The 288,358-nt window shown below is 40.9% G+C and overlaps 2 protein-coding genes across 6 annotated transcripts; one reads left to right on the top strand and one right to left on the bottom strand.

Annotated features, from left to right (window-relative positions):
• Positions 1-53,309: 53,309 nt before the first annotated feature.
• On the bottom strand, positions 53,310-220,183 carry LOC136881915 (putative phospholipase B-like 2). The gene is made up of 8 exons (XM_067154360.2): positions 219,949-220,183; positions 131,268-131,514; positions 112,763-112,857; positions 102,284-102,469; positions 78,132-78,357; positions 62,996-63,318; positions 59,774-60,067; positions 53,310-53,509 (listed from the first exon to the last, which is right to left on the bottom strand). The coding sequence occupies exons 1-8, from the start codon at positions 220,161-220,163 to the stop codon at positions 53,374-53,376; spliced, it is 1,722 nt and encodes a 573-aa protein (XP_067010461.2). The 5' UTR covers positions 220,164-220,183; the 3' UTR covers positions 53,310-53,373.
• A 3,568-nt stretch (positions 220,184-223,751) lies between these two features.
• LOC136882391 (sesquipedalian-1) lies at positions 223,752-256,420 on the top strand. Of its 5 annotated transcripts, none has more exons than XR_010861160.2 (6): positions 223,752-223,879; positions 223,974-224,218; positions 237,884-238,072; positions 243,940-244,403; positions 246,644-246,799; positions 256,293-256,420. XR_010861160.2 is itself a non-coding variant. In XM_067155019.2 (4 exons), the coding sequence occupies exons 2-4, from the start codon at positions 224,014-224,016 to the stop codon at positions 244,335-244,337; spliced, it is 792 nt and encodes a 263-aa protein (XP_067011120.1). In that variant the 5' UTR covers positions 223,752-223,879; positions 223,974-224,013; the 3' UTR covers positions 244,338-246,586. The 5 variants fall into 5 exon arrangements, 1 of the variants encoding a protein (XP_067011120.1); XR_010861161.2 differs by lacking the exon at positions 256,293-256,420 and adding an exon at positions 246,973-247,527 and having other exon boundaries at positions 243,940-244,202; XR_010861159.2 differs by lacking the exon at positions 256,293-256,420 and adding an exon at positions 246,973-247,526.
• The last annotated feature ends 31,938 nt before the right edge of the window (positions 256,421-288,358 follow it).

The following is a 288,358-nucleotide window of genomic DNA, read 5'->3' as shown; positions in this document are numbered from 1 at the left end:
GTCCCCAGCTAGTTGAACTGCTGAAAGTATTCTTGGCTGTAAAAGTTTCTCTAATCCTTTACCAACAGTATCCAGCATACATAAAGGCCTATAGCCCCCAGATTTTCCTTTGCTTATTAAAACTAGCCGAGCTGTTTTCCAGCGAACACTGAACACCCCCGATAGCAGGCAGTTATTGTACATTTTCAGCAGTAGTTGTGGACAGAAATCTGCTATCAGCTTTAATATCTCTGCTGGAATACTATCCGACCTGGGGTCTTTTTATTTCTAAGGGACCTAATCACTCTCGTCAATTCTTCTCGTGTAAAAAGTGGCACATCATCTACGAAGTCATCATCATCATCATCAGCAGCAGACCTCTCAGGATGATCTGGGAATAATGTATCCACAATATCCTTCATTGCATTTGAGTCCATGATCGGGTTCGAGAAACTTCCAAGTTTCTTCATAACCATCTTGTATCCTAAACCCCATGGATCGTCATCCACTTCTTTAGCCATTTCCCACCATTTGTCGACTTTACTCTTTTTGATAGCATTTCTCAATTCTTTCTTCGCCGACTTATACTCAGCTGTGAGTGAGGTGTCTTCTTGGCTGACTCATGCTCTCTGTGCCTTCCGTCTAAGTTGCAGACAACGTCTTCTCTGATCAGCAATATCTTTGGTCCAACAGGAAGCTGAACGCTTCTTGTTTCGTGATGTTTTACGAGTCATGAAAAGATCACATGCTCTCCCAATAAGCTCCATGGTGAGCTCGACACGTTTCTCAGCAGCTTCTTTCCTTTTATAACAACATATTTGTTCTGTTATACTATCCATTTCATTTCTTAGGATAGCAAGAATTTTTTCTTTGTCCATACTTTCTATATTCCACCGCGTTGGTTCATACGATCTAATATTAATCTGTGAAGTTTCAGGAAGAATACAAAAAGTAATGTAGTGGTGATCACTTCCCGTGTATTCTTCAATCACCCGCCAGTCATTGATATTCGACACGATGTCCTCAGATACAAAAGTCACGTCCGGTATGGTTCCTCTACAGCCCGGTCGTCGAAAAGTTGGCACATTTCCAATATTAGTGACCGTCAAACCCAGCCTAGCGGCCATCTCCATAGTTCGGCGCCCTCTAGAGTCATACTGTGGCATACCCCATTCTAGTGCTTGGGCATTGAAATCACCAGCCACGATTAAACCGTTGTCAAAACCTTGTAATACGTCCTCTAGGCCGTCTAGCTTAGCCTGAAATTCAAATACTGACTCATTTGGCGTAAAGTAACAGCTCACTAAATTATATCTACCAGTGCGGACCCAAACAAAACCGTCTCCGCATCCTTGGTTTGATACTGGGCATCTACCCAAATCTGGTACCCAAATTGCAGCTGTGCCACAATTATCTACGAACCATCCTGGGTGGTCTCTGTCTTGATAAGGTTCACTGAGAAGAAATACGTCTACTCCTATCTCAAAGGTCATCTGCGTCAAAAGATCATTGGCAGTTCTACTCCTATGCATATTTGCTTGAATAACCTTCATCATTTACTGCTAGTTTTAGCCTTTTCGAGAGCTTCACGAAACGCTGTGCAGGCTTTTGAGCCAAGTACATGACTTCGATTAGCTTCGTCAACGTTAATGTCTGTGCAAATTATGCATCTCGGATTTGCTTTGCAACCTACCGCCCTATGCCCGGCTTCTCCGCACTTAAAACAAAGTTTGCTTCTATCTACACCTTCGCAGTTTCGTGCATGGTGTCCATATGAAAGACGTCGAAAGCAGCGAGATACCACGTTCCTGTCTTACAGCTTCCTCTACATCTAAAGCAGTGGTGATACTGTCCATGTCCCGAATTTCCAAGGTAGTGCGGGGAGTTAAAGTCTTCACATCACCATCCGTTCCAAGGACATTCCTTAAAGATTTATTAAAATTGTCCCTGTTCTTGTTTTGCGTGTCTTTATTAAAAGCGAGAAGAATCGCCCCGGTCTGAGTTTTGCGAATAGATCGAATACTCACACCGCTGTCTTCCGGTTTTATTTTACTCCGAATACCCTTCAAAACATCTGCAAAAATCTTGCCGTTTTTTGGTTTGATAAGGACAGCATCAGAACGATCCCTTGATTTTAAATGGGTCCGTTTATCTTGTTTTTTCCCACCATCAATGACCTCCATTCTGCCAGAATCTACCGTATCTGTTAAAGGTTGGATATCTTTATCCTCCTTCATTTCTCCTCCCCGTTCGTCACTAACAGTGTCGTAGGCAATTCATTTATCTCTACGGTTGTTTGTTCCCGTTTTAGATTTTCACTAGCTCTCTTCCAGGATGTCCTGCATGCTGCTCCAGCATCGAGAGCTTCCTCCAATTTTCGCAATCCATTTTGGATTTCCAACTTAAGGTTCTTAAGCGGAATAGCTAGAATGCTTTTCACCAATGCCCTAGCGATCTCAAGATGTTCCTACTCTTTACGCTGTTCCTCCATTATTATTTCCTCACTCCTCCCATTAGGTACTTGCGTCATATCCTGTGTCCCAATACTGGCACATTCAAGTACGTTTGCACTCCTATTCTGACACGAAAGAGAGAGCTCTACCGAATCTCTCTGAACTTCTGCCTCCGTCATCATGCAAGAAAGGAATCTAACTTGCCGTGACTGAGCCGCGGCGGCGAAGGATCCTTTCTTTGATGTCGTATATTCCTTGAAAGCAACTTATAACCTAAATCCTGAATGATGAAACACTTATCTACAATTAATTTGTCTACAAGTCAACGAAATAATTTGATGAAGTTGTAAAACAATACTACAGGTGCTAGAGGAATATTCTAGTTCAACTTCTAATGGCGCATGTAATTAATTACTTACGAATTCAACATAAGATGTACACACACATATTCACCCATGTGAATACTAGTTCTTCAAAACGAGCCTGGCAATCTGCTTTGTCAAATTTATACAAAGCAGAGGTATTACACCGTAAGAAACAAATCTTAACGTGTACCCTCCACATTTAAACTTGGGGATTCAGTTTTACTATTGAATCATCCTCAAAGTTCAGCCTTCGACAGCCAATCTGCAAAATGTTTCTTAAAATAGACTGGCCCATATCGTATACTTGCTTTCCCATCCCCTGCGAATGCCTTATTGCAAAATATATCCGACTTGCCAGATGTTAAGCGTGCTCATTCATCAGCACGCTAACCATTTAGCCATGGAGTCGAACAGCTTCCATGTTAAGAGAATGTTAGAAGCGAGGATACCATCTTAGAAATGGAGTTGAAGGCAGGAATACCTAGAGAAAGACCGAGGGACAGATGACTGAAAGGTGTAAAGGAGAGCGTCGAGGCAAGAGGAGGGAGCTGGATGACAGTGAGAGAAGTGGTGGATAGAGAGGCAGACCCAGCTCCAGATGAAGATAAGATTATTACCGGGGTAATAATTTATACCCTCTCCGTAAATATTTTAGTACTGGTTACATGGCTATTTAAATTCGTGTATATAAAGTGGTTTGCCGCTACGTTATTCATCAAGTAATTCATGGTTACAGATACCATGGTTTTCAATACTTATAAACAGGAACTTCCAGCGGCTTAAAAGGTTATTAAGATGCCAGTCTGTGGTGTATGTCCAGACGGTGCCTTTTCCTGTATTCTCCTGCATTCTAGTGCCGTTGGTATGAACTACATCGCCACTCGCTCCCCCTCCACTGAGCGTGTATGCGCACGTAATCATTGCGGCTGTGGACTGAACTGACTGGAGGCTCCTGGGTAGTCGCCATTATCGTTCTGAGAGTGAAGCGAGATGGAAGGGCGGCGTGCTTCTCTGCCTGGCGGGATGGATTTTGTATTTAACATGGAAGCAGGGTGAAGTTATTTTCGTAGGGCTTACGCCCTTGTGAACTTTGAAGGTTTCCTTCAAATTTTATTATAATTTCATCTTCCTCGCCTGGAGATTAAGGATTTCCTCTGCCATACGTAAGCTGGAACTACTTCTCAACTAGAGCAAGCTGGTGCAATGTAAGTGTTTTACGCTCCTTTTACTGATTCCGTGTGGTGAACTGAATATTTCGAAACGTGAAGTGGGCACCGGGACATAATGAGGCTTGGCGTCATCTAAATTCAGTACTTGTGGTTTTAGAACATTTTTTCCGGTTAAAAAAAGAACTTGTATGTCAACTAACTTTGTTCACTAGGGACTTGCGTCTACTGTAAATTAATGTTAATTCTTATTCTTGGAAAATTTAATTTAAATACTTAATATTTGTTTGTGGCCTTCTAGGCCTGATAGGTAGGGGGTTAACGCAATGTTTTGGCAAGGTTACTAACCAAGCGAGTTGCTACAAGGGTGTGGGGTTTACGTTCGTATTCCATTTCGATTTTAACTTCATTTCGTCCTCCTTAATTAAATTGTATTGTTTATTTGCTTAGTACTTCGTGGTATTTCGGCGTCCCGTTTTTCTTTTGTCTCTTAATGTGTTTTTGTCTGTTGTTGATTGGCGTCCTGTGATTGGTCCTTTCCCTTAACTGACCTACCGTGTTTTTGTTGCCATGGGAATGCTGATGTTGTTGTTGGTGATATTGATTGTTGATGGATGTTGGTGGAAATGAATTGATGTTCCTGTTATAAAATTAGTATTGTGGGTCTTTTAACCTGTTTTTCTTTATTTTATATTTGGCATTTTTCTCTCCCTGTTGGCATGTTTTCCTTCCCCGTGTCGCGGACCTGATTATTATTATTATTTTGAGGTAAACTTTTCTTGAAACTTGTTCGTGATATTACACCCTTCCTTGTAGGAACTCCTTGGGATGTACTCCAAATAACATTTCTGATTTAAAAAAAGAAAATACAATTTAGTGAACATTGTTTCTGAAGTTAAACAAGGTATATGATGTTGATATGAAACTTGGCGTGAAATCTACCGGTATTTAAAGGATATCTAAAGGTGGAAGAAGTGTTTCATATTGCGTATAGTCTTAATTAATTTGTAATGAAACGGTCGACCGTAGGTTTTTTACAAAATCTTTGAGCACTAAGTTTTTGGGTTTATTTCCAGCGAAGATTATTTTAATAAAAATGTAAGCTTCTTATGTTCTATCATTAAATCTCTCTTTGTTCCCAAGTAAGAGGTTGTGGTTTTTTGAAAGTGGGTAAACATTTTAAGATGACCAGGTCTCCATTTAACCCACTCTTCTGCTGTCACCAGTTTATTAAATGGTGAGTACTTGCTCATTTTTCTTGTTTATATTTGTTTGGACTCGCACGTTTCCACAACTCTGATCTGTACCTTTTGGTGTATGGTCAAAGAATTTGTGCGCTCACTTGGGGTAATTGTGTAGTTAATTGCGCTAAGTGGTACATGATGATGAGTATACATTTCTGAAAGTTCACCCCGTTGCAACAAAACGACGTGACGCTAAATATCAATTACTAGGCCTATACGCCCTGCAACGAAACGCAGTCGTAGTCCTCAATCACATAAATATAAACAGAGACAAATGAACTTACTGCAAGGCCTTCCATCCACAGTGTTGTTGGGACTCACTGCTTCAGGCAGTGGGGCTTGGATTTTTTCTTTATGTATTGCCAAACACACCTCTTCAAAGTAGATCTCACCGGGCTGAGTGGCTCAGACGTTCGAGGTGCTGGCCTTCTGACCGCAACTTGGCAGGTTCGATCCTGGCTCTGTCCGGTGGTATGTGAAGGTGTTCAAATACGTCAGCCTTGTGTCGGTAGATTTACTGGTACGTTAAAGTACTCCTGAAGGACTACATTCCGGCACCTCGGCGTCTGCGAAAACCGTAAAAGTAGTTGGTGTGACATAAAGCCAATAACATTTAGATCTCAACACGATCTTCGGCGTGAGGGTGGTAGCGACGAACATAGATCGATATTGACTGGTTCTCGCACATCAAGTGGGAGGGGTCAAAAGGATCTACGTGCCAAAAGTGAAATTTTTCATAAAGCAAAAAAGTGCACATCTTTGTGAGAAATGAAAATTTATTTGTAATTAAACTCTTCACATGATTATAAATATGTTGACAAAGGTTTTTTAATTATCTTCAAAAATAAAATAGTTATGTGGCATCTTGTGCAGAAAGATCTATGTACAAAAAGTTTTGACACACCTAACAGATTAAGTGCCACGAGGCAACATTTGACTTTATTAAGCTAACAGCTGTTGGAAAAAGTCCTTGTTTTCATCCACCTAATCAATAATGGTGGAGAGATATTTTTGCTTGTTTGGTGCCAACGGAACTGTAGCAAGAAGTTTTTCCAATTCCACAGCTGCAATGTCTTTCATTGTCTTGCCTTTCTTCAGTACATGAAAATTCTGCCAGTCACACAGATCGGAAAAGGTTGTTCTGCAGGACACAATACCAGGCTGTTGTTTGCTGATTTTCAGCAAAGACACCTGAGTGATACCAAGTTTTTTGTATCAATGCACTCAGACGCCTTTTTCTCAAAGTGGAAGAAACTGTCATACATGTTCAACACTCGGAAAGGTTTTGTAGGCCTGGAAGATCTTCCATTACTTGCATTTTGTCTGTCTTGCTGCGTTTCTCTATAACAGCGAAATCGCGATCGGCAACGGAATAACTGTGCCCAGACAATAGAAATTTATGTTCTACTGACTTGAAACTACCCCGTTCCACTATGTACGTGTAAAAAAATTAACATTGAATTTTATAATTGGCCTGAGCAGTTGTCACTCCATAACACCAGATTCGTTTTTCCGTCTGGAAGTAAACCAAAGTTTAGAGCCTGCAAAATACAAGAGGCCATCTCATTCCCTCCTCTACCTCCGTGTCACAAGCACATTATGCCATCGTTGGTATCGGTAATGCGAATGTTAAAGTTATAGCAAGAGAGTTGGCGCAAATGATACATGTTACTGCGCGTCAATTTAGGCAAAGGGATTTTTTTCTAAATCCACAACAATGGTGCAATGTTGGCTGCGAGGTAATGTGCTGGATATTGCGTCGATTTTCAATACAGAAAGGGCACTCTCAGCTTTTCTATGGTGCAATGTTGGCTGCGAGGTTATGTGCTGGATATTGCGTCATTTTTCAATACAGAAAGGACACTCTCAGCTTTTCTATGGTGCAATGTTGGCTGCAAGGTTATGTGCTGGATATTGCGTCATTTTTCAAAACAGAAAGGACACACTCAGCTTTTCTAATGTGTAACTCGAGCGCCTTTTTTTGCGTTGGCTGACTATTTTATGTACAGTACTGCGCCAACCCTTACTCTTGCAACAATCCTGGGCATCTTCTGTATCTTTCACTTAGCCCACGTTGGCGTTCAAGAAAATCCGCAGCTAACGTCGGAGAACATCTCAGGGATTATGTTATACACAAGATTTTTTTACGTGACTTCGACTGAGAATTACGCTTTCTCTCCCCTTCAATTGCGATGTCTTAATTTAACGGACCATTGTGTTATAAAGGACCAACTGTAAATTCATTTACTCAAATGTGTGACTCAGACTCTTAAGTAGTCTTGTTATGTGCGGAATCTGCATCGATCGGCCGTTTATTTAAAATTTATTATCAAAATGATGCCTTTACAGAATCTCCCCCGAGGATTCTGCGTACTTAGTGTAGGTACGCTATAGTAGTTATTTAATTAGATGATCGCGTATTTTTCCACACGTTAATATTTTATAAACAACTCGAATTTTGGCAGAGGTCTATTATGAAAACATATGACATGCCGAGGTTTCCCTTACTAATTGTTATGCATATCTCGAAATCATACCATACAAATCAAGCTTGCAAGTTGGCGTCGTCGCGTTTCGGCCATTTTTTAGCGGGTGGATATATTTGTATTGATTTTCTTTCCCTGTCATTTTTCGTCTCTCTCACTCTTCCTAACTGGAGATTCCTTCAGTTACGACGGAGTCGTGTTTACCAAGTTAGAAGGGTTGTGCAAGCAGGTGCAACCTAATGCAACTTTCTGTAATATGTACAAGGGAGCTTAACAAAAGTTCTTCACTGCTTAAAATAATTAATAAACAAATATGTGCATGACCGATACGGTCACAATATTAATCTAAACACACTACCTTTGGTATAGCTCCTTGAGAATAAACTGAAATACTGTTAGCATAACACTTCATTGACATAGGCATCTTTCCCTACACTTGGATGTGTTTAAATATTTCGGGAGACTACCTATAACCTTCCTTAAAACATCACTATTTATACACTCGCGTTGAAACTACATATTTAAAGCACTTCTCGAAGATATAACGTCCTATTCTTCATTAAACAACACAATCAACAACTCACTAGATGGCAAACCGAGTAAACCGAAACTCTCTTGGGCGTCATCTAGTGGGGGCCTAGAGTAAAACGGAACGTCGAAATTGACGAGCAGACAGCCAGATGGCGTCAAATTGAAATGTCTGCACACGGTAGCTGAGGCCATACGATTATTATTATTATTATTTTAACAACTCACTACAAGACAGCAAAAACATAATTAATTTTAAATATAATTCGTAAAACTTATCTTATTCTGCGTGTATTTATGGGCTGAGATAGTTGTTGCTTCGTCCTTCCTCGGGAACGTTCATCTCTGGACTACGGCTCTGTCATCTCCCAGTCTCGGTAGTTGGATTTGCATTTACGGGACTGGTCGGCAGGATTCCATCATACGTCAACTCCAGTTTAACAGGCCATCATGACGTTTTCAGACATATGCATGAAAAAAACATATCCAAAGACAACGTTGATTTCATCTTCTTCTTAATTACTAAGCCTTCTTGTACTGTTACTACGTTTTGAAAGGTAGAATATGATGTCAAAAGATCTGCATAGTAGTTTGAATGATATAATGGTCTTATTTAACGTTAATACGCTTTAAATGTTATCGTTTTCTTAAAGTCTTTCCTCTCGTTAGTCTTCAGTGCAATCCTAGTATGCGCTCAGTTTATTTATCTCCTTCTGAATATTTCGCTTGAGATCTCGTATATTTGAGACGCACCGCGTTAAAACTTCGTATTATGATTAGTTTTCTCGATAATTTTTGGAGTTTTCTTCTTAAAATCTGTTACTTTCTTCACGTAATCCACCGTGCAGTGTTCGATTGTTCTCTCTCGGTCACGACCACTTTGATTCCACTTGTCTGTATCTTCTAATGCGTATTTTCTGCCGTTTGATATACGAAACTTTTATTCACGGCAAATGCCAACTTCAACATTCCGTTTTAAGTAATCAGGACAATGAAATTTTACAGTACTAGCAAATGTACCCGTGCTTCGCTACGGTATTCTACATTGTACACGGATATCGAAGTTAATTACTGTACATGAAAGAATAAGAATTTTTAAATTGCATGTCTCTTGGCGTTATACGAGAAAAAGCATAGGGATGGTCGCAGACGTTGTTTCCAATGTAAAGTGCCAGTTGCGGAGTTGTCATGATAGCGACAGGTCCACTTGTCTACCGCAATTCACTATCGCCACTGAAAACAAGGCATTAATAAATAAATAAATAAATAAATAAATAAATAAATAAATAAATAAATAAATAAATAAATAAATATCGTAACGTAAGTCACATTTTGACGGGTAAATTTATTTATAATCGGGGGCGCCTATACTTAATGATAAAGAGAATCAGATAAAAGCGTTTTGAAAAAATGCACGCTCCCTTGCCTTCCGTTAGTCAAATCGAAAAGGGAATTGTGCATTACAATGGTACACAGGCGTCGGAGGAGGACCCCATTCCTATTGCCAGTTAAAGTCGATGTGAGGAGTACTGATTTCAACAGCAGACGCACTCCTGCTGACAATCACTATTGATTTGTAAAGTATTAATTATAATTGTACCGGGCGGTACACCTCCACGCCGCTAATTCAAATATTGCGCCAATTGAAACTTCTCTACTGGAGAAACTTGGAACTTTAACTTCTGAACTAATTCCACGGTTATTCAGAAGATGTCACTGAGTGTTTTTACTTGCCTTTGTTTTTCAACGATTAAGAAGTGTGGACAATCTCTAACAGATGTCTCTACCCAAAACTATGGTAATACACTCTGGTGCATTGGAATGAACTTTCTTGAAGAAATATGGTATTTCTAAGTTTTGTTTTTACTAAATTTTGTTCTGTGGTTTGTGGGTTGGCAATATAAATCCTTTCTTTCCGCCTGTTTTGAATGTAACCAATCAGACATTTATGTAATTAATTTTCCACCAATAAGGTGTTTCTTCCTCGTCTTGTGTATTATTTTTTGCTGTTATCCAATAAAAGTTTGTGGGCGGGTTGTTATCATTCATGAAAGGCCTCGAACTTTCCACGAGAGTATAAAAACTGCTGATTTTCTTGTCTCAGGGCCACTTCAGTAACATCTTTCTTAGTGTGTGGATATGTAGCAGGGGGCGGGACGCGCCTCTTTCTTCGGGCAACAGATCTCCAACAAGGTAATGGCCTGTTAACATCTTTATTTCTTGCTGGCTCAGCAGTTTAACTCTCGGAGAAGGTTCGAATCCTTTAATATGTAACCCATCTTTTAAAATGTAAATCCCTTTTTCTGTCTATGTAAAAACTACTATTTCTTGAACTGTAATTCGGGGATAGAGAGTGCTTCACCCTCTCGAACTCCCCTTCATTTTGAAGTTGAGGTGACTACGCTTTTCCAACGGTTTCTACTCTTCCTTAAAGTGTTTAAATCTTTCAGACGAGTCACCTCCTTAGCTTGGGACTAGCCCCTGTATATCGGCCTCGAGCCACTTAGGTTTTAATATTGTATTTTTAGGAGTGCAAGTCATGCCTCCAATCCCTTCTGTACTTTGGGCCAGTAACTTAACCTGATGTTTTGTTTTCTTCATGCGAAGGCCCCGTAGGTTGGGTATTAATTACCCCTGTTTCCTTGTGTGCCTTAAGGGCAGATATAATTGAAGTTTGTTGTAGCCTTTGATAGGCTTGTAAAACTGAGAGCTGGTCTGCTCTTTTCCTTAACATTGTAATTAGGAGCAAGTGCTCCTTGTACTTAGGGGTTTTCTGCCCTTTAGCAATTGTGGTTGTGAGCTGAGAACTCGGAAATTAAACTTAGGGCTCTAAGCCCAAATCTTGTAATGAACTGTAATTTGTTAATTTGTTGATCTGCTACTTGGTACCTGTTATACTTTGTTATTTGTTGATTTTGAAAAGAAAATATAACCTTGTTAAAGTTTTAAATTAACTTTAATTTTGTAGTTGAGACCTATTCCAGCCCGCACCTTCTTTCACCTCTAACTACCACGGATATCTCCGTAACAAGTAGTAGCAGAGCGTGGTTGAATGGGTCTCAATTTAGCCCCTTTTGATGGCTAAACATTGTTTCCGATTCGAACTCTAACAATTTTCTCAGTTGCTGGAAATTTGTTTTATTTTTCTAAAATTTTTCTGTCGACATGTCCGGCCCTCGCGACGTCCTCCATCCCGGCTATTTGCGCAAGGAGGAATTGATCTTTGAATTAACAATTAGAAATGTGCAATCTGGAGGCACGGTTGCAGTAGATACTAAGAAGCTTAAAGAGCCTTGATTTGCCTATTTCCATCACTTTGGGAGAGAAAGAGATTGTCGACGCTCTACCCACGATCACTGACAATACTACTGAGCTAGCATCTGTAGTTAGTTTTTTTTGAAGAAAATGATCCATCACCTAATCAACTTAAACGGGTGCAAGTTAGATTGTTTCATTTTTACAATAGGGTCACTGATCTACTGTCTCTTAAGTTGAATGACATTCAAAGGAAGGAAGCTAATGTTGTTCTTGAAAACCTTTCTGATTTGTCCAGTAAGGTTAGCCGATTGTTAACTGGGGCAGCCCCCCCCCCCAAAACCGACCAACCCACTCTGGTAAACGTTGTCAGCGAGGAGCATTCTTCCGCGGGGGAAGAAAGTACAAAATCTGTAGAAGCCTGACAAAATTCTGTTCCATTAGAAACTGAGTTCGTTCGTCGCACATCCATTCCACCCTTCGTGTTGAATAATGTACCTTCTGAAGCTGCTTCTCCCCCACTTAGGTCCCTTCCTACCACGTCACCTGGTTTTAGCAGTTTGCCCCACCCTTCAGCTATGTTGCTCAAAGGGATTTCTAAGTTTTCTGTTAACTCTACCAGTGACGTTATTTCATTCTTAAGTTTTTTTGTTGAGTTTCAGGATCATGCTCTTGTTTTTTCTCTTTCGCCGTGTCAAATTCTGCAAATTATTTATCCCTATTCCGTGGGTGTTCTCTCAGACAAGATAGTTAGGGCAATTGCTGAACAATCCTCCATAGAAGACTTCCATGCCCATCTGTTGGCCAATTTTATCCCCGCTCAAGCTAGGTCATCCCTCATTCAAAAGTACTACTACCGAGTACAACGGTTGGATGAAAACTAGGCAGACTTCATCCAAGATATTAAATTCTATACTAGGGTGTTTGCTCTTCACTTCCCTGAAGATCAGATTGTACAGGACATTGTGGAAGGCATTTCGCCATCATACAGGTCATACTTGTGCTTTGCGTCGCGTCCGCAAACTTTTGCCGAGTAAGAGGCTATGGCTGTCTCAGCCGAAGGAGTTAGATACGCCGATACCTTGCGTGTCGCGAAAGAACCCCCTCCATCCTCTAGTAATTTTCGGCTCCCACCTCGCCGAACCTTCACTGCCCGTAAATGTTATGCTTGTGGGTCGCCTGACCATCTTCGGAACAAGTGTCCATTAATTAAATCTAGTGAGACAAGGAATGGAACAGGGTCATCCCAAGGCTGGTTTAAATGCGGCGCGTTTTCACATATTGCCAAGAACTGCCCTAATTCTAACAGCACTCCCTCTTGCTCAACTTCGGGTGCAACTTCCACCAACAATCAAAAGTGACTGGTGGCTCCGGCTGAGTCGGTAGATTCATCCTTTCAACGCTCAGCACAAATTAAATCCGACGAAAATGCAGGAAAAAGTCTGAATGTTCTACATTATCTTTGGAATGTCCCAAAGAATGTCTTAGGATTGCGGCGGATACTCCCGCACCTGTCCCATTTCTCAAAATTGAATTGAATAATGAGCCTGTAACTGCTCTTTTAGATTCAGGCAGTGTTTGTTCCATTATTTTGGCTGAATGGTATTCCAAATTGAAAACTGTTTGTAAACTTCCTGATTTTTGTTCCACTTCGGTCCATTATGTTTCGGCAAACTCATCCCCATTAGATATTCTAGGTTCTCTGTATGCCAAGATCCGCATTTTGAAATTCACTTGGAAAATACAACTGTTTGTGGCCAAGCAGTTGTCTTGCCCCATTATATTGGGAGCTGATTTCATGTCTCACACCGGTCTAGTGCTCGACATTCAGAGCAAGTCGTGCACTTTCAAATTTGATAGTAATTCCAAAATCCCTTTACTAAAATGTAGTTCTGTGTCATGTTCATATATTTCGCCTACCCAGGATGAGAGGTTGTTAGATCTTAGACATCTACCTGAGGATCAGGCTGATAGTATTCGTAAGTTGTGTCAGTCGTTTCCAGAGGTGTTCTCTGATACTCTTGGTGTTACTGACCTTATCGAATACAAAATTGAGGTTACGGATTTGATTCCAGTCCGGTTTCCGCCTTATAGGCTGTCTCTACCTAAAATGAAAGCTTTAAAGGAAATCATAGATCAGATGTTGAAGGATGCTATTATTCGGCCCTCTAAGTCGGCGTATTCTTCGCCTATTTTTCTAGTCCCGAAACCCCAAGGTGACTTCAGGCCTGTGATTGATTATAGGGCTCTCAATCGGAAGGTGGTGTTACAATCCGTGCCCCTTCCAGACCTTCACTCTTGTTTTTCATGGTTTCGAAAGGCTAAATTCTTCAGCATCTTAGATCTTAATCAGGCTTATAATCAGATACCGTTAGCAGAGGAATCTAAACACCTGACTGCTTTCGCCACAGATTGGAATTTGTATGAGTACAACCGCGTGCTTTTCGGGCTCCCCACGGGGGCAGCCGTGCTTACGAGACTGCTAGACAGGGTCTTTTCCGACATCAAATTTGAGTACTTGTATCATTACCTGGATGATGTCGTCGTATTTTCTGAGACCTTTGAAGAACACCTTGATCATCTGAAAGAGGTCCTTAATCGTCTTCGTAAGGCAGGGTTAATAGTTAAGTTGTCCAAAGTCGCTTTTGCTAAGCCTTCTATGTCATTTCTAGGGCATATTGTGTCGCCCGATGGTGTTGCTGTAGATCATTCTAGAACACAGGCCATCCGTGATTTCAAACCTCCCAAGGACATCAAAGGGATTGCTAGGTTCATTGGTATGGTGAATTTCTTCAGGAAATTTATTCCTAATTTCGCCAATAGAGCGGCGCCCTTGAACTTACTTCGTAGGAAAGGCGTAAAATTTGAGTGTGGACCTTCTCAACAAGCCGTTTTTGAAGATCTCAAATTAGCTCTGTGTAATGCCCCTGTTCTTGCTATGCCTGATTTCTCTAAGAAATTCATCGTCCAAATCGACGCGTCGTCGTCGGCGGTAGCTGCAGTCCTTCTTCAAGAGACTGAACTAGGGAGGCGACCCATTGCCTATGCCTCTAGGACATTATCGGCCCAAGAATCCAAGTATTCCATCTACGAACTTGAAGGTTTAGCAGTTTTGTTTGCTCTAGAAAAGTTCCGCCTCTATCTGGAACATGTCAAGTTCGACTTGGAGACAGACAACCAAGCCTTAAGTTGGGTCTTAGGTAGGCCGCGTCGTACTGGTCGTATAGCTCGGTGGGCCATCCGAATTTCTGCCTTCCAATTTGATGTTAGGCATATAAGAGGTACTGAAAATGTTGTGGCAGACGGACTAAGCCGTATGTTTTCTAATGAGTTCGAGACCCCTCAGCAGGTTGATAGCTCTTCACCTCCCGAGTCCATACTACCGGAGGTTAATGCCATTCTAATTGATGCTCCCATGCTCTTTAGGGATATTGAAAAATATCAACGTGAAGATCCGACGCTGGTCCCTATCATGGAAACCCTTTCTTCGGGGGAACATGTAGTCCCTTATATATTGAGGAACGGTGTTTTATGTTGCCCGTCGGGGCATGATAAGAAGATGAAAGTTGTGGTTCCAGCTGTTCTCGTGCCCATGATCTTCAGGTACTATAATGAGACTCCACTAGGGGGGCATTTAGGCATCTTCAAAACTAGAGAAAAGATTCCTGGAATGTTCATCTGGAAGGGTATGGACGGAGAAATCCGTGAATTGGTAAAGGCTTGTAAATCTTGTTGGCTTAGAAAACCCACCATGTCCACTAAGCAAGGTCTCTTGTCTTCTCATCAGGCGTCGCGCCCCATGGAACGTCTTTACATCGACTACGTAGGACCCTTCCCCCAGTCAAAGGGGAATGCCAACAAGTTCATCCTTGTGTATGTAGATGGCTTCACAAGATTTTCTTGGTTATTTCCGACTAAACTGGCTACCGCTCAGTTCACTATTTCTTGTTTAAATTCTATTTTTACTTCTTTTGGTCCGTGTCAATATATTGTTTCAGATAATGCTAAGGCTTTCACATCCATTCTCTTTCGTAAATTCTGTTTTGATCTGTCCATCTCTCATGTGACTACTTCTGCTTACTATCCTCAACCATCTCTGGCTGAACGGGTCAATCGTAATTTGAGGTCGGCTATTATTGCCTATCATCATGAAGATCATTCTAGGTGGGACACGTCCCTGCATTGGTTAGCTTTTGCTTTGAATTCGGCGGTTCATGAATCTCATAAGTTTACTCCAGCTTCTTTGATGTTCAAGTTCGTACCCAACACGCCGCTCTCTAACCTTTGGTCTCTTAATGAGATTCTACCTGAGACAATAGATCCAGATAATATTAGAGATCTTTGGAAGAAGGCCAAGGCCAATCTGAAAATTTCTCATGAAAAGGTTAGGGAAAGATATGATCGTGGACGAAGGCCCACCAACTTAAAAGTAGGAGACCAAGTTATGGTCAAGAATTTTGTTCCCGCGGGCAAGCTTGCCCCCAGATTTCATGGGCCGTGTACCGTCTTGGTTTTTTAACGCCGGTGACTTTGTTAGTGAGCAACTCAGACACCGAGAGAATATTTAGGGTTCACCTGTCTCAGGTGAAACCGGTATAAATTAATTGCTCATTGGATCTTTAACATCTTGTAAGAACCCCAAAAGGTTATATTTTTTCTAAATCCTAGGCTTTCTGCCCCTTATAGTTTTACATTTCGTTTTTTTTATCTGCTCTGTATAAATCTTGTGATACCTTCCCTGAGGTTACTCTGCTGTCCTCTCCGTAAGGCCATTACCAAGCTCCCGTCTCCTATTAAACCACACCAGTGGCATTACAATAAAGTAATGAAATAAAAGTTCCACGCCGCTGGCCCCTCAGCCTCAACCACAAAGACTGTACCCTAAAAACATTAATGTCCAACAAAATTCTGCCGTCGAGATCTTACTGTTTCAGAGCCCCGCAGCCGTGCGGCGCCGTACCGCCACTGAGGTGGGGTACGGGCCCACTCCACTCCAGCGTGGTCAACCTGTGTACGGCGCGCCGGAGCCCTCCTTCCGGCCAAGGCTGATGTGCGGCGCACCACCCGCAAGCTACTTGTGGACTGTAAACAAACGTCGCATCTGCGGCGTGCAGCATGAGTACCCCTCTCATTGTAGCGGGAGAGAGGTATTTCAGGGTACTTGAGGGGTCCGAGCGGCCTCCTCTGGACATAGGCAGCGGCGGCAGGTCTTGCCGTCAAAAGTAATCGGCAACTAATGTACTCCTTCTGCTACATGGACTCTCTATTCGGCAATTAAATACTCCTTCAAATCACCATTTGGTGGACTCAAAAAAATTTTTTTTCAAGAATTAAAGTTTTCTTCTGATTTCAACTACTACAACATAGAGCCCTTTCATCTAAATCTACTACAAAAAAGGTTTAAAACTGCACTTAACCTAGTCACACCCACCTATATCAAACAACTTCTGAGACCTCCGACTACTGAAAAGTAATATTTTTCTCTTCTAAATTCTTCAACTCGTCAGCAAAAACTTGGACTTTTTTAAAAAACTAATTTTGTTTTCTTCTGTGTCACCCCTTGGAAGGACTTTTTTGGGGGGGTGGGGAGGTCTGTACCGGGCTGTACACCTCCACGCAGCTAATTCAAATATTGCGCCAATTGAAACTTCTCTACTGGAGAAACTTGGAACTTTAACTACTGAACTAATTCCACGGTTATTCAGAAGATGTCACTGAGTGTTTTTTACTTGCCTTTGTTTTTCAACGATTAGGAAGTGTGGACAATCTCTAACATATGTCTCTACCCAAAACTATTGTAATACACTCTGGTGCAATGGAATGAACTTTCTTGAAGAAATATTGTATTCCTAAGTTTTGTTTTTACTAAATTTTGTTCTGTGGTTTGTGGGTTGGCAATATAAATCCTTTCTTTCCGCCTGTTTTGAATGTAACCAATCAGACATTTATGTAATTAATTTTCCACCAATAAGGTGTTTCTTCCTCGTCTTGTGTATTATTTTTTGCTGTTATCCAATAAAAGTTTGTGGGCGGGTTGTTATCATTCATGAAAGGCCTCGAACTTTCCACGAGAGTATAAAAACTGCTGATTTTCTTGTCTCAGGGCCACTTCAGTAACATCTTTCTTAGTGTGTGGATATGTAGCAGGGGGCGGGACGCGCCTCTTTCTTCGGGCAACAGATCTCCAACAAGGTAATGGCCTGTTAACATCTTTATTTCTTGCTAGCTCAGCAGTTTAACTCTCAGAGAAGGTTCGAATCCTTTAATATGTAACCCATCTTTTAAAATGTAAATCCCTTTTTCTGTCTATGTAAAAACTACTATTTCTTGAACTGTAATTCGGGGATAGAGAGTGCTTCACCCTCTCAAACTCCCCTTCATTTTGAAGTTGAGGTGACTACGCTTTTCTGACGGTTTTTACTCTTCTTTAAAGTGTTTAAATCTTTCAGACGAGTCACCTCCTTAGCTTGGGACTAGCCCCTGTATATCGGCCTCGAGCCACTTAGGTTTTAATATTGTATTTTTAGGAGTGCAAGTCATGCCTCCAATCCCTTCTGTACTTTGGGCCAGTAACTTAACCTGATGTTTTGTTTTCTTCATGCGAAGGCCCCGTAGGTTGGGTATTAATTACCCCTGTTTCCTTGTGTGCCTTAAGGGCAGATAGAAGTGAAGTTTGTAGTAGCCTTTGATAGGCTTGTAAAACTGAGAGCTGGTCTGCTCTTTTCCTTAACATTGTAATTAGGAGCAAGTGCTCCTTGTATTTAGGGGTTTTCTGCCCTTTATCATTTGTGGTTGTGAGTTGAGAGCTCGGAAATTAAACTTAGGGCTCGAAGCCCAAATCTTGTAATGAACTGTAATTTGTTAATTTGTTGATCTGCTACTTGGTACCTGTTATACTTTGTTATTTGTTGATTTTGAAAAGAAAATATAACCTTGTTAAAGTTTTAAATTAACTTTAATTTTGTAGTTGAGACCTATTCCAGCCCGCACCTTCTTTCACCTCTAACTACCACGGATATCTCCGTAACAATAATGTCAGACACACTCCTCCTAGATCGCTACAAATCGACTTAAATGAATAAATGTAGATCGACATACGGAAGTATATGGGTATTCCCCCTTATTTACAGAATAACTGCTGCTAAACGGTGCATCATATCGAAAAACGGATTTACGAAAGGACGCCCTTGGCCTCATTTAGCGATCTAAATGGCTGGTCCTATGATATTCCCTCGTATCTTATCTATTTAAACGTAAGATTGATGTAGAAACGTTGAATAGGGTGAAATTTGTGTAAGGTTTTCACACAGTGAATTACTTTTCAGATACGTATGTGACCGGTTCAAAGATAGAATTTGGTTCACATATGGTAACTGTGTGGGCCAATGTTCGTGTGGAATTTGATGATTCCATCTTTCCTGTAAGTGAATCAAACCACGAATTATACGTGTACAAAGTGCAAAATTTAGGTAAATCCAGAAATAGATCCAAATTTAACGTATAAGGGATATAGATACGACAAACAGTCATAGGACAAAAGTTGTAGATCACTCCAAATTGAATGGAGATTGTGCCATCTGTTTTGTGATTGGACTTACCGTTTAGCCACGAAATACCTCAAAAGGAAAGTCTGCACCGTCATTAAAATTGCCTCCATACTTCGATATTTTTCGGGAGTAAAAAATAAAAGTTTTAAACATCTCGTAAATTTTTCGTCGGTTACAGGCTAAAAGCTATAATTTTGCCACATATCAATTTTCTAACTCGTCTGGGAGATTGTGGTGCCATCTTGATACGAGGGAGGGGGTTAAATATGAGGACTTTCAGGAATCTTTTAAGCCCATGAAACCTACAGATTATCGTTCTGGATAAATATCACCTACTGTGTTCTTATGCAGATTTGAAACTCCCAGCGTGTCCCCCTCAGAGAATTTTGAGAATTTTAGATTTCGCTAGAGATCCTGAAGTAATCAGCTTGTCTGGTACCAAGTGTTAAGTTTTTAAGATGCCTAGAACGGTCTCATCAATTCACGTCTGTTTTCATTTTTATACCTTAATTATATATAGTACAGAATATATAGATCGCGCCAAACTAACTTCCATTTATTAATATGGATTATATTTCACCCGCTTCCCTAGTGGTTCTAGGAGCGTCTTACTCCCACAGTATGTTTCCAGGTAGTAAGTCATACTGGAACATACACACGTCCATTATCTCGGTCAATTTGACAATTTATTTTTTCACCCTTTCTCACCCCCTATGTCAAAGGGTGCTGAAGTTGGACTCTAAAAGTCCGGAATGTTGCTATTCATCTCAGCGACCCCGAAAAATATGGATTCAACACTACTTTCGATGATTTTATATCTCAGCCCCCTTGTCCCTCTGCCCCTAAGGGTTCATGGTGTGTATTACCCCCACGTGGTTTGTCTCCTGATACTAAAAATCCGGTGTGTCACTATTCATCTCAGCGACCCCGAAAACTATGGATTCGACACTATTTTCTATATATATTACTCCCCAATCGCCCCCACCCCAAAGGGCGCTGAACTTGGACTTAAAAATTCCGGAGTGTCACTATTCATCTCAGCGACCCCGAAAAGTATGGATTCGACACTATTTTGTTAATTTGTATATCTGACCCCTCGCCCGCCCACCCTTAAGTCTTCCTGAGCTGTCTTACCCCCACGTGGTTTGTCTCCTGATACTAAAAATCCGGAGTGTACAATTAAACTCTGTGACCCCGAAAACTATGTATTCGACATTATTTTTGTTTAATTTTATTTATCACTCCCCCCTCGCCCCCAACCAGAAAGGGGCTGAACTTTGACTTTTAAAAAATCGTGAGTCTCACTATTTATCTCAGTGACCCCGAAAACTGTGGATTCAAAACATTTTTCCATTATTGCCCCTTGACCCCCCACTCCTAAGGGAGCTACGGATGGCTTATCCCCACAGTGCTCGTCTCCAGATAGTAAGTCATAAGTGTACCAAGTTTGGTTGAAATTGCTCCAGTGGTTTAGGAGGAGATGTGGCATTTACACACATATATATATCCATTTATATATATAGTAAGATAATGCACTGCTCAGTTTGGAATACGGGAAAAACACCAAAGCAATATCATTTGCTGATGACCTTTTAATTGCAGTCCGGGCTGAAACTGAAATTGAAGCAGAAAATATTCTGAATATGGAATTACGGAAAGTTACTAAGTGGTCAGCAGACAACAAAACCCGTTTCAATGAAAGTAAGTCGAAAGTTATGTTAATATCAAGAAGAAAAGCAAAGAAGACAATTGACATCTTTATGAATTGGAAACGTCTTGAACAAGTAGACAAGATGGAATATCTAGGAGTAACTATAGACTCTCGCTTCAAGTTCAGATAACCACATCAATAAAGGCAGTGAAAAATGTATTAAATTAATAAACGCATTATCAAAATTGGCAAGAATGGGATGGGGTCTAAAACACCAGGCTTTGGAAATAGTATATAAATGAGCAACATTACCAATGCTGATATATGCTGCACCGATCTGGAAATAATCCTTGGAAAGGAAATGCAATCTGATTAAATACGTGAGAGTGCAAAGACTTATTCTGTCGAGAATAGCAAGATCGTACCACACTGTATCTCATGAGGCACTGTGCATCATCACAGGAATTACTCCTATAGATATCAAGGCTAGAGAAGTTGTTACTCTATACAATATCAAATCAGGCAAAACAACTATGAATTATGACATTGATCACCCAGAAAAACCTATGAGTTGGCTCCACCCAGCCACGTTTCCTGGTACCGAAGACCCAAGAATAGCATTAAGTGAACATATCCCATGGAAAATTTACACAGGTGGAAGCAAAAGTGAAGAAGGAGTGGGAGCTGGCATAGCTATATACAGATCTCATGAATTAATAGATCAACTGAAATTTAAATTGCAAGACAACTGTTCGAATAATCAGGCGGAGCAATTAGCCATATTAAAATATCTGGAATTCTTAGTAACTACTAGGACAGAGGATGACGAAGATAAGAAAGCAATTATTTACACAGATAGTAAGATAGCAATTGACTCCATTGCGGACTTCAGAAATCATAACCAACTGAATGAGAATATAAGAAAGACAACAGCTACTCTAAAAAGAAATAATTGGAGAATAAAATTTGAATGGGTTAAGGCACACATGGGTGTTGAAGGCAATGAAGTGGGTGATAAAATTACAAGGGAGGCTGCAAAATTAAGTGAAATCTGTTTCTACCACGGAACCATCTTCAGTGCTCCCAACAGTGGGATTCGAACCGAATATCTGCCGGTTGCAACCTCACAGCCGCGCGCCCCTGACCGCACGGCCAACTCACCCGGTAAAGAAAGAACAAGGGACAAACGAACCTACCTCCTAACAGCAAGCTTGGCGGAAGACTACCCTTCCATCGGTAGTAAAATTGGGATCCATGGTGATCCACTGCTACAGCCAGTACGACTTCGACGATTTTTCTTTGGGCATTGCCGCAGACACCTTCTTCTTCTTCTTCTTCTTCTTCTTCTTCACGATAAACCACAAGACGTTCTGAATATAAAACGTATGCGTACAACAGTTGCGGTTGTATAGGGGTTATGGGCTGTGCTACATAGTTCAAAGTTCATTGGTTCTCGAATATGTCTTCGGAGGTTGTAGGGGCTGAAGGCTTCGATATCAAATTGTTCCTTATTTCTCCTGATGGAAATTCCCCGACCACTATTCCCGGTGACTTCCGAGAATTCCCATTATGTTCGTGGGGTAAACAGATATTGAGAAATGAGAAGATAATTCTGTTGAGCACACCGGCTAGAATATAACACGCTGGAATAAAATAGGCTTCTTTAAAATACAGCCAAAAGGCATCAAATAGGCAATTATTCTCCACATACGCATTTATAGGCACAATAAAACCAACAAAATCTAGGTAAAAAGGCCCTAAAACGGATTTATATATCAAAAACCTACATTTCTGAACAAAGGAATAAAATAGGCAAATAGGCAAATTTCCATCTCTACTGATTACCTCGGATCGAGTAGCGTTATTTCAGTCGCTTTGACAAAGAATACTGCAATGTATTCGAAACGTCGGCAAACTGTATAGAAAACAACAACACGGTTCGACGAGAACTAAATAGCTCTACACACCGTGACAGCTTCACTTTTAAGTTGTTCTGGAGAGAACGTTGTTAGTGGGGTAAAGAGGTGTTGAGAAACGAGAAAGTAGTTCCTTGACCACGCCAGCTACAATATAATACATTGGCTCCTTTAAAAACTGTCAAAAGGCATTACATATTGTACCCATGACATTTGTGCCCTAAGAATTTTAGGTATTAAATTGTTAATTGTAATAAGAAGTTCGATTTTTTATATATATCTCAGAGGCGACACGTGGCAAAGAGTTGTGGCTACCTTCAGTCCCACGCTCTGAGATGTGACGTCATCCGCACGTGTCGAATGGAAGGATACAGAAGAAAGTTTATGTTGAATAAATATATTTAAATGAAAGAGAGAGTAATGAACACAGTATAATGAGGGTCCTGTATTCATCTATAAGACATTTGGTCTTTAATGAGACGGATATGAGACTGCTAAGCTATTTCTGTGGATTACTTCAGAAGGACGCGCGTGTCTAGTTCACCCACGCTAAGTCGACAGAAAATATTGCCTACCAAATGAGGTCATTTAACCGGTTAATTTAATGAGAATAAATTTTAAATGTTCATGAACACTACCGATAACGAGGGAACAAGTAGGTGGTTACATCAAAAACTCTTTTAAATACAGATCGTTTAAGTCGGAAAAGTTACGCAAATTTTCTTGGCGGCAAAGGGAACATGCCTGGAAAGAGGGGGTAGTGTCTATAAATAAGAAGGGACGCCATGTTGAAACCCCCTGCATTTGTATCATCGAAGCGTGAGAGAAAGGGTTGAACTGTGCAAGTAAATCGTTCGTCAAAAGAAGACTAAGTATTACAAACCTAGATTCTGTCGATGTGGCTGGGTCTTGAATCCACGTGGAGATAGTTTTTGAGCATAAGTGATTTGATAACAAAAAGAACGGTCAAGATACCGAAGTAGTTTTTTTAATTTGTAACATTGTGAATAGAAGTAATTCGTCTGCGGGCAACAAATACAATCAGTCGAGGCTGATCAACGAAACGCCGAGTGAAGGGCATATATTTTTGTTTTATTTTCAGGAAAAATGAATCAAACAAAATCTGAAACCCTAAGTGTAACAATGAGGAAATAAATATAGAAGGGTTACTGGTGAGTCAAAGATGGAATCTGGCGTAACATAAGGTAGGTGACATACCATCTTACCGCCTTGTTTTATGATGTCAAACTTATATGTACTTGTGATGGGTATTTATGACGCAGTTGGTCACCCATATGTTTTTGTGAATGTTAGAAATATGACGAAAGTTCATTTGTTTTATTTTCTGCTTGGATAAATTTTTAAAGTATTGCGAGTGCCGTGTAACGTTGTAAAAAATTAGTGAGGGTTTCGAAGTGATATCACATCCAAAGTAGACCGTCATTTCCGTAAATTTATTGCCTATATTTTGTGATGTCAAATTAAGATGTTTAATCTGACGTAAAATTTTTCTGTTGGAATTTTGATGGAATTGCAAAAAGATCCGTGGTTATCCATTTTCAATCGGGTAGAAGCGCTGTATGTAGTGTTGAGTATTGCAGATCGGTGAATTTGATATTCTATGTGACTATGTGAAAATAAATAAGTAAAATTTGTCAGTCATTTTTGTGAAAATCCAGTTTTGAAAAATACGAGATCATTTCATGCGAAGTTGTTCATTATTAAAGTATTTGTGCGTATTATGCGTCGTGGATTCTAAGTATTTTTATCCCAGTTCTTTTGTCAGTGAGAGTCGTCGAGTTGAAGGCAAGAGGTTAGATTTGCCGTATGAGTTGAGATAGGATTTGTGAATCAGGTGATTGGAAGCCTGTAGTGAACCCGAGACTTTTGTGGGAGCCCGAGGAAAATTTTATATAATGTTTGGGATGGAAAGTATAGTGAAAGAATCCGCGCAGGTATAAATTTGCGCCGTGTACAATTATTGTAGGATATTTAAAAGTAAAATATACCGGTATGTGCATATTTGTTTGGTCAGAATATCGTATTTTCGTTCTATTTTACGAAGTCAAAAGGGTTCATTCTTAGAGACCAGGCAAGCGTGGCGAAAGACATGTGTTTCATATTAAAACTGACAGACAGGGTGAGGGTCGCTTGTTTTCAATGCCGCCAGCCGATCGGAGTTCGCCGCTCGATGATAACGGGATTGTGCGCATGCTACGTGTTAAAAATGAAACTACATTCTTGGCAATGGAGATCATTACTTGAGAGAACTAGTTGAAATTTTCATCCGGGAATAACGTGTGGGTTATTAGATACTGTGAATTTGTTTAATTGAAATCGTAATGTATATTTGAAACCACGAAGTTAGAGTATAATGAGCGAGGTTAGCCAATTTTAGGGTTGTCCAAAATATAGAGTGATGGTAATGATGACTGATTTGTTTGTGAGGAGTGGACAAAGCTTTATGGAATGTTATGACAAGAAATGACATCGAAATCGGCTTACATTGTACGGCGAGTCACTTATGGTTTGTACTTAATTATTAGGGTTATCCAAGTATTAATAATGGTTAGTATTAGATTAGATCAAAGTGTGATCTCATGAAACAAGATATAATACTGGAAATAAATTATGTAAAATAATTTCCAGCTGCACGACAACAACAGATGATAAACATGAGGAAATTAAAATTTAATTCCATTAAAATTTGAGTAGGGACTTGTGATAGAAACCATTCGTCCGTGGAGATAGAATTTGGTGTTCGTTAAGATTTCATTAAATCATTAAATTTATATTTAAATACTTAATATTAATATTTAAATGTTAACGTAACGATTAAGGGGACATATCCGAAGGTAATGGATTTTACTGCCACGAAGTATTGTGAGCGTTGTTGTTGTTGTTGCATTATTTGACTTTGATTGATTGATTGATTGAGCATTAAATGTGCTGGGGTTAGTAAAGTGGAAACTTTGGTCATCAACCGGTATAACTTAATTGTGTTTAGCCTTCAGCTTAGAAACTTGGATGGTCATGGGGTCATCAACCTCAGTGACTTAGATTAGGACCATAGGCCACTGTAGCATCATTTTCCTTGCGGTCATCATCCACAATGACTTTAAAGTAACTTAGAAGTTTAGAGGTCGGTCCATGACATAGTCGCAGGTCACATCGATTCAATTAAGCGTCCATGCCGTATAACCACTGTGTGTCACACACCGATTGGACGGCCTTAATTATACCCAGAGCCCAGAGTTCGTATTACGAGGGCTGGACCATCAAGAATCGTTATGATGGTACATGTAGTTTCACCTGGAAGCCGAATTTAAGGATTTCCGGACTTTCCTTTCTTTATTTAATAATTGAGACAATGGTTTCTAGTAAGGATGCCCATCAGGCAGTTAAGTCAATGGCTCAAATCAGCATTTGGCCCCTCTGTGTAAAATTATTGTGGTGTTAAGTGGACAAGATAGAGTCCTAATTATACCTGGATTACAAATTATTAGTTTCTTCAGTAAATTTTTCCAAAATAAAATACAAAAATTTTATGAATGGACCTTTCATTTGAGTAGATAGATTAGCATTACTGAACCCTACCTTTACCTCAGCAAGTGACGAAAAACCCGAAATGACCCAAGAGACAGATCTCATGAAATTTGCTGATGGGTAAGGAAGGTAGGTATACTTCATAGTGGACCAAAAGGGTTCAATATACGGTGAGCTTTACTGACTCCACGACATGTCTGAACTAGTGGCTGGGAACATACCTCTTAGTCAACCGGCTCCTCTCCTCACTCCCAAGTCTTCCCAGCCCACAGTTTGCAACATCAGTTCGTATGCTCGTCCCAAGGTGGCGCAGGTAAGCTACATGTACATACCAGCCCCCCTGCCAACCTTAAAGTCATTGTACAGTCGCTCAGGGTGAATGTTCTCACCTCTCACATCTAGCTTACTTGTAACAGGATATTAACTCATATCGAGGAAAACTGCATCTGGCCACGTTTTATCAGCTCTTCATTACTTCCTTTCCAGTAAGAGGTTGTCCATCCTAGTCGAAAATCTCCCATCTCTTCCAGTAAGAGGTTGTCTCTGCTAGTGCTGAGTCTGAACTCTCTAAGTTCACATCATTCCCATCGGTTCCAGTGAGAGGTTGTCTATCCTAGTGCATAGTCTGAACTCTATAAGTTCACCTCATTCCCATCTGTTCCAGTGAGAGGTTGACTATCCTAGTGCATAGTCTGAACTCTCTAAGTTCACCTCAATCCTATCTCTTCCAGTAAGAGGTTGTCTATCCTAGTGCATAGTCTGACCTCTCTAAGTTCACCTCATTCCTATCTCTTCCAGTAAGAGGTTGTCTATCCTAGTGCATAGTCTGAACTCTCTAAGTTCACCTCATTCCCGGCTGTTCCAGTGAGAGGTTGGCTATCCTAGTGCATAGTCTGACCTCTCTAAGTTCACCTCATTCCTAACTGTTCCAGTGAGAGGTTGTCTATCCTAGTGCATAGTCTGAACTCTCTAAGTTCACCTCATTCCCAGCTGTTCCAGTGAGAGCTTGTCTATCCTAGTGCATAGTCTGAATTCTCTAAGTTCACCTCATTCCCAGCTGTTCCAGTGAGAGGTTGTCTATCCTAGTGCTGAGTCTGACCTCTCTAAGTTCACCTCATTCCCAGCTGTTCCAGTGAGAGGTTGTCTATCCTAGTGCATAGTCTGACCTCTCTAAGTTCACCTCATTCCTATCTCTTCCAGTAAGATGTTGTCTATCCTAGTGCATAGTCTGACCTCTCTAAGTTCACCTCATTCCCAACTGTTCCAGTGAGAGGTTGTCTATCCTAGTGCATAGTCTGAACTCTCTAAGTTCACCTCATTCCTATCTCTTCCAGTAAGAGGTTGTCTATCCTAGTGCATAGTCTGACCTCTCTAAGTTCACCTCATTCCCAGCTGTTCCAGTGAGAGCTTGTCTATCCTAGTGCATAGTCTGAACTCTCTAAGTTCACCTCATTCCTATCTCTTCCAGTAAGAGGTTGTCTATCCTAGTGCATAGTCTGACCTCTCTAAGTTCACCTCATTCCCAGCTGTTCCAGTGAGAGCTTGTCTATCCTAGTGCATAGTCTGAATTCTCTAAGTTCACCTCATTCCCAGCTGTTCCAGTGAGAGGTTGTCTATCCTAGTGCATAGTCTGACCTCTCTAAGTTCACCTCATTCCTATCTCTTCCAGTAAGATGTTGTCTATCCTAGTGCATAGTCTGACCTCTCTAAGTTCACCTCATTCCCAGCTGTTCCAGTGAGAGGTTGTCTATCCTAGTGCATAGTCTGAACTCTCTAAGTTCACCTCATTCCTATCTCTTTCAGTAAGAGGTTGTCTATCCTAGTGCATAGTCTGACCTCTCTAAGTTCACCTCATTCCCAGCTGTTCCAGTGAGAGCTTGTCTATCCTAGTGCATAGTCTGAATTCTCTAAGTTCACCTCATTCCCAGCTGTTCCAGTGAGAGCTTGTCTATCCTAGTGCATAGTCTGAATTCTCTAAGTTCACCTCATTCCCAGCTGTTCCAGTGAGAGCTTGTCTATCCTAGTGCATAGTCTGACCTCTCTAAGTTCACCTCATTATCAGCTGTTCCAGTGAGAGCTTGTCTATCCTAGTGCATAGTCTGACCTCTCTAAGTGCACCTCATTCCCAGCTGTTCCAGTGAGAGGTTGTCTATCCTAGTGCATAGTCTGACCTCTCTAAGTTCACCTCATTCCCAGCTGTTCCAGTGAGAGCTTGTCTATCCTAGTGCATAGTCTGAATTCTCTAAGTTCACCTCATTCCCAGCTGTTCCAGTGAGAGCTTGTCTATCCTAGTGCATAGTCTGAATTCTCTAAGTTCACCTCATTCCCAGCTGTTCCAGTGAGAGCTTGTCTATCCTAGTGCATAGTCTGACCTCTCTAAGTTCACCTCATTCCCAGCTGTTCCAGTGAGAGGTTGTCTATCCTAGTGCATAGTCTGACCTCTCTAAGTTCACCTCATTCCTATCTCTTCCAGTAAGATGTTGTCTATCCTAGTGCATAGTCTGACCTCTCTAAGTTCACCTCATTCCCAGCTGTTCCAGTGAGAGGTTGTCTATCCTAGTGCATAGTCTGAACTCTCTAAGTTCACCTCATTCCTATCTCTTTCAGTAAGAGGTTGTCTATCCTAGTGCATAGTCTGACCTCTCTAAGTTCACCTCATTCCCAGCTGTTCCAGTGAGAGCTTGTCTATCCTAGTGCATAGTCTGAATTCTCTAAGTTCACCTCATTCCCAGCTGTTCCAGTGAGAGCTTGTCTATCCTAGTGCATAGTCTGAATTCTCTAAGTTCACCTCATTCCCAGCTGTTCCAGTGAGAGCTTGTCTATCCTAGTGCATAGTCTGACCTCTCTAAGTTCACCTCATTATCAGCTGTTCCAGTGAGAGCTTGTCTATCCTAGTGCATAGTCTGACCTCTCTAAGTGCACCTCATTCCCAGCTGTTCCAGTGAGAGGTTGTCTATCCTAGTGCATAGTCTGACCTCTCTAAGTGCACCTCATTCCCAGCTGTTCCAGTGAGAGGTTGTCTATCCTAGTGCATAGTCTGACCTCTCTAAGTTCACCTCATTCCCAGCTGTTCCAGTGAGAGGTTGTCTGCCCGGTCGTGAAGCTGGTAGACTTAGAAGAGATATTTGTGAAGAGGGTCGCATATTAGAACTTACTGCAGGAGTAATCACCAACTCGCGGCAGTGGTAGGACCAGCCTATGACCAACAACATCTATATCATCTGCAACGTGTTCAGAACCTACTAACTACTTTTACGTTTTTCGGAGACGCCGAGGTGCCGAAGTTCTTTTACGTAACGACACGAGGCTGACGCATTCAGCCAGGATCGGCGTTAGAAGGCCAACGCCTCAACCGTTTGAGCCACTCAGCCCGGCAGAGTCTTCCGCTGTGTACAAGAGAGTTCGTGTTCAATGCCTGGGGTCATCTGAACATTTGTGTAACGTAACGCGACAAAAGTGAGTGACGGAAGTGACGTCACATTAGTCGTTGGCAGTTCTGCGGCCACAGGCCTGGTCCGGTGAGTGACGTCACATTAGTCGTTGACAGTTCTGCGGCCAGGCCTGGTCCGGTGAGTGACGTCACATTAGTCGTTGACAGTTCTGCGGCCACCACCACCACAGGCCTGGTCCGGTGATTGACGTCACATTAGTCGTTGACAGTTCTGCGGCCACCACCACCACAGGCCTGGTCCGGTGAGTGACGTCACACTAGTCGTTGACAGTTCTGCGGCCACCACCACCACAGGTCTGGTCCGGTGAGTGACGTCACATTAGTCTGCGGCCACCACCACCACAGGCCTGGTCCGGTGAGTGACGTCACATTAGTCTGCGGCCACCACCAACACAGGCCTGGTCCGGTGAGTGACGTCACATTAGTCGTTGACAGTTCTGCGGCCACCACCACCAACACAGGCCTGGTCCGGTGAGTGACGTCACATTAGTCGTTGACAGTTCTGCGGCCACCACCACCACAGGCCTGGTCCGGTGAGTGACGTCACACTAGTCGTTGACATTTCTGCGGCCACCACCACCACAGGCCTGGTCCGGTGAGTGACGTCACATTAGTCGTTGACAGTTCTGCGGCCACCACCACCACAGGCCTGGTCCGGTGAGTGACGTCACACTAGTCGTTGACATTTCTGCGGCCACCACCACCACAGGCCTGGTCCGGTGAGTGACGTCACATTAGTCTGCGGCCACCACCACCACAGGCCTGGTCCGGTGAGTGACGTCACATTAGTCTGCGGCCACCACCAACACAGGCCTGGTCCGGTGAGTGACGTCACATTAGTCTGCGGCCACCACCACCACAGGCCTGGTCCGGTGAGTGACGTCACACTAGTCGTTGACAGTTCTGCGGCCACCACCACCACAGGCCTGGTCCGGTGAGTGACGTCACATTAGTCTGCGGCCACCACCAACACAGGCCTGGTCCGGTGAGTGACGTCACAGCGCAGTGCTAACCTCACACACCCCGGACCTCAGGGAGTTAACCTTACAGACCCAAGTTCGATGCCAAAAAGTGTAAGCTTACACTAACAGTAATGACGTGTCTAGACCTTACCTCACAGATCCCGGATTCGACTCCAGGACTTAGGGCGTTAACAGTACAGACCCTAGTAAAAGCTTTAACCTAAGAGACTCAAAGTTCAACACACGGGCTAACCACATAAGAATGGAAGCTTAACCTAACAGACTTCAAGTTCGATATCCGAGCAAACTGCATAAACCTGCAGGCCTAACGTTACGCTGACCACGCGTTAACCTAACTTAACCTCCCGGGACTTGGATTAGAACTTGGAACAAGATGGCGGCTATAAGGCTTAACACGTATGCTTTATTAATACTGGGGGCTTTTATGGGACTAACTCCGAGCAATTGCAGCTACACCCCATATCAACGATCAATCGACGCAAAAAGCTTGTGCATTTATTTGAAACAGCAGGCTTTGATATGTTGATATATTTCTGATGAAATCGACCATCTTGTGTCGATTGACACCTTGATATGGAGTGTAGCTTCAATTGCTCGGAGTTAGTCCCATAAGAGCCCTCACTATTAATAAGCATTATAGCTACCATCTTGTTCCATGTTCTGGAGGTTAAGTTAGGTTAAACTTGGTCAGCGGAATGTTAGGCGTACAGTTTTATGCAGTCAGCCCAGGTATCGAACTTGAAGTCTGTCAGATTAAAGGTTGTACTCTTAGGCCTTGATCTATGGTCTGTACTGTTAACGGCCTTAGTCCTGAAGTCGAACCCGGGATCTGTGAGATTAAGTCTAGATACGTCATGCCTGTTAGGTTAAGCTTGCCCTCTTAGCTATAGGGTAAGCTTACACTTTTTGTCATCGAACTTGGGTCTGTAAAGTTGACCCCTTAGGTCTAGGGTCGGATCCGGGGTGTGTGAGGTTAAGCCTGAAAACGTAGCCAGTGTAACATCATGTGAGGTTAGCTAGCAGCCCGCACTGCGCTGTGACATCACGCACCGGACCAGGCCTGTGGTGGTGGTGACCGCAGAACTGTCGTTACTTGACCGCCAAAAATGGCGCAGCTACAAGATAAGTAGAGTATCAGTTCTCTTTGAAGACATATTCATGATCATTAGCTTTCCTAAAGGGAAATGTTTCTTTTAAAATGTGCCGGACTGTGAGGAGGGCACTGTGCTGCACCCTAGAGACCGCCCGCATACTCGGCCCCACAGATTTAGAGTTCCAAGTAGCCCGCCCATCAGCTTATTTTAGACGAGTTTGCTCTTCCCTTTGTAGAAGAGCAGTCATAGTCCAGTTTCGTGGAACTGAAGTGATTGGACCTCGTCTAGAACCGGGATCATCAATTTGTGTGTTATTCAAACTGCAATGACGCGCCTTTGCATTCCAAAAGTTCCACACGAACTTTTCTACTGAAGTTCCACTTTTTAGATTGTGGGTTGAATACCTCCGGCTAAAAAGTCACTACACGCATAAGAATATTGCAAGTATAATTAAATTTTTAAATGAAACTATATTTTTCATTGCACAGCAAATCACATCTCTAAAAATGTCCTGCATTCACAGAATAACAAACAGTAGTAAAAATGAAAATCCAGAGCCTGTTTCGAGCGGGTCAGGAATGGAAGGAATTAAGTTTAGGAACTGTGACGGCTGCCGAACCCTGTCGCACTCCTCTGGGCCAATGACTAATTACTGCCTGGAGAATGTAGGAAAACCAGAGTAGCCGGAGAAACCTCACCGGGATTTGAATCATGGGACCGAGCGTCGCGCTACCCCCTGAGCCACGGAGTCACAGCAGACAGAACAACTTGTGGCTTACGGCCTTTCGATGGTTTAACGAAGGTCTTTATTTTCTTAGTAATGAAAGTAGCGAGAATGATTGCTGGTGGGAACAATGGCAGGAGGGTACTTCGAATGAGGAGATAAAGGCTGTTAGGAAGGAACTCGATGGATGAAGCTGTACGCATAAACAGTCTTCTGGGGTGGGGTCAGGTGACGCGAATGGAGGAAGATAGGTTACCTAGGAGAATAATAGACTCTGCTATGGAGGGTAAGAGAAGTAAAGGGAGACCAAGACGACGGAGGTTACGCTCAGTTTCTAACGATTTAAAGATAAGAGTTAGAGAACTAGATGAGGCCACAGCACTAGTTGCAAATAGAGGACTTCAGAGGTGTTTAGTAAATTCACAGAGGCTTGCAGACTGAACCTTAAAGGCGTAACAGTCTATAATGATGCATGTATGTATAGCAATATAAGGGACCTGTTCAATCTGCAACAACATGAATAACCTGATAATTATAGTTCCTAGTAGCCAGAGGAGCAGCGAACTACGTACGGCGGTTCTAGTCACCCCTCACAAGAGCTCCCTTGTGGATGGCCCTGACTGTCGTAAGAGGCGACTAAATGGGGCTCCAGGTGCTCTTAACTTGGGAACCATGGCGTCTTTAGCTGAGTCTGGGCATTGTTTACACTTACTTGTTCCAGGCTCCTCAAACCTATTCGACCTCTCTTGGTCAACTCTTGTTCTTTCCCGACAGTATTCTCGTTCTTCGTGGCGTCTTTCTTTCAGTTTTCCAAGTGTCCCGGCCTCAACCGCCACCTGTTCGTGTGAAGCTCCTGGTCCTAAACACCACGTGCAGTAGCTGAAATGTTTTTATTTCATATCCACAAAAAGGAGATGTGACGAGTACTGTCACAAGACAAACTACTTTATCTTTTCTCTGCAGACACACCTAGTTTCTCTCATAAGGTAGAAGTGATACAGTGGCTTTCGCCAGAGCATGTTTGGCCAAGTTTTCGGAACACAATGAGTTTTGAGACAGTGTAATTGTTCGTGAAAGCGACGAGATTTCCAACGAAACATATTGTGTTATTTTCAATTGCGAAGACCTGATTCAATAATACTGATATCCAAGAAATCTTGACCAGGAGGTATTATCACCTGAACCCATTCGAAAGGTTCATACTCTGCATACTTGTTTCTGACAATGAGGACGAAATCCTTATGACAGGGTAAGAAAGTGTGGCGAGAGATAAGACACGTGTTCCAATCCTGGACATCCTATCAGCTTACACGACGGGTCGAAGCTGCAGTTTCAGGCCAATCGAACACACAGACGGTCTTGCCTGATCGTATGCTGACAAATGCCGCTGATAAAACACAGCTGAGCGCAAGGAAAGCACCTGCTGCTTATCGGTATACAAAACTTCCATTGCTTTGTCCTTTAACTGCTTGTAACCTGCCTCCACTCTCTCCTGTGATGCAGGCTCCTCTTCTTATTCGCCGTCGTAGGAAACATTTATCACAGTGAGTGCGGCAAGGCAAAGGAGAAAAAAAAAGACTCGCCTTAAAAATGTCTGTATGCTACAATCAATATCTGCATTTCCTGCTTTGCTATTGTTTGCTGATACTCAAATCTGGACTCAAACATAACTTTTCACTTGATGTCGTTTCTTTTGAGGGGAGCTCCTGAGAGTCCCACAGCTATCCTCATCTGTTTCCAAGAACTTTCGATGAGTCGGAAAAGTCTCTGGTTCTACACTCGCAGGGGAAAATCGATCTGCTGAGAGGCGGTATTCACCTCCCGTCACAGAAGAAACTCCCTCTTCGCTGAGGAATGGAGTTTGATTTTGAGTCCGAGAACTGTTTAGGGAGTAGGGGGAGAAATTTCCCTTCTAAAAAACGGTCCCTTTCAGGGGTTTCATTTTGATTTTAATTAGCGAGAGAGTGATATAGAATTTGAAAGAGGGCGAAACAATTTCGATTTCCTGTTAAAACAGGTCGTAAGTGAGCTAAGGGCCGCGATGTTCGTAACGTGTGTTTGGCTTTTTGATTCTTACGATCCGTTTTGAGAGTAGAATGCTAGGGTCAGTTGAATGTCTAGAACAACCGCTTTCTTGGCTAATTGCAGCTTTAAGCTTAGTGCCCTCTTCACCATTTCACTTTTTTCTGTTGAAGTTTCTGTAAACGCCAGGGGTAATTCTGCAGAGTTGAAGGTAACTGATTCACAATGTCGGAAATGTCAGGTGTGTAGTTCACACCGTTCTGGAGGAGGTCGTGTTCTGTAACGCGGTGTTTCGTCCGCCACAACATGCAGATCCTCTTTCCAGAGCAACGGCATGAACTGAGTTTCAGCTTTAAACTTAACTTAACAACAATATGGCATTAAGCGAAACTTAGCCTATTACAATGACGACGATTACTGTCCCTTACTCGTGCCCTGAAGGTGGAAATGGAAAACCACGGAACACTGTCTTCACCACCGCCGGCAGTCGGATTCAAATCGACTACAGCAAATTCGCCGGAACACCGTGCGTTAACAGCCGTGCCGTGCAGCTTAGGTTGGCCAGCTACACATTTTGCCTGAGTTCGAGTTTTACATTATCGTCAAAAATATTCTATATTTTGGAAATATGATCTGGATATCTCAATACAGCGTCTGATGTCTTTTTCGGGGTCCATATTGTTCGTTATTGTGTTCTCAAGGTATGGGAAGTGAGTTACTCGTTCTATGTCTTCATTATTTGTTGGTCCGACTCCATGGCTAAATGGTTAGCTTTGCTGGCCGTTGGTCGCGGGTGTCCAGGGTTCGATTCCCGGCAGGATCGGGAATTTTAACAATTGTTGGTTAAGTCCGCTGGCACGTGGGCTGGGTGTATCATCATCATTATTTCATCCTCATCAGAACGCGCACGGCCTGCACCTGGCGAGGCGAACACTCCCTGCACCAAGAGACACACGAGAATACTTTTTCTTTTCTTTTCATTATTTGACGAAGTGAAGACGCCTTCATGGTTGTTTCAGCTGAATACCATGAACTTGTTTTGTGGTATTAAGGCCTTTTTATCCATTGGGATGAATTTTACTGAGCATTTCTTGAAGACCTTCAACGGTGACACCTATCTAATATTGTTGAAGACGACTCTGTTTACTTTCACACCCAGTTAAGGATCATGCAAGGCTTGTCTGAGTATATCTTCGGCATAGAGGTGGTGGTGATTATTGTTTTAAGAGGAAATACAACTGGATAACCATCCTCTATTAACACTAATCAGAGGGAGAGAATGGAAGGGGTCCAACACTTCGAAAAATGGAGGTATCGGCCAAGGCCTCGATACCTAATGTCATCGGGGTCGGAAAAGAACAAGAGTTGACCAAGGTAGTTCAGTTAGATAGATAGATGAAAGTGAGGTGCGAGGCACAAGTATGTGGAAACAACTCAGGTGAGCGCCCCGTGGTCACCAACCCACATGCCTTGTGACAAGTAACCTATCTTCCTCCATTCACCTCACATGATCCCACAACCGAAGATGGTTTATGCGGTGCCGCTTCCTCCATACAGTTCATTTCTAACTTATCGTTTATCTCCTCGTTCCGAAAGCTCTCCTGCCATAGTTCCCATCTGCTTGTTTCAGCAATAATTCTCACTACTTTCAAGTCTGTTCCTTCTGACTTATGAATAAGATATCCTGAGTCCACCCAGCTTTCACTCCCGTAGAGCAAGGTTGGTCTGAAAACAGACCGATAAAGATAGTTTCGTCCGGGAGCTGACTCCCTTCTTACAGAATACTGCTGATCGCAACTGCGAACACACCGCATTTGCTTTACTGCACCTTGGTTTAGTCTCTCTTACTATGTTGCCTTTTGTATCCATCTCTTGGCACAGGCCAGAGTAAAGTGTAGCTTCCACCGAAGTCCCAGTCAACACCCATGGCTGTGACAATATGGAAGTTGCTGGGGTATAGGTAGTGCTGAGTAATGACATTCAGAGCATGACTAGTGCATCTGAGTGTTATGAAATGTGCTGCTCATAGGGTCAGTCGTGCTGCAATAGTACTTTCTGACCCAGTGAGGAAAGCAATGGCAAACTACCTCACTGCTAATCTTGCCTAGTACGCCTCATTTTGGTGCTGCCATTGGTTTTTAGGGTTTCCTTATAACCGCATAACCTTTGGTGGTGCTATTTGAGGATCCAACCAGCCTCTGGACTGATGACCTAACAGACAGACACTATGTTGCCGTCCTAGGAGAACATAACCTAAATACTTCAAATTATCTACCTTCCAATTTTGTATTCCCGACCTCATATTCAAGTCTCTTACCTCACGCACTCGCATCACTTTAGTCTTGGACTATTGGACTCACTGCACCTATTTTCAAGCACCAAGATATTAGACGGCAGGTTTTCGGCACAATCTGCCATTAAGACTAAGTCGTCAGCAGAGGCCAGACTGCTTACTACCTTTCCACCTAACTGAATCCCTCCCTGCCATTTCATACCTCTCAGGAGATGATTCTTGCAAACTACCAAGAACAAAGGTGAAATATTACAGCCTCGTCTAACTCCTGTAAGTACCCCGAACCAAGAATTCATTCTACCATCAATTCTCACTGCAGCCCGATTGTCAACATGAATACTCTTAATGCTAAAGACCCCAGTACGGCAGTTCTCTGCCATGTGCCTTCTCTAGATCTACGAAACATAAACACAACTGTCAATTCTTCTCGTAGTATATCCTGGCACATACTGAAAATGTGATCCTGATAATCCCCCTGTGGTCTGAAACCACACTGGTTTTTATCCAACTTGCTTTCAACCACCGATCGCACCCTACCGTCCAAAATTCCAGTGAAAACCTTGCCTGGTATACTGATCCATGGAATACTTTGAAGTTTTTGCAATCATTTCTGTTCCCTTGCTTATAGATAGATGTAAATACTGCTTTTGTCCAATCATGAGGTACCTTACTGGCATTCCATGCTCATCTTATTACTCTATGAAGCCATTTGATCCCTGCTTTCCCACTGTATTTCACCATTTCAGGTTTAATTTCGTCTATTCCCGCTCCTTTATGGCAATGGAGTTTATTTAGCACTTCCTGGAGCGATGATAATTGATAGTAATAATGATGATCCAAATTCGATCCCAAGTCAAAGTACGCATGACGCACGAAGTACACGGACGTGATCTTTCCTGTACTCACATTACGAAGTAAGAGTACTCCAACTTCCCGCCGGCTAACGACAGCTGCCACTGATGCGGTCCTTTCCTCGCCGCAACTCCGTCCTCTCTGCCGGGCAAAGTGTTTACTATGATGTGGTAACCTTCACGTCAGAATATGGAGGTTTTCACTGGAAATAATAATAATAATAATAATAATAATAATAATAATAATAATAATAATAATAATAATAATAATAATAATAATAATAATAATAATAATAATAATAATAATAATAATGTCCGGCTCCATGGCTAAATGGTTAGCGTGCTGGCCTTTGGTCACAGAGGTCCTGGGTTCGATTCCCGGCAGGGACGGGAATTTTAACCATCATTGGTTAATTTCGCTGGCACGGGGGCTGGGTGTATGTGTTGTATTCATCATCATTTCATCCTCATCAAGACGCGCAGGTCGCCTACGGGGGTCAAATCAAAAGACCTGCACTTGGCAAGGCGAACATGTCCTCGGATACTCCCGGCACTAATAGCCATACGCCATTTCATTTTGATAATAATAATAATAATAATAATAATAATAATAATAATAATAATAATAATAATAATAATAATAATAATAATAATAATAATAAAGTATGGTGGAGTGGTTAGCATGTTAAGCTGCCACCCTCGGAGGTCCGGTTCGATTCCTGGGTCTGCCACGAAATTTCAAAAGTGGTACGAGGGCTGGAACGGGGTCTACTCAGCCTCGGCACGTCAAGTGAGTAGAGGGGGGGTTCCATTGCCACCTCAGCCATCCTCAAAGTGGTTTTCCGTGGTTTCCCACTTCTGCTGTAGGCAAATACCGGAATGGTATCTAACTTAAGGTCACGGCCGCTTCCTTCCTTCTTCCTTGTCCATCCCTTCCGATGTTCCCATCTCCTCACAAGGCCCCTGTTGAGCGTAGCAGGTGAGACCGTGTGGGCGAGGCGCTGGTCGTCCTTCCCAGTTGTATCCCATGAGCCAAAAGTCTCACGCTCCAGAACACTGCCCTTCAGGCGGTAGAGGTGAGATCCCTCGCTGCGTCCGGGGGAGGAACCATCCCTGGACGATAAATGGATTGAGAAAGAAATAATAATAATAATAATAATAATAATAATAATAATAATAATAATAATAATAATAATAATAATAATAATAAACTGTCTAACTCGTGCAGTCGTTTCGAATAAATGTGACAAATACATCATTATTTAAAGTTGCCTGCAGTTATCCTTTTGGCCTGTAACAGATCCATCAAACTTGTTCATTTGTTCGTTGTTCGTCCTGTATGATAATGTCACACCGTGTCCATACACTTGGCGAGATGTGGCCCACTGCCCAGCTGTGTCGGGCAGAAGTACTCAGTAAAATTACTTCACAGAACGCCCGTCATTTCTTTTGGCGTGCGGTTGAAAAGATGCCAAAGTTTGCAAAGAAAACAATAGTACTAGTTCGTTTTAGCACATACATATAAAGTGGCTATCATGTCTAAGTGATACCTTCGAACTTTTAAAGTGATTTTTAATCCATAATTTTTATTTTTCACATTTGAGATATTTGCCGTTTACACAATAATAGGTTCTTACAATTCTTGTAGCTACGTCTTGGAGGAAAGTACGTCTTTGCATTCGCTGAAAAGACGGTGATGAAGGAATTTCCAGCATAACACTCGTTCTGCTGTAGTTCTGTTTTGGCTTCGATGCGATGTGTATGGGTTACTACCAAATGTATTTCAAGAATTAAGTTGCGAGTAACAGTGACTAATTAGATTACTTTTACCAGAAACATACGGACTCAAGTTCCGTAACAGAAGTGCCTACTGCCGCATATTATATACAGTAGGTTTAAGAAGTCTGGCAGTACCTGTCTAAGAATGAAGGTATCGGAAAAGGGATGGTGAGAGTCAGACTCATCTAGGCGTCGCTCCCACGTCGATGCTTTTTCTATGGCAGGGGTTTCCCGGTTGTATGGGAATATACTGAAATCAGTCTTGTGTCAGTAGATTTACTGGAATGTAAAACCTCCTATAAGACAAAATTCCAGCACCTTGGCGGCTCCGAAAACCGTAAAATTAGTTAGTCAGATGTGAAAAACAATAATATTGTAAAAATAATGTCACGTTGTAAGCTAGCACGTCACCGCACAACCTGCCGTAGTAAAACTTCACTGGGCCATTGGAACGGGAACAGTTAGGCCTATTTCATAAGTACTGCGATTTTTATCCATTCTTGAAGAATCATCTAATTTGGCCGAGCGTTGATAGTACAGCTCTGTTCCAACAAGACACTGTTGATTTAAAGAAATTAAAATAAATAACATATCTTTTTTTCTGAGATGCAGTGTTTCCTCTTATCGCAGACCTAGGCTTATTTATGGCTCTGATATTCAGTAAGGAAAGCAACGGCAAACTCATCATGCCTCCAGACCCACAAAACTTTTTTAAAGTACGTCTTATTCTTCCGCTTGCCCCACCTCCTAGTGTAGCCGCTGTAAACTGTGTCTCACGTGTGCAAGCTCACAGTTTACCATAGTAGCCTGTGTTACTAATGTACCCAGTGGCTGAGAGGAATGGAACCGCGGACAGCATTCAGCCAAGAAGCCCGAAACACTTCTTCTACAAAAGAGCACATTAAGTCTTAATCAGCCGGACATCAATATCATGATTATAAATTTCTAGATAATTCTTATGTATTCTGAGAATGTAGTTACGTATGTATTACTTGGAATGTGAAGAAGTATGGCAGTGATCAGAACTGTCCGAACAGTCGGCGCCTCGCCAAACTGAGTTTTGCCAACTTGTTAGCCTTCTGCCAAGTCGAGTCACGCCTTTCCTGAGAAATGAAAACGTTGAACTAACTCGTGTTTCGACGACCGTAATTAAGTCGTCGGCTGACACCCGTATCCCAGTAGTCATTAACCCCATTGTCTTTGATGGCGGCCACATTGATTGCAGGTAATGGAAGGTGGAGGAAGTGGCTGGGCCTGTCTGTCACTATCAAATTGTACAAGAGCAGATGAAGTGATTGTGCGCCAGCGAGTACCATCTTCAGTTGACAACTGCTCGATACAAGGTGTACAGAGTCTCCCGCGTCTTTACTCTCCCATACACAAGCTGCAGTATTAGAGGCGCGTCTTGACCTTGCAAGCAAGGGCTACGAAGGCGTCCACAAGTAATACCGTCGGGCTCGGAAGACCAAGAGTTGATTGTTTTAAGAGGAAGTACAATTAGGCAACCATCTTCTACTAACAATAATGAGAGGGAACAATGGAAGGGTTCGACTATTCGAAAAATGAAGATATTCGGCCAAAGAAACACATGGACGTGGAAATGAGACTCCCTCGCCTCGAATGCTCTAATACCACCAGGGTCGGAAAAGAACGCTAGATGTAATGCCATGCCATGACAGCATCTGGACATTGATTTGTAAATGTGAACGCTACCAACATTTTTGTCCTTGTATATATTGTAAATTTCCTTTATCTTTTGTATACTTGCAATAAATAAATAAATAAATAAATAAATAAATAAATAAATAAATAAATAAATAAATAAATAAATAAATAAATAAATAAATAAATAAATAAATAAATAAATAAATAAATAAATAAATAAATAAATAAATAAATAAATAAATAAATAAATAAATAAATAAATAAATAAATAAATAAATAAATAAATAAATAAATAAATAAATAAATAAATAAATAAATAAATAAATAAATAAATAAATAAATAAATAAATAAATAAATAAATAAATAAATAAATAAATAAATAAATAAATAAATAAATAAATAAATAAATAAATAAATAAATAAATAAATAAATAAATAAATAAATAAATAAATAAATAAATAAATAAATAAATAAATAAATAAATAAATAAATAAATAAATAAATAAATAAATAAATAAATAAATAAATAAATAAATAAATAAATAAATAAATAAATAAATAAATAAATAAATAAATAAATAAATAAATAAATAAATAAATAAATAAATAAATAAATAAATAAATAAATAAATAAATAAATAAATAAATAAATAAATAAATAAATAAATAAATAAATAAATAAATAAATAAATAAATAAATAAATAAATAAATAAATAAATAAATAAATAAATAAATAAATAAATAAATAAATAAATAAATAAATAAATAAATAAATAAATAAATAAATAAATAAATAAATAAATAAATAAATAAATAAATAAATAAATAAATAAATAAATAAATAAATAAATAAGAGTTAACTAAGAGGCGTCGGATAGGATACGTGAAAGTGAGGAGCGAGTAATGCGCGGTGAGGGTCCCGTGGTCACGAACCGACGCACAGTGCGTAATTTCAGGAATCTAGTCGACCAAAAATCGTATCTCGGAAACTAATGGACCGATTTACATAAAACTTAGTATGTAACTGCTATTATTGGAGATAATTAAGTGTGTGGCCAATCAAGTACAAATTACTACGCCAGGAATAGAATTACTATTCTTTGTAATTTTAATCATTTTTCGTTACAGCTTTAAGAAATTAAATAGATGTTAATAGTGAGACATGCTGTTTAGAATGTTTAAAAACAGGTACAGGATTACATGTACTTGCCAAACAATTTAGTCATTAGAAGCAGTTACATCAGAATCGGTATCGTCACCGTCATTATCTGCTTCGGCAGAACCAGATACAGGAACCTCAGACAGTAAGTTGAGCACTTTTGGTGAATGCGGAATCAACTTCCTCCTCCTTGATTTCCCTAAGCTGCTGATATAAGGGTCCGATGATATAAGCAGCCTATGGAAAAGATAGTATTTGTGTCTTTCTGGAAGGTTTCCTATTATCTTTATTCGTGGTCTCCTGGGCTTCTTCGGAGAGTTCTCCAATAGGTATAATACAGTGCCTAATTACCTCCTCTGAGATTGTGCAAAGTTACAGGGATGTAGTACGATTTGTATTTTTGTAAGTACAATTGTATAGTTTCCTTTGCGTACATGCCAAATGTCACTTAATCAATGGCACACCCACACGAAAGAGTTTCTAAGATGGCACGGAGATGGTTTGTTAAATTTATATCTACTCCAGTAATATCCGCAGAAGTCGAAGCCTCTCTGAAGAATCTTCTAGCGGTTTCCATCATTGGTATTGCCAGCACTTTGCTTCGGATTTCAACCAATAGAAGCGTTTCCTCCCTGAACTTCTGTAGTGAAGTCATCTACAGTATTTATTTATTGCGTGTGCATTTTAGGCTTTAAATCAATGCGTAAATGTATTGTGTTGAATGAGAGTTATGCGATAAGCCCAGGTGTGTGATTTATTTCTTGAACATTAATACTGTGATCTTTTGTAGTCATTGCGTCTGTTTTCTAGCTTTTATTGTCTGGATAAATTTATTAAATGCAATTAATTACATCCCCCGCTCCTCGAGCCCATAAAATTATTTGTCTATTTTCTCTCGCAATTTGCCTTATATTTCAGTGCTGAGGTTTCTTAGGTGCCGTAGTTTACCTCTGATTCTGTACAAACCAAAAGTGGCCCCTGTAAACCCCACGTCCCCTTTAGTTCATAAAAGTAATTTGTAGCTTAGTTTCTTCAGCCGTTCGTCTTGAACTTACATACTGAATATCACAAATTTATGTGCCGCCGTTTTCCCGTGATGGCGTTGAGCGGAGCCGTTCGATATGGCAACGCTGTTTTCATAAGAGCAATACTGTTTTAACATGGAATGAGCTATAGCCTAGTACTGGCAGGCTCATCCTGACATTGTTGTGGTGCACGTCGTTATGCAAGGCCCATTCTCTGCTAGAACAAACTTTTATTGTACTTCAGCAATTTGTCCCTTTTTCCACTATATTCTGCCCAGCGTGATCGAATTTCAGCACACAGAATACTGACAGATTTCCTTATTGACTTGGATATATCCTCGGAACAATCCTCAAAGCCCAAATGTTCAATTACAACATTCGCAATATCATCGTTCCGCTTATATTCCCTGCTGTTCCTCAGCAGCTCGAAAACCGACCTCCGGGTTACAGAGTACATGGCTTCTGAAAAAAAAGTTATTACTCTCATGGTCGCTCCTGGTCGCAGCAAAAAGTCACAGTTTTCTATTCATTAAAGTATACATAACTCATCCAAAAGACTTTTATTGCGGAAATCAAAGGCAATCCATTTTGAAAGTCAGCTCAAATTTGTATAATTAGATAGCGCTTGGACACCCTGTCTCTGTCTTTTAAGTGCATATTGCGGACAACAATATAGTAATTTTCAGAAAATTCTACATACTATATAAAATACATACCTTCATCTAATATAATCGCATTGCAATCTAAAGAAATATTAAGTTCTGACGTCTTTATTCAGTCCTCACATAATAACTGCGCGCTCTCCTCGCCAGAATATGATGCCCAAACGGAGGAGAGCCACTTTACGTCTTCGGTGAGATTAAATAATCAGACAGCGCGACTTTTCAATACTTAATTACCGGGCGAGTTAGCCGTGCGCGTAGAGGCGCGCGGCTGTGAGCTTGCATCCGGGAGATAGTAGGTTCGAATCCCACTATCGGCAGCCCTGAAAATGGTTTTCCGTGGTTTCCCATTTTCACACCAGGCAAATGTTGGGGCTGTACCTTAATTAAGGCCACGGCCGCTTCCTTCCAACTCCTAGGCCTTTCCCATCCCATCGTCGCCATAAGACCTATCTGTGTCGGCGCAACGTAAAGCCCCTAGCAAAAAAAAAAAATACTTAATTACTGTACCCAACACGACTCACAGAAAATGAGCACCAAAGACAAGGGTTGAAAATATTATTTTTGGCCGGCTGGATGCTAGAAATTACCCACTGTGCGACGCTCACAAATTAAAGAACCCTTGGGACTCCTTTTAGTTGCCGTTTACAATAGGCAGGTGGGAACACATGGCAGGGTAGAAGCACCAGATCCATACTAGAGTCTAACTGACTTTGAATTCCGGAAATCTGTTAGCAATGTGCGGGTATTCCGGTTTCTTCAATGATACCGACCACTATCTGATCTGTAGTGAACTAACTACTTTGGGCCTAGGACAGAGAAAGTGAAATCTGTCTGCAGACGAATGAGGGTAGACAATCTCCAGGACTATTGAATTAGGCTGATGTATATCGACGTGATTATTGAAAACTTCATAAAAACACACAGCAAACTGGTAGAAAACGGGTGTCATACAGGAATGCTGCAGTAGAAACATTGCGTAGGCAGAACTGTGTATAAACGTGGGAAAATCGAACATCTTGATGGAATGATGAAGCTTGTAAACGGAAAAAGAAGGCGTGTCTGAAATGGCTGCAATCAATGAAAGGAAGAGAGCAAAACAAGTAATTGTTGAATCCAAGAAGATGATCTTGGAAAGGCTGGGTCAAGCCTTCTGGAAAGTAATAGATAATCTTACAGTCGAAATGAATTGTGTTTTGGGTAAATCAGGTGAACTCAAAGTAGATCCCACAGAATGACTGGACATGTAAAAGGAATATTTTGAAAATCTTCTCAACATAGACGTTTGGAAGAACCGAACTGATGAAGAGGTACGCTTGAGGATACGTAATGTTGCCTTCAGTCATACTTTTGTGAGGATAATTATTTCATACTTTTTCTGAAATTTTAGTATAAAATTAGGCGTATTCACTAACAGGTGCATTTTGAAAGGAGAAAGAATTATACTTTTGAGCCTATGGGAAAGACTTCAGTAAAATGGTGTACGCACATAAGTGAATAAATAAATATTATTCAAGAATACATTACGTCTATTATTGAACTAAACTGCTGAATAAAATCTGTTCAATGTAATTTATCTACGCATCCAATAAACAGAAACACAACTGTGAAGGTGTTACAAACTTCCGTGGCAAATGGATCAATTTGCGATAAGTCTGGAAACGTTCTAGTCAAAAGTTATTATAATCCAAGTCTGTCCGTTCTTAACAGTTCAAACGAGACAGAACTTTGTGGGACGCCATAGAGCAGCTCGTGCAGGTAAATGGACCTAAATACGTACAATTTTGCTTAACTTTTGAGTCTATCGTTTCCGGACTACGACTCCTCCATCATCACATGTTTCGATACTCACGGAACTTGTAATAACTGCCGAGACCAAGTTAAGTCCTTATCCAAAGCATGCGATGGTGAGAGTACAATATTGGACTTCATAACTTCGCTTCGTGTCTCCATTTATTTACTGCAAGATGACCCTTCAGATGACGAGAACAAATACAAGTGAAAGGAATATCTGTGGCTCTGAATGCAGAGATTATCTGGCGTTAGAACCATATTTCCCTTTTAATAATCGGTTTGCAAATGCAATTACTCAAACGTAAATTCACTCTCATTAAATAATTTGTTTTAATGATCACGAATTATTTAAAATTAATTAATTTTAACGTATAAAATTCAAGAAAAAACTATTCGGACGAATTCTAGTCGATCACTGAAAAATTGGAGGTTACAAACTCCATCATTATGTTGTTTAAAAACAGGAATCGGTTGTTTGAATTAGTTAGTATAGACCATGAAAAATACTTCTAATTTCAAATATTTGTTATTTCAGACTCTTAAGCATATGAAACATGATCTTCATGAAGTGATAACAGATGTGTCACAACTGAAGACAAAGATTTGTAAAATTTTGTGGCTTATAACCTTGTATTTCAACACTATAGTATATTTTGTTTTCATTCTCATACGATGCCAGTGAATATGCCCAAGATGAATAACTTGGTCTCAAATGTAAATAATTGTGCGTAATGTATGGAAAGTAAAGTATGTCTCACCAAAATTTAATTTTTTAATTTTTTTTCAAAAAACTGACAAGTACATTCGTAGAGAAACATTTAAATATGGCACAGTTTTTCGTATTGTAAGTGCTTCACTTCCTAACAGTTTTGATTAGAGCGACTGAATTTTCGAAAACGCGGGAGGGTTTACATTTGTCAAGTTCTATTTTTATTTCGGGCAGGGAGCCCTCCCTGTGTACAGATGGTCTGTTGCCATGACAACGATCCCAGCGATGGGAGGCTATCGCTTGTTTTTTGTGCTATCATCTTACCCGTCATTACTTTACGAGTTTGTTTTCGAAATATTAGTTTTGTTATTTAATCAGTGGCTAGTTGTACAGTTTCGGGTCTGAACAAGTTGATTGTGCGATTAGAGTCACGAAACTGTAAGATTGCATTCGGGAGATGTTGGCAGCCCTGAAGATGGTTTTCCGTGGTTCCCCATTTTCACACCACGCAATTTCTGGGGTCGTACCTTAAACATTGCCGCGGCCGATTCCTTCCCACTCCTAGCCATAGGACTTATCTATGTCTCTACGACGTAAAGCAAATTGCATGTAGAATTTCCTGCTGAACAAAGTTCGGGGACGTACTGCCACTAAGCACAAACACTGTTCGCAGGATCTCAAACGAAAAAAAGATCTTCCCCGTTCTGATATTATGTTAAAGTTAACAGCATGTTATGTTTCAATCTGATCTTCTTAGAACAAAGGTATCCCCTGACTTGTTCTAAACACACGTTGTACCGTGTACAGTTCCAGTCTTGATCACTTGTTTGGTGATCTGAACACATCAATCAATGTTCTAATCACATGTTGAAGTTAACAACATCGATTTTAGTCTTGTTATGTTTATTTTGTAATCCGCAAGTCTAAACATGCGCTGCACACTCTTGCCTTCGCGATGCGTGTTCGATAAAGCTATGCCTTGACAGAGAAGGAGGAGGAGGAGGTAGAGGAGGTAGCCACAACAGCCACCGCCATCTTGTGTAGTAACCTCTAACTAGTGATTAGCATCGGGAGGGGCATGTTGTTGTATGGTCTCCTTCAAGATCGTAGATGAGAGGTTAGGTTCGCAAATGCATTAAAGTTGATGATAGCTAACGGAATTTCAAATTATCCGTCACCACAATTCAAAGGTAGTAGCTAAAGACAGCACCACGGTGCTCTGTTGATTAAAGCTGGCATCTGGATAGAATTTCAAATTGCCGCCACCACATGTTAAATGTATTGAACCCGTGACCTTTGTGCCCTAAGAACATTATGCATAATGTAACAAACTAAAAGTTGGATTCTTGATAGCATGGATTTGACACGTGACGAGGGGGTGATTACCTTCGGTCCCACGCTCTGGGGTACGTGACGTCAACCACACGTGTCGACGGCGGAAGAATCTCAAGTCATTTTTATGAACTATTTCAAAGCGCGTGTACATGGCGTGACCACGCCAAGTCAAAAAAATATAGTGCCTATCAAAGGGGGTCAATCATCTCACAAATCGAACCCGTAAAATTTTTAAATGTCCGTGAACACTACCGCCAGAAATGTAGCAAGCATGTAGTCACTTTCAAAACTCTTGAAATTGCAGTTTAGGTAAGTCAGAAATTTTATAGAAATTTTCTTGGCGGCAAAGGGAGAGATCCGAAGAGAGGGGTAACTGCTATAAATATGAAGGGACGCCATGACGAAGTCTCCTTCTCCGGCATTTGTGATACAAAGCGGACGAAAAATTGTTGAGCTGCTCTGCGAAATCAAACCAACGAAAGTAGACTGAGTTCAACTGCAGATTTTAGCCATTGCGGCTAAGTCTTGACTCCATGAGGAGATAGTTTTCTTGAGTGAAATAATTGTACCAGATAGGACGGTCAAAGTACTGAATAAATTCTAATGTGATTAAGTAATTCGTGTGCGGAAATAATTATAGTCCATCGTGTGCGTTCAAGCAAACAAGTGAAGGGTATTTTCTTTTTTTTTAATGCTTTATTCCAGGAAACCTGAAGAAATAATAATAAATTGTGAAGCCATGAATGTAAAAATGGCTAAATAAAATGCCAGGGTCACAGGTGAGCCCTATGACGAATACTGGCGTGACGACATGAGGTAGGTGACTTTCCATCTTACTACCTCTTATATCTTGTCTCGTGATTTCTTAAAGTGTATTTGAATGGGGATATACGATGCAGTGGTCACCCCTACTAAGTTTTGTAAATGTGAGAGTACGACTAAAAGATTTTTTTTTTTTTGTTAAAAATGAAGCCATGTTTTCCAGTGTTGACTTAGTTAAATGTAGCAAAGGCTTTTCAGTCTGTCAAACACATAGCAAAAACAATGTAAATTAAAACACTAAAAGCATATCTGTAAAACACACACTAACATACAAAGAATGACATGTTTCGTTCTACAAGAACATCCTCAGATTCTATCAAATCACTTAAAATAAGCTTATATATGTACAGTATTGTTTACGTAGCGTAAACTTGTCAATGATAGAGAGATGAGTGATAACATGAAACAGTAATGACAAAAAATAAATTATATACAATTATAATATAGTGAAAAACTTACGTATTTATCTAGACTGCCGATGTTAAGTCTGTTGTCACCAAACACTATTTCAGGACTGTGGTAATGGAAAGTTTGTGGTGAGCCACGCTGTGCGTGGGGAGGGGAGGGCAGGATGTTCTTGTAGAACGAAACATGTCATTCTTTGTATGTTAGTGTGTGTTTTACAGATATGCTTTTAGTGTTTTAATTTACATTGTTTTTGCTATGTGTTTGACAGACTGAAAAGCCTTTGCTACACATACGACTAAAAGAGTCATTTGTTTTATTTTCCACTTGGATAAAAGTTTGAAGTCTTGCGAGTGCCGTATAATGTTGTAAAAAGTTATTGCATAGGGTTCCGAAGTGATATCACGTCCAATGTAGATCGTCCTCCGTGTGAGTGTACTGCCTATATTTTGTGATGTCAAATTAAGATGTTCATTCGACGTAAAATTCTTCTGTCTGCAATTTGACGTTAATAATAATAATCCATGGTCACTCGTTTTCAATCGAGTGGAAGCGCGCTGTCGGGTGAGAACCTAGGGTGATGAATTTGGTCACGGAGAGAAACTTTTTTTTAATGCCCATTTTAAACTGTGTCTGACTGACAATAGAAGATCTAGTAGAATGTTTCAGTCATTTCTCGTAAAAATCAAGTTATTAAATACGATATCATTTATGCGAAGTTATTCATGATTAATGCATTGTGCGATATTAGACGTCGGGATTTCTAGTGAGGATTTTATTCCAGTTCTTTGTCGATGATAATTGTGGAGCTGGGAAACAGAGGTTAGTTTGTGAATCAGGTTGGACCTGTCATTGAAGCCGGGACACGGAAGCCCGAGGAATGTTTTATATGAGTTGAAATGAGATGTGCGAATCAGGTTAGAGTTCTGTCATTTGAAGCCGGGACATGATAGCCCGAGGAATATTTTATAATGTTGAGAATGGAAAGAAATTCATAGAAATCCATAGCGGTAATAATTGGCGACGCGTATAATTAGTGTGGGCATCTTGAAGCATAATCTGTGCATTTTGTTGGTTAGAATATCGTATTTGTTTAATTATGTAGGCAGAGTTTAAAGGGAGCATTTTGAGAAGTCAGTCAACTGTGAATAAACCAGGTGTTTCCTGTAACTGCCAAGCGAGCTTGGGGGGATGAGAGGCCTCAGTTATGATAACGGGACAGGCTTGGTATTGAGATTGTAATTCTCGGCCAGGGGAAACGTTAAAATGCTGGATTTAGTTGAAATTCATAGCCGGTAATGATCTAAGTATTGTGAAATACTGTAAATGGGGACGTAACGAACATTTGAAATCACGAACTTTGAGTATAAGGAACTGAGTAACCTAATTCAGGGTTGTCCAAAATATAGAGCGATGGTCGTGATGATCGGTTTGTCTGTGAGGGGTGTGCAAAATTCATAATGGTAATGACGAGATATGACATCGTAATTATATGGCGAGTTGTTTGGTTTGTACGTAGATTATTAGGATATCCAAGTGTTAATAACGGTTAGGACTAGATTAGATTTTTAAGCATGATATCACGAGACAGGATATATATAGCTGGACATGAATTATGTAAAATTCTTTTCCAGCCAGATAAATATCGCAATATTGAACTCACATCACAGCTGCGTAGAAATTTGTGAAGAAACCAGAGTCCGCGGAGATAAAATTTGTTGTTCGTTAATATTTCGTTAAATCATTTAAATTTATTTAATTATTAAATTCAGTGAAACCGCATTTGAAATAACTTTAATCAAGCGAATAACTTGGAGATGCATTCTGGAAATTTTAGTTTGTTTTCTGGGGAATGTTAACATGTAAAGTAACGATTAAGGGGACATATACGAAGGAAATGGATTTTACTGCCACAAAGTTTGTGAGCATTGCTATTGTTGTAATTATTGAACTTTGATTGATTGAGCAGTGAATGTGCTCGGGATAGTAAAGTGGAACTTTGGTCATAAGCCGATGTAACTTAATTGTGTTTAGCCTTCAGCCTAGAAACTTGGATGGTCAGGGGGTCATCAACCTCAGTGACTTAGATTAGGGCCATATGCCATTGTAGCATCATTTCCTTGCGGTCATCATCCACAATGACTTTAAAGTAACTTAGAAGAGTAGATGTCGGTCCATGACATAGACGCAGATCACATCGATTCAATTAAGGGTCCATGCCGAGAACCACTGTGTGGCACACACCGATTGGACGGCCTTAATTATTCCCAGAGTCCAGAGTTCGTGTTACGAGGGCTGGACCATAACGAATCACTATGATGGTACATGTGGTCTCACATGGAAGCCGAATTTAAGGATTTCCAGACTTTCCTTTCTTAAATGATTAATAATTGAGATAATGGTTTCTAGTAAGAATGCCCATCAGGCAGTTACGTTAAAGTCTCACACCAGTGTTCTGACGTTTATGTAAAAATGATTGTGGTGTCCAGTGGACACAATTGACTTCTATGATACCACTGACATGCTTCAGAATTTTCCTGAATAAATAAGAATCTTTTAAACAGACCTTTCATTCCAGTAGATAGATTAGAATTAATGAACCCTACCTTTACCTCAGCAAGTGACGAAGAACCCGAAACGACCCAAGAGACAGATCTCATGAACTTTGCTGATAGGTAAGGAAGGTAGGTATCCCTCAATATGGACCTAAAGGGTTCAGTATGTAGCTAAAGATATCAGCACGATGCTCTCTTGGTTAAAGATGGCGGATGATAGCCAACGGAAGGTTTTTTCAAATTGCCGCCACCACATGTTAAATGTATGTAGCTAAAGATATCAGCACGATGCTCTCTTGGTTAAAGATGGCAGATGATAGCCAACGGAAGGTTTTTTCAAATTATCCGCCACCACATGTTAAATGTATGTAGCTAAAGATAGCAGCATGATGCTTTGTTGAATAAAGATGGCGGATGACAGCGGACGGAATTACCCGCAAGATAGCAGCACGGTGCTCTCATGATTAAAGATGGCCGATGACGGCTGCCAAAAAAAGCATGTAGATTTTAAATTTCTCACCACCACCACCACCACCACCACGATAAGGTTTAGTACGGTAGAGATAGCAGCACTGAGGTAAGCAATGCAAGATGGCGGATGACAGCTGACGGAATTGCCCGCAAGATAGCAGCACGGTGCTCTGTTGATTAAAGATGGCGGATGACAGCTGTCAAAAAAGCACGTAGGTTTGTTTCCAAACAAGAGTGCGTGGAATTTTTTAAATTGTCGCCTCAAAGGTAAGTGGCTAAAGTGGGCAGCACTAAGGTTAGCGATGCAAGATGGCGGATGACAGCTGTTACGTAGAAATTACCCACTACTACGATAAAGATAGCAGCACGGTGCTCTGTTGATTAAAGATGGCAGCTTGTCAAATAGAATTTTTCAAATTTTCCGCCTCAAAGGTAAGTAGCTAAAGATGGCAGCACGATGCTCTGTTGATTAAGGATGGCTGCTTGTCAAAAAAGCACGTAGGTTTGATTCCAAACAAGAGAGCTAAAGAGGGCAGCACGATGCTCTCTTGATTAAATATGGCTGCTGTAAAAAAGCACGTAGTTTTGTAAAGCACGTTGAAATTACCGCCACCACTTTTCAAAGGTAAGTAGCTAAAGAGTGCAGCACTGAGGTTTGCGATACAAGATGGTGGATGACAGCTGACGCAATTTTTTAAATTACCAGCAGTGTCGTAAAGAGTGCAGCACTGAGGTTTGCGATACAAGATGGTGGATGACAGCTGACGCAATTTTTTAAATTACCAGCAGTGTCGTAAAGAGTGCAGCACTAAGGTTTGCGATGCAAGATGGCGGATGACAGCTGTCAAAAAGCCCATGAAATTTAAATTACCCACCACCACATTTCAAAGGTATGTTGCTAAGGAGGGCAGCACGGTGCTCTGTTGAATAAAGGTGGCTGCTATCAAATAGAGTTTTTCAAATTGCCCTCCACCACATTTCAAAGGTAAGTAGCTAAAGAGTGCAGCACTGAGGTTTGCGATGCAAGATGGTGGATGACAGCTGCCAAAAAAGCACGTGGCTTTGTTTACGGATTCAAATCTCGCGCAAGTAAGGTTTAGTTGGTAGCACTGAGGTTTAGGCCCGTCAAGATGGCAGCAGTGAGGTTAGCGATGCGTTGTTGCCGATGATAGCTGTCAAAAAGCACGTGGCTTTGTTTACAAATTCAAATTTCCCGCGGGAGGAGGAGCGGGCCCCTGGGAAGGCCCCCGGTAGGAGGAGGAGGAGGAGGAGGCGGCCGAACCCGTGATTTATACTACTGTTGAGAGCTTTCACCTGCCCTTCAGGTCAGTAACACCTAAGAGATGGGCAAGAAGACTTTAGTGATGCGAGTGAGAAGTAATTTATATCATAAGCAAACACATTACAGCGTAGAGTAAGTACTAGAAGTGTGAGCTCATCTCCACTGCCACTGGTGCGTTACGGGCTCGAACTGCCACACGTTCGGGTGTCCCATATGCGGTGTTGTAGATCCGAAGTCCGCCTCACTCCACACGAAGGGCGGCAGGTTCTCATTGTACACGGGGCCCGACCTGACAACACACAAACACACAATCGGAAGGATCCCATTATCTTTGTAGTCAGAAATGAATGCAATCATGGCATAACTTCGAACACTATTGTTATTCATACAGCAAGGCAAAGACATATACATGAAAATTGAACTTCAAACACATTTTGCAATGGATGAACAAACTCCAGGTACATGCCAGAACTTCTGCTAGGAAACGAACACCACCAACACTGAAGTAGCAGATAAACAACCAGTTTCTCTTTCCCCTCAGTAATCTCTTGCTATGTTTAACCACACCTGGTGGCCATTCTAATTATTTTATTTACACTGTTTACGCCCACATCGGAGCATCAGAATCAAATTTTATACAAGTTCAACCTTGACAATTTGTACCTTCCCAAAAACCTTCTTTATTCTGGATGGTCTTGCGACCCGTTCTTTCGCACATATAACCTACTGCAATCAATCAATCAATCAATCAATCAATCAATCAATCAATCAATCAATCAATCAATCAATCAATCAATCAATCAATCAATCAATCAATCAATCAATCAATCAATCAATCAATCAATCAACACTAATCTGCATTTAGCGCAGTCTCCCAGGCGGCAGATTCCCTATCTATTGTTTTCCTAGACTTTTCTTAAATGATTTCTCTGGATGTTTTCCGGTTGTTAAATCAAGTAATCCTGGTGAGGGTCCCATAAACTTGGAATCATACTCTATTTTGGGTCTTACCAGAGACTTATATGCCCTCTCCTCTACATCCTTACTACAACCCCTAAACACACTCATAACCATGTGCAGAGGTCTATACCCTTTATTTACCATCCCATTTATGTGATTACCCCAATGAAGATCTTTCCTTGTAATAATACGTAGGTATTTCTAATGATATCCCCAAAGGGAACTTCCACCCCATCAACGCAGTAATTAAAACTGAGAGGATTTTTCCTATTTGTGAAACTCACAACCTGACTTTTATCCCCGTTTATCATCATACCATTGCCTACTGTCCATCTCACAACATTATCGAGGTCATTTTGCACTTGCTCGCAATCTTGTAACTTATTTATTACTCTGTACAGAATAACATCATCTGCAAAAATCCTTATCTCTGATTCCACTTCTTTACGCATATCATTGATGTATATATAAGAAAACATAAAAACACACACAGACTGCTCGCCAGGCAGCAAGCAAGACCCATTTCAGTCGTCGGCTTATCGACACGAGTCGCAAGCCGCGAGCATTGTGGCCTGTCAACCTATTGGTTTTGAGAGCCTTGTCGTAATGGTATTTTCCCCTGCTTTAATAAATTGATGGAGGTTTGGGTCAGGGATGAATTTTGGTCATTAATTGGCCAGAGTATAGCCCGGCGCATATGCGCAGTTTGTGCTTGTAAATCATCTAGTAATTGTACTGGGAGAGTGAAGCGGACATTCGGACGCGGCCCACCCATCCAAAGGGTGACCACGCCCGATATTGCTTAACTGTCTGTGATTTTATTCCAGTGATTGTAGGAAGAAGACTAGGATGTTAGATTAGAGGAAGGTGTTGGCAAGGCGATTAACCGGGAGTGAGGGCTGGAGCACTTGACTGGGCTGGGCATGATAGGCTTGGGAACTTGGTTTGGGGTGGCTTGGTTACAGGGTCTCGGCTACTCGATCCACCGAGTTGGCCCTGTTAGTTATTTGAAGGGGAGGCTGCGGACCCGCTGGTGAGAGCCGCCAGTGCTGTTTCCATCCGTATAAAAGCCGGCGGGTCCGCGGCCTGGTGAACAGTCTGTGTGTGTCCGAGGGAGAGAGAGGTCTTAAACATAATGATGAAATACATGTGGAAAGAATAATAACAATGCCGAAAAGGCCACTAAGAACAATACAATACAAGAGTAGTCGCATGCAGATGTCGGCAGCGGGTACGGAGGGCAGAGACTGGATCACCCCCGTGATCAGGTGGCTGTCGTTGCTTGCGTTCCCTGGGCTCCACGAGTGCCGCGACGACACGTGGCGCGGCTGCCGTAGGCGCCCGGGTGGGCGTTTGAAACTGAAATCCGGCTGGGAGGACCAAGACGTCGTCACCAATCGACGACAGGAAGCATGGTCAACAAATGACAAATACATTAATATGGGAAGGGCATCTGATTCAGAAAGTGATGGAACCAACTAGAGGGAAGAATATCCTGGATGTGGTGCTGGTAAAACCAGATGAGTTCTATAGAGAAACTGAAGTAATAGATGTATTAGTGACCACAAAGCTGTTTTTGTGGTGGTTAAAATAAATGTGAAAGGAAGATATTAAAATTAGGACAATTAGGCAGTACCATATGGCTGATGAGACAGGCATTGACCGAGGTTGGAAAGAAATAAGAATTAGAAATGGCTGTGGAAGTAAGGAGAAATTGAAGGAACTCACTAGGAAATTGAATCTAGCAAGGAAGGGAGCTATGGATAACATGACAGCATAATTGGCGGTCATGCAAATTTTAGTGAAAAATGCAAGGGTATGTATAGGTACTTTAAGGCAGAAACAGGTTCCAAGAACGATATTCCAGAAATCATTAATGAACAAGGGGAGTGTGTATGCGAGGATCTTCAAGAGGCAGAAGTATTCACTCAGCAGTATGTAAAGATTTTCGGTTACAAGGATAATGTCCAGATAGAGGAGGCGACTAATATTAAAGAAGTATTAAAATTTACCTCTGACAGCAATGACATTTACAGTAAAATACAAAAGTTGAAAACAAGAAAAGCAGCTGCAATTGATAAGTTTTCGGGGGATGTACTAAAGACAACGGGTTGGGATATAGTACCATATCTGAAATACTTATTTGATAATTGTTTGGTCGGAGGAGCTATACCAGATGAATGGAGAGTTGCTATAATAGCCCCTGTGTATAAAGGGAAGGGTGATAGACATAAAGCTGAAAATTACAGGCAAGTCAGTTTGACATGCATTGCACGTAAGCTTTGAGAAAGCATTCTTTCTGATTTAAGACATGTTTGCGAAATTAATAAATGGTTTGACAGAAGGCAGTTTGGGTTTAGGAAAGGTTATTCCACTAAAGCCCAACTTTTAGGATTTCAGCAAGGTATAGCAGATATCCTGAATTCAGGACTGTATTGGACTGTATCGCGACGCAATAATAATAATAATCATCATCATAAGAACAATAATAAGGATGATAATTGTATGGCCTCAGCTACCGTGTGGAGACATTTGAATTTGACGACATCTGCCTGCTTGCTCATCCATGTCGACGTTCTGTTTTACTCTAGGCCCACTAGATGGCAGACCGAGTAAACTGAATCTCTCTTGGACGACTGCGGCTGAGATTTAATTAATTTTGTCGGGTGAACACCAAATGTGTCACCAGAGATTTTTTATCTGCCGACATCGTACGACATGGAGTATCGAATGGACTTTTTTCGACTATCTCTGCCGGGTTTCAACCCGCTACCTTGGGATCCAGACGTAGACACACTACCACTGATTCTCAGAGTCAGCTAATATGATACATATTGTTATGGATAATACCAGGTTTATTGTGCAAACTTTATATCTTTAATCTTCATTTTATTAGGGAAAGAACACGAGAGCTGGAATATATTTTAGAAAATTAAGAAAGACTTGGAAAATTAAATTTGGTTGGTCATACTACCGTTTAAATTCAGTTTTCAGTTCCATTCATTCGGCAATACTTCTGGAACCGATAAACCTTTGTCCTGGTTTCTCACGCCGTAAATATATATATACAGACTATACATATATCACTGAAAGTTTTCACACATAGAATTTTCACCACGCTCCCCAAACTTCATGCTCACTGGTAACGTCCTATTTGTACAAGTCATCACTACGTCCTTTCGTCTGGATTCATTGCAACTGTGTAAGTTGTGTAGTGAGTAAAATCCCAGCGAGTCATGCATACAGCTGTGTTAAATGAGCATATTATTGTTTCATTTGTAGAATTGCGTAATAATGACTCTCGAAAATGAAAAGGAAGGAAATACAATGGGCAAAAACACAGCCACCTCATGATGCGGACATGACTGCAAAGTAACACAATATTGTAGAAAAATGAACTTTGCAAAACAGTTGCTGTGATATTAGAATTATTTCCATTGTGATAATATTCAGCTACCTTTGCTGTCTTTCAGTAGCTGGATTCCTGTCCGAAATGAACAGTCGCTCAAAAGAAGAATGAGCGACGTTCCTCCCAGCAAACACATGGGAGATGAATTATATTGTGATACTAATTCAGTCTCATAAAATATTAAATACGAGGACCGTGCTCATTCCTTTTTCAGGCCACTGTAGACGGAGAGGTACAGTTGAACGTTCAAAATTTGACGCATGAAAACTTTTGAAGTCCTCGGGTGAGCCGGTACAGCTCCAACAAAAAGTGATGCCTACCATTTTCCAGACTGTCAGTACCGTATAGTATGCAACTGTCCGCATATCAGAATTACATAAAACAATTCCATGAAATGAACAAGAAACGGCAAATGGCAACTGAAGCTCGGTGTAAAGCGGTGGTGGGGATTATTGTTTTAGGAGGAAGTACAACTGGGCAACCATCCTCTATTAACACTAACCAGAGAGAGGTCCCACACTTCGGAAGATGGGCCAAGGAAGGACAAAGGCCACGAAGTGCGTCAAAATAAAAAAGTGCCTAGTCCTCGAGTGCTCTTATACCGTCTGGGTCACAAAACAACAAGAGTTGACCAAGGGAGGTCGAATAGGATAGGTGAAAGTGAGGAGCCTGGCACAAGTAAGTAAAAGAATGCCAGGACTCAGCTAAGGGCCCCGTAGTCGCCACTCCGTGCTCGTAAGTTGAGAGCCCCTAGGGTCCCTTTCATTCGCCTCTTACGACAGGCAAAGGGTACCGTTAATTCTACCGCCCCACCCACAGGCCTGTCGCCAACTAGTAAGGCGGTCTATGAGGGTGGAACATGCCAGGGTTCGAAGACACCAACAGTGCCATCGCTGCACTGAAAGGGCCCGTAAGGGAAGCTTTCCACCCTCTCCTTCGTCTAAATTTACTCCGAATCCACGATTAGGTTTGTAAGAGAGTTGCGAAGACAAGAGAGATCGCTTCTCCCTCATGGAATTTTTGCGACTGATCGGCACTCGCGGAAACAGACTCACATGTACTCGCTCTCAAGAGAAAAACTAGGGCCATTACAAACGTACGCCTCGCATGCGCGGACATTGTGAGTACTTTTTGAGATTATAAAGAATCGAATGACAAATTTTGCATTGTCATTTCCCCTTATCAGCTGCTTACGGGTCGCCAGAGAGGAGAGTGGGATGTGGATCCCATCGCTTGTGTTAAAAGTTTGTTCTGACGTTCCGAACCACGTTAAGCCTGATTTGGCCTTTATTTGTTGTTGCTTCTGGTCGTATTGATTTTTGTATCTCCCCCTTATGGACACCAAGTTTTCAACACTGCTGAAAATTTCCGAGACATTTTCTAATATTGTCCATGTCTTTTCAGTTTCCTAATGAAAGACTTCGATCCCTCACTTCCTTCTCTGTATTTCTGACTTTAGTAGTTACCGGGCGAGTTGGCCATGTGGTTAGACCCGTGCAGCTGTGAGTTTGCATTCGGGGGAAAGTGGGTTCGAACCCCACTGTCGGCAGCCTTGTAAATGGTTTCCCATGTCACACCAGGCACCTACATTAGGCCACGGCCGCTTCCTTCCCACTCCTAGCCCTTTCCTATCCCATCGTCGGCATAAGACCTAGCTGTGTCGGTGCGACGTGAAGCAACTTGTAAACTTTTTTTGCTAGTTGCTTTACGTCGCACCGACACAGATAGGTCTTATGGCGACGATGGGATAGGAAAGGCCTAGGAGTTGGAAGGAAGCGGCCGTGGCCTTAATTAAGGTACAGCCCCAGCATTTGCCTGGTGTGAAAATGGGAAACCACGGAAGACCATCTTCAGGGCTGCCGACAGTGGGGCTCGAAGCCACGATCTCCCGGATGCAAGCTCACAGGCGCGCGCCTCTACGCGCACGGCCAACTTGTAAACTAACTCATACTTGAGTAGTTATAACGTTTCTAAATTTCCGACTAGCGATTTTCGTAGTTTAAATTCCTTAAGACGGACACAAAGCGCCGTTTGTCGGAGCTACTAGTGGCTGAGGGCTCCTGTCTTAAATGACGTTAGAAGGAAAAAACAAAAAGTTCTTCGATAAAATGTTACCGGTAAACCGAACGCCCTGCAATTAACAATGACTAGAGGAAGTGATGGTACAGAACTATGTCGTCTTACCTTGAAATGAACTTCAGTTTCATGAATAGGTCGGCTGTTGTTATCTTGGTGTCGATTGAGCCATGAGACCTGTGCCCCAGTGCCTTGAACGGGTAGGTTCCATTAGCGGGGTTCAGATCACACCTGGCAGCAATCGCGTTCTCCGCGCTGTACGGTGGAGTGCAGTTACAGCGAGAAAACGGGTCGTTCTTGTAGTCGTTGTACTCCATGAGGGCCAACATGGAGGTGGTGTCTCGGACCTTGTCATGGTCCCTCTTGAAGATGAGGGCTCTGGGGTTACGTTCGTAAGTGAACCTGTAACAACAGATCATACCCATGTAGATCTCGTGTTCGTTCTTTTGAAGAACAGACCTGTGGGGTTACGATCATAAGTGAACCTGTAACAATATACAAAATATCTCATATCTTGTAGTGACCCTCTTCAACACTGGCGGAAAAAATATATCCAAACACCATGAAATAAGGAATGTAGAATAGGGAAATTTTGGCAATATAACATTATGACCACCTACCTAATAGCACGCATGACCACCTTTAGCACGCATAACAGCACCAACGCGTCTGCGCAGGGAAACAATGAGGCCTTGGTAGGTCGCTGCAGGGAGTTGGCACCACATCTGCATACACAAGTCGCATAATTCCCGTATAAATTCCGGGGACGGGGTCGATGAGCTCTGATGCCACGTTCAATCACATCTCAGATGTGTTCGATTGGGTAAAGATCTGGTGAGTTGGTGGGCCAGCACATCAATTGCAATTCGCCACTGTGTTCCTCGAACCACTCCATCACACTCCTGGTCTTGTGATATGGCGCATTATCGTGTTGAAAAACAACACTGCCGTTGGGAAATAGATCGTCATGAAGGGGTGTACGTGGTCTGCTACCGTTGTACGATATTTCTCGGCCGTCATGGTGCCTTGCACGAGCTCTACTGGACCCATGGATGCCGAAGTGAATGTTTCCCAGAGCATAGTTTAGCCGCCGCCAGCTTTCCTCCGTCCCGCAGTAAGGAGCTGTTCCCCTGGAAGACGACGGATTTGCACCCTGCCATCGGCATGATGAAGAAGGTATCGGGATTGATTAGACCATGCAACGCTCTGCCACTGCGCCAACGTCCAGTGACGATGGTCACGTGCCCATTCCCCACGTAGTTACCGATGTCGTGGTGTTAACATTGTCACATGCATGGATCATCGGCTGCTGAGGTTCATCCTTAAGAGTATTCGGTGCACTGTGTGTTCAGACACACTTGTACTCTGCCCAGCATACGTCCGACAACTGTAATGAGGGGTAGCCGCCTAACCCCTAGATGTTTGGACGTGGTTTCACCTTAGTTTCGCCACTTATTGAAGACATTCACCACAGCACTCCTCGAACACCCGACAAGTCGTGCATTTTCGAAATGCTCGTGCCGAGCCTCCGGTCCAACACAATCTGCCGTCGGTCAAACTCAGATAGATGGTGCGCCTTCGCCGTTCTACACACTGATACTACATGCATCGTGAATGTGTCTATCAGTCATACCTCGTCAGATGACGCTACCACCGCCTGGAGGGGTTTATATAGATAGTAGGTAGGTGGTCATAATGTTCTGGCTGATCAGTGTATTTGTCGAGGTAACATATTTAATTGATTAAAGGTACAAGACTACAGGTTAATATATGCGAGAGAAAATCCATCGCAAATGTACCATGCTGGTCCATTAATAACCGGTGACTATTGAATACAGCCATGCATTGTGTCGTTACAGGTGCCGGATTGAGTTCCATGCCTGTTGCACTTGATCGATCAATACAGGGACGGTTAATGCCGGTTGTGGATGGCCCTGGAGTTGTCTTCCAATGATGTCTCATACGTGCTCGACTGGGGACAGATTGGGAGATCGAGCAGGCCAAGCCAACATGTCGACACTCTGTAGAGCACGTTGTGTAGCAACACCGGCATGTTGGAAATAACCCCCGGGTATGCTATTCATGAATGGCAGAACAACCGGAGAATCAGCAGACGGACGAACACATCTGCGGTCAGGGTGTGTGGGATAACCACGAGAGTGCTCCTTCTGTCATAGGAAATTTCTCCCCAGACTAGAACTCCCGGTGTAGGTCCAGTGTGTCGAAGCCGCAGACAGGTGGAATGCAGGCACTCACTTGGCCTCCTTCTAACCAACACACGGCCATCATTGGTACGATGGCAGAACCTGCTTTCATAGGAAAACGCAACGGATCTCCACTCCATCTTCTAATGGGTTCTCACTTGATACCACTGAAGTCGCAGACGTCGGTGGTTTGGGGTAATTGGAATGCACGCCACAGGGCGTCTGGCTCGGAGATGTACTTCAAGTAATGTTCTTCAAGTAACCGATTTCGAACAGTTCGTGGCGTCACTGTCGTGCCAACTGCTGCTCGAATTGCTGTTGCAGACGCACTCCGCTGCGCCACAGCCATGGCGGTCCTCCCTCTCGATGGTGCCACAGGAACTTCCGGAGCCCGGTCATCTTCCAAGCGTACCTTCTCCTGACCACTGCTGCCAACACGCATGTACAGTGGAGACAATCCTGTCAAGTCGTTCCGCAATAGCGCGGAAGGAAAATCCACCTTCACGTAGCCCTACGATACTGGCCTCTTCGTCGTCGTAAAGGTATTATTGACCCACCCACAGTCATTCCGTCCAATCTCACAGGTAACTAACGCTCTTGCACACTACAGCCCGTATTTAAAGCAAACCGGATGTGCAACGTCATGGGGCGGCTACTAGCGCCACGCTAATGGCATTTGCGGGAAATTTGAATCATCGTCATCTTTCAGATGTATAAACACGGCTACCAACGTTCGTTAATCTAGCACAACCCCTTCTTGGTGTTTGGATATGTTTTCCGCCAGTGTAGCTTGGAGGGTACGTCATACGGGAACCTCTAACAATATAGGTGATATCTAAGATCTTGTAGAGTTCCTCTTTAAGATCATAGCTCAGAGGTTTTACGTTAATCGGGAACCTGTAAGCATAAAGTAAGAACAGAGGAAATGTATTGGGTGTTATGGTGGTGCTCTTGAAGATGAGATTTCTGAAGTTACAATCATGAGTGAACAACAGTATCAATAGAGGAGATATCTCGAACCTTGTGGCATCTTATTCAAATCAAGACTTTGGGGTTACCCCATAAACCTGTAACGACAAAGGTGAGAGGTAAACATGGACTAACTAACACAGTACTTTACACTCACCAGTCCCCGTAGCGTTTCACCAGCGGCACGTTACCGCTCATGTTGAAGATCTGCGGGAAGGCAGGCACGTTGTAACTCGGCCAGTAGGACTGTTCCCTCAAGACGTGTGTCATGTCGCGAGCCTGGACCATCCCCGGGATCTGCTCCAGAACCCACAGCAGGTTGTTCTGGATGGTAGAGTTGCCCTTCTTGAAGCACTTGTAGTCAACCACCATCCACTGGTTGTTGTATGTGCCACTGTTGTACAGTGTGAACAGCTTGGTCCAGCTCCTACCGCTCCGCCCCAGGCGGTTGGCCACCATCGAGCGGACAGTCTCCATCACCTGCCACCGGGGCAACACATCACTTCACTGAGCCTAGAGAAGGTTCTATGTATGGTATCGAGTGAAAATAACTCTGTATTTAAGTGAGGAGAAACAAACAAAGCCTAGACATTATTTGATGAATGCAGGAATATCTAAGATCAATACTCAAACATGCATGTTGTCCTATCAAACACATATATATGTGATGATCCAGAAATATATCCATGTTAAAAAAGATCCTTCAGTAATAAATGTATCCTAACAGGCAGTTGCATAGTTCTCACAAGTTTCCTTCCTGTCGTAGGCCTGACTGACATATGAACCGCTCAGATTACAGCTAGGAAGGCGGCTTAGCGTTCCCAGTAATGGTGCGGAAAGACTAACACACGGGACAGAACAATCAAAACGTCAAGAGAATTTCATGCGGACAGGTTCGACGACAGTTTTCACAGAAAGAGAACACGATGGGTAATAGAATGTGACTTCAGAGGAGGCCTGGTTATGTACTTCCGTGGCCTGATGATCTACGCCGTGGATCGAAGGTGAACACAGATGCCTCTGTTCATCGGAAGTATTTTCAGGACTTCGTTCAGCGGTATTCGGCCGTTGGTCATGTCTCCTCAGATCGTTCTAAGATCGGAGAAGATGTGGGTTCCTTTTTCGTTTCCGATAAGATTAGTACCCTACAAAGATGTCGCTTTGCAGTGTCTATAACGTGTATACTGCGGAGGTTTTGGCCATCTTAGAAAGCCTGCAGTTTGCACTGCGTGACGAAAGAGAGCACTTTCTAGTGTGTTCCCACTCGGTAAGTTACCTGCACCCACTAGTGCAGCAGATTCGTGACCTTCTAGCCAGAAACACTAGGCCCACGTTGGGATTGCGGGAAATGAACTTGCGGATGAAGCGGCACGTTTTCCACCTACACCTGTGAACTTACCTGCTAAGATACGTTCTCAGCTAGGTCGAAGCATCTTGGCGTCCCACAAATCGGAGTTGCTAGCTGTCCGAACTCCCAACAAGCTGAGAGCCGTGTGGCGGTCCTCTTTCCGGCCTACACGGAGATAGGCCGTAGTGTTATGTAGGCTGAGGACAGGTTATGGAACATCTACGCACTCTAAGCCCCTCTAGTGTGACCCTGGCCCACACCTTCGCAGAGTGCGCCGGTGTCTCTGGCCTAAGACGAAGCCTCCGCCTGCAGGAGACATTCGAACTCATCCTAGCCGACAACGAGAAGACCACTGATCTCGTCATGCGCTTTATGTCTGAGAGCGGTTTAATTAACGGGTTCTAAACTTCAAGATTTAGTGTACTGTTTGTTTTAACATTCTTTTTTAAATTCCTCCTTTCAATACATTTCAAATCTTTATTTTGAATTTTGTTCACACTTAAGTTTTTCAGAGAGTATCGTTACCCAGTTTTACTTCCTCTTAAAACATCAATCACCATCACCACTTCACAGAAGAGACTAAAGCTGAAGCAAGCAAACTCCCTGAGGAAATACCAGTGGGAATATTTTTCGGTCCATCGGATGATGAAAGAGGTATATTGGTGGCCATGAAAATTACACGCTTTCCAAGCATGGACGTTGCACGACTGTGACGTCAGAATAGTTAGCTGAATTCTTGTTACGATAGATCAAAGAGGAACCTGATATCTTGAATAACATTCTCGGTTAGATGAAGCCATATTCTAGATTGCAGCGTTTCTCAACCACCGCAGCTGTCATTTCTGGGTCTCTAGTGCACAAAATCCGACAATACTTTTCCTGGGCGTTAAGTGGCCATCAAAAAGTCTCCATTTTACCCTACTGGAATTTCCTCTAGGAATAGCTTAAAAAAACCGCGTGATTTGGACACGTTGGAAGCCAACATTGGGGAAAGGAGTGCGCGCGTGACAGGAGATAAGCTACGAAAGGTATATCTCAAATGTTGGTGCTTATGTCGTAATGTGAAATGACAAGAACAAGAGGACATTCTACTAAAATAAAAGAAGGAATATATTTTTGCATCTCCCTGCAAGACATGAACAATCTTTTTTTCTCTGTGTGGTATCCAATTTCCGGCGTATCGTAGGAGCAGACTAAAAGGAGCTTCACTATCGGAAATTCCTTTAGCAACTCCAAACCCGATGGTTTTCGGGGTTCCCCAAACCTTTCGCGGTCTCCTCATTCTGTACTCCGATTAGCGAGGACAGTTATAATCTACAGCATTTGTCTATAATTGTTTTTTAACCATAATGTTATCAACTGTTCTACTACCTTTCCTAAAACCACTCCGATATAGGTGGGAGAATTTTCCATTCTCTGGAGATTTCATCAGTCTATTCCTGTATATGATTTACTTAGGAAGTTGAAACCTTCAAGGCTTTTTCAGCCATGTTAATTGCAATCCTATAGTCCAATTACGTGATATCACTCGATATCAAATTATCCGTTATCGGCATTTATTCATTGAGACCTGTTAATTAAACCGCAGTCAATTGTAAATTAGAATGATATTGAAATCATACTAGATATATTAGTACATAATTTATTATTTAAATTATGAAAGGATAGGAATTTATTCTGTATGGTATTTCGGTCAATATGTTGAGACAGTGTTTGTGTCATTTCATTATTCTTGAAGCTGGGAATTTGAGATGAGTCACTGGTTTTAACTCATGAGCACATAATTATACAGCGACCCGCGTACAAGGGTCGAGCGAGCCCCAGACAAAATCGTCGACACGCCCGCTGGTTACTCCTGAAGAAATAGAGAGGGAAAGAGATGATATAGGATCAACGAATCTGATGCTACGTTGTAAAAAGAGACTTGGTATGGAGCAGTTACCAATGGAGAGGAAGTCTCGTGTATATAATCCTGAACGGAGTAATCCAGGGCCCTTAATTTATAGTTGTTGGTACTTCGAGTTTTCGTTTCGATAATACAGTACGTAGATGCTGTGATCCTGTCGGATCAGAGTTAGACGGAATGGTACACGGCTTGTCAGATATTCCAAATTATTCGTGGACGAAGAACTACGTTAGTTCAAGTCTACTGTACTGGGTACAAATCTATATTGTATCAGGAGAACAGATTAGTTGGTTCGAGATTTCTGATAAAACTAATATTTTCACACCATTCGTAACTGGGACTGGCTGCATAAGGAATGGTATTACTAGCATCGCCCATACCTCGGTCACTTTCATACTGTCAAAGCCATGGATGAGACTGAAAGAGGTCAATGAAAGTAACAAATTTATTCTAGCCCATACCAGAAGACATAGTGCACTGTAAACACTACATCCTGCCAGCAAGGGCATAAGTAAAGTACAGTAACATTCAATTCTAAATTCTCTTCAAGCTTAAAGGAACCTTTCCGAATCATTTCATTTTTAATAAATTCATTTGACTTTATATGGCCTTAATTTTCTTGCTCAAAGCGATACTTAATGATTAATTATTTTAATATCCACCTCTGTGATATATGTGTGTGAGTCTCTATGACATTCAATATAAATTTTGCGATACAGTCTCTTTTAAAAACTGTAAAGCTGGCGCCCAATCAAAACATAGAGAAATGGGAAACCATGAAATATGATAATTGGTATTCTATTTGCGTGGCAATTTGTGGGCAAGCCGCATATATTTTATATTTATATTCAAGTGCCCCCAGCAAATAGCATTCGTCTCCCAAGCGTGGAGCTGAGGTGCTTAGATCAGTTACAGAGTACAATGGTGTTATACCTCTTTAGTTACTTGGATTACTCCTCTCCCCAGCTTTTTGTAAATTGGAAATTCCGCAGAATCAAATATCGTACTGAACAATTTTACTGATATTTGTTCACTTTTGAATGCTTCTTTCCGAAACCCGTTGTTATACCACTTAGATCCCTGCTTTCCCACATTTGGTCTTACTTACCATTTCTTCATGTAAGCAGGGGATAGGTATCTCCAGAACCCTTGAGATATCCAAACACGTTCTAGTATTTATCCAAGTATCATGACCTCATGAAGATAATCATCCCAAACTTCGTAAGCAATTTTAACATTAGCATAACCTCTATCTCCTCTACTTATTTTGTTAAGTCTATTCCATATGTTATCACTATGATTATTTTTACAATCTGTGTTGATTAATTTCGTCCGCTCCTGTTGGCATACCCACCTGTTCTACTAATAACACTTTGTATTCCTTTCTTAGTTTACAATACTGTACAGGTACCTCAGGCTCACCCTCTTTCTTGAATGCCTTTAGGGTTCTAATCATTTCTAATTCCTTACTCTTACACATTTCACTATACCATCCTTCCCTTCTTACATGAGCTACAATAATAATAATAATAATAATAATAATAATAATAATAATAATAATAATAATAATAATAATAATAATAATAATAATAATAATAATTATTTAATTAATTTCGTGTGGCTATTTCTAGCCGAGTGCAGCCCTTGTAAGGCAGACCCTCCGATGAGGGTGGGCGGCATCTGCCATGTATATGTAACTGCGTGTTATTGTGGTGGAGGATAGTAGGCTACTATGTGTGGTGTGTGAGTTGCAGGGATGTTGGAGACTGCACAAACACCCAGCCCCCGGGCCATTGGAATTAACAAATCAAGGTTAAAATCCCCGACCCGGCCGGGAATCGAACCCGGGACCCTCTGAACCGAAGGCCAGTACGCTGAACATTCAGCCAACGAGTCGGACAATAATAATAATAATAATAATAATAATAATAATAATAATAATAATAATAATAATAATAATAATAATAATAATAATAATAATAATAATAGGCCTAGTTACTCTCGAGTGAGTATTCACGCTTCACATGTGCGCACAGAATCTGCTCACGCTCATTATTTCAAGAGAAATTCCGAGGTGTTCGTGTTCCGAGTGGTGGAACGGTTCATAGATTAATTATTTCATTTCGCGAAACGGGAAATATTAATTATGTGAAGCCACTAACAGAAGAAAATCTTGAATATATTGAACAATGCTTACAAAATTATTGTAAGGGATCTCTTAGCTATCGTTCTCAGTAAAGAGGAATGTCTTATGGTCCGTACAAAGGGCTATAAATCTGTAAATGTACTGTGGTTCCGGGTGATCCTCTGTGTAGAATTAGATTTAGTGAATAGATTTCGAATAAAGAAATTCATTTCAATCTCATTCACTTACGTGGGTACGTGGATTCTGAAAACAGCCGATATTGAGTGCCGAGGAAGCTAATCTGCTCCATGAGTAACCTTTCTATAACGAGAAATTGCGGGTGTGGTGCGGACTTTCTGGTGGGAGAATAGTAGGCCCTTTGTTTGGGGAACAATTAAGAGTGTTCGGTATGTGAGCAAGATTTTGCGACCCTTTATGGCTGAATTTACTGGCGTACAGTGGCGGTGGGCTCTCAGGAGCACATGAGCATTTGAACACCCAGTTGTAACGCATAATCACGCATTCATGGATGCCGGTAATTCAAAAGTGTTTCCTTTTTTCGACCTGATTTCGTCAATCGATCGAAAGCATTCGACTTATATCGAAGCTCCGCTACACTGACAGCTGTTCGATTCGACTGAAAGCCAGGGAGCACACTGGAGATTTTGCTATGAACCTTAGGACTATACCCATGCGCAAAGAGATGACGTCATGATTTATGCATAGATATATCCACAAGCGAGGAGCACAGTGAGGAATGTGCCTTGCCGTCTACAACCACCCTCAAACCAGAGATAGTATTACAGTTGACCACAAGGGTCCTGGCCACAGCACCCAGTAGTTACTATTGCATTACATCGCCGGAAGATTTCGCTAGTAGCTAATTCTGAACAGGTTTTCCTAATCACGGGATCAGAAAGCCAAAGACTGAGCGACCCAGCCACGCAGTCGCGATTTTACTTTTCTTGTACACTCACAGATTAGTCTCGGGAAAATGCATCCTCAGTTTTAAGGGCTCTACCATATTATGAGTAGAGAAGCAACCGTACAAGGAACTTTCAGTGAAATAATTTAAGTGATTTTGTACTTATTTGCATTCTACTTCGGTATATTTCAGACGTGAACAAAAATGCTGTTGTGAACCCCCTGAAAATTTGGTCACGAGCCGCCGCTGGCGTATCTTCAGCAGCGCTCGTGACGGAAAAGTGCTTGTGATAGTTATCAGCAACAACATATGATACCTACAATCCCTTGATTACTATCTCTGGGGGTATTAAAATATAAACTATTTAGACGAACTGAAGGATACCACTCCCCAAGAATCCTGTAAGTGAACTAAGAAGTGTAATGGGTAGTTTCATAAGAAGATCCATTAGTGACATGGGCAGTCGCTGTAGCTGGTCTCAGCCTCGCCTCAACTGGGGTTCTGTCTTCATTGCCTGACCCTGTACTTCCGCTTACAGCAAGAATCACCTAAAGTATTCGGAGCTGTCGTCACATATTAACTTCATTGTACATTTATTTCTTCTTATTCTTCTTCTTCGGTTCCCTGTTTTACGACGTCAACCCTAGCCTATACGGAGGGATGTAATCACTATTGAGTGTTTCTGTGGTGGTTGGTAGTGTGGTGTTTTGTCTGAGTTGGGGCAACACAAACACCCAGTCCCTGAGTCAGAATAATTAATCACACGCTATTAAAATCCCCGACCCGGCCGGGAATCCAAGCCGGAACCCTCTGGACAGAAAACCTCAACAACGCTGACCACTCAGCCAGAGAGTCGGACGGTTATCGTTTATTTATAACATTACAAAATATACCTATGTGGTAAGAAGGAAATGGACAATTTATTATTATTATTATTATTATTATTATTATTATTATTATTATTATTGGAAGGATTTCAAGGAAGTATCAAAAGGAAACGCGGTCCAGGGTGGTCTGAGGAGGGAAGAATAAAGCATAGTGCAAGGCGGACTGAAATGTAGGTCCCTAGCTTGCCTCATCCTAAAGAAGAATGGAATAATAATAATAATAATAATAATAATAATAATAATAATAATAATAATAATTTCACAGGTATCTTTTTATAAATACCTTGGAGAAATAATTCTTCCTTCGGGATGAGTTTGAAAGGGCCTCAAATTTCAGAGGGCATTTAGACTAACATAGGATCATTACCATGAACGAGTAATGTCACGTGATGATAAATTGAAACATTACAAAACAGTTATTGAGAATCGAGGTGGCAGTGAATGAATATAGACGCGTGCTAGTTTTTATCTAAATAAACGCACTTCAAGTCTCTTTTCAACATAAATACTGTACTAAATGTGAGTATTACGACTCAGTGTAAACTTCGAGGACTGGACTCGATATAATTTTATTTACTTACAGTGAACTTTATTATTTTCTGTTCCCCGTGTAGAAAACCGTTAGGACATTAATAACTAACAGTTGAACATCGTAATTCAGGGAGCCTTCGAAGCCTTCCACCCTCAGAGAAATGGCTTCTTACCAAAGAGATCACTCCGTACATAACCTTACCGGCAGGTCTATCCATAACGTACCTAGCCAGTCTCAGATAAGTTATGCTTCTGTAATGCAGTTAACACTTTAAAAAAAGAAGAACAGGCTGTTATTATTAATGCTCACGACGGAATTCCAATAAGAGACTACGTCCTTGCTGTCGGAAATATAACAGATCCAGCTAACATACGTTAAACATCTCGTATTTCAAACTCAAGAATCTGCATATTCATATCGAACAAAAACATTGTTCAGGAATTGTCACTCAATCACCCCTTAACCAGAATCAATAACAATGATCTCACTCTCAGACCGTTCATTGTCGCAAACAGGAGAGTGATATTATCCTATGTATGTCCTATTTTACGCAACACATTCACTGAAGAACACTTACAACAACTGGGTATCAAACCAATGTCATCTATTCCTGGATTCACACGCATTCTTAGCTTCCGCCGACAACTACATGTTAAAACTGATGATTTCAATAAAGTACTGAATGCACTCCAAATATGTTTTCAAGGAACCAATTATTGAATCTACACTTCCTCAGACGTTCCCACCTGTTTTATTTGCAAAGAAGAAGGCCACCTGGCCCAAGTATATCCCTCACTACCTGAGACTCTAGAAGAAAAGAACCAGCCACCTAATCAACATTCAGTTTCCTCCGAGGAGGACACCTCCAACCCAGCAAATGCAACTATGAATCGTCAGCCAACTGCTGACCCTCAGCAAATTATTGAACATTCTAATGACATATCATCTTTCTCTACAAAACCCTCCCTGAACCGGACGTGTCCTTCAACTTGAACACTACTGTCTCAATATATGAAGCAAATAAAGAATCACTCATAAGTAAATCTCAAGGAATAACACGACGCTTGCTTTCAAGTGACCCTTCAAATAACACTTCCAAGGGTGATAATTCGTTCTTAGATAATTCTTCTATCTCGGGAGATGATAAAACTGTGATGAATTTGCTGTTCTAGGATTACATAAAACCCAAGACATTAAACAGCCTAAGAAGAAACTAATTATATTAAATCCCGCCAGTCTTGAAGAACAACTTCTTCCTGTTAAGGAAGTAATAGAAGCTAATCCCTCAAGTTTTAGTCTTAATTTCATACAACTCAAAAGTTTATTTGAAAATGCGAAAGGAACACCAGCAGCAAACATTTTATCTATTGCATTATCTTATACTTCCCATGTTGAAGATCTTATCGAGACCCTGCAAAAACTATACCCCTACAATCAAGACAAAAAAATTAAAAACCAGAGTACCAGGCTCACTGTCATTAACGGAGAAAGCAATAGATCAGACAATCCCAATAACTGATAAGGATCAAATCTAGTAAATCTATATATTAAAAGAGTTTACTAAAACAGCTTTGTCCAATCTGTTCTACTGGACCGATCTGCTTTATTCTTGTTTTATTCTCTCCGGAATTACCTGCCTGTGAATCAGGAGACATTTATAATACTCTAAATTTAACCAACTTTCAGTAATCATAAATACAAATCATTAAATGATCACTCCAACAATTGCAGGCGAAGGTAATATATTAACAGGTTAGTAAGCGACTAACACATTCGTTAATATTCTGACATATGATTTTCATCCTTAGTAATGTCATTGTTTGATTACCACCTGCGAAGCCAGAGAGTATACACTTCCTCTGATCACGAAAGAATACCATTTCCTGCTAGATACTCTTTGATTCTCTAACCTTAACCAGCTTCCAAATATATTCAACAGATGGGAGAGCATTCCTAATGACTTACATGCTGCTAAGAGAAAGAAGTCTACATACAAGCAGACCTCATCATGAGATAAGTCTTAGTCATCTGGGAACACCTATCGAAGGATAACCTAGCTACGCTAGAAAGAGTGAAGGCCATCTTGGAAGAGTTCTCTGCCTGGCTTCTTCAAGACTAACCTATGACCTTACAACAGAACTGTTCTATACATAAGAACTGCGATCAAAATACCATTGCCTTCTACGACACAATACCAAGCTTTACAACAAGAATTGTAGAATAAAAAGCGAATATATGGATAGATTGTTACCAAATGGACGGCATGATGACGTCAGACTCCGAACTGCCGCATGTTCATAAACCATTAAAAAGGGCACGCACTAATATCTGACCTGTGTAGCAGCACGTGTCCTCTTAAAAGTCATCATCAATTCTTGAATACTGCAGTCGAATATTAACGGAACGACGTGTACCGTCAATACGAATATCTACAACAACTTATTAATGAACACCAACCCGAAATAATTTGCTGACAAGAAACTAATTTTCGAGATAACTACGTGGCTAATATGACACATTTCACAGCATATCACAAAAACCGCAACATTCCCATTCATGCAAGTGGAGGGGTTGCTACTTACATACGTGACAATGTTCCTCAAAGAGAAATATCACTGAAAACCAATTTTGAAGCTGTAGCAGTTACAGTCCCTCTAACATTTCCCTACGCATCTCTAATGTGTACTTTCGCAGCAGCCAGGATATGGATTTAAATGAATGAGTAGATCTCATAAGTCAACTTCCTAAACCATTCCTACTCTTACAAGATTTTAACTCCCGTAACATCCTTTGGAACTGTCGTTACACTAACACATGAGGAAGAGTAATTGAATCGTTGCTAGATTCTGAAAATTTGATCCTAATAGAATCGAATGGTCCTACTCACTACGATATCTAGCATGGAACTTTTAGTATTATAGATCTGTGTCTCAGCACTCCAGATGCAGCAACGATATGTTCATCATCAGCTAGCAAAACTCTTTTCGGAAGTGATTACGTTTCTACCATAATAAATTAAAACAACAAGTCCCATCCAACTGTACGCTCAAATATATGGAATACTAAATATTCCAATTAGACAGAATACAAAGAAAATATTAAGGCAGAGTTATACAGATTACCACCACCTACCCATTTCAAAAATTACAACATTGACTATATCGTAATAGAATTCACCAATATCATACTTAAAGCCGCAGAAAATTATATTCCAAGGACCAAATACAACTTACAGAAAGTCAGTTCCTTGGTGGAATGATTCCTGTAAAGATGGAATTAAAAAGAAAAAGCAAGCATTCTACAAGTATAAACGCCATTCCACTTCACAAAACAAATTACTGTTCCTAAAAAGTCGCGCTGCAGCCCGAAAAGTCATAAAAGAGAGTAAACGAGCATCTTGGCTGATGTACTGTACCGGTTACGAGCGGTACATCCCGTAATTTTGACGATTAATTGTTTTTCATCTTCACGCAAGACATTCACTGCGAACTTGGTTTTAGGCCACCCGCCATGTGTAGACTGCCTGACCTGGTATGTTCCGGATATGAACGTCACCCCTTCGCGAACATTCGATGTGAATTTGTTTAAAACTTCTATAATAATAAATGCAGCGACTCGAGAGATACGTCATTTTCAAGAGGATCACATAAACGTCTCCAATTGCGAATCTCAAGTAAATCAGTCGAAGGATTCACGAGATAACCAACTTCAAAGATATCACTCTATCTGATGATGTAGGAGTCCGACCTGAATATAAGATCGGCTCACTTGACTCAAATCAGACAGTCACAGCTGGGAGGCCAGCCTGACTCTGCACGCTGCAGCATTACTATTCGTCGAAGTGTTGACCGAGTCTATCTTCGAATTGTTCAAAGTCGTCGTATTGGACTTAAACTCTGACAGTCGAGTGGAACTTTGAATTTGTGCGCGTGTTAAAACTCCAATATGTAACAAAGTTTTTATAATGGATATTGAGTCTATCAGTCGAGTTGAACTTTGAATTTGTGCGCGTGTTGTAGTTCAACTTATACAAAGTCTTTCTAGTGGACTTGGATCATATTAGTAGAGTTGAACTTTGAATCTGTGCGCGTGTTAGAACTCTGATTGTGACAAGTCGTGTATTGGACTTAGGTGCTAATAGTCAAGTCAAACTTAGGATCTGTACGCATGTAGAAACTTCTCGACGTGACCTACTTTCGTGAATGTGGAACTTAGTTTATTACCACGTTGTCACCGTGGAACTTAGTCTCTGAATAAATATTATTAATTTCAGTGTGACACTACTCCGATATACTATGAACTGTGATTTCTTTTAAAATCTTAGTCAGCATAATTTCATAATTAAATAAGAGTGTTTATGAAAGTGTTTAAACTTTCCAACTAATGTTAATGGAAGTGATTACCTAATGTAAAAGGTTTACTCGTGTGCTAAGACACAAGTGATTCATTCTGAATTCAAACTGTGTTAATGTACAACGGTACTTGCCAACTTTGATATTTTTTAATTTATGAATTGAAGTAAATGTTATTCGATTGAAACAGAACTACCTTCTGAACTGCGTATTGTTTCTTCTTCAAAGTGTTAATTATTTGTGCGTTACTGACAGCAGTGTCTTTTGATAAACTCTTGAGCAGTCGCATATTTTACTTTACGTCAAGTCCGCCTATCTTTCTGTGGAGCATGACCACGAACTGTGCTTAATCATTTCCAACCTTATTTTTTCCATCAAAGTGTTTATTTAGTGCATGACTGACAGAAGTGTCTTTGATACACTCTAGAGCAGTCATACATTTCTTTAAATGTCAAGTGCGATCTTATTTAGTGGAAAGCCACCACGAATTGTGCCTAGTGCGTGAACAATTTCAGTTTCAATATTTCTTTTCATGAACTGTGCTTTATTTCTTTCCAAACTCCATGCTATTCGCATCTGCATCTTTAATGGACTTCTTAATCCTGTCTACAAGTGATTTAGAGCATTCGACCGCACATCACGACAATATTAAATTAGACAGTGCTGTTAAATATGTCTGGGGACTGTGCAATTGTGGACCCTCGAGTGAGTTAAATGACGAGTGAATACCCCCCAAATCGTCGGAGATGGTCGGAGAACGTCCAGGACATCAAACATTCGAGCTCAATCCCATGTCGAGCCGACCTGGGTGTTCCTGCCTCATCTCATCGTAACGTGAGCAGCCTGCAGGACGAGTTCCAGTCCAGTTCAGCATGGTGACCTGGGAGCACGGCTCATCCGATAGGCGATACTTAAGACAGGAAATATCTACAGTAAGGTGATGTGCACGATAAGCATGCATTTTTCTTAATAAACTCTATTTTCCAATACATTTAAAGGTTTTCTTGTAGATAGGACCCTTCCTCCTGTACCAAACCCTAGCTATAAATTACCTGGTATTGCCCTGAGATATAATTCATGCCAGTTTAAAATAATTGATAAAAGTCGGGCTATACTTACTGGTACAGTACGTGTCATCTCTTTCTCATCAGACCCCACAAAACACAATTTGGGAGCACCTACGAAAAATAAGAGGGCTTAAAACCCCTCACGTATAGTAGCCCTCAATAAAACGCCTGGATCAGTCGCAACTACACGGCACGATATTGCTAATACATTAGCAGAAAACTTTGCAAAAAATCCAACTATGAAAAGGAATTTTTATCCTCTCGTCAAGATTGTCCTAATTTACAGTCACACATCCATCTAAGTGCTGACCAATGCTACTACGATAATATCAGTATTACTGAAGTACTACTTGAACTTAGTAGCTGTCGAAATACAATCCCAGGTCCTGACGATATTATGTATGACTTCTTGAAAGAACTTCCTCCTGAAGGCCTAGCATTCCTAACTGAAATATTTAATTTAATTTGGTCACAGAAAGTCTTTCCAGTCGCTTGGAGAAAAGCTATGGTAATTCCAATACCTAAGCCTGACTGCGACCACATGTTACCAGATGGCTATTGACCAATAGCTCTAACCTGCACTATGTGCAAACTAATGGAAAATAATAATAAATAAAAGACTAAAGTGGGTTCTAGAACAACATTATTTCTTCACTGTAGAACAGTGTGGCTTCCGACAGTTTCACTCAACAGCTGACACCTTAGTAGTATTAGAGTCAGAAATCCTGGATGCCTTTCATTACGGACAACATCTCCTTGCAGACTGCCTAGATAATCATAAGGCGTATGATATGGTGTGGGAAACTCACGTTATTAAAACTCTACTCTAACATAATATTAAGGAAATATTATAAGTTTTATCTATAACTTCCCTCAAGAGCGACGCATTCAATTTCGAGCTAATGGTGTCCTATCCCAAGAAGTCAGCTTAGAAAATGGTGTCCCACAAGGCTCAGTTCTGAGTTTAACACTTAGTAGCTATAAATGGCATAACGTCATGCATTAACGCTGATGACATGACTATTTTTTGCAGAGGTCGGAACCTGTTAACAACCCAAAAAATTACAACAAATTCTTTTGAAGATATTGCCAAATGGGGAAAACACACAGGCTTGACCTTTTCTTCAACCAAAATTAATGCATCATATTTTGCCAACAAGAGAGTGATAGTAACTGCCCAGAATTGTATCTCAAGGGAAATAAAATTGAGATAGTGAATGGAATAAGAATACTAGGAATGACCTTTGTCGAAAAAGAACGTAAAACAATCTTAGAAAAAGTTTCGGTACCATAGAAGAAAATGGAATTCGGATCAAAAGGCGAACTGCAGACGTCTATAGTTACACAGACAGACAAATGCAGTATGGAAGAGACATTGGAAATTTTTGGGCACATTTTTAGGATGGATAATATTAGACTCACGAAAAGGTTATTACCAAAAGCAGGACAATAAATTGGCTGGAGGAAACAAGAGGAGACGTGAATGAATTAAGAGAAGTCTTCAGCACCTCAGCAGGAGTGGTACCAAGTGGTCAGAAGAACGGAACAGGCAACACAGAGTGTTCATGGAGGAGAATAGCAGGGTGAAGGTCATCAAGCCAATGAGAAAGTTCCAACGCGCTCTATGAATGCGCATAACGAAACAATAATACAAATCTCGCGTCGGATGAACTACTATTGAGCTATCGCGGCCAGGTCGTATGTTCGCATCCCAATCGTGTCCACTTGACCGTTTTGTTGTGTATTTACAGTAACATCTCTATACCATGGTTGTCCCGAGAAAAACAGCTATGTGATAATATTTCTGCTTAGAACTCTAACCAGAAAGGTTCAACTGTATCAATAAACTTCCGCTGTAAGTGTCCCTCCCCTCCTCAGTGGTAGTGAATTTACACAGGAGCCCTTTTAAAGAGATCTGTTAGAATCTTACTATCATGTGAGTCGCACCACTTAGGTTTTTGTTCAATATAGAACAAGTGGCTTTCATTCGCGATCCAAACACAATTATTTAAAAAGGTGTTTACATAACGCAGACAACATTTGGTAAATCGGGGATTTCGTATTGTTTAAAAACAAACAAGAACTTGACTTGTGACCTATACAGGTGACGTATTATTTCTGGACAGTGAAGCCATGGGGTATAGACCTTACCTGTCCCTTGGGCTGCACGTGTGTCCACAAGGAGTCGTTGGCGTTGCCGATCGTCGTCTCCAGAGTGGCGATCCCGGACGATATGAGGTAGAAGTCGTCCCCGGACGTGATGATCCCCGGATAGGAGCTGAACGTCATGGCGAAGCCCGGTATCCGCTCGCTGGAGTTGGCCAGAACGTGGTAGCGGAACACGTACTTCTTCTGCACTCGTAACATGGACTGGTAACTGCCAACACAACAAAACACGTTAACGTGTCTCGGTGGTGCTGATTATTGTTTTAAGAATCAACCATCCTCTATATAAGAGAGAGAAAATTACAGGGATCCGACACTCCCAAAAATGAACGTATGGGCCAAAGAAACACAAGAGCCACGAAGTGCGTGAAAATGAAAGACGTCCTAGGCCTTGAGTGCTGTGCTCTGATCTCTATACATGGATGGCTGGTAGCTTGGGTAGCAATAAGCCGAATAGAAGATGACTGGCGTAGTAAGGCAGCGAGCGCATGGTGCAGCAGACCGCGCTTGCTTTGTTTATGCCAGGGCTCTTGATTGCCGTTCCACGGGTGTTCTGTGCTGTGTTATTACAATACCCCACACATTTACAAAGGAATTAAGATGAAATACATCAATGAGAAATCACTAGTTTAGATATTTCACTCGCTGAATTGAAACCACATGTTACTTCTGCATGTTAGTAAAATATAAACAAACAAGGGAGCCATGCTTGCACTACTATCAACACAAATACGAATTTCTAAATGTAAATAATACAAATACATAATATATTTAAACTATCAAAGTATACATGTGTAGCAGATATAAATTGAGTACTATTTGGAAGAGGTACAACATTCTCTCAGTCAGTTCAAGTTACAATATTTCCTAACATAACGTAATCCTATTGATTACGTAGTAAACAAGTGACTGTCAGCATGCCGAAGTGTACTTCTACAGCAAATACGCCCCGAAATACTTGAATATCCAGCGAAAATCACACAGTAAACTATCGTTATGCCGTTACAGGAGAAGTGGGTCTGGTGTGTCCTGCGGGTTTCTACAAGCAGGAATTACTAAAATAAAAACATTTTCTGAAAGATGGTGAAGAGGACTATTTTTGTATGAATAAAAACAAAAATCGAGTTTTTAGCTCAAAATACGAAAAATTCAGTCATACCTCCCCTTAAGAATGCATAATTTTGTGGCATACATGTATAAAATTTACAGCAACGTTTCCAGAAACTGTTTTTTACTCGTATTGTATTACCGATCGCTAATTGCATGTATTCAGCACCTAAGTTAATATTTGTCGGCCGTTATTATACACTCCTTTTTATTGATATCCCGGAGATTTACTGACCTTGGAATGACTTGTCGGTGTTCCCAATGTCCTTATGCTTTGAGTGAACATGTCTCTATATTTTTAATTATTCCAATGCGCTATTAATTGCGGTTTGAAATTGATTATATTATCATTGCTTCCCCATAAGGAGAGCTCTAGGATGGGTACACCAACATGGCGGACCGCGCGCTCAACTTGGCGTACTTTTTCCTGCAGCGGAGAGCTGCCATCAGCGGTCTATGTTTAGAGATCAGTGGTGCTGTGATGCCATCGAGGTCGGAAAAGAACAAAAGTTGACCGAGGGAGGTCGGATAGGATAGATGAAAGTGAGGAGCCTGCCGCACGCTCCCAAGTTGAGAGCCCCTGGGACCCCTTTTAGTCGCCTCTTACAGAGGCAGGGGACACCGTATTGCCCCCCCTCAGTCTCATCCTTGACTTTAACAACATAAAGCTCACTCACGTATGAGCGATTCCTTACCCGGACAGTCTCTGTTATGAGTGAAGTCAAATGTCGCCCATAGCTTGCAAAGTGATATGTAATGGCAACTTCGGTCTCAGTGAGGAAAACAACGGGAAACGACAATGTAGGGGAACAAATTCCGTCCCTGCACCTAATTTCGTTCCCCTAGCGAGTTGCAGTTTGGTACCTAGTGTTAAGCCGCGCGCACACGCGTAGCCTCATCCCGTTGCGTGCACCACGTTTAGTTCCCGTGAACAAGGAGGATTCACTTTTCATGCTGACCTGAGTTACTCCTAGAGTGAGCACTGGTATGTGTATGACTGCAGTCGTGTGGGTTGGTTCCTGGCGAGAAATAACTACAGTCAGGTGATTGGTGTTTTATTGTGGCGGTCATTGTAATAAATTAAGAAATGTTCGTAATTTCGTCCCCCTTCATTTTATTTCTTATTTAAGTTTTATTATGATTTTCAGATGGGAAAACACAAGCAGCGGGATACGGAGGCTATGAAAAAAGCTATTAAGGCAGTAGCCTAAGGGACAAGGTAATGGATTACAAACGTGGAAGTAAAGCGTTTAACATTCCACGAACAACGCTGAAAGACTACGTTAAAAAGAATACAAAGGAAACATTTTTCATGAATGGCCTTCAAGTAATTAAGTATAGGGAAAGTTAGAAAGGAAAACTATTAAAATTAATTGTACTTGCCATAAATTTGGTGGGGGACGAAATTACGAACACATTTTGGTACTTTAGCTTTTGTAGTGTTTATGTGTACGTCAGATATTGACTACCTTATGTTGTATCAGTTTCATTCTAACTTGCCCCTAAGTGGAGAATATATTCAGAAATATAGATATCAATATCTACAGTAGGCTTGTCCATAATTCCTGAATTTCTATAAGTCCTAATCTTGTAAGGCGACGAAATATGAGTCCCTTTTCAGTGATGCCTAGATGGCTGGTGATACGTTGAACCTGAACTAACACATTCGACACCCGCCATATGCATAACAGCACCATTTCGAGCACAAATTTCTTCTTTCTGTGAACCGTCCCAACAGCGGACACCTCTAGGAATTTACAAAATGTTCCCCATTCAGAAAAACTAAAGTGGATTAGGCGACTTATTTTCGACATGAATACTAAAAAAAAAAGTAAACAATATTAGTAGGAGCAATGCAGCAAGAAATACGAGTGTTGTTAGTGGACAACTGCTACGGGATAATATGCCTTTGCTGGCAGGACCTAGTGTTTACAGTGCACTATGTCTTCTGGTATAGGCTAGAGCAATTTTGTTACTTTCATTGATCGATCTCAGCTTTATCCTTGGCTTTGAAAAAATGAAAGTGACTGAGGTATGAGTGATGCTAGTAATGCCATTCCTTCTGCAGCAAGTCCCTGCTATGAATGGTGTGAAAATATTGCTCATTGGGTCGGTTGGTGCATGCATTTCAGTGGGCTTGCCAGACTGATTTGTAATAGCAACTTCTGGCTCGGTGAGGAAAGCAACGGGAAACTACCTCACTCCTCATTTCCCTAGCACACCTCTTCAGTGATGCCTAGGCCATCTATGACAGCTGATGGTGGAACTGTTGAGGATCTAACCAGCCTTCGGGCCGAGGACTAAACATAAAAAAGCTACGGGATAATCCTCGCGCACCATAAAGAGGGAAGGTGCGAACAGGAGAGGCAAGACTCAAGTGCTATGGCCCTGTGAAATGGATGAATACAAGCAGGACTAGAAGAAGGGAATTGAAAAGAAACAGAGCAGCTGGCAGATCCAGTGAAAAATGGACCCGGCTAGTAAAGAAATATGTTGAGGAGAGAGAGAATGGTTGATGGTCAGACAAAGATAGAAGAGACTCGTATACCACACCCGAGTGACTGGAGTGGTGGTGGTGGTGGTGGTGGTGGTGGTGTGCCGTCCGACACTTTGTATCATCATAAATTATTAAGTTATCCATAGCTTTGCTAATCTTACCATTGTGAGCATATAGGTGAGTATTTATAGGTGGTTGTTGGAGCCTTCAGTGATTTGTTGCCACCCTGTCCTGTGCTAATCTCTTCATTTCTACATGACTATTACATCTTACACCTGGTCTAATCTACTTGTCATATTCATACCTTGATCTACCTCTACCGTTCTTACCTCCTACACTTCCATCAAAAACCAACTGAACAATCCCTGGGTGTCTCAAGATGTCTCCTATCAATCTATCTCTTCTTCTCATCAAATTTAGCCGAATTCATCTCCTCTCACCAATTCGATTCAGTATCTCATCATTCGTGGTTCGATCTATCCATCTCACATTAAGCATTCTTCTGTAACACCACATTTCAAAAGCTTCTATTCTCGTTCTTTCTGAGCTACTTATCGTCCATGTTTCACTTCCATACAATGCCACGCTCCACACGAAAGTCTTCAAAAAACATCTTTCTCATTCCTATATCAATGTTCGAAGTGAGCAAATTCTTTTCTTAAGAAAGCTCTTCCTTGCTTGTGTTAGTCTGCATTTTATGTCCTCCTTACTTCTGCCGTCGACAGTTATTTCACTACCCAAGTAACAATATTCATCTCTTTCCTTTAAGACTTCATTTCCTAATCTAATGTTTCCTGCATCACCTGCCTTCGTTCGACTGCACTCCATTACTTTTGTAACGACTTATTTATTTTCATCTCGTACTCCTTCTCTATGACCCTGTCCGTGCGACTCAGCAATTTCTCCAGATCTTCCGCAGTCTCAGATAAAATGACAATATCATCAGCTAAATCTCAGCATTTGTATTTCCGCTCCTTGGATTGCGAGTCCCTTTCCAAATTCCTCTTTGATTTCCCTTACGTCATGTTCTATATAACCATTGAAAAGTAGGGAGGGCAAACTGCAACCATGCTTCACTCCTTTCAAGATTGCTCTATTTTTCAAAGCCCTCGATTCTTACCACGTCAGACTGACTTTTACACAGATTGTAGATAATTCTTCGTTGTCAGTATCTGATCCCGATCACGTTCAGGATCTCAGATAGCTTGTTCCAGACATCATTACCGAATGCCTTTTAAAGAACTATGAACACCGTGTACGTGGGCTTGACCTTCTTAATTCGATCCTCGAAGATCAGATGCAAAGTGCGATTGCTTCACGCGTTCCTGCATGTCTTCTGAAGCCAGACTGATCTTCTCCCAACTTGGCTTTCCATGCTTCTCTAAATGATACGTGTAGATACCAAACTAATGGTGCAGTAGTATTCACACTTGTAGGCACTGGCTTCCTTGGGGTTAGCTGTTGAACAGGAGGTAGACCCGCCCCGCCTTGCATAAGGCCATCTAAAACGTAAACCGTGAAACTACTAGTACAAGAAGCTTGGACATTTTTCGACACATGTCTCTACTATCAACTTATGTTGTGCCCTCTGGGGTGAAGATGAACTATTAATTTCTAAAGTAATTAGTAGTATAATTGGATGGTTCTGCGGCACCTCCGCCGCCGCACGCCTCCTCCTCCGCCGCCGCCCGCGGGAAATTTGAATTTTGGCGGGAAATTTGAATTTTGGCGCGAGATTTGAATTTGTAAACAAAGCCACGTGCTTTTTGACAGCTGTCATCGACAACAACGCAACGCTAACCTCGCTGCTGCCATCTTGACGGGCCTAAACCTCACTAGTGCCAACTTAACCTAACTAGCATGAGGTAAACAAAGCCACGTGTTTTTTCACAGCCACGTGCTTTTTGACAGACAACAACGCATCGCTAACCTCAGTACTGCCATCTTGACGGGCCTAAACCTCAGTAGTGCCAACTTAACCTCACTAGCGCGAGGTAAACAAAGCCACATGTTTTTTGACAGCCACGTGCTTTTTGACAGATTTGTAAACAAAGCCACGTGCTTTTTGACAGACAACAACGCATCGCTAACCTCAGTACTGCCATCTTGACGGGCCTAAACCTCAGTAGTACCAACTTAACCTAACTAGCGCGAGATAAACAAAGCCACGTGTTTTTTGACAGCCACGTGCTTTTTTGACAGCTGTCATCCGCCATCTTTGAGCACTGTGCTGCCCTCTATATCGCAGTAGCTGCAAAATTCACCACCTGTCATCGGCAGTGCTGCCATCTTGACGGGTCTAAACCTTAGTGCTACCAACTTAACCTAACTAGCGCGAGGTAAACAAAGCCACGTGTTTTTTTGACAGCTGTCATCCACCATCTTTAATCTATAGAGCACAGTGCTACCCTCTTTAGCTACTTACCTTTGAAATGTGGTGGCGGATAATTTGAAAAATGCTTTTTTGACAGCAGCCATCTTGCATCGCAAACCTCAGTGCTGCCCTCTTTAGCTAGATACCTGTGGTGGCAGACAATTCCACGTGACAGCAGCCATCTTTAATCAAGAGAGCACCGTGCTGCCCTCTATGTGGTGGTGGTAAATTCCACGTGGTCTTGTTTGGAAACAAACTCACGTGCTTTTTTGACAGCCGTCATCCACCATCTTTAATCAACAGAGCACAGTGCTGCACACTATGTGGTGGCGGCAATTTGAAAAAATCTATGTGCTCTTGTTGGGAAACAAATCCACGTGCTTTTCTGACAGCTGTCATTCGCCATCTTTGAGCACTGTGCTGCGGGCAATTTCGTCAGCTGTCATCCGCCATCTTTGAGAACAGTGCTGCACTATATGTGGTGGTGGCAAATTCCAAGTGCTTTACAAACCTATGCGCTTTTCTGACAGCCGTCATCCGCCATCTTTGAGAACAGTGCTGCCCTCTATGTAGCGGTGGCAAATTCCAAGTGCTTTACAAACCTATGCGCTTTTCTGACAGCCGTCATCCGCCATCTTTGAGAACAGTGCTGCCCTCTATGTGGTGACGGCAAAATTCCACGCTACTATCATGCGGGCAATTTCATCACCTGTCATCCGCCATCTTTAATCCACAGAACACCGTGCTGCCCTCTTTATGGCTACTACCTTAAGCACGTAGTAGCGGGCAATTTGAAAAGTTCTGTTAGCTATCATCCACCATCTTTAATCAAGAGAGCACCGTGCTGCCATCTTTAGCTAGATACCTTTGAAATGTGGTGGCGGCAAATTGAAAAATTCCACGTGCTCTTGTTTGGAAACAAACTCACGTGCTTTTTCGACAGCTACCATCCGCCATCTTTAATCAACAGAGCATAGTGCTGCCCTCTTTAGTTTGAAATGTGATGGCGGCAAATTCCACGTGCTCTTGTTTGGTAAACATAGCCATGTGCAGCTGTCATCCGCCATCTTTAATACAGAGAGCACCGTGCTACCCTCTTTATCGTAGTAGATGTAAATTCGTCACCTGTCATCCGCAGTGCTGCCATCTTTAGCTAGATACCTTTGAAATGTGGTGGCGGATAATTTAAAAAGAAAAATTCTACAGCAGCCCTCTCTCGACGCTAATTGCATAAGATGGCGGCTATACATGACTCCTTAAGGGTGCTTACGCAAGATGGCTGCTATACACAGGTTCTTATGAGACTCCCTTGGGATGCTTGCGCAAGATGGCAGTTATACATGGCTCCTTATGAGATGCCCTAGGGATGCTTGCGCAAGATAGCGGCTGCTCTTATGGGACGGCTTAAGGGTCCTTGCACAAGATGGCTTGAGACGCCCTAAGGATGCTTGCGCAAGATGGCGGACACAAGAATGCGGCTATACATAACTCCTTATGAGACGCTTTAAGGGTGCTTGCGCAAGATGGTTGCTACTCTTAGCTTAGAGGCTAACGTGTCGTGCTAGTTCGATTCATTAAATTTAGGGCTTAAATGCAAAATGTTAAATATCTCGAAAACGGTGCATCGTAGAGCAAAACGGACAAAATTTTTCTACCCAATACCTAGGTTCGCAGTATGAGGAACAAGAAAAACATAGTCTAATGATGAGATCAACGGTTCGATTCCTACTTAAGCCCTTTGGCATTCGCAGCTATCTATTTCCACAAGATGGTGGCTGCTCTTATGAGAAACAAGATGCCTTGAGACGTCCTAGGGATGCTTACGCAAGATGGCAGACACAAAATGGTGACTATACATAGCTCCTTATGAGACGGCCTAGGGGTGCTCGCACAAGATGGCGGCTACTCTTATGAAGAAAGCTAGCTTAGAGGCTACTGCGCAAGATAACAGCTGCTGTTATGCATGTGGTGGAGGGCAATTTGAAATTCTATGTGCTTAATCAACAGAGCACCCTGCTGCCCTCTTTAGCTGAAATGTGGTGGTGGATAATTTGAAAAATTCTTTTGACAGCTATCATCTTTAAAAACAATGGCGACTATACATAGGCTGTTAAGGCCTTATCATTCTCCTCCTCCTCCTCCTCCCCCTCCTCCTCCTCCTTCTCGACCTCCTCCTCCGCCTCTTATGTCAAGGCATAGCTTTATATCGAACAAGTTTAAACCTGCATCGCGAAGGCAAGCGTGTGCAGCGATAACATTATTGTGCATGTTTAGACTTTCGAAACATAAGAAGAGTAGAATCAAACGCTGTACTCGATACGACATGTGATCAGAACATTGATTGATGCGTTCAGAAAAACAAAATAAGTGATCAAGACTAGAATCGAACAATGTACTCAATACATCATGTGTTTAGAATATGTCAGGGGATACGCTTGTTCTAAGAAGATCAGATTGAAACATAACAAGACTAGAATAGAACACTGTAATCGATGTTATTAACTTCAACATGTGATCAGAACATTGATTGATGTGTTCAGAACACAAAATAAGTGATCATGACTAGAATCGAACACTGTACTCGATACAACATGTGATCAGAACATTGATCGATGTGTTCAGAACACGAAATAAGTGATCAAGACTAGAATCGAACACTGTACTCAATACAACATGTGTTTAGAACATGTTAGGGGGTACCCTTGTTCTAAGAAGATCAGAATGAAACATAACAAGACTAGAATCGAACACTGTAATCGATGTTGTTAACCTCAACATATGATCAGAACATTGTTTGATGTGTTCAGAGCAAAAGTACAATTTTGATGATTTGCTTAGTGTAAAATCAAAAACTATGGAAACACACTGTGCACATATCGCGTAGCTAACTCGCTCAGTAAGCAATATTGCAAAACTACAACTTCAATGATTTGCATAGTGTAAAAATCAAAAACACACTGCACCCATACTGCGCAGCTAACTCGCTCGGTAAACGATATAGCCAAAGTATAACTTCAAATTATTTACCTTCCATCATTCGTCTTGTGTGTAAAAATCAGTCGAACAAGTTATCGCATAAACATGGCTGAAAAAAAATCGTGATAGGGTATGGAACCCAGGGGTTACATCTTATCAGAAGGGCAAAAAGGATGAAAGGACTCTTCCTCCTCCTTACCGCACATTCCTTGTAGGGCTAATTGGCTGAAGGGCTAATGAGCAAAAGGGCTAAAGGACTAAAGGGCTAATGGGCTAAAGGGCTAAAGAGGCAACAACTTCGTCGATCGCTATCAGCAAGAACGCTTGTACTTTGTTAAGTGTAGAAAATTAATCTTTATTTGTAAATGGTTTCATGTTCAGAACAAGGAATGGAACCTAGGGGTTACGTCTTACGTAATAAAATCCCCGAGGTGCGATGAGTTACGTTTTTCGAACTAGTGTTTGGATCACTGAACTTTTCAAGATGATAGCAGAGAGTTTAGCAATGTTCTGTTGTTGGATTTTAAATTCCGCGCTACAACATGCATAAGGTGGCAGCCTTGAGGTTTACCGCCGTAAAGATGGCAAGAGTGAGGTTAACAATGTTCTGTTGTTGGATTTTAAATTCCGCGCTACAACATGCATAAGGTGGCAGCCTTGAGGTTTACCGCCGTAAAGATGGCAAGAGTGAGGTTAGCGACGCTCTATTGTCCTTCAAAGTGAGGTTAGGGTTCGTCAAGAAGACAGCTGTCAAAAAAGCACGTGGCTATGTTTACCAAACAAGAGCACGTGGTCGTGACGTCACGGTCACGTAGTATGTTGCCTCAGCATGTAAAGTTCACTGTCTTCACCTACGTAGTTAACACTCTGCTATGTTCACAAGATTTTTTACACATAACTATTCTTTATGCTTTAAGTTCATGCACATAGGCTATGCTAAGATAGCAGTACAAACACATGCGAACTTTGTACATTCTAATGGAATAAGTTTAGTACTGCATGCATCATAGATACATGATGTGTACACGCATTTAAACATGGCTATACTTAATGCTGCTGCTTTGTTTACAAGATTTTTATACATTGCTATTCTTTATGCTTTAAGTTCGTGCACGCACAAGCGATACTCGTACGCTCTAGCAGGAGAAGTTTAGTACGATATTCGATACATTATCGGTGGGTGATGTGTACACGCTTTAGAACATAGCTCTTCTTTGTGCTTTAAGTTCGTGCACATGGGTTAGGGATACACAAAAGCGATTGCTACATGCTCTAGCGGAGGAAGTGTAGTACGATAGTCGATGCATGTAAAATCGATAGGTTTTGCTAAGGTAGCAGCACACTTACACGATTTTAGCACAATCTAGTAGAAAAAGTTTAGTATGATAGTCGTTTCGTGCAAAATCATTAGGTAATGTGTACACGCTTTGAAACAAGGCTATTCTTTGTACTTTAAGTTCATGCGTACAGGTTATGCTAAGATAGCAGCACAACCTAGCGGAAGAAGTTTAGTACGATATTTGATGCATGCAAAATCAATAAGTAATGTGTACACGCTTTAAAACATGGTTATTCTTCGTACTTTAAGTTCATGCGTATAGGTTAGGCTAAGATAGCAGCACAGTCTAGCGTAAGAAGTTTAGTACGAGAATCGATACATGCAAAATCGATAGTTGATGCGTACATGCTTTGAAACATGACTATTCATTGTACTTTAAGTTCATGGGTATAGGTTATGCTAAGATAGCAGCACAATCTAGCGGAAGAAATTTAGTACGATATTTGATGCATGCAAAATCGATAGGTGACGTGTACACGCTTTGAAACATGGCTATTCTTTGTACCTTAAGGACATGCTAAGATAGCAGCACAATCTAGCGGAAGAAGTTTAGTACGAGAGTCGATGCTTGCAAAATCGATAGGTAACGTGTACGCGCTTTGAGACATAGCTATTCTTTGTACTTTAAGTTCATGCGTCTTAGTTATGCTAAGATAGCAGCACAATCTACCTGCAGAAGTTTAGTACGAGAGTTGATACATGCAAATTCGATAGTTGATGTGTACACGCTTTGAAACATGACTATTCATTGTACTTTAAGTTCATGGGTATAGGTTATGCTAAGTTAGCAGCACAATCTAGCGGAAGAAGTTCAGTACGAGATTCGATGCATGCAAAGTCGATAGGTAATGTGTACACGCTTTGAAACATGGCTATTTATTGTACTTTAAGGTCACGCGTATAGGTTATGCTAAGATAGCAGCACAATCTAGCGGAAGAAGTTTAGTACGAGAGTCGATGCGTGCAAAATCGACAGGTAATGTGTACACGCTTTGAAACATGGCTATTCATTGTACTTTAAAGTCATGCTAAGATAGCAGCGCGATCTAGCGGATGAAGTTTAGTTCGATGGTCGATGCATGTAAAATCGATAGGTGATGTGTACACACTTTGAAACATAGCAATTCATACTGCTGCTCTGTCCCCAAGACTTTTGAGCATAGCTAATCCTAATGCTGCTCTTAACGACGTCGAGCTAAGGATTGATTACATGACCGTGACGTCACGACCACGTGCTCTTGTTTGGTAAACATAGCCACGTGCTTTTTTGACAGCTGTCATCCGCCATATTTAAAGCACAGTGCACTGTGCTGCCCTCTTTATCGTAGTAGATGTAAAATTCGTCACCTGTCATCGGCAGTGCTGCCATCTTGACGGGCCTAAACCTCAAGGCTGCCACCTTATGCATGTTATAGCGCGGAATTTAAAATCCAACAACAGAACATTGTTAACCTCACTCTTGCCATCTTTACGGCGGTAAACCTCAAGGCTGCCACCTTATGCATGTTGTAGCGCGGAATTTAAAATCCAACAACAGAACATTGTTAACCTCACTCTTGCCATCTTTACGGCGGTAAACCTCAAGGCTACCATCTTATGCATGTTGTAGCGCGGAATTTAAAATCCAACAACAGAACATTGTTAACCTCACTCTTGCCATCTTTACGGCGGTAAACCTCAAGGCTGCCACCTTATGCATGTTGTAGCTCGGAATTTAAAATCCAACAACAGAACATTGCTAAACTCTCTGCTATCATCTTGAAAAGTTCAGTGTTCCAAACACTAGTTCGAAAAACGTAACTCATCGCACCTCGGGGATTTTATTACGTAAGACGTAACCCCTAGGTTCCATTCCTTGTTCTGAACATGAAACCATTTACAAATAAAGATTAATTTTCTACACTTAACAAAGTACAAGCGTTCTTGCTGATAGCGATCGACGAGGTTGTTGCCTCTTTAGCCCTTTAGCCCATTAGCCCTTTAGCCCTTTTGCTCATTAGCCCTTCAGCCAATTAGCCCTACAAGGAATGTGCGGTAAGGAGGAGGAAGAGTCCTTTCATCCTTTTTGCCCTTCTGATAAGATGTAACCCCTGGGTTCCATACCCTATCACGATTTTTTTTCAGCCATGTTTCTGCGATAATTTGTTCGACTGATTTTTACACACAAGACGAATGATGGAAGGTAAATAATTTGAAGTTATACTTTGGCTATATCGTTTACCGAACGAGTTAGCTGCGCAGTATGGGTGCAGTGTGTTTTTGATTTTTACACTATGCAAATCATTGAAGTTGTAGTTTTGCAATATTGCTTACTGAGCGAGTTAGCTACGCGATATGTGCACAGTGTGTTTCCATAGTTTTTGATTTTACACTAAGCAAATCATCAAAATTGTACTTTTGCTCTGAACACATCAAACAATGTTCTGATCATATGTTGAGGTTAACAACATCGATTACAGTGTTCGATTCTAGTCTTGTTATGTTTCATTCTGATCTTCTTAGAACAAGGGTACCCCCTAACATGTTCTAAACACATGTTGTATTGAGTACAGTGTTCGATTCTAGTCTTGATCACTTATTTCGTGTTCTGAACACATCGATCAATGTTCTGATCACATGTTGTATCGAGTACAGTGTTCGATTCTAGTCATGATCACTTATTTTGTGTTCTGAACACATCAATCAATGTTCTGATCACATGTTGAAGTTAATAACATCGATTACAGTGTTCTATTCTAGTCTTGTTATGTTTCAATCTGATCTTCTTAGAACAAGCGTATCCCCTGACATATTCTAAACACATGATGTATTGAGTACATTGTTCGATTCTAGTCTTGATCACTTATTTTGTTTTTCTGAACGCATCAATCAATGTTCTGATCACATGTCGTATCGAGTACAGCGTTTGATTCTACTCTTCTTATGTTTCGAAAGTCTAAACATGCACAATAATGTTATCGCTGCACACGCTTGCCTTCGCGATGCAGGTTTAAACTTGTTCGATATAAAGCTATGCCTTGACATAAGAGGCGGAGGAGGAGGTAGAGAAGGAGGAGGAGGAGGGGGAGGAGGAGGAGGAGGAGAATGATAAGGCCTTAACAGCCTATGTATAGTCGCCATTGTTTTTAAAGATGATAGCTGTCAAAAGAATTTTTCAAATTATCCACCACCACATTTCAGCTAAAGAGGGCAGCAGGGTGCTCTGTTGATTAAGCACATAGAATTTCAAATTGCCCTCCACCACATGCATAACAGCAGCTGTTATCTTGCGCAGTAGCCTCTAAGCTAGCTTTCTTCATAAGAGTAGCCGCCATCTTGTGCGAGCACCCCTAGGCCGTCTCATAAGGAGCTATGTATAGTCACCATTTTGTGTCTGCCATCTTGCGTAAGCATCTCTAGGACGTCTCAAGGCATCTTGTTTCTCATAAGAGCAGCCACCATCTTGTGGAAATAGATAGCTGCGAATGCCAAAGGGCTTAAGTAGGAATCGAACCGTTGATCTCATCATTAGACTATGTTTTTTCTTGTTCCTGATACTACGAACCTACGTATTAGGCGGAAAAATTTTGTCCGTTTTGCTCTACGATGCATCGTTTTCGAGATATTTAACATTTTGCATTTAAGCCCTAAATTTAATGAATCGAACTAGCACGACACGTTAGCCTCTAAGCTAAGAGTAGCAACCATCTTGCGCAAGCACCCTTAAAGCGTCTCATAAGGAGTTATGTATAGCCGCATTCTTGTGTCCGCCATCTTGCGCAAGCATCCTTAGGGCGTCTCAAGCCATCTTGTGCAAGGACCCTTAAGCCGTCCCATAAGAGCAGCCGCTATCTTGCGCAAGCATCCCTAGGGCATCTCATAAGGAGCCATGTATAACTGCCATCTTGCGCAAGCATCCCAAGGGAGTCTCATAAGAACCTGTGTATAGCAGCCATCTTGCGTAAGCACCCTTAAGGAGTCATGTATAGCCGCCATCTTATGCAATTAGCGTCGAGAGAGGGCTGCTGTAGAATTTTTCTTTTTAAATTATCCGCCACCACATTTCAAAGGTATCTAGCTAAAGATGGCAGCACTGCGGATGACAGGTGACGAATTTACATCTACTACGATAAAGAGGGTAGCACGGTGCTCTCTGTATTAATGATGGCGGATGACAGCTGCACATGGCTATGTTTACCAAACAAGAGCACGTGGAATTTGCCGTCATCACATTTCAAACTAAAGAGGGCAGCACTATGCTCTGTTGATTAAAGATGGCGGATGGTAGCTGTCGAAAAAGCACGTGAGTTTGTTTCCAAACAAGAGCACGTGGAATTTTTCAATTTGCCGCCACCACATTTCAAAGGTATCTAGCTAAAGATGGCAGCACGGTGCTCTCTTGATTAAAGATGGTGGATGATAGCTAACAGAACTTTTCAAATTGCCCGCTACTACGTGCTTAAGGTAGTAGCCATAAAGAGGGCAGCACGGTGTTCTGTGGATTAAAGATGGCGGATGACAGGTGATGAAATTGCCCGCATGATAGTAGCGTGGAATTTGCCGTCACCACATAGAGGGCAGCACTGTTCTCAAAGATGGCGGATGACGGCTGTCAGAAAAGCGCATAGGTTTGTAAAGCACTTGGAATTTGCCACCGCTACATAGAGGGCAGCACCGTTCTCAAAGATGGCGGATGACGGCTGTCAGAAAAGCGCATAGGTTTGTAAAGCACTTGGAATTTGCCACCACCACATAGAGTGCAGCACTGTTCTCAAAGATGGCGGATGACAGCTGACGAAATTGCCCGCAGCACAGTGCTCAAAGATGGCGAATGACAGCTGTCAAAAAAGCACGTGGATTTGTTTCCCAACAAGAGCACATAGATTTTTTCAAATTGCCGCCACCACATAGAGTGCAGCACTGTGCTCTGTTGATTAAAGATGGTGGATGACGGCTGTCAAAAAAGCACGTGAGTTTGTTTCCAAACAAGACCACGTGGAATTTACCACCACCACATAGAGGGCAGCACGGTGCTCTCTTGATTAAAGATGGCTGCTGTCACGTGGAATTGTCTGCCACCACAGGTATCTAGCTAAAGAGGGCAGCACTGAGGTTTGCGATGCAAGATGGCTGCTGTCAAAAAAGCATTTTTCAAATTATCCGCCACCACATTTCAAAGGTAAGTAGCTAAAGAGGGTAGCACTGTGCTCTATAGATTAAAGATGGTGGATGACAGCTGTCAAAAAAACACGTGGCTTTGTTTACCTCGCGCTAGTTAGGTTAAGTTGGTAGCACTAAGGTTTAGACCCGTCAAGATGGCAGCACTGCCGATGGCAGGTGATGAATTTTGCAGCTACTGCGATATAGAGGGCAGCACAGTGCTCAAAGATGGCGGATGACAGCTGTCAAAAAAGCACGTGGCTGTCAAAAAACACGTGGCTTTGTTTATCTCGCGCTAGTTAGGTTAAGTTGGTACTACTGAGGTTTAGACCCGTCAAGATGGCAGTACTGAGGTTAGCGATGCGTTGTTGTCTGTCAAAAAGCACGTGGCTTTGTTTACAAATCTGTCAAAAAGCACGTGGCTGTCAAAAAACACGTGGCTTTGTTTACCTCGCGCTAGTGAGGTTAAGTTGGCACTACTGAGGTTTAGGCCCGTCAAGATGGCAGTACTGAGGTTAGCGATGCGTTGTTGTCTGTCAAAAAGCACGTGGCTGTCAAAAAACACGTGGCTTTGTTTACCTCATGCTAGTTAGGTTAAGTTGGCACTAGTGAGGTTTAGGCCCGTCAAGATGGCAGCAGTGAGGTTAGCGTTGCGTTGTTGTCGACGACAGCTGTCAAAATGCACGTGGCTTTGTTTACAAATTCAAATCTCGCGCCAAAATTCAAATTTCCCGCCAAAATTCAAATTTCCCGCGGGCGGCGGCGGAGGAGGCGGCGGAGGAGGAGGCGTGCGGCGGCGGAGGTGCCGCAGAACCATCCAATTATACTACTGTAATTTTTATGTCAAGGTTTCCTAAACTGTAATATCTAGTGTTCGTTTATGATGTTTAAAAGCTATCAACACTTCTATCTCCTCCCGCCAACTCAAGGCGTTGGGCAATAAGAAATTTTGTGCATTTATTTATCTACCAATCAAAATATTCTGATATTTATTAAATTAACCAATAAGAATTGGGGGCGTGTGATGGCCTTGGCCCAGACTTCTCTGGAACTTTCCTCTCCACTATAAAAGCCGAGGGCTGGTGAGCCACGTTGTCTTAGTGATCGCTCCAGTCTAGAGTGTGTACGTAACGAAGTAAGCGGAAAGGCTCCTTCGGCATGTTCGGGAGCTCCACCAGCTCAAGGTAATGGCAGTTTTGGCTTAACTATGTGATAGTCTTTGAAAGATAGCTCGAGGGGAAGGTCTCAAATCTTTAGTAAGGTAACGTTTATTTTCTCAAATGTAAATTTCAAAATAGTCGAAAGAACTTAACCAAAATCAGGGAATAGAGAGTGTGGTACCCTCTCAGCTCGTTCCTGGGCGTGACTATCATTTTTCAGCCTTTAAAATCTATCTAGTAATTTCTGTAACCTAGTCACCTCCGTAGGCTCTGTAACGTGAGCCCAGTTCATGGGGTGCAAGTGTTCGCCTTCTCACCATTTTGATGTTTGGCCAGTAATTTTAACCTTTTGTTTTTACCAAAGGACCGATAGTATGGATACTCGTTACCCCTGTTACAGTCAGCCACTCAGACTGTTGAGCAGTTAAGACAGTGACTGTTGTGCCGGGAATTTGTAACCTTCATGACGTGTAAACTTGCTCCTCCACTGATGAGACCCGCCTCCTTCACTGTTGGTTTAAGGGAGCAAGAGTGCTCATGTAGGGAGCTTCAAACTCAGGTTGTTAATTGGATATTAATTGATCATTCTGATTGTCCTGACATTATTCTGTACCTGATGTACTATTTGCTTAGCAAAGTGTAAAATTCAACATTTGAAAATAAAAAAAGATATAAGGAAGAAATATAGCTCCAATTTCAAAGTTTTTAATTAATCTTTTGACTCCTCTATATCCGCCCATTCGTGCCCGCACCTTCTTTCCCCTCTGCGTTCCACAGAATCCCCGGAACAAGTGTAACAATATTCTGCCGAAAATCAGATGGCACTTCTCCTGTCTCATACATCTTACACACCAAGTGAAATAAGCTCGCCATGCTGGTTTCTTCTTAGGCTGGCAGTAATTCAGTTCTGTGTTCCTTAAAGCTCTGTCGAATTCTGACCTCAAATTTGGGTCTCCCATCTCATCAGCATCAACAGCTTCTTCTTGCAGCGGAACCATATCCTCTACGTCTTTACTTTGATGCAAATGTTGGATATGTTCCTGCCATCTTCCTGCCTCGTCTTCTTTCCCTAGAAGTGAGCTCTTAATATTCATAAACCTAGTTTTGCTTTCTCCAAAGGTTTCCTTGATTGTCCTATATGCAGCATCTACTTTTCCTAGGACCATACAACCTTCAACATCCTTGCACTTCTCTTTCAGCCATTCTTCCTGAGCTGTTCTGCACTTTCTATCCACTTTAATCGCCCTCCTTATTTCTTCCATGCTTGTATTTTCGTTGTTCTTCAATCAGGTCCAGTATCTCCTGAGTCATCCATTGATTCATGGTTGATATTTCCTTTCGTCTTACCTTTTATCAACAGCCCTACTGACCTGATTCTCCACTACTGTCCATTCTTCTTCTGTTGAGTTTCCTTCAACCTTTTAATTCAGTCATTGTGCAGCATGTTCCATGAATCTAACCCTCACACTGTTTTATTTCAACTTGTCTAGATACCATCTCCTTGCATTCCTTCCTTTCTTCAACTTGACATGACATTTCATGATCAACAAGTTGTGATGAGAATCTACGTCTGCTCCCGGGAAACTTGTGCTACCCAATAAGATATTTTTCAATCTCTGCCTGATCATAATGAAGTCTATTTGATACCTTCCAGTGTCTCCAGGTCTCGTCCACATACACAGCCATCGTTTGTGGTGTTTGAACCAAGTACTGGCGAGGACTAAGTTATGATCGGTGCAAAATTCAACCAACCGACTTCCTCTTTCATTCCTTTGTTCCAATCCGAATTCTTCTCTTCCTTGGCCTACCACTGCAATCCAGTCTCCCATCACAATTAAATTCTCGTCACCTTTTACATATCGTATTAACTCTTCATATATTCTTTCGATTTCATCATCCGATGAACTTGCAACATATAGACCTGCACTATTGTGATCGGCATTGGTTTGGTGTCTATCTTGACAACAATAATTCTTTCACTACGCGGGTCGTAGTAGCTTACCCACTGCCTGTTTTCTTATTCATTATTAAACCAACTCCTGAATTTCCTCTGTTGGATTTTGTGTTGATTTGTGTTGATAATCCTGTAGTCGCCGGATCAGAAACTCTGCTCTTCCAGCCGATGGACTTCACTTACACAATCTATAGCTAACTGTAGTGTATCCATTTACCTTTTCAGATTCTCTAACATTCCATAACGATTCAAACTTCTAACATTCTACACTCCTACTCGCATAACGCCTGCATCCATCTTCCTGGTGGTTTCCCTCTTCCGTGTAGTGCCCACCCGGAGATGCAGATCCTCGAGAGTTAGTTACGGCTGTAGTTTCCTGTTTGTTTCAGTCGTGTAGCAGCATCAGTCCATCATCTAGACCGCCGCTATTGCAACTTCCGAAAGGCTGCTACGACCCTTTCCATCAACCATTCATCAAGTTGCTATCATCTTTCCTTGGAAGTTCTCCATGATGATAAGATCGCAGAACATGCGCACTGTGTTCAACAGAAAGAACTCATACAGGTATTACATTCGCTGTCATCTTGATGGCATCTCGCCACTCTGAAGATGTGAGGCCTCTTGCCCTACCATCTGGGGAAGTTCACACCATTTCTTGTATTTGCGAATTCTCATTCCTCACGAGCTTGTGCACTTCCAGGATTTCCGGCCTTACAGTTATTCTTGTGTTGCAGGTAGATGAACAAGTATCAAGCTTTCACGCTTCGTATTATTTCACTATTTAATGTTGAATTTTATTTATCTCCATTGCTCCTGATTTGGTTGACTGCTTGCTAGTTCCAGCATTCAGCTAAGATTATCGAAGGTGTCTCAGTCTTGATTTATGAAAGGCAATGCACTTCTATTATTGATCTTCCATTTAATGTCTGTTCCTTTCACCGTCTTATAATACTGTACTATTATCATTAGTACCAATTATTATTAAATTATAAATCTTATACTATCGTCACAACGTCCAAAAATGAAGGTATCGGTCAAAGAAAGACAAGAGCCACGAAGTACCTATAGAGCGTTCCAACCTTAAACTGCAGTACAGCAGTAATGGGATAATTCCGTCTCTTTCCTTCTCCCGTGTTTTGCGGGTAGCGCTGTCCTACTCTAATGCAGCGGGTTTGCCAAATATCCGTAAATCAGAATGTTATCGTTTAAAATGGGTGAATATCGTGTTGTGTACAGAATTTTAAGGCGCATTTGATGCCGTTAACAAAAAAAATGTAAAAAAATAATTTAGTGTAAAAATGGCAATATAATGGAAAGTTTCGCCAAATGCAAAATCTTCATTGCATAGAACTTATCATGTCATAACTCCTATTTTATATTCATAATTTTCCTAAATTTTTCACTGCTGGTAAAGAAACATTTCAGCTCGATGTAGATAAGTTTATTTTTACATTTAAAAAATAACAAAATGCAGTTATATGCGTTTATTTTCAGTCATGTTCCGGGAATTTTATGTGCAGGCACGAACAAGTCAGTCGCTGGCCAGCGCCTTTCCTATTGAATTTACATGGGGGGTCAAAGCGAGGCAAATGGTCTTCAGATATGGAAGTTATTTTTAAAACAATCCCGAAGTTCTTATCTTGCTTAGTTCTTAATTTGTGATAGGAAGAATATATCCTTGAATTTTGGTTTCGCGCGTGACTCGGCTGGCTGGCTGGCTGGCTGGCTGTCTGGCTGGCTGAAGTACGGTAATGATCTCCCAAATATGCGCTTTTAACATTTCCAGACAGTCGCATGCAGTGCAGTGCTCATTTCGTCAGTAGTATGTATAATAGTGATTAAATACATATCAGTGACATATATACAATTCTTGAGGGCAAGTGTATTTCGTTTGTGTGGTTCGTGAGTTCGTGCTCGTGCGTGGGGATCTAATTTCTAAGAAAAAGTGCAGAAGGATCATGGCGTGGTTAAAGCAAAGCAAACGGTCTTCGGATATGGAAGTTATTTTTAAATCATACCTCAAGTCTTTATCTCGTTATCTCTTAATTTATGACAGGGAGAACGTCTCGTTTGTTTACGTTTCACGAGTGACTCGGCTGGCTGAGCTTTTAAATATACTGACAGCCGTGTGCAGTGGTGTTCATTTTATCAGTATTATAAGATTGATTACATAAAGATCAGTGATATATATAATATTTAATGGCATGTGGCCTCCGAGGAGGCCGAGTGCAGGTCTTTCGAGTTGACGCCACATAGGCGACCTGCGCGTCTATAAGAATGTGGCCCTACCTGTGATGAATTCTAATGCTCCCGAGCCATTGGAATTAACCAATGAAGTTTAAAATCCCCGACCCGGGCGAAAATCGAACTCGGGGCCCTCTGGACCAAAGGCCAGCACGTTAATCATTTAAGCCATGGGGCCGGACAAGATCAGTAATAAATGTATAGTTCTTGAGGACAAGTGGATTGTGTTTGTTGTATTTGTGTAGTCTGTGTAGTTGTCAGTTTGTGCTCTTGCGGGGGGTTATTTGTTCGAAGAAAAAAGTGCAGAAGGATGTACAATGGATCGTCAAATTAAAAAGAAACGTTCCGTAGGTAAACTCAGGGGAAAAGAAAGCAGTATTATAATGAGTGTCCTGGATTATTTTTTAAAGACTATGACTATGAGCAGCGCAGTCAGTGAAACAGCTAAAGCTACAGGTTGTTCCGAAAGAACAATCTATGCTATAAGGAAGGAACACACACACATGGTCCTTTGCGAACTCCCGCAAAAAAAGCAAAAAAAGAGAAGGACGGCAGAAAAATGCAAGGAAAATGCGGGTAATGAACATGGTTTTGTTCATAATGCTGAACAAACATTTTTATGCCATAAAAACATAAGACAATTGGGCAAATTACGTGAACGAAGTAAAGAAAAGTGAAAGAGATTTGTGGAAAGCAGACGAATTACAGGACGATGTCGACGATGAAAATTTTTTAATACGACTTTCTTCATCGTCTGTATCATCCTCAAGTTCATCTCCCGAAGCCGGTTCATCCAACGCGGGAACATCAGGCCTTGCAGAAAGGATAGAAGGTGTACGTCCAATGTCTGAGAGCAACGCCAGTGATTAAGGTACGTTGTATTTATTTTACCACCCTACAAATATTAATTTATGAATGAATGAAGTTAAAATTACAAACGAAAAATGTGGAACTGTGACGCCCTGTTTGAGTCACACTCGAGCGTGATCTTCACGAGTCGATTTCGCAACAGCGCGCTCCATCTACGCTGTACTGCAATTTAAGGTTGGAAGGCCTCGATGCATAATATCCTCGGGGTCGGAAAAGAACAAGCGTTGGTCGAGGGAGGAGGGATAGAAGATACGAAAGTGAGGACCGTTGCACGCCCTATAGTCGCCAACGTAAGGTCCTAAGTTAAGAGCCCTAAGAAAGGCAGGATGTTATTCTACCACCCGCACCCACAGTGGGACGGGTGACTGGAGTTGGTTGATGATGGTTAAGGATGTAAAGGACAGGGCTAAGGTTTCAGTGTTATGGAGCCCTCAAAATTACTTTATTTGAGAAAAGATCTGAAGGAATACAGCACGATTTGTTGCGGTAATAGAGTAAAGTTACGAAAATCTTGCAAACCATGGACAGGGAAAATTTGGGCGTACGCAGAGTAGCTGTTCGACTAAGGAGTATGTTCTGTGCTGTCAGTAGAACGATATTAGCAAAGGAATAAGACTTAACTAAGATTTTAAAAGTAGGAAGGCAAAGTTGGAACTGGGATAAATATTTGTTTATAGGAAGAGGAATTAGGGATTGTGTGAAATGGTTCAAGGCGGATCAGTGGTGATCTGATACGAGAAGAGTTCCTCTGCATCTTCCCAAAGGATGCAGTACGGCTTTTCGCCCCACTTTTATAGTCTTTACAGACGCCGAGGTGCCGGACTTTAGTACCGCAGGAGTTCTTTTACGTGCTAGTAAGCTGGTGTATTTGAGCACCTTGCCAAGGAGGTGTTACACTCAGCTGCACCATGAGAAGTTCAGATTTAGCGCTCCCACCACTGGAGCTCTACGGATAGCAACAGCAAAGCGAGCCTTCCATTCTATGGCAGAAACCAATGTCCCTAATCTTACGTAAAAGAATGATGAAATCTCACGTTTGGTCTGTTGCGCTCTATTGACCCAGACTGATATTAAGAGGCTAGAAGATGAGATGTGCAAGGAGTAAGTTGCGTGGAGAGGAAGACAAAGAAAAGAGACAGCTGTTGAGTGAGACTAGGAAGAGACAACTTTCTTGCATGGGACATAAGAATGTGTTGATGGAAATTTTAGAAAGTAATATACCTGGAAAACGCCCTCGTGGTGGACCAAGAAAGACATTCATGACGACATTTCTTGTGAATTCAGGATGCAGGAGCTATGCAGACGCACAACGCAGGGCGCCACCCTCTAAAAGGCCCGCCGTACGAACTTGTGTGGGACAAAGCCGCGTGCGTTCCATCGAGAAGCATCCGATCTCCCGATCACCTCTCATCAACCACATCGTCACTATTCATCCATCCACTTCAGGGAGAGTTTTCATCGTGGAGACATGATCCAGCGAACCCGAAGAGGAAAAAGTCCCTACTTATTTTCTTTCAGCATGATGTTTCTTTTGTTTTCCTTCACATTTACGTTTGTGAACCGTAATTAATTATATCTACAACTCGAGAAATATTTCAGACTTACCGTAACACTGGTTCTAGTCTCATTGTTGGTCAGCAGACAAAGTACGCATCCCCATACTAAAGGGCCCGATTGCTCCATCAAACTAAAAAGTTAAATTTCGAAAATCACTTGTTTCTTTACTCCTTTCCGGACAAGTTGGCTGTGCGGTACGAGGCGCGCTGCTGTGAGCTTCCATCAGGAAAATACTGCGTTCGAATCCCACTGTCGACAGCCCTGAAGATGGTTTCCCGTGGTTTCCCATTTTCACGCAGTCCAAATGTGCCAGTATCTTAATTAAGGCCACGAACGTTTCATTCCCACTCCTAGGCCATTCCTACCCCATCGTCGTCATAAGACCTACCTGTATCGGTGCGACGTAAAACAAATTGAATCCTATCCAAATTAACTCATTCACATAATCCTTTCTGTAATGTGTTCCTTGGTTCAATCCCTGATGCGTTCTTTTAAATTTTTAGATAAATGCCCACACCGAATGTAGTTATAAAGCCTTCAATGAAACTCTGCATTAAATCACATTAGCAATCGTAGTGGTAGAAAAAGGCAAAGTGCTAATCTAATCAACCAGATAACGATCAATAAGAAAAGTGTTGTAATGTTTTACGAATAAGTAAAAAATATATTCTCATATTTTATTATATTTTATTTACCCAAACTTCATTGCTCATATCTCTAGGACCATTGAGTTGCTTGCCTGAAGGATTTTTTTGTTATAAATTTCAGTTGAATTCGGGCGCTATTCAGGACGCTGTCGACAGTAGCCTACACATTAATCAAACAGCGAAAATAACTGTAGTCAGATACATTGGCAGATCCACGGTATCTTGCCACTGTGGCTTTAGGAAACGACAAGCAACAGGACAAACACAACCTACCTGGACCAGGTGTCGTGACCTACGTACAGGTCAGAGTTGTTAGGCAGCAGCTTGATGAGGGCAGAACAGGACCCAGAGCCCAACACTGGGCCACTCTCCAAAATATGAGATAATTCGCAGGTGGAGTTGTCGGTGCGATTCATGGCGGTCGTGAGGTCTTCCAAGTCTCCTTGAACATTCAACCACCTGAAACAAGAAACCTTTATACAACTTGGAGAACTCTGTTGAGTCAGTTTGATGTTCTCTGTTTCTTAAGAGTTTAAGGATTTTGTGTTTCTTGATATGCAACTTTCTATTTTATCCCAAACTCCCTTTTTCCAGTCCTCCACTCATAGGAAAGACCAATTCCAAGCGAGATGAAAAGGATAATAACATGGTGCTACTACAGCAGAAATAAAGGAACCCTGGAATTGCTGCTCCTTATGAAGGCAATTAAAGGAGATGTTGCCTCCTTCATTAGTGGATAAGTTTTGACATGTGTAATTCGGAACTATAACACTAAGTAAGGGTTATAGAACAGTCACGAAGCAATCGAGTATCTAACAAAGTGTTCCTAATCACAAGCAACGTGTTTCTCGTAAAGTGGGTAGCGCAGACCCATTCTGAACACAGCGGACCGACACATTCCAGCGCAGCGTACGGCGCAGCCACCGCTTCGGTGGAATACACGTGTTCCTCACATAAGGGCACTACTCACAGGTGACGTACTTCACATGGTGCTACTAGTCGCAAGTAACGTCTACCCATGGTATTCGTCACGTAATGGTACTAATTACAAGTAGTCTTATCATTCTAATGTCATCTTTTCTGGGACGCCCCTTTTAGTCGCCTCTTACAGGGGATACCGTGGGTGTATTCTCCACCCACAGGGGGTAAAACCAGACAAGCTGTATAAAGAAACTGAAGTGATAGGTGGTGTAAGTGAACGCCAAGCTGCTTTTATTCGTAGAAATGCGACAGAAAGGAAGGTTGTAAAACTAGGACTGTTAGACAATACCGTATGGTTGGTAAGACACGTATGAGGAGGGCAGATGATCACTAGAACTGGAAAGAGCCTATGGGACGGGTTTAAAGCAATTGCTGAGCGTGAAAATAGGTGTATAGGCCTACCTTTAAGGGAGGTAATGAATAGGAAATAAGAATTATATTATAAGAGAGAAATAAACAGATTAAGAAAGAGGTGCACGATCATTTTTTTTTCAATTGGCTTTACGTTGCACCGACACATATCGGTCTAATGGCGACGATGGGACAGGCATGGGTTTGGAGGGCAAACGAAGCGACCGTGCAACGCAAGCATTTGGCTGGTGTGAAAATGGGAAACTACGGAAAAACTTCTTGAGGGCTGCCGACAGTGGGGCACGAATTCACTATCTCCAGGATGCAAGCTCACAGCTGTGCGCCCCTAACCGCACGAAAAAATAGAGTTAGGAAAGGATGTAGAAGTATGGGGAAAATGAAGGAGCTCACAATGACAATTAATTTAGAAAGTCGGATAAGGATATCATGATGGCAGTGAGAATGGCGAGTGGCTTTTAGTGCCGGGAGTATCCGAGGACAAGTTCGGCTCGCCAGGTGCAGGTCTTTCCATTTGACGCCCGCAGGCACCCCGCGCGTCGTGATGAGGATGACATGATGATGAAGACGACACATACACCCAGCCCCCGTGCCAGCGAAATTAACCAATGACTTAAAATTCCCCACCCTGCCGGGAATCGAACCCGGGACACCTGTGACCAAAGGCCAGCACGCTAACCATTTAGCCATGGAGCCGAATAGGGAAAAATGGAAGGGTATGTATAAATACTTTTAGGCAGAAGCAGGTTCCACGGAGGTTATTCCAGGGATATTAAAGGCTGAGTGGCCTAGTAAGTGGTCCTGAGAGTCGGGATACCAGTTGCTATGGAATGGGAGTGGGCATCTAGGACACAGTCATGCCCGTCCTTGTGCTCAGGCGGCTAGGACTATACAATCCACCGGTGGTCCATAACCCGTTAGAGGAGAGATCCTCACTTGGACTATGTGCAAGTACGGTAGCATCCTGCTTCATGAATTTACCGAGCTCAGAACATTTTAAGCAAGCCTCGGACCAATGGGAGTAACGGAGCCCCATTCCCATTTGACAGGCGAGGGACTCCTTGGAAACAACTTGGCGAACGAAATGGAATTGCATGGGGAGCTATCAATATCAATGGAGCTTATGGAAGAAAGAAAGTAGAACTGGCTGAGTGAGCAAAGAGGATGCATCTAGATGTGGTACGAGTAAGTTATATACGGGTAAGGACAGATAACAAGGAAGAGACAGGAGATTATAAAGTGTACTTGACGGGTATTAGAAAGGGAAGGGCTGAGTCTGGGGTAGGGCTGTTTATCAGGAATACCATTGCACGCAACATAGTATCTGTTAGGCACGTAAATGAGCGAATGATGTGGGTATATTTGTCAGATGGAGGAATTAGGACGAGAATTGTCTCAGTGTATTCATCATATGAGGGTGCAGATGGGGATGAAGTTGACAAGTTTTATGAAGCATTGACTGACAGCGTGGTCAGGGTCAACAGCAAGGATAGAATAGTGCTAATAGGCGATTTCAATGTGAAGTATTGGAAATAGAACTGAAGGATACGAAAGGGTGATTGGTAAATGTGGGGAAGATATGGAAGCTAATGGGAATGGGAAGCGTTTGCTGGACTTCTGTGCTAGTATGGGTTTAGCCGTTACGAATACATTCTTCAAGCATCAGGCTATTCACCGATACACATGGGAGGCTAGGGGCACCAGATCCATAATAGACTATATCTTAACCGACTTCGAATTCGGAAGAAATGTTAGGAATGTACGAGTTTTCCGGGGAATTTTCGATGATCTGTAGTGACCTAAGAATCTCTAGGCCTAGGGTAGAGAAAGGCTGAGCGCCGAAGTATAGACGCATTTGACCTATGGTGTTGGAGAAAACTCTTTAGTGTTCCGTGGACTGCGAAGAGGTCTAATAAGACCATATTACAGGAAATCAACCCAGGCTGTTCAATGGGAGGTCAAATACTCAGACAAAAAAAAACTGACGTACTTCGGGCATATTATGAGAAAACATGATTCACTGGAAAAGACCTTAATGCTGGGGAAGACTGATGGTAACAGGAGAAGAGGGCGACAACGGATGAGGTGAATTGATGGCATCAAGGAAGCCACGGCTCTCAATTTAGAAAGACTTCGGAAAATAGTAGACGACAGGAAGAAATGGCGCACTTTGGTCTATGGGAACACAGAGATTCGAAAGCGACTAAACGACTAACAACAACAACAACAACAACAACAACAGGGTAGAGAAAGTGAAATCTGTCTGCAAACGAATAAGGGTAGAAAATCTCCAGGACAAGGAAATTAGACAGAAGTACATGGATATGATTAGTGAGAAGTTTCGAACAGTAGACAGTAAACAGGTTCAGGATATAGAAAGTGAATGGGTGGCATACACGGATGCTGTAGTAGAAACAGCAAGGGAATGCCTAGGAACAACTGTGTGTAAAGATGGGAAACGGCGAACATCTTGGTGGAATGATGAAGTGAGAGCAGTTTGTAAACGTAAAAAGGCTTATCAGAAATGGCTCCAAACAAGGGCCGAGGCAGACAGGGATTTGTATGTAGATGAAAGAAACAGAGCGAAACAAATAGTTGTTGAATCCAAAAAGAATTCACGGGAAGATTTTGGTAATAACCTGGAAAGGCTAGGTCAAGCAGAAGGGAAACCTTTCTGGACAGTAATAAAGAATCTTAGGAAGGGAGGGAAAATGGAAATGAACAGTGTTTTGAATAATTCAGGTGAACTCATAATAGATCCCAGGGAATCACTGGAGAGGTGGAGGGAATATTTTGAACATCTTTTCAACGTAAAATGAAATCTTCCTGATGGTGTTGCGAACAGCCAAGCTCATGGGGAGGAGGAAAATGATGTTGGTGAAATTACGCTTGAGGAAGTGGAAAGGATGGTAAATAAACTCCATTGTCATAAAGCAGCAGGAATAGATGAAATTAGACCGGAAATGGTGAAGTATACTGGGAAGGCAGGGATGAGTCGTTGAGAGGAAGTTGGATGAAAACCAGTGTGGTTTTAGACCTCAGAGGGGCTGTCAGGATCAGATTTTCAGTATGCGCCAGGTAATTGAAAAATGCTACGAGAGGAATAGGCAGCTGTATTTATGTTTCGTAGATCTAGAAATGGCTTCAAGATTAGCGTGGAGTGTTGGTTACGTACCTTCAGATTGGACAAAAGAAGTAATTGCACCTATCTATAAGCAAGGGAACAGGAAGGATTGCAACAACTATCGAGGTATCCCATTGATTAGTATACCACGCAAAGTATTCACTGGCATCTTGGAAGGGAGGGTGCGATCAGTCGTTGAGAGGAAGTTGGATGAAAACCAGTGTGGTTTTAGACCTCAGAGGGGCTGTCAGGATCAGATTTTCAGTATGCGCCAGGTAATTGAAAAATGCTACGAGAGGAATAGGCAGCTGTATTTATGTTTCGTATATCTAGAAAGAGCATATAACACGGTAGCGAGGGAAAAGACGTTCGCCATACTGGGCACTATGGAATTAAAGGTAGATTATTAAAATCAATCAAAGGCATTTATTTTGACAATTGGGCTACAGTGAGAATTGACGGTAAAATGAGTTCTTGGTTCCGGGTACTTACAGGGGTTAGACAAGGCTGTAATCTTTCACCTTTGCTGTTCGTACTTTATATGGATCATCTGCTGAAAGGTATAAAATGGCAGGGAGGGATTCAGTTAGGTGGAAATGTAGTAAGCAGTCTGGCCTATGCTGACGACTTAGTCTTAATAGCAGATTGTACCGAAAGCCTGTAGTGTAATATCTTGGAACTTGAAAATAGGTGCAATGAGTATGGTATGAAAATTAGCTTTTCGAAGACTAAATTGATGTCAGTAGGTAAGAAATTCAACAGAATTGAATGTCGGATTGGTGATACAAAGCTAGAACAGGTCGATAATTTCAAGTATTTAGGTTGTGTGTTCTCCCAGGTTGGTAATATAGTAAGTGAGATTGAATCAAGGTGTAGTAATGCTAATGCAGTGAGCTCGCAGTTGCGATCAACAGTATTCTGTAAGAAGGAAGTCAGCTCCCAGACGAAACTATCTTTACATCGGTCTGTTTTCAGACCAACTCTGCTTTACGGGAGCGAAAGCTGGGTGGACTGAGGATATCTTATTCATTAAGTTAGAACTAACCGACATGAAAGTAGCGAGAATGATTGCTGGTACAAACAGTGGGAACAATGGCAGGAGGGCACTCGGAATGAGGATATAAAGGCTAAGTTAGGAATGAACTCGATGGATGAAGCTGTACGCATAAACCGGCTTCGGTGATGGGGTCATGTGAGGCGAACGGAGGAGGATAGGTTACATAGGAGAATAATGGACTCTGTTATTGATGTGAAAGAACATGTAATCACCTTTTATAAGGTTTTATTAAACTTAAGACGACCAACTGGTGCATAAACAAATTCAGTGGCAACAGTAACATCTGACTAGAAAGTGTCAGAGAAAATATACAAATAAGGCAACTTTAAAGCTGGATTAAGACATGTCAAAGAGATCACACAAATAAATTATATCATTCACCCCCACCTATATAATAGTCCTTAAGGTGGGCGGGACAGTGACGGATTCTTGTGCTCCGTCTCGGTAGCTGGTAAGGAGTGGGAGACGCGGTTGGACCCCTTTCTTCTAACTTTAATGATTCAGGAGATCTCGTCTCGCATGGAGCTGGATCTGAGGATCCGGGTGAGGAGACAGGGGTCTGGTAATGTTCTGGGCTTCCATGGGAACGTTGTCCATCTATTACTCCTCCGGCATCTTCTTCTCCCCTTTCTTCAGAAATGCCTATTGAAGTAGGCAATGGTGCCAGGTCTCTAGTCGAAACAGTAGTTTCCCTTCCATCTTGGTGTTTTATATGAGCATACTCGGGATTTCCTTCAACAAGAGTAACTTCTTCCACGAGTGGTCCGTACTTAGATTGCCTGACATGCTTCCTAAGGAGTATTGGACGTGGAGTCAGAAGCCACGAGGGGATTGAGTGTCCATAACTGGATTTTCTCTGGTGCTGAAACATCCGCTCGTGGGGAGTTTCATTGGTAGTAGTACACAGCAGTGATCTGACGGCATGGAGGGCATCATGTACAACTTCTTCCCACTGTTGGATATGCATTCCCCTTGATTTCAAAGCTAGTTCCACACAACTCCAACATATTTTTCTGCTTGGCCATTGCCTCTTGGATTGTATGGAGTCGTTCTGCTTGTCGCCACACCAACAGCCGTGAAGAATGTCTTCAATTCCTGGGAAATGAATGCTGAGCCTCGATCGGAATGAACATATGAAGGCAATCCAAATATGGAGAAAAGTTGCTTAAGTTTAGAAATGACAGTGGACGAGGTGACATCTGGGCAAGGGAAGGCGAAGGGGAATCTGGAATATTCATCAACTAATATGAGGAGATAACGGTTTCTAGATTTGGATGGTAGAGGTCCCTTAAAATCCATGTTGTTGCGCTCAAAGGGGCGGGTAGCTTTGACGAGATTACCTTCATGCCTGATGAATCTAGGTTTCAATTCAGCACAAATTTTACAAGCTGATATGACCTTCTTTACATCTTCTAGCGAATAAGGCAAGTTCTTCGACTTAATAAAGTGATTAAGCCGTGTTATACCAGGGTGACATAAAGCTTCATGGAGGATTTTCAGTTTAGGTCCGCAACACTCAATAGCCAAACAAACTCTGGAGAAGGCATCTGCAACTTCGTTATGTTGTCCTGGTCTGTAAATTATTTCATAATCAAAACACGAGAGTTCAAGTCTCCAGCGCAATATCTTCTCATTCTTCACCTTACCAAGATGTCTAGTATCAAACATAAAGGCTACTGACTTCTGGTCAGTGATGAGTCGAAAATGTCTTCCTAGCAGGTAATGTCTCCATTTTTTCACGGATTCAATGATAGCCTGCGCTTCTTTCTCCACGGATGAATGTCGTTGTTCAGATCGGTTTAGTGTGCGAGAGAAGAACGCAATGGGGTGTCCATTTTGTGTTGCTCTAATTGTGTGTTCTGAAGCATCAGTCTCTACAGTGAACAGAGCTTTATCATCTATAGCTGATACTAGTGCATTTTTCACATCATCTTTCAGCGCTTTGAATGCTTCAATAGCTTTGTCATTTAATGGAAAACTACCAGTTGAAAGGTTATGTATTTTCTGGGAGAATCTTGGGATGAAGTTGGCGAAATGAGCGAACATGCCCATCGCTCTTCGAAGAGAAGCAGTGTCAGTTGGTAATGGGAGCTCTTGTAAAGGTGTCAATCGGTCGGGATCTGGGCGAGATGACATAACCCAGTAGCTTTATTGTTTTGACCGAATAAACGCTCTTCTTCTCGTTGACCGTGAATTCATACTTTTGCACGGCTCTCAGAAACTTCTTCAAATTGAAGTCGTGTTCTTCCTTGGTCTTGCCACCCACAATGATATCGTCTAGGTAAGCAGTAACCCCATTAAGTCTTTAATTTTTGATAATCGTATCTATTGTTCTTTGGAAACAAGGTACCCCATTTGTGGGGCCAAATGGAATCCGTTTGTACTGCCAAAGTTAACCGCATGCCTCGAATGCTGTGTAAGGGCGATCCTCCTCACAGATAGGGATCTGGTGATAGGCGTTTTTCAAATCAACTGAACTGAACACTTCATAATTTGCTACCTTGTTGACTATATCCTCGATACGTGGGAGTGGGTAAGCATCTAGCTCGGTATACTGATTTATTGTTCGTGAATAGTCAACTACCACACGGCGCTTGTGGTTTTCTGATTGGGTAACAAGAACCTGAGCACGCCATGGAGAAAAGCTTTCTTCTATAACATCCTCATTCAAAAGTCGCTGAACTTCTTGTTCAATGAATTTGGCATCACTTGCTGTGTGGCGTCGGGACTTTATGGCGATTGGCTTGCAACCTGGAGGTATATTTCGGAAAAGTCGAACAGGTTCGACCTTCGCGACTGTTAATCCGCAGATACTCAGAGGTTCTCTGTGACCCCCAAACTTAATCTCTACAGATGAATGACGGCCAAGTATATCATGTCCTAAAATGACGTCAGAGCAAAGGTCTGCCAAAATGTTAAGTTCAGCATCTTTGTAAATGTGGTCTTCAATTTTTATATCTACAGAACAGGCTCCTTTCACTAAAGAGCTAAGCGACGTTGAAGCCATAGTAACAGTGAGGCCGCTAGCAGAAATAGGTACTTTGAGCTTTTGGACCAGCTTCTCGGAAATAAAACTTGTTGAACTGCCCGTATCAACTAGAGCGTTGGTCTTCATTCCATTCAAACGGATGGGTATTATAGCTTTAGATAAACAACCCAATGGAGAAATAGAAGCTAAAAGTATGGTATGACAATGGCAAGATTTGTTGGAGCTTGAAGATTTTGAGCTCTTGCATACCTTTGCGTAGTGGCCGATTTTTGAGCAGGCACGGCAAATGGCCTCCCTTGCTGGACAAGAGTTTCTGTTGTGATAATTAAGTCCACAGAAGTAGCATTTCTTTGTTGTTGCGGCGACAATCTCACCTGATATTTCACTACCCGCCAAGCTACATTCACGTCTTTCGCCGATTGAGTGAGATGAACTAGAGAAACGATGCTCCTGGACAGTATTGACTAAAGCAGGTCCTTGGTACTGAACAGATTGTTCCAATGCCGACTCTAAAGCCTTTGCTTTCATCGAAGCCTCCTCGAGAGTAAGATTAGGATTCTCCAATAACCTCTGACGAATGCTTGAGTCGAGAAGGCCGGCAATGAAAGCATCGCGAATACAATCGTCTCTGTTCACTTCTGCCGTCACAGCTTTAAAATTACAATCCTTGCTCAGGAGCCTCAAAGATTGTATATATATCGATACAGTTTCGCCAGATAGCTGTTTCCTAGTTGCCAATTTGTGTCGTGCAAATATCTCGTTCACGGGCTTGGAAAAAATAGTAACCAGGATACTAATGGCGTCATTATAAGTTTTGGCTTCATTGATATATTCGTAAACGGTAGGTGAAACATGGTTGATCAATATGCGTAATTTGTCAGCGTCACTTACTTGATACGCCAAAATGAAGTTCTTGAACGTGCTGTACCAATGTTTCCATTCTTGTTGAGCGTTACTGGATTCTGGGTCAATGCTTAAACGTTCCGGACGAAGTAATTTTTCCATTATCTTGCTTTCTTCTTCAGTTTAATAAATTGATGTGAAAGAATATGTAATCACCTTTTATAAGGTTTTATTAAACTTAAGACGACCAACTGGAGTATAAACGAATTCAGTGGCAACAGTAACATCTGACTAGAAAGTGTCAGAGAAAATATACAAATAAGGCAACTTTAAAACTTGATTAAGACATGTCAAAGAGATCACACAAATAAATTATATCAGTTATGGAGGCTAAGAGAAGTAGACGGAGACCAAGACGACGATGGTTAGACTCAGTTTCTAACGATTTAAACATAAGAGGTATAGAACTAGTTACAAATAGAGGATTGTGGCGACGTTTAGTAAATTCACAGAGGCTTGCCGACTGAACGCTGAAAGGCATAACAGTCTTTAATGATAATGTATGTATGTATGTATGTATGTATGTATGTATGTATGTATGTATGTATGTATACTTAGTTCACTACAGATCAGGTAGTGGTCTGTATCATCGAAAAATCCCCGTAAAACTCGTACATTCCTAATAGATTTCCTGAATTCGAAGTCGGTTAAGATATAGTCTATTATGGATCTGATACCCCTAGTCTCCCATGTGTAGCGGTGAATAGCCTTATGCTTGAAGAATGTATTCGTAACTGCTAAACCCATACTAGCACAGAAGTCCAGCAAACGCTTCCCATTCCCATTAGCTTCCATATCTTCTCCACATTTACCAATCACCCTTTCGTATCCTTCAGTTCTATTCGCAACTCTCGCATTGAAATCGCCCATTAGCACTATTCTATCCTAGCTGTTGATCCTGACCACGATGTCACTCAATGCTTCATAAAACTTGTCAACTTCATCCTCATCTGCACCCTCACATGGTGAATACGCGGATAGAATTCAGCCGATCCGTGTTATTCACACAGATATGGGATATTCGTACACCTAATCGCAGATAGAAACAACAACAATTCGCAGTGTAGAGCTTCAAAAGAACGTATTCTCGCTCAGAGCCTTCCTCGCCTTCAAACCATATGTTTCAAATGTTTCTAATGAAAGTCTTCCTGCGACAATATCATGGACTGTACGTGTTTATGAGTAGAAAGTGGTGACTAACAATTTCTGCGACAACTGTACCATGGCACGCAATACTCTCGTGCCGTCGTAACGGTAATGCGAATTTCATACCTTTTAGTACAAGATTACACGAAATGAACAGATAGTCACTATGTGATGAGTACTTACAGGAAATTGTTCGCAGTCAACATCATTGAAGTATTTTTCCAGCCGTAGTTGTAGCCGTCCACTACGCCTTCGAGCTGCTTGTAGAACAGCTTTACCTGTGACAGAAACAGAACATACATTACCATTTGCCAAGTTTTGATAGCTTTGCATCGGTTTTAGTTTCGACAAAAAATAATAACAAACCAACATCATTCCGTCATTTACTCAACGTGTCCATTATAGCTGGGGGTCGTCTGAAATTTGTATCACGAAACTGAAGATACACAATGTGTGACGGGATTTGAAGGAGGGACGTTACAGTAGATGGTCTCAATTGGCTCTACGTCGCATCAACACAGATACGTCTTATGGCACAGGAAAGGCCTAGGGGTGGGAAGGAAGCGGCCGTGGCCTTAAGTAAGCTACATTTGCCTGGTGTGAAAATGGGAAAAACGACGGAAAACCACCTTCAGGGCTGCCGGCAGCTCCGGAATTCAAGCTCACCGCATGGCGCTTATCTCATCACAGTCTAGAGAACTGACGTAGACCTTGTCCCCATACGGGTGTCTCTTGGAAACGATTCGTTAACTCACATCAAATATTGAAACAATTTTACATAAACAAAAGACTTACTGTGCAAAATAATATTTACATGTGGTAATATAAACAAGAATATTAAAAAAGTAATAATTCGGAAGCATAGCGAAGGTGAGTTCAGTGCCTGTTGGAATATTGTGGTGAGTTGCTGTTTTCTTAGCTTTGAGTGTCCTATCCTCACCTGGTCTTGACTAACTGGATACCGTGTTATTGAACTGATGCTATTTCACGGAGTGGCCAGCCGGTGATCATGTCTCGTACCTTCTTTCGCTGCCTGATCAGCATACTCAAGGAATACACAGTATGGTAACATGTTTTCCTACGTTCTTAATTTCTTCAAACAAGAACTGGATTTCCCTTATGACAATATGGATCGATGAAAAGTTTAAAATTGCAGTAAATGCACTTTTGGAGTCAGAACAAATTATAAATGAATTCGAATAGTTTGTTTGTAAAATCTGTAACATAGCCTTTTTAACAGCAAAGAGTTCATTGGAAATGATCCTGTAGAAGTCAGGCACAACCATTCCTGTCGTTGCATTTCGATCCATCGGTATAAATTAGACTGTGTTTTGGGCGTCTAGTACAAATCTCATTGAATAATTGTAGATAAACAGTTTTGTTAGTCTGAACTTTACCATTGTTGATTAGTTCTAGCTTGATTGTAGGCAGAGTCATTTTCCAGGGTTGAGGTATAAGAGATCGGTCGATGTGTAGTATAGAGGCACCTTATACGTGTTTAAATATCCTGAGATGGAAAGGCAATGGTTGTGCATGTGAGACAGTGAATTAATCTTTATGTCTCTGAGAAAATACGTAATGTTTCATGTGTGAATCATTCATGGCTGTTATCTTGAAAGCGTATAATAAGCTCAGTTGTTTTCTTCCGACTCCAAGTGATGGTTCATTTGCTTCGACCTGCGTACTGGTTACCGGACTCGTACGGTTATCCCCAAGCCTATTCCTAGAGCGGTGGATTGTACTAGCTATATTACGGAGGCAGTGACTAGTTCAAGCATCTAGCAGAATTATACACTCTACCGCCATAGTCTAACTTGGCTCTTGTTTCGGACTCACCCGCCTTTCTAATCCAAAACAGAGGGACAGTTAGCTAGACAATGGCCTAACCCTGATCCAGTTACTAATAATAAATATTCAACTAACCACGATAATCTTCCAGTAAGTAAGACTGATATCTCTGATGTTCTTCCAATTAGCAGTGAAACAAGTAGTTTGTTTAATTTTGTAAATAATTACACAGTAAATATTTCATTCAATTTAAAATGTTCTACATATTACATTTCCTTTGCCCCTTCACACCTATCAAAGTTTTCCTAGTCGTCGTCATTTCATTTTTTTTTTTTGAAAATGTAGGCTGAAGAACTTCTAGTTATCTTTTTATCACCTCCGTTGTTCCTTTCTTACTACGCTCCTATCCAACCTCCCTTAGTCATCTCTTGCTACTTTAAAATTAAAATTAGCGCATACGCCATCCGTCATGCATATCCGCATGCGACACCTATCCGAAGGATGGAGAACTGCTTGTCACTTATTTAGGTATATAGCGCCCCCGCAATCCTACTCTCTCCCACGGCTAACAGAGTGCAGGAGTAATCCGTTTTACAGTAACTTGTAAACTCGCCCTCAGAGTGTACCTCAAGTTGATGTATATGCGCACTTGCTATTCCCCCTCTTATGTCTCTAGCGGGATCTAATAGTCAGTTGTTTACACTAACACGCGAAGTTGCCGTGAGAGCTCCCTGTTATGTCTCTAGCGGGATCTGATGGTCATTTGATTACAGTAAATCATGAAGTAGCTGTGGGAGCGCACTTATATCTCTAGCGGGATCTGATAGTTATTTGTTTACAGTAACTCACGAAAGTCGTCGTAAGAGCGCACTGTTATGCCTCTAGCGGGATATTTGTATACAGTAACTGACGAAGACTCGAGAGTGCACTGACATGTCTCTTCTCCCCCCACACACAACTGAGCCAGGATCGAACCTGCAAAGTTTGCGACGGAAGGCCAGGGTCTCAACCGTCTGAGCCTCCCATCCTCGCAGGGCAAGGGAGGTGGTGGTTTAGAATTTATAATTACTAGATTGTGTACAAAAAAGCCTCGAATAATTTCCGATCCTCTCCGCAGTGGTCATATGGGGTGAGAGCATATAATACTTGTGATAATTTGTCCGTCGGATGGAGACGTAGAGCCTTGAGCTGACCTCTCGATGCTATTCGACAGGGGAAGGCTATGTGCCACTACCGGGTTTTACCCTCTGCCTTCGTATTATCAAATATCCTCTCGTTAATTTAATCTTATTATGTTCCATGATGAGGTCGACGTCAGGAAGAGCATTCGGTTATAAAATATCCATCTTGGTAAATTCATACTACCACAAACTCAACATCGTAGAGAAACGGGACAAGGAATGGACACAGGTTAGGTTATAACCTCATGCACCCTTAGCCAGCAGTCCGCATTTCAAATCACCCACTCTGTGACGTCACAGCTCTGTCAGGAGAAGGCCACCGCGTTCGGTTGTGTAAAGATAAGCATACATTTGAAATCGTCCGCGCTTATTACGCCACAGCTCCGTCACTCCTCCAAGGCGAGACGTCAAAGAGCCTTATGAGGTAAGGTTAGGTTAGGTTAGGTTACCGTTCGTAGCCAAGGTTATCACCCTCACTGTGACGTCACAGCTCTGTCAGGAGAAGGCCTGCGCGTTAGGTCATGTAAAGATGAGCATGCATTTTAAAGCACCCGCCCTTCTTACGCCACAGCTCCGTCACTCCTCCAAGGGGAGACAGCAAACATCCTGTGTGAGGTTAGGTTACCGTTCGTGCCCAAAGTTAGGTTAAAACACGTGTTAACTACACCTACAAATCAACTTACCAGTTCGGCTCCTCCAAGGGGAGCCCGTAAATAGCCTGTCTGAGGTTAGGGTAGCGTACCTCGTAGCGAGGTTAGGTTAACATTTCATCATGGCGTCATAACCTCAACTACCAGTCACCTAACCTATTGGACTATTCCAAGGGGAGCCAATAAAGGACCTGTATGAGGGTAGCGTTCGTGCGCAAGGTCAGGTTATCACTTCAATATGTCGTCTTAACCTCATCTGCAGGTCACCTAATCGATTTGTGGCTCCTCCAAGAGCGCCCGATTGATTCGGCTCCTCCAAAGGTGTCTAGGCCCATTCGATACGGCTCCTCCAAAGCGGCCATTGAGGTTAACATTACCCCGTACCTATGGGTAAGATGTCATAACCTCACCTAGGGGTCAAAAACACTTCAGGTTGTCCAGAGAGTTTATCTTTGCCCTCCTACGTATGGGTATGGCGTCATTAACTCGCCTAGGGGTCAAGAGCATCCCAGATTATTCTCTGACCAATTAGGCCCCTCCAATAGTGTCTGTAAGGTTAGGCTTCCTCTCGTACGCAAGGTTATGACGTTATTCGGCGTTTTAATCTCGCCGACAGGTCATTGAACCCGGATACCTACATATCTTTACTACTCAAAAAAGCGTGGGGAAAACGCTGACTCAGCATCCATTGTTTTAGGACATACTTTGCCCTTCTACTGTCCAAGTTAACATGTTTTCAAAGGTAACTCCTACAACGTTCAGTATTTTCAACGACTTAAATTCTGTGATTGTATGTATAAGGTTGCGTTCATAACTTCATAACTTGCTTTCAGAGAACAATATACCTTTGGTTTTGGTTTTTTAAAACTTGAAACCTGTGTCCTTAGCCAAGTATTGGATGTTTCAAATGCTTTCTTGTAGTAATATTCGAGTTGTAAGAACGTTCTTTCCTGCACAAGATACTGAGATTTAGTTTTCTAAAGACTGGTGAACTGACGTAGGAAGCAATGCTATTTATTGCTGCCAGGAGCAATGTGTTGCTGATGACTGATCCTTGTGGGAATCCATAATCGACTGCATCTTCCTTTGATAAAATTTCATTTATCTCTGACTTGGATTATTCGATCCTGAAGTATCGATCCTGTCTAAGGCACTTGATAGGGTGGATCATGGGAGACTACTGGCAATAATGACTGCAATTGGACAAGACAAAAGAGTGACTGGATGGGTTGCCAAATTTCTAGAGAGTAGATCTCAGACAATTAGAGTAGGTGAAGCCATATTTGGCCTTGTAATAATTAAGAGGGGAATTCTTCAAGGCAGTATTATTGGGCCTTTATATTTTCTTATAAATATAAATTATATGAGTAAAGAAGTGGAATGAGAGATAAGGCGTTTTGCTGATGGTGTTATTCTGTACAGATTGATAAGTAAGTTACAGGATTGTGAGCAACTGCAAAATGACCTCGATAATGTTGTGAGATGAGCAGGAGCAATGGTATGATGATAAACAGGGTTGAAAGTCAGGTTGTGAGTTTCACAAATTGGAAAAGTCCTCTCAGTTTTAATTACTGCATAGATGGAGCGAAAGTTCCTTTTGGGGATCATCTGGGTGTTAATATAAGGAAAGATCTTCATTGGGATAATCATATAAATGGGATCGTAAATTAGGGGCACATGGTAATAACAATAATAAACGTATGGCTTCAGCTACCGTGCGCAGACATTTCAATTTGACTCCATGTGGCTGTCTGATCGTCAATTTCGGCATTCCGTTTTACTCTAGACCTACTAGATTGCAGACAGTAAACCGGATCATTATTGGGCGTCTGTGTCTGAGATTTTAATGAATTTTGTCGGCTCAACACCAAGTGTGTCACCAGAGATCTTTTACATGTCGACATTGTACGGCATGGAGTGTCGAATGGACTTTTTCCGTCCTTCAACAATCTGACTACCTCTGCCGGATTTGAACCCGTTAACTTGTGATCCGGAGGCCGAAACTCTACCACTGATCCACTGAGGCAGCTGTGCGCATGGTTATGAGGGTGTTTAAGGGTTGTAGTAATGATGTAAAGGAGATGGCATATAAGTCTCTGGTAAGACCCCAAATAGAGTATAGTTCTAGTGTACGGGACCCTTACCAGGGTTACTGATTCAATAACTGGAGAAAATCCAAGGAAAAGCAGCTCGATTTCTTCTGGGTGATTTTCGACAAAACAGTAGTGTTACAAAAATATTGCAGTTTGGGCTGGGAAGACTTGGGAGAAAGAAGATACGCTGCTCGACTTAGTGTGATTTTCTGAGCTGTCAGTGGAGAGATGGCGTGGAATGACATTAGTAGACGAATTTGAGGTAGTGTCTTTAACAGTAGGAAAGATGACAATATGAAAATAAAGTTGGAATTCAAGAGGACGAATTGGGGCAAATGTGCGTTTATAGTAAGGGGAGTTAAGGATTGGAATAACTTACCAATACCTTTCCCATAAATGTCCAATTTCTTTGAAATCATTTAAGAAAACGCTAGGAAAACAACAGAAAGGGAATCTTCCACTTGGGCGACTGCCCTAAATGAAGATAAGTAGTGATTTATTGATTGATTGATTGATTGATTGATTGATGATGGTGCCAGCATTTTTCAATTAAAAGTTAAGTTCTTCCTGAAATCTTGTTTCTCACAACGTAATCTTTCCCCATCATGTCATGGGTTTTTCAGTGGCTAAACTGACTGCTGTGAGGTGCTGTTTGTTGAGGAGCGGGTCTCAGATTTCGGATTTCGTAATTGTTTTCACTGGAAATTTCAAAAAGTATTCGCCAATTTATCAGCTATATGTTGAGAATAATTTATGAAGGATCCATCAACTGGGTTTCTGAGAGCCATAACTTCGAATTGATGGTATTTGCCGCTTCTTCTTTTGATTTTATCCCACATGACATTTTTGTGGAATTTTGGCAGTTAATGAGGAAAGAAATGTCAGCCAAGTGTTTGTTTTACCTTGTTTAATTTCTTTGCGAGATATTACTGTTTACTTTTGATAATTTATTTTATTTTCAGGAGTGGGCTTTGTCTTGCAAATATAAAAGACATGGTTCTTATTCTTTGTAGCCTCTTTTCAATATTATTCCACCAGGGTACCATTTTATCGATGAGTCTATAGTTACTTTGGTGATAGCGGAATCTGCAGATTGGATGATTAATTCTGTAAAATCACTAACTATATTATTAATATTCTTATTAGAGAATTCACTTGCTAATGTTAGATCATTTACAAGATTATGAACTTTATTTCTAAGCAGTTGCCAGTTACCTTTTTTCATATTCCACTTTGTTCGGTAAGTTTGAGAATTAAGTGAAGATTTGCCATGACTAATTACAATAGGAAAATGGTCACTTCCATACATCGAAAAGTTATCATGTCTTTCCCACACAGCCAACATAGGCCAGTCATTATTCGTTATGGTACAGACCAGTTGAATAATGAGACATGTCAGGTGTGCAAATAGTTAAGTCTATACTGCTATATGTCGCTTGAGCTTGGTCGTAGCGAGTAGGCGCTGTCCAGTTTAATGATATCACGTCGAATTAATCCATTAACATTTCTCTTGCTCTTGCCCTTGCCCTTGTATCTGTATTATCAGAGCCCCACAAGCTTTTGTGACTATTAAAATCACCCATCGATATAAAGGGTTTAGGTAACTGGCGTATTAGATTTCTCAAACTATCACTGTGAAAATCATAACTGTTTGGAATACAGGCGGGGGTAGTAAATTTACTACAACTGCTACTGCTTCCAAATCAGTGATTAAAGGTACGTCTTGTTGATTCAGGTTAGATTTGACGTAAGTTGCTACTCCACCACTTGCATGACATGCATTAATTCTACTTTTATGACGTGATTTTAAATGTTCTTAAATTGGAATTTATGTTATCTCGAAAGTTTGTTTCTTGTAGACAAACTACGTCAGGTTGATGTTTACCAATTAGGAGCTGCAAATACTCAAGCTCCGATCGAAAACCGGTAATGTTCCACTGAAGTATTGTAGACGCCAAAGCTGTGGTGTTGGTGTAGCCATTACTGAGGGGATCAAGGAAGAAGCCTCCCCGAAGATTGTGGTTATTGCAGTTGGGCGTTCCCTGGACAACGGTTTAACCGACTGATTCTTCCACAAAAGTGCTGCTACACAGCAACAAGTATGCAAGACAACTTATCAACGAAGAGTCCTTTTCAGGACCGACCAAGCCCGTAACACTCATCAATTTCCTTTGATAACAACTTACGGATATGTCACTTGAACATCGAATCAATTTCAACTGCTAAGAGTCAATATCTCTCACGCCTGATGCTGCACACTACTGTAGATATAAAAGCAATACAGGAGACTCACACCAAGGATGAAACAGATATTTACAGAAGATGAAGGATGTATGGTTATACTCTGGCTGAAGCCACAAATGATGAATAATACGGTATTGCTACATATGTCAAGTCCCATCTCACTAACTACAAAGTAACTTATCAAGCCAGAACAGCAAGTGTCTTTCTTTTGGCTGCAGAGATTGTCGGCATCACTGCTGTAAATATTTGCAAACCTCCACAAGTCAGCTGGCCAAATTCTCCTGTAAGATCCTTGAGTCACCCAGCAGTGTATGTCGGTGATTTCAACAGCCATAGTCATGTACGGGATATCAGGATGAAGACGACTATGGTGCGATTCTAAATGAATGGATGGATCTGTACAATTTTCAGCTTGTGTACAACGCTAAAGATCCAGTAACGTTCCGATCTGGTAGATGGTTAAAGGATTATTCCCCTGATCTGTGTCGACATTTCACAACGAAATGTCATCAAGTCTTTCCCACACAGTCAACATAGGCCAGTCATTATTCATTGTGGTACAGAAATTCCACTAGTCACCGCCATCCCACAACCTCGATGGAATTTTCAACTTGAGAACTGCTAACTGATTCAGAAAGGTCCCCATTCCATCCAATTACGAAAGATGACAGTGTGGAGGGATGGCTTGAAATCAAAGTTTATTGAAATCATCCCAAGTCAAAAGCTGGCGGTTCTAGTGAACGACATGGTCTCTGACGGACGCTTTAAGGTGTTTCTGAATGGACAATATAGCAGATAGAGAATTATAAGCAATGGCCTACCTCAGGGATCACTCTGGATCGGTCCTTGACATTCAAACAACGGTGAATCACGTTATCTAGGAAACTTGGCTCCAGAGTGAATCGACTCCACAAGATTGCCGGAAGTAGCTGGGGTGTGGACGCCAATACCCTACGCTCTGCTGCACTCGCCCTTGTGTATTCTGTTGGTGAATACTGTGCTGCCGTGTGGCAAAACAGCGTTCACACAACAAAGATTGATGTCCAGCTTAATGAAGCCATGAGAGTGATCACTGGTGCTGTTCAGTGGTTACCTGTCTTAGCTAATATAGCCTCGCAAGATCTAAGGAGGAATGCAGCTAAGGTAAACTTGCTCGAGAAGATCTCTTCTCATAAGAACTCTCCCGTGTACGATGCCCCACAAGACCCACCAACAACTCGTCTGAAATCACACAAACCACCCTGAACTGATTTTAAAAGTATGAGGAGTTCTTTCGACATGATCTCCGAGTTGCGATAACATTGGCATGAACATCCACCCAACAACGCTCACTTGGTTCAAGATCAAACGAAGAAGGTTGAAGGATTCCAACGGCCGCGTCAAACCTCGTCGAAGCTGAACCCAATCAGAACGGCTCAAGGGAGGTGTGGTTACATGTTGAAGAAATGGGGTTTCCGTTCATCTGCTGACTGCGACTGCCCAGCGGAGGAGCAGACAACGGAACACATTGTTAAGGAGTGCCAACTTCGAGAATTTAACGGTGATCTGAGGCTTCTACACCAAGTGACTCCGAGTGCTCCTCTCGACTGGTTATCAAATTTGGACATTTCCATTTGATATTAGATATTTTGTATGTATACTTGTAAATCCATACAATATACAATATATATATATATATATATATATATATATAGCCATTACTGAAGGGAGGCGGTGTCGTCACTGGTGTAATCTGTCATTGAGATGTCAGTTGTCACATCTTTATCTTTCCCAACGGCCTTTATCAGCTTTTTAACCATTCGAGTGCTTCTACTTTTTATGACTTTGTGAGTGTAGTAAAGATACAGCGTCTGCTAGGCCCTCCAGGTCTTGGGTGTAGTTATATGCAATAGTTGTTATGCCTGTAACCCCAACAGTCTTTCCGAAGAAGCTTTGAAGTTTTAGGTAACTGAGAGGAAACAAGTCCGGTTCAGTATCCATATTACTTACTGCTATCTTCTTCATTTCCGTCTTTAATTTCTTGACAGGCTGAACGGACCTAAGGTTCTTAACCTGTTCCTGAGTTCGATTTCCCATTATCTAGGACATTTATATTGGTTGTTTTGCTACTGGCTAGTGATATTGGCCTTTTAGATCTGTGGCATTGCATTTCTGCGAGAATCTGAGATTTAAAGGTGCAGATAGAGTGAGCTCATTGGAAATGTCAGATGGTGAGGATGGAACTTGAGTTCGGCATAATAATAGTCGACAGCCTACTTACGAGGTACTTAGATTGGAAACAGCAGTATTTTGTGGGGGAATTGACTTAATTTTGTTTTGAGGCCTATTTTCTGGTTTTCTTGTTTCACTGGTAATTGGAAGAACATCAGAGATATCAGTCTTACTTACTGGAAGCTTATCGTGGTTGGTTGAATATTTATTATTAGTAACTGGATCAGGCTTAGGCCATTGTCTAGCTAACTGTCCCTCTGTTTTGCATTAAAAAAGGTGGGTGAGTCCGAAGACAAGTACATCCAATACTTTGTTCCATCATGTTCAAATTGTAAAGTCTCAGGTAGCTTATCAAAGTCCTCAGCTTGAGTGTACATTTGTCTTCGAAAACTGAGTATGTGTGAGAATCCAGATATTAATAATCCAGCTCTAATTGGAGAAATCTTTGACATTAGTTTACTGCCTAACTTTAGTAGTTCTTCAATTACATAGTGCTTGTCAGGAGACATCAGCATGACACCAAACTTCCGACGAAAAAGTGGAGAGTGCTGAATTCAACAACTACTGATGACACAGAAAAGACAATTGTTTTGGTCCTTAATGAAAGAGATTTTGAAGAGCTCAAGGGGAGAGACCTTAAGGCCGAGCTTGGACTTGGGCAGATGAAATTTCAAGTAATTAAGGGAAAAACAAAACCTAACATTGGCAATGATGATACTGAAAGTTCTACATGACAACCTACAACATAAAAAATCAACTGTGGCTAATTACGTCAGGAAGTTCAAGTCCGAGGCTATCGATGTGGCTCTTATACAAGAGCGATGGGTAGTTAAGGGCAGAGTAGCGGGACTGGTGGAATCTGGAGGTAAGCTAATGTGTGATACTACATCGAATATGACTAGAACATGTTTACTTGTGAGCAGAAATCTAAAACGCCTTCTGTTGCAGGAGCATTGTTCCAAGGACTTAGTGGCTGCCTGGATAAAACTTGGGAATTTGGAAGGTCCCAGAGAAATAACCATAGGCTCCGCATACCTCCCACATGACTCAACTAATCTGCCCCCATCAGAAGAAGTTGAGAACCTAATTTGCAACTCAAAGAGGAAAGGCGAACGGAACACCTAGTCCTTGGAGCAGATGCAAATTCACACTACACGGCATGGGGCAGCACGAACTGCAATGCAAGAGGCGAGTCTTTACTAGAGTTTATTAATGGAACTGAGTTGACGATACTAAAACTAGGAAACAAGCCTACATTTATAAATAAATATAGTAGGGAGGTAATAGACATTACACTAAACACTGCGCATACTGCAAAACTTATTAAAGACTGGAAGGTGCTGGAGGAACCAACATTGGCAGACAACCAGCACATCCAATTTGCAATAGATGCGAGACTGTGGAATTGAGATGTACAGAGACGCAGAAAGAACTAACTGGGATAGATACAGAGAAGTTCTAGGGAAGGCTGTACAAAGAATTCCAACTAACCTGAGAGGACAAAAGGAACTGGATGAGGCAGTGGAACTATTAGAAGAGGTCATTATAGACTTATTCCATGACAACTGTCCTCTCAAAGAAAAGGAAAACAACAAAAATTAAGGTGGCGGGACAACAAAGTAGCCAAAATTAAAAAAGATGTTAGGATATTATACAGCATATCATCTAGAAATGGTATGTGGGACGTATATCATAGGAAACTCATTGAGTATCGCCTAGAGATACGGAAAGCAAAAAAGAAAATCTTGGAGACTGCTCTGTGAGAAAGTGGAATATCACACTGAAAAAGCAAGGTTCCAGAAGGTTCCTAAAGCAACACATATAAATCAGGAGAAACCAGATGGGTCATTTACTTAGGCGGGGAAGGACACGCTGGAGATGCTAATGGTGTGTCACTTTCCTGAGGCTGAGGAGATGCCAGAAGAAAAAACGGTTGGAACAGAGACCGGAGCTCGAAGAGCAGACTGGAACTGTGCCAACAGAATAATAAAACACAACCATGTAAAATGGGCAATCGATACATTTCACCCTATAAAGGCTCCGGGGCCAGATGAGATACTTCCGATACTCCTACAGGAAGGACGGGAGATACTCGTCAATGCCCTGACGGACCGCTTCAGAGCTGGTCTAGCTTTAGGGTAGGTGCCGAAATCATGGCCTGAAGCTAAAGCAGTATTCATACCTAAACCTCGAAGGGCAAACTATGACCAGGCCAAAGTATACAGACCATTATGTTTAACCTATTTCATGCTGAAAGCAATGGAGAAATTTCTGGATAAATATATCAGAAGAACGGTGCAACTGAATTCAACGATACATGAAAATCAGTTTGCATATATACCTGGCAGATCCACTGAAGCAGCGCTCCACCCGTTGGTTTGTAAATTAGAGGAAAGCCTAGAATATAAAGAAATTGCAATCGCGGTATTTCTAGATATAGAAGGAGCCTTCAGCAATACAACCTATGACTATGATCAAAGAATTGGAAAAGAGCAAGGTGAGTAAAACCGTCTAAAATCAATTAAATCCATGTTAGACGGAAGGAAGATAAAAGCAACCCCGTTCGAAGAAACGCTGACGGTTAGGGCCACCCGAGGTTGTCCTCAGGGATGAGTTCTTTCGCCTCTGATCCGGTGAAAAACATCATAGTTCTGCCCAACGAACAGGGTGTCTATACACAAAGACACGCAGATGATCTAGTGATTGTGGTACGAGGTAAGGTGATGAATATTATCCAGGACCTCATGCAAAGATCACTAAACCTTGTGAAGAACTGGTGTCGGGAAGAACAACTATCAGTAAACCCGAATAAGATAACTCTGGTCCCTTTTACAAGGAGAATATTAGAGGGAAAGAGATCACTGAAGCACTTTGGGCAAGATACATATGTGAAAGAACAGGCACTGCACCCAGGTGTAATGTTAAATAACAATCTAACCTGGAATCCACATAAAGAAAGGAACATAACCCGGTTCAAGAACTTGCTGTATGTATGTAAAAGAGCCGTCGGGAAGACATGGGGCCTAAAACCATCAGTGGTAATGCGTATATATACAATGATCATTAGACCTTTGATGGCCTATGCTGCAATCATCTGGTGGCAGAAAGCATGCCAAGGAAAAGTCGGCAGTAGGTTGGACAGTCTACAGAGAATGGCATGCATAGCCATAACTGGGGCTATGAGAACTACGCTGACAGAAGCCTTGAATACTTTACTAGACCTCCCATCACTATGCAACTTCATAAAAGGACAGGCTAGAATGAGTTCGTATAGATTGGCACAGTCAGAGTGCTGGAATGCACAAAGACCCAATCTAGGACACTGTAAAATTAACAGAGTAATAACAGAGGAAATTCTACACATGCCTTCGGATCATATTGTACCAAAGTACAACTCTGAAAAACCGTTTTAGGCCAAGATAATAAAAAAATAAGACTGGGATATCAACAAATGGAATGCTGGAAAAGAAGATATAGTGTGGTGGACTGATGGCTCAAAGACTGTGGATAGCACAGGAGGAGAGATCAACGGGGGAAGACCTGACAGATCAATCCAGATGAGCCTGGACAAACACACTACAGTCTTTCAATCTAAAATGATAGCTATCACAACTGAAAATGAACAGAGGAATAAGAACATTTTCAACTTTATGGACAGCCAAGCGGCCATTAAGGCACTAGAAGCAGTCCGGATAATATCCAGAATTGTCTGGTATTGCCACTCACTTCTCCTGAAGCTCTGAAAGTACAACATTGTCAAAATAATATGGGTACCAGGGCATGCAGGTATAGAAGGAAATGAAAAGGCAGATAAACTACTGGCCAGAAAAGGTACAGAAACATATTTTGTAGGCGCAGAAACTTTATGCGGGATTTCCTATGAACAAGCCCGATTCTACATAGGAAAATTGGTACAAAAGAAACAAATGGAAAACCGGAGAAATACTCCAGAATGCAGGCTTGCAAAGGAACTGATAAAAGGACCAAACTAGAAGTATACTAAAGAACTGTTGAAACTCAGGAGAGAAAATATAAGATGGGTAGTAGGACTGTTGACAGGACACTGCCATCTGAAAAACCACCTACATAGAATTGGAGTAATAACATATGTGGGAAATGCAATGAAGCAGAGGAATCAGATTAACACAGTTTTCGAATGTGAGGCGTTAGGTAGAATAAGACTCTCCACTCTAGGACTACCAGGTGAAGACAGACAAAAAGTCCAAGAAGACCCAATAAGAACAACCTGCAGCTTTGTGAAGGGAGCAGGTATATATATAGGTGGAATGAAGGAAAAACATGGTAGCAAAAGATCTTAGAGGTCAACGCTAATTAAGAACTAATATTTAGAGGCCCCATGAAGAAAAGAAGAAAAATAAGAAGTTTCCTTACTAATGCAGTGCGTTTGTTATCATGTATAGCCTGTTGTTATTTTACACATTGTTTTTCACTATACAACAGAGAGTTTCAATGTTCGATTCTATGCACGTAACACCGGTAGTAAATTTGTTATTCTGTTACGGTGTCTGTGTCATGAATCATATGCAGACAGCTCGTAAAATAAGGAGTGAGGTAGTTTCAGAGATTTTTTATTCTAACTCGCGAAAGAATGAGAGAAGGATTTTACCGTTCAGTTTTAGAGTTCGAATCCGCGCATGTAACTGTTTATTATAAAATATACCTGTACATTTGTAATGTATGAGTAATTTTACAATGCTTAGTAAAGCTAAAGGTTCCACCTATTCAATACGTTATCGTAATGGTCTATTTAAAACATCACATATTTATTTAACTTATCATAAAATACATCTTTGGTACCGGTTTCGGCAATCCACTATGCCATCATCAGCCATTGAGTTTTTTATAGCAAGGAACATTCAAAAATTTAAAAATATGCAATAGCAAGTCCTATTCTTACATGAAAAACATTAAAAATATAGCTAAATAGCATAGGCCCATTGTACTATACAAATAACATGTCTTTTTTGAAAAATACAATATTATTTAGTGCATCTAAAATTATTTTATATATAATTGGCAAAGTCTATGATTTGCTATACCTTATGTACAATAGAATCATGTAAAATTGATAGAAGAATCTACTTTTTGCCATTTAACCAGTTTTTAAAACAACAAGTCCTATTTTACATGGAAAATATTAAAACTTGGCTAGTTAGTATAAATCCTTTTTATTTTTATGTTATACAAGTGACATGTTTTGTTAAAAAATAAAGTATCTTTTTGTGCGTCTAGAATTGTTTTTTAGGTGCTTAAAAAGACTATGGTTTGATATAGTTGATACACAGGAAATTTGATGTTTCTATAAAAACCTCTGTCATTTTTAACACAGTTTCTTAGTTCCTCATAATATGCGACTTATACTGTTTTAGATAATAAATACAGGTTCTTCTTCCTTAAAACTTATTGAAACAACAGTCTGTTTGACTATGTAAGTCCTGGTGTGTTTTTTCTTGTTTGAGTATTGCTTCTAGTATTTTCCAATGTAAATAACTGTGTGGCTGAGGCCGAAACTATGGTTAAGATCCTGTATTTATTATCTAAAACAGTATAAGTCGCATATTTTGAGGAACTAAGAAACTGTGTTAAAAATGACAGAGGTTTTTATAGAAACATCAAATTTCCTGTGTATCAACTATATCAAACCATAGTCTTTTTAAGCACCTAAAAACAATTCTAGACGCACAAAAAGATACTTTATTTTTTAACAAAACATGTCACTTGTATAACATAAAAATAAAAAGGATTAATACTAACTAGCCAAGTTTTAATATTTTCCATGTAAAATAGGACTTGTTTTAAAAACTGGTTAAATGGCAAAAAGTAGATTCTTCTATCAATTTTACATGATTCTATTGTACATAAGGTATAGCAAATCATAGACTTTGCCAATTATATATAAAATAATTTTAGATGCACTAAATAATATTGTATTTTTCAAAAAAGACATGTTATTTGTATAGTACAATGGGCCTATGCTATTTAGCTATATTTTTAATGTTTTTCATGTAAGAATAGGACTTGCTATTGCATATTTTTAAATTTTTGAATGTTCCTTGCTATAAAAAACTCAATGGCTGATGATGGCATAGTGGATTGCCGAAACCGGTACCAAAGATGTATTTTATGATAAGTTAAATAAATGTGTGATGTTTTAAATAGACCATTACGATAACGTATTGAATAGGTGGAACCTTTAGCTTTACTAAGCATTGTAAAATCTTGAGTCAATACGGACAAAAAATGAAGTTTTTAATACTAAATGTATGAGTAAGGTAAGATAAAAACAGACTATTAAATTCTAAACACGAAATTGTTGCCATCCTGTTCTTAGTAGAGGGCACAGCACAATGCATTTCCGGTCCTCTGCAACAAGATTAAAGCTGTACAGATTGCTTATGCACTGTCGACATGTTTGGTTCCATAAGGAGAGGGCGGTCACACTACGGACTTCGTTGGATGACAACTGTATTCTACACCGTGCTTACAATAACGTAAGTATATCTGCAGCAAAACCAGGTGATAGGTGTGATTGTTATTATTTGGTCTGATCCTCTCATCCGTTATTCTTTGCAAACTAGACCGGAAAGCTATATTAGATAGCTCTTCAATTGTATTATCAACAACATTATAATTTTCGTTTTGTTCGAAGACCGTAAAAGGAGGTGAACATTGTTGTTATCTGCGTCATAAAGGGCATCCGGTAGCCTGTCTGTAAAACTATGAGGAGGAGGGAAGGCATCTATCCGTAAAACTGCGGACAGACGATAAGTAGAAGGATGGAAGGGCCAGACGGTAAAGAAAAGAAGGGTATCTATCTGTGGGATGGAGACATAAAAGCCTTACGCTAACACAGGTGCACATCTAAGTAGAGATGCGTTTTAGGCAAACGAAGAGGAGGTTTGATCATAGTTATTTGTCCATCGCAAAACCCCCAAGATGGTGTTGGGAAGGTGAACTCTCAAGATGACGTCGGGAAGGGCATATGCCCGAAAACTAGGCCCTTCCAGGATGGCGACAGTATGAGCTGCGTGGGTAGATCCCTCCAAGATGGCATCGGGATGGGCATTTGCAAGATAGCGTCGGGAAGAGCATCTGACTGTAAAATTAGGCCCTCTAAGGTTAGGCCCCTCCAAGATGCTGTCGGGAAAGGGGCATCCGGCAAGATGGTGTCGGGAAGGGCAGCTAGCCTTAAACTGGTGTCCTGTGAGGTTTGGCCTCTCCAAGATTTTGTCTGAGGGGCATCTACCCTTAAAACTAGGACCCTGTGTATTTAGGCCCTTCCAATATGGTGTCGTGGAAGTAGGATCTAGCAACATGACGTCCGGAAGGGCATCTAGCCGTAAAACTAGGACCTGTGTACTTAGGCCCCAGCATCTGTGAGGTTAGCATTGCACTCTTGCCTTAGGACCTGTGAAACAAGTCCCATCAAGATGACAAATGTGAGGTTAGCATCGTTGTCTTTTTCAAAATTCCGTGCCTCTTACCTGTTAAAAGCACGCCGTGTGTGGCTAAGTCCCGTCAAGATGACTGCAGTGAGATTACCCTCGCCCACTTTTTCAAATTCTGCGCCTCACACCTTTCAAAAGTAAGGTTAGGTCCTGTTAAGATGACAGCTGTGAGGTTAGCGTCGCCCACTTATTCAAATTCCGCACCAAAACACGAGCACGTGGTCAAAAGTGAGGTTAGGACCGTCATGATGACAGCTGTCGAAACACGAACACCTGGTCTTGTTTGTAAGCAATAGTAAGTGGCCGTGGCGTCATGGGGTCAATGACCCTGCCAGGAGTCAATGACCTCGTGGAAAAATGCTGAATCAGCTCGCATTGTTTTAGAACCCGTGTTGCTATACTACTCGAGATGTACGTCATCTGTCATGCTGTATGAGTTTTCAGTGTTTGGAGTGAGGTTGTGCGTAGTGGTTACTCTTAGACCCAGTATTCTCGCTAGGACCTTTTCAATGGGCACACCGCCCTTACGTTTTTACAGAACGCCCCGCTAACACAACCTAGATATGTGCTAGTTACGTAATATTAATAGATATTTAAATCACTGGGTGCTCCAAATTAAAGTTTAAATACTGGAAAAGTATTTATTTAAATGATAAATCTTCATTATTGTCAGCATAATTGCATCGATGACATCGGAGTATAGCTTGTTAATCACACAGTGACTTGCGCGGGCGGTGTGTGGATTAGCGAGCACACCATTCCGCCTGACGTCACGGCATTCCACAGCAACCGAGTGGTAAGGCAGGGTGTAGCACACTAGAAGTTCAAACTACTCTGTAATGTCTTGTTCGTAATAGTAACACTCAACTAGCACCGTTTTGCAGTTAATGGTTACCTCTCTGTTAATTATCAGAAGGGAAATAAATTTAAATGTTATCATCTTCACTTTTTACTCGTTCCTGCCACCTGGCTAACGAGAATTTCTGGGGAGAGCACAGTAAATATTTTGGCAGCCTTTCTCTAGAATAGACGATATTTTGCCGGTCACTCACCTGATGCCAGTAGGGCTCCGTGCTGCTGTAGTTGGCTATCATCTCCTTGACCCAGCGCTCGTTCGTATCCAGATACTCCTGTATCTTATTACAGAGTTTTATTCTCCCGTCACAGAAGGCACGTATCATATTGTTGAAGTGTGCATATATGAGGTGGCGCGCCGTGTAGCCTTCCACAAAACCAGCGCCGTACGCCTGGACGACGTCCTCGTACGGATCGAAGGTATGGATCTCTTGAAACGCCCATCTGTGGACAAAATGAAACACGTATACCTTCTCTGTCTTGGACAATATGGTCCAGTTTGTTTCGGTAGTGTTACGATAAGGTTGAAACGTTTGATTGGGAAGACTTGGAAGTAAGGAGAGTAGCTGGTCGACTAAACGGTATGTCCGGAACTGTCAGTGGGGAGACACGATTCAACTTGAATGGAGCTTTTATATCGCAGTATGAAGATAAGGAAGGACAAGAGAAATTAGGGATTGGAATAACTTACCAAGGGAGATTCTTCGAAATCAAGTATCATGGTCTCCCTGTTGACGGCAATCAGAGTGTGAGCTAAATCTGTGGATGTAATGTTTTGCTTTGTACGGTACCAGCAACACGACCAACAGTCACCTAACAGCTAGGTCATCGGCTCCTAATGGTACAAGGTGCAACGAAATTAAACGATAATTAAAACCTCAAAATGTATCCACTGACTAGAATATGAAAAGAACGACTATGAACCCCAAATAATCAGTGGACCCAATTCACAATGCTTGTCGTCTAAAGGAGTCCAAAACCCAGGTCACTGGCTCCTTATAATTGTACTAATTACTGGTAAAGCAGAATCATGGTATTCCTCGTATAGCGGTTCTGATCACATGTAGACCCATGGTGGTCCTCACGTAGTGGAACTAATTACAGACCACGTATACTCATGGTGTTGCTACCAACCATAGGCAATGTAGACCCATGGTGTATCAGACATTATGGTACCATCCACAGGTAACACAGACCCATGATGTTGCTGACATAAAGGCACTACTCACACGTAACGCATACGCACGGTGGTCCTCACTCAAATTAGACCCGTGGTGTTTCTCGTATAGTGGCACCATCAGAGACGGTATTCGACACGTAGTGCTACTAATCACCATTCTGAACACAGTGGAACCAACACATTAGAGCACAGCGCTCGGCACCTAGTGACTAGTCTGAGCAGCACACGATGGTAATAACCAGATCCGTGGTCTTCCTCACATAACTATATACTCATAGGTAACGTAGATTCGCGATGGTGGTACTAATCGCAAGTCTCATGGTTCTAATTTCATCATCCCTAGGTCGCCTCTTAGGACTGGCAGGGGATACCGTGGGTGTAATCTTCGTCTGCGTCCGCCACCAACAGGGGGTTGTGGGTTTGGTCCGCGAAAGCTGATTTATTTCGCCCAAGTCCGCCGGCAAGCCGGTTAGGACCAGCTTGCACTACCGCCACCTGGGACGCGCCACATCGAAAGCTGTTCGTGGGTCTGGAACTGAACCCAGGCTCTTGACACACAATCTAGTCTCCTACTCTGCTGGCTAACCTTCTGTCCAGCAGGCAATATAACATAATATAATATAATATAATATAATATAATATAATATAATATAATATAATATAATATAATATAATATAATATAATATAATATAATATAATATAATATAATATAATATAATATAATATAATATAATATAATATAATATAATATAATATAATATAATATATAATCCACGAACCTACTACAGTGTCGTAGCAGGAAGAGAGGTGATACTCCGACGAGGCGCGTCCCAGGTGGCGGATAGGCGGGTCCTCACCGGCTTGCCGGTGGACTTGAGCGAAATAAAAGTCTGTGATTACCGTGATTTTTATTAAAGTTCACCAGAATCAACTTCAACTTGAAGTAATCATGAGGGAACAAAAGGAAAGAAATCCGCTACCCCAGGCCCCAGTCAACGCACTGGACTTTCCTGGTCATCGGATTCTGGGGGACCAGGAACAGCATAAGGAGAAGAGTCGGAGCTTCTCAAAATCTCTTCGAAAACACTACATTGGTACTCTCAATGCAAACACTCTCTTCAAACTTGGAAAACTAAAACAACTCACAGACATGCTTGAAAAATTTAATATCAAAATTCTTAATTAAAGTTAAAAAGTTTTTATTACCACCTATTCAATACAAAAATAATGCACTCAATTATTTATAAAATATTCATGCGGTACATTGGTTAATAGGACATGTTTCTTTCGTCTTTGCGAACATCATCAGCTATAAATACACAAAGCTTAAGGTCAGGGCCCTGAGACGAAAATTCTTGCCATTCAAGAGACACGCTTCATAGATGAATACCATTTCGACAAAGAAAATGACAGGATTTACAAAGGTAAACCTACTGTCAGAAAAGGCACACCATTATTGTTTGATACAGGATTTGCAGTACACAAATCAGTCGTGGATAACATCATAGACTTCAAATATTTCCACACTCTCCTTCAAATCAGGTAATAAAGCATACACAATTATCAATGCACATGCACGTACAAATGACCATAACAGAAATAAGCCACAAGAAATTGAAGACTTCTGGGAAGATATGGAAGAAGTAACCAACAACGTACCAGAAAGACTTGTGAAAATGTTGATGGCAGACTTCAATACGCAATTAGGTAAGGAGAGAAAATACAGACAAATAACAGGCCCGTATTCGGCACACCTTCGCAAAAATGAAAATGGGGAACACCTCATTAAATATTGTCAAAATGTTAACCTCAAAATTATGTCAACGCAATTTCAAGAGCCAAGACGAAAACTTACAACACGGAAAGTATCCAACACAATGTGGGGAGAATTCCAGATTGACCATGTGGCCATTTCCAAGAAAAATATGCGGGAAATTTTAAATGTCAGAACGCGTAAAGGATTCTTCGAGTCTGATCATTATTTACTACAAGTTAAGATTAGGCCAATCCCAGGACAGAAAAAGACAGCGCAAAACAAAATAGTCAAACCTGATCCGGAATACTTGAAGATAAACAGGGATAAAATCGTTGAAGAAATTCATAGGCATTCAAGAGACACTTGGACAGATCTTGCGAAGGCAGTTCAGGAGGCAATGCGCTGGGGACAACCTCCTAGAAAACGAAAACATAGATGGTGGAACATAATTTGTGATCGAGCCATTGAGAGAAGAAAACAAGCATGGGAGAAGTTCAGCAGTAACAGAACATCAGAAACATGGAAGGAATTTCACTTAGTTCAGAAACAATCATCGAAGGAAATCAGAAGAGAAAAACGAGCATACGACAATGACAGGCTAAAAGAAATTGAGGAAGATTTCAAGAGAAATAATACAAGATATTTTTACAGGACTTTCAAATAAAACATTAAGGGCTATCAACCTCCTAGCCTCTGCTTCCGAAGAACAGATGGATCCCCGGAAACAAACAAGAACGAAAACTAAAATTCTCGAACATTACTTTGATAAACTTCTTAAAACCCACAGAAAAACTAACATTCCAAAGAACTACATCCAACCCCGATTCTAATCCACCGACAATAGAAGAGATAGAGGAAATCATAAAACAAATGAAAAATAACAGAGCAGCAGGAGATGATGGTATTATTGCCTAGATCTGGAAGCTCCAAGATGAAAACATCACCAAAATATTCCATAAGGTTATCACAGAAACATGAGTCAAAGAGAAAGTGCCAGAGGAATGGAAATGTGCATAATCCATCCATTACATAAAAAGGGTGGTAAGACAGATCCAAACAATTACAAAGGTATTTCGCTAGTACCAGTTGCGTACAAAATTTTCTCTAAGGTGCTATTAAACAGGCTAGAACCACAAGCAGATCCACAATTAGGGGAGTACCAGACAGGCTTCAGAAAAGGGAGATCATGCATCGAACAGATCTGGAACTTGAGAACACTTTTGAGTCAGACAAACAAGAAACACTGTAGTTACCTTTGTGGACTTTAAAAAAGAGTACGACTCTACAGACAGACAGACAGACAGACAGACAGACAGACAGACAGACAGACAGACAGACAGACAGACGCTCTCTGATGTCCTCGAAGAATATGGCATTGACAAAAAAAACAGAGCACTTATACAACAGATGCTTACAGACACAACGTCCAAAATCAAGTTCATGGGAGAAATTTCGGAACCCTTCACAGATACACACATGTACCGACAAGGAGACGTGCTCTCACCAATCTTGTTCAACATGGTGTTAGACAAAATTATCAAGCAGTGGGAGGAACAAGTTAAAGGAATACAGCTGGGAAGAACACGTGAAACAAAAACCATCATAAAATGTCTGGCATTTGCAGATGACATAGCCATACTCAGCAATGATGCACAGGAGGCAAAGGAAGCACTGGAACGTTTGCATGAAATAGCTGCCAAAACAGGTCTACAGCTATCTTATGAGAAGACCCAATTCATGGAACGACAGAACAACTATGTGAACACCATGCATACTGTATATGGATCTGTAAAACGAGTCGAAAAATTCAAATATTTAGAGGAATGTATACAAATAGGAGGACCAAACAAGGCGTCTAACATAGAACGAACGGAAAAACTCCAGAAAGCATACACACTCACATGGTTACATTATAATAAGAAAAGCAAATCAGGACAGGCCAAACTTAGACACTACAACACAGTCGTATTACCGGAAGCATTGTATGCGTCAGAAACGACCACAATTGGAGCATCAAGCATCATAGAGACAGAAAAAATAGAACGAAAAATTCTCAGAAAAATATTTGGGCCATACACAGAGATGGCATATGGATGAAACGACCTACTGAAGAACTGTACCAGCACTCAGACTCACAGACATGATCAAGAAATGCAGACTGGGCACACACAGAGAATGGACAACAACTGACTTACAAAGAAAATCCTTGATGTAGTAAACAGCTCAAGCAAGAAAACAAATTGGTATCATGAAACAGAAGAAGACTTAAGGCGGGTGGGGATCAACAGGCAAACGATAGGTGATAGAAAAGAATTCAGAAACAATATTAGGAATACAAAGTTTATAGTAAATCAGAAGAAGACAGGAACATTGTGGACAGAACGAAGGAAACGGGTGCACAGCCGTAGGATGAAGAGATTTTGAGAAGAGAAGAGGAAGAAGGGAAAGAAGTCAAAATTGTGTCATCATGAAATACTTGAGTTCAAACACTGTCCATAAGGGCAAAATTCATATTAATATAATATAATATAATATAATATAATATAATATAATATAATATAATATAATATAATATAATATAATATAATATAATATAATATAATATAATATAACTGACTGACAGAGCAAATGCAACACCAAGAAGGAGTGGTCAGAACTTTATGCCAACTGCAGGGTAGACTGACGTCACTGAGGTATGCTCATGATGTGAAATGCGCCGCTGTGCTGCGCACGTAGCGAACGATAAATGGGACACGGCGTTGGCGAATGGCCCACTTCGTACCGTGATTTCTCAGCCGATAGTCATTGTAGAACGTGTTGTCGTGTGCCACAGGACACGTGTATAGCTAAGAATGCCAGGCCGCCGTCAACGGAGGCATTTCCAGCAGACAGACGACTTTACGAGGGGTATGGTGATCGGGCTGAGAAGGGCAGGTTGGTCGCTTCGTCAAATCGCAGCCGATACCCATAGGGATGTGTCCACGGTGCAGCGCCTGTGGCGAAGATGGTTGGCGCAGGGACATGTGGCACGTGCGAGGGGTCCAGGCGCAGCCCGAGTGACGTCAGCACGCGAGGATCGGCGCATCCGCCGCCAAGCGGTGGCAGCCCCGCACGCCACGTCAACCGCCATTCTTCAGCATGTGCAAGAATTGGCTGTTCCAATATCGACCAGAACAATTTCCCGTCGATTGGTTGAAGGAGGCCTGCACTCCCGGCGTCCGCTCAGAACACTACCATTGACTCAACAGCATAGACGTGCACGCCTGGCATGGTGCCGGGCTAGAGCGACTTGGATGAGGGAATGGCGGAACGTCGTGTTCTCCGATGAGTCACGCTTCTGTTCTGTCAGTGATAGTCACCGCAGATGAGTGTGGCTTCGGCGTGGAGAAAGGTCAAATCCGGCAGTAACTGTGGAGCGCCCTACCGCTAGACAACGCGGCATCATGGTTTGGGGCGCTATTGCGTATGATTCCACGTCACCTCTAGTGCGTATTCAAGGCACGTTAAATGCCCACCGCTACGTGCAGCATGTGCTGCGGCCGGTGGCACTCCCGTACCTTCAAGGGCTGCCCAATTCTCTGTTTCAGCAGGATAATGCCCGCCCAGACACTGCTCGCATCTCCCAACAGGCTCTACGAGGTGTACAGATGCTTCCGTGGCCAGCGTACTCTCCGGATCTCTCACCAATCGAACACGTGTGGGATCTCATTGGACGCCGTTTGCAAACTCTGCCCCAGCCTCGTACGGACGACCAACTGTGGCAAATGGTTGACAGAGAATGGAGAACCATCCCTCAGGACACCATCCGCACTCTTATTGACTCTGTACCTCGACGTGTTTCTGCGTGCATCGCCGCTCGTGGTGGTCCTACATCCTACTGAGTCGATGCCGTGCGCATTGTGTAACCTGCATATCGGTTTGAAATAAACATCAATTATTCGTCCGTGCCGTCTCTGTTTTTTCCCCAACTTTCATCCCTTTCGAACCACTCCTCCTTGTTGTTGCATTGTCACTGTCAGTCAGTGTATAATATAATATGGTTCATGTTTGTGGGTTACTGTAGTCACATCCTAGTTCGTGAACCATGGCCTAGTAAGTGGTCCTGAGAGTCTGGATACCAGTTGCTATGGAATGGGAATCTCGGACATATTCTGAGTCGTGGCCCTCCTTGTGCTCAGGCCGCTAGGATTATACAATCCCCCCGGTGGTCCATAACCCGTTAGAGGAGAGATCCTCACTTGGACTATGTGCAAGTAGGGTAGCATCCTGCTTCATGAATTTACCGAGCTCACAACATTTTGAGAAAGCCTCGGACCTATGGGAGTAACGGAGTCCCACTCCCATTTGACAGGCGAGGGACTCCTTGGAAACAACTTGGCGAACGAAATGGAATTCGATGGGGAAATATCAATATTAATGGGGCTTATGGAAGAAAGAAAGTAGAACTGGCTGAGTCAGCAAAGAGGGTGCATCTGGATGTGCTAGGAGTAAGTGATATTCCGGTAAGGGGAGATAACGAGGAAGAGATAGGAGATTATAAAGTGTACTTGACGGGTGTTAAAAAGGGAAGGGCAGAGTCTGGGGTAGGGCTGTTTACCAGAAATACCATTGCACGCAACATACTTTCTGTGAGGCACGTAAATGAGCGAATGATGTGATTAGATCTGTCAGTTGGAGGAATTAGGACAAGAATTGTGTCCGTGTATTCACCATGTGAGGGTGCAGATGAGGATGAAGTTAAGTTTTACGAAACATTGAGTGACATCGTGGTCAGGGCCAAAACAGCAAGGATAGAATAGTGCTAATGGGCGAATTCAATGCGACAGTTGGAAATAGAACTGGAGGATACGAAAGGGTGATTGGTAAATGTGGGGAAGATATGGAAGCTAATGGGAATGGGAAGCGTTTGCTGGACTTCTGTGCTAGTATGGGTTTAGCTGTTACGAATACATTCTTCAAGCATAAGGCTATTCACCGCTAGACATGGGAGGTTAGGGGTACCAGATACATAATACACTATATCTTAACCGACTTCGAATTCACGAAATCTCTTAGGAATGTACGAGTTTTTCGCGGATTTTTCGATGATGCAGACTACTATCTGATCTGTAGTGAACTAAGTATCTCTAGGCCTAGGGTAGAGAAAGTGAAATCTGTCTGCAAACGAATAAGGGTAGAAAATCTCCAGGTCGAGGAAATTAGACAGAAGTACATGGATATGTTCAGTGAGAAGTTTCGAACAGTAGACAGTAAGCAGGTTCAGGATATAGAAAGAGAATGGGTGGCATACAGGGATGCTGTAGTAGAAACAGCAAGGGAATGCCTAGGAACAACTGTGTGTAAAGATGGGAAAAGGCGAACATCTTGGTGGAATGATGAAGTGAAAGGAAGGCTTATCAGAAATGGCTCCAAACAAGGGCCGAGGCAGACAGGGATTTGTACGTAGATGAAAGAACAGAGCAAAACAAATTTTTGTTGAATCCAAAAAAGGGAAATTTTGGTAATAACCTGGAAAGGCTATGTCAAGCAGCAGGGAAACCTTTCTCGACAGTAATAAAGAATCTTAGGAAGGGAGGGAAATAGGAAATGAACAGTGTTTTGAGTAATTCAGGTGAACTCATAATAGATCCCAGGGAATCACTGGAGGTGTGGAGGGAATATTTTGAACATCTTCTCAATGTAAAAGGAAATCATCCTTGTGGTGTTGCGAAAAGCCAAGCTCATGGAGAGGAGGAAAATGATGTTGGTGAAATTATGCTTGAGGAAGTGGAAAGGATGGTAATAAACTCCATTGTCATAAGGCAGCAGGAATAGATGAAATTAGACCTGAAATGGTGAAGTATAGTGGGAAGGCAGGGATGAAATGGCTTCATAGAGTAGTAAAATTAGCGTGGAGTGTTGGTAAGGTACCTTCAGATTGGACAAAAGCAGTAATTGCACCTATCTGTAAGCAAGGGAACAGGAAGGATTGCAACAACTATCGAAGTATCTCATTGATTAATATACCAGACAAAGTATGCACTGGCATCTTGGAAGGCAGGGTGCGATCAGTCGTTGAGAGGAAGTTGGATGAAAACCAGTGTGGTTTCTGACCACAGACAGGCTGTCAGGATCAGATTTTCAGTATGCGCCAGGTAATTGAAAAATGCTAGGAGAGGAATAGGCAGTTGTGTTTATGTTTCATAGATCTAGAGAAAGCATATGACAGGGTACCGAGGGAAAAGATGTTCGCCATACTGGGGGACTATGGAATTAAAGGTAGATTATTAAAATCAATCAAAGGCGTTTATGTTGACAATTGGGCTGCAGTGAGAATTGATGGTAGAATGAATTCTTGGTTCAGGGTACTTACAGGAGTTAGACAAGGCTGTAATCTTTCACCTTTGCTGTTTGTAGTCTACATGGATCATCTGCTGAAAGGTATAAAATGGCAGGGAGGGATTCAGTTAGGTGGAAATGTAGTAAGCAGTTTGGCCTATGCTGACGACTGGGTCTTAATGGCAGACTTTGCCGCAAGCCTGCAGTCTAATACCTTTGAACTTGAAAATAGGTGCAATGAGTATGGTATGAAAATTAGCCTCTCGAAGACTAAATTGATGCCAGTAGGTAAGAAATTCAACAGAACTGAATGTCAGATTGGTGATACAAAGCTAGAACAGGTCGATAGTTTCAAGTATTTAGGTTGTGTGTTCTCCCAGGATGGTAATATAGTAAGTGAGGTTGAATCAAGATGTCGTAAAGCTAATGCAGTGAGCTCGCAGTTGCGATCAACAGTATTATGTAAGAAGGAAGGCAGCTCCCAGACAAAACTATCTTTACATCGGTCTGTTTTCAAACCAACTTTGCTTTACGGGAGCGAAAGGTGGGTGGACTCGGGATATCTTATTCATAAGTTAGAAGTAACAAACATGAAAGTAGCAAGAATGATTGCTGGTACAAACAGGTGGGTACACTGGCAGGAGGGTACTCAGAATGAGGAGATAAATGCTAATTTAGGAATGAACTCGATGGATGAAGCTGTACGCATAAACCGGCTTCGGTGGTGGGGTCATGTGAGGGGAATGGAGGAGGATAGATTACATGAGAGAATAATGGACTCTGCTACGGAGGGTAAGAGAAGCAGAGGTAGACCAAGACGACGATCGTTAGACTCGGTTTCTGAGGATTTAAAGATAAGAGGTATAGAACTAAATGAGGCCACAACACTAGTTGCACATCGAGGATTGTGGCGACGTTTAGTAAATTCACAGAGGCTTGCAGACTGAACGCTGAAAGACATAACGGTCTATACTGATAATATAATATAATATAATATAATATAATATAATATAATATAATATAATATAATATAATATAATATAATATAATATAATATAATATAATATAATATAATATAACAGTCTTATGAAAATTCACATGGGCTACAGTCTGCTCATTACTAACTTCATAGGTTAGAGATTTATTTGTTTTTAAAATTCTTAGAATATATTTAACACTATCATCACGTGATCCAAGTTTTTCCTGCCTAAAATGTTTTGCTTGGGCCTTTCGTTAGCGTCTTACTGCTCAAGTCGTCAGGTTGCTGTGTGGCGATCAAGTGAAGAGTGCGGCACCGCTCTAAAGGTGATCAGTTGCCCGTGGCAAAAACGCATCAGAATGTTATCGAGGATTACGTGAAGCCGGTGGCGAGAATGCATTTCCGTATAGGACGGTCGCATGGTGGGTCAAGGCGTTTCGTGCGGGTCGGAATGAGGTATTGGAACACCCTCCCTACTCACCGGACTTCAACCCTCCCAGGTCGCCGAATTCCTGAGTGGCATCCGTACTCCGCGCTCCGTCGCTTCCCGATATTTGGCTGGTGACTTCACTGAAGACATTAAATACTGCGTTCAATCGATATTGCCACTACTTATTTACAACCTTATTATTACATTGCGTATATTTTTGAATGGTTGTAACTAGAGGCGGAACTTATTTGCGTCTTTATATCGAAGTGTCACATAGTGACAAACAGGTAGGAACGGTAGGACCAGGTTTTAGTTCAGTTTCCGTTGCCTATTTGGTAGTTTAATGCCATTTTGCCTCCTTTTGAGTTGTTGTGTATATTTTCTGCTGTTATTTATTGCGCCCATAGCCCTAAGAATTTGTAGGGTACATTATATATTAAAATTAATCAGTGGAAAGAAAATCAAAAATTGTTCCAATGTACTGTGTTAATAATAAAGTAGACAATTTCATTTTAACTTAATAGATAACGTTTAAACATACAATATTTTAACATTAAACAAATCCCTGCTCAAAAATTACTCCACGAGCCAAATGGTCGGGAGGGTACGTTACGTAAGATTAAGTGGCAGTAGCGGCGATTGGGCATTAGAAGTAGGGGGGGAGGCGAAGAAATATACAGACAACAGAAAGTAGCAGCGTTGAGCAATATAGTGGTCTGGGGGGGGGGGTTACACACATCAAAACTGAACAAAAAAGGGCACTAAATGATAAGTTTTTGATGTTCTTTGAGCGAATTTCGACAGAAAGTTAAAGGTTGATAGTTTACTAAATTAAGTGCGGCAATAATAGTATTTTGAGATTTTGATTCGATACTATACTTTCACCAAAGAAACAATATTACACACGTATTACAATTAAATAGAAGTACGGCGTGATTATGAAATTAAAAAATCATTTAGTATTTGACTACCGACTAAGAAACTAACAGACAATACTAAAGAGACTGCCAGACTGAGCAATACACGCGGCAAGCAGGTGAATCCTACCTCAGTGCCTACGAAGACACTACAGGGCTGTTGTTATAGGAGTAATGTTTATTCTTTGTAGGTAGATCTGCTAAAATGAAATGCAGTCCTTCAGGCATAGTGTCCTCTTTTGTTGGTTGGAATCGAACCCGTGATCATTGCTCGGACACCACCAATGATCTCCCGAGGAAGTTAATAAACCAGTGAACGACCGCTCGTAATGCTGTAAAATTCAATTTTCTATTTAATAATAATAATAATAATAATAATAATAATTGTACCGGCTGGTACATCTCTACGCCGCACATTTGAATTTTCCGCCTTAATGTATTCCTCTGCACGAGAAACTCTGAACTTTAAAAACTGGATCAACTCATAAGTTTATCAGAAGATGTCACAACCGTAAATTTTGTGATTACGAAGTTGTCAATACTGTGTGGATTTCAACTTGTTTTGTTTTCCATTGATCAAGAAGTGTGGACATTCTCTTATAGATGTCTCCACTAAAAAACTATGATTATGCACCCTGGTGCGAAGTGAAGGAACTTTTTTGAAGAAATTTGGTATTCATAAGTGTTCTTATTACTAAATTTCGTTCTTTCATTTGTGGGTTGGCAATATTTACCTTTTCTTTCCGCCAGTTTTGAATTGAGCCAATCAATTATTTCTGTAATTAATACTTGACCAATCATGTCTTTCTTCTCCGATTTTGAGTGTACGGTCTACACTGACCAATAAAATTATGTGGGTGTGGCTGTTTTATTCATGAAAGGTCTCGAACTTTCCTCGAGGGTATAAAAACTGCTGCTTTTCTTGTCTCTCGGCCACATCATCAACATTTAGCTTAGTGTATGGACATGTAGCAGGAGGCGGGAAGCACCCCTTTCTTCAGGCAGCTGCTCTTCAACAAGGTAATGGCCGCTTAACATCTTTATTTCTTGCTAGCTCAGCAGTTTAATCCGCGGGGAAGGTCCGAAACCCTTATTATGTAACCTATCTTCAAACATGTAATTTGCCGTCGCTTTTGTAAAACTTCACATAACTTTAACTGTAAATCGGGGATAGAGAATGCTTTACCCTCTCGAGCTCCCCTTCATTTTGGATTCGAGGTGACTACGTTTTCGTAACCGTTTTTCAACTCTTCCTTATTGTGTTAAATATATTCTGTATACGAGTCACCTCCATAGTTCGGGAATAGCCCCTGTTTCATCTTAGGTTTTAAGAAGTTTCATGTAGGAGTGCAGATTCACGCCTCCATTCAGTTTTGCATTTTGGGCCATTGACTTAACCTATTATTTTTCTACCAAGGCCCATTAGGTTGGATACAAGATACCCCTGTTTCTTTGTAAGTGTGCCTTGAGGGCAGTTAATGGTAAAGTCCGTTGTGGCCTTTGATAGGCTCAGAACATTGAGGGCGGGTCAGCACTTTTATATGTGGTAAAAGTGCCTCAAAGAGGCTTGGTATTCATCTTTCCAAGGCTCAGCCCCAAGTAAACCATCCGAAATCTCAGGCGCGGAACATGGTAGAACGTCTTCCAACCCCACATTTGAATGCCCTAAAGAATGTCTTAGGATTGCGGCGGACTCCCCCGCACCTGTACCATTTCTCAAAATTGAGTCGAATAATGAACCCGTTACTGCTCTATTAGATTCTGGGAGTGTTTGTTCCATTATTTCGGCTGAATGGTACTCTAAATTAAAATCTGTTTGTAAATTTTCTGATTATTGTTCGTATTCGGTTCAATGCGTTTCGGCAAACTCCTCTCCATTAGAAATTTTAGGTTTCCTATATGCCAAAATTCGCATTTCGAAATTCACTTGGAAAGTAAAATTGTTTGTGGCTAAGCATTTGTCTTGCCCCATTATATTGGGGGCAGACTTCATGTCTCACTCTGGTCTTGTGCTCGACATTCAGAGCAAGTCGTGCACCTTCAAGTTTGCCAATAATTGTAAAATCCTCTTATTGAAATGTAATTCGGTGTCATGTTCATCTGTTTCCCCTACCCAGGATGAGATGTTGTTAGACCTTACACACCTACCTGAGTAGCAGGCTGAGAGTATTCGTAAGTTATGTCAGTCGTTTCCAGAGGTTTTCTCCGATACTCTTGGTGTTACTGACCTTATCGAATACAAGATTGAAGTTACGGATTCGATTCCAGTCCGATTTCCACCTTATAGGTTATCTCTACCTAAAATGAAGGCTTTGAAAGAGATCATAGATCAGATGCTGAAGGGTGGTATAATTCGACCCTCTAAGTCGGCATATTCGTCGCCTATCTTCCTAATGCCGAAACCTCAAGGTGGCTTCAGGCCTGTGATTGACGATAGGGCTTTAAATCGGAAGGTGGTGTTACAATCTGTGCCCCTTCCCTACCTTCACTCTTGTTTTTCATGGTTTCGCAAAGCTAAGTTTTTCACCATCTTAGACCTTAATCAGGCGTATAACCAAATCCCTCTAGCTGAAGAATCCAAACATCTTACAGCTTTTGCCACGGATTGGAACTTGTATGAGTACAACCGCGTGCCTTTCGGGCTCCCCACGGGAGCAGCTGTGCTTACGAGACGGCTAGACAGGGTCTCCTCCGATATCAAATTCGAGTACTGCCGGGCTGAGTGGCTCAGACGGTTAAGGCGCTGGCCTTCTAACCCCAACTTGGCAGGTTCGATCCTGGCTCAGTCCGGTGGTATTTGAAGGTGCTCAAATACGACAGCCCCGTGTCGGTAGATTTACTGGCACGTAAAAGAACTCCTGCGGGACTAAATTCCGGCACCTCGGCGTCTCCGAAGACCTTAAAAGTAGTTAGTGGGACGTAAAACAAATAACATTATTATTATTATTAATTCGAGTACTTATACCATTATCTTGATGATGTCGTATTTTCTGAGAACTTTGAAGAATATCTAGATCATCTGAAAGAGGTCCTTAATCGCCTTCGTAAGGCATGGTTAACTGTGAAGCTATATAAGGTCGCTTTCGCTAAGCCTTCCATGTCATTTCTAAGACATATCGTGTCGCCCGATGGTGTCGCAGTGGATCATTCTAGAACACAGGCCATCCGTGATTTCAAACCTCCCAAGGACATCGAAGGTATTGCCAGATTCATTGGCATGGTGAATTTCTTCAGGAAATGTATTCCTAACTTCGTTAACAGAGCGGCGCCCTTGAACTTACTTCGTAGGAAAGGCATCAAATTTGAGTGGGGGCCTTCTCAACAAGCCGCTTTCGAAGACCTCAAATTAGCGCTTTGTAACGCCCCTGTCCTGGCTATGCCTGATTTCTCGAAGAAATTTATTGTCCAAACCGACGCGTCGTCGTCGACGGTGGCTGCAGTCCTTCTTCAAGGGACTGAACTAGGGAGGCGACCCATCGCCTATGCATCTAGGACATTATCGGCTCAAGAAACCAGGTATTCCATCTATGAACTTGAGGGTTTGGCTGTCTTATTTGCTAGAGAACTTCCGCCTCTATCTGGAACACGTCAAGTTCGACTTGGAAACGGAGAACCAAGCCTTAAGTTGGGTCTTAGGTAGGCCGCGTCGTACTGGTCGCATAGCCCGCTGGACCATCAGGATTTCTGCCTTCCAGTTTGATGTTAGGCATATAAGGGGGTCTGAAAAAATTGTGGCGTACGGACTAAGCCGTATATTTTCTAATGACGTAGAGACCTCTGAAGAGGACGACGGTTCTTCACTTCCCGAACCCATACCTCCTGGTGTAAATGCCATTCTAACTGATGCTCCCATGTTGTTTAGGGATATTGAAAAATATCAACGTGAAGTTCCGACGCTGGCCCCTATCATGGAAACCCTTTCTTCTGGGGAACATGTTGTCCCTTATATATTGAGGAATAGTGTTTTATGTTGCCCGTCGGGGCATGATAAGAATATGAAAGTTGTGGTTCCAGCGGCTCTTGTACCCATGATCTTCAAGTACTACCATGAGACCCCATTAGGCGGACATTTAGGCATCTTCAAAACCCGGGAAAAGATCCGAGAAATGTTCATTTGGTCGTGAATTGGTAAAAGCTTGTAAATCTTGTTGGCTTAGTAGAGCTACCATGTCCACTAAGCAAGGGCTATTGTCTTCTCATCAAGCGTCGCGCCCCATGGAGCGCCTCTATATGGACTACGTAGAACCCTTCCCCCAATCAAAGGGGAATGCCAACAAATTCATCATTGTGTGTGTAGATGGTTTCACAAGATTTTCCTGGTTGTTTCCAACTAAGCTTGCTACCGCTCTGTCCACCATTTCTTGTTTAAATTCAATCTTTGCTTCTTTTTGCCCGTGTCAATATATTGTTTCTGATAATGTTAAAGCCTTTACCTCCAATCTCTTCCGTAAATTCTGTTTTGATCTATCCATCTCACAGGTAACATCAGCGTACTATCCTCAACCATCTCTGGCTGAACGGGTCAATCGTAATCTGAGGTAGGCTCTAATCGCCTATCATCATCATGATCATTCTAGTTAGGACACATCCCTGCATTGGTTAGCCTTCGCTTTGAATTCGGCTGTTCATGAATCTCATAAGTTCACTCCAGCTTCGTTGATATTTAAGTTTGTACCCAACACGCCGCTCTGTAACCTTTGGTCTCTTAATGATATTCTACCTGAGACAATAGATCCTGATAGTATTAGAGATCTATGGAAGAAGGCTATGGCCAATCTTAAAGTTTCCCATAAAAAGGTCAGGGAAAGATAAGATCGTGGACGGAGGCCCACCAATTTAAAAGTAGGAGACAAAGTAATGATTAAGAACTTTGTTCCCGCGGGCAAGCTTGCCCCCAGATTTCATGGGCCGTGAATCATTTTAGATTTCCTTACTCCGGTTACGTTGTTGGTGAGCAATCCATCCACAGAGAGGATATTTAGAGTTCACCTATCTCAGGTGAAACCTGTGTAATGTCATTGTTAATTTGCTATCTACGCTTTGCAACAGTGTGAAGGTTATATTTTGTTTTAGAGGCCTTCTGCCCCAATTTATTTTAATTGTTATAGAAATAAGTCTTTGATGTACGATCTTCACCCTCTTGTTATTCTGCTGTCCTTTTCCTTGCGGCCATTACCAAACTGCCGTCTCCTGATAAACCATACCAGTGGCTATAATTTTTCACACCGTTGGCCCCTCTGCCTCTCCAACTAGATCGTACCCTAAAATAAAAGTCACCAACAAATTCTGCCGCCGAGATCTGACTGTTTCAGTGCCCCGCAGCCGTTCGTCGCAGTACAGCCGCCGAAGTGGGGAAGGGCCCACTCCACTCCCGTGATGTCTTCCTGTGTACGGCGCGCCGGCGTGCATCTCCCGGCAAAGGCTAATGGGCGGCGCACCAACCGCCAGCTTATCTGGGGACTGTAATTAACCGTCGCATCTGCGGCGTCCTCCACCACGTCTACCCCTCTCATAGTGCGGGAGAGAGTTATTTCAGGGTACTTGGGGGGTCCGGAGGACCTTGACTGGACATCGGCAGCGGCGGCTGGTCTTGACGTCATAATTATCATTATGTAGTTGGCATTCTAGGCAACAAATACACTCTCAAGCCGGGGCTCAACTAACTCCTAACTAACTTCTTCAAAAAAAAAATTTTTGTTTAAAATGTTCTTCAAAATTCTTCGACAAAACTTTGGAAATTCTTAATGTCTCCTCCATATTCTCCCACAATCTGTTTGCAAGGAAGTAGGAATTTTCTTCCATTGATGATTAAATTTTGTTAAAAAAACTTCTGTGTCACACCGTGGAAGGACATTTGGGGGGGGGGGAGTTCTGTACCGGCTGGTACACCTCTACGCCGCACATTTGAATTTTCCGGCTTTAAGTACTCCTCTGCAGGAGAAACTCTGAACTTTAAAAACTGGATCAACTCATAAGTTTATCAGAAGATGTCACTACCGTAAATTTTGTGATTACGAAGTTGTCAATACTGTGTGGATTTCAACTTGTTTTGTTTTCCATTGATCAAGAAGTGTGGACATTCTCTTATGTCTCCACTAAAAAACTACGATTATGCACCCTGGTGCGAAGTGAAGGAACTTTTTTGAAGAAATTTTGTATTCATAAGTGTTATTATTACTAAATTTAGTTTTTTCATTTGTGGGTTGGCAATATTTACCTTTTCTTTCCGCCAGTTTTGAATTGAGCCAATCAATTATATCTGCAATTAATTTTTTACCAATCATGTCTTTCTTCTCCGATTTTGAGTGTACGGTCTACACTGACCAATAAAATTGTGTGGGTGTGGCCGTTTTATTCATGAAAGGTCTCGAACTTTCCTCGAGGGTATAAAAACTGCTGCTTTTCTTGTCTCTCGGCCACATCATCAACATTTAGCTTAGTGTATGGACATGTAGCAGGAGGCGGGAAGCGCCCCTTTCTTCAGGCAGCTGCTCTTCAACAAGGTAATGGCCGCTTAACATCTTTATTTCTTGCTAGCTCAGCAGTTTAATCCGCGGGGAAGGTCCGAAACCCTTATTATGTAACCTATCTTCAAACATGTAATTTGCCGTCGCTTTTGTAAAACTTCACATAACTTTAACTGTAAATCGGGGATAGAGAATGCTTTACCCTCTCGAGCTCCCCTTCATTTTGGATTCGAGGTGACTACGTTTTCGTAACCGTTTTTCAACTCTTCCTTATTGTGTTAAATATATTCTGTATACGAGTCACCTCCATAGTTCGGGAATAGCCCCTGTTTCATCTTAGGTTTTAAGAAGTTTCATGTAGGAGTGCAGATTCACGCCTCCATTCAGTTTTGCATTTTGGGCCATTGACTTAACCTATTATTTTTCTACCAAGGTCCATTAGGTTGGGTACAAGATACCCCTGTTTCTTTGTAAGTGTGCCTTGAGGGCAGTTAATGGTGAAGTCCGTTGTGGCCTTTGATAGGCTCAGAACATTGAGAGCGGGTCAGCACTTTTATATGTGGTAAAAGTGTCTCATAGAGGCTTGGTATTCTAAGGTTCGAGCAAGCGCTCCATGTTATTAGGGGTTTTCTGCCCTTTGGTAAATAGGTGGTTTTGAGCTGAGAGCTCAGAAATTGTAAAAATTGGGGCTTGAAGCCCGGATTGTTAAATTATCTCTAAATCTTTGCTTTCCTGGTCTTGTACCTGATTTGACTGGTTGTTATGTGTTAAAGTTTGAAATGTTATGTGAAAATTGTTAAGTTTTGCTATTTTTGAAAATATAATGTAATTTTAATTCATATCTCAGCTTTGTAGTTAGACCCATTCCAGCCCGCACCTTCTTTCATCTCTGCATTCCACGGGTATCCCCGTAATAATAATAATAATATTATTAATAATAATAATATTAACAGTGCATGGCATCTGTATATGCTTAGTGGTGGCCTAATGAGAGTAGTAGGGCTAGGCCGGATCTAGATCACTGGCGTCAGCATTTTTTTGTACTGAGTCAACAGCCCTACGACATTGACCCCTAGTACCGTGTGCTCTTCTTTACTAACACGAGCACGTGTCAGGCGCGGATTTTGAATAAGAGAGCAAGCCTAACCTCACAGTCTTGTAGGTGCTGCGTTAGGTTAGGAAACCGAAATTTTTACTTTTGGGGGAGAGGGTGGTCCTCTCGTCCAGCCCCTACCAAAAATAGGGGATGGGTGAGTGACAGATTTGATCTCTCTCTCTCTCTCTCTCTCTCTCTCTCTGTCTCTCTCTCTCTCTCTCTCTCTCTCTCTCTCTCTCTCTCTCTCTATTGTGACCGTTCACCATCATGTCATGGAGATGTTAGGAGGTCTGGCTAAATATATATGCCGTTTTCCGTAACATCCTATGACATATAACGCAGTAGTTAGCATTCTGTATGCTTAACCGGGGTATGATCCGCGACGCGCCAGTCCGGAGGGAGCAGTTTCCCTACGCTGTGACGAGAAGAAGACAGCGCAGTATAGTTAACCTTGAAACCGCGCTCTCTTTCCGAGCGAGCGAGAAGAGATGATAACGCTACGCACGGAGATGGAGGTTTTTTGAGACAGGGCCAAATTAAGGTGTGTTAACCGTTGAAAAATAAATGCCCACTATAAATTCAACACCGCATTCATTAGTACCACTTCACCATAATTTACGAAAAAGAGGAAGAAGAAGAATACTTCTATATGACATAATTTTTCTAAATTTATAAATCAGGTCTCATTCGAGCAAATGTATTTTATGCTGACTGTCAATGCATATAAACACAATACTTTAAATATGGATCAGTAATGACGCCTATCATACAGTAGTACGCAGATCAAAGGCGACTACTGAAATCTGACAACATGTGGAAAAAAGTGGGAGATATTGCATGATGAAACATGACGCATGATTTTCCAAAAGGACGCTTTGGAAATTATGAATAACCTACTGATCGCTTTGGTTTCACAGATGTTCAGTAGAAAGTAGAGGTCATGAGCTTTAATTCGATTATTATCACGTCGTTCAAAAACTTCGATTACCGGACCGTCATTTCCAACAGGGGCATATTTCACTTACCCCCTGACCATTTTTCCGGAGGTTACAAATGTAGCCTGGACCGAGACACTGTATCTCATTCTCATCCGTGTAGCTGCAGTGGCAACACGTTACTTAATTGTCGTCTGTATAGTGGCAGCCCAACATATCAGAAGCGGACTTGGATATCAGTTACTTGGATATCAGTGTATCAAGTGTTGTGCCATTGAAGAAACACATCAATGTGATTTAATATTTTTACGGAATAAGCCGTGTGGTACAAGTTAATGTACATAATTGCCGAATAGAAGCCTTAATTTGGCATTTCAACATCACAATCGTCGAAGATAGTTAATTATGACTGATGGTGCAATCACCAACGGAGGGCAAACGCTTCAGGTTATTTAGCGTGGTGAGACAGTTAATTAATATATGCAGGGGCTAATTATCACCGCTCTTGAGCATTTTAGAACGAGTGACATTTAGCAAAAATTAAATAACTGTTCTTGACAAAATTAATATTCGCATCCTCCAGGGACATTCGTTGTGATAGTCTGTGTGACGGTCAGGGAATGAACAGTGATTTTTACAAACGTATCACTACTTACGTTAATCTGTTTGAACTTAAGAGTGGATCTTGTTACAAGTAGGCCCCCTTTGAAAGTGCAAAAAAACAGTATTTGATAACTCATTCTCCATTTTTCTGTATGTTCGTGAGTGGTCGTCGAACCCAAGACTCGGAGCCTGCAAGAGTCGCGCCTCAGTGCCTGCAATCAGATTTACAAGGATCGTCCCGAAATTCAACTGAGAAAATAGCAGTTCGAGTCATGGATCGTCGTATGATGAAGAACCAAGGACTACTAGGAACAAGAATATTCATGTTCGTGTAAAGATCTAAGATGTACCCTAGATGACAGCAAGCCTTACTCACCAAATGTTAAGTACATACTTTAATATACCCTAAACACGAGAGATGCATGCCAGTAATAATAATATTTGTAAATATTATAATGTCATAATTAAATAATAAATATGTAGGGAACATTATGCGCGTATGATTGGGAAAGATTTATTATTATTAGTTAGGATCATCAAGTGATTTTTAAGATAATCATTGATATTTAACAAAATTCATTTGCATGAATTATTATATAGACTTCAAAGTTCTTAGCTTATATGAACTATCTTTGGGAAGAACGGCAAGTTAGCTAGATTTATATTTCTTCGTCTGGTAAAGATCTTCAGAGTAGTTTGGATATAAATGATACTTTGAGATTCGGGTATTTGTAATCCCGGATAATATTAGATAATCATTGGAGTTGATCCAACTCGAGGTGTAATTAATTTATAATTATATATGAAATTGTGAGAATAAAATAACCTGAAATAATGGGGTTTTCTCTGTGAATTAAATGAACGGATTGAGATACGATGCCAAGACATGAGAGGGCGAAGCTGTAACATGTTTTGTTGTTGGAGTGATAAGGAAGAATAAATAATTATATTTGTTGTGAGATATAAAATTGGGCTGAATATGTAGCCAGATAACGAGTAATAAGAAATAATGGCTTTCAAGTCAGTGCATACTTGACAATGAGCCGAGATGATATGTAAGAGAAATGAAAGGGAGAGTGACGGACGATTTATGGTATCCACGACCCAGGACTAGTCACAGCTGTTATTGTGATGAACAGGTATATGCTGGTCGACCGTAGGCCGAGCAAACTTTGCAGTCTCTAGCAAAGCGATGTTAACGGGCCAAGCTCTTTTCATTTACCAAAGTAATCTCAATCCCATTCTAATTATACGTTGCAAGTAACACGGATAATTTCCGGATTTTGTGAAGGATAGATCCCTTCTCGTGCTAAGCATTAATTTAGCTTCTCATTGGAGTCCAAAAATTTTTTACCTTGGAAGCCGAAGCCTGTTGGTTCGAATGATGTTGGAACGAAGATTTAACCAGATATTATGGCTTGGTTAAGCCATATCTTCAAGATGTGTTGTGTAAATATATTCGATATTTTTTATATATATGTTTCTGTGTGTTTTATTATTTCCCATAATGACATGGTGATGGGTTTGATTCCAGCTTTAACTGATTTTCTTTAAATATATAATTTGTTAGGTAAACCCAGGATACGCACATATATGTTCAGAGTGTATGTTCATCGTAAGTGTTCAATGTAAATATACATTTGTCGTGGTCAAATGGATCACATGTTCGATACTCGGCAATGCAATCTCGTGTGTATATCAGATGTGCTTATATTGTGTTATAATTTCTTTTCTTTTCTCCAAATCATGACCGGTAGACAAAGGATACTATTTAATATCCATTTATGACTAACACATGAAGGATATCTGATTCTTACCCAGGAGTCTCGAGTTCGATCCTCGGTACCGGAACCATATTTAATATCCATTTGTGACGCGAGTTTAACAAATAAATTCAATATCCATTTTTTTATATCATGTATCAGTGTATGTTGATCGAATGAATTGGTGTACATCAAGAATTAATTATGCCAAGGCAATTTTCAAAAAAAATAGGCATATAATGTATATAATTGTATTAGTTAACTGTTTCTTTTGTTCACATGTTGAGATACATTATTTGTGTGGTTCATATCAGTATAATAAATATGTTTAGAATATATACTTGAACGGAGATTCTTCTCATTTAACAAATATTAGCATATTCCTCTCATATTATAGAATCCTACTTTCATTATTTTAGATAGTGCCTATTTTATTTCTTTATCGGACATTCCATTACCCATATTGCTCTACGAATTCAGCCAGTGATCTTATGAAAGTAGGGAGGATGAGACTTCAAGCCTGGTAAGTGACTTCTGGCGGTTCTCATCGAAATGTTCCATCTGTACATCTGTTTGTGAAACCAAATTAAGTAATATTGCCCTGATTATACCTAATGTAAGCCTCATTTTTGTTGCCCAATTTTTGGGGCCAGTTTCATTTTGTCGGCCGATGTGTTCAGAGCTGGTTCATACTTAGTTTTTGGTGCGACGACTAAAGCCCTAACGGTTGCACTATATATATTGTACCGGTTACGACCTGTACATAAGTATTTTTTGAGCATAAGTTACGTTTATTTACCAGTGTATGACGACTGTGAGCTGTGACGTAGCCACAGGGGCTAGCTAGACCGCCCGCTCGTCTCAACACGTGTTACCAGCCTTGACTGGTATTTTCTGGATTCCACGTCACTTGTTCTAGAGAGTTCGATGGAGAAAATTTTGAAATTTCTATAATAATGATGCTAGCGAATCGAGCGATATGTCATCTTGTTTGGGATCACCTAAACGTCCCAATGCTCGAGTTTCAAGCAAATCCATCGAGGGATTCGGGAGATATTCAATCAAACCGTATTATGACGTAGACATCCCGTATTGAATAAAAGGAGGACCTACTGTAGCCTATTCACACAGTCTCAGCTGAGTAGTCAGCGGGGACACTCTTGCTGCTACTATCATCGTGGAACTCTGTCATTATACAAATGTGGGAAGACGATTCTTCCAAGTACTATAAGTGGACTCATAAGACTTCGAGTGTTTTAGAAAATTTTCTAAGTCTTCGTAAATGAACTTAGAATATTTACAAGTGTTAATTAAATGGACTTGTATTATTTATGTGCCTTCGAGACTGAAACTTTTCTAAGTGTTTGGACTTGTATTATTTACGTGTCTTCGAAGCTGGAATTTTTCTAAGTGTTCGTGAAATGGACTTGTATTATTTACATGGGTTCGAGACCAGAATTCTTCTAAGTGCTCATTGAATGGACTTGTATTATTTACGAGTATTCGAGATTGGAATTTTTCTAAGTGTTCGTGAAATGGACTTGTATTATTTACGTGGAATATTTGCGACTGTTGAGGATCTCATCCTTCTAATAGACAGTGATTGATTAACATTGCTTGTGATGAACTTTAACTTTCCAACGGCTCTAAACAAAGTTAGGATTTCACTTGCATTTACTCAAAGACTTGTACATTTGCCAGTGTTGGTTTAAAAGACTTATACATTTCGTCAGTGAATTTATTTATGTGGAAGGACTTGTGTTTCCGTAAGTGGTCACTCAAAGACTTTATGAATTTCACCAGTGATTAACTTTAAAGATATTCTAACTTCCAAGTGAATGGACTTGTGTTTTCATTCGAGTTTAGGTAAAGACTTGCACATTCGCCAGTAATGAACTTTGAGTTTAACTATAATTTCACAAGAAGGGATTTGTATTTTTCGTTGCCAAAAGTTATTCAGGGAAGGGGATTTTCCTAGTGATGAACTCTAAAATTATTAATACCACTCATATCGTTTTAGGAGTGTTGGAAGTCTTGATGTACAATTATCAAGAACTCTGCTTATAAGTTGATCATCCAAGGTTTTCATGGACTCAGTGCTACTAGTGACCTTGGGAACATCAATCCTCTCAGTCTCATTGCCTCATCGCCTGGATCACCGGGGTTCGACCCGGGCCTCAGAGTTCGAGACACCTCTACTTGCCGCCAATCCAGACAGTCCAGCTGCCTCTGTCTGGAGTATCTGGAGTCCCTGGAATCCCTGGAATCCCTGGAGCCTTCTGGAACGTGCTTCAACCAGCTTGGCTTGGTGAGCTGGAGAACCCGAGCCATACTATTGGAATACGAGGAAGACAATCCATTTCTACTTAGAGGTGATGTGCCAATTCATGACTTATTTGAATAAACTCTTGTGCAATCAGAGTCAAAGTTTTTCTGTAGATAGGACCTACCTCTTGTACCGAGCCCTAGCTACAATTAATCCAGTTTTTCGCCCTGAGAACTATAGTCATGCTACTTTAACATTTAATCTGAGAGTCGGGCTCTTTTACCGGTACTATATATATCTATATATATATATTTCTCCCTCCCTAGAGGTCCACCGCTTTAGCGATGAGACCTCTACCAAAATATTGCCCGGCTAAGAAGCCAGACATGGTCAGCTGTCTCTTGAGAGAGAGAGAGAGAGAGAGAGAGAGAGAGCGAGAGCGACAAAGGTTTTTTCGCCTTGTGCATCGCCTTTTATTGCATCGTTGAGCAAGAATGAGCAGGTAGGGGAGCACCGTGGAGTGGGAGATCTGCGAACAGTTGAGAGGGTGGTGCGCGCACATCTGCGTCTGCGGATATTAGCGCAGTCTTGTGGGAGAGATTTTGAAGTCATCTCGAAAGGTTGCGATAGTCGATTAGTTTTACACAACAGCACAGTCTTGTGAGGGAGTTGTGAAGCAAGACCAACTACAATTATAACAGACCGTAATCCAGGAAAAACATGGCGGACATCGGTGGGCGATATGAGAAGTTGAGGGGAAGGTTATGCATGTTCATTTCGAGTCACCTAAAGAAAATATCACAAGTCGAACGCCATGAAATGCAACTCACTAACTTAAAATATGGATATATAAGGGAAAGCCTGGTAAGAGAGTCATGATCAATGTACCCTTCCTGGGGACAGGGTTCGCAGTACACCACAAACTAGTTCCTAGCATACTTGGCTTCTCTTCGCCCAATGATAGAACTTCCGTAATATGCTCGAGGTCTAGCAATAGGGGATACTCTTTGGTTAACTTCCATGCTCCTACCAATGACTAACAATAAAAACCCAGAGACTACAGGTAAGTATTGGGACTCCCTTCAGGAAACCCTAGACCACATCCCATATCATCATACGACAATACTGCTGGGACATTTCAACGCTCAGATTGGGAGAGAACAGAAATACCGGAAGATTGTAGGAAGATACCCCGCCCATAAGAGAACCAACAAGAATGGGGAACGGCTAATCAGTCTGTGCACCAAGTATGGATTACTCCTGAAGTCTACGGCTTTTAAACGCCTATCTAGGAGGGTCATGACGTGGCGCAGCCCAAGCAGCATGATGGGCAAGTTCCGAATTGACCACGTAGCAATAGACAAGAAGCACCACTGCGACAATATGAACGTGAAGGTTTTACGAGGAGCTGACATAGACTCCGATCATTACCTGGCCATGATTAAGATGAATCTGAAACCACTGTATAAGACCAAGACTATGCTTATGAAGAAAAACAAGATTCCTAGGTTTGATATCACCAAACTTAAAGAAGACAATGCAAGTTACCAAGAGAGTCTGAACCAACACATCAATAGAATTAACACCACTACAAATTGGGACCCACTTCGGGATGCTATAACAGACGCGGTTCAGAAGACGATCCCCAACAGACCTAAAGGAAACAAGCACTCATGGTGGTCTAACGAATGCGATGAGGCTATAGAAGCCAGGCGACTAGCATCGCTCAAATGGAACCATCATAAAAACGAAACCAACCTACAAGCCTTTATTACACAAAGAAAGAACACCTCCAGCATCATAAGAGGGGCGAAAAGAAAATACAACAAAGAACTGATTAAGCAAGCCGAGGAGGATTTTGGAAGAAACAACTCTAGAGACTTATACAAAGGTCTAAAACAACAGACGACCCAGTTCACACCCCAAATTTTACACTTCCAGAGAACAGACGTATCACTGTGCCTCAATGATGACTGCATCAAGACCTTAGCTGATTATTTCCAAGGATTTTTGAATGCTGAAGAACCTGTGCAGTGCCTCCCAGTTAGAGAACCAGCTGACCCGGACACCAAAGACATCCCTCCTCCCACCTATGAAGAAGTAAGAGACCATTCAACTTCTCAAGAACAACAAAGCTCCTGGAGAAGACGGAATAGTGGCAGAAATGTTGAAACAAGCTGGTGAGCAAACATTCAGGCACATACACAAAGTAATCCTGGACATATGGGCTAAGGAAAGGCTCCCAGATCATTGGACATCAGCTGTTATCCATCCGATCCACAAGAAGGGAAGCAAAACAGATCCCAGCAACTATAGAGGAATATCACTCCTTTTAGTATCGTATAAAGTCTTTTCCCAGATTCTGGAACGGCACATAACAAGACAACTGGATAAAGAATTAGGAGAATATCAAGCAGGGTTCAGAACTGCACTTACCAAGGGAGATGTTCAATAAATTTCCAGTTTCTTTACAATCATTTAAGAAAAGACTAGGAAAACAACAGATAGGGAATCTACCACCTGGGCGACTGCCCTAAATGCAAATCAGCAGTGATAGCGATAGTGCTGAACAGATACAAAATCTGAAGACCATCCTTCAATATAGCAAGAAAAGATGCCGACAGTGGGTAGCTATCTTTGTCGACTTCCAGAAGGCATACGACTCCGTGGATAGGATCACTCTCTTCAACACCTTAAGAGAACTGGGACTAAACGAAAAATTAATAGGTTGGTGCAAGCCACCCTGCACAACACCACTTCCAAAGTTAAGTTTAGAGGTCAATTATCAGAGAGCTTCACAATCAAAACAGGGGTGAGGCAAGGAGATGGTATCTCATGCATATTATTTAACTGTGTCCTGGAAAAGATCATAAGAGAATGGACCAGGTCATTACCTGAGAACACCGGATTAAGGATGGGATTTAAATCAGATAACCTGAGGATTCCATGCCTGGCCTTTGCTGACGACCTTACTTTATTAGCAAACGACATGCATGAGGCCACTATGCAGCTTCCAACACTGCACTCTATAGCAGCTAAAGCGGGCCTCATGATCAACATTGGAAAGACCGAGTTTATCACCAACATCAAATATGCCCGTACAACAATGGGAGTCAGTGATACAAAAATATGAAGAGAGCTAAAAATGTGAAGTACCTCGGAGAGTTGATTACGAAGGACCTAAGTGAAACGATGGCTCTTGAACAAAGGAAAATCAAATTAGACAAGGCCTACCATGCCCGCAGAAAACTGTATGCCTCAAAGAATTTATCAAAGAATGTAAAACTGAGACACTATAATGCAGTACTCAGACCATCAGCCCTCTACGCAGCAGAATGCCTATCCCTAACTAAAAAGACCCCACTGAGAGCCCTGGAAGTGCAAGAACGGAAATTCCTGAGAAGAATAATAGGGCCAAGGATCCTACCAGATGGAAGGCGATGGTACAAACCCAACAATGAGCTCTACCAGCATCAAGAAAACCTCATAGATGCCATCAGAAGAAAACGTCCGACTATCTATGGACACCTATACAGAATTGATCCTAATAGATTATCCTATAAGATCTTCAAGGTTGTTAACAAAGCTACTGGATTCCCCTGGGCCAAACATGTGGACAAAGATCTTGCAGAGCCGCCATAACTGACAGCAATGCATACCGTTTAATGGTCAAAACTAAACCTTTCCTAACATCCCATACATCAGCTGGTCACAATGGAGCCGGGAATTGGTCAGAGGAGCGCAGGAAAGAATTCAGCGATAAAATGAAGGAATACTGGACCAACAAGAAGGCTCAAAAGGCCACTAACAACACAATCCAGTACGCTAAAAGGGGCAGACGACGACAAAAACACGGCTAGAACACAAGCGCCGTGGTCCACAGACGGCCTAAACGCAAAGAAAAGAAATGAATAATTGAACACCAAAAGTAGCGTTATCGCGTATTGTAAGTCTATTTGTAATTTCAGTGGGAAAATAACGAAGCTCCTCCACTACATCAGCTGCGCGCCCCTTGAGGCTAGTCCAGGGCGGCCGGTCTAGCGTGACGTCACAGTGAGAGCAGAGACACTGTGCAGCAAGGCAGGGAGCATTGACGTTCTCTTGTGATTACGAAGCTCTCCTCTCAGCTGGGCGCCCCTTGAGCCTAGACACGGCCAACTCGAAGTTCCAGCCTGCTACACATGACAGTTCCATAGTGATGACGTTAGTATTTTAGTACAGCGATATGGAGGCACGAGTCTTGTTTACATGGTGGTTTCGTAGCACGTTGTTGTTATTTCAACGTTTTTAGAGGTGTTCGTACGTGTTTAAAAGTGATAACTGTATGAGCAGCCTGATGTTAGGAAGTATTGCTGATTATTATTATAACGTCTTAGTGTAGTGTGCGTGGATGTACATACAATTACCGTTCAAATAAGGAGGTGGCTATCTCAACATTTCTGTTTTCTAGCGATAATGAGAAGCGAGCTAAATGGATTCATGCTATACACCGATCTAATTTTGAACCTAGTAAATATATGCCTGTGTCTGCATTAAACATTTTTTTCCGAAAATCACATACTTCGAGTTGATACTGCAAAACAAGCAGATGGTTCCGTTTTAAGTGTGCCTACGGTCTGACGATGCTGTGCCAACTATATCTCCTGGGCAGCCGTCATATATGTTTCAACCAACACCTGTCAAACGAAAATCGCCAGAAGAAAGGAGAGGATATTTTGAAGAATGACGAACTAAACTTTAAGACATGATGTGAAGGAGACAAGATATGAGGACTTTCTGGGTAAGTTAACAACCCTAAATGTACTTGAATTTTCTACCAAAATTGATGTCTATAGAGTTTTGTTTTACAAGCGTCATACCGGAGACATTCCGACTGTCGAGATATCTATTACAATTTTCAAAGACTTAAGTATGCAAGTTTGCTAAAACTATACCTGGATTTTAGGAGATCCGTCTGCTGTGTACCACATATTCAGCACTTGAGTGTTTACTGAGTCATTTGAATGCTTTTAGTAACTCGTCTACATCAGGGGATACAGCTAACAAGTTAAAACATATATGCTTAACTTAATGAGTTACTGAATTGAATTTGGCTATCACTAAAAGAAGGGACTTAGAGATTGATTTGAACACTGCATCACAATTGTTTTACATAGCAGGGTACATTCCTCACTGTTTATTAAGGAATGTCACAGGAGATGCTGATTGTAAAACACTTATTACTTTGGACAAAGAATTGTCAACAGTAGGACTGGATGATGAAACAAATTCATACTTGCTAAAGCTGTGCAGAGAGGGTTGAAACAGCCTACAGATTTTATTTTACAAATTAATGTGGAGGGCTACACTTTATTTCAGACCTTGATATCTGATTTTGAAGATGCCTTTCTGAACACCGGAAGTCACAGGGATGATTTTACAAAGCTTTTGAAAATGAAAGTTGAAGACACTGGCAATTACTGTGATGTGAGTGTGCGTGTGCGTGTGCCTGTGTGTGTGCGTGCGTGTGTGTCCAAGATCTGACACAATTACTGTGATGTGCGTGTGGTAGAGTGTTCATTAGTATTGTGTCCACGATCTGACACAATTACTGTGATGTGCGTGTGTGTGGTAGAGTGTTCATTAGTACTGTGTCCAAGATCTGCCACAATTACTGTGATGTGCGTGTGGTAGAATGTTCATTAGTATTGTGTTCAAGATCTGACACAATTACTGTGATGTGCGTGTGTGTGGTAGAGTGTTCATTAGTATTGTGTCCACGATCTGACACAATTACTGTGATGTGCGTGTGAGTGGTAGAATGTTCATTAGTATTGTGTTCAAGATCTGCCACAATTACTGTGATGTGCGTGTGGTAGAGTGTTCATTAGTATTGTGTCCAAGATCTGACACTATTACTGTGATGTGCGTGTGGTAGAATGTTCATTAGTATTGTGTCCGAGATCTGCCACAATTACTGTGATGTGCGTGTGTGTGGTAGAGTGTTCATTAGTATTGTGTCCACGATCTGACACAATTACTGTGATGTGCGTGTGGTAGAGTGTTCATTAGTACTGTGTCCAAGATCTGCCACAATTACTGTGATGTGCGTGTGGTAGAATGTTCATTAGTATTGTGTTCAAGATCTGACACAATTAATGTGATGTGCGTGTGGTAGAATGTTCATTAGTATTGTGTTCAAGATCTGACACAATTACTGTGATGTGCGTGTGTGTGGTAGAATGTTCATTAGTATTGTGTTCAAGATCTGACACAATTACTGTGATGTGCGTGTGGTAGAATGTTCATTAGTATTGTGTTCAAGATCTGACACAATTACTGTGATGTGCGTGTGTGTGGTAGAATGTTCATTAGTATTGTGTCCAAGATCTGACACAATTACTGTGATGTGCGTGTGGTAGAATGTTCATTAGTATTGTGTTCAAGATCTGACACAATTACTGTGATGTGCGTGTGGTAGAATGTTCATTAGTATTGTGTTCAAGATCTGACACAATTACTGTGATGTGCGTGTGGTAGAATGTTCATTAGTATTGTGTCCACGATCTGACACAATTACTGTGATGTGCGTGTGGTAGAATGTTCATTAGTATTGTGTCCAAGATCTGCCACAATTACTGTGATGTGCGTGTGGTAGAATGTTCATTAGTATTGTGTCCAAGATCTGACACAATTACTGTGATGTGCGTGTGGTAGAATGTTCATTAGTATTGTGTTCAAGATCTGACACAATTACTGTGATGTGTGTGTGGTAGAGTGTTCATTAGTACTGTGTTCAAGATCTGACACAATTACTGTGATGTGCGTGTGGTAGAATGTTCATTAGTATTGCGTTCAAGATCTGACACAATTACTGTGATGTGCGTGTGGTAGAATGTTCATTAGTATTGTGTTCAAGATCTGACACAATTACTGTGATGTGCGTGTGGTAGAATGTTCATTAGTATTGTGTCCAAGATCTGACACAATTACTGTGATGTGCGTGTGGTAGAGTGTTCATTAGTATTGTGTTCAAGATCTGACACAATTACTGTGATGTGCGTGTGGTAGAATGTTCATTAGTATTGTGTCCAAGATCTGACACAATTACTGTGATGTGCGTGTGGTAGAGTGTTCATTAGTATTGTGTCCAAGATCTGCCACAATTACTGTGATGTGCGTGTGGTAGAGTGTTCATTAGTATTGTGTCCAAGATCTGACACAATTACTGTGATGTGCGTGTGGTAGAATGTTCATTAGTATTGTGTTCAAGATCTGACACAATTACTGTGATGTGCGTGTGGTAGAGTGTTCATTAGTTTTGTGTCCAAGATCTGACACAATTACTGTGATGTGCGTGTGTGTGGTAGAGTGTTCATTAGTATTGTGTCCAAGATCTGACACAATTACTGTGATGTGCGTGTGGTAGAGTGTTCATTAGTATTGTGTCCAAGATCTGACACAATTACTGTGATGTGCGTGTGTGTGGTAGAGTGTTCATTAGTATTGTGTCCAAGATCTGACACAATTACTGTGATGTGCGTGTGGTAGAATGTTCATTAGTATTGTGTTCAAGATCTGACACAATTACTGTGATGTGCGTGTGGTAGAATGTTCATTAGTATTGTGTCCAAGATCTGCCACAATTACTGTGATGTGCGTGTGGTAGAATGTTCATTAGTATTGTGTTCAAGATCTGACACAATTACTGTGATGTGCGTGTGGTAGAATGTTCATTAGTATTGTGTCCAAGATCTGCCACAATTACTGTGATGTGCGTGTGGTAGAATGTTCATTAGTATTGTGTTCAAGATCTGACACAATTACTGTGATGTGCGTGTGTGTGGTAGAGTGTTCATTAGTATTGTGTCCAAGATCTGACACAATTACTGTGATGTGCGTGTGGTAGAGTGTTCATTAGTATTGTGTCCACGATCTGACACAATTACTGTGATGTGCGTGTGGTAGAGTGTTCATTAGTATTGTGTTCAAGATCTGACACAATTACTGTGATGTGCGTGTGGTAGAATGTTCATTAGTATTGTGTTCAAGATCTGACACAATTACTGTGATGTGCGTGTGGTAGAATGTTCATTAGTATTGTGTTCAAGATCTGACACAATTACTGTGATGTGCGTGTGGTAGAGTGTTCATTAGTACTGTGTCCAAGATCTGACACAATTACTGTGATGTGCGTGTGTGTGGTAGAGTGTTCATTAGTATTGTGTCCACGATCTGACACAATTACTGTGATGTGCGTGTGGTAGAATGTTCATTAGTATTGTGTTCAAGATCTGACACAATTACTGTGATGTGCGTGTGGTAGAATGTTCATTAGTATTGTGTTCAAGATCTGACACAATTACTGTCATGTGCGTGTGGTAGAGTGTTCATTAGTACTGTGTCCAAGATCTGACACAATTACTGTGATGTGCGTGTGTGTGGTAGAGTGTTCATTAGTATTGTGTTCAAGATCTGACACAATTACTGTGATGTGCGTGTGGTAGAGTGTTCATTAGTACTGTGTTCAAGATCTGACACAATTACTGTGATGTGCGTGTGGTAGAATGTTCATTAGTATTGTGTTCAAGATCTGACACAATTACTGTGATGTGCGTGTGGTAGAATGTTCATTAGTATTGTGTTCAAGATCTGACACAATTACTGTGATGTGCGTGTGGTACAGTGTTCATTAGTATTGTGTTCAAGATCTGACACAATTACTGTGATGTGCGTGTGGTAGAATGTTCATTAGTATTGTGTTCAAGATCTGACACAATTACTGTGATGTGCGTGTGGTAGAATGTTCATTAGTATTGTGTTCAAGATCTGACACAATTACTGTGATGTGCGTGTGGTAGAGTGTTCATTAGTACTGTGTCCAAGATCTGACACAATTACTGTGATGTGCGTGTGTGTGGTAGAGTGTTCATTAGTATTGTGTTCAAGATCTGACACAATTACTGTGATGTGCGTGTGGTAGAGTGTTCATTAGTACTGTGTTCAAGATCTGACACAATTACTGTGATGTGCGTGTGGTAGAATGTTCATTAGTATTGTGTTCAAGATCTGACACAATTACTGTGATGTGCGTGTGGTAGAATGTTCATTAGTATTGTGTTCAAGATCTGACACAATTACTGTGATGTGCGTGTGGTAGAATGTTCATTAGTATTGTGTCCAAGATCTGCCACAATTACTGTGATGTGCGTGTGTGTGGTAGAATGTTCATTAGTATTGTGTTCAAGATCTGACACAATTACTGTGATGTGCGTGTGGTAGAATGTTCATTAGTATTGTGTTCAAGATCTGACACAATTACTGTGATGTGCGTGTGGTAGAGTGTTCATTAGTATTGTGTCCAAGATCTGCCACAATTACTGTGATGTGCGTGTGTGTGGTAGAGTGTTCATTAGTATTGTGTCCACGATCTGACACAATTACTGTGATGTGCGTGTGGTAGAATGTTCATTAGTATTGTGTCCAAGATCTGCCACAATTACTGTGATGTGCGTGTGTGTGGTAGAATGTTCATTAGTATTGTGTTCAAGATCTGACACAATTACTGTGATGTGCGTGCGTGTGGTAGAATGTTCATTAGTATTGTGTTCAAGATCTGACACAATTACTGTGATGTGCGTGTGGTAGAATGTTCATTAGTATTGTGTTCATGATCTGACACAATTACTGTGATGTGCGTGTGGTAGAATGTTCATTAGTATTGTGTTCAAGATCTGACACAATTACTGTGATGTGCGTGTGGTAGAGTGTTCATTAGTACTGTGTTCAAGATCTGACACAATTACTGTGATGTGCGTGTGGTAGAATGTTCATTAGTATTGTGTTCAAGATCTGACACAATTACTGTGATGTGCGTGTGGTAGAATGTTCATTAGTATTGTGTTCAAGATCTGACACAATTACTGTGATGTGCGTGTGGTAGAGTGTTCATTAGTATTGTGTTCAAGATCTGACACAATTACTGTGATGTGCGTGTGGTAGAATGTTCATTAGTATTGTGTTCAAGATCTGACACAATTACTGTGATGTGCGTGTGGTAGAATGTTCATTAGTATTGTGTTCAAGATCTGACACAATTACTGTGATGTGCGTGTGGTAGAGTGTTCATTAGTACTGTGTCCAAGATCTGACACAATTACTGTGATGTGCGTGTGTGTGGTAGAGTGTTCATTAGTATTGTGTTCAAGATCTGACACAATTACTGTGATGTGCGTGTGGTAGAATGTTCATTAGTATTGTGTCCAAGATCTGCCACAATTACTGTGATGTGCGTGTGGTAGAATGTTCATTAGTATTGTGTCCAAGATCTGCCACAATTACTGTGATGTGCGTGTGGTAGAATGTTCATTAGTATTGTGTTCAAGATCTGACACAATTACTGTGATGTGCGTGTGTGTGGTAGAGTGTTCATTAGTATTGTGTTCAAGATCTGACACAATTACTGTGATGTGCGTGTGGTAGAATGTTCATTAGTATTGTGTCCAAGATCTGCCACAATTACTGTGATGTGCGTGTGGTAGAATGTTCATTAGTATTGTGTTCAAGATCTGACACAATTACTGTGATGTGCGTGTGGTAGAGTGTTCATTAGTATTGTGTCCAAGATCTGACACAATTACTGTGATGTGCGTGTGGTAGAATGTTCATTAGTATTGTGTTCAAGATCTGACACAATTACTGTGATGTGCGTGTGGTAGAATGTTCATTAGTATTGTGTTCAAGATCTGACACAATTACTGTGATGTGCGTGTGGTAGAATGTTCATTAGTATTGTGTCCAAGATCTGCCACAATTACTGTGATGTGCGTGTGGTAGAATGTTCATTAGTATTGTGTCCAAGATCTGACACAATTACTGTGATGTGCGTGTGGTAGAATGTTCATTAGTATTGTGTTCAATATCTGACACAATTACTGTGATGTGCGTGTGTGTGGTAGAGTGTTCATTAGTATTGTGTTCAAGATCTGACACAATTACTGTGATGTGCGTGTGGTAGAATGTTCATTAGTATTGTGTTCAAGATCTGACACAATTACTGTGATGTGCGTGTGGTAGAATGTTCATTAGTATTGTGTTCAAGATCTGACACAATTACTGTGATGTGCGTGTGGTAGAATGTTCATTAGTATTGTGTCCAAGATCTGACACAATTACTGTGATGTGCGTGTGGTAGAATGTTCATTAGTATTGTGTTCAAGATCTGACACAATTACTGTGATGTGCGTGTGGTAGAGTGTTCATTAGTTTTGTGTCCAAGATCTGACACAATTACTGTGATGTGCGTGTGTGTGGTAGAGTGTTCATTAGTATTGTGTCCAAGATCTGACACAATTACTGTGATGTGCGTGTGGTAGAGTGTTCATTAGTATTGTGTCCAAGATCTGACACAATTACTGTGATGTGCGTGTGTGTGGTAGAGTGTTCATTAGTATTGTGTCCAAGATCTGACACAATTACTGTGATGTGCGTGTGGTAGAATGTTCATTAGTATTGTGTTCAAGATCTGACACAATTACTGTGATGTGCGTGTGGTAGAATGTTCATTAGTATTGTGTCCAAGATCTGCCACAATTACTGTGATGTGCGTGTGGTAGAATGTTCATTAGTATTGTGTACAAGATCTGACACAATTACTGTGATGTGCGTGTGGTAGAATGTTCATTAGTATTGTGTCCAAGATCTGCCACAATTACTGTGATGTGCGTGTGGTAGAATGTTCATTAGTATTGTGTTCAAGATCTGACACAATTACTGTGATGTGCGTGTGTGTGGTAGAGTGTTCATTAGTATTGTGTCCAAGATCTGACACAATTACTGTGATGTGCGTGTGGTAGAGTGTTCATTAGTATTGTGTCCACGATCTGACACAATTACTGTGATGTGCGTGTGGTAGAGTGTTCATTAGTATTGTGTTCAAGATCTGACACAATTACTGTGATGTGCGTGTGGTAGAATGTTCATTAGTATTGTGTTCAAGATCTGACACAATTACTGTGATGTGCGTGTGGTAGAATGTTCATTAGTATTGTGTTCAAGATCTGACACAATTACTGTGATGTGCGTGTGGTAGAGTGTTCATTAGTACTGTGTCCAAGATCTGACACAATTACTGTGATGTGCGTGTGTGTGGTAGAGTGTTCATTAGTATTGTGTCCACGATCTGACACAATTACTGTGATGTGCGTGTGGTAGAATGTTCATTAGTATTGTGTTCAAGATCTGACACAATTACTGTGATGTGCGTGTGGTAGAATGTTCATTAGTATTGTGTTCAAGATCTGACACAATTACTGTCATGTGCGTGTGGTAGAGTGTTCATTAGTACTGTGTCCAAGATCTGACACAATTACTGTGATGTGCGTGTGTGTGGTAGAGTGTTCATTAGTATTGTGTTCAAGATCTGACACAATTACTGTGATGTGCGTGTGGTAGAGTGTTCATTAGTACTGTGTTCAAGATCTGACACAATTACTGTGATGTGCGTGTGGTAGAATGTTCATTAGTATTGTGTTCAAGATCTGACACAATTACTGTGATGTGCGTGTGGTAGAATGTTCATTAGTATTGTGTTCAAGATCTGACACAATTACTGTGATGTGCGTGTGGTAGAGTGTTCATTAGTATTGTGTTCAAGATCTGACACAATTACTGTGATGTGCGTGTGGTAGAATGTTCATTAGTATTGTGTTCAAGATCTGACACAATTACTGTGATGTGCGTGTGGTAGAATGTTCATTAGTATTGTGTTCAAGATCTGACACAATTACTGTGATGTGCGTGTGGTAGAGTGTTCATTAGTACTGTGTCCAAGATCTGACACAATTACTGTGATGTGCGTGTGTGTGGTAGAGTGTTCATTGGTATTGTGTTCAAGATCTGCCACAATTACTGTGATGTGCGTGTGGTAGAATGTTCATTAGTATTGTGTCCAAGATCTGCCACAATTACTGTGATGTGCGTGTGGTAGAATGTTCATTAGTATTGTGTCCAAGATCTGCCACAATTACTGTGATGTGCGTGTGGTAGAATGTTCATTAGTATTGTGTTCAAGATCTGACACAATTACTGTGATGTGCGTGTGTGTGGTAGAGTGTTCATTAGTATTGTGTTCAAGATCTGACACAATTACTGTGATGTGCGTGTGGTAGAATGTTCATTAGTATTGTGTCCAAGATCTGCCACAATTACTGTGATGTGCGTGTGGTAGAATGTTCATTAGTATTGTGTTCAAGATCTGACACAATTACTGTGATGTGCGTGTGGTAGAGTGTTCATTAGTATTGTGTCCAAGATCTGACACAATTACTGTGATGTGCGTGTGGTAGAATGTTCATTAGTATTGTGTTCAAGATCTGACACAATTACTGTGATGTGCGTGTGGTAGAATGTTCATTAGTATTGTGTTCAAGATCTGACACAATTACTGTGATGTGCGTGTGGTAGAATGTTCATTAGTATTGTGTCCAAGATCTGCCACAATTACTGTGATGTGCGTGTGGTAGAATGTTCATTAGTATTGTGTCCAAGATCTGACACAATTACTGTGATGTGCGTGTGGTAGAATGTTCATTAGTATTGTGTTCAATATCTGACACAATTACTGTGATGTGCGTGTGTGTGGTAGAGTGTTCATTAGTATTGTGTCCAAGATCTGACACAATTACTGTGATGTGCGTGTGGTAGAATGTTCATTAGTATTGTGTTCAATATCTGACACAATTACTGTGATGTGCGTGTGTGTGGTAGAGTGTTCATTAGTATTGTGTTCAAGATCTGACACAATTACTGTGATGTGCGTGTGGTAGAATGTTCATTAGTATTGTGTTCAAGATCTGACACAATTACTGTGATGTGCGTGTGGTAGAATGTTCATTAGTATTGTGTTCAAGATCTGACACAATTACTGTGATGTGCGTGTGGTAGAGTGTTCATTAGTTTTGTGTCCAAGATCTGACACAATTACTGTGATGTGCGTGTGTGTGGTAGAATGTTCATTAGTATTGTGTCCAAGATCTGACACAATTACTGTGATGTGCGTGTGGTAGAGTGTTCATTAGTTTTGTGTCCAAGATCTGACACAATTACTGTGATGTGCGTGTGTGTGGTAGAGTGTTCATTAGTATTGTGTCCAAGATCTGACACAATTACTGTGATGTGCGTGTGGTAGAGTGTTCATTAGTATTGTGTCCAAGATCTGACACAATTACTGTGATGTGCGTGTGTGTGGTAGAGTGTTCATTAGTATTGTGTCCAAGATCTGACACAATTACTGTGATGTGCGTGTGGTAGAATGTTCATTAGTATTGTGTTCAAGATCTGACACAATTACTGTGATGTGCGTGTGGTAGAATGTTCATTAGTATTGTGTCCAAGATCTGCCACAATTACTGTGATGTGCGTGTGGTAGAATGTTCATTAGTATTGTGTTCAAGATCTGACACAATTACTGTGATGTGCGTGTGGTAGAATGTTCATTAGTATTGTGTCCAAGATCTGCCACAATTACTGTGATGTGCGTGTGGTAGAACGTTCATTAGTATTGCGTTCAAGATCTGACACAATTATTGTGATGTGCGTGTGTGTGGTAGAGTGTTCATTAGTATTGTGTCCAAGATCTGACACAATTACTGTGATGTGCGTGTGGTAGAGTGTTCATTAGTATTGTGTCCACGATCTGACACAATTACTGTGATGTGCGTGTGGTAGAGTGTTCATTAGTATTGTGTTCAAGATCTGACACAATTACTGTGATGTGCGTGTGGTAGAATGTTCATTAGTATTGTGTTCAAGATCTGACACAATTACTGTGATGTGCGTGTGGTAGAATGTTCATTAGTATTGTGTTCAAGATCTGACACAATTACTGTGATGTGCGTGTGGTAGAGTGTTCATTAGTACTGTGTCCAAGATCTGACACAATTACTGTGATGTGCGTGTGTGTGGTAGAGTGTTCATTAGTATTGTGTCCACGATCTGTCACAATTACTGTGATGTGCGTGTGGTAGAATGTTCATTAGTATTGTGTTCAAGATCTGACACAATTACTGTGATGTGCGTGTGGTAGAATGTTCATTAGTATTGTGTTCAAGATCTGACACAATTACTGTCATGTGCGTGTGGTAGAGTGTTCATTAGTACTGTGTCCAAGATCTGACACAATTACTGTGATGTGCGTGTGTGTGGTAGAGTGTTCATTAGTATTGTGTTCAAGATCTGACACAATTACTGTGATGTGCGTGTGGTAGAGTGTTCATTAGTACTGTGTTCAAGATCTGACACAATTACTGTGATGTGCGTGTGGTAGAATGTTCATTAGTATTGTGTTCAAGATCTGACACAATTACTGTGATGTGCGTGTGGTAGAATGTTCATTAGTATTGTGTTCAAGATCTGACACAATTACTGTGATGTGCGTGTGGTAGAGTGTTCATTAGTATTGTGTTCAAGATCTGACACAATTACTGTGCTGTGCGTGTGGTAGAATGTTCATTAGTATTGTGTTCAAGATCTGACACAATTACTGTGATGTGCGTGTGGTAGAATGTTCATTAGTATTGTGTTCAAGATCTGACACAATTACTGTGATGTGCGTGTGGTAGAGTGTTCATTAGTACTGTGTCCAAGATCTGACACAATTACTGTGATGTGCGTGTGTGTGGTAGAGTGTTCATTAGTATTGTGTTCAAGATCTGACACAATTACTGTGATGTGCGTGTGGTAGAGTGTTCATTAGTACTGTGTTCAAGATCTGACACAATTACTGTGATGTGCGTGTGGTAGAATGTTCATTAGTATTGTGTTCAAGATCTGACACAATTACTGTGATGTGCGTGTGGTAGAGTGTTCATTAGTATTGTGTTCAAGATCTGACACAATTACTGTGATGTGCGTGTGGTAGAGTGTTCATTAGTATTGTGTCCAAGATCTGCCACAATTACTGTGATGTGCGTGTGGTAGAATGTTCATTAGTATTGTGTTCAAGATCTGACACAATTACTGTGATGTGCGTGCGTGTGGTAGAATGTTCATTAGTATTGTGTTCAAGATCTGACACAATTACTGTGATGTGCGTGCGTGTGGTAGAATGTTCATTAGTATTGTGTTCAAGATCTGAGACAATTACTGTGATGTGCGTGTGGTAGAATGTTCATTAGTATTGTGTCCAAGATGTGACACAATTACTGTGATGTGCGTGTGGTAGAATGTTCATTAGTATTGTGTTCAAGATCTGACACAATTACTGTGATGTGCGTGTGGTAGAATGTTCAGTAGTATTGTGTTCAAGATCTGACACAATTACTGTGATGTACGTGTGGTAGAATGTTCATTAGTATTGTGTCCAAGATCTGCCACAATTACTGTGATACGCGTGTGTGTGGTAGAGTGTTCATTAGTACTGTGTCCAAGATCTGCCACAATTACTGTGATGTGCGTGTGGTAGAATGTTCATTAGTATTGTGTTCAAGATCTGACACAATTAATGTGATGTGCGTGTGGTAGAATGTTCATTAGTATTGTGTTCAAGATCTGACACAATTACTGTGATGTGCGTGTGTGTGGTAGAATGTTCATTAGTATTGTGTTCAAGATCTGACACAATTACTGTGATGTGCGTGTGGTAGAATGTTCATTAGTATTGTGTTCAAGATCTGACACAATTACTGTGATGTGCGTGTGTGTGGTAGAATGTTCATTAGTATGGTGTCCAAGATCTGACACAATTACTGTGATGTGCGTGTGGTAGAATGTTCATTAGTATTGTGTTCAAGATCTGACACAATTACTGTGATGTGCGTGTGGTAGAATGTTCATTAGTATTGTGTTCAAGATCTGATACAATTACTGTGATGTGCGTGTGGTAGAATGTTCATTAGTATTGTGTCCACGATCTGACACAATTACTGTGATGTGCGTGTGGTAGAATGTTCATTAGTATTGTGTCCAAGATCTGCCACAATTACTGTGATGTGTGTGTGGTAGAATGTTCATTAGTATTGTGTTCAAGATCTGACACAATTACTGTGATGTGCGTGTGGTAGAATGTTCATTAGTATTGTGTTCAAGATCTGACACAATTACTGTGATGTGCGTGTGTGTGGTAGAATGTTCATTAGTATTGTGTCCAAGATCTGACACAATTACTGTGATGTGCGTGTGGTAGAATGTTCATTAGTATTGTGTTCAAGATCTGACACAATTACTGTGATGTGCGTGTGGTAGAATGTTCATTAGTATTGTGTTCAAGATCTGACACAATTACTGTGATGTGCGTGTGGTAGAATGTTCATTAGTACTGTGTCCAAGATCTGACACAATTACTGTGATGTGCGTGTGGTAGAATGTTCATTAGTATTGTGTCCAAGATCTGCCACAATTACTGTGATGTGCGTGTGGTAGAATGTTCATTAGTATTGTGTCCACGATCTGACACAATTACTGTGATGTGCGTGTGGTAGAATGTTCATTAGTATTGTGTCCAAGATCTGACACAATTACTGTGATGTGCGTGTGGTAGAATGTTCATTAGTATTGTGTTCAAGATCTGACACAATTACTGTGATGTGTGTGTGGTAGAGTGTTCATTAGTACTGTGTTCAAGATCTGACACAATTACTGTGATGTGCGTGTGGTAGAATGTTCATTAGTATTGTGTTCAAGATCTGACACAATTACTGTGATGTGCGTGTGGTAGAATGTTCATTAGTATTGTGTTCAAGATCTGACACAATTACTGTGATGTGCGTGTGGTAGAATGTTCATTAGTATTGTGTCCAAGATCTGACACAATTACTGTGATGTGCGTGTGGTAGAGTGTTCATTAGTATTGTGTTCAAGATCTGACACAATTACTGTGATGTGCGTGTGGTAGAATGTTCATTATTATTGTGTCCAAGATCTGACACAATTACTGTGATGTGCGTGTGGTAGAGTGTTCATTAGTATTGTGTCCAAGATCTGCCACAATTACTGTGATGTGCGTGTGGTAGAGTGTTCATTAGTATTGTGTCCAAGATCTGACACAATTACTGTGATGTGCGTGTGGTAGAATGTTCATTAGTATTGTGTTCAAGATCTGACACAATTACTGTGATGTGCGTGTGGTAGAGTGTTCATTAGTTTTGTGTCCAAGATCTGACACAATTACTGTGATGTGCGTGTGTGTGGTAGAGTGTTCATTAGTATTGTGTCCAAGATCTGACACAATTACTGTGATGTGCGTGTGGTAGAGTGTTCATTAGTATTGTGTCCAAGATCTGACACAATTACTGTGATGTGCGTGTGTGTGGTAGAGTGTTCATTAGTATTGTGTCCAAGATCTGACACAATTACTGTGATGTGCGTGTGGTAGAATGTTCATTAGTATTGTGTTCAAGATCTGACACAATTACTGTGATGTGCGTGTGGTAGAATGTTCATTAGTATTGTGTCCAAGATCTGCCACAATTACTGTGATGTGCGTGTGGTAGAATGTTCATTAGTATTGTGTTCAAGATCTGACACAATTACTGTGATGTGCGTGTGGTAGAATGTTCATTAGTATTGTGTCCAAGTTCTGCCACAATTACTGTGATGTGCGTGTGGTAGAATGTTCATTAGTATTGTGTTCAAGATCTGACACAATTACTGTGATGTGCGTGTGTGTGGTAGAGTGTTCATTAGTATTGTGTCCAAGATCTGACACAATTACTGTGATGTGCGTGTGGTAGAGTGTTCATTAGTATTGTGTCCACGATCTGACACAATTACTGTGATGTGCGTGTGGTAGAGTGTTCATTAGTATTGTGTTCAAGATCTGACACAATTACTGTGATGTGCGTGTGGTAGAATGTTCATTAGTATTGTGTTCAAGATCTGACACAATTACTGTGATGTGCGTGTGGTAGAATGTTCATTAGTATTGTGTTCAAGATCTGACACAATTACTGTGATGTGCGTGTGGTAGAGTGTTCATTAGTACTGTGTCCAAGATCTGACACAATTACTGTGATGTGCGTGTGTGTGGTAGAGTGTTCATTAGTATTGTGTCCAAGATCTGACACAATTACTGTGATGTGCGTGTGGTAGAATGTTCATTAGTATTGTGTTCAAGATCTGACACAATTACTGTGATGTGCGTGTGGTAGAATGTTCATTAGTATTGTGTTCAAGATCTGACACAATTACTGTCATGTGCGTGTGGTAGAGTGTTCATTAGTACTGTGTCCAAGATCTGACACAATTACTGTGATGTGCGTGTGTGTGGTAGAGTGTTCATTAGTATTGTGTTCAAGATCTGACACAATTACTGTGATGTGCGTGTGGTAGAGTGTTCATTAGTACTGTGTTCAAGATCTGACACAATTACTGTGATGTGCGTGTGGTAGAATGTTCATTAGTATTGTGTTCAAGATCTGACACAATTACTGTGATGTGCGTGTGGTAGAATGTTCATTAGTATTGTGTTCAAGATCTGACACAATTACTGTGATGTGCGTGTGGTACAGTGTTCATTAGTATTGTGTTCAAGATCTGACACAATTACTGTGATGTGCGTGTGGTAGAATTTTCATTAGTATTGTGTTCAAGATCTGACACAATTACTGTGATGTGCGTGTGGTAGAATGTTCATTAGTATTGTGTTCAAGATCTGACACAATTACTGTCATGTGCGTGTGGTAGAGTGTTCATTAGTACTGTGTCCAAGATCTGACACAATTACTGTGATGTGCGTGTGTGTGGTAGAGTGTTCATTAGTATTGTGTTCAAGATCTGACACAATTACTGTGATGTGCGTGTGGTAGAGTGTTCATTAGTACTGTGTTCAAGATCTGACACAATTACTGTGATGTGCGTGTGGTAGAATGTTCATTAGTATTGTGTTCAAGATCTGACACAATTACTGTGATGTGCGTGTGGTAGAGTGTTCATTAGTATTGTGTCCAAGATCTGACACAATTACTGTGATGTGCGTGTGGTAGAATGTTCATTAGTATTGTGTTCAAGATCTGACACAATTACTGTGATGTGCGTGTGGTAGAATGTTCATTAGTATTGTGTTCAAGATCTGACACAATTACTGTGATGTGCGTGTGGTAGAATGTTCATTAGTATTGTGTCCAAGATCTGCCACAATTACTGTGATGTGCGTGTGGTAGAATGTTCATTAGTATTGTGTCCAAGATCTGACACAATTACTGTGATGTGCGTGTGGTAGAATGTTCATTAGTATTGTGTTCAATATCTGACACAATTACTGTGATGTGCGTGTGTGTGGTAGAGTGTTCATTAGTATTGTGTCCAAGATCTGACACAATTACTGTGATGTGCGTGTGGTAGAATGTTCATTAGTATTGTGTTCAATATCTGACACAATTACTGTGATGTGCGTGTGTGTGGTAGAGTGTTCATTAGTATTGTGTTCAAGATCTGACACAATTACTGTGATGTGCGTGTGGTAGAATGTTCATTAGTATTGTGTTCAAGATCTGACACAATTACTGTGATGTGCGTGTGGTAGAATGTTCATTAGTATTGTGTTCAAGATCTGACACAATTACTGTGATGTGCGTGTGGTAGAGTGTTCATTAGTTTTGTGTCCAAGATCTGACACAATTACTGTGATGTGCGTGTGTGTGGTAGAATGTTCATTAGTATTGTGTCCAAGATCTGACACAATTACTGTGATGTGCGTGTGGTAGAGTGTTCATTAGTTTTGTGTCCAAGATCTGACACAATTACTGTGATGTGCGTGTGTGTGGTAGAGTGTTCATTAGTATTGTGTCCAAGATCTGACACAATTACTGTGATGTGCGTGTGGTAGAGTGTTCATTAGTATTGTGTCCAAGATCTGACACAATTACTGTGATGTGCGTGTGTGTGGTAGAGTGTTCATTAGTATTGTGTCCAAGATCTGACACAATTACTGTGATGTGCGTGTGGTAGAATGTTCATTAGTATTGTGTTCAAGATCTGACACAATTACTGTGATGTGCGTGTGGTAGAATGTTCATTAGTATTGTGTCCAAGATCTGCCACAATTACTGTGATGTGCGTGTGGTAGAATGTTCATTAGTATTGTGTTCAAGATCTGACACAATTACTGTGATGTGCGTGTGGTAGAATGTTCATTAGTATTGTGTCCAAGATCTGCCACAATTACTGTGATGTGCGTGTGGTAGAACGTTCATTAGTATTGTGTTCAAGATCTGACACAATTATTGTGATGTGCGTGTGTGTGGTAGAGTGTTCATTAGTATTGTGTCCAAGATCTGACACAATTACTGTGATGTGCGTGTGGTAGAGTGTTCATTAGTATTGTGTCCACGATCTGACACAATTACTGTGATGTGCGTGTGGTAGAGTGTTCATTAGTATTGTGTTCAAGATCTGACACAATTACTGTGATGTGCGTGTGGTAGAATGTTCATTAGTATTGTGTTCAAGATCTGACACAATTACTGTGATGTGCGTGTGGTAGAATGTTCATTAGTATTGTGTTCAAGATCTGACACAATTACTGTGATGTGCGTGTGGTAGAGTGTTCATTAGTACTGTGTCCAAGATCTGACACAATTACTGTGATGTGCGTGTGTGTGGTAGAGTGTTCATTAGTATTGTGTCCACGATCTGTCACAATTACTGTGATGTGCGTGTGGTAGAATGTTCATTAGTATTGTGTTCAAGATCTGACACAATTACTGTGATGTGCGTGTGGTAGAATGTTCATTAGTATTGTGTTCAAGATCTGACACAATTACTGTCATGTGCGTGTGGTAGAGTGTTCATTAGTACTGTGTCCAAGATCTGACACAATTACTGTGATGTGCGTGTGTGTGGTAGAGTGTTCATTAGTATTGTGTTCAAGATCTGACACAATTACTGTGATGTGCGTGTGGTAGAGTGTTCATTAGTACTGTGTTCAAGATCTGACACAATTACTGTGATGTGCGTGTGGTAGAATGTTCATTAGTATTGTGTTCAAGATCTGACACAATTACTGTGATGTGCGTGTGGTAGAATGTTCATTAGTATTGTGTTCAAGATCTGACACAATTACTGTGATGTGCGTGTGGTAGAGTGTTCATTAGTATTGTGTTCAAGATCTGACACAATTACTGTGCTGTGCGTGTGGTAGAATGTTCATTAGTATTGTGTTCAAGATCTGACACAATTACTGTGATGTGCGTGTGGTAGAATGTTCATTAGTATTGTGTTCAAGATCTGACACAATTACTGTGATGTGCGTGTGGTAGAGTGTTCATTAGTACTGTGTCCAAGATCTGACACAATTACTGTGATGTGCGTGTGTGTGGTAGAGTGTTCATTAGTATTGTGTTCAAGATCTGACACAATTACTGTGATGTGCGTGTGGTAGAGTGTTCATTAGTACTGTGTTCAAGATCTGACACAATTACTGTGATGTGCGTGTGGTAGAATGTTCATTAGTATTGTGTTCAAGATCTGACACAATTACTGTGATGTGCGTGTGGTAGAGTGTTCATTAGTATTGTGTTCAAGATCTGACACAATTACTGTGATGTGCGTGTGGTAGAGTGTTCATTAGTATTGTGTCCAAGATCTGCCACAATTACTGTGATGTGCGTGTGGTAGAATGTTCATTAGTATTGTGTTCAAGATCTGACACAATTACTGTGATGTGCGTGCGTGTGGTAGAATGTTCATTAGTATTGTGTTCAAGATCTGACACAATTACTGTGATGTGCGTGCGTGTGGTAGAATGTTCATTAGTATTGTGTTCAAGATCTGACACAATTACTGTGATGTGCGTGTGGTAGAATGTTCATTAGTATTGTGTCCAAGATGTGACACAATTACTGTGATGTGCGTGTGGTAGAATGTTCATTAGTATTGTGTTCAAGATCTGACACAATTACTGTGATGTGCGTGTGGTAGAATGTTCAGTAGTATTGTGTTCAAGATCTGACACAATTACTGTGATGTACGTGTGGTAGAATGTTCATTAGTATTGTGTCCAAGATCTGCCACAGTTACTGTGATACGCGTGTGTGTGGTAGAGTGTTCATTAGTACTGTGTCCAAGATCTGCCACAATTACTGTGATGTGCGTGTGGTAGAATGTTCATTAGTATTGTGTTCAAGATCTGACACAATTACTGTGATGTGCGTGTGGTAGAATGTTCATTAGTATTGTGTTCAAGATCTGACACAATTACTGTGATGTGCGTGTGGTAGAATGTTCATTAGTATTGTGTCCACGATCTGACACAATTACTGTGATGTGCGTGTGGTAGAATGTTCATTAGTATTGTGTCCAAGATCTGCCACAATTACTGTGATGTGTGTGTGGTAGAATGTTCATTAGTATTGTGTTCAAGATCTGACACAATTACTGTGATGTGCGTGTGGTAGAATGTTCATTAGTATTGTGTTCAAGATCTGACACAATTACTGTGATGTGCGTGTGGTAGAATGTTCATTAGTATTGTGTCCAAGATCTGACACAATTACTGTGATGTGCGTGTGGTAGAGTGTTCATTAGTATTGTGTCCAAGATCTGCCACAATTACTGTGATGTGCGTGTGGTAGAGTGTTCATTAGTATTGTGTCCAAGATCTGCCACAATTACTGTGATGTGTGTGTGGTAGAATGTTCATTAGTATTGTGTTCAAGATCTGACACAATTACTGTGATGTGCGTGTGTGTGGTAGAATGTTCATTAGTATTGTGTTCAAGATCTGACACAATTACTGTGATGTGCGTGTGGTAGAATGTTCATTAGTATTGTGTTCAAGATCTGACACAATTACTGTGATGTGCGTGTGTGTGGTAGAATGTTCATTAGTATGGTGTCCAAGATCTGACACAATTACTGTGATGTGCGTGTGGTAGAATGTTCATTAGTATTGTGTTCAAGATCTGACACAATTACTGTGATGTGCGTGTGGTAGAATGTTCATTAGTATTGTGTTCAAGATCTGACACAATTACTGTGATGTGCGTGTGGTAGAATGTTCATTAGTATTGTGTCCACGATCTGACACAATTACTGTGATGTGCGTGTGGTAGAATGTTCATTAGTATTGTGTCCAAGATCTGCCACAATTACTGTGATGTGTGTGTGGTAGAATGTTCATTAGTATTGTGTTCAAGATCTGACACAATTACTGTGATGTGCGTGTGGTAGAATGTTCATTAGTATTGTGTTCAAGATCTGACACAATTACTGTGATGTGCGTGTGTGTGGTAGAATGTTCATTAGTATTGTGTCCAAGATCTGACACAATTACTGTGATGTGCGTGTGGTAGAATGTTCATTAGTATTGTGTTCAAGATCTGACACAATTACTGTGATGTGCGTGTGGTAGAATGTTCATTAGTATTGTGTTCAAGATCTGACACAATTACTGTGATGTGCGTGTGGTAGAATGTTCATTAGTACTGTGTCCAAGATCTGACACAATTACTGTGATGTGCGTGTGGTAGAATGTTCATTAGTATTGTGTCCAAGATCTGCCACAATTACTGTGATGTGCGTGTGGTAGAATGTTCATTAGTATTGTGTCCACGATCTGACACAATTACTGTGATGTGCGTGTGGTAGAATGTTCATTAGTATTGTGTCCAAGATCTGACACAATTACTGTGATGTGCGTGTGGTAGAATGTTCATTAGTATTGTGTTCAAGATCTGACACAATTACTGTGATGTGTGTGTGGTAGAGTGTTCATTAGTACTGTGTTCAAGATCTGACACAATTACTGTGATGTGCGTGTGGTAGAATGTTCATTAGTATTGTGTTCAAGATCTGACACAATTACTGTGATGTGCGTGTGGTAGAATGTTCATTAGTATTGTGTTCAAGATCTGACACAATTACTGTGATGTGCGTGTGGTAGAATGTTCATTAGTATTGTGTCCAAGATCTGACACAATTACTGTGATGTGCGTGTGGTAGAGTGTTCATTAGTATTGTGTTCAAGATCTGACACAATTACTGTGATGTGCGTGTGGTAGAATGTTCATTATTATTGTGTCCAAGATCTGACACAATTACTGTGATGTGCGTGTGGTAGAGTGTTCATTAGTATTGTGTCCAAGATCTGCCACAATTACTGTGATGTGCGTGTGGTAGAGTGTTCATTAGTATTGTGTCCAAGATCTGACACAATTACTGTGATGTGCGTGTGGTAGAATGTTCATTAGTATTGTGTTCAAGATCTGACACAATTACTGTGATGTGCGTGTGGTAGAGTGTTCATTAGTTTTGTGTCCAAGATCTGACACAATTACTGTGATGTGCGTGTGTGTGGTAGAGTGTTCATTAGTATTGTGTCCAAGATCTGACACAATTACTGTGATGTGCGTGTGGTAGAGTGTTCATTAGTATTGTGTCCAAGATCTGACACAATTACTGTGATGTGCGTGTGTGTGGTAGAGTGTTCATTAGTATTGTGTCCAAGATCTGACACAATTACTGTGATGTGCGTGTGGTAGAATGTTCATTAGTATTGTGTTCAAGATCTGACACAATTACTGTGATGTGCGTGTGGTAGAATGTTCATTAGTATTGTGTCCAAGATCTGCCACAATTACTGTGATGTGCGTGTGGTAGAATGTTCATTAGTATTGTGTTCAAGATCTGACACAATTACTGTGATGTGCGTGTGGTAGAATGTTCATTAGTATTGTGTCCAAGTTCTGCCACAATTACTGTGATGTGCGTGTGGTAGAATGTTCATTAGTATTGTGTTCAAGATCTGACACAATTACTGTGATGTGCGTGTGTGTGGTAGAGTGTTCATTAGTATTGTGTCCAAGATCTGACACAATTACTGTGATGTGCGTGTGGTAGAGTGTTCATTAGTATTGTGTCCACGATCTGACACAATTACTGTGATGTGCGTGTGGTAGAGTGTTCATTAGTATTGTGTTCAAGATCTGACACAATTACTGTGATGTGCGTGTGGTAGAATGTTCATTAGTATTGTGTTCAAGATCTGACACAATTACTGTGATGTGCGTGTGGTAGAATGTTCATTAGTATTGTGTTCAAGATCTGACACAATTACTGTGATGTGCGTGTGGTAGAGTGTTCATTAGTACTGTGTCCAAGATCTGACACAATTACTGTGATGTGCGTGTGTGTGGTAGAGTGTTCATTAGTATTGTGTCCACGATCTGACACAATTACTGTGATGTGCGTGTGGTAGAATGTTCATTAGTATTGTGTTCAAGATCTGACACAATTACTGTGATGTGCGTGTGGTAGAATGTTCATTAGTATTGTGTTCAAGATCTGACACAATTACTGTCATGTGCGTGTGGTAGAGTGTTCATTAGTACTGTGTCCAAGATCTGACACAATTACTGTGATGTGCGTGTGTGTGGTAGAGTGTTCATTAGTATTGTGTTCAAGATCTGACACAATTACTGTGATGTGCGTGTGGTAGAGTGTTCATTAGTACTGTGTTCAAGATCTGACACAATTACTGTGATGTGCGTGTGGTAGAATGTTCATTAGTATTGTGTTCAAGATCTGACACAATTACTGTGATGTGCGTGTGGTAGAATGTTCATTAGTATTGTGTTCAAGATCTGACACAATTACTGTGATGTGCGTGTGGTACAGTGTTCATTAGTATTGTGTTCAAGATCTGACACAATTACTGTGATGTGCGTGTGGTAGAATTTTCATTAGTATTGTGTTCAAGATCTGACACAATTACTGTGATGTGCGTGTGGTAGAATGTTCATTAGTATTGTGTTCAAGATCTGACACAATTACTGTCATGTGCGTGTGGTAGAGTGTTCATTAGTACTGTGTCCAAGATCTGACACAATTACTGTGATGTGCGTGTGTGTGGTAGAGTGTTCATTAGTATTGTGTTCAAGATCTGACACAATTACTGTGATGTGCGTGTGGTAGAGTGTTCATTAGTACTGTGTTCAAGATCTGACACAATTACTGTGATGTGCGTGTGGTAGAATGTTCATTAGTATTGTGTTCAAGATCTGACACAATTACTGTGATGTGCGTGTGGTAGAATGTTCATTAGTATTGTGTTCAAGATCTGACACAATTACTGTGATGTGCGTGTGGTAGAATGTTCATTAGTATTGTGTCCAAGATCTGCCACAATTACTGTGATGTGCGTGTGTGTGGTAGAATGTTCATTAGTATTGTGTTCAAGATCTGACACAATTACTGTGATGTGCGTGTGGTAGAATGTTCATTAGTATTGTGTTCAAGATCTGACACAATTACTGTGATGTGCGTGTGGTAGAGTGTTCATTAGTATTGTGTCCAAGATCTGACACAATTACTGTGATGTGCGTGTGGTAGAGTGTTCATTAGTATTGTGTTCAAGATCTGACACAATTACTGTGATGTGCGTGTGGTAGAGTGTTCATTAGTTTTGTGTCCAAGATCTGACACAATTACTGTGATGTGCGTGTGTGTGGTAGAATGTTCATTAGTATTGTGTTCAAGATCTGACACAATTACTGTGATGTGCGTGTGGTAGAGTGTTCATTAGTATTGTGTCCAAGATCTGACACAATTACTGTGATGTGCGTGTGGTAGAATGTTCATTAGTATTGTGTTCAAGATCTGACACAATTACTGTGATGTGCGTGTGGTAGAATGTTCATTAGTATTGTGTTCAAGATCTGAAACAATTACTGTGATGTGCGTGTGGTAGAGTGTTCATTAGTACTGTGTCCAAGATCTGACACAATTACTGTGATGTGCGTGTGGTAGAATGTCATTAGTACTGTGTTCAAGATCTGACACAATTACTGTGATGTGTGTGTGGTAGAGTGTTCATTAGTATTGTGTCCAAGATCTGACACAATTACTGTGATGTGCGTGTGGTAGAATGTTCATTAGTATTGTGTTCAAGATCTGACACAATTACTGTGATGTGCGTGTGGTAGAATGTTCATTAGTATTGTGTCCAAGATCTGACACAATTACTGTGATGTGCGTGTGGTAGAATGTTCATTAGTATTGTGTTCAAGATCTGACACAATTACTGTGATGTGCGTGTGTGTGGTAGAGTGTTCATTAGTATTGTGTTCAAGATCTGACACAATTACTGTGATGTGCGTGTGGTAGAATGTTCATTAGTATTGTGTTCAAGATCTGACACAATTACTGTGATGTGCGTGTGGTAGAGTGTTCATTAGTACTGTGTCCAAGATCTGACACAATTACTGTGATGTGCGTGTGGTAGAATGTTCATTAGTATTGTGTCCAAGATCTGACACAATTACTGTGATGTGCGTGTGGTAGAATGTTCATTAGTATTGTGTTCAAGATCTGACACAATTACTGTGATGTGCGTGCGTGTGGTAGAATGTTCATTAGTATTGTGTCCAAGATCTGCCACAATTACTGTGATGTGCGTGTGGTAGAATGTTCATTAGTATTGTGTCCAAGATCTGACACTATTACTGTGATGTGCGTGTGGTAGAATGTTCATTAGTATTGTGTCCACGATCTGACACAATTACTGTGATGTGCGTGTGGTAGAATGTTCATTAGTATTGTGTCCACGATCTGACACAATTACTGTGATGTGCGTGTGGTAGAATGTTCATTAGTATTGTGTTCAAGATCTGACACAATTACTGTGATGTGCGTGTGGTAGAATGTTCATTAGTATTGTGTTCAAGATCTGACACAATTACTGTGATGTGCGTGTGGTAGAATGTTCATTAGTATTGTGTTCAAGATCTGACACAATTACTGTGATGTGCGTGCGTGTGGTAGAATGTTCATTAGTATTGTGTTCAAGATCTGACACAATTACTGTGATGTGCGTGCGTGTGATAGAATGTTCATTAGTATTGTGTTCAAGATCTGACACAATTACTGTGATGTGCGTGTGGTAGAATGTTCATTAGTATTGTGTTCAAGATCTGACACAATTACTGTGATGTGCGTGTGGTAGAGTGTTCATTAGTACTGTGTCCAAGATCTGCCACAATTACTGTGATGTGCGTGTGTGTGGTAGAGTGTTCATTAGTATTGTGTCCAAGATCTGCCACAATTACTGTGATATGCGTGTGGTAGAGTGTTCATTAGTATTGTGTCCAAGATCTGCCACAATTACTGTGATGTGCGTGTGTGTTGTAGAGTGTTCATTAGTATTGTGTCCAAGATCTGCCACAATTACTGTGATGTGCGTGTGGTAGAGTGTTCATTAGTATTGTGTCCAAGATCTGACACAATTACTGTGATGTGCGTGTGGTAGAGTGTTCATTAGTACTGTGTCCAAGATCTGACACAATTACTGTGATGTGCGTGTGTGTGGTAGAGTGTTCATTAGTATTGTGTCCACGATCTGACACAATTACTGTGATGTGCGTGTGGTAGAATGTTCATTAGTATTGTGTTCAAGATCTGACACAATTACTGTGATGTGCGTGTGGTAGAATGTTCATTAGTATTGTGTCCAAGATCTGCCACAATTACTGTGATGTGCGTGTGGTAGAATGTTCATTAGTATTGTGTTCAAGATCTGACACAATTACTGTGATGTGCGTGTGGTAGAGTGTTCATTAGTACTGTGTCCAAGATCTGACACAATTACTGTGATGTGCGTGTGGTAGAATGTTCATTAGTATTGTGTTCAAGATCTGACACAATTACTGTGATGTGCGTGTGGTAGAATGTTCATTAGTATTGTGTCCACGATCTGACACAATTACTGTGATGTGCGTGTGGTAGAATGTTCATTAGTATTGTGTTCAAGATCTGACACAATTACTGTGATGTGCGTGTGGTAGAGTGTTCATTAGTACTGTGTCCAAGATCTGACACAATTACTGTGATGTGCGTGTGGTAGAGTGTTCATTAGTACTGTGTCCAAGATCTGACACAATTACTGTGATGTGCGTGTGGTAGAATGTTCATTAGTATTGTGTCCACGATCTGACACAATTACTGTGATGTGCGTGCGTGTGGTAGAATGTTCATTAGTATTGTGTTCAAGATCTGACACAATTACTGTGATGTGCGTGTGGTAGAGTGTTCATTAGTACTGTGTCCAAGATCTGACACAATTACTGTGATGTGCGTGTGGTAGAATGTTCATTAGTATTGTGTCCAAGATCTGACACAATTACTGTGATGTGCGTGTGTGTGGTAGAGTGTTCATTAGTATTGTGTCCACGATCTGCCACAATTACTGTGATGTGCGTGTGGTAGAGTGTTCATTAGTATTGTGTCCAAGATCTGCCACAATTACTGTGATGTGCGTGTGTGTGGTAGAGTGTTCATTAGTATTGTGTCCAAGATCTGCCACAATTACTGTGATGTGCGTGTGGTAGAGTGTTCATTAGTATTGTGTCCAAGATCTGACACAATTACTGTGATGTGCGTGTGTGTGGTAGCGTGTGTGTCCAAGATCTGCCACAATTACTGTGATACGCGTGTGTGTGGTAGAGTGTTCATTAGTACTGTGTCCAAGATCTGCCACAATTACTGTGATGTGCGTGTGGTAGAATGTTCATTAGTATTGTGTCCAAGATCTGCCACAATTACTGTGATGTGCGTGTGGTAGAGTGTTCATTAGTATTGTGTCCAAGATCTGACACAATTACTGTGATGTGCGTGTGTGTGGTAGAGTGTGTGTCCAAGATCTGCCACAATTACTGTGATACGCGTGTGTGTGGTTGAGTGTTCATTAGTATTGTGTTCAAGATCTGACACAATTACTGAAAAATAATTAACAACTACACTGTGCACACAAACAAATGTAAAATAACGGCATTTAGAGACAACAGTTCGAGCACCAAATGGAAGGCTTCATGTTAATTATCTGATTCAAAGATGTATTATTAAACAGTGGAAATCGCAGGGATGTTTCTTTCAATGTTTTGCTCATCAAAGTTCAAAAACCTGTGACAAGTGTGTGTGTGTGTGTGCTGCTGAGTTAATGAGTGTTGTGACCAAGACCTGTCATATTTTGGAAAATAAGTTTCTTTAACTTATTCGTATGCTCAGACAAGCATAGAAAATTACATTCTTTTGAGAGAAAACCATTCGCCTAGTCACCGTCATCGTACAGTCGAGTAGAACATTTTACAATTCCGTATGTAATACACTACATTGAGTGCACACATTTGTGTATTCGTATGTATTCTTTTGATAATGTTTCTTCGATGTTATGTATTTATAAGCTGATTATTGCATTTTCTTTGTCACATTATGATAAAAAGTATCGTTACAACAACATAGGAATTACACGCGACGACGAAGAGTGAACGTGACTTCACAACTGTTGGTGGCAGGCCTCTATATATCAAGATGGCCGTGCCCTAGCCCAGGGCGGCCGGGCTGGCGTGACGTCACAGTGAGAGCAGACACACTGTGCAGGCAAGACAGGGAGCATTGACGTTCACTTGTGATTACAAAGCTCTCCTCCACTACATCAGCTGGGCGCCCCTTGAGGTTAGCCCAGGGCGGCCGGGCTGGCGTGACGTCACAGTGAGTGCAGACACACTGTGCAGGGAAGGCAGGGAGCATTGAAGTTCTCTTGTGATTACGAAGCTCTCCTCCACTACATCAGCTGGGCGCCCCTTGAGGCTAGCCCAGGGCGGCCGGGCTGCCGTGACGTCACAGTGAGAGCAGACACTGTGCAGGCAAGGCAGGGAGCATTGACGTTCTCTTGTGATTACGAAGCTCTCCTCCACTACATCAGCTGGGCGCCCCTTGAGGCTAGCCCAGTGTGGCTGGGCTGACGTGACGTCACAGTGAGAGTAGACACACTGTGCAGGCAACATAGGGACCATTGACGTTCACTTGTGATTACGAAGCTTCCTCCAATACATCAGCTGCGCGCCCCTTGAGGCTAGCCCAGTGTGACTGGGCTGACGTGATGTCACAGTGAGAGCAGACACACTGTGCAGGCAAGGCAGGGAACATTGACGTTCACTTGTGATTACGAAGCTCTCCTCCACTACATCAGCTGGGCGCCCCTTGAAGCTAGTCCAGGGCGGCCGGGCTGACGTGACATCACAGTGAGAGCAGACACACTGTGCAGGGAAAGCAGGGAACATTGACGTTCACTTGTGATTACGAAGTTCTCCTCTCAGCTGGACGCCCCTTGAGGCTAGCCCAGGGCTGCCGGGCTGACGTGACGTCACAGTGAGAGCAGACACACTGTGCAGGCAACGTAGGGAGCATTGAAGTTCACTTGTGATTACGAAGCTCTCCTCCACTACATCAGCGAAATGCTGATTGGGGTGCAGCTCTATGATCGCAAAGAAACTGACCTTTTCACGATATTCCGATTGATTTATACTGCGCTCAATATAAAGAGAGTTTTATTTTCTTATATTTATTCATTCAGAGAAAACTGGTACATCATAATTAATTTGTTACTATCTAAAAAGGTACAGGATTTAAGCGTACAACCGACTACTTACAATTCCTTGGATGGGAATGGCAGTATTCCCATTCCTTAAAAAGTAAAATTTCTGTTATTCATTCAGCAGAAAGTAATATATTTATTGAACGAATCAACGACTTCTCGTAATTACGGGTTGCCATACTGTAAAAAGTAAAGCGTTTCAGGCTACAGGATGTTTTGTCATATAGAAGTACTAGCTGATGTACCCGTGCTTTGCTACGGAATTTTACACTGTATACAGAATTCTAGGTTAGGTAGTGTACACGTTGTGAGCAAGATTGTATTAAATTGCATAGCTCTCAACATTACCCTAGAAACGTATTTTCTCACATGAAGACTGAGTTAGAAAATTTCATTGTAATGGTAGGCCCGCTTGTCTACCATCAGTCACAATCAGGTTGGGGAGTTTTCGTTATAATGGCAGACACTCACTCTCCACTTGCATTTTTACATCCTCAGAAAGACTGTCTTAGGGGTTTTCCCAACTGAAACGAACATACGTCATTACAATGACATCAGTAGGAATGGGGCGATTAAATGCATTTCTTTCATATGAAATACTCGATCAAATAAAAAACGACATTTTTTCACTTTTAACGGACAGGACTACGCTGCCGATCTAACTGTCTAAAGTTCCAGAGGTGGAATGATAAAAGCCGCAGATAGCCGTGATCCGTGAACACTATTCGTCATTTTTCGGCGGCGAGCTGGTCGAATAGTGGAGACTCCCAGGGCAAACCTTTTACTAATCTGTTTCCTAGGAGTACCCGATAAGTCGGAAAATCTTAATTTACTACACTGGCGGCGGCAAATTTTTCCTCCAAGTCAGAGAAGAGACCCCTCTTGACAGCTAATTTGGAATAAAAAGAATGTAGAATTTTATAAAAGTGAAGAGAAAGAAGCTTTCCTTAAGAAACGGCTCTTTTCAGGGTTGAATTTTAGAGTTATTTAGTGAATTGTGGTGCTATAATTTGGAATCGGCCAAAATTTTCAAAACAGCGCCTCAGAGTAGGGATCGAATACCTGGAATACTATGATGAACCAGGGTGTTACGTACCAGCTGTATCACAAAATGTATGAACCAGAGGAATGGCATGCTAAAGAAGAAAGGTTTCAACTCCCCAGCTATTTCCCGCCAGCCCGCCAGTATTCAGTCAGGCTATTATACTCGGTACGCAGCAGTAATCCCATCTATCGGAGTTGAGCGGCAGCATAAGAGACAAAGAACATCACAACGAACAATGGTCAATGTAATGTTATTGTCGATCAACGTTATGCGCTTTCGATATTGTAGACCTTCACATTTAGTTTTCTTCCGGCTCTGAAATACCACTCTTATCATAGTCGGTACGGTAAAACTGAATAAAATATACATGATCGGAAATTGTATTCTCTATAACGTTTGTTATGTAATACTTTTCGATAAGACCAATAAGATAGGTATTTAAAAAATTACATTTTAGGTGCCTTCCCCTAAACTACAATTTCATCCAGGGTGAAAAAATTGTTTCTAGTTTAGACTGCTGTTTCTTATTCCCCGACTCTATACACCGATTTTCATTAAATTCTGTTAACCCATTTTCTTGTAACTCGGCGTTGATATGGACTTAGCAAGAAAATTACAAATTAATGAATATCTGTGTTATTATAGCCGGTACGGTAAAATGTATAAGACATAAATGGCCGGAAATTTAATTCTATATAACTCAGGTTATGTAGTATTTATCGATACGACAACTAATAATATAAATATTTGAGAATTAAATTTTAAGCCTTCCCCTAAACTACCATTTTATTCGGCGTGAATACAATTATTTATAGCCTAGATTGTAGTGGCTCATTCTCCGACTGTGTATACCAATTTTCATTGAGATAGGACCACTAATAAGGTAAATATTTAATAATTAAATTTTTGGCTTTCCCCTAAACTACCATTTCACTCAGCGTGAAGAAAATTATTTATGGCTTAGATTGTAGCGACTTATTCCCCGACTTTTCATACCGATTTTAATTAAATTATCTTTAGCCGTTTTCTAGTGATGCGTGTACAGACAGACTGAGACAGAAATTACCGGTACGGAAAAGTAAAAACAATGCATTTCCTTGTTACTGGGGACATGACCGATACAGAAGACAGTCAACGTTTCTTACAATGCCTCACCCGGTTATTCACAGTCTTTTACTGCAAAACTAGGCACGGGAAATTCGGGTATTGATGATTCACATTGGAATTACTTGAAAAAGAAACTAAAATTGTTAAAGGAGCATAAACGATTTTGCAACTTGTTGGATGGAGTCTACGTAAAACGTGAGCTGAACTATAAAGGAGGAAAGGTTTTATTTTTTGTTTTTTGTGTTTGCTAGTGGCTTTACATCGCACCGACACAGATAGGTCTTATGGCGACGATGGGATAGGAAAGGCCTAACAGCTGGAAGGAAGCGGCCGTGGCCTTAAGGTACAGCCCCAGCATTTACTTGGTGTGAAAATGGGAAACTACGGAAAACCATCTTCAGGGCTGCCGACAGTGGGATTCGAACCCACTATCTCCCGATGCAAGTTCACAGCCGTAACCCCCTAACCGCACGGCCAAATTGCCCGGTAGGAGGAAAGGTAGAGGGAGTTGCTTTTAGTAGTAAAAGCGGAGAAAATAACACTACATTAGCTACAACTGCACAAACTTTTATGTTGTCATCCAGTCTTTAAAAAAAAAAAAAACCGTTGATTTGTTTCCTAACGTGACATTTCTCAGAAGAACTAACTTTGCAAGTCTTTAAAGCTTATAAGCTTATAAGGTAGCATGCATAATTTCTAATAATAACAGTGTTCGTAGGAACATGTTTGAAAAGCTGTGCAAAAGCAATTTACAAACCACTTTTCAAAACCCATTTGACGAAACACAAAAAATAAATCATTGTTTGATACTGGTCATTTATTTAAAATCTTAATAAATAACTGCCTTAACCAAGCTGACAACTTATCCTGACTTTGACAACCCTGAGTCAGACAAAATGTCTATCTGAGTCTATCTAGTGCGGCTTTGGCTTGCTCCTGCCCTGGACCAAAAGGTGTTGTACCAGACTCATTTAGAGCTGCAAAATGTAAACCTGTTTACTAATGTTTTTACATGAGGATTCTCAGAGAAAAATTCTTATTTCACTTGTCAACAATGTTCTGGAAAACGAAAACGCCATGTTTAAAACATACAGTGATTAAATAAATAGTTTTAAACATTTCGTTGACAAATGTATATACATATTTTGTAATATATTATTGAATAACAATAGAAAAGTTACCGTAGACAAACTCATGACTAAGAAGAAATCCTCAGGAAAATAAAAATGTATAAACTGAAACCTCAGGAATTGTTAGGCAAGTTCTGAGCCGCAGTTTAATTTCTAAGAAAGGTTTCAGACTATTGTTGTGAATTGCCATAATGTATTTTCCTAGTAACATTACAACTATTTGTATACGTATTATGCGTTATAATCTTTTACATGATACCGTGTTCTTACAAGTGACAGACGTCAGCATAATTTTACGTAAGGAAATGCACGTATACTGCCCAGCCAGTTTTCTCCCCGCATAAAACTCGTGTAGTATACAAGCCTAAGTAAAGCCACAATTGAAAGAGTGTTCAGTTATATCGTTATGGTTGAATAAATGAACAATATCATGGTGAAAGTGAGAGCGGACCCTACACTGCCATGCTGAACGCCAGCCACTCTCGTGACGTCACGGTCCGAGCCTTGTGACCTGTCTATCTAGTGCGGCCTTGCCTCAACCTGGTCGTGCTGTCTTCATTGTGTACTGCTACCTGCCTCCAGACGAAGTGAACGGCCGGCTTAGCGACCTGCGTCAAACATTGGGAAACATTACATCTGTTCTCAACTCACGGGACACTGTTATTGTGTGCGGTGATTTTAACTTGAGCCCATTAGCTTGGAAAACTGATGAGGCGCCGAAAGTACAACACATCAAACATAGAAGCGAGGAAGTATTCTTATTTCTAGAAATTATTAATGAATTCGACCTCAGTCAGATTTGTGATTTCCCTACTAGGAATGATAATTGTCTAAGACTCAATTTTAGTCTCAAACGAATTACTTCGGAGTGAAGAGTGCGTCAAAACTGAAAATGTTCTTCACTATGATCACCGAGCCATCGAAATCTTCCTGCCTATGCCGAGGACATTTCGCTTCAAAGCGCAAAACAAAGTATATTTGCATGGAAGAAAGCTGAATTTTCTTTAATGAGAGACCTTTTATCCCTGTGCCCCTGGAATATGATTAAAGAGTCCCACTCTGTGGATGAAGCTGTGAGCACTTTTTATGACTTACTATATGCGGTCATAAAAGATAGCGTACCATTTCGAAAAATTAACATCAGAAAATATCCTTCTTGGTACGGCTCAGAACTAATCCAGAAACTGAAGGAAAAAGAAAGGGCAAGAAGGAAATACAAAAGATCAGGCCAAGAGTGCAACTATGTGCAGATTTCCACATTACGAAGTGAATGTAAAAATCTGCAGCGCGCTAAGTACAGGGACTACGTTAGGTCGGTAGAAGATGACGTCATCACAAGCCCTAAGCGCTTTTGGAATTTCATTAACAATAAAAGAAAATCTTCCCGACTGCCTCCCAATATGCTAATAAACTGAAATCCACGAAAAAGATAAAATTCTAAACATATTTGCGCAAACTTTCGCGAAGTACCATTCTCCTGCCGAGCCCTGCAACTCAACTTTTTCTCACCCATTTTCAATAGATCCAGTATCTATTCAAACTTCTGTGGTAGAAGTGACACGGATCCTGTCATCGGTGGATATCAACAAATCATGTGGGCCTGACGAGATACCTGGCATCGTCCTCCGTGAATGTGCTTCCCAACTGGCAATTCCACAATGTGAAATATATATATCAAATAAGAGATTTGTCTGTACATTGCTCAGAATTCAAAAAGGATAGTATTTCTGTATCGGTCGTGTCCATAGTAACAAGGAAATGCACTTAGTTTTCCGTAATTTCTGTCTGTCTGTCTGTCTGTCTGTCTGTCTGTCTGTCTGTCTGTCTGTCTGTCTGTCTGTCTGTCTGTCTGTCTGTCTGTCTGTCTGTCTGTCCGTCCGTCCGTCCGTCCACGCATCACGAGAAAACGGCAGAAGGGAATTTAATGAAAATCGGTATGTAAAGTCCGGTAGTAAGTCACTACAATCCAGGCTATAAATAATCTTATTCACGCCGAGAGGAATAGTAGTTTAGGGGAAGGCCTAAAATTTAATTCATGTTTGTGGGTTACTGTAGTCACGTCCTAGTTCGTGAACCATGGCATGGGCAACGGCTGAGTGGCCTAGTAAGTGGTCCTAAGAGTCGGGATACCAGTTGCTATAAATTGGGAGTGGGCATCTCGGACATATTCTGAGTCATGGCCCTCCTTGTGCTCAGGCGGCTAGGACTACACAATTCACCGGTGGTCCATAACCTGTTAGAGGAGAGATCCTCACTTGGACTATGTGCAAGTAGGGTAGCATCCTGCTTCATGAATTTACCGAGCTCAGAACATTTTAAGCAAGCCTCGGACCAATGGGAGTAACGGAGTCCCATTCCCATTTGACAGGCGAGGGACTCCTTGGAAACAACTTGGCGAACGAAATGGAATTCGATGGGGAGCTGTCAACATTAATGGGGCTTATGGAAGAAAGAAGGTAAAACTGGTTGAGTCAGCAAAGAGGATGCATCTGAATGTGCTAGCAGTAAGTGATATTCGGGTAAGGGGAGATAACGAGGAAGAGATTGGAGATTATAAAGTGTACTTGACGGGTGTTAGAAAGAGAAGGGCATAGTCTGAGGTAGGGCTCTTTATCAGGAATACCATTGCACACAACATAGTTTCTGTTAGGCACGTAAATGAGCGAATGATGTGGGTAGATTTGTCAGTTGGAAGAATTAGGACTAGAATTGTGTCCGTGCATTCACCATGTGAGGGTGCAGATGAGGATGAAGTTGACAAGTTTTATGAAGCATTGAGTGACATCGTGGTCAGGGTCAACAGCAAGGATAGAATAGTGCTAATGGGCGATTTCAATGCGAGAGTTGGGAATAGAACTGAAGGATACGAAAGGGTGATTGGTAAATGTGGGGAAGATATGGAAGCTAATGGGAATGGGAAGCGCTTGCTGGACTTCTGTGCTAGTATGGGTTTAGCAGTTACGAATACATTCTTCAAGCATAAGGCTATTCACCGCTACACATGGGAGGCTAGGGGTACCAGATCCATAATAGACTATATCTTAACAGACTTTGAATTCAGGAAATCTGTTAGGAATGTACGAGTTTTCCGCGGATTTTTCGATGATAAAGACCACTATCTGATCTGTAGTGAACTAAGTATCTCTAGGCCTAGGGTAGAGAAAGTGAAATATGTCTGCAAACGAATAAGGGTAGAAAATCTCCAGGACGAGCAAATTAGACGGAAGTACATGGATATGATTAGTGAGAAGTTTCGAACAGTAGACAGTAAGCAGGTTCAGGATATAAAAAGTGAATGAGTGCCATACAGGGATGCTGTAGTAGAAACAGCAAGGGAATGCCTAGGAACAACTGTGTGTAAAGATGGGAAAAGGCGAACATCTTCGTGGAATGATGAAGTGAGAGCAGCCTGTAAACGTAAAAATAAGGCTTATCAGAAATGGCTCCAAACAAGGGCCGAGGCAGACAGGGATTTGTACGTAGATGAAAGAAACAGAGCGAAAGAAATAGTTGTTGAATCCAAAAAGAAGTCATGGGAAGATTTTGGTAATAACCTGGAAAGGCTAGGTCAAGCAGCAGGGAAACCTGTCTGCACAGTAATAAAGAATCGTAGGAAGGGAGGGAAAAAGGAAATGAACAGTGTTTTGAGTAATTCAGGTGAACTCATAATAGATCAGAGGGAATCACTGGAGAGGTGGAGGGAATATTTTGAACATCTTCTCAATGTAAAAGGAAATCATCCTGATGGTGTTGCAAACAGCCAAGCTCATGGGGAGGAGGAAAATGATGTTGGTGAAATTATGCTTGAGGAAGTGGAAAGTATATTAAATAAACTCCATTTTCATAAAGCAGCAGGAATAGATGAAATTAGACCTGAAATGGTGAAGTATAGTGGGAAGGCAGGGATGAAATGGCTCCATAGAGTAGTGAAATTAGCGTGGAGTGTTGGTAAGGTACCTTCAGATTGGACAAAAGCAGTAATTGCACCTATCTATAAGCAAGGGAACAGGAAGGATTGCAACAACTATCGAGGTATTTCATTGATAAGTATACCAGGCAAAGTATTCACTGGCATCTTGGAAGGGAGGGTGCGATCAGTCGTTGAGAGGAAGATGGATGAAAACCAGTGTGGTTTCAGACCACAGAGAGGCTGTCAGAATCAGATTTTCAGTATGCGCCAGGTAATTGAGAAATGCTACGAGAGAAATAGGCAGTTGTGTTTATGTTTCGTAGATCTAGAGAAAGCATATGACAGGGTACCGAGGGAAAAGGTGTTCACTATACTGGGGGACCATGGAATTAAAGGTAGATTATTAAAATAATTCAAAGGCATTTACGTAGACAATTGTAGAATACAAAATCCAGGAAAACATATTTAATGCAATAGTTAAAGCTAAAGTACTGTATGGATCAGAAATTTGGGGAGTAGATCAGGGAATTGTAGCTTTAGATGTAATCGTAAGCAAATTTGCCAAAATAATTATGGGACTACCTAACTGTACTGCAAACATTGGAGTAAGAATGATGTGTGAAGGGGTGAGTATGCGAGCTGAGATTGCTAAGCGAATAGTCAAGTATTGGTTGAGATTAAAGACTGGGGGAGGTGGTGAAATATTAGGCTTAGCCTACCATCACCAAATGAAGCATTTAAACGAAGGCTATTGGGTGGATGGAGTGAAGAAGCTTCTAGAGTACATAGGAATGGGATCATACTGGGTGACTATTATTGAAAGGGATGACAGGAGATTGCATAAGAAAGTAGTTCAAAGAGTGAAAGATATAGAAAGACAAACAATTAGGACAGAATGCAATAGTAAGAGAACACTAATAGAATTTTGTAAAATAAGTGAGAATATGACAATAAGGACACAAATGTTAACAAAGAGGGTAATGAGAGGAATAATCTGGTGGCTGATGGGAGTGTATAAAAATAAAGCTTTAAGAGAAAAAATGACGAAAATAAATGTATTTTATGTAATTCAAATATGGAAGTGGCTCATTTGATTAAGGACTGCAAAGAAACAAGAAACATTAGAGAGAAATACATAGAAAGGAAAGAATTGGATAACATTCTAAATGAAAATGAACTGTACACACTCTCTAGTCTATTAAGCAGAGAATGGAAGAAACCGGGAAAGGTAGCCAAATTATTTAATATTATGAGAGGTATTTGGGAAAAAAAATGTAAAGAAAACAGAGATAATTACATGTAGCTACGTTCAAAGATATATGTAAGCAACTATTAATGAATATGTCTGTGGAAGTAGATTATAACTGAATTTTGTACAAGTTACAAGTAAGTGACAGTTCGAAACTGAACAGAACCAGTGACATGTGATAGTGATGGATGCGATGATCGGACGGCCTCTCCCCCGTTGTGGTGGCCATCCTTGGATGGAGGGGGAGGGGGGTGATGTCCGTTCATTGTTTTCAATCGGTCGTGTGGAATTAATATATTCGATTTATTCACAGATATGGAACATTATATACTATAACTCACTAATAAGTAAGGGCGACAATAATTATAAGTTTAGTATTATGTTTTGTTTTTTAAATTTATATTTGTTCAGTTTTGTCTCTTTGTTCCTTAGATATTGTATATTTCTAATTAGTAGATTCAATTCATTGATATGTAAGCCGTACTGTATACCTTCTTATGAGATTGTTGGTTGTTTGTCTGCCCATTTTATTTTATTTTGGTCTTATTTTAGTTTGGTTTTGTTAGTTTGCTTGTTTTTGGCTGCTGACATACAGTAGAGTTGGAAGAGGGGGGATAGGCCTGACCTATCTCAAGCTAAAGTGTTGATTCGGTACGTCTGCACATGTAAAGTAGAGTAAAGTAGAGTAAAGTAGTGAATAGTGTTAGGTTAGAGGAAGTAAGTTGTCAATGAGACAGTGAAAGATGAGCCGAGTTATGGAATCCGTCTCGGCAGTGAAATACAGGTGTGACAGCCTACATGTAGAGCTAGGCAATCCGCATACATGTGGGTTGTTACAGGAAGGAGTGGTGAGGAAATAACATTGACAGCTTAAAGGGTCTATGAGGTATCGGTTTCCGAGCCTCATGAGACATGTCTGGTCGTGACATCCCAGGAAAGGGTGGTAGCAGTTCCTCACCAGGGGTGATGTCGCGGCCAGACAGATTTAGGATAGATTTAGTATATATTCATGTAGTAAAGTAGTTAGTTTAGTTCTAAGTAGAGGTGGTGTGTTGCATGTGGAGCTGGCGATCCGCCCATGTGCAAGATCCAACAAAGTAGATTTAGAAGTAGTTAAGTAGTATATTCATGTAGTAAAGTAGTTAGTTTAGTTAGGTGGTGTGTTGCATGTGGAGCTGGCGATCCGCCCATGTGCAAGATGCTACAAAGTAGATTTAGAAGTAGTTAAGTAGTAAGTAGTTAGTGTCTAGCTATAAATAGTCTCTGAGTGTTTATTTTATTGTAACATTGTAACTGGGCGAAAGCCTGTTATGTTCAGTTCAATAAATTCATTCGTTCATGTAGACAATTGGGCTTCAGTGAGAATTGATAGTAGAATGAGTTCTTGGTTCAGGGTACTTACAGGGGTTAGACAAGGCTGTAATCTTTCACCTTTGCTGTTCGTAGTTTACATGGATCATCTGCTGAAAGGTATAAAATGGCAGGGAGGGATTCAGTTAGGTGGAAATGTAGTAAGCAGTTTGGCCTATGCTGACGACTTGGTCTTAATGGCAGATTGTGCCGAAATCCTGCAGTCTAATATCTTGGAACTTGAAAATAGGTGCAATGAGTATGGTATGAAAATTAGCCTCTCGAAGACTAAATTGATGTCAATAGGTAAGGAATTCAACAGTATTGAATGTCAGATTGGTGATACAAAGCTAGAACAGGTCGATAATTTCAAGTATTTAGGTTGTGTTCTCCCAGGATGGTAATATAGTGAGATTGAATCAAGGTGTAGTAAAGCTAATGCAGTGAGCTCGCAGTTGCGATCAACAGTATTCTGTAAGAAGGAAGTCAGCTCCCAGACATAACTATCTTTAAATCGGTCTGTTTTCAGACCAACTTTGCTTTACGGGAGCGAAAGCTGGGTGGACTCAGGATATCTTATTCATAAGCTAGAAGTAACAGACATGAAAGTAGCAAGAATGATTGCCGCACAAACAGGTGGGCACAATGGCAGGAGGGTACTCGGAATGAGGCGATAAAGGCTAATTTAGGAATGAACTCGATGGATGAAGCTGTACGCATAAACCGGCTTCGGTGGTGGGGTCATGTGAGGCGAATGGAGGAGGATAGGTTACCTAGGAGAATAATGGACTCTGTTATGGAGGGTAAGAGATGTAGAGGGAGACCAAGATGACGATGGTTAGACTCGGTTTCTAACGATTTAAAGATAAGAGGTATAGAACTAAATGAGGCCACAACACTAGTTGCAAATCGAGGATTGTGGCGACGTTTAGTAAATTCTCAGAGGCTTGCAGACTGAACGCTGAAAGGCATAACAGTCTATAATGATAATGTATGTATGTATGTATATTTATGTTATTAGTGGTCCTATCTTAATAAAAATCGGTATGGAAGGTCCGGAAATAAGTCACTATAATATAGGCTATAAATAATCTTATTCATGCTGAGAAAAATGGTAGTTTAGGGGAAGGCCTGAAATTTAATTCTCAAATATTTATGTTGTTAGTGGTCCTACCTTAATGAAAATCGGTATAAAAAGGTGGAGAGTAAGTTGCTGTAATCTAGGTCATAAATAATTTTATTCACGCTGAGTAAAATGATAGTTTAGGGGAAGACCTAAAATTTAATTCTCTAATGTCTGTGTTATTATACTCCGCACGGCCTTACTTCTAAATTGAAGTTTCGCAAAACAAATGAGCATCGCCTTCCCTCTGTTGCCAGCGCGCTACGCCTGCGAGAACAGCTGATGCAATACGACCGCGGTAAACAGCCGTTTGAAATTGTAATACAGTACTCAAAAAAACGAATGAATATGGATTGAAAACAAATTCACAAGAACTACACTTTCTAACAATATCTGGCACTAAAAGAGAATATATTATTAACAATAAAAAAGAATGAGGAAATAACACATCACTAACGGCTAATGGCTGGCACAGAAAGGAGGTTATGGCCTACAAAGTGAACACTCTACTGATCTCAGTCACTGGAAGCCTCCAACAATATGAGAAACACGCTAAATATTGAAGGAAAATGCAAAAGATCGCGAACCGTACCAAATACCATACACGCTGAGGGAGATAGGTTAACCACGTGGCAACTAGGTTTCGAGATCGTGCTCTGCCGATATAAATCGATATGAATGACAGCTTAGGATTGGTTGGATGTCTATGCTTCAGCGCATAACCATCAGACAGAGCCGAAATCTGCTAAAACGTCAATTTAGAAATAGAGTCGTACAGAGTATAGTGGTCCTGTCGACAAATACTACATAACTAAAGTTATATAGTATTAAATTTCAGATCATTTATGTCTTATACATTTGACCGTACCGGCTATGATAACAGATTTATTCATGATTTTCTTATTTTTGTTGCTAAGTCCTTGTCAACGCCGAGTCACGAGAAAATGGGTAAACAGAATTTAATGAAAATCCGTATGCATAGTCAGGGAATAAGGAACTACAGTCTACGCTATAAATAATTTTGTAAGACGCCCTAATATCACACAGTCGAAAGAAAACTGAATGTGAAGGCCTACAATACAGAAAGCTCATAACATTGATCAACAATAACATTATATTGACCATTGCTTGTTGGGATGTGCTTTGTGTCCCTGTTGCAACTCATCTCCGATAGATGGCATTACTGCTGTATACCGAGTTTTTAAAAATTTGCTTTACGTCGCACAGATACAGATATGTGGTATGGCGACGATGGGATAGGAAAGGGCTAGGACTGAGAAGGAAGCGGCCCTGCCCTTAATTACGGTACAACCCCAGCATTTCCCTGATGTGAAAATGGGAGACTGCGGAAAACCACCTTCAGGGCCGTCGACAGTGGGGTTCGAACCCACTACCTCCCGGATGCAAGCTCATAGCTGCGCGCCCCTAACCACACGGCCGAGTATAATAGCTTGTCTGAATATTGGCGTGAAGTAGATGAGGAGTTGGACAACTTTCTTCTTTAGCATTCCATTCCTCTGGTTCATAAATTTTCTGATATTACTGGTACGTACCACGCTGGTTCATCATAACAAATCCCTACTCTGAGTCACTGATTGGACTGAGCAGTGTGCATATTTAACGGAATAATGCTCACGGCTGTCTGCGGTCTGGTCATCCCAGCTCTGGAACTTTGGACTGTTAGATCGGCACCGTAGTACTGTTCGTTAAAGTGAGAAAATGTGCGGTTTTTCATTTGATCGAATATTTTGCATGAAAACATTACTTTTAAATACTACAATCCTACTGAAGTTTCTGTAATGGCCTGAGTTGACTTCAGTTAGGAAAACCATGAAGACAAGTCTTCCTGAGAATCCCGTAGCGAAGCACGGGTACATCAGCTAGTTATAAATAAATCATTTAAGAGTGGGTGTTTTCCAGCTGAGTGGAAAAAGTGTTACGTAATCCCTATCTTTAAGAAAGGTGATAAGGTGTTGTTCGATAATTATAGACCAGTAGTGCTGCTCTCACTTTCATCGAAGGTGGCGGTGAAAGTCATATATAATCGCCTGTATGACTCTTTTAGTCAGTACATAGACCCATCTCAGCATGGATTTGTTAAAGGCAGGTCAACTGTTACCAATCTGGCAGTTTATTTATCTTCAATTTCCGATGCATTGGACAAAAGTAAACAGGTTGATGTGATGTATACTGATTTCTCCAAAACCTTCGACTCTTTACAACACGAAGCCTTGTTGAGAAAGTTGTCAGCGTATGGAGTGTCCGGGAGTATTTTCTAGTGGCTAAAGGGCACTAGACAAAACGAATATGTTATGTCAAGTCCGAGGGTTTGATCTCTAACCCCTATGAACCTTCACCTGGCGTCCCACAGGGATTGCTGTTAGGGCCTCTTCTATTTGTTTTGTTCCTAAATGACATTACTACAGTCGTTCAGAGCAGTGAATGTCTCTTGTACGCTGCTGACTTGAAACTATACAAAGTCATAGAAGAAGACAGTGATGGTGATTATCTACAAGAGGATCTGAAGCAAATATGCGAGTGGTGTGATAAGTGGTCCCTTAAAGTGAATAAATTCAAGTGTGGTGTCATGTCATTTACTCGGAAATTAACACCTGTATTTTACAGATATAAAATCAGTGGAGAAATTTTAAATCTTGTGGAGGAGTTTAAGGGTCTAGGTGTAATTCTGAGCAACAGGAATGGCTTTTTTTTTTTTTTGCTTTACGTCACACCGACACAGGTAGGTCTTATGGCGGCGATGGGATGGGAAATGCCTAGGAAGTGAAAGGATGCGGCCGTGGCCTTAATTAAGGTACACCGGGCGAGTTGGCCGTGCGCGTAGAGGCGCGCGGCTGTGAGCTTGCATCCGGGAGATAGTAGGTTCGAATCCCACTATCGGCAGCCCTGAAGATGGTTTTCCGTGGTTTCCCATTTTCACACCAGGCAAATGCTGGGGCTGTACCTTAATTAAGGCCACGGCCGCTTCCTTCCAACTCCTAGGCCTTTCCTATCCCATCGTCGCCATAAGACCTATCTGTGTCGGTGCGACGTAAAGCCCCTAGCAAAAAAATTAAGGTACAGCCCCGGCATTTGCGTGGTGTGAAAATGGGAAACCACGGAAAACCATCTTCAGGGCTGCCGACAGTGGGGCTCGAACCCACGATCTCCCGATTACTGGATACTGGCCGCACTTAAGCGACTGCAGCTATCGAGCTCGGTGTCTTATCCTTTGATAAACACATCGATGGTATTATAAAGAAATCTTTCAGACTCCTGGGGTTTATCAAAAGGAATTGTAAAGATTTCGGTAATATTGCATGTGTCAAAACTCTGTTTTGTTCCCTGGTGAGACGCTGTCTCGAGTATGGTTGTGAGGCGTGGCTCCCGTATCAGAAAGGCCACATACACCATCTCGAGAGAGTACAGATAAGGTTCGTGAAGTGGATTAGTTTCTTAATCCTGGGCATGCCATTCTCTTGAAGCAGGTATGAAGAATTTGGAAACATTCTTGGAATGAATACGCTGGCAACGCGCTGAAAATTTGCGAACGCAATCTTAGCGATTAAATGCTTGAAGAGTGAAGTGGACAGTCCGGCTATACTGGGATTGATCCCACTTCATGTTCCAAGCGGACGAACAAGGCAGAAAAATACATTCCACCTGCCCAAATGAAGGACGGATGCGCGTGAAAATTCTTGGCTCATTCAAGCCCTTAGGACAATAAATCAGCTGGAATGGTCACTCGACATTTTCCACCACCCTTCCACTTCTATTCGTAAAGTTCTTAAGGATGGAACATGATAATTTTGTAAATTATGTAAATAATCTGTAGAAAGCATGTGACGATTTATATCTATTTGTATATATGTATATTTGTATGTATATTTAATTCATTCTTTATTTTATTTAATTATTTAACTTAAATTTTTTATTTAACTTTTTATTTCATTTTCTGTTACATCATCTGTAATTGGGACATCCTGTAGGTGATAAATAAATATATTCTATTCTATTCTATTCACTGAATTTCAGAAAGTAGTATTTAATGGTGATAGCTCGCGAGAGAGAGTTTCATCACGAGTGATATTTACTATCCACAGGGTGTTGGATATGGACCTCCTGAATTCAGATAAAGAACGCGTCATTACGAGATGGTCACATTAATATAGTGACACAAGAAATGGAGACAATTATTCACAATGCAACGACGATAATTAAAACTGACAGGAAGGCAAAGCCATAATACCTGCTATAGAACTCGACAGGAGGTCTTACACTATCTTCATGCTGTGAGATATTCCCCAACAGATGTTACTCTTCATGATTATGTTGAGAGACGAAAGGAATATAAGAATCTCATTAAACTCAAAAGGCAGATTACAATGAGAAAATAGGTAAGGAACAAACTGAAAAGTCCAAAAGTCAACCATACAGTGTACTCAAACCAAGAATACCGAAATTTCCTCATGACATTCCGATGGAAATCTGGGTTGAATACTTCTCCAAGGTCCTCCGACCTAACGATACAAGACCTGCTAAGTGATTTGACAAGATATTGGAATTTGATAACTCTCTCCTATTCACACAAGACGAAGTAGAAGATATAATCGACAAGCTGAATTTGAAGAAAGCTTGCGGACCAGATAACATTTACAATGAACACATAACGAGTGCGGCTCCTCTTCTTCTGGAATAGTGGACACTTCTGTTCAATGAATGCCTACGATAGGGTTGTATTCAGGATCGTTGGAGAACCTCTACTCTAAAGCTCTTGTACAAACGGAAAGGGGATCCTTGATACCCTGATGCTTACAGGGATATCGCCCTGAAATGTACTCTTTTGAAACTATTAACCAAACAGGAAGGCTAAAAACTCTACGAGAAAGTTATCTTCCTGAGCAGCTTCAGAAAAGGTCGATCGACTATTCGTGCAATTCAGAATTTACAAAATGATATTCACGAGGCTCTTCCTTTTTAAAAGAGGGAAGTTGATTACGGTGTTTGTAGACTATACTAGGTTTTCGACTCAAACGAGTAAAAGTGATGGATAAATTAACAAATTTATTGGGTGAGAGCAACCCTTTAGTTCGTATAATTAATTACATTTCGGCAGAAAACAGACTTTGAATTAACGAATTGATTAAGGAATTGATCAGCCAACTGGAGTATTACAGTCCTGTATTAAACATTGCGACCCATGATGTGATGCAAGCAATTAAGACGAATGGAGTACAAACCTACATCTATGCTGGTGATATGGTCCTCGTATCAGCTTCTAGAGATGCACGTCGGGAAACCTTCGACAAGTTACTAATTTGGGTTCGAATCAACGAAATGAATATAAACAAAAAGAAAACAGTAATGATGGCATTCAAAGGAGGTGGAAGACGCAGTGAATCTGAGACCATTAAGTACGAGGTGAAGAGTTGGAAACAGTAAACAAATTTAAATATCTAGGCATTTCAAACTCACGGAACAACTTTCACTATCCATGTTAAGGAGAGATTGCCGGCAGCCATTCATGCTATCAATCAATCAATCAATCAATCAATCAATCAATCAATCAATCAATCAATCAATCAAATCAATCAATCAAATCAATCAATCAAATCAATCAATCCTGATGTGCATTTAGGTCAGTTGCCCAGGTGGCAGATTCCCTATCTGTTGTTTTCCCAGGCTTTTCTTAAATGATTGCAAAGAAATTGGAAATTTATTGAACATCTCCCTTGGTAAGTTATTCCAATCCCTAACTCCCCTTCCTATAAATGAATATTTGCCCCAATTCGTCCTCTTGAATTCCAACTTTATCTTTCTTACTTTTAAAGACACCACTCAAACTTATTCATCCACTGATGTCCTCTTACGCCATCTCTCCACTGACAGCTCGGAACATACCACTTAGTCGAGCAGCTCTTCTCCTTTCTCCCAAGTCTTCCCAGCCCAAACTTTGCAACATTTTTGCAACTTGTTTTGCCGGAAATCACCCAGAACAAATCGAGCTGCTTTTCTTTGGATTTTTTACAGTTCTTGAATCAAGTAATCCTGGCGAGGGTCCCATACACTGGAACCATACTCTAGTTGGGGTCTTACCTCCTTTACTATGCAAAGCAAAGTCATCTCCGTACAGGCCATGAAGGCCCTTGGAGCGGTGGAAGGTAAAGGCTTCCGCCATTCGTAACCTCGGCACGTGATGGGGTAGAGTGGTTGGCTCTACGCCTGGCCGCCTTTGCCCCCAGGAATTAACCTGGTACTCATTTTTGGTGTAGGCTGAGTGAACCTCAGGGCCATATGCACCTTCGGAAGTGTAAATCTCGGGGATTCGAACCCACGTCCTTCCGGGCGAACCGAGCACGCCTTTACCGCCTCGGCCAGGCAGCCCCTTTTATATCCTTACTACATCCCCTAAATACCCTCATATGCGCAGAGATCTGTACCCTTTATTCACAATCATATTTATGCAATTACCCCAATTAAGATCTTTCCTTATATTAACACCTAAGTACTTGCATTGATCCCCAAAAGGAACTTTCATCCCATCAACGCAGTAATTAAAACTGAGAGGACTTTTCCTATTTGTGAAACTCACAACCTGACTTTTAACCCCGTTTATCAACATACCATTGCCTGCTGTCCATCTCACAACATTTTCGAGGTCACGTTGCAATTGCTCACAATCTTCGAACGTATTTATTACTCTGTACAGAATAACATCATCTGCAAACAGCCTTATCTCTGATTCCACTTCTTTACACATATCATTGATATATATTTAAAAAAATATAAAGGTGCAATAATACTGCCTTGAGGAATTCCCCTCTTAATTCTCTGAGTTCCATTTTCTAGAAACATAGCCACCCATTCAGTCACTCTTTTGTCAAGTCCAATTGCACTAATTTTTGCCAGTAGTCTCCCATCAACATGTTGGTTACAGGGACTGTTCAGGTCTCGATGATTATCGTTTTGTGGTGACGGTCCTTGGGTGCCTTGCTGTCCCCTTTCTTTGACAAAAGACTGATGCTCTGTCTCCTCCTACTGTTCTTTAACCTGAAGCAAACTCCGCTCATTCAGCACCTGCAAAAATTATCTTTGACAACTTCCAGATGAAAGTAAAACCAATTAATATGGGAACATCTCACTAAATCAAATTTGAAAAATATCCAGAAGCTAAAGGCTACTTTTCTGAAAACGGTGCTTTGTGTTTCTTGTGGACATCATCCAGACTGGTCTATGAATTATGTCGAGAACCACTGTCTTCCAGAATCAGCCTGTCACTACCATCTACGACGGAACTAGTTGAAGAGCATTATCGGAAGAAAGCAGAGACTTTTACTCTACTGACGCTATGATCAGCAGAGAATGGTCAGTTTCCAACTACGAGTTATGTCATCTTGTTGCTGGATTTGCGGTACATGGTTTTCACCATAAAGTCTGCCGCACAACATAGTTTCCTACACCTGCCGTGAATTGTGTATGCTCTCTCTGCGATAATACCATCTCGATAAGTGACCGAAGAGGAAGTCTTGAAAGAATTATGCGAATAGTTATTTATTCTATAGTTACTGTAACATACAGATTAAAGTACAAGAACAACGTAAATGTATTTGCCAGATAGATGTACCTAACTGATGTTATTCCCAGCACTGCCTTCGTCATGTACCGTAGAAAGCGCGCCAAGCCCATCAGCTTATGTTATAAGTTATATTTTCGAATGTAATAAAAATAGTGATCGAGAGCATTCTTTGGATAATTGTGGCTGTTGAAAGACAGACTTTTAGTTTTAAGTATATTGCATGCCTGTTCTCTATACTTTTCACTTCAGGATTTACGTAAACAGGTCTTATTGAAATACTGAGACTTTATAATTTAGGTTAGGTATGCATTTTTCACGTCGTGAGTAATAAAAATTCAAGGGACGTAATGTTTCTCGTGGAATTTATTCATTGAATTGTTATTGTAGAGCACGTTTTTGTGGAAATATAATGTGTGGCGAATTTAAATAAATTATCACAACGCCAAGAAGTTGTGTGCACCACGACGAAAATCCAGCTATACAATAAATACTTAAATATTCTAATTTCTTTCGAATGAAGGGAGGAGACGTATATGGAAGACGAAAATCCTAACCGAAAATGTAACTATTAGGCATACGAGTTTCACTCATTTTTCCCAGCTGGAGGTGAGTTCTACTTTTGACTTTCTTCTTCTTATAGGCACCGGTATAGATTTATAGCAGTGCGTTTCATTGTTGATACACAAGAAGTTTAAAAGTAAGCCAGATAATTAGTAAGCAAGTGAACCTACAATTGTGTTATTTCTTTGATTAGGTAATATTGAGAACGTGTCAAGTAACAGCAAAAGCTAGTGTCAAGTGTAGAACTAAATGCAGTTCATAAAACCCATTTTGGCATTGTTATAGATAGACTACACTTTAAACAATTTGAATTAAACTATTGCTAGTTTTAGGTGTTGCAACTTCATTCCTTGAAGGATGAGCTGCACTGGAGGTACGATGGCAAAGCCTTATTATAATTTATATTTTTGTACGTTCATTGTCTCCATATTTTTATTAATGCACAATAATTATGAATTATTGGATTCATGATGAGTAAATCAATCGTTATGCATTGATCACTTTGATCACATTTTAAACCTGCTTCTCCTAAAATTACCTAGCAAAAATTACCTAGACCTAACTTACGAGATATGAAACGATCACAGGTGTTAATGAGTGGTTGTTTTTCACGGGTTCTGGAACCGCCTCCTCCTCCGGCCCTCGGGAGAGGCCTCCTCCTCATTGACCTCAGGCAAGGTCATTGCTATGCTAGCTAAGACTGGATGCTTAACCTCACATCCGCCATCTTGGAGGGGCTTAACCTTACTTTTTACGCGTAAGCGAGCAAGCCTAACCTCATGGAGGGGCCCAACCTTACTTTTACGACGAGATGCCCTTCCTGGCACCTAAGAGAGCGAGCTGAACCTCACAGACGCTATCTTCGAGGGGCTTAACCTTACTTTATACGCGCAAGACAGCAAGCCTAACCTCAGAGCCGCTATCTTGGAGAGGCCTAACCTCAGTTTAAGGCCAGATGCCCTTGCCGACGCTATCTTGAGTAGTAGGGCAATGGGCATTCTCGAGACGTTATTTTGAGTCGTAGGGCAATGGAGATTAGCATAAGAGAGCACACCTAACCGCATGGAGGAGCCTAACCTCAGCTTTACGGACGGATGCCCTTCCCGACGCCAATTACACAAGATGGCGGCTATATACAGCTCCTTATGAGACAGCTCACGGGCGCTTGCGCAGGATAGCTGCTACTCTTAGGATATGGCTAAGGGCGCTTGCGCAAAATGGCGGCTATCTAATTCTACAAGATGGTGGTTGCTTTTATGAGACGGCTTAAGGGCGCTTGCGCAAGATGGCTACAATCTAATTTAGTAGGGCAATGGAGATTAGCATAAGAAAGCACACCTAACCACATGGAGGAGCCTAACCTCAGTTTTACAGCTGGATGCCCTTCCCGACGCCAATTGCACAAGATGGCGGCTATACACAGTCCTTATGAGACGGCTTAAGGGTGCTTGCGCAAGATGGCTGCTGCTCTTAGGAGACGGCTTAAGGGCGCTTGCGCAAGATGGCGGCTATACACAGGCTCTTATGGAGAAAGCTAGTCCAGGGGGTTACTGCACAAGATGGCTGCTATACATAGGCACTTATAGAGAAAGATGCCGGCCATGGGCGATTGCACAAGATGGTAGCTATACATGGGCCCTTATGGGAAAAGATGACGGCCAAGGGCACTTGCGCAAGATGGCGGCTATACATAGGCTCTTATGAGACGGCCATAGGTGATTGCACAAGATGGCGACTATGCATGGGCTCTTATGGAGAAAGATGATGGCCATGGACGCTAGCGCAAGATGGCGGCTATACACGGGTTTATATGGAGAAAGCTTAGCTTAGAGGCTACTGTGCAAATGGCGGCTATAGACAGGCTCTTATGAGGCTAACTCCTAGAACGTGGGTCAGAGGTTACTATGTAAGATGGCGGCTACTCTTAGGAGACAGCTTAAGGGCGTTTGCGCAAGATGGCGGCTATACACAGGCTCTTGTGGAGAAAGCTAGCCCAGAGGCCTACTGCACAAGATGGCAGCTATACATAGGCTCTTTTGGCCTCTTCCTCCTCCGAAGGGACACAGCTGCCCTCCTCCTCCTCATCCGTATAGCAAAAGGGCAAAAGGGCACATCTTCCTAGCAAATGGGCAAAAAGAACACTTCCTCCTCATCTGTAGGGCAAAAGGGCTACTCTTCCTGGCAAAGGGGTACCTCCTTCTAGCAAAAGGGCAAAAGGGCACCTCCTAGCAAAAGGGCAAATGGGCAAAAAGAACCTGTGCGTTCATTTCGGATCAAAGTATAATTTTCGAGGTGGGCGAGAGAATCTGACAACCAAGGTTTCATCCAAGTTTCCCCATTCATCACGATGTGAGAGTTGACATTAGCAATTATGTTACGGAGTTCGTTGAAGTGAGGAATTACACTTTGGACGTTAGCATGTACTACCTGTAAGGAATTTGGGAAGTTGTTAAAAGCACTTGTAAGAGGATTAGTACATCTTATTCATAAATTAGAAGTAACAGACATGAAAGTAGCGAGAATGATTGCTGTTAAACACAGGTGGGAACAATGGTAGGAGTGTACTCCGAATGATGAGATAAAGGCTAAGTTAGGAGTGAACTCGATGGATGAAGCTGTACGCATAAACCGGCTTCGGTGGTGGAGTCATGTGAGGCGAATGGAGGAGGATAGGTTACCTAGGAGAATAATGGACTCTGTTATGGAGGGTAAGAGAAGTAGAGGGAGACCAAGACGACGATGGTTAGACTCAGTTTCTAACGATTTAAAGACAAGAGGTATATAACTAAATGAGGCCACAGCACTAGTTGCAAGTAAAGGATTGTGCCGACGTTTAGTAAATTCACAGAAGCTTCCAGACTGAACGCTGAAATGATAATGTATGTATGTGTTACATTTTTAATGATGGAAAAAATGCAAATTTCAGGTGGTATGCAACATATTTCTTCATACAGCACATGCTTTCAGATTACCATAATTTAAAGAAAGAATTCCATATTTGTTAAAAAATATAGGCCTACTTGCAGAATTTAAAATGAAATTTATTTTGTCCACCTAGAATGCATTCAGCGAAACCGCAATGGACTTCCTGGAGAAAGAAATCATATAATACTTGATGGTGTACCCGTGCTTCGCTACGGGATTCTGAGAAAGACTGTCTTTGTGGTTTTCCCAACTGAAGTCAACTTAGGCCATTACAAAAACGTCAGTAGGATTGTAGCGATTAAAAGCAATGTTATCAATACTCGATCAAACGAAAAACTGCACATCTTCTCACAGTAAGTACTACGGTGCTGATCTAACAGTCCAAAGTTTCAGTGCTGAAATGATTTGACCGCAGACAGCCGTGAACACTCCTCTGCCATTATTCCGTTAAATGTGCACACTGCTCATTCCAATCGGTGCCTCAAGTAGGGGTTGAATAGCTCGAATGATATGATGAACCGATTTGTTACGTACCAGTAGTATTAGAAAATTGATGAACCAGAGGAATTGCATGCTAAAGAAAAGAGTTATCTAACCACCCAGCTACTTCCCGCCAATATTCAGGCAGGCTGTTAAACTCGGTGCGACCGGGCGAGTTGGCCGTGCGGTTTGGGGCGCGCAGCTGTGAGCTTGCATCCGGGAGGTAGTGGGTTCGAGCCCCACTATCGACAACCTTGAAAATGGTTTCCCGTGGTCTCCCATTTATACACCAGGCAAATCCTGGGGCTGTAACGTAATTAAGGGCAAGGCCGCTTCCTTCCCACTCCTAGCGCTGTCCTATCCCATTGTCGCCATGAGTCCTGTCTGTGTCGGTGCGACGTAAAGCAAATTTTAAAAAAACCTCGGTATCAGCAGTAATCGCATCTATCGGAGATTAGTAGCAACAGACACAAAGCACATCACAACAAACAATGGTCAATGTATTTTATTGTTGACCAATGTTATGAGCTTTCTGTAGTGTAGGCCTCCACATTTAGTTTTCTTTCGACTCTGTAATATTAGAGCGTCTTACAAAATGAATTATACTGTAGCGTAGAGTGTAGTTCCTTATTCTCCGACTTTACATACCGATTTTCATTCAATTCTGTTTACCTATGTTCTCGTGACGGCGCTGATATGAACTTAGCAACAAAAATCCAAATTCATGAATATCTCTTATCATAGCCGGCACGGTAAAAATGTAAAAGCCATTAGTCGATAGGGCCACTAATAACACAAATATTTGAGAATTAAATTTTAAGCCTTCCCCTAAACTACCATTTCACTCAGCGTGAATAAAATTATTTATGGCCTAGATTGTAGCAACTTATTTCCCGACTTTGCATACCGATTTTTATTAAGATAGGACAACTAATAACAAATATTTGAGAATGAAATTTTATACCTTTCCCTAAAGTACCATTACTCTCAGCGTGAATAAGATTATTTATGGCCTAGATTGCAGCGACTTATTCCAGGACTTTACATACCGATTTTCATTAAATTCAGTGAATTGTGGTGCTATAATTTGGGATATGCCTAAATTGTAATTGTAGACCAGGTCATACTACTCTGCACACTGCTCATTCAAAACCGCGCTTCAGAGTAAGGATCGAATAGCTGGAATACTATGATGCACCAGTGTGTTACGTACCAGCAGTATGGTATCAGAAAATGTATGAACCAGAGAAATAACATGCTGAAGAAGAAAGTTTTCTAACTCCCCAGCTATTTCCCGCCAATATTCAGTCCGACTGTTATACTGGGTCAATGTAACGTTATTGTTGATCAATGTTATGCGCTTTCAATATTGTAGACCTTCACATTTAGTTTTCTTATGACTCCGAAATAGGCCTACCACTCTTATCACAGTCGGTACGGTTAAAGTGAATAAAACATAAATGATCGGAAATTGTATTCTCTATAACTTTTGTTACGTACTACACTTCGATAGGAACAATAACATTGGTATTTAAAAATTAAAATTTAGGAGCTTTCCCCTAAACTACAATTTCATCTAGGGTGAATAAAAGTGTTTATAACTTACACTGTAGTTCTTATTCCCCGACTCTATATACCGATTTTCATTGTTAGAGTAAGCTAACTTGACACGTGCTCTTAAATTGCTATTCAAGAATGAAAACTGTAAAAAGCAACGATTTATTGTTAAAACAGCACCACACACAATTAGCAACTAGGTATAGACAAAGCCACATAAACATACATTATTGAAGGAGGTTTTACAAACTTAAAAGGAGCAAAGAGAGAATGTAAAGATTGGTCACTAACTCACTTAGGTTCTACTCCTGCTGTACTTGTGTATGGAGAACCAGTGAGGTTACCAGCAGACTTCGTGTAGGAGACGCCACCAATGACAGATGTACCCTCCTTTGTCTTGAAACTCAAAGAGCCCATCAAGTCCTTACGTCCAGTTCAACCAGTGCACCACTCAGTCAGAAAGACATTCATTCCCTCTGACCTTCTAACTTGTTCCCATGTATTTGTTCGTCATGATGCAGTTCAGAAACCATTACAGCCAATCTACGACGGACCCTTCAAAGTACTTACTAGAAGAGAGAAACATTTTGTGATTCAATTACCCAACGGTGAACAGACTGTATCAATAGACAGACTGAAACCTGCTTTCCTTGTAGATGACACATTTCCTTCACAAAATGAAAAACAACAGCCCAGCTACCAAGAGCCTCCATCTCCTGCAGTACTCGTTCTGGACGAACTGTTCGCTTTCCAGCTAAATACCTCTCCGTTTCACTGGGGAGGGAGTATGTACAATAGAGTAAATTAATATATTATTTTGGGTCCACCTTTTCAATACAAATTGTAAATAGTTTAAATTACATAGGGACTAGTTTCGACCTAGTAATAGGTCATCATCAGCCTGGAGTAAATTAAAGCGTAAATATCGAAGAAAAAATAAACAATGTAAACACAAGTACAGTCTTTTTAAAAGTACATACCATGTGGGATATTGAGTAGCAATGTATTAAAATAATAACTCTTCCAAGTGACGAAGCACTGAGCGGAAGTTATTTTGTTTAATTATGAATAAAGTTCAGTGCGCCGTATAGCAATAAAAGTCCATTGTGCACTAAAAGATGTTATAAAGAAGAATTATCAGTTGAATGCTGGCTTCTTGAGTTTGCTATTGTATATTCGAAGAAGTTACATCAAAACGACTCCAAAGACTTAGTGACCAATCTTTACATTCTCTCTTTGCTCCTTTTAAGTTTGTATAACCTCCTTGAAAAATGTATGTTTATGTGGCTTTGTTTATATCTGGTTGCTAAATCATTAAATTCTGTTAACCCATTTTTTTTTTTTTGCTAAGGGCTTTACGTCGCACCGACACAGATAGGTCTTATGGCGACGATGGGATAGGAAAGGCCTAGGAGTTGGAAGGAAGCGGCCGTGGCCTTAATTAAGGTACAGCCCCAGCATTTGCCTGGTGTGAAAATGGGAAACCACGGAAAACCATCTTCAGGGCTGCCGATAGTGGGATTCGAACCTACTATCTCCCGGATGCAAGCTCACAGCCGCGCGCCTCTACGCGCACGGCCAACTCGCCCGGTTTAACCCATTTTCTCGTGGCTCGGAGTTGATAGCAACAAAAATACAAATTCTTGAATATCTGTGTTATCAAAGCCCGTACGGTAACAATGTATGACATAAATGATAGGAAATTTAATTCTATATAACTTCAGTTATATAGTAATTATCGATAAAAAACCACTGATAATATAAATATTATCAGTGGTTTTTTTATCGATAATTACTATATAAAAAAATATATAGTATAAATATTTGAGAATTATATTTTTAGGCCCTCCCCTAAACTACCATTTCACTTAGCGTGAGTAAAATTATTTATAGCCTAGATTGTAGAGGCTCAACCCCCGACTTCACGTACCGATTTTCATTAAATTCTCTTCAGCCGTTTTCTCGTGATGCGTGTACATACATACATACATACATACATACAGACAGACAGACAGACAGACAGACAGAAATTACGGAAAAGTAAAAAGTTCAGTTCCTTGTTACTACGGACATGCCCGATACAGAAATACCATTCTTTTCAAATTCTGAGCAATGTACAGACAAAACTCTTAATTTATATATACAGATATCTGGAACCATCTTTCGCTCAACCACACTAAGGTTACGGAAATTGGAATTGGGAAACACCTCAGCTGGCTTTGCAGTACATCACACTAGACATCTCCAGGTTCTTAGGAGTAAAGGCATCCTCTTCGAAGACCGCATGTCCACGCTTTTTTTTTTGGCTGGGTGGCGCTCATCTCTACTGTTACCCAGTCGGCCCAAGGAAAATCAAACGGGCAAACGCCTATTTTAATAGTTGGCTGTCGCCTCCCCGCTCCACTATGTACTCGTGCCTAATCAAGGGCGTGGACACCTCTCATTCTCCAACCTCCATCCGTGATGAAATTCGCCGCAGCGGAACCTTTGTTGAAGCGGTTCTTCTCCTACAGGATGGCTTATCAGGACAACCTTCTCCAGACGTCGTCGCCTTCTTCCGCTTTCCAGGCCCACCGATAGGCATCATCGAAAACGGTATACGTCTCTATGATGCTGACTATGCTGCGGTCACTACTCCGGAGCATCTACTACGGCAAATGATTTCCCTTCCTGACTTCCCTATCTCTCCTACCATCCCTCCCACCGTTACTCACTCCTCACCCACGTCTACTACCACTACTACCACCACCACCACCACTTCTGTCCATCCTGCTCCGTCTGCTTCCACCTGCACTGTTACGTCCAGTCACCCCTCTTCTATCATGTCTGCACCCGTTATCTCCCTACCTGCTAGTTCCCAGCCGCCCCCTGCCCACTTCACCGATGCCACCGTCGCAGCTCCACCACTCTCCCCCAACACTGAAGACTCCTCCGTACCAGCTCACCACCGGCTTTCGTCACCGAGCTGTGTCATCCGTGGCCTGGACCCCGTCTTCACAGAGCAAGACATCCTGGCTGAACTGAACTTCGCAGGCGTCCCTGCCCGTCGAGCGTTACGCATCTTCAATTCCAACGGCCCGACCTTCATGGTTCGTCTCCAACTCTCCTCTGCAGCCGACGTCGACCATCTACTCACCACCGGCGTCCGGTTTCGCGGGCGAACATATCGAATGGAGCCTTCTCGCTCCCCACCCCGCAACGAACGTTCCCCTCCTCTTACCTCTTCTCGTAGTCCGCCGCCCGCCGCGCCACCCACGCCACCACCGCAAGCGGTCCCCCTACCCGCTCCACAACCGAACTTCTTCATACCGCCCCTCCCGACCCTAGACCTTCTCCGCCTTCTTGCCACTTCCATTACCAACATTATCGCCACCCTTTCCTACCTTCTCTCACAATACTACCCTCCACCTTACACCCAATTTCTACCAGCACCATTTATCTAATACGCTTATGTACATCTCTGTAAATATATGTCACTTTCTGTAATGCGCGCCCGAGCTACATCAGTCTTAAATAAAATCAATTGTCCCCTCTTCCCCTGCTGTTCGTAGGGGTTTGCCTGCGCGGGGTGCTTTGGGGGCTTCGCCCTGGGTCCCGGCTTATTGTGGTGGTGCCCTTACGCCAGATTCATTCACTCTTTTCCCCCTCTGGTGTGTACGACACACACCCCCTAGATTATAACTTCTCCACCACTTCTTTCCTCTATAAGGCCGAAGAGCTCCTTAGTTGAGCTGATGGCCCGCCCCTCCTCGTTTGAGGGGAGGAATGAAATAACTTCTTTTCGCTTCGCTTCGTAGGTGTATAGGATCCTCGGTTTCCAGACAGCACTTCTCTCCACATCAACGGATGTTAAGGGAATCAAGTGAGATCTTCCAATCTTTCACTTATCTTGCACATAATTTGAAAGTTCTGTTTTTCTTAGCATTTTCTCTCTTTCAAGGTATACTAGAGATGGATGAACTGAGAATGGGAAGCAGAAAGACGGCGAAGTTGCCGTTAAGACCTAAAAGGCTAAAAGGACCTCTAAACCAAATAAATTAAGTGCGGCCAGTATCCAGTATTCGGGAGATAGTAGGTTCGAACCCCACTGTCGGCAGCCCTGAAAATGGTTTTCCGTGGTTTCCCATTTTCACACCAGGAAAATGCTGGGGCTGTACCTTAATTAAGGCCACGGCCGCTTCCTTCCCACTCCTAGCCCTTTCCTGTCCCAACGTCGCCATAAGACCTATCTGTGTCGGTGCGACGTAAAGCAACTAGCAAAAAAAAAAAAGAAAAAAAAAAAACAAATAAACGCTGCAAAGGCAAGAAAGGACAAATAAGGCGCAACAATTTCTGGCCTACAGTGGCTCGGAATGAGTATACTGTATATTATATTGAACCTCGTCTTCGGACTCTCGAGAAGAAAAGGACTTTTCCTCAACTTCTGAACCATTCAAACACGTACGTATATACTTACAGTAAGACAATAATATAATTTTATGTTTTCCGTTTTCTGTATTTATACGACACTAATAAAAGGTCCGAGCAAAACGATTTAGACAAGAATAACTTGGTCTGGAGTGTAAATAATTTAATTATGGTGCAAAAATTGGTTAACATAATTAAAACCAAGCAAATCTCACCAAAATTAAAATGACCATTTATTTTTCAGTACATTTGTTAACATTATGACGACAGGGTTTTACAGGTTAAAGACAATTGCTTTATTTTCCTAATTCTTAATTTCATAATAGTTTCGTTTTAATGGGTTGCGTTTTAGAAAATCCGTATGTGATGTTTAAATCTGTCAAGCCATCTTTTATTTTGGGGGTGGACGGTTGATTCCCCCCCCCCCCCTCCCAACCATAACCAAGACAGAAGTAAAGTAACAAATCCAAATAAATAAGCTTTCCACTTGTGTGTGAGTTTTATTTTGACTCACTGTATGTAAAATTGAAAGCGAACTTGAATGTTCCACTCTTATTAAGTATTGAATAGGGGATAGAAGAAACCAGGCACAGACCGGCCGGTGCGCGACCCTATCCGATCTCTCTTGGCCAACCCTTGTTCTCTTCCGACCCCGACTGTAATAGGCTTGAGAGACCTATGCCTTTCGTAAGCCTTCCCCTTCTTTAGCGTATACCTTCATTTTTCGAGTTATCGGACTTAAGTCTTTCTGATCAGTCTTACTTGTACTGTCTTAAAACAATAATCACCACCATCGTATCCGAGCTTCAGGAAATACCTCAAAAGCCTAAGTTTGATACATTACTATGGGAGATATTCTGGCATTTACAAAGTATTTTTGCAACATTTCGTTAGTTGGAATTCCCTTAGTATTTAGTGTTATACACAACTAACTATGTAGCAGTAATTTTTGCAATATATAAATACCGTTCCCCAGTTACTGATCAGCTGTCATTTGGGCATAAATTCATAATGACAAAGATATTACTAGCAGTTACCCGCGGCTTTATTAACGTGGATTTCGTAATTTGATAAAAGTAATTGTTCCTCGCTGCTGCACTGACAATTCCTAAGGTTTTAAAAACTCGCCGAAAATGTTAGTTTCGTTTACCCCAAGCTACGATGACCAGCGTACTCAGGATCATAAAAGCAAAGCAAAGCAAAGCAAAGGAAGCAAAGTCATCTCCGTACAGGCCATGAAGGCCCTTGGAGGGGTGGAATGGAAGGTAACCTCGTCACGTGATGGGGTGGAGTGGTCAACTCTAGGCCCGGCCGCCTTTGCCCCCAGGAATTAACCTGGTACTCATTTTTTGGTGTAGGCTGAGTGAACCTCAGGGCCATGTGCACCTCCGCAAGTGAAAATCTCGTTTCTTAAATTTTACGACTTCCTGACGGGGATTCGAACCCACGTCCTTCGGGGAGAACCGAGCACGCCTTTACCGCCTCGGCCAGGCAACCCCTACTCTGGATCATGTGACATAGAACTCATGTGAGAAACAGCCCTCTCTCTAGTCGAAAACAGAAAAACAAAAATGCATGTTTTTTAAGGAGATTCCAAATACCAATTTCCACGTCTGTAAGATCTACACTATTTGAGCCATTAGTATCCACATAGAAATAATTCAACCCATTTTTCAGCCCTTCCCTCTCCCCTTAAGCGGATATTCCGAAAACAAAACAAAAAATGTTTGACATATAAGTAACCTCATAAAAATCGTCACTTCATTTCACCCCCCTCCCGTAATTGGATTTTCTGAAAACAAAACAATACATGTTCCTGTAATTTTAAAGGAGATTCCCAATACCAATTTTCACGTCTGTAACATCTTCAATTTTTGAGTTATAAGTATCCTCATAAAGAGAATTCAACCCTTCTTCAGTCCTTTTTACAACACCCAAAGTGAACTTTCCGAAAACAAAAACATATATATTTCTTCATTTTTAAAAAAGATTCCAAATACAAATGTTCATGTCTGTAACATCTTCAGTTTTTAAGTTATACGTACGTATCCTTATAAAGAGAATTCAACCTAGTCCGACTCATTTGCTGAATGGTCAGCGTTGAGGCCTTCGGTTCAGAGGGTCCCGGTTTCGATTCCCGGCCGGGTCGGGGATTTTAATCGCCTTTGATTAACTCTTCTGGCCCGGGGACTGGGTGTTTGTGTTTGTCATATTCAGTCAACACACAGAAACACGCGAAAGTGATTACATCCCTCCATATAGGGTTGTGTCAGGAAGGGCATCCGGCCGTAAAACAGGGCCAAGTCCACTTGTTCGACAAAGTTCGCACCCGCAACCCCACAGATATGGGAAAAGTGGTAGAAAGGAAAAGAAAGAAGAAAGGGAATTCAACCCTTCCTCAGTCCTTTTTACAACCCCCAAAGTAGATTATCTGAAATCAAGACAAACAAATTCGTGTTTCTTTATTTTTAAAGATGATTTTCATGTCTGTAACATCTTCAATTTTGATAAATAAGTATCCTCGTGAAAGGTATTCAACCCCTCTTTCGCCTAATTTACCCCCTTAAGGGGATTTTTCGAAAACAAAACAAAAAAATACGTGTCTCTTTATTTATAAAGGCGATTCGAAATACCAATGTTTACGTCTGTAAACTGTTAAGTTTTTGAGATATAGACCTAGTCATTTAAACAATTCAACCCCCTTTTCACCCCCTTAGCGACAGAATATCTAAAAGTGGTGGTGTTGGTAGTAGTGGTGGTGATTATTGTTTTAAGAGGAAGTACAACTAGGCAACCATCCCCTAGATTTCACTAATCAGAGGGAAAAAATGGAACGGATCCGACACTTCGAAAAATGAAAATATCGGCCAAAGGAAGACAAGGGCCACGAACGGCATGAAAATGAAAGGATCCCTAGCCCTCGTAAACCTAATAAAAACAAGAGTTGACCAAGAGAGGTCGGATAGGATAGATGAAAGTTAAGGAGCTTGGCACAAGTGGAAACAATGCCAGGACTCAGCTAAGGACCCCGTGGTCGTCAACCCACGCTCCATAGTTTAGAGCCCCTGGGACTCTTTTAGTCGCCTCTTATGATAGGCAGGGGATACCGTGGGTGTTATTGTACCGCCCCCACCACAGGGGTGAATATCCAAAAATCCTCGCTTAATGAGCACCTACACTCTAATATAAATGTATCGCTAAAATTTCATTTCTTTTTGTCCAATAGTTTTAGCTCGGCGATGATGAATCAGTCAGTCAGGACATGTTATTTTATATTATTTTAAACAAGGACAAAGTATGTCGACTACACAGTATTTTGTCGATAGACAGATGGCAATAAACGTACTAGATAGTTAAAAACACTCTCTTAAAATGAAATGGCCTATTAAAAAATACAGTAAGAACTTACCCCGTCTCGTTAATGGCATTTTCCAATATTCCTCCCACGGCATATTTGTGCGGAATTTTCCTTATAGCTTCACTCACATTTTTAGCTTCAATTTGGTGTTCCTGAATACCAGATATCGGTTTCCATGTTGCAATGGAATATTGCTTGGCATTTGCACGAAGAATATGTACAGTTATTAGAAATATGAAACAACATGACTTCTTACGAAAAGTCATTGTGTCCAACACTCTTGACAGTCAACGACCATATGATTCATAAGTCACATGAACGGCAAGCTGTCAGGTCAAAGATCACGGAAGGACATACCGAAGTCCAGTGCTCTCAACTAACATTATTTAGATTCCGAGAAAATACTTGACAAGTTTTCTGAAGAACTTGAGATTTTGACAGTGCATTTTCTATCACATTCAAAAATCTTGAAATATGTTTAGGATATATATCGTGTTGGCCCCACCTAGATTAAAACAACTCCAAAGATTTAAGTGACCAATCTTCACATTCTATCTTTGCTTTCCTAAGATTGTATAATCTCCTTGTGGAACTTAATGTTTTGTAGAATTTAATTGAGCGTGATGCTAGGCGTATGCTAATAGCAAATATTTGAATTTTACCTACCTCAGATTTAATTCTTAAATGATAACTTCAGAGCAGGAGTCAAGTTAGAGTACTCTAACATAGGTGACCCCGACTTGATAAATAAAAATGTGTACATTCAAGTGTTGTGCGGTGTAACCGTAGACTATTGTGTTTCTGTAAACATGCCTAACACTGAGAATACAGAAGGGACATTATCAGCAGGCATGTCCGAAAACAGTAATGCACATATCGCAGGCGTCTTGGTAAAAACACTACCCATTTGGTGAAAGAACGTAAAAATATGGCTGGTGCAAATCGAAGCACAATTCGCTACAGCCAGCATTACGGAAGAATTGACAACATGTAATTACATAATATGATCGCTCGAGCCTGTTGTCGCGGAACTTTTTGAACCGACCATTATCCAACACACCTTTTACAGACCTCAAGCCTTGTCTTGTAACTGAATTCGAGGAATCAGAAGAACGAAAGGTAACCAAACTTTTAACAGAAATCGAACTTGGTGACAAGAAGCCAATATAGTCAGTTATTCAGAAAAATGCGTACCATTGCTGGAACACAGGTTCAGGACGAATTTTTAAGGACTATGTTCATGCAAAGGCTACCAGTAAACTTAAGGCCTATATTAGCATCTTCCAGTGATAAATTGAACAATCTAGCAACAATAGCAGACCGGATACTGGATTACTCGAGCCCTAGCATATCCGTTATTCAGTCGCAACCGTCAGCATCAAGGGCGCCCATACCTGGGGGCAAGGTGGGGCCGCGGCCCCCTCTAGCTCTCAGGGAAAGGCAAAAATTTAATGTAGTCAAGTGTTTTCCTTTCAAGAAAAATTTAAAAGTCAGTATTACGTAGAAGTGGTAGTACCGTCCCCCACCAACAGGCAGGGGATACCGTAGGTTATTCTACCGCAGAATACAAGTCGCCAATTATCTTCCGAAATAATAAAATTACTACGTACCGTCAGGTCTGAGCCCCTCCCTACAAACTGTCATATGGGCGCCCATTGTCAGCATCACCCACCGAAAGGATTTCTGTGCTTGAAGAATAGATTGAACAGTTAACATTATCGATAAATTGTGTTCTGAACCGACCACAGCATCGTTTTCGCTCAAGGACCAGTTCACCTCACCATCAACATTATCAACCGTGTGATTCATTATGTTGGTACCATTTCGCACATCGACAAAAGGCGAAGAAGTGTTCTGCCCCATGCTTTTGCTCGTCATGATGCAGTTCGGAAACCATTACAACCAATCTACGACAGACCCTTCAAAGTACTTACTAGAAGAGATAAACGTTTTGTGATTCAATTACCCAACAGTGAACAAACTATATCACTAGACAGACTGAAACCTGCTTTTCTTTTAGGCTTCACAAAATGCAAACAACAGCCCACCTACAAAGAACTCCCCCTGTGGGTGGGGGCGGTAGAATAACACCCACGGTATCCCCTGCCTGTTGTAAGAGGCGACTAAAAGGGCCTCAGGGGCTCTGAACTTTGGAGCGTGGGCTGGCGACCACGGGGCCCTCAGCTGAGTCCTGGCATTGCTTCCACTTAATTGTGCCAGACTCCTCACTTTCATCTATCCTATCCGACCTCTCTTGGTCAAGTCTTGTTCTTTTCCGACCCCGACGCTATTATGTTTGCGAGGGCTAGGGAGTATTTCATTTTCACGCCCTTCGTAGCCCTTGTCTCCCTTTGGCCGATACATTCATTTTTCAAAGTGTCGGATCCCTTCCATTTTTTCTCTCATTAATGTCATATAAAGGATGGCTGCCTAGTTGTACTTCCTCTCAAAACAATAATCACCACCACCACCACCACCTACCAAGAACTACCAACTCCTACAATAGAAGAGAAGTGTACCCGTTCTTTCCAGCTATCACTGGGGAGGGAGTATGTAGTGGCTCCACCTACATTAAAACAACTCCAAAAACTTAGTGACCAATCTTCACACTCTCTCTTTGTTTTTTTAAGATTGTGTAATCTCCTTGTGGAACTTATTGTTATCTATGGTTATTCACACCTGGTTGTTAATTTCTGTGCTAACAATAAATCATTGATTTTTACTTACCTTTTAATCAGTTGTACTTCCTCTTAAAACAATAACCACAACCACCACCTCAGATTTAATTCTTAAATAGTAACTTACGAGCACGAATCAAGTTAGGCTACTTTAAAAATACAGGGTGTAACAAAAATATACGGCATAAATTGTAGGACACATTGCTCACACGCAGTGGCGGCGACTAAGGGGGCGAGAGGGGCAGTCGCCCCCCCCCCCCCTCCCGCCACTTTGAAGAGATCGGACGAGTTGGCCGTGCGTTTAGAGGCACGCAGCTGTGAGCTTGCATCCGGGAGATCGTGTGTTCAAATCCCAATGTCGGCAGCCCTGAAGATGGTTTTCTGTGGTTTCCCCATTTTCACACCAGGCAAATACTGGGGCTGTACCTTAATTAAGGCCACGGCTGCTTCCTTCCAACTCCTAGCCCTTTCCTATCATATCGTCACCATAAGACCTATCTGTGTCGGTGCGACGTAAAGCCTTTTGTTTTATTTTACATGTCCTGTTGCCATGCGACTTACGTCATTGCTTGTTTACAGGTAACATCAACTGTTACAGTGATCAGTAATGTATCAAAGCTCACGGAGGGCATATTGAACATCTGTGAGAAAGAGTTGCATGTTGTATGCTGGTACGTTCTGTTCTTGTGTGTTTCCCCATGATTAATGAGTTGGAGACAATGAGTTGTAGCATGGAAACAAAGCGTTTCCAGACTCATATTCATATAACATAATTATTTCTTCATCTATGTATAAGGAATGTGTCCTGCAATTTATGCCGTACATTTTTGTTACACTCTGTATAAACCCCGTGTACAAGAATGATGCTAAAAACGAACAAAAGTGATTTTCAGGTTGAATTTTTTTAATGCAATAAAGTAGTTTTTATATTTTACTCAACAAGATTTCATTTTTACCAAAGCCTTGATTTATGGATAATCTATGAAGTTTTTACATTCTCATGTTTGAACCAGCCGCTCTAATGTGGAGTAACCGTAGGCAACGGGAGTAACATATGAATGTAACACCTTACACACTCTGGTGTGGAGTTTGTAATCTCAACTGTCACTGAATTACGTATAGGGCGCGGTATTGCGCGGTAAATACGTTTCGATTCATCGATTGACATTGAAGATCGTTTCCTGAATAATGGGCGGATTTGTTTAGGTTATGGATCTCTGTGTACTTGTGTAATGTCAATTTACGGAAGCCTATGGATGAAGTTCAGCAGAAACTCACCGCTAATCAAGTCATGCAAAAGTAAAGTAGGTTTTAAAACAGGAACTGTGATAGAAATGTTATATATAAGCGATATTGAATATCAAGCGAATTAATGAAAGGGCTCCATTTCACTTCCAGATTTATAAAAATAACAGCTCCTTAGTTTCTTCCCGGGGTCATGAAGATAAACGAGAAGAATCTAGCTGCATTTGCGTCTTCCGCAACTCCTGTAGATCGTGAAGGATGGTTGGTGAAGCGAGGTGAAGTGAATAAGGGTTATCAAAGGAGGTGGTTCGTTCTCAAGGGGAATCTGTTGTTCTACTTCGAAAAACGTGGCGAAAAGGAACCTGTGGGCGTGATTGTTCTCGAAGGATGTACAATAGGTATGTATAATAGTTCATACACGAATGTTTTAAAAAGTTACATGCTTTTACTTTGTCGTAAGAGTATGTTTGCTCGATTGTATATTAGGCCGACTGTTGAAATTGTCGAAGTTAACATATTCCCTCTTTAAGATACAAAATTTAACTATTCTGGATATACATATGCATATCTTCTCATAGTGAGAATTTTAATATGTAATTTTATGTTGCGTTTTATACTACTGTTCACGTGAATTAAATTTTTATGCGACAGAGACATCCAGTCGAAATAAAGTATTCATCTTGCATTTCAGTCTGTGAAGGCCTACATGTTCAATTATAGAATGTAATATTACTTGGATGGTTGTATATAGTTGATGAACAGTTACTTCTCTTATATGAAAAGCTTGTGGTGTAATCATTTTCCATTGATCATTGTCGTGCAAACTGTTAAAAACATTGTAGTAGGAGTAATTTTGGGATTGGATGGAGCAGGCTTAATATTCAGGCACCATCATATATGACAACAGAACATTATATTTTCATTTACGTGATGCATGTAGGCTACATAATACTGTAGTAAGCTTGAAAATACAATTCTTCCACTTGTCTAATATAATCATATAATAATAAAAGCATCCCAGAGCAAATATGACAAATGAAAAATAAATCTTCTCTTTACTACATATTATCGGAATCACTTTAATATTTGGACACCAGAACCATAATAACATGAAACATGACATTCAAAACAATCTAGTACTTGGTGACATTTCAGAATTGTTGTAAGTTCTGCTTCAGGCTGGGTGGGTAATGATTAATGATACATTGCATGTTCAATAAATGACATACCCTTACTCCAGCAGACGAAAGGCACGCCCATACCACTACATTCCCACCTCCATGGTTTAATAACTTAGTGGGTTGGAAATGTTTTGGTTTTAATTCTTTATTTGGTTTACAACAAACCATTTTCCTCTCATCAGATCCATAAATAGTAAACTTGCTTTCATCACAAAATACCACGTTTCCGCCGATCTATGTCCTTATATGCATATCGCAAAGTGAACTGTACTGTTGTCTTTCCATTCAGTTCACCTCACTGTTAGTTCACCCTCCTGTTATATCCAGTCTTTCTAAGTTTCCTTTGCACTGTTTCAGAATGGACTGATTTACGAGTGGTTTCTTCCACCACCCTTGCAAGTTGTAGCACACTTAGTTTAGGATCTTTTCCTATTTATCTTAAAAGAGGTCTTTCTTCACGTTCATTTAACTGTTTTGGCTGGCCCGTTTGAGTTATGGACGCAACCCTGTCCTATTCTTTAAATTGTTGTACATATCCAACATTTGTGCTTTTTTTCTCTGCAATTGTGCCCCTTTATATTGTGAAAAGTAACTAGTTGGCATTCTTCAAACTTTGTATTTGCACCCCGTTGCTCATGCAGGTTCGCCCTGGTGTTCTGTACCGCGGTGCACAGAGCAGTAACTGGGCAGGGTATTCACGTCTAGCAGCATAATCACTACTTATCCAGATTGTTAAGTGATGCGTAGTATTCCCTTTACTGTCACTATCAGAACACTTTACCAATTCACTTGGCATGTAAGCTCATGATTTGTGCGCTAAATACTGTGAAACTGTGTAATGCTCGTTTGTATTTTATATACTGTGTTTGATTGCAAACACAACATGTCAGTAAACATCCCACAATCTCTGATGTTACAAAGCTCGATAGCTGCTGTCGCTTAAATGCGGTCGGTATCCAGTATTCGGGAGATAGTGGGTTCGAACCCCACTGTCAGCAGCCCTGAAAATGGTTTTCCGTGGTTTCCCATTTTCACACCAGGCAAATGCTGGGGCTGTGCCTTAAGGCCACGGCTGCTTCCTCCCCACTCCCAGCCCTTTTGCTATACCATCATCGCCACAAGACCTATCTGTGTCTGTGCGACTTAAAGCAACTTGTAAAAAAATAATAACAATAATCTGCCAGTCTGAAACAGAACATTGTAATGTTATCCTTTCTTACAGGATACTGTTGATTGAAACTGTTAGTTCACTGCATTAGCTTTGCAGCACCTTGATTCAATTTCCCTTAGAACTCTACCACCCTGGGAGAATATACATCCTAAATAGTTAAAATGATCTACCAGTTCCTGTCCTGGCATTCATCATATCATACTTACTACACCTCTTTTCAGGCTCCAATTCGGCACAGTTTGCCATTAAGACTAAGTTGTTGGGCATGTTTTAGTGCCGTAGGCTGAATACAAAATGACAGACATTCATGGAAACCCACTGGTTTCAGGGCTGGAATCAACCTAGTGAGAAAAGATGAAAAGGTGTCACTGTAATTAAACAATGCTGGGACAGTTCAGATCTTTATAAATTCGAACAATGCTTGTCAAATCAAGATGTCGGAGAATTCGGCATTCACAAGAGAAGTTGCCACTTTTGGAAATAATAATTTTACTGCTGGATACACAATTTGAAGAACCTGTTTGTAGATACCTCTTTTAAAATTAGTGCACTAATCTGCTCCCGGTTTGTTCATATTCATTACCTGAAAATTTATCCTATTAGGCCTACCTCGCTCAGTGATAGACAGTTTTAATAATAATGTTATTGGCTTGTACGTTCCACTAACTATAGTACGCGAACCTTTCCTTGAGCCCTGAACTCCATAGTGCATAATGGGAACTAGGGCTCAAAAAAAAGTTCGCGTACTATACTTTTACAGTTTTTGGAGATGCCAAGGTGCCGGAATTTAGTCCCGCAGGAGTTCTCTTACGTGTCGATAAATTTACCGACATGAGGCTGATGTATTTGAGCATCTTCAAGTATCACCAGACTGAGCCAGGATCGAACTTGCCAAGTTGAGGTCAGAAGGCCAGCAGCTAAAGACGGTTTTAATTAGTCCTCCAAACCACAGCAGATTGCCTCGGGCAGGGACTTCTCTTGCCCTCCCCTCTTGGAGGCTCATAACTTATTCATTGTGCTGGTTACTTATTCATGTTTGTCTGTTTCATCGTTCCTGTTTTTAGGCAACACAGTTCTGTTCTGAACCTTCTGTCTAGCTGCTTAAAAATTGAAAATTATTTATATTTCATGTGCTACAAAAGTCAAATGTGTTTCAAAACAATGAAAACATTTTCTTTAAATTATCCAGACTGAAACTAGATCGTCGCAAGTGCTTTTGTAGCAATTACAGCCACTGAGCTTAAACTGGGCATCTTAAAGATGTGACTGTTATCATGGAACATTGACTTGTACGTTGAAAATGTATGTTCAACGTCACAGGATGTTAATCTTGCATACTGTATTTGTAACACTCCGTATCAGCAACACTCATGTTCCATCTGTTTGGACAATGTTTTACTTTCTGCTACACAACATTACTGCCACGAATCATGACTTGGTAATGCAGACATCTAGGTGCCACATGACTAATTTCTTTCTCGCATGGTGCACAGGGCTGCCAACTTGACAACTTATGAACTAAGGTCAAGACGATTGCTGTACATTATTAGGTGCGGCTATTGACTTTACCATTGGTCCAGATTCTGGCTCCCAGGTTCCACTGGCTGAAATCAGGTATGAAGTAATTCCCAGCAATCAAGAGAAATACATTCCGTTACCAACCTGCGCCGAATAAAAACACAGTCATCATCGCATTAAATGAACTGCAGTCTCAATCTCGTATCCAGCCGCACGTAACCAATCCAGACCAAATTCAGCTTTTCCCAGTTATGTAACATAATGTGTGCTCCTATCTCCTAACAAAGAGAATGCTAAAATGCTCGAATTCTCTCAGCTGCTTTGCGGGGGCCTAATCTGGGGATCAATGGCTTAGTCACTGCTGGGATGTTCACTTGATTGATCTTTTCACCGCTATCCAACATACAATGCACTGCTATCCCCCTACAGAATGCCAGAGGCCTATCTATCTATCTATCTATCTAGGTATTCTGCCTTATGGCAGGTCTTGTCATGGGATGAACCTCTTCCACTGTTGCTTGTCCTGTGCCAAGTTTTTCATGTCTGAATATTTATTTCCTTGGATATTGTCCAACATTTGATATTTCTTCCTTCCTCTTCCTCGTTTGCCTTTCACCATTCCTTCTATTCCTTCTTTCAGTAAACAGTCCCTCCTCAAACAATGTCCGATCCAGTTCATTTTTCTCCTTCTAATGGTTTGTAACATACTTCGTTCTTCTCCTACTCTTCGTAAAACCTCCTCATTCCTTACCCGGTCTTCCCATTTCACTCGTTCTATTCTCCTCCATACCCACATCTCTAGTGCCTCCAATCTTCTCTCATCTTTCTTTCTCAATGTCCAAGTCTCTGCGCCATACAGCGCTATGCTCCAAATGTAACACTTAGCAATTCTTTTCCTCAAATCTTTGTTTAGTGGTCCACAAAATAATTTTGATTTTTTCCTAAAGCCTTCTTTTGCTATGGCAATTCTTTTCTTAATTTCTGTTGTGCAATACATATCATCTGTGATCATACTTCCCAAATACTTGAAGTTACTGACTTGCTCCATTTCTTCTCCTATACTAATATGACAACTTCTACCTTTTCCTCCAATTATCATACTTTTGGTCTTCTTCTTATTAATTCGCATTCCATATTCTTCTAGTTTCATGTTGAGTTTATCTAACATTTGTATCATTTCACGTTCGCTTTCTCCCATCACAACCATATCATCTGCAAATCTTATACATTCTACTCTCCTACCTCCAACACAAACTCCACTATTTCCATTAAAACTTTCATTGATTATTTCTTCAAGTTAGATGTTGAACAGTGTCGGTGATAAAGAGCATCCCTAATGGGTTGGAAATGTTTTGGTTTTAATTCTTTATTTGGTTTACAACAAACCATTTTCCTCTCATCAGATCCAGTAAACTTGCTTTCATCACAAAATACTATGTTTCCACCGATCTATGTCCTTACATGCATATTGCAAAGTGAACTGTAATGTTGTCTTTCCATTCAGTTCATATTCAGGACATGTTCGGCTTGCCAGGTGCAGGTCTTTTGATTTGACTCCCGTAGGTGACCTGCGCGTCGAGATGAGGATGAAATGATGATGAAGACGACACGTACACCCAGCCCCCGTGCCAGTGAAATTGACCAACGATGGTAAAATTCCCGACCCTGCTGGGAATCGAAACCGGGACCCCTGTGACCAAAGGTCAGCACGCTAACTATTTAGCCATGGAGCCTGCCGGACTCTTAGCGGCACTACGTTGGGGGCAGACCATACGGTGGTCTTACAATATTATAGGGTACCCATTTCATCCAGGTTAGACTACGGCATTGCAGTATATGGATCAGCAAGGCAAAGCATGCTTGTGAAACTGAATAGCATCCACCACAGTGGAGTTAGGTTCGTAACGGGGGGCATTCCGTACAAGCAGCATTGCCATCCTGCTTGCTGAATCTTGTGTGCCGCCAACAAACGCTATTGTTGTATGCGGTAGATGTCACTTCACCCAAATCTATCCTGCATTTTACACAATGGAAACTGTCGGTGACACGCTGCTTATCCACGAGCAATACAGCTCCTGAGCTGCCAGGGCCGCCTTACCAGCTGAAACGTTTGTTGATGTCCCATTGGGAGATGGAGTGGCAAATAAGGAAGTTCGAAAGTATGGAAGAGTTTCACAGAGAGAAGCAGTGTTGGTTTGGTCACTGTGTACCAAGTAGTGATGGGATAGTAGGTTCATTTTACTGAATGTATACTTGAAATCTTTCCATTGTGCCCAACACAATTTCAATATAAATATTACACTACTAGCTGTTACCCACGGCTTCGCTCCCGAGGATTTGGTAAGTTGATAAAAATTAATTGTTCCTCGGTACTGCACTAATACATTATCTGAAAATCCCTAAAGTATAAAAACTCACCGAAAAATTGCATTTCATTTACCCCAGAACCTCTTTGTAAACCATGCTTGTGGCATTGCCTTTTGGGGCTAAGATGACCAGGCTACTGGCAGAGCTAAATCTGGAACATGCAACATAAAACTCTACATGTGAAAAACAGTCCTCTTTTAAGTTGGAAAAAGAAAGGGTTTCTTTATTTCTAAAGGAGATTCCAAATACCGATTTTCATGTCTGTAACATCTTAGTTTTCGAGATATAACTATCCTCAGAAAGAGAATTCAACTCCTTCACTTATTTTCAATCTCCAGCTTAAGTTGATTTTCCGAAAACAAAAAGTGCGTGTTTATTTTTAAAGGGGATTACAAATACCAGTTTTCACGTCTGTAAAATGTTGAGTTTATGAGATATACTGTAGATGTATTCATTTTAAAAACTGCCTACTCCTTGGCTGAGTGGTCAGCATTGAGGCCTTCGGTTCACAGGGTTCTGTGCTTGATTGTGGGCTGGGTCAGGGATTTTAATCGCGTGTGATTAATTCATCTGGCTGAGGGACAGATTGTTTGTGTTTGTCCAAACACTCTCCTCTTCATATTCACTCAACACACCACGTTAGCAACCACAACAGGAACACGCAATAATAATTACGTCCCTACAAACAAGGTTGACGTCGGGAAGGGCATCCAGCCGTAAAACAGGGTCATACACGCGCTCTTTAAAAAAAAAAATTCACCCCCCTTAAGTGGCTTTTCCAAACAAAGTGTGTTCATTTATTTTTGAGATTCGAAGTAGCCTACCACTTTTAACATCTTTAACATCTACAGTTTCTGAAATATATGTATCCTTGTATAAAGAATTCAACTCCTTCCTCACTTCTTTTCACACCCCCCTCTCACCCCTTAAGTGGACTTTCTGAATACCAAAATTTGTGTTCTTTTAATTTTAAAGGAGGTTCCAAATACCAATTTTCATGTCTGTAACATGTTAGGTTTTTGTGATATATTGTAGATAATCTCACTGCTGTAAGAATACTGGAGCTGACGTTGCCATGGTTTTGGCAGTTCATTACTTTATCCGATTCCTAGAGCAGGGGTATTGAGGTGCCAATATCTCCATAACGGTTCGTTTTAGGGCCTTAAAAACACTGTCGTTTTCGGGCCCGTAGGGCTTACAGAGTTTTGTTCTTTGCGTCAAGGGGCTTAAATTGAGCTTTGTCTTGTCCTTGTACGACAAATTTGATATTTAGCCTACCGTCAAACGGGGTGTTTTCGGACGGTTTTGAGGTTATTTTCATCTTAACTCATGAAGGGAGTCTTAAATTGTATTTTTTATCATCCTAATAATGAGGAATAAATCCAATTAATACAATACCCTACAAAAGAAAAATTTACGCCAACATATGTTTTTCTGAGACAATAAAAAGGGGTGTCCAAATTCACCCCCTACATTGGGGTGATTTTGGATGCACATGCTTTTTAAGATAGGAAACTTAAAAGGGTCCACCTTTTCAATACAAATAAATGTTATAGTTTATTTACAACATATATTTACACTTGGAACTAGTTTCGACGCTGTTTGGCGTCATCTTCAGCCAAAATGTGGGAAATAGGCTAGCATGTAGACATTTATATTACACAAGGTGTTACATCAGTGTTACAGTTTATATGTTTATATGTTTTTTGTTTAAGTGATTATGTTATCTCATGTTTATACAATTTTGACTCGCCCTTCATGACCACTTTGAAACTGACATTGTACTTCGCGTCTTCATGTTCTCTGATTTAATCACACTGATGTAACACCTTGTGTAATGTACTGTAAATAAAGTGTGTGATTGGTATTCTGATACTAGCAGGTGTTTATCGCTCTGGACATCAAAATCTCAAAGACTTATGGGATCAGACCGGTTTCGGAGTAGATATATTTCATGCAACAATCAGTCTATGCAGATTCCTCTTCTTGTTGCATGCTTTTCGGTTTGATGACATCAGGGACCGACGGCAGAGAAGGGAACTTGATAAATTAGGGAGATTTTCAAACTTTTTCTCTCCAACTGTGAGAATAGTTACACACTTTCCGAATATGCAGCTGTTTTAAATAACACTTGTATGTTTTATTATTCATCCACTTATTCAATACAATACAATTTTAAAAATTAGGACATTGTCCTTATCAAAATTGTTAACATGAAATTAACATATTAGATGGTACATGTTTTGCCTATCAATATTAGGCATCATCAGCCACATTTTTCATCTTAGGATAGATCAGGTACCTGATTGGAAATAATTTATGAATGCTGTTAAAAACTATGTTGTTTAAAATGTATTGGAGATTGTTGAATAACTATTACAATATAAAATGTAGTATGCTGTTACTTGACAATATTTGTGATAATACTGGAGTCTAAAAACATGATAATTATTTGACGATTATGACATATTAAAAGATATTACAATAAAGATAAAAATCAGAAAACACATTCCATTTAGTTGTCAGATGGCGTATTGTTAAAACTTATGGAAAGTTGAGCAATGGTAATGATCGTTAGTTCTTGAAGTTAATAAATAGATTTTAATTTATTTGCTTATAAATTTTGAAGAATTTTCATATGGCCTGGTTCCTTTTGAGATAATAGTAGTTGGAAATGTTGGTGCCGTAGGCTATATTGTCATTAGACCATCTTCTTTGATGTGGTAAGAGTTTGTAATGGGTATGGCTCTTTGCTGTTGGGCGTGTTGAGGTGAGCGTATTAGTTGGAAGGGAACGTTGTTGTCGTTCCAACTAATAATGAAGTTCATTTTATGTAAAAATATTTTCAATACGGACCCAAAAATGAATTTTATCACATGTAATATGCAACTGTTGACGAGCAACTTGTTCCTTTTAGAGGTAGATGTAGTTTTCGAGTGTACATCCGAAGCAAACCAGCTAAATACGGTTTGAAAATTATGACACTGTCTGATGCTAAGACATGGTACACTCAGTCAATGGAAATTTACATTGGCAAACAACCAGAGGGGCCATGGGTAGTAAATAACTCACCGACAGAAGTTGTAAAGAGGTTAGTTCGACCTATTGAAGGGTCTGGGCGTAACATAACAACTGATAATTGGTTTTGCAGCATTCCTCTTGCAAGAGAACTCCATGAAAAGAAACTGACTCTGGTTAGTACACTTCGTAAGAATGAGGGAGTTACCAGTGGACTTCATGTGTGCGAAGGACAGAGATGTAAAAAATAACCTGTTTGGGTTCCGGGAAAACATGACTATTGTCTCTTATGTCTCAAAGAAGAACAAATGTGTAGTTCTTCTATCAGTGCATTTTGATGATGAAATTTATACTAGTACAAGAGATGAAAAGAAACCTGCAATTGCAACCATGTTCAACGCGACTAAAAGAGGAGTGGACACAGTCGATCAAATGTCTGACACATATTCGACATCACGGAAATGCAGACGCTGGCCATTAGCAGTACTCTTCAGAATTCTTGACATTGCTGGAATTCAAAAATAATAAAGCTGTTCTTTAATCCACCTGTTCAATTAAAGTATTTCAGTACAGACCAAAAATGAGATTTATAACATGTAATTGCTGGAATTAACGCTCAGATCATATTTTCTTCAAACAACCCTGTGAAGAAACTTGTACGCCGAATGTTCCTGCGTGAACTTGGAAGGGAATTCGTGAATCCCACAATGCGTAAAAGAGTTTATACCGAAAGCCTGCCGAAGACCATTAGGGAAAAAGCCGCAAAACTAACTGGTGCTGATGACCCCAGTAAGACGACAAACGTCCGAGAACGAGCTCCGAAACAATCATGGTGCACAGTATGCTCTAGAAACAAAGATGTAAAGACTAAATCGTACTATGATCGCTGTTGTAGAGTGATGTGTCTGAAACATGTGAGGAATGTGTGAGAAAAATGTTACCAAGATTTCGGGGGAACCACAAAGTGATACAGACTGTTTCTGACCTTGTGTTTGTTGAATGTCTTCTTACAAGTCTTTACTTCAATCTGATAACAGAAACATTGAGTGTAACTCAAAAATATTTTTGGGGTGTTCTCAACACCCCGCGCGACTAATGTTTCAAACGTGTGAGCTACTCCGTGAGGGTTAATGATAATACATGAACTTTCACCACTACCAGAGCACACTGGAAATTTTCCAAAGTAAGAAGTCAACTCGTAATAAAAAACGTGGACACGGGGAAACATAACCTCAAGGACAAACTAAAACACGCCCAGAAGTGCAGAGCTATGCAACAAAAAAAAAAAAGGCAAATCTACCATACTGTCCGAAATCACCTGTGTCCGAAATTGCCCTGTTTGACGGTATATTAGCCTAGTATTTTAATATCTCCCCACCGTGCCACCCCCTCGAATTGTTTTGAAAATAAAATACAGCCCATGTCCCTCAGGGATAATGAATATTTACATTAGTAAAATAATTTTTAGAGTTGGTCCAGTAGTTTCAGAGATTAGCCGTTACATACAAACTAACTTTACCTCTTTATATGTTAGTATAGATAATATACCCATAAAAAAACACATTATTAAACAAGGAATAAATACAAAGAATGACACGTTTCGTTCTTCAAAGAACATCAGATTCTGTCGCGTCACACTCAATATTTGTTCATCTCTATCCATTGGAACTTATCTTAATGAAGCCTTCCTTTGTCACCATGCTGGACAGACGTGTTCACGCTGGAAAGCTTTTAAGTTTACATTTAAACTGAGACAACACTCTTAATAAGTTATTTTACTGAATCGATTCATTTGATTCCGTTCACGCTACTGACAGCTGCCATTGGGTCTTCATTCTAAAAACTGTTTTCGTATGTACCATCCAGCTCCTTATTGCCGCCTAATAGAAATGAGAACATTCATGAAAAGGAGGTCTTCTGCATCCTGAAATTACAATCTTCTATCAGTTTTCATCACCAAGTTTCTCTGACATGATAAAAATATTGCCGATTCTCAAGCAGATCTAAAACAAACAAACCTCCCAAATTCGTAGTGCCTGTGAAATATTGCCGGGAAATTAAGGAAAAATGGTGTGGCAATAAGGCGATTACATATTGTGCATGACGTAAGAAGAATTTGTGTTTTCACCGTTCAAATATTTGTTTTTATTTTATTACCGATTGAAGCTGTAAGATACTAGTGAGACAGAGGCACCCCACTCCACTTGAAGCAGGGATGTCCATTCTGGCTTTGATTTTGGTGCCTGTCAGTTGAAAATAGCAGGTCTTCTTTTAGTTCATCACTCTACTGTTGGAATTTGAAGGTTGGTTTTGGCACAAGAGGTGTGTTATTTCCCTAGTGGGAAATAGAAACTAGATCCATGGAGGCTGAGAAGAAATGAATGAAGAAGAACTGGAAAAGAGTCCATGATGGAGATTGTCCCTCTCTCTCTCTGTCATTGTTAGTTTCATGTTCCTGTATTTCTTTGCAACTCTTTCTTTTCATCATGTGTGTTTGCAGGTGTGGTCAACAATACTGTTAAGTTTGCCAAGAGAAATGTGACTTTTCTCTGAAACTTTATTTTACATATCCTTTTAGGTGCCACTGATATGGATGATGAACATTGTAGATATTGATTTGTGATGTTATAATTTAGTCACAGAATTTCTGCTGTGACTCAACTGGCGGTAAGAACCACGAGACTTCTAACACCACTAGTGTGAGAAGAGAACAGAGGTTGACCACGTGAGGCGAGGTGGAAGTGAGGAGCCTGGCTAGTTACTTCATGGTCACCGACACACATGCCACTGTGTTGCACCCGTTATGTGATTGAACTGTTAACTTCTTTGATATGATTAACATTTCCAAGGCGGATTGCAGAAACAATGACTAGTTGTAAGCCTTAGACAACATCTACCTAAACAACGTCTAAGTCTAGCATGATCTTCCATTGCATAAACTACGTTCAGCCGGTGTTTAGCTAGATGTCATTTAAAGTTTCAGTATTGGTTTGAAATTGAAAATAGAAGTATCTTCCATGCAATTCTTTTCTTAATTTATCAATACACCTTATAATGATAGAAAACTAAAATAATTCAGACAAGTCAATACAGAATCAAACGACCATATTAGCATATTATGGTCAAGTTTATCAACAGTTCTTTGCTTCTCACAACCAGTGAAATTCGTGCGCCAAACATTAGTCAGCTGTCGTCTTACTGCACTTTACTCGGATATGGATGGCTAAACATTAAGCATGAGCATGACTTGGTCACAGATAAGAATATCACTTTTGGTGGAAATAAAATCTCATATTATCCACACTAAAACCACTGTATGAGGAAGTGTATTATTGTTACGGTGAGCGTAATAGCTTCTGCAAAGAGAAGATTAAATTATATTACTAGGTAACCGAGTAAGTTGTACGGGTCATCATAAGTTCGAAACGCACCATCGGTGAGGATTGTTTTCTATATTTCCCCGTTTATACATTCGGCAAATACTGTACTGGGGTTATTATGGCCACAGCTCTTTCTTCCCAGTCCTTGCCTTTTCCTATCTCATAGTTGTTGAAAACTTATCTCAATTAACATGACCATACAATAAACCCACACACACAGCCTACTTATTTTTTTGCTTGTTTTACATCGCACCAACACAGATAGGTCTTATGGCGACGATGGGACAGAAAAGGCCTAGGAAGGGAAAGGAAGCAGCCGTGGCCTTAATTAAGGTACAGCCCCAGCATTTGCCTGGTGTGAAAATGGGAAACCACGGAAAACCATCTTCAGGACTGCCGACAGTGGGGTTCGAACTCGCTATCTCCCGGATGCGAGCTCACAGCTGCGCGCTCCTAGCCGCACGGCCAACTCGCTCAGTTCCTATTTTTTAGTGTCGCTATTATATATGCTTAGTTGGCAGTAAATGTAATAACTGAATTCCTCCTGGATGATGTGACAGCCTCTGGCGATCGGGACAAGTTATTCCGCTATGGATGTAGTCGAAGTGGCCTATAACTCCAGGGAAATTATCCCAAGAATAATAAAATGTCAGTTGCCAAGAATTGTAGTCAAGTTGGCAGTTTTTCTTTTTTCTTACATGCTATTTATTGGGAGCGTCGACCCATGTGGATCTTTTGCCTCTACTGGCACCATATTGTATGAACGTGTGTGTAATTGGAATGGCAGTAATGTGGAATGTTGTGTGTGAGGAAAGGAAGATTAAGGACGTCACAAACACAGTGTCTCCAGGCCAGGGGTATTAATCATTACAATTAAAAACCCCTGACCTGGCCAGGAATCGAACCCAGGGCAGCTGGGTGACAGGCGGGCGCGTTGCCCCCTACACCATGGGGCCGGACAAGTTGACAGTTAGTGGACTGTCCTTTGTCATATGTTTCATGGTTCATAACCTCTGATTGTGATTCACTCCTAAAATTTGAGGTTAAACAGTGTTTTCGGCAGTGGCTCCTGGTAGCCTACGCAGTGGTCTCCACGGTATGCACTAGCCGCACGTCTTGGTGGGTGTGCTAGGTACCAACTTTGAGCCCAGCCTAGCACACAGGGGCGAAACGCTGGCAACCAGGAATGAGTTAGCTGGAAAATTTATAATGTCCAATAATGGACCATTTATATTGGTGTTTAAACATGGCTGGTTGAACATTGGTTTTAGACAGGGTGTAAGTGATAAATAACATCTTTGTAATGCGACAGACATACTTAAACATTGTTTAACTATAAACATTGTCTAAATACCATTTCTGTAATTGACCCCCAATTTTTAGACTAGCGAATGTTCCTACTTACATAATTTCATTTTCATTTTTCAGAACTAGCTGAGGATGAAGAACAGTTTGGTTTCAAAATTGTTTTCCATGGAACTGGAAATCGTAGTTATACACTCGGTGCAGAATCCCAGGAAAGTATGGAACAATGGATGAAAGCCCTTGCATGTGCCAGCTACGATTACATGAAACTTATGGTTGCTGAGTTACAGCGCCAGTTGGATGAGATGGAAGGTAAGTTATGTCATTCTCTTCTTCTTGAACTATTTCAGTATTCACAGACATGCCAAATTGCCTGATGGAAGCGGGAGACTTCCAATTTCTAATCTTTTCTCCCAATCATCAGGACCGATTCCCCAATTTTGAGGGCATTCCCTGTAATTTTTGTACTATTTTAAAATCCCACGCTTTTGTTCGTTCTATCTAAAGATGACTGAGTATGCCTCGTCGATTGTTGTTCTAATAACCACTACCGGAGGGCAGTATGGGGCAGGGCAGCCGATCAAGGTCTATATGCTGTAGGCCTTGTGTTGAAGAAGGAAGCAGCTCGATCTCTACCAGCAGAAGTAGGATGTACATCTTTCAGAAATGTATTATTCCACATTTTCTATACAAATTATGATTTATTAAATCACTAAAAATACACAATCATATTAAACATTTTTTTGTAGAACAGGTTTCATTCCTATTTGGGACATCTTCAGCTTTGAGACGCTCATATGCTTGAAGGGTGGAGGGTGACTCCATCAAATTTGACATGAATATGTTGGTGAAGGATCTGATGTATATGGTGGAAGACCAAAACATCTCGATGTAGCCATCATAATCACGTACATTGAATTTATGTAAATTCCAATTAGGAAAATACATATAAGAAAGTACACTATGCTGCATTAAAATTCATTTTTAAAATTGCCATAGTCTATCGTTTAAATAACATTATTTATTACTGAGTTTGATAGCTGCAGTCATTTATTTGGGAGATAATGGGTTCGAACCCCAGTGTCATCAGCCCTGAAGATGTTATTCCATGGTTTCCCATTTTCACACCAGGCAAATGTTGGGGTCTTAATTAAGGCCATGACCACTCGTAGGTCCTTCCTATCCCATGGTTGCCATAAGCCCTATCTGTATTGATGCAATGTAAAGCAAATTGTAAATTTAAAAAAAAAGATGGAGGATGGTCACATCAGAGGAAGAAAACGTGTCAATAGTTTAGTTCCGTATGAGGTTATTGTTCAAGTCTCCTATGACAATAATATGCTTGTAACTAGGCAGTAGGTCAAGTAAACGGGATTCGAATTCAGTCATATTTGTTATTTTTGACGGTTTGTATACAGCAACTGTCAGGAGTTTCTATTTGTTTCAACAAACATAAACTCTGGCCCTAGCTGTGCATTGTTTGATGATACATATATTACCCGGCTATTCAAGTCTCTGTAGTACATGGTCACCCCTCCTCCTCTAGTGCTATTGGATCTATGTGCCATAAGAGAGAGTACTGGTCAAACCAGCTTTCACTAATACAAAGAATATAGATATTATTTTTAATTCATTCTGGCTGGAATTGCTCCACCATGGAGAGTGCCTTGACATGGCAACACTGTAAACACTTGGTGAAGGAGACAATGCCTGTGGTGGGAGAGATGTTGTCAGGGTAACCGTCAGGTACAGGGCTCTGGATCGGCTGTGTAACGAGATGTTAACATACATACTGCCGTCATTGAGAGAACCGAAACTTATATAAATAAAGAACATAATATATATGGTCTCACTTTACAATGGCGAAAAATGAGGGTATCCTCCTATTCAATACATCATATATTCCGTCATTAGACAGAGCAAACAAATTCAGACATGTTTCGGCTCGCTTGAGCCATCTTCAGTGAAAAAGTTAGGGGGGTTGGAATAATTTACATAAAATAAGTTGAAAAAATGCTAAAAAAAAACATAATGAAAGAGTGAACAGCATTTTTTCAACTTATTTTATGTAAATTATTCCAACCCCCCTAATTTTTTCACTGAAGATGGCTCAAGCGAGCCGAAACATGTCTGAATTTGTTTGCTCCGTCTAATGACGGAATATATGATGTATTGAATAGGAGGATACCCTCATTTTTCGCCATTGTAAAGTGAAAACCGTCAATACGGAATGATTCTAATATCTTGTAATATATGGTCTCAACGTTGATCGGAGAATCGCTGAGCTACTTTTGGGCACATGTAGATGAAATGCCATGTGGCATTGATTACGGGACACATTGTATTCACTGTCTGCAAGGGAAAAATAATATGCGAATGACAAATCACATTTGGATATTTAACATCTCAGAAAAAAAATACGAAGGCCATCCGGAAAGTGGTACCCGTTTGCGCAATAAAGACACCAAACCGAAAAACCAAAACCAAACCCCATGGCACTACAGCCCTTGAAGGGCCTTGGCCTACCAAGCGACCGCTGCTCAGCCCGAAGGCCTGCAGATTATGAGGTACCATATCATCAGCACACCGAATCCTCTCGGCCGTTATTCGTGGCTTTCTAGACCGGGGCCACTATCTCACCGTCAGATAGCTCCTCAATTCTAATCACGTAGGCTGAGTGGACCTCGAACCAGCCCTTAGGTCCAGGTAAATATCCTTGACCTGGCCGGGAATCGAACCCGGGGCCTCCGGGTAAGAGGCAACCACACTACCCCTACACCACGGGGCTGGCGCAATAAAGACACAGGAGTAAATATTAACAAATATACACATTTTTATTGGAAAGAGCATACTTTACACTACTTCTCCACATAATCTCCAAGCAAATTTAGGCATTTGTCATAACCTGGGACGAGTTTTTGTATTCCAACATCATAGTCCTCCGCCGCCAGCGTATTGAGATACGTAGTCACAGCTCGTTTAAGTTCTTCATCGCTGTCAAATCTCTCTCCCGCCAGAAAGTCTTTAAGCTTCATAAAGAGATGAAAATCCGAAGGGGCCAAGTCCGGGCTATACGGGGGATGGTCGAAGGTTTCCCACTTGAATTGCTGCAAAAGTTGTTGTGTTATCGCAGCTGCATGAGGCCTGGCATTGTCATGAAGGAGAATGACGCCTGTAGACAATAGACCTCGCCGTCGATTTTGTATTGCCTGCCGTTATTTCTTTAATGTTTCACAATACGCATTAGCATTAATTGTGTCTCCATGGGCCATAAAATCAATGAGCAGTACACCTCAGCGATCCCAGAAAACGGTTGCCATAAGTTTCCTGGTGGACAGAACTGTCTTGAATTTTTTTTGGTTTGGTTGGTGAATGAGCATGATGCCACTCCATTGACTGTCGTTTACTCTCAGGTGATGCATAACAAACCCATGTTTCGTCCCCAGTAATGATGCGAGTCAGGAAAGAGTCTCCTTCATCGGAATAACGTCCCAGAAACATCGGTGCTGCAGCCATACGCTTGGTTTTGTGCTCCTCTGTAAGCATGCGAGGGACCCACCTTGCACAGATTTCTGGATAATGTAGATGGTCTTTGACAATTTCATGAACAATTGTTCGAGACACATTAGGAAAATGTTCACAGAATTCATCAGTTGTGACGCGCTGATCGTTCCTCATGCATTCGTCTACTGCGCTCAGCAGTTGGTCTGTAATGACAGATGATCTCCCTGAACGCTCCTCGCCGTGTGTATTCCCCCTCCCCAGGTTGAAGTTGCGGCACCAGCACCGAACAGACGACTCGTCCATCACATTGTCTCCATACAGCTCTGTTAATTGGCAATGAATATCACAAGGTCGAACGTTTCGTGCATTAAGAAATTTAATCACGGCCCTCACTTCAAAACTGGCGGGGTTCTCAATTTGTTTAAACATTTTAAACGATCACAGACACAAGACAGGCAATGCTAGCGTCACACAACCTCGCACAGAGCAGGCAGGCAAGCCTCTGACGCGGTCTGACCTTGTCCAGCGGCTACCCGAGTCGTCAGCGCTTCATGCGGCTAACGGGTACTACTTTCTGGATGGCCCTCGTAAGTTACGGAAGGTTGAAGGATGTGAAGTTATGCCCGAAATGTAAATGCACAATAAATCCTTCACAGCAGCCCGTACAGGGAAGTATTCACACTTCATGTATTTAATACTTCAATAAAATTAAGTTCTACAAATGAGATAGTTTTTAAAAGAAAATATTTAAGAAAATTATAAAAAGTACTTTACTTACCTAATTTGAATTGGATAAGGTCGAACTCCTTTCAAGTCGGATTCTGACGTTCGATAGTCACTGCCAGAATCTCAGCTCTTCCGCCACCACAAGATGAATAAAGACAGGCCACATTTCACCTGTTACACACTCACCAGAGTTGAATTGATGTCCTGACTTCTACGAGTTTTATTATTACGCCAGGCTCCACACCAACTGGGTTAGGCAAAAATTCAGTTGAGCCTTCGCGAACAGATGATGTCACAGAGGTTAGAGGTACCACATGCCGGCTCAAGCATGGATGCATGCTTCACATCACTCTTTCATTTGACCGAGCTCGATAGCTGCAGTCGCTTAAGTGCAGCCAGTATCCAGTAATCGGGAGATAGTGGGTTCGAACCCCACTGTCGGCAGCCCTGAAGATGGTTTTCCATGGTTTCCCATTTTCACATCGGGCAAATGCTGGGGCTGTACCTTAATTAAAGCCACAGCCACTTCCTTCCCATTCCTAGGCCTTTCCCATCCCATCGTCGCCATAAGACATATCTGTGTCGGTGCGACGTAAAGCAAATAGCAAAAAATAAATAAAATAAATCCAATTTGAATTGCTTCCTGATATTAATAACAACGAATGCAAAGAGGTTCTTACATATTTTTCGGACTTTAGTTATTTAACAAATTATATTTTAGACATTTTGCATCTAGGATCGCATTGTGTCATGGCCTAGCTAATGAACTACTTCGTGTCCACATAGGTGTTCTGCGGTAGCATCAACCAATAAACGTTGTGTTCTTGTTTGCAGCAGGATTGGTTTTCTCGATGATGCCAGTATAGCAGAAGTAGCATGCAAGTTATCTCAACCTACCGTTAACAAGCACACAGATTCACACATAATACACTTCTAAAAATGCATATGAATAATAAACAAATGCATTATCGAGCTGTGTTGGTTGATCTCAATTGCCACTGTTATACCACAGTTTTTCCTTTTTAAGCTCCCCAGTTCCGCGGCAGTGGAGAGAAATCTTTTTGTCCCATTGGGAAGGTGGATCACGATGTGTCTGTCTTGGGTCCAGTCCCAGGATGGCCCGAAGTGATCCCTTGCAAAGGCCTTGGTGACGGACTCGCTAATGAGCACCTTTGAAAAGTTATAAGTATATTCATAATGGGCAACTTATGTTCCTGTTTAATACTTTTCTTTAACCCTAGAACTGATAGGCATTTTTCTCTTAAGTGATAGATGTTTTTGTGCTAAGTTACAGTCGTGTATTTAAAAAACAAGACATGAAAAACAATGGTAATTATTACAAATTTCGTATCATTTTACTCAGAAAATTGGCAAATATTGCCTGGCCTTCAGATGATATAGATGTTGACTCCCATCAATTTTTGAAAATGAGACAAAGTCTCTCATAGTGCATTGGCACTGCCGTTGGCTCCAAGTAGCCTACGCAGTGGCCTCCACGGTATGCACTAGCCATGCGTCTTGGTAGGTGTGCTATTTACCAACTGATGAGCCCAATTTAGCACACTGGGGCGAAACGCTGGCAGCAAGGAATGAGTTGGTTGGAAAATTTATAATGTCTAATAACGGACCAACTATATTGGTATTATAAATTTACTCATTCGGGACAAATATTTCGGGGTCCCTGTGGGAGTCAACATCGATATAATCTTGCTAATATGTTGAGAACTTGTAAGCTTTTCAAATTTTGTAATATGTTAAGTTTTGAAGTAACTTGTTCATCATAATTCATTAAAAGATAAATCAGACTATTTTTATTTAATTTCATTTTGGTGTGAAAATGGTTCTTTCTCTGATAGATGGTACTTATGACCTTGGTGAATGTGCTTAGTAGAAAAAGTGTGTGCTAGTACTTTGTTTGACAGCTAGTTTATTCTTGATGTTGTTAACAGAATGTGAGGCGTTGAGCAAGACCGCCAACCTAAAGTCGCCAAGCTCAGAGCCCAGCGAGAAGAAGCCCGTGGGATCACCCATGCCACCTCCTCGGCAGCGACACAATCCCTTCAACAAGATCAACCAGGAGGCTGGACAGAACGGAGGTGCAGCCAATGGGGGCATCAACTACTCCCACCATTATAGATCTCATAGTATCCGGTCTGCACCCGGTCGGACGGACGGAGCCTTCAGGTCGTCCGAGAACATTCCTAGGACAAAGGTATCCTTTCGTGAGTTACACAACGCCTATGGTAGGCGTATCTTGAGTGACTTCAATGCGTGGAGGCATGCAAAGCGGTTGGAAGAAGAAAAGAAATCGGGATCTGCTGCGCAGGAGTTACTGATTACACTATAGAAGATTTTGTATGTTTTGACCAATAAGGAGTTGAAATTAATAATTATTTATTGATATAATAGATAGGTAGGTATATTTATACATAATTGTAATAGTCAATAAAGTAAGACAGGGTGGATGGGAAGTTGTTCTCTCTCATGGCACTTGGGGACTTGGCTTTAAGACCCATTTTATAGGTTCATTTGTTCCATCTATCTCCCGTAGCAACAATCAGATTTAAAAATTCAACTTTCTGAGTCATAGTTCTGAAGTGTATAAAATGTGTTCTTGGAAGGAAGTGGTTAGTGCCGTAGTGCAAGTCTTCTCTGTAGCTTTCAGCTAATTAATGAAGTAAGGTGTATTTTTGGAATTGTAATGTGGTGCACATTTCTCTTGTTTCTAGCATAATAAGCATCACTTCAAAACACTGATTACTGCATGCAACAACAAAGGAAGTAATGTATTTCAATAAGAAAACTTGCCAAGTCTTTTTCATTAATGCTAACATTTTTTTTTATTACAACAGCCCTCCCATTGGTCATGATCGTTAAGGTGGCAAGTCTATGTGGTCTGACGCTGTATTTAACCTGTTCGAGTCTGATTGGTGAAAAAAATTTCACCGGCAGGATGTTGGCTGGCAAGGTAGGAGAGAGGGTAATATACAATTTCTAATCACTAGTTTGCGTGCAAAAAGCCTAGATTCAATTCCAAATCTCTGCAGTGTTCATATAGAGTGAGGTGAGGGCATATGATTAGTCTGTCGGATGGAGCAGAATCCTTGGTTTCTCCCTCTCCCGTCCTAATTTTGTTCATCACTTCATTCATTTCCTGTCATTAACTTCTCTGATGAGGTTGACTTTGTACACAAGCCCGTGAAAGAGGGCATGACTAGACATACAAGTCTTTTACATTACAACATATAATGTTACTTTAACACGTTGCAGTGTGAACAGGTTCTCATACTTTTCACTCAAAGAATTACCTTCAACAACTTTAAGTTTCCTAGCACTACGCCATAAAACTTTACACAATGTTAATCCACATTACCAAACAATTCACAGAACTTTTGTCCTACGTCATTGCTCTGCTACTTATTCAAAATTCTAGAACGCCTGATGCTCGGGTGGATAGTGGTCAATGACCAGTTTATTCTGAAATAAACAGGAATCTGCTCTGGAAAATCATGTGCGCAAACTGTCAATCTCAAGATGGGTTTGAGTGCAGACAAATCACTAGTGTGCCATTTATCAATCTAACTGCCGCATACGGCACTGTTGATAATGGGATGCGCTTGAGAAAACTCTACTACCTAACCAAGGACTACAAACAGATTAGCCCCTTTCTCCGAGCTCGATACTTGCAGTCGCTTAATTGCGGCCAGTATCCAGTATTCAGGAGATAGTGGGTTCGAATCCCACTGTCGGCAGCCCTGAATATGGTTTTCCGTGGTTTCCCATTTTCACACCAGGCAAATGCTGGGGCTGTACCTTAATTAAGGCCACGGTTGCTTCCTTCCCACTCCTAGCTCCTTCCTGTCCCATCGTCTCCATAAGACCTGCCTGTGTCGGTGCGATGTAAAGCAACTAGCAACCAAAAAAAACACACACAAAAAAAAAAAAAAAAGATTCTACCTCTGCCTTCAGGGAGAGAATTGTAAGTAGAGGAATCAGGAGAATGCATTACCCCAAGGAAGTGTACAATGACTAAGAATACGAGACAGTTTAGCAGCCGCTCAATGTGAGGAAGAGGAGAAACTCACAACAGCACTGAATGAACTCTCGTATTACTGGCCCGACCCCGACACTCAGCAACAAGGCAGCGCATAGAAAGCTGAACATCACATGGTGAGGAGAACATAGGCGGCACTCCTCCTCGACCCTGAAATACTTGGGAGTAACACTTGATCATACCCTAACATTTAAACAACACTTCATCAACACCGGACGGAAAGCCTTCTTTCAGAAGCTGCCAATTTCCGTTCAATTGATTCCAATCCAATTCCTCGAAAGAAAGTAGTGAGAAATGAGCTGGATGCAGCAGCATTGTTGGCGAGTTTGTTTCTAGATGTCGTAAAGTCTCTCTTTTCCCACCATTTGCTATTGAAAAACAGCACTGAACAATACATGTAGCAAACATCTCTTGTAGGGATGCTGCAACTTTTGATGTGATTACCAAGGATCTTTCTGGAAAACCAGTACTACACAGAATATAGTACAATACCCTGCTCTTCCCATCATTAATGTAACGGGAACCAGATATGGGAGTGTTAACATCTTCAGCTGTAGCCAATTAAAATTAATTGTATATTATTTCTTGTTCCACTTCAGGTGTGATTACGTCAGTGGCTTTCCACCCAGAGCCAAATCCCAATTGATCCTGAGTTGAGATTTTTGTCTCAAAAACCTTATAGCATCTGGCCTCAAACCCCCAGCCAAAAACACCAACTGAAGAAAGAAAGAAATATCTCAAATTCTGGAAAAGAGGTGAAATGATTTATAATACAAAAAACATTTTGGAGTACTTTTTAATAAGCAGGATAATTTTTACCCCAGTTGCTGCCACTTTTCTTGCAGGAATATACACATTCAGGAACACTTACTCTCTCGAAAGAAGTAAAAACCAAAATGTGATATTTATTTATGACTTTTCTTTTCAGGTACCCTTAAAATATAAAGAGCCCGTGGGAGAAGTTAGCAGTGATGATCTGTTTGTGCTAAACCTAGAATGTAATGTCCCCTAAGGAAACAAAAGTGATGCATCAGTCATGCCCAAAGTATAGAAACTATGTTTTGATGTCAAGAGTTTCTTTAATCGGTGATTACAGCCGAAACTAGTTCGGACATTTTTGTGGGGACCGAAAAAGAGAAAACGTCATAAAGAGGCAACTTGTTAAAAAATGAAGAACAATTATGCTGTTAATTTAAGGTTATGTTTAAACATAAAAATAATTATGATGGAAACAAAGAAACAGGTGTTTACAATTATAATTAATGAAATAAATAATACATTTTAAGAACACCAACTTAGTAAACCATCAAGGAGAAGCATTCTTAGAGACGCGAACTATACATTTTGCTTACAATTACGTTTAAAGTTATCGTAAGAATGTCCAATATCTGGGTGATTTGTGCATAGCATCCGCTTTCTTCTCCATAACTGAATGTCCTGCAAACTGCTATGCGTAAGTACAGTAGGCCTAATTTATGTACGTTGTTACTCAATTCACTTACCATCATCTACACGTCAGCTGTATACGTACGTACAGTACGCATGTTGTCACACAATTCACTTACAAACGTAAAATTAAGCACCAGCACATCACGAGCTACTGTTGTGCGATCCAAACACACACAAGCCCACATCAAAGACTGGCTTGAGGCTGACACTCCTTGCAATTGTAGGCCGGCACACTAGGGCCTTGAAAAAATAGTTCTCTACCAAATCCTCACCCAGGCCAGTTGTCGCTGGCGCATCATGCGTGCAATGTGGCCGGGAACGCTAATTTAAATTTCTTATGGTGGGAGTTACGAACATACTAAAGAGTGACGTAAATGTGCTATTCATATCTTCTTTGTTAACCTTTTGTCATCCATCCTCATCAAATGTCCCACAAAAATCAACCTTTTCTGAAATACACTTGAAATTGGTTCTACTTTCTCATATATCTCCTGCCCTGATCTATGCACGCATATTTCACCCTTCTTTTTGGTACCCCATATATCTCTCAGCATCTTTCTTTTCTCCTTTATCAATCGAATACAAGCTCTTTTGCCCAATGTCATGGTCTCAGTAGCGTACAAAGCAGTGTTCTAGATATAGCATCGCAGTTTGGCGTTCCTCTATAGTTTCTTCTTCGCATAAGTAGTCTTGACCATGGATTGTAGTTGTGTAGGAGTTGTGCTTTGTCTCCCGCACTCCTGTTATCCTGTAGTTTCCCTATTATATTCTCACCTAGGTACGGGAAACTGTTGACTGTCTCTTCTACTTGATCTTGAACCTTCCATTTGTCTTTTGCGTTCAGTATTTTGGTCTTTTTGCACACTATCGTGAGGCCAACCTTCGCCGGAGTCTCGGCTAGGTTTGCTAGCGCCATCTTCGCATCTCCTTCCTTCTCGTGTAGCAATGCCATATCATCCATGAAGGCTAAGCAGTCCATTGTGGCGTTTTGTTTGATGTTGTATCCGATCTGTACACCTTCAATACCCATGGTTTTGTTCAACTGTCTCCATTGTTTCACCAGTTTGAGAACCAGGTTGAGAGTTGAACATTATTGGTGAAAGTCCATCACCTAGTCAGACTCCTGTTTTAATTTCGATGCTGTCAGATAGTGTATTCCGGAATCTAACTTGGGCAGTTGTGAATTCTAGTGTGTCCCTTAGTGTTGTTGTATTAAGTCCTCTGGCTCACAATATTGTATTCCTGTCTACTGAGTCTTGTGAAGTAATCGTGGAGCACATGGTAAATCGCCTGCATTCTAAGGTATGGTTGGTGTGTTTTTGAAAACATCCACCCTAGAGTGGACTGTGTTAGAATCTTGGTGATCCAGTTACTGCTCCAAACTCAATAGCTGCAAGGGGATATATGTCGTATACAGTATAAAGGTAGGAACAGGTTCTTGAATATTGAAACTGAGATTGTCCTTGTCCCCTCTTCATTTAACATTTGTTTGTTTGGAAAGGTGGCATGTGGTGACAGGCACCAACTCGCCCGTAAGTTACCAAGCTCAGTGAACTGCTTCCAGTTATGAAGAGACTTTCTGTCCATCCTGTGTAACTTAATACATTCTACTTCCCTGTTTCTTATTGTTAGTAAATTAATATGCTTAAATGTTAAGATTCATTAAGTAGTGTGATGAATGTAAGAAAGTGAATTCCGCCACAGGATAGTTGCTCATTTAGAGGTTTTCAGCATTTCCTGCTGGTCTTGTGAGCTGGATAGCTCAGTGACATCAGGTTCAGCCAGGCTGGGATGTTGCTGGCACCTTTCAGTCTTCCACCACCATTACTGCTTCCCCTTCCATTGTCCTAACATTTTAGTTTATTTCTCTCCATTTCGTCACAAAGCTCGTCTGTTCCCATTTTCTTCCAGACATTCTCCTTTCTTGTCTTTCCTGTCACTTCTGGCCTAGATTTTAGAAGAGAACAAGAGTTGAACAATTTAATATTTTAGTTTACATAATAAACGATACAGAAGTATTAAGTAATCTCATTTTTGGTATAAAATGTTTTATGTAAGTTTCAAGTAGAACTATCAGTATACAGTAAAACCTCAATTATCCATTCTAATGCTCGGGAAGGGGTGAATGGTTAGAGGGAAAAAAACAGATAATCCATACTACTAATTTTAATGGACTTTAAAGTACATAAAATACGTACCGTATAACCTTAACATGCAGTGCATTAAACCCTCTTTAAAACCAAAATATAGTCAAAGCTACAACAATACATACTAAATATTCACCTAAATTACCAGCAGACCATAAATAATTAATTTACCTGGTGTCATTTAAGCTGCTTTAAAAAAATCTGTTACTTTTTTTTTTTTTTTTTTTGCACACTCCTACAACTTAATTTTCTTCATCATGTCCATTCTGAACTTTCTAATTACAAGAAATTCTGAAAAATCCATATCGTCCTCTTGCTCCAAGAATTCCATTAACGTTTCAGCAGACTTAGTGCGGTCTGAAGAGGTATGCGATTGTTTGTGATGCACTCTTCTTCTCCATCCCCCTCACTTTCACTCATCGCTTCGCAGCTGACTGCCGAGTTCCCGTTCGTGCGTTTATTTACTATTTTGTCAACAGTTAAAATGTTATGCCCAGGCAATACCTCGTCAGTATGAAGCCACTCCTCAATGTTATTTTCATCCACTTCTCCAAAATGAATGTTATCTTCAATAGACTTCAGGATATCTTTGATCATCACTCCCTCATTTTTATCTTCATCAGTGAACCCATGAAAATCGTCGGCGAGCTCTTACAGATCAACATACAATTTTCTCCACGATCGAGCGATGTTCTGAGCGGTTACTAGATCCCGTGATTTCTAGGCAAGATAAAGCGCTTCTTTAAGATTGAGTTTTTTTCCAGAACTCGACCATCAACGTTTCTTCAGATAGCAAGAGGCCTAGCAATTCCCCGCTTATAATGCGCCTTAAAGGTTGCGATGATGCCTTGATCCATTGGCTGAATTAATGAAGTTACTTTAGGTGGCAAATAGGAAACAAAAATGTTTCCATCCTCAGATTTCAACTCTGTATCAAGAGGGTGAGAGGGTCCATTATCAAAAAAAATGGACGGTCTTTAATGCCAAGCCTTTGAATGCCAAGAAATCTCAAACCTGCGGAACAAACTTATTTTGGAACCAAGTCCTGAAAATATTGCGTGTCATCCATGCAGATTTGTTATGACAATCTACTGGGAAATATTTCATCACTGTTCCTTTTTCGGTTTACCAACAACAGTCACTAGCGTTCGCACAGCATAAGATGGTAACATGCTCTTTACTAGATTTGTGACCGGGAGGTGATTTCTCTTCAGCAGCTGCTAGTGTTTTACTGGGTGAGCACTTCCAATAAAGTCCAGTTTCATCGGCATTGTACACTTGACTTCGAACAAAATTGTATCTCTCAATTGTGCGCTTAAACTCGTATCTAAAGTTTTCTGCTGCATTGCTGTCACCACTTAGTTCTTCTCCTTCAATGTTAATTCTCGAATACCATGTCTGTCCTTAAATCTCTGTAGCCAACCATTGGACGCTAGTGAGGACCCTGAGAGCCCCATCTATTCGTGAAATATTTATGCCTGCCTTGTTATCATAGGACCTTCGCCTCTCTTTTGCTGAAACCATGTCAATAACGCAGCACCCAGTTCTTTTAAAGATGATGCTTTCATTGTTTTTCTTTTAGCGAGTCCATGCAAACTGTCAGAACTCGCCGCAAACAGCCACCCTTTGTCTTTATTCTTCATTAGGTCCCGCACTGTTGTCACACCCACACTGAACTCTGATGCTAAATTTGAGACTAGTTCACCTTTCTTTAACCGTTCGATTATATTAACTTTATTTTGTATGGTTAAAACTACACGTTTTCTTTTTACTGCAGTTTTCGATCACAACTGAAAATAAATGGTCAACTTTATCAGTCACTCTCAATTTTCCTTACTTTGCACTGTCCGGCTCCATGGCTAAATGGTTAGCGTGCTGGCCTTTGGTCACAGGGGTCCTGGGTTCGATTCCCGGCAGGTTCGGGAATTTTAACCATCATTGGTTAATTTCGCTGGCACGGGGGCCGGGTGTATGTGTCGTCTTAATCATATCATCCCCATCACGACATGCAGGTTGCCTACGGGAGTCAAGTCAAAATGCCTGCACCTGGTGAGCCGAACATGTCTTCGGACACTCCCGGCACTAAAAGCCATACGCCATTTCATTTCAAATTTTCACCTTGCACTACAGTACAGAATGTAGCCTACCTGTTTATTAATAGGGAGGTTGACTATGACGGACCGCTAGGCTGGTTTCCGATCCTTGTGCATTGTGAAATATTTACGATGCAGTGGCCCATGGTGAAAATATTTAACCTTGACAGAGAACGATATGAAAGATCTACGAACAGTATTCGGAGATGTTACATGCTACCAAATAAGTTGTAGGTATCATTCTGAAGTAGAAATGACCAGCATACCGTACTCTACGCTCCTTGGGCTGGGAGAGGGCACATTACAGTATGTACATTATTCGTCAACAGTGGAATGGATAATAAAGTTCGGGACTGTTGAATTTGAATAGCATCCCTCTTCTTTCGTAACAGTTAAAAGTTAAATAATTTTACACAACATAAAATTAGGTAAGTTTAGTAAAAAAATGTCTCCAATGCCGATTGCCGGTCTATGCGCGTATACGTACAGTAGTTACTGTACGTTATGATCATAGACTCAGGAGTCTGAGAGTTAATGTACAGTCGCTCCAAAACAGAATACTGTTTCAAGATACCTTGACGTCAAGAGCCGAGCTGAGTGGCTCAGACGGTTTAGGCGATGACCTTTTAACCCCAACTTGGCAGGTTCGATCCTAGCTCAGTCCGGTGGTATTTGAAGGTGCCCAAATACGTTAGCCTCGTGTTGGTAGATTTACTGGCACGTAAAAGAACTCCTGCGAGACAAAATTTCGGCACGTCAGCGTCCCCGAAAACCATCAAAGTGGTTAGTGGGACGTAAAAACCAATATTATTATTATTATTATTATTATTATTATTGACATCAAGAGCACGCTCGTTCAGTTTTGGAGCGACTGTACATTGTTTTTAAAAAATCGAGATTTTTTTTTGGCAACGGATAATCAAGGTTTTACTGTCATTTATTATTTTCACATCCGACCTTAATTAAGGCGATGTTTATTTCCTTCCCAGTCTTGTTGCCAAGTTGGTGCGAGATGGAGCCACTAGAAGGTATTAAAGGAAACCAGCTAACTGCATCTGGCCGCCCAGCTATTATTCAGCAGTTTGATTTTTTTACCATTAAATTGAGGATTTGTCCATTGCATTTTCACCGAAGTTTCAACAGTTCCCTTGTTAGTCCAGTTGCATTCCGAACTGTAGCAACATTGTTGTACATTGCTTGTACATATTTGCCATTCATTTTCCAGTTCCTTTCTGCTTCATATCTTTTCATACCATTCAAGGAATGTTGTCAGCATTTCTATTGATTTCCATTGGATGTCTCGTACTGAACATTGGAATCTAGAGTTTATGATAGCAGGGATTGCTGAAAACTAACTTTTGCATCTTTCTTATGTAAAGAGCATTTAGATGATTGGCTAAGCTTTCTGGTGGACATTAAGCAGCCTCTGATTTGGTACATTGGTCCATTCTCTCTGCTCCATCACAACAGGAATATTCATTATATAATGAGTTTTGTACAAATGAGTTAAAAATGGGTTACCAGACATAAAAATTATGTGATGTATTCAAAGGAAGGAGAGGGAATAGTCATTATTCCATTACTCCAGTACAGTGGCGATTCATGTTTTACTGGAACCTTGGTTCTGGGATTAAGTTAACCATTACTTCATTATGGTCTTTATCATGGTGGTGGCAATTATTGTTTCAATGAGGAAGTACAACAGGCAAGTGAACAGGGAAGTTGGCTTCTCATTTCCTTCCTTCCCACTTGAACAAATAATGGGAGAATTAAGGTATTCACAAGAGAAAGAAAATGGCCATGAGGGACATGAAAATGCTGGGTTTGTAGGAGAACAAGAGTTGACCAAGAGAGCTCAGATAGAAAAGCTTTGTGGTCGCCGGCACATGTTTCCAAGTTAAGAGCCCTTCAAAAAAAGACATGTTCTACTACAGGCACTGGATATTGTGATGTATTCTGTGTCACTACCTTGATCTCCAAATTCCACTGACCAAGGAAAGTTCAGACGTGAGTTGCCACTGCTGAAGTGGAGCTTGTCTTTTTGTAGGGTCATTTGTTAAGGTCCCTCTGTACACTGAAGGTCTGTTCTTTGGTAGTGCTAGAAATTTACTTTGTTGTAAAAATATCAAACAACACACAAAGAAAACAACATGATGGTGTCTCGTGACACCAGTAGTAGCAGAATAAGAATGAAAGGGAAACACTAGAACAGACTCGCTGGTCTTCAGCAACCTAATACCATCGCAAGGCTTGCCTGAAGGATGTTGGATAGGGAAGACCTATGTTAATCTTAAGAAATCCAAATAAGCTGCGTAGCGGGTAGAAGAAAATCCTGCCTGCAAGTTACTGATTAATAAAGTACTTCCTGAACCAGCACCGTCTAAGAGTTCAACTTGACAACCATGCTGTATAAACACTGATCGGGGCCGACTGAGTGGTGGTAGTGGTGATTACTATTTTAAGAGGAAGTGCAACTAACAACCATCCTCTATATAACACTAATCACAGAGAAAAATGAAGGTGTCGGCCAAAGAAAGAAAAGTGCCATGAAGGGCGTGAAAATGAAGGATTCCCTAGCCCTCGCAACGTAATAGAGTCAGGGTTAGAAAAGAACAAGAGTTGAGCAAGTGAGGTCACGTAGGATAGCTGAAAGTGAGGAGCCTAGGACTCTGCTAAGGGCCCCATGGTTGCCAACCCAGGCTCAGACCCCTCAGGCACCTTTTAAAACAGACAGGGGCTACCGTGGGTGTAGGTCCGACGGAGTCTTCAAAACATGTGGTTATGAGCGAAAGAACAGGAAGGGCTCGAGGTCTTGCTAACTTAATGCTAGGAAGAGAACAAGAGATAAAGAGGAACCTGTATGGGTCCCATGGTCCCCTGGGGGGGCCTCTTCGGGCAGGTGTGTTGGTAGATGTAAAGGAACTTTAATAACATTCTTTTGAGTGAGAGTAATGCTACCTTTGAGACTATTGTTTCTTATTTTGACAATTTCTATTCCTATTTCTTTATATGTTGTTTGCTAAAGTGATGGGTGGCACAAAGACTCTGGTGATAAAGATGAGCCTTGATGATATGAGGATGTCCTGCTTCTGACACCTCACTTTATGGATGTGCTCATTGCTATCGCAGGCTGTCTTCCACCTGTTCTGCTTCATTAACTTCTTATGTGCATTCCGTTGTTGTTTTTTCTTTTATCAGAATAAGGCCCTTTTACAGCCTCATCCTCAATCATTTGTTAGTTTAGAAAATGGAGAATACCCATCCAAAAAACATTTACTTAACTTTCTTTGTTCTTCTTTTACATTGAAATGTAGCTCTTTCAAAGACACTAAATGTCTTGGGTTCCAAATAATCAAAATAACTGTCTACAGTCTGCCTACAGCAGTAGCATATAATTTTAAGAATTAATGCTTGTTGGGTGGTACATGGTGTACAAAATCAACTTGTGGTTTAGTGTTCCTTTCATCATCAAGATGTGCACCTGCTGAACAGAGATGTACAGCACCATACAAACAAGAATTTGGTGAAATGAACCTTCCCATTAGAGGGGCATGAGGGGTGATTGAAACGGAAGTAGCTCTTTGTTGTCTAACAGAAAATGAAAATTAAAAAATCTGCCTTTTCAATACAAAATAACTTTGAACTAATTAAGTTACAACATTTACCTGGGACTAGTTTCGATGTGGTTATGCGTCATCTTCAGCAACGCTTTAATGAAATATGTTTTGATTGATTTATGTACAATTGCCTGTTCTCATTAGTGGCTGAAGATGACGCATAACCGCATCAAAACTAGTCCCAAGTAAATGTTGTAACTTAATTAGTTCGTTATTTTGTATTGAATAGGTGGACTTTTTTAATTTTTATTTTCTGTTATTCTCACTTCAATATGGACCTAAGATGAAATTCTTAATCCTTGTTGTCTATTCGGGGGTTTCTGACCTGGATGGTGGTCATAAAGTGGTGGTTAACACTAATCAGAAGAAGAAAATGGGAGACTTCTAATCCTTCTAAGAATGAGGATATGTGGGAAGGAAAGGGCCTTGGGGTTGTAAGAGAACAAGAGTCGGCCAAGGAAGGTAGCAAAGATTTGGAGTGAAATAACCGCCATTTCAAAGAACTCGTTTAGCATTCAGAATTCCAAACAACAAAACACCACATTCTTAAATTTATCGTGTCAACTGAGGGTTTTTGAGTACTTTGTGAGTTAGGGGAACCATACCCAGGTCTGGAGGTCGTCAACTAGGTGCAGAACTGTGCGCTCCCAAGTAAATGCTTGTAATATGCTATTTGTGGACTGTGCTGGAACCCAAGAGCTACCCCCTTACCTGCTGGTTCAGGTTATTCATGTTTCATTTCCATTAAAGTTGTATAATTATTTCTGCACGTATACGTAAAGAGTTAATATATTTTTAGAACAAGTGTTGTAACAGAACTTGTTAAATATTAAGTGTAGTACAAGTCCATAATAAATCATTTAGACCAAACTGTTGTTTTGTTTTTGTTTTTTTCCCTTCTTTCCTTAATTAAACCTCATTGTTATTTGCTTGTTTTCTCAGATAGCGGAGAAACACAGGAGTAATGTCAGTACAAGATGGAGTCGCTTGGAGCAGTTTGATGGGAATTTGAACTATATTGCAAAGGCAAACCTACGAAATGAATTAGCCTGATGCATATTTAAAAATACATACAACTCAGAAAACTAAATACTATTAGTCAATAATCAATAAAATGTAATTTCTTCAGCCATGAAATGTAAATATTTTGTTAAAAAATTCTTAGTATTCTCTTTTTATAAGTCTGAGTTGTAATACTCAGAGACATCTTCCCTTCAAAAACTGCAGTCGCTACTGGTGAAGCAGATGAAATGTGAACAGTGGTCATCTATTCTTGGCTGTGTCACAAAAGTTACATCTTCCAAGGTATTAGGGACTTTTTTCAGGTCTCTGATCCAGGCAGTCTTGAAGTATCTGATTCCTTGGGTGATACAGTTTAGACTGCAGTGATACTGTAAATATTCATTGCAAAATTCTCAGAAATGCTTTTTTTTTTTTTTTTTTTTTTTTTTCTAGTTGTTTTACGTCGCACCAACACAGATAGGTCTTACGGCGACAATGGGACAGGAAAGGGCTAGGAGTGGGAAGGAAGCGGCCGTGGCCTTAATTAAGGTACAGCCCCAGCATTTGCCTGGTGTGAAAATGGGAAACCACGGAAAACCATTTTCAGGGCTGCCGACAGTGGGGTTCGAACCTACTATCTCCCGAATACTGGATACTGGCCGCACTTAAGCGACTACAGCTATCGAGCTCGGTGGAAGAAAATAAGGTAAGTGTAGATTACACATTCATAACTATGATTATGTATTATTTCATATAAGAACATACACACACACATACATACATTATCATTGTAGACTGTTATGCCTTTCAGCGTTCAGTCTGCAAGCCTCTGTGAATTTACTAAACGTCGCCACAATCCTCGATTTGCAACTAGTGTTGTGGCCTCCTTTAGTTCTATACCTCTTATCTTTAAATCGTTAGAAACAGAGTCTAACCATCGTCTTGGCCTACCTCTACTTCTTTTACCCTCCATAGTAGAGTCCATTATTCTCTGAGATAACCTATCCTCCTCCATTCGCCTCACATGAAACAGACCGATGTAAAGATAGTTTCGTCTGGAAGCTGACTTCCTTCTTACAGAATACTGTTCATCGCAACTGCGAGCTCACTGCATTTGCTTTACTACACCTTGATTCAATCTTGCTTACCATATTACCATCCTGGGAGAACACACAACCTAAATACTTGAAATTATTGACCTGTTCTGGCTTTGTATCACCAATCTGACATTCAATTCTGTTGAATTTCTTACCTACTGACATCAATTTAGTCTTTGAGAGGCTAATTTTCATACCATACTCATTGCACCTATTTTCAAGTTCCAAGATATTAGACTGCAGGTTTTCGGCACAATCTGCCATTAAGATCAGGTTGTCAGCATAGGCCAGACTGCTTACTACATTTCCACCTAACTGAATCCCTCCCTGCCATTTTATACATTTCAGCAGATGATCCATGTAAACTGCGAACAGCAAAGGTGAAAGATTACAGCCTTGTCTAACCCCTGTAAGTACCCTGAACCAAGAACTCATTCTACAATCAATTCTCACTGAAGCCCAATTGTCAACATAAATGCCTTTGATTGATTTTAATAATCTACCTTTAATTCCATAGTCCCCCAGTATAGCGAACATCTTTTCCCTCGGCACCCTGTCATATGCTTTCTCTAGATTTACGAAACATAAACACAACTGCCTATTCCTCTCGTAGCATTTTTCAATTACCTGGCGCATACTGAAAATCTGATCCTGTCAGGACATATAATAATGAAATATGTTCAAAACAGCGTTTGCATAAAATGCATGAAACAGCATGCTTCATAATGACCATGTACAGAGAAATACAGTAAATAATTACTTTAAGCAATGAAGTACAAATGGAAGGTATTTAAACATACTCAACTCTCTTATGAAATAGAATAATGCCAATTACTCTGCTGCTACTTCACTTCCATACCAAAACATCATGTTTTTATAAACAAAAGGAATCCCATCTGACAATGTCAAAATATTAATGGGCGATTTCAACGCGCAAATTTGGAAGGAACAACGGTTTCGGAATATCATTGGTTACTAACCTGCCCACAATTGAACAGTAGCCTTATTGATCTTTCTGCATACCTGCCAAACCTTCCAATTTACCTGGAAACTTTCCGTTTTTTAACTCTTCTTCCGGTTTTCCTATTTATTTTTAATTCTTCCTTTTTTTAATCAATATAACTTCCAGTATGGTCAATGCTCTTCCTCTAGGATAAAGGATAAATTCTTATGTGCTTGTGTAATTTACCCAACCTCATTTTCAAGCATGTTTATTTGATGCTTTAATTCGCTAGTGTATCATCCGTCGCCTTTGTGTATTGTGTTTCCTGCTCGATACAGCAGCATGTGTGCTCTACAGCTGGGGATTCGGGACAGCAGTCGTCCTACAAGCAAGAGAGGCTAGCGCGCGCTAGGGACTCAGTTAATCGGGACGAAAGAATGAGTTTCTTATTGTGTGGTTTGCGCACTATTAACATCGTTTCTGAGCGTAATTTCATTGGAGTAGCAGGCCACATGTTTTTCCTAGCAGTCCTGTGCTTTTCCCCATATCCAAGTCGTATGTTAATAATGTAGGACTGGGCGAGTTGGCCGTGCACGTAGAGGCGCGTGGCTGTGAACTTGCATCTGGGAGATAGTAGGTTCGAATCCCACTATCGGCAGCCCTGAAAATGGTTTTCCGTGGTTTCCCATTTTCACACCAGGCAAATGCTGGGGCTGTACCTTAATTAAGGCCACGGCCGCTTCCTTCCAACTCCTAGGCCTTTCCTATCCCATCATCGTCATAAGACCTATCTGTGTCGGTGCGACGTAAAGCCCCTAGCAAAAAATAAAATGTATGAGACATACCGATCTGTTTTTTATGTGGTAGTTTCGCGTATTTCAGTGCATTTTCGTTCATTCCTACTTCACAATGCCTCCCTTGATGTTGAAACTTCTCGTCAGTACCGCGCAGCCGAGTTTCGTAAATGGAGCTTGTCATCCGCGACTTCTGAACTTGCTTTCGTACGTGACCGGTAATTAATAATTGTCACCCGAGAAACAGGGAGTTGGTCAGTGACAGTTTCTGGTCAGTTCTGGCCAAAAAACGTAAGAAACATTATCTCCAAATGTTCAGAGATACCGGTACCTATAAAATTAAATTTCCGTTGATTTTACAGTCTAATAAAGGAAACTCTCATGCGTTTTGTTGCATGTGTCAAATACAGGCCTAAATACAGAGGAACCTTGATATCTTAATCACCTTAGGAGATAAAATTTTATTTTGAGCATGTACAGCACATAATTGAATCATATGTATCTACGGGCATTTACTGAATACATTATTTTTAACACTGCTTAAAAATATACAAAGAAACTCTATTTGATGGCATCACTTTAGTTATAACACTAATTATAGTAACTCTTCAGAAGACAGGATACAGTGCATACAGTAGTGAAACAAGAAACATAGCTCCATTAACACCTTTGAAAGAAAAAAATCCGTCTCTTCTGTTTGTTGCGGTTAACCTGTCCTCCCTTCATGTTGAAACTCCTCGTCAATACCACGCAGCTGAGTTTCATAAATGGAGCTTTTCATCCATGACTTTAGGGGTTGCTGTAGTACGTGACCGGTAATGAATTCACACCCGAGAAACAGCAAGGCTTCGCCGAATTTACGATCACTAGAAGTTTTAGTTTTTCGGTTCCTGTGATATTAGCTCCCAGCATCACTAACCTTTTCTTTACTTGTTAACTGTTCCTCACAAACCACAAATGCCATATTGCACAGTTAACGTTGCACAAAATTGAGTTGAGTATTTTTTTGCTTCAAGGGAGGAAATGTTTGTTTTGAGAATTTCAAATAATAGAGAAATAAATACACGTGAATAATAGGACAAACGGCCGGAAAATTTAAGTTACTTCGAGATACTGACAATTTGAGTAATGGAAGTTCGACTGTATTATTATTCGTGTGTATGCGTCATAAATGAGTGATTAGGTACATTTTCTTGTAAACATTTTAATGTTTTTAAGTGTAAGATTTTAAATTTAATGGTCAGTTGACATTGTAACTGTAGATATGTATGCCTTTTATCCTGTTCTTTTTTCACTTAGACCTGATATGTGATGAAATCCAAGAATTAAAAAATCTTCCTATTTTTATTTCTAAAAGTTGGCAGCTATGTTTGTGATGCCTTTGATCTTAAACTTACATCTACTTATTTCAAAAGACATCCCAGTAAAAACAAAACTTGCTGCTCTCCACGAGAAATCTTGGTGAATTGCAGATGGACCATGTCGCAATATCGAAATGGAATATTGGGGAAATTATGAATGTAGAAGTAAAAAAAGGAGCCAATCTTGACTCGAATCACTTCCGGACCCACTTCTTCCATTAAATAAGAAAAACTCGTCAGGTTAAAGTTGCGAGGATTGACATGGATAAGCAGAATGAAAACAAAACTAATTTTCAAGAACTGTTACAGCAAAGAAGAACAGAGACTTATCTGAAAAATATGGCACATTCTGCAAAAGAAGGAGGGGTAAGCATTCGCGGTCGACTGAAGACTATGGTAAGACAATCGACCAAAGAGCAATGGCCTTTAAAATATGGTACGCAGACAAATCAAGATAAGTTCTCAGAATACAAAGAAGTGAGGAAGCAGACTGCAGAAACATTCTGTAAAGCCAAAAGAGCAAAAGTCACAGAGTATTGACTCACAACTCAAAAGAAACAACAGCAGGAGATTTTGCAAGACCTTTAAGCAACATGTAAATGGTTATCAACCACCAAGTTTGAACTTCAAGAAAGATGAAGGGAAACTGGCAGTGAAAAATAAAGGAAACTGTGAGATCATAGCAAAGTACTTCAAGAGACTGATTAACTGTGAAGAACCCAGAGAAACTGCAGCCTCCGTGGCTCAAGCGGCAGCGCATCACCCTCTCACCGCTGGGTTCCGTGGTTCAGATCCCGGTCACTCCATGTGAGGTTTGTGCTGGACAAGGTGGAGGTGGGACAGGTTTTTCTTTGGCTACTCTGGTTTTCCCTGTCATCCATTCATTCCAGCAACACTCTCCAATATCATATCATTTCATCTGTCAGTCATTAATCATTGCCCCAGAGGAGTGCGACAGGCTTAGGCAGCCGGCACAATTCCTATCCTCGCTGCAAGATGGGGGCTTCATTCATTCCATCCCTGACCCGATCACTGACTGGAAAACAGGTTGTAGGTTTTCATTCAACCCAGAGAAAAATGGCCGAGAATAATTCTGTAGCAAAGGAACAATGATTCAGCTCCTCCTACTCCTGATGAACTTCGGAGGATAGTTGCGGAACTGAAGAACAATAAAGTCGCCGGGGAAGACTCAATAACAGGAGAAATATTGAAAAGTGGAGGAGAAATTACCATAAATGCCCTAAGCCAAGAGATGGAAAAGATCTGGGAAACTGGAATATTACCTAGTGAATGGAAAACAGCACTGATTCATACAAAGAGGGTGATAGAGATGGCGTCAACAATTATCGTGGCATTTTTATCATACCTCATACTTACAAGCACTGCAGGCTAGGCTAGTAGAGCAAGTAGACAAATATCAAGGTGGATTCGGGAGAGGGAGGTCTTGCGCGTTGAGCAGATTTGGTGCTTGAAAAGGGTATTGGAAAATTGTGTACCTAAGGAACTGGAAGTGGTCTTAGTTGACTTTAAGAAAGCCTATGACTCAGTTGACCGGAAATTATTTTTTGACATCTTGATAGAATTTGGAGTGGACTGTGAAACAGTGAAAATTATCAAACAAACTCTTTTGCTAGTTGCTTTACGTCGCACCGACGGGATAGGAACGACCTAGGAATTGGAAGGAAGCGGCTGTGGCCTTAATTAAGGTACAGCCCCCGCATTTGCCTGGTGTGAAAATGGGAAACCACGGAAAACCATTTTCAGGGCTGCCGACAGTGGGGCTCGAACCCACTATCTCCCGATTACTGGATTCTGGCCGCACTTAAGTGACTGCAGCTATCGAGCTCGGTGAAACAAACTCTTTGTTTTTTTTTGTTTGTTTGCTATTCGCTTTACGTCGCACCGACACAGATATGTCTTATGGCGACGATGGGATAGGAAAGGCCTGGGAATGGAGAGGAAGCGGCCATGGCCTTAATTAAGGTACAGCCACCCAGCATTTGCCTGGTGTGAAAATGGGAAACCACGGAAAACCATCTTCAGGGCTGCCGACAGTGGGGTTCGAAACAAACTCTAACACAGACATATTCAAAAGTAAAATTCATGGGAGAACTATCCAGAGAGTTTTTAATTAAAACTGGTGTCAGACAAGGTGATGAACTGTCCTAAATTGTCTTCAATTGCGTGTTATAAAAGGTCATCCGGAAATGGTAAAAGGAATTACCTGGGAAAGCATTGCTGAACAAAATTCGAATTGGAGGCTTAAAAACCTGTGCGAGAGTCAACTGCCTTACCTTCGCCAATGGCCTAGCAATCCTGTCAAGGAACGTGGAAACAGGTAAGAAGCAAATAAACGTGGTGAAAGAACAAGCAGAGAAAGATGGCCTCCAAATTTCTTTCAAGAAAACAAAGTACAAAACAATATCCAAACATCACCTCAATACCTAACGACAGAGTACGGTAAAATAGAAAAAGTAGATAGTTTCAGATATCTTGGTGGGATAGTGCAGATGAAAACTAGTGAGAAAGAAGGTGAGAGAAGATGGTCGCAGCTTTTCGTAGGACGCATGTCTTGTTCAAGGGAAAGGCTAAACTTGGACACTATATGACAGTGATCAAACCCAAGTGTCTGTAAGCAAGTGAATGCCTCAGAATGACAGGAAAGGCTGGGCTGAGAGAAGTATGAGCATAAGGTCCTTCGCAAAATAATGGGTCCTAAGACAACAGATGGACAGTATAGACTCCGAGGAGGAGAACGGCTGATGGAGTCGACAAGGAAACGACGACTGAAGTTCTACGGACATCTGTTCAGGACGGATGCAACCCGACCTATGATGCAGATTTTCAATGTATTGGACAACAGAGCTAACATCCTGAATGAATGGTTCAAGGAAGTAAGGAAGGACCTCAAGAGCTTAGGACTGAATCAGGAAGACATTTCTAACCGACCAAAATACAGATCAGTAAGGGCTTCCACGATGAGCAAAAGCAGAGAGAAGGCAGGCGGCCAGAGAAAGAATGGGCTGCAAAAAGGTCTTCCTATAGTTACTCAGCGTGGTCTCTAATGGCCATCAAGGGGGGGAAAGAGACTACAATAAAAATAGCATCTCTTGAAGCAACCATTTTGATACAAACACAAAGTAGCGTGTCGTTCCTTATGCACTGTGTTTCGACCATTACGTGTAGACCAAAATAGGTAACGGCAGCCTTGAGAGATATAAATTGTAATCACAGTTCAATACAATTAAAATTAAAAGTACAATACTTCCACCCTTTCAATACAAATTTAAGTAAAGTGGGTTACTTTACACCTGGTCTAGAAAGCCAAGAATAACGGCCGAGAGGATCCATCGTGTTGACCACACGACACCTCGTAATCTGCAGGCCTACGTGCTGAGCAGCGGTCGCTTGGTAGGCCAAGGTCCTTCAAGGGCTGTAGTGCCATGGGGTTTGGTTTGGTTTGGGTTACTTTACATAAGAAATATTTATTAGGTACTAGTTTCGACCCATTATCAGGGTCATAATCAGTCAAAAGCACGAGTTGCACAATGCAAAAACTGGTTGTTGTAAGAATTAGAGTTTTTTAGTGAATTTAATTGTTTCTCTAAGGTTTGTTGTTTCTTGGTTAGCTCGTTAAATAACTATCGATTAGCACAGCTATGGACCTGTTTAGGTTAAAAATATTACCTGTTCTGACGTATGCCCTAGAATTAGTGGGAGAATACCTCGCGTACAAACAGCTGGAAGAATTGGAGCGAGTAAAGGCTAGATACCTGAAGAGAATTTTAGGAGTTCCGCAGAATGCAAGATCGAGGCTAGTGTATGAGCTTACCAGGGAGACCTTCCTAATAGAGGATCTGAGATGCGAGCTCATACTTCCAGCTAGTACCAGCTTCAAACAGCTTATACAAGATCTGCATGAGAAGAAAAACAACATACCAGAGGACTTCTATGCAACATCTGCTATGCAAGACAGGACCTGGATGGAAGCTAATCATGATATGCGACACGTGACGACGAACTTGGCGATCCATGCTTTCCACCACAAGGTGTGTTGTAACAAATTATTTCACGAACCAAATAACGAATGTGTGTGTGAGTTGTGCTTGGAATTCTGTGATAGGTACCATATTGTAAAATGCAGGAATACACCTAGACAGAAATCCATCGTAGCTTATAGCAAAGAAAAGTAATGTGTATGTAATGTAATGTAATGGTATTCTGCACGGCATGTGCGAGTTTCCAATAATAAATAAAAAAATATTATCAATTTGGGATTGGAAAAGATTCCATTGAGCACCTGATAGTAATTTGGAATCAGATACAAGGCTTTTTGCAGATGATGTTATCCTGTACCGAGTAATAAATAAGTTAGAAGGTTGTGAACAACTGCAAAATGACCTTGATAATGTTGTGAGATGGACAGTAGGCAATGGTATGATGATAAATGGGGTTAAAAGTCACATTGCGAGTTTCACAAATACGAAAAGCCCTTTCAGTTTTAATTACTGCGTTGATGGGGTGAAAGTTCCTTATGGGGATCATTGTAAGTATCTAGGTGTTAATATAAGGAAAGATCTTCATTGGGGTAATCACATAAATGGGATTGTAAATGATGGGTACAGATCTCTGCTCATGGTTATGAGGGTATTTAGGTGTTGTAGTAAGGATGTAAAGGAGTGGGCATATAAGTCTCTCGTAAGACCCCAACTAGAGTATGTTTCCAGTGTATGGGACCCTCACCAGGATCACTTGATTCAAGAACTGGAAAAAATTCAAAGAAAAGCAGCTCAATTTGTTCTGGGTGATTTCCCAACAAAAGAGTAGCATTACAAAAATGTTGCAAAGTTTGGGCTGGGAAGAATTGGGAGAAAGAAGATGAGCTGCTCGACTAAGTGGTATGTTACATGTTATAATTCTCATGTTTGGTCTGTATTGAAATGTACGTATAGACAAAGAAATGTTACAAATGTTTTTAGTATCCACCTATTCAATACAAAGAGAGAGATCTAGTAATTAAGAATTAAATCTTGTCATGTATTAGTTTTGCCCATTATAAGAGCTCTTCAGCCTTAATCTCAAACCTATAAGGTGAATAATCAGGATCCTGATTGTTCTTACAAATTGTAAAATGAGGATACTAATGCACATGCTTATTTAACATAAACTTATAAGAATGTCCTTGGTTAAAACTGTGGTATCAAGCTGCATGTCACAAGTTCTACAAGATTATATTCCTTGGAGTGCTGGATGGAACCTAGTTTAATGTGCCTAATACTTGTTGAGGGTATAAGAAAAATAATTTGGAACATCAACAGCTTGATCTTTACAATGAAGTAGAAATGTGTTTTGTGATTGCTAGACTGTTGAAGTTGTTAAAGATATTCATTTCATATATTAAGGTAAGTCAACAATCTTCTTTAAGTATGTTGTAGAAGCAAGGAAGGGTATTCGACTGTCTGTAGTCGTATTTATCTTAGCTTGAAGGAGCGAAAGTCAAAGGTATTTTGATGTTGATTAGAGCTTTTGGTGTAATGTCTGTAACATGAGGAGAGTATATACTTAGGAAAAAATATTATTTAAAAAAAAAGAGAAGGTGGGTTTAAAAGAAAAATCAGTGAGTGTATAATCACTTACCCCTTCATCTGTAATGATGTAAATCAGTTAAAGGAAAGGTTAGTTAAAGAAAAACGACGTTATGAGTATGTTCATTTATCTCTTTTACTATTTTGGTGTTAATCAGTTGCTATGGTAGCGTTGAAATGACTGACACTTGCGCTTCTACTGTTGTATCGATGTGAGATTGGCGGAAGAGGGTGTGGTGGAAGGGAGGGGGTAGGCAGGGCGTTAAGTTTATGTGTTATTGGTTGCAAGAGATTTGCGGGGGTGGACTGGGAGGGAGTCTTGTTTGTTACAGTAATTAAATTCACTAAAAACTCTAATTCTTACAACAATCAGTTTGTACATTGTGCAGCTCGTGCTTTTGACTGATGATGACCCTGATAATGGGTCGAAACTAGTACCTAATAGATGTTTCTTCTGTAAAGTAACCCACTTTACTTGAATTTGTATTGAAAAGGTGGAACTATTGTACTTTTCATTTTAATGGTAACTGTAGCCTGTCATCAGTAGGTGTACACAGCTCTGAGTCAGCAATGTAAGTCCACTAGAGGGGAATAGACTTACGTCCGTGTGCACAGGTATTTCTAGCAGGGGCACAGCTGGCAGGCTTTGCCACCTGTGCTCTAAAAAGCCATAGTTGTAGAACTTCCAGTTTTTCGATGTTGATCCCGTAGAAGAAAATATACAAAGTGTAACATTTAACCATATGCTGCTGAAGTTTAAGTAGCATCATTTTCTTAAATATTGATCTTGCAATTTCTATTGAACTTCTAATGATGAGGTTTGGGTTCAAATCATCCATTATCCAACAACCAAGATGAGGACCAAAATATGTGGAAAGGAACTCTCTCTCATCTAGCATAAGTAATTTCACTGCCTGTTGAAATATAGGCCATTATTATATCCACAACATACTTACATTTATCCTCTTCCTTTGGAGAGTTCAAGTTTGCTTCACGAAACAGAGACCAGAAATAAGGAGAAGACAGAAGAAATGAATGATGTAAAGTCACATAAAAGAGACAGACACAGGTGAGTGTGAGAAGCTCGACATCTTCAAACAATTCTTCTCAGCCCTTGTTCCTTTCCTTTTGTGTACTTAGTCTTTTACCGAGCGAGTGGCCGTGCGGCTGTGAGCTTGCAATCAGGAGATAGTGGGTTCCAACTCCACTTTTGGCAGCCCCCAAGATGGTTTTCCATTGTTACACCAGGCTGTACCTTAATTAAGGCCACGGCCGCTACCTTTGCTATCTCATCGTCGCCGCAATGTAAAGAAAATTGTAAGAAATAACCTAGCAGTGGCGGTGAGCACGTAACACCCAGTTTTAATACATCTTTATGCGTTCGTGGATGATTTAAAACTTTCCTTTCTTTCGACCGGATTTCGACAATCGAAGCTCTGTTACACCAACAGTTGTTCGTTTTGACTGACAGTGCAGCGAGCACACTGGATAATGTGCTATTGTGCTGAAGACTATATGCGTGTGCAAAGCAGATGACGTCATGGTTTATGCACTGATTTTCCCATTAGCGAGGAGCACAGTAGGGTACGTGCCTCGCCGTCCAGAACCACCCTCAAACCAGTGGCAGTATTACAGTTGACCACAAGGGTCCGCCACCTCCCCTATTACAGTTAGCCACAGCCTCCCAGGAGCTACTATTGCATTGCATTACTGGCAGATTTCGCTAGTAATTCTGAATAGGCATTTTCTAGCTTCTTGTGAACATGTGTTCGTAATCACAGGAAGAAGTTTGCTTTACCTTGTGATTGGAAAATCTTTTCAAGTGAAATTTATTTGAGTGTTGTGTTTTGCTTCTCTGTTTGTATGGTTTGTAACCATGGTATTCTTTGTGTAGGAGGAAATTAATTCAGTTGAGGTAATTTTAACCAACGAAATATTAACTTATCAGGATAAGTTAGGAATTAAAAGGCTTGGACTGGACAGACTAGATTTGATTATTGAAAAAGTTACAAAAACTGACAAACGCGAGTATAGGTGTAAGTTTAAGGGAGAAGTGAACGAAACATGCAAGTGGCTCTGTGGATGTAGATCTAGGAATGTGCTTTTTTGTTTGCCCTGTTTATTGTTCAACAAAGAAAGAAGTGCATGGAATTCAGCTGGGTGCACAGACCATGCTCATTTGAATGCAAAAATAAATAAACATGAAATTCTCATGCACACAAAAACATGAGTATTGAATTCCCTGTGCTAGTGTTGTCTATAATTTCCAAGATGAGAATAATTAACATATGATACAGTAGAACCCTGATTAACTGAGGTAATGTGGAGACCATTGGGGTCAATTTGGAAACAATTATTTTAAAAAATCGACTGGTAAATGCGGTAGGCCACACATTATTTATATTCTTCTTGTCGTACCCAGGTAAAGTCAAAAAGTCATCTCCGTACAGGCCATGAAGGCCCATGGAGGGGTGGAAGGTAAAGGCTTCCACTATCCGTAACCTCGGCACTTGATGGGGTTGAGTGATTAGCTCTATGCCCAGCCGCCTTTGCCCCCAGGAATTAACCTGGTACTCATTTTTTGGTGTAGGCTGAGTGAACCTCAGAGCCGTGTGCACCTCCGGAAGTGGATATCACTTTTCTTAAATTTTACGACTCCCTGACGGGGTTTCGAACCCACGTCCTTCAGGGTGAACCGGGCACGCCTTTACCGCCTCGGCCAGGCAGCCCCTATACCCATGTGAACTTCGTGCTATTTAAAAACCAAGAATTCGGTAGTGCTCGCATCCTTCAATGTTCGCAGTGCAGTCAAGTTATTATGAATTTTACTTTTGTTCTACACTAACACAGCCAGCCCTGTGGTGTAGGAGTAGCGCGCCTACCTCTTACCCGGATGCCCAGGGTTCAATTCCCGGCCAGGTCAGGGATTTTTACCTAGGTTTGAGGGCTGGTTCAAGGTCCAATCAGCCTACGTGATTACAATTCAGGAGCTATCTGCCGGTGAGATGGTGGCCCCGATCTAGAAAGCCAAGAATAACAGCCGAGAGGATTCGTCATGCTGACCATGACACCTCATAATCTGCAGGCCACTGGGCTGACCAGTACTTGCTTGGTAGGCCATGGGGTTTGGTTTTGTTCTACACTAACACCCAGGTGAACTTCATGCTAATTAAAAAGCAAGAATAGAGCTCGCATCCTTCAATATTCGGAGTGTAGTAAAATTATGACTTTTACTTTTGTTCTACACTAACAGATTAGTCTAGTATAAAATTTAATCTTGGTTACTGGGGTTCTACCATATTATTTGTGAAAAAGGAACCGTACAAGGAACTTTTAGTGAAATGATTTATGTACCTGTGTTACTTTTCTGCTGATTTGAGACGTGAACAAAAATATTGTTGTGAACCCCCTAAAAATTTTGTCACGAGTGTTACCTGCGTAACAATTTTTCCCTCTTGGGAAATATTTTCGAAACTGGCCTCATGGCTGTGGAAAAACTGTGTCCTTAGAAGTGGTTCGCCGCTTCTTTACTTCTTCTTTTCAAAACTTATTGCCCGGCTGTCTGTATGCACGTCCTTCGGTATTCTCCTGCACTCTAGTGGCGTAGGTATGTACTACCTCGCGAGCTACGTTACCACTCAGGCGTTTGCCCTCTGCGCACATGTGATCGTTGGGGCCGGCACTGCGGAATCTCGGGAAGCGGCCATTGCTGTTTGGTGAAAGGAAGAGATGGACGTGTGTGGCTTCTCTCTCCGTAAGGAGATCATTTCTCCGAAAATGTTCGAGCCTGGCTAAGGTTACATACGTGGGGTTTTTGCCCTAGGGATCTCTGCAAGTTGTTCTGCTTTATTATTCCTCGTCTGGATTTTGCATGTTATGTTTTTTTTTAGTAAGTAAGTAGCATATTCTACCGAAGCCGTCTCCACAACCTTCCAACTGGATGAAACTGTAAGTGTTTTTGCAACTAAACCTTTACTGATTTTTGGTGAAAGACCTGAAAATTTTCCTATGTGAAGAAAGTGTGTGCGACACTACGTAACTGGCGTCATCTAAAGACTAAGTCTTGCCTTGTGGAATTTCATATTTTCGGCTTGTTAATTGGAACTTATACCATGTGTAATTATGTCTGTTAAATTGGGGCTTGCGTACTGTGTGAAAGAACGTTTTGGATTCTTCGAAAACGTAATTGGGTAACCTAGTGTTAATTAATAACCTTTCTAGGCCTAAAGGTTTGGTGATGAAGGCTATCATTTTACTGGAATAATTTAACAAGCGAGTCGCTTCAGGGATGTGGGTGTTACGTGTACAGTGTGTCCCAGTGCCTTTCTTTCTTGCTTCTCTGGTTAATTTTATTTTAATTTAACTTAGTTTCATTCTTCCCTTTTGGGTTTTGGGTTATTTTCTGCGTCTGTTTTCTTGGTCCTTTGTTAGTTTTCGCCTATTGTTGTTTGCGGCCTGTGATTGGCCCCTTCCTTCCCTTGACCGATTGTTGGTCGTTGCCATGGGAATGCTAATGTTGTTGATGTTGTTGTGATGGGTTTGATGATTTGTATTTGATGTGCCGATGATGAATTCTACCTTCTCCGCGGATTTCCTTGGCCCATTTAATTTTTCTTTGAGATTTTAATTTTACCTTCTGCTCATTTTTCCTCCCGGTGTTTCGGTGCTTATTATTATTATTATTATTTTAATTTCTTGAAAAGTGCACGTAATACCTACCCATCCTTGCAGGGGGTCGTTTGACACATCCTAAAAAGGGGTTTTCAGTATCAATATCAAAAACTTTTTCTGTTAAGGTTGTTTCTCACGGTTGAAAGGATGTTAAAAAAAAAAACTTTTGTACTGTACAAAGAGAACCTTTGGTTGTAAGAAAAATTGAGAGTTGAGGAGCGGTTTCATAAATCTACATTATCTTGCTAAGTCTTTCAAGAACTAAATAATTATTTTCTTTATAAACGGTCGACCGTAGGGTTTTGGTTTGAATTTAAATATTTTTAAATTTTTAATTTTATTATTTTCCAGCGAGGATATTCCTTCCTATTTGTTTATCACTTAATTATCCTGATTAAATATCTTGTTCCCCAAGGTGTTGGTGTTTTCCTTTAAAAGGGGTGATAATTTGATATTACCAGGTGTATTTTATCTGCTCCTTTGGGGGCCCTGTTTTATTTTCTCATGGTAAGTGCCCTTTTTTTCTTTAATTTGTCTTTGTCTAGCACGTTTCCACGTATCTGAACCGTGCCTTCGGTACACGGTCAGACCCTTGGTGCTGTCACTTGGGGTAATTATGCCTTTTATTGCTCTAAGTGTTACAGTTCGTGGCAGCAGAGCTTTAGTTAATTGATTTGTGTGCCTCTTACTTGGATCTACCTGTAGGTCTGTTGCATCCTCATTAAATTTATTTTGGTACTGTGTACTATACGCTTTATCTCCCTTTCATTAAGCTTTTCTATTTTGTTTGTGCCAACCACCTGAGTGTTTTTTTTGCATTGTCCCTTTAAAAAACCTGGTCATTGGGGAACTTTAAATTATTTGAGGTTTCAAAGAGTGTAAAAAACTGAAACTTGTAAAGTATCTTACTGTGAAAGGAACGCTTTTATTTGGATTAATTATTTTTGATTTATTGTTTCATGTACATCAACTATGGCGAGGGCTGTGCTGTTCCCATTCCAACTCAGGAAATCAGAGCTAGTTTATGAGCTCACTATCAGGGGTATCAATCCTGCTAAAACTGTTGCCGAGTGCGCTGCTTTGCTGACATCGCATGTCCAGGTTCCTATTAATCTTCATTCTGTAAAGATGTGCTGCAACTTTGGTGAGTCCTTAAACTTAATTACGGATTCCCTTACCGAAATAGAGGTTGTCAGACAAGAATTCATTGAAACTTCCCCCACTAAGGGGCAGATTAACAGACTTAAGGCTAGGGTGTGGCATTATTTAGGCCGCATCCAAGATTTGATTACTATGTGTCCCCAACCTAGTCTTGTTTCTGAAAGTACAAAGCTGTTGACCATTGCTTCTAGTATTTCTGCTGAACTAGATATAATGCTAGCAAGTAAGGATATGGAGAATTTATCAGTTGTTGAGAGGGAAACCTCATTGCCTTCTAGTCATGCTGATGTCTCACTTAAAAATCAAGCTTCATGTTGTGCTGCCTCCCCAGTTCTTGAAAATTTGTTAGCCCGTTTAAATTGTGCTCCCTCTCACTCTTCACTGAAGGATCTTTTCAACGCAGTTAAAAATTTCTCCGTCAATTCTATTGAAGAAAGTACCAGGTTTCTGGTAGAAATGACAGAGTCAGGTAGCGTGTATTCTGTCGATGACTTGGGAATTTTCCGTGCCCTATTCTCTCATTGTGAGGGAATTTTGAAACGTGAAATTTCTGAAGCAATTTCAAATAATTTAACCATTATGGAATTTCATGAACTTGTATTGTCTAAATTTATTCCTTCATTGGCATTGCAGAGTTTGATTCCTCAGTATTGCTTTCGGACTCAATTGCTCCATGAAAACCTTTTGAACTATGTACTAGACTTGCAGTTTTATTGCAAGGTATTTAGAATTTCGGTGCCAGAAGAGGAAATGGTGGCCCGTATTCTGAAAGGTATTTCCCCTGCCTATCGTTCATACCTCTCCCTCACAAAGAGTCCGACTAATTTTCTTGAATTGGAAGCTGCGTGTACCTTTGCTGAAGATGTAAAGCACGGAGATGCTGCAAGACCTATCTGCCACCCTCCTCCTACTGTGAACCCTGTTTTCCCTCAAACTAGGGATAATTGCGGGTCACGTGATCACCTTAGAAATGCTTGCCCCTCAGTCAAGCGTGGCTCTGGTCCTTGTTGTTATTTGTGTGGCTCGAGGCAGCACCTTAAAAAGAATTGCCCTACTTCGTTCCGAAAACGCAGTCAATGACTAAGGCCTAATGGTAATTCTGGTGAATCGCTTGCGCCAGAAATTTTTGTGGATTCTGAAAAGGTTATTTGCCCGCGGGCATGCAATAAGATTTCTGCTTTGGTTGAGTCTAAAAGTACCTTCGCGAAAGTGGAACTGAATAATGAACCCATTGTTGCTCTTATGGACTCGGGTAGCGTCGTCACCTTAATTGATGCTAATTGGTATGATGAAATGAGGTCCCCTTGTAAACTGCCTGAGTTGAAGAAGGTCAATGTTGCATGTGTCACGGCTAATAAACATAATATGAAAATTTTAGGGTCCGTTGATGTGAAATTGCGTATTGGTAATTTTACTTGGAAGGTTCTTTGCTTGGTAACTCCAAAGCTAGCGTGTAGCATGATTTTAGGTACGGACTTCTTGTCAAGAACTGGTTTAATTTTGGACCTCCAGGCTAGGAAATTTCACTTTAAATTTTCTCCAAATTGTAAATTCGATATTATTGATGCTCCTTTGGGTACCTTCAGTGTTTCTTGTGTAGGTAGGGCGCTACCTAGGGAGAACAACGAAATAGATCAGTTGGATCTTAGTCATCTGGATTATCAGCAGGCTAATAGTGTGCGTGACTTGTGCCATCAATTTCCCGATGTCTTCACTAGCAAGTTAGGAGTTACTGATGTTCTTGAGTATCAGATTGAGCTATCTGATAACACCCCTGTTAGATCTCCTCCTTACCGTCTTTCACCACCTAAGATGTTAGAACTCAAAAAGATTATTGATCAGATGCTTGCCGATGGGGTCATCAGACCGTCCACTTCTCCCTATGCATCTCCTGTTTTCCTAGTACCTAAACCCTCTGGGGGCTATCGTGCTGTAATTGACTACAGGGCTTTGAACCGCAAGATCATCTTGCAATCTATCCCTTTACCGGATTTGCACACTTGTTTTGGGTGGTTCTCAGGAGCCAAGTTTTTCACTGTGTTAGATCTCAATCAGGCGTATTACCAAGTCCCGTTGTCTAAGTCATCTATTCCCCTGACTGCTTTCATTACTGATTGGAACCTTTACGAATTTCTGAGACTTCCGTTCAGGATCTCTTGTGGTGCTGCCGTTCTTACGAGGCTATTAGATTCGATACTTTCGGGTATTAAATTCAAGTTCGTTTTTCATTACCTGGACGACCTGGTAATTTTCTCAAATTCCTTTGAAGAACATGTCGAACACGTTAGAGAAGTCCTGCATCGCTTGAGAAAAGCTGGACTAACTGTTAAGTTGTCTAAGGTAGCGTTTTCTAAGCCGAGTATGTCTTTCCTTGGACATGTGGTTTCCTCTGATGGTGTCTCCATCGACCACTCTAGGACTCAGGCTATTAGGGACTTTCAACCCCCTAAAGATGTCAAAGGCATCGCACGTTTCGTGGGCATGGTGAACTTCTTCAGGAAGTTCATTCCAAATTTTGCAGAGATAGCAGCTCCTCTAAATCATCTCAGACGTAAGGATGTCAAGTTCATCTGGGGCCCCTCCCAGCAAGAAGCCTTTGAGACCCTGAAGCTTGCCTTGTCAAATGCTCCTGTGTTGGCTATACCCGACTTTAGTAAACGCTTTATTGTACAAACCGATGCCTCTGGAAAAGCAGTTGCTGGTGTACTCTTACAGGAATATGAGGATGGTCGTAGACCAGTTGCCTATGTGTCTAGGATCCTCAATGATCTGGAGAGTAAGTACTCCATCTATGAATTAGAATGTTTGGCCATGCTGTTTGCTCTTGAAAAATTCAGACCTTTCATTGAACATGTAAATTTTGATCTGGAAACAGATAATCAGGCTCTGTCGTGGGTCTTGAACCGTCCCAAAAGAACGGGCAGAATCACTAGATGGGCGCTTAGGATCTCAGCCTTCAGTTTTCAAGTAAAGCATATTAGGGGGTCGGAAAATGTCATCGCTGACAGCCTTAGTAGAATGTTTGACGGGAGTTTTGGTCTTGATGAAAAATCTAAGGCTGAAGAATATGATGAAACTAATATTGCTAGTGTGGGTGCCATTCTTTCGGACCTACCTTTGTTGTACCATGAGTATGCAGATCATCAAAAGGCTGATCCTGATTTGAGAGAAATCATCGACAAAATTAGTGAAGGTATTGTGGTTAAACCTTATTCTCTGGTGAAGGGTGTCTTATGCTGTAAAGGTCGAAGGGACACTAATTTCAAAATTGTTGTACCCAAGGTTTTAGTGCCAATCATCTTCAAGTACTATCACTCTTGTCCCATTGGTGGCCATTTAGGCACCTTTAAAACTAGGCAGAAAATTAGACAGTTCTTCGTTTGGAAAAAAATGGATGGTGATATCCGAAACATGATTAGGTCCTGTAAAATTTGTTCTATCAGCAAACCAAGTTTGAACAACCGTGTAGGTCTATTATCTTCTTCACAAGCTTCTCGCCCTATGGAACGGTTATTCATCGATTTCGTTGGTCCGCTCCCTCGCTCTACCTTGGGAAACACTCATATCTTCGTTGCTATTGATGCGTTTTCTAGATTCTCTTGGATTTTCCCCACTAGATCTACGACTGCTCGTGCGACTATAAGTTGCCTTAATTCTATCTTCGCATCCTCCGGCCCCCCCAAGTTTCTGGTTTCTGATAATGCCAGTGCTTTCACTGGTCACTTGTTTAAGAAGTACCTTTTTGAGCTGAGCATTTCCCATGTCACCACTACCCCATACTATCCTAACCCTTCTTATGCCGAGAGGATGAACAGGAATCTCAAATCTGCTCTAATTGCATATCATCACAATAACCAATCCAAGTGGGACTCTTGCCTGCACTGGTTGGCTCATGCTTTCAATTCTGCCACACACGAAACTCATGGTAAAACCCCCATGTCACTTATGTTCTGCTACACCCCGTACTCCCCTATATCCAATGTTCTGGGCATTGATGATCTTCTTCCAGACTTGTCTAAACCAAATGACGTTCTGAAAATCTGGGATGAAGCCAAGAAGAAGTTGTCAGTATCCTATGAGAAAGGCAGGGTTAAGTATAACAAGGGTAGAAGGTCACCTAGGTTGAAGGTTGGAGATCAAGTTTTTGTCAAGACCTATCCCATTAGCAAGGCTATTAACAAGTTTTCAGCCAAACTTGCTCCTCGGTATCATGGTCCCTGTACTATTTTACAGTTTTTATCTCCGGTGTCGGTACTGGTGAGTGACCCCATCGCCAAGAGGATTAGACGGGTTCATTTGTCCCAGTTAAAAACAGGTTAACGCATGTTTGGACTTGCGGATGAGAGCTACCTTTCAGTGAGCAAATTTGATGGGTCTCCGTGGGTTATTATGTAATTATTCTGGTCTAGTGTGAATTTAATCATGTGATATTTTTCTCCCTTTTCTCGTGTGCTGTATTTATTTTGAGGAGTTTTGGTGTTGCTTGTCGTACTTAACTGCTTTTCCTGTCAACCATGGTTGCTTAGTTGGGTGAGAATTTTTACCACGTGTTTAAGCTTTGGTACCTTATCTGCTGCGTTCACGCCTCCGGTGATTCTTGGCATGACCATGTAGTACTTTCTAGCGTGTACTTGTTCTAAACATTGTATTTTGAAAAGGTAATTGCGGTTTGCGAGAAATGTGTGTACTTTCTCTTGCTCTATTGGCACCCAATTTCTTAACTGTTAACATCTAACTACTCTTTGGGTCTGGGTGCAGGTCTCTCCGTCTATCATAATTCGATTATATCCTGATCATTTACGTTTGCAAAATTTTGATAATAAATTTATTTATTGGCTCTTGTACTGCTGTTGTCTTGGTTTGGTACTCATTTGGAAAATTCTGGGCAATTTCTGCTCTGTGCGTTGTTGTTAATCCGGTAGGAAATCTGTTAGTCTCCTAACCCCTATTTATCTTGCCCTCTCTTTGTCGTTGGTCCTAGTTCTTGTTATCTGTTTCCTTGCGGGTAATATTTCGGTTATCTATTCCTATTGTGGTTTGTTAGGTGTGCTTTGTTGAAACGAATTAGCTTTTGGTTTCCTTGTTGGTGTAAGTTGACTAGGATCTGGATATACCCGGTGTTATGGTCCTGTTGGTTATGTTTTGGATTGGATGTGGGTAATGGCAATGGCGGAACTCTGTCAATTGGAAATGTTGGTGGTTGGTTGTTTGTCTCTACGGCATGGACTTCACAGTCTTCACTGCCTTCTATCTCCAATTTCTGGTGACACGATTCCCTAGGTTGCGAGTGCTCTGATGTCCTTCTCTGGGGCATTTCTGTTATCTGTCGTGAATTCCCGGTTTACTAAGTTATCCTTTCCTAATCATTCTTGTACCGATGGTTTTCTGGTAAAAAAAAAAAAAATAAATACCCTGCCCCGGCTAACCTATTTTGGTAAATTTTTCTTTGGGTTTTCCTTCCTGGTTGTGGCAGTTAACTAGGTGGTTTCTTAATGTATTTCTGCTTGCAAGTGGTATTAATTCTATCCTCTTCTGAAGTCCTTACTTCCCTGGTTTGGTCTCTAAGTTGTGTATTATTCTTGTAGTATGTTATTTAAACGAGTTGTAGCTCCATGTCGTCCTGCCCAGTCTATTTGTTATTGTGGTGTTTTGCACGTATTGCACTAATGGATCCTGAACCTGAGGAGTGCGGTCTCCTTTCGTGCCTTGTAGGTATTGGTTTCGGTCCTGTCTTAGTAATGTTGTAAACGGTACCGTGGTTTGGTTTTAGGTTTGCCTTGTGAGGTAGAATGACGGCTTCATGACATGTTGTTGAGGGTAGTTGCTGTTTTCCTCCCTTTTAGCTAACGCATGTCCGTTGTGGTCCATTTTTGTTGTATTGTTGTCGTGTAGTATTGGTTTCTTATTATGGCGCTTCGGTATGGGCGGTGTTGCCTTTAATTTACCCTGTGTCCCGGTAGATTGGGAAATAAACCCTGGCATGGATTTACTACTCTCTGTAGGTGTGTCTGATCTGCTTGCATATAATGTGTGATTTCTGTATGACCTGGTCTATTCTTTAATTTTAATTCTCTGCATACCCTAGTAATCTGACGTCATCATGCAATTATCCTATACTATAATGTTCTTCTCGAAATAACCTGCCAGCCTATTGGTCCTTTGCCTTCTGGAGTGTTTGAAAACCTTGGCTATCGTTCATCATCTTGTCGTCCTACGGTGCTCCAGTTGAGTATGGGATCAGCTGGTGCTTCATAGGCGGCACTGAAACCTTCCCACTATCTGGTGATGTGTTTGTTTGGTGGTGTTTCTTATTTCTCTGTTATTTGGAGTGTTTTCTAGTTACCTGGTTCGTGACCTACCTTTCATATCTTTTTTCCCTCGTACTATTGTTGGCGAGCTACCTGTGACTGTGTGGCCACAGCGTGAGTCTCGGATATCACCTTGTTCTAGTCTGGATTTGTCCGAGGTTTCGGGTGGATAGCCGGTAGGGAATCTTGTCAGATCTGTGCTCCCATATTCAAAGGCGTTGGCTTGATTGAGGTGCTTTATTGAACCTTTTAATTGATTGAGTCGCCCTTGGTTAAGGTATATGTTTGTATGTGCAGTAAAATTGTGAGAAATGTGTTTTTAGATTGGGTAACACTCCTATTTCCTTTCGGCCAATTTCTGTCCCGTTTCATCATGGTGTTAAAGATTGTGTTTCATAACCTCTGCTACCCTCCTATTACTCTTTGCTTGGTGTTGTTTTGGCTCGTTGCTGATGACCAACTATACGCGTACCCTCCATCTGAAAGATCTTGAAGTCTCCAACCGCAGCCTGTACGTTCATCTTGTCTTGAGTAATTATTTACTGTAACCCATGTATTTTGATTCTTACCTAGTATCCTATTTCTGGGAGTTTCTCTTAATGGTAATAAAGAAAATAAGGGGTAAACTATCTCCAAATCCTGTTTCTTGTTTAGTTGGGTTTTGCATGGAATGTATACGTGGAATTAAAATTGATTTATTGCTAAATTTATTTCTTGTCCTTGGGCATGTACTTAAAGGGTTTAAGTCTTGTTAATTGGCTCACTGATTGGTGGTACTATTCCGTTTTAATTTTAATTTAAGGGAGGTTGTAAGCTTAATTAACTTGTAGTTCTGTGTAACGTTTTTCAACATCCTTTTCCTTGGTCTGGGTCTTGGTTTCGTAATATTATGTATGGAAGGGAGTTCCTCTTAGCATTTCTGTTATTGCAATCACTCAGCACCCTTGAGTTGGTGCTTGTCTGTAAGTTTTTGGGCTATGTAACGTTTGCCTCCTGGTTTCTGTTTGTCAATGGTGACGTTATTGTGTAGCCATCCTGGTAGGATTGGTTGTATGCATTGAAAGGTGTTTTGTGGAGATAACTATCTTGGTTTCCTAGGTTATTGTTTTCCTTGTGTATTGAAAATTGTATCCTTGCCTATATATTTTTGTTGGCATGATACCTTAAATGTAATGTAATTTCGTTTTTGGGTATGGATTGTTTAAATAATTATCGTATTCTGTTCCTGTGCCATACCGTAATCTTAAGTCATGTTAATCTAGTTTAAGGTTAGGTTAAGTATTTTCCGGTTGGACCTTGTGATTGTGTTTTACGCTCACCAATGTTGTTTTCTCTCTCTTCCCTTCCCTTTCTGGGCGTTTTTCCTTTTTGGGGTTGTCGTTACCATCCAAACCAAAGGGTGGAAACCAAATGAAGGCGTTTCTTATCTAACGCAAGTCCTATAAGATTACAAATTTAACAAACATGTAGTAATTTAAGTCTAGGTATATGATCTGGTGCAGTTAAGACCTAGAAGGTCTAATGTTCTGAAAGCAAATAGTTATGAACTTTACCTAAAGGTGTGTTTGTACCACAAGGTAGCGTAACCTCCGATCAGATGACGCATACGAACTTGCGGAAGATAATAGTTCGCATTAAAGTTTAGCAAGAAATCTAGAGAATAAGTGTTCCCTGTGATCTGGACCATTAATAATTTGCCTGCGACTTGGGTGTTGCACAGTTTGGTGCATGGAACTTCATTATTATTGAAAGTGGCTAGACATTTGGTGTCGTCTAAGTGAACTGTACTGTTTCTTTAATTTAAATCACATGCGTTTGGGTTCTTAGTGACTGTTGGACTCGTTCTGCTGGTGGTGCATAAACTGAGGCTGGCGATTGGTGGTCATTTTCACATTCGGACTATTCTACCAAAAACTTTGTTTGCTTCAAGACCACCGCCTTATGATGGTAAACATGTGTGGGACATGTCAAGTTTCGGGGAGGGAGACTGTTACCTGCGCAACAATTTTTCCCTCTTGGGAAATATTTTCGAAACTGGCCTCATGGCTGTGGAAAAACTGTGTCCTTAGAAGTGGTTCGCCGCTTCTTTACTTCTTCTTTTCAAAACTTATTGCCCGGCTGTCTGTATGCACGTCCTTCGGTATTCTCCTGCACTCTAGTGGCGTAGGTATGTACTACCTCGCGAGCTACGTTACCACTCAGGCGTTTGCCCTCTGCGCACATGTGATCGTTGGGGCCGGCACTGCGGAATCTCGGGAAGCGGCCATTGCTGTTTGGTGAAAGGAAGAGATGGACGTGTGTGGCTTCTCTCTCCGTAAGGAGATCATTTCTCCGAAAATGTTCGAGCCTGGCTAAGGTTACATACGTGGGGTTTTTGCCCTAGGGATCTCTGCAAGTTGTTCTGCTTTATTATTCCTCGTCTGGATTTTGCATGTTATGTTTTTTTTTAGTAAGTAAGTAGCATATTCTACCGAAGCCGTCTCCACAACCTTCCAACTGGATGAAACTGTAAGTGTTTTTGCAACTAAACCTTTACTGATTTTTGGTGAAAGACCTGAAAATTTTCCTATGTGAAGAAAGTGTGTGCGACACTACGTAACTGGCGTCATCTAAAGACTAAGTCTTGCCTTGTGGAATTTCATATTTTCGGCTTGTTAATTGGAACTTATACCATGTGTAATTATGTCTGTTAAATTGGAGCTTGCGTACTGTGTGAAAGAACGTTTTGGATTCTTCGAAAACGTAATTGGGTAACCTAGTGTTAATTAATAACCTTTCTAGGCCTAAAGGTTTGGTGATGAAGGCTATCATTTTACTGGAATAATTTAACAAGCGAGTCGCTTCAGGGATGTGGGTGTTACGTGTACAGTGTGTCCCAGTGCCTTTCTTTCTTGCTTCTCTGGTTAATTTTATTTTAATTTAACTTAGTTTCATTCTTCCCTTTTGGGTTTTGGGTTATTTTCTGCGTCTGTTTTCTTGGTCCTTTGTTAGTTTTCGCCTATTGTTGTTTGCGGCCTGTGATTGGCCCCTTCCTTCCCTTGACCGATTGTTGGTCGTTGCCATGGGAATGCTAATGTTGTTGATGTTGTTGTGATGGGTTTGATGATTTGTATTTGATGTGCCGATGATGAATTCTACCTTCTCCGCGGATTTCCTTGGCCCATTTAATTTTTCTTTGAGATTTTAATTTTACCTTCTGCTCATTTTTCCTCCCGGTGTTTCGGTGCTTATTATTATTATTATTATTTTAATTTCTTGAAAAGTGCACGTAATACCTACCCATCCTTGCAGGGGGTCGTTTGACACATCCTAAAAAGGGGTTTTCAGTATCAATATCAAAAACTTTTTCTGTTAAGGTTGTTTCTCACGGTTGAAAGGATGTTAAAAAAAAAAAACTTTTGTACTGTACAAAGAGAACCTTTGGTTGTAAGAAAAATTGAGAGTTGAGGAGCGGTTTCATAAATCTACATTATCTTGCTAAGTCTTTCAAGAACTAAATAATTATTTTCTTTATAAACGGTCGACCGTAGGGTTTTGGTTTGAATTTAAATATTTTTAAATTTTTAATTTTATTATTTTCCAGCGAGGATATTCCTTCCTATTTGTTTATCACTTAATTATCCTGATTAAATATCTTGTTCCCCAAGGTGTTGGTGTTTTCCTTTAAAAGGGGTGATAATTTGATATTACCAGGTGTATTTTATCTGCTCCTTTGGGGGCCCTGTTTTATTTTCTCATGGTAAGTGCCCTTTTTTTCTTTAATTTGTCTTTGTCTAGCACGTTTCCACGTATCTGAACCGTGCCTTCGGTACACGGTCAGACCCTTGGTGCTGTCACTTGGGGTAATTATGCCTTTTATTGCTCTAAGTGTTACACGAGCTGCCACTGTAACCTAGTTTACAGCCTATTTTCATGTTTATTTCTTCCTTGTTATCCTACAGTTCTGACATCACGACTGAATATCTGAAGCTGGGAAGCAGAAACGGCCGTGATTGGGCTGGAAAAAACATGTGAGTAGAGAGCCAATGTATTTGAAGAGGATGTGGAGATTGCTTTCTCTTCCCACCGCACTGACCTGTCACATGCCTCTCTCTCACTTGATTTCACCACACGTTTTTTCTATTCCAACACTAAGAATGAGGATGTCAGTATAACAAAAAGAAATATAAAATCACAGTTATACTAATGCACTTGACAGGCCTGGTGTGGGTTGGAACCTGGGACCCCTTGCTGGAGCTGGATAGAGCAATGCTGTCATTTTTCTATACTGAGTTATACTGCACATTCGTCTCAGTGCAGCTCATAAATGTTTTTGCAAGTAATATGCATCGCGAAGTGTTCCACGAGCCAGAGTATTAACCGTCTACAATGATAACTTGATTCCTCACCCCCTGTGGGCAGGGGTGGTAGAATAACACCCACGCCTGTAGTAAGAGGTGACTAAAAGGGGCCCCAGGGGCTCTTAACTTGGGAGCTGAATTCCGCCATTGCTTCCACTTGTGTCATGCTCCTCCTTTCATCTATCTTATCCGACCTCCCTTGGTCAGCTCTTGTTCTTTTCCGATCCCAATGGTATTAGGTTCCCGAGCCCTAGGGAGTCTTTCCTTTTCACGCCCTTCGTGGCCCTCGTCTTTCTTTTGCCAATGTCTTCATTTTTCAAAGTGTCGGATCCCTTCCACTTTTTTCCTATCTGATTAGTGTTATATAGAGGATGGTTGCCTAGGTTGTACTTCTTCTTAAAACAATAATCACCAGCTGTGAGTTGTAATTTCTGTAATTACGGTACATTACAAAGCTACATACCATTATTAACAAGCACATCACTCTTGCATATTAAAAGTGGGTATCCACCTTTCAGACTGAGGCTGGTGCAACAAACCATGTAGACTTTACTGTCTTAATAAATATAAACCTCAAGACCCCAAGGTTGTGGGACTTATGATTGGAGCCAAAGGTCCAATTACGTCCTTCTTCATCACTTCCACAACAGTCTCGGGATTAACAAAGATGTCACCCATCCCACCGTTCTCAATCATGGACATACATTTTCAAGTTAATGCACTCACTGTGCCATAAATCACAAATCTTCCTCTTTGATATTTGTATTTTCTTTCCTTTATTCACAGGGTGACCACACATCCCGTATTTCATCCCGTCCATTTTTCATTATGTCCCATTTTCCAAATGTTTTTAAAAATAATTAATAATGTATTTCTCCACTCACATCCATGTTGATAATTAGAACAAATTTCAGTCATAAAATCGTGAATTTTATGAGGTATTGAGAAAACACCAACAAGCACTTAAAAGGATCTAGAGCTGCACTAATAATGAGTAAATATTGTCTTAAAGATTGTGTAAACATTTTATGAAGTTGGTAAAGGACGACATTGATATTTGAGGGTAACAGAAGTTAATTATCAGTTTATTTTATTTTTCTTTATTTCAGAGACCTTTTTAAAAAATCTTGATTACCTTCTGAGTTATGACTAGACCTTAGATTTTTAGTTGCTTTATGCAGATGCTTACAAAACATGGAAGTGCCTAAAATGCCTGAGTGTGGTATCAGGAGCAACAATGCTGGTTGTGAAGTTCCCAACAACAACAACTCATAAAAATAAATAAGTAAATAAATGCAATGTAAATTTTAGTCTTATACCAGTTGTATAGTATTATTTGAAGTAATTCCACATACTGTATATGAGTTGACTATGTTTGTAACTACAGGAGATATTATAAGTAGAATTTTGTAAACAATATAAATTTATTAAGGATGAGCTGTGTGTTTAATAGAAAAGATTGTTAGTGTAAATAGTATAATATTGTACTCTAGGAAAATTTTCTTCTCTTGTTAAATTAAAATTTAGTGCTTGACAATAACGTATTTTAGTGTACCATTTGCCACCGAGGCAGACACCTCATTTGCAAATAAAGAGATTTTGATTTCATTTTGATTTTGATCTTGTAGGTGTTCGCCCATGAGGTCTCCCTCCTGGTACTTCCATATCCTCCTTGATATACTGTATGGCTCAAGTATCTCAATCTTCTCCACAAGCCTGTCCTTGACAATGATCTCCTCAAGAACTGAAGCGTTGGTCCAGTGTTCCATCCAAGATATTTTCAGGACTTGGCAATCGATCAAAACTTTGCTTAAAACAAGTAATTCTCAAAAATGAATGTAATTTAATTGAAAAATCCTTCGCCACCGCTGCGGCTCAGTCACGGCCGGTTAGATTCCTTTCTTGCATGATGACGGAAGCAGAAGTTCAGAGAGATCCGGCAGAGTTCTCTCTTTCATGTCAGAATAGGAGTGCAAATGTACTTGAGTGTGCCAGTTTTATAACACATGATATGACGCAAGTACCTAATGGGAGGAGTGAGGAAATGATAATGTACGTAAAGAGGAGGAACATCTTGAGATTGCGAGGGCATTGGTGAAAAGCATTCTGGCTATTCTGCTTAAGAATCTTAAGATGGAAATCCAGAATGGCTTACGAAAATTGGAGGAAGCTCTCGATGCTGGAGCAGCATGCAGGACATCCTGGAAGAGAGCTAGGGAAAATCTAAAACAGGAACAAACAACCGTAGAGATAAATGAATTGCCTATGACACTGTTAGCTGCGAATGAGGAGGAGAATGATAAGGAGAAATGGGTAAAGTTTTCCAACAAGAAAAAAAATAAGAAGAAGGAAATGAACGAGGATAAAGAGATTCAACCTTTAATAGATGGGGTGGATTCTGGCAGAATGGAGATCATTGATAGTGAGGAAAAACAAGATAAACGGACACATTTAAAACCAAGGGATCGTTCAGATGCTGTTCTTATCCTACCAACAAACTGCAAGACTTTTGCAGATGTTTTGAAGGGTATTCGGAGTGAAATAAAACCAGAAGGCAGCGGTGTGAGCATTTGATCTATTTGTAAAACTCAGGCTGGGGTGATTCTTCTCGCTATTAATAAAGTCACACAAAACGAGAACAGTGACAATTTTAACAAATCTTTAAGAGATGTTCTTGGAACAGATGGCGACGTGAAGACTTTGATTCCCCGCACTACCTTGGAAATTCGGGACATGGGCAGTATCACCACTGCTTTAGATCTTCAGAATTTCGAAGGAGTACTGAAAATCTCAATTAATAATCTGAACAGCAGAGGGCAAAAACTTGCTATTATTAAGACAGAAGATAAGGAGTCTCAGAAACTTTTAGAAATTGGTAAAATTAAAATAGGATGGTTGGATTGTAGAATTTGAAAAAGGATCGTGGTATCTCGCTGCTTTCGATGTCTTTCATATGGGCACCATACACGAAATTCCAAAGGTGCATATAGAAGCAAACTTTGTTGTAAGTGCGGAGAAGCCAGCCATAGGGCGGTAGGTTGCAAAGCAAATACGAGGTGCATAATTTGCTCAGACATTGACGTCGACGAAGCTAAGCGAAGTCATGTTCTTGGCTCAAGAGTCTGCACAGTGTTTCGTGAAGCTCTCGAAAAGGCTAAAACTAGTAGTAAATGATGAAGGTTATTCAGGCAAATATGCATAGGAGTAGAACTGCCAATGATCTTTTGACGCAGATGACCTTTGAGATAGGAGTAGACATATTTCTTCTTAGTGAACCTTATCAAGACAGAGAGCACCCAGGATGGTTCGTGGATAATTTGGATACCAGATTTGGGTAGAAGCCCAGTATCAAACCAAGGATGCGGAGACGGTTTTGTTTGGGCCCACACTGGTAGATATACTTTAGTGAGCTGTTACTTTACACCAAATGAGTTGGTATTTGAATTTCAGGCTAAGCTGGATGGCCTAGAGGATGTATTACAAGGTTTTGACAACGGTTTAATCGTGGTTGGTGATTTCAATGCACAAGCACTAGAATGGAGTATGTCAGAGTACGACTCTAGAGGGCGCCGAACTATGGAGATGGCCGCTAGGTTGGGTTTGATGGTCACTAGTATTGGAAAAGTGCCAACCTTTTGATGACCAGGCTGTAGGGGAACTATACCGGATGTAACTTTTGTATCTGAGGACATCGTGTCGAAAATCAATGACTGGCGGGTGATTAAAGAATATACGGGAAGTGATCACCAGTACATTACTTTTCATGTTCTTCCTGAAATTTCACAGATGAATATTACATCATATAAACCATCACGGTGGAATACAGAAAGTATGGACAGAGAAGAATTTCTTGCTATCTTAAGAAATGAAATGGATAGTATAACAGAACAAATTTGTTGTTTTAAAGGGAAAGAAGCGGCTGAGAAACGTGTTGAACTCACCATGCAGCTTATTTGGAGAGCATGTGATCTGTCCATGACTCGTAATACATTACAAAACAAGAAGCGTTCAGCATAAGTATTGATAGGTGGAAATCCTTTCCTATTTCTAATTGTGTAGTTCGTCAATACGGAGATGAATATTATAGATTACGATACGTAGTACATTTGCGTATTTGATCAACGACTTCTTCATAATTTTTGGTTCTATCGATAGGTAGTGCTATTCCCTAAAATTATACAGTGTCTCATAAAGTACAATTGAAATCTTCAAGAATTTGCTCAGTACTATATTTGGATACGTATTTGATTCTGGACTTCTTCCCATACAGTGCTCTCTAACGCTTATGCCTTACTAACGCTCTTGATCCATGACTTTTTCATGATTGACAGGCAGTGCTGATCCTTAAAATTATACAGTACCTTATAAAATGCAGCTGATAAATACGTATTTGATTTCAGACTTTTTCCATAACATTGTGTTCTAGTGCTTCATAAACTTCATGTGATTATTTATTTAGCGTATGATGATTACAATATTATATACAATATGTACAACTACCATTTCAAGTTCATAATTAAAGTTCCATGTCAAAAGTTGAGAGCCAGAAAAGAGCTTCGCTTGAGACACAGTACAAGTCCTCTATAGAGCTTCTATAAGCACGCAAAGGACACTCAAATGCAATGCGATCCACTGTCTGCTCCTCTTCTCCGCAGTTACATTGCGGCGATGTCTTCCATCCCCATTTTGAAGAGAGTTGCTCCACATCGACCTTGGCCGGTCCTAATTCGGTTTAGCGTCCTCCACTGCCGTCTGGGAAGGGAAAAACCATCTGGGCACTTGCAGGGGTTCTCAATGATGTGATGATGTGGTAACGAGGACTGCTGTTGCCATTGTTCTTTCCAGGTGTCCAATACATTAAAGGAGGTGTCCTGTGGATTCATTGCAGTGCGCCAAGAAGGGTATCTGGATTTCTTCATGTGACTGACTATTTTTCAACGTACAGTCCTCCCTAAAGATTTTAGTGCTTCACTATCAGCAACTTACAGCATTCATTATACTTTGCAGTTTACAGTATTTGTCTGGCATTATTTTACACTTATTTGTGATCGGCTGATAATGACCAAAAATCCTGGTCGAAACCAGTACCAATTTTAATTAAATAGGAATGTAAACCTACATTTCTTATTTTAATAATATTTGAAAGATTGAACCATTTTATACTTCCTTTAACTCATTAGTGAACTCACTTCAGTACGGAACAGTATGAAACTCTTCTCTTAACACACCCCAATTACAATAAAAAACAATTCCCTTCATGCAAAATCACATAAACAGGCATCATTTTTCAGCCTAGTCAATAGAGCCTTCAAACTTAACTTAAAGAAAGAGCTCAAATTTATAAAAGAACTAGCACTGATTAATGGTTACAAAACAGAAACAATTAATCAAATCATTAACAAAGTAAAACTCAAACTGGCCACTAATCTTACTCCAGAGAAAAATAAAAAATAAAAATATGGTACTTTCACCTACACTAATCCTGCGATTCACCAAATTACAAATCCTTTGAAAAAACGAGTTTTACAAATAGCATTCAAGACACATAACACTAACAAAAATATATTTTTCAATCATAATACAGTTAATGCAAATAAAGATGGATACCAGGGTTCTGGAATATATGGATTAACATGCACACAGTGCAATTTTTCATATGTTGGCCAGACTGGGCATAGTTTTATCACAAGATATATGGAACACTATAAAGCATTAAAACATAATAAGTATTCCGCAATGGCTAACC

Source organism: Anabrus simplex, chromosome 10, assembly GCF_040414725.1.
Source record: "Anabrus simplex isolate iqAnaSimp1 chromosome 10, ASM4041472v1, whole genome shotgun sequence".
Classification (NCBI taxonomy): Eukaryota; Metazoa; Arthropoda; class Insecta; order Orthoptera; family Tettigoniidae; genus Anabrus; species Anabrus simplex.
The sequence above is the reverse complement of the archived record's forward strand: the minus strand, read 5'-3'. Positions and strand labels throughout refer to the sequence as shown.

Coding starts and splice junctions, on each gene's coding strand:
- LOC136882391 (XM_067155019.2), top strand. CDS start 224,014: ATGAAGATAAACGAGAAGAATCTAGCTGCATTTGCGTCTTCCGCAACT. Junction 224,219..237,883: donor TCTCGAAGGATGTACAATAG/GTATGTATAATA, acceptor TTCATTTTTCAG/AACTAGCTGAGGATGAAGAA. Junction 238,073..243,939: donor CCAGTTGGATGAGATGGAAG/GTAAGTTATGTC, acceptor TGTTGTTAACAG/AATGTGAGGCGTTGAGCAAG.
- LOC136881915 (XM_067154360.2), bottom strand. CDS start 220,163: ATGACTTTTCGTAAGAAGTCATGTTGTTTCATATTTCTAATAACTGTA. Junction 131,515..219,948: donor AATGCCATTAACGAGACGGG/GTAAGTTCTTAC, acceptor TTTTGTCCACAG/ATGGGCGTTTCAAGAGATCC. Junction 60,068..62,995: donor GTGAAACGCTACGGGGACTG/GTGAGTGTAAAG, acceptor CTGTTGTTACAG/GTTCACTTACGAACGTAACC.